This window comes from Cervus canadensis, chromosome 19 (assembly GCF_019320065.1).
Source record: "Cervus canadensis isolate Bull #8, Minnesota chromosome 19, ASM1932006v1, whole genome shotgun sequence".
Lineage (NCBI taxonomy): Eukaryota > Metazoa > Chordata > Mammalia > Artiodactyla > Cervidae > Cervus > Cervus canadensis.
In genome coordinates, this window is record NC_057404.1 from 37,839,140 (window position 1) to 38,127,497 (window position 288,358).

Sequence of the window (288,358 nt, forward strand, 5' to 3'; positions counted from 1 at the left end):
AGATGGTGAAGGGAGCTGAACATCTGCCCCCTGACTTTCCAAAAGCAGCTCTGTCATTTTCACGAATGTCAAAGGCATAAAACACCTACCCACTCTCAGCAAGCAACATATGGCTGTACACCCTCAGGTTCCTCCAAAGAGCTAGTGCTTCTGAGCAGACTGCGGTCACTCTTCCCACTTGTCAGGAGAGCTTTTACACGATCACCACTAGAGGGCAGGCTATTAAAACGTTCCTTTCAAACGAGAGGCTCTGCAAAAGCAAAAGCTGACACAAGCTGACGAGCTGCACATTTAAAAGGCGGCTTTCGAGCTGGCCCTCTCGCACAAGAACTGCAACTACACGGCCAGTGAAGAGCAACAGCATGCAAACCCGCTGCCTGTTTGTATTCTACTGTTTGCTTTCTGGAGTTGCTTTAAAGTGTAAAGCCCAGGAACCCACCTGCTCTTCCTTCCGCTTTTCTACTGTTGGGAGTTCCTGGAAGTGAAGGGGTAAATTGCATTGGCCAGGACAGCTCCTGAGGAGTTTGCTTTGGGCTACAGGAAATCAGGATGGACTCACTCTGGCATCCCTCCCCTTGGAGGCCAAACTTATACAAGAACTATTCAGCATGCTGCCGCTGCTACGTCGCTTCAGTCGTGTCTGACTCTGTGCGACCCCATAGACGGCAGCCCACCAGGCTCCGCCATCCCTGGGATTCTCCAGGCAAGAACACTGGAGTGGGTTGCCATTTCCTTCTCCAATCCCCCCCAAAGAAGCTGTATTCAATTAATTATTCAATTAACTGTATAAGCTGTATTCCTTAACTAAGTCTTGAAAACTATAATGTTATAGACTCTTTTGTGGCAAACTCTTTCAAAAAGAAAGGCTCAAGTCTACAGATGCTTTGGTCCCTGAGCAGTCTGGCCTCCCCTCTCTGACCCCTACCCCCAGCCAGATACACCTGCCTTGTCTGTTGTCCCGCCTAGACTTTATCATGTCACCACAATAAGGCCAAGATAGAGTATTTCCAAACACTGCCTTTTCCTTCTCATTCAAAGCTTAGACTTCCTCCTCCTGAGAAGGCATCACAAAGCAGCAGCCCCCTGGCCTCCCTGGAGAGAGCTGGCCACCAACCCTGATGGCCAGTGTTTATGGAGAGGTTCCCAGTCCTTCCTTGGAGGTCTCCACAGGATCTCCCTAGAGGAGGAGGGCTTCGTGGAATAAATGACAAAAGAGCTGGGGAGGGCTTTGCCAGGTCCCTGGGCTCGGGGTTCTCATTGTTCAGCCCACCCGCTTCCCAGGGCTCTGGTCCAAGCCCTCCGGAAACAGGAAACTGCAGAATTAGTGCATCCCTGCCTGCTCTCCCCCGACCCCCACCACCGCCAACCAACACACAGGGCACGGAGGAGGAAACGGGCTGCATGACAAGAAAAAGCCAAGCAATGCTTTTCAGCATCCCCTTGAGAAAAGGGTGGCAGGGGCCTGGAGCAGAAAGAAAGCTGAAAGAGAAGGAGAGGTTTATTCTTTGTGAGGAAAACGAGGAGGAGAAAGAACAAGGAAAGGCACTTCTTTTTCAAGTGCTTCATGACATGAAATTCTACTTTTGAATTCCTGCTTTCATTAAAGAAACTGTATTAGATATTTGTAAATCACAAAAGGAAATGATATTTGTGGGCAACTGGTCAAACAAGAGAGATAAAGACAAATCCAATAATCATCCTCCAACGTCTATCTACCAAACTTGGAAGAAACTTCCTGTAAGTTCTAAGCTTTGTAGACAAAGCATCTTTTTTACTTCTGAGCTGTAACATTTCTCCTTTGTTGGCCTAGAGTTTGCTCTGAACAAAGAGGTCCAATTACCTCACATGTACACATAATCTCTACAGCACAGCTAAGAAAACTCAAGAAATATGAATTGGTTATCTCCAGTTACCCCTGATAAATTTCCTTATAGCCATAATAACAAAACAACATTGTCTCAAATATCCAGAGAAGTGACCTACACTGTTTCTCAGACAAGTACTGGAACACAGTGTCAAGGTCTGAGAATACTGTATGAATCTTCGATTTTTATTTTCTTTTGATCTTTGAAAAAAGTCTTTAGTAGTCTGCAAGACAGAAGCCTTCTGCAGAGATAGTTTACAATGAAAGGACATTTATCAATACGCTGGTATTTTAATCTTAAAAACTCAGGTGGGTTTTTAAGAATCCTGCTCTAAGGGACTGCTAGAAATTATTGTCCCATAAAAAGCTTGTGAATATTATTAAGATTTACCTAGGTCTATGGGTCCTAAATCCTACTGTGTGTTAAATTTTCATGGGAGTTTCTTAAAAAAAATACAAGCTCTGACTCCCACTCCAGGATTGTGAGGGGCAAAGCCTGATCTGTATTCTGCATGGTCCCCACGTGATGGTGATTGCAGACAGTGATTTCAGAGACAGATTTCCTACATCCTCAGTTCTGCCCCATCTCTCATTAGTCTGCGTCCAGCAGCACAAAGGACCTTTCCTTCCCCAGACACAAAATGTTCCCTCTCTCTTTCTTCCCTCTGAGAGAATCTGGTCAGAGGGGTGCCTTGACAAGTGTCTTTCCCAGTTTGAAAGTTCACCTGGAAACTTGTCAAAAATGCACATTCTCAAGCTCCACCCAAGACCCACTAAATGAGAAATTCTGGTGATGTGGCAAACCCAGTAATCTGTGTGCTAACAAGCTTTCCAGGAGATTCCAATGCATGCTAACGTCTGATCACCATTGCATTAGAGAATTTCACAACCACAAGAGAGAATGAAGACAGATAGAACTCCATGTAAGGTAGAACCAAGTTTATTAATGACAGCCTGTATTACAACCACTCTCAAGCGTAAAAAAAAAAAAAAAAAAAGGTGATTAATTAAAATTTAGAACTCGGACTTGCTGTTTGGCCTTTTATTGAATGTGCCAAAGGGTGGGAAGCTGGCCTGATTCTGAATCAACTGGTCAGGTGGAGTTCACTGGAGAATGAATGAGGTAACAAATAAGACAAGAGTGCCAACCAGAGGGCTCAAGTCTTCTCCAGGTTTGAGTGACAATCAATATGGATGACGACAGTGGTGGGGACAGACATGAGATAAAATCATCTCACAGCCAGGATATGGAATGAACATCTCTCAACTACACAGAGACACAAACACACACATGCAGAGTCATACACACCTTAACTCTGGAGACTAGATTTTCAAAGAATTTTTGTCCTTTCTCTGAGCAGACGGACACATTCATCAGCCACGGCGATGCAACATGGGGCCAAAATGGAAAACCTTGCTAAGTTTCCACAAGCTATACTAGCTGGCTGCCCGGTTCTGTGTGGGCAAATGTGTCATCACTGTGATACATGCCTGTGGTTTTCCCACAGACTAATATCTGCTCCCCGGGGTAGCGGACATCCTGGTAGACACCAGTTAGGATTAAACTCTGGGGCAAAACTCGTCCCCCACACCTGGAGTGGGGACAGGGCAGACGGCAGTTTCTACAAGTGTTTCCCGCCTCATCACAGAGCTCTCGGCCAAGCAGCGCTCCCTCTTGAGACATCTGTGCTTTGTCACTGCTCTGCTGGCGAGTCGGCGCAGAGGACAGACGCAGCTCTGGTCTCAACCTCTGCTTTTGTTTTTTGTTGTTGTTTCATAAAAACAAACGAAAACCAGAAGAAAAAACCACCAGAAGCTTTTGACTCCGTCAACACCATTTCAGAACTGGGCTTAATTTGATTCCAAGAGAAAGGGGGAGCCTGCAGAAGAGGCCATGACGATCGCGCGACATGGAGCAGAGACTGAGTCCACAGACATACCTGGGACGTCCAGCTGGTCCCTTCCCAGACGGGCAGGACACGCCACTCAGGGCTGCGGACCCCACGAGATAAATGCTGACAGAAGACCGTTTATAAAGGCTTGTAGGAGAGACGGCATGAAAAGGAGCTGGTGGATTCAGATTCACAGGTCATGCAGAGAGATTATATAAAAAATTAATATTCGAGCTGAGTAAAAAAAAAAAAAATCTAAAATGTAAGAGAAACTGTATCATAGCTTTCACTTCTGGAAGACAAAAAAAAGGGGGGAGGGCCACAACAAAACAAAGCCCCAGAGTATTCCATTTCCAAAAAACCCAATAACTAATTTGGTGGGCTGCAGTATTCACTACCTCTTTTTCTCCTTGGATTTCATTGATAAATAAAGCCCAGGCCTACTTACAGAAAAGATCTGTCCTGCTAGAATTCGGCATCGTGAAATGCTCCAAAGCCTCTGCTCAGCACACAAGGAATACACAACTTCTACAAGGACACACTCCAGGAGAGACCAGATGAGTCCACCCAAGCTCCTTGTCGAATGCGGTCACAAAATGGGAACCCAAAGGCAAGCTGTTCTCTTCCTGGGAGGATGGTTGTTAACGGTTCCTTGAAACGTACAGCAAAGGGATGCTGAAAACACACCCCTCCCAGGTAAGGGGCTGAGTCTCAGAAACGACACACCTCCTCAGGCCGTTAACACAGAAGACAGCCTTCCGACCACCGAAGCAGGGACAAGACTCTTCCACAAACTCAGTACATCTGGCTCCCCCACCCTCCCTTTTTTTTTTTCCATTTGGTAAGTATCCAACCTTCCAGAAATTCATGGCTACAGTAGAGATTCATGGCGCAAAGACTTTCATACTGGTTATTTTTTAATTCTGTCAGTGAGCAGCATTTCCCAGTTTACCTCCCCCCGCAAGAAAACTAAGTTCTTGGCAGCTCCATCAGTTGGGATTGCGGGATGCCTCTGAGATCAGAGTCCGTGCAGCATGGGTATCAGGTGGGCGCACTGGAGGGTCAGGAAGGCTGGGTCTGTCCAGTGTCTGGAAGTGGCTGTAGCAGGCGCTCTACCAACTAGCCCTGACAGCCTCGATATCACTCACCAGGTTCTGGGCCAGGCAGATCCCGAAGATCTGAGAAAGGGAAGAAAGGCGTCAAATGGCAGAAGGTTTAGGCTTTGTTGGCTACTGAATCCTATTTTTAAAAAAAATCTTTGATTTTCAAAATTGAGATAGAATTCACATCCCACAGAATTCATCATTTTAAAGTGTATAATGTAGCGATTCTCAGTACATTCATGAGAATGTGCAACCATCACCACACTATCTTAATCCAAAACATTTTCATTATCCCCCAAAGAAATTCTGTACCCTGGGACAGTCACTCCACCCGCCCCCTCATCCTGGCAGTCCTAGAAATCACTAAGCTATTTTCTGTCTCTGTGGATTTGCTTATTTTGACATAGAACTAGAATCATATAATATATGGCCTTTGTGTTGGTCTGCTTTCATGGAGTGAAATGTCTTCAAAGTTCATCCATCTTGCAACAGCAGTTTGATTCTTTTGATGGCTGAATAATGTTCCATTATATGGATAAACTTCATTTGGTTTATCCATTCATCAGATGATGGATATGTGGATGGTTTCCACTTTTTGGCTATTGCAAATAATGCTGCTATGAACACTGGTGTACAAGTTTTTGGGTAAACATGCTTTCAGTACTTTGGGGCACATACCTAGGAGCAGAATTGCTGAGTCATATGGTTACTCTAATTTTCTCATGAACTAGCAAATTGTTTCCCAAATATACTGCGTCCATTTCATTCCCTTTAGTGATGTTTGAGGGTTCCAATTTCTCTACATCCTAACCAGTTCTTATTAATGTCTGTCTTTATTATAACCAACTTAGTATGTGTGAAGTGGTATCTCACGGTGGTTCTGAATTTCTCTAATAATGAATGATGTCATTACAAAGAGCTAATGTGTATCTTCGGAGTAATGTCTATTCAAATCCTTTGCTCACCTTTAAATTGGGTTTATCTTTATAGTTGAGTTGTTCTTTACATATTCTATACACAGGACCTTTATCAGAGGTACTGATATGTAAATTTTTTTCTCCCATTTTGTGGGCTTTATTTTCACTTTCTTGTGTCATTTTCAGCACAAAAGTTTTTAATTTTGATGAAGTCCAACTTACCCACTTTTTGGTTGCTTGTGATCTTAGCATCATATCTAAGAAAACACTGTCTAATTCAAGATCACAAAGATTTACACCTATACTTTCTTCTAAAACTTTTATAGCTTTACCTTTTACATTTAGGTATTTGATCAGTTCTGAGTTAATTTTTATATGTGATTAGGGATCCAAACGCAGTCTTTTGTATAAACAGTTAGCCCAGCACCATTTGCTGAAAAGACCATTTTTTCCCCATTGAATGGTCTTGGTTCCCTGGTCAAAAAAAGTCATTTGACCATAGACTAGAGGCTTTTTTTGAACTTTCAGTTCCATTCCACTAAACTATATGTCCAGCCATATGCCAGTATACACTATCTTGATTACTGTAGCTTTATCAGAAGTTTTGAATTGGGAAGTATGAATTCTCCAACCCTGTGCTTTCTAAAGTGTGTTTTGTTATTCTGGGTCCCTTGAATTTCCATATGAATTGTAGGATCAGCTTGTCCCTTTCTGCAAATAAGTCAGTTGTCATTTTGGCGGAGGCTGCACTGAATCTTGTAGATCAATTTGGGGAGTATTGCCACCTTAACAATATTAAGTCTTCCAATCTGTGATGATGGATGACTTTCCATTTATTCAGGTCTTCTTTAATTTCTTTCAACCATTATGCCTCATTTGTGGCCCTGTCAGTTGAAAGTATCACATCTCCACAAGAAGAAAAGCCCAGTTCTTTGGCTTCCCAGGAGGAAAAGTGGGTGCTCCCTTCCCTTCCCAGAACTTTGGAAAGATGATCCAGAGACAGAAAGGAGTACAGAGTGTCTGAGAAACTCCAAAAAGTCTTAGCCTGGCCACTGGGCAAGGCTTGCCATCTGACCTTTCCTGTCTGATCAGCTGTCACAATGCCACATCACTAACCCCATGGAAACGCTGGAAAGCCAGAAGGCAACTAGTGACCCCAGCAACTTTTCCATCTTGAAAAGGATGAAAGGTTCCCTAAAGTCTTTCGGGATAGTAGCATCTGAAATCAGAGCCTTAACAAAATACAAACCAAAGAGAGTTGAGGTTTTCTCCCCAGCCCTCCAAGGTGTCTTAACAACTGTGACGTGTGGGGACTAGGCAAAGCGTCTGTCCTGGCGAGGGCTCTCCCAGGGCACCATCGCCCATGACAGCCATCTTACCTGTAGCAAGGCAATGCCTATGAAAATACCAGCCACAATGGTTAAGTTGTCCTGCAACCACTTCTCAAACTGGGGCACACAGCCTTTCGTGTAGATGACAATCTGCTGATCGACTTCCTTCACAAGGGAAGAGGAGAGCACAGCATCACCACGCAAATTCAAAAGCTCCTCCAACACCCTTCGTACTAAGCGACAAGATGGGATTCCACTTACTGGTTTTTGCCTGGCATCATAGCCACACTGCGTGTTGATGACATCTTCCTGGTGGAGAAAAGAAACAGAAAACTGAAACTCACTCTTGTCAGACAGAAAGTCCATCCACGGTCAGCAGAAGACCCCTGCTAAATGTTGGTCATAAAATGTTTATTTGGGCACACAGATGTCCCAGGCACCGTGTTAAACACTTTCATACAAAATCCCATGGAATTATCACAACATTCCTTAGGAGGTATTAAATAATCCTTCCTTTCCAAATGAGGAAAACTGAGACTCAGGAAATATCAGAAAGACTAGCGATTCCATTACGTGGGAATCTCTGAATTCAAGGTTGATAACCTCAAGAAGCTTATGGGTTTAGGGAATTGGAGACAGACAAAAACCACAGTTAAAAGTTTCTTCTAATGACTTTCATAATGATTATCTCCATTTATGCTCTTCAGTGGGGAATTCTATTTTTGAATCTATATACTAGCATACTGGGCTTCCCTGGTGGCTCAGACAGTAAAGAATCTACCTGCAATGCAGGAGACCGAGGTTTAATCCCTGGGTCAGGAAGATTCCCTGGGGAAAGGAATGGCAACTCACTCCATTTCTCCAGGCTATTCTTGCCTGGAAAATTCCATGGACATTCTAGAAGCCTGGCGGGCTACAGTTCACGGGGTCACAAGTGTCAGACATGACCAAGTGTCTAAGATACAATACATGCACTTGTGCATTGTTTAAGTGGTTTTTCCACGAGAACAAGTCATTTTGATTATTAAAAGCAATGCCCTGACCACATGTGTGTGTATAGGCACCCCGACATCTCACAGGCCTGAGAAGAAACGTGGGTTCTGCTGTCTCAGGTTGGTTTATGTTTCTCCTCTGCAGGGCATGTGGTGGATTTTACTAGCTTAGCATTTATGGAATGAGACATCTTGTCCCAAAGGATCTACAATTGAAAGGGGGTGCATCTTCTGAGAATTTTCAGAATTCTGCTGGAATATTCACTCAGGGCAGAAGCAGGAGACAGACAGAGCACAGCTGTGTCTGCTGCCTGGGCGGGCGCCCTGGGCTCTGTGATGGGCGCTCTCTTGCCTCCCAGCCCACCCAGGGGAAGGGAGAAGTGAGCTGGGGAGGAAGGCTGGCTTTCCTGGGGAGGGTCCAGAGCACAGTCCTCACCAATTCTTAGCCTCCTTCAGACAAAGAGAACAGCCCAGACTGAGTCTGGGGACCATTGTCCTGAGACAACTGTCCTGAGACCATTGTCCCCTTCTCTCTTTTTTAAATTGAAGGATAGTTGATTTACAATATTATATTAGCTTCAGGGGCACAGCATAATGATTCAGTGTTTTTACAGATGAACAACGGCCCCTTTTAAAGAGCCCCACACACCCCACCTTGCAGGGGAGAACCAGCCCCTGAACTCATCAGTACCCATGTGGCCCTGTCCCTCGTATGGAAGGGCGGGTCTGGGGGAGGACACTGTGGGGTTGACCAGTCAGAGAGAGGCTGAGGAGCAAGGAAGGGCTAAGGGCACCTTCTCTCTCACATTTACTGTTTTAACCCTCAATTCTGGCTTTTACATAGAGCTGGGGAGCTACATTTCAAGCCATACTATGTATCAGACTTCCCTGATGGCTCAGACAAAAGAATCTGCCTGCAATGAGGGAGGTCTGGGTTCGATCCCTGGGTCAGGAAGATCTCCTGGAGAAGGGGCTGGCAACCCACTCCAGTGTTCTTGCCTGGAGAATTCCATGGACAGAGGAGCCTGGCGGGCTACAGTCCACGGGGTCGCAAAGAGTCTGACTCAACTGAGACACATTCACTATACCAGACAATTTGACTCAAAATATAACCAAACCAACAGTAAAGAGGGTGGCTTGTGGACAGATTTTCTAATTTTTCCTAAAATACAAACTGCAGTGACTGTCACCATTCTGGCCAAGAGTGTGGGCAGCCACAGTCTTCCTGCAGTGGTCTCATCCGAGCTTGTCTCAGACTCTTCTCCTATTCCTAGGACTCCTTCAGAGCTGAGTCAGCAAGAAAAGGCTTACTAACCCCAAGCAATGCAGTGCTTCCGTACAAGCCAGTCCTTCTCACAAGGAAGGAATACAGGCGATACGGGCAGCTGCCTGAGTTTAGGCTCGGCTCCATCACTCGCCAGCAGTGCAAGCCTGGGAAAGCTACTTAAACTCCACGGGCCTTCACCTGAAAAGGGAAGATAATGGTAGTATCTGCCAGCGGGAAGGTTCCAAAGTGAAATGAGCCAACACGTACACAGGCTTAGAACAGGAACCAGCGCGCACCGCTTAATTAATGTTGGGCATGAGTTGGACACGACTGAGTGACTAACACATATACGTAATTACTCCTACTGAGATGATCTGAGCTCTAACCCCCCACTCACTGCAAGAGGAGCTACAGTTAGGAATAGGTGGGTAAGAAGAGGTTTCCTGAGAAAAAAAGAAACTGCTCATTGTACACACACGTTGGGTTTCTGGCCGTCACTTACCGCGGGGTCTTTAGTACAGCAGGAGAAGGGAACGCCGCATCGCTCTCGACTTGCATTGGAATCTGTGCAATTGAAGTAAATATTTAGGTTCCAATCATCAGCTCCAAAAGCCCCACAGCACTGCCACTAGAGCAAACAGGAGAAAATTAGAACATCTCAACTTGGAGGCGACCAGGTGCCTACGCTCCACCTGCCAGAATGACCCATACCCAGCTTCTGCCAGCTCTAACCTTCTCTCTGGCCCAGGTTTTATTTTTAAACCAAGATTAACCTAAACGGCCACCATAAAAGCTTCTGAGTTAAGGCCGAGGGTGTGTAGTAAGCTGGTGCTGGTGATGGACAAAAAAACCAGGAGGCCCCGTGGTGGGAGGTGGAGGACGGGCAGGGAAGGATTGTACAGCAGGGCCTGGTCAGAGCAAAGTCTGTTTGGTTCAAGTACATAAAGGAACACTCTAGAAGGACAGCAAGACAGCAAGCAGCAGCAGTGTCTGAAGGAGGCAACTGGGGTCATGTAGGAGATCCATGGGTTTACTTCGTTTTTAAATTTCCATCTCTACACAGTTTTCATCTACTTTACTGAGATAGAACTGACATACAATAAAGTGCACATATTTAAAGTGTATAACTTGGTACGTTTTCACATACTTATACATCATAAAAGCATCACTGCAAGCAAGATAGTGAACATATCTGTTACCACCCCCCCAAGTTTGAAAGGCATATTTTTTATTCTGTATCTGTTTCTATTCTGAATTTTTAAAAACAAGAGCATGGATTTAGATTTTCAGCCTAAAAACTGCAATCAATTAAAATATAATAAAACAAGCTGCTAAATTCAGTGAGTCATAAGGCTAGGTTCCAGGGTGGCTCCATCATAAGCCCCTTTGACACTCCCCCATGCTGGCCCAGTCCGACTTCTCTGAGTTAAACAAACATCAAGCCTTGACCACCATAAAGGTTTCAAGATCAATAGCTACTTCAAAGTATTAAAATCCAAGACAGAAAAGTGAAATCACATGAAATAACAGAATTCCAATATAAAGCAGACAGCATCTCAAGAGAACGTGTATCCGCATGTTCTTCGAGTTCATCGGATCCTCCAAAGGCTTGGGTTGTGCATCTCCAGTTGGCCTACAAAGCTCCATCAGATCTGTCATGCAAACTAGTCAGCAATAATACTTGGCAAGGTGTGAGCTTGCATCCATTATGACCCAACAAACCAGTCAAGTCTGCTGAGGAGATGAATCAGGGCTTAATCTCACACCCGAGGGACAGCAGGCTCCAGGACAGTCGTTACATCATAGAACAAGACCAGCACAATTCAGCTCACTTCTGAGTGCCTAACGGGGCAGGGGGTGTCCCCCACGGCAAGCGCTGATGCAGGCCTCCTCTCCTCACTTTATCAAAGGGGCCCAGCTCACTCTGGAAAACCAGCCAACCAAGAGACAGTCACAGGTTCGCTGAGTTTCTGTCTGGCCTCCAGTTCTGCCACATACACGACACGTACACGAATGTCAAACGACACAGCGGTTCAGGCCTGCTCACCCTTATCTAGCTTTTCAGTGCGGCAGATATAGGCTCTCAGTCTGCAGGACAGTAACACCTGAAGCCTAATATAAAACCAAGTACCTCTCATGAGTGTCAGAATGTCCCCATGAGTTAAACAGTGGCTACTATTATTCCCATTTTACTCTTAGGGCAACAGCTTGAGGTCCTTTTAGCCCAAGGTCACTTAGCTGATCAGATTTTGGCACTTGCTGTGTGTCTTCTGGTCCCGTATATACCATTTTGCATTTTGAGTGGAACAGGGCATCTGCCGCCTCATTTGCATCGCAGAGGTCACTGTCTCACAGACATGTTGAGAAACTGGAATGGGAGATAGCTCGGCTCTATAGATAATTTACTTGTGAGAAGTCACCAAGTCTTAGACGTTTCTCAGTTTTCAGTTTCAGGTATTCGGATAGGCATAATTTGAGGAACTTGGTGGATAAATATTCTATTGCTAAGTACATTATTATGAGCTATGAAGCATGGAGAATGACCAGGAAGGGGATCAAGAATAGAAAAAAATCCACATTAACCACCCCCCCCACCCCACCCCCCACCAAAAAGCGGGTCTTCAAATGTTCACAGAAGTGAGCACCCTTGATGATCATCTCTTGGCCTAAGAGTTTCCTTCTTTGTTCTTAGTAGAAACTGAGATAAGTGAAAAATCAGACATTTCCCATTAGGATACAAATCATCTAAGTCATATAGCAAGTTAGAAAATAATAAACACACAAGCAAACAAATGAAAAAACCATGCAGAAGAGTCAGAGGTAGGTTGCAACTGGCAGACACAGAAGCCAGGAGGAACATTCATTGGGTTCATCCTTCCAAGAAGGCTTTCAACCTGAAAATAAGCCAAATTTAAACTTACATATTCCTGGGTGAAGTCTATGAGGTTCTGCAAATCTATGTCATCCCTGTATGCTCTGATGTTGTTGTTTATAAAGAAATACAGCTGGTCTTTGATCCAGTCTTTGAAAACAAATGCCAGAACCCCAGCAGTGAGCTCCAGGAAGAAAATAATTCCCAGGAACACAGAAAACTGAAACAAAAGACACACAGAGAACAGTGAGAAGTGCTGTTTTTGGTCACATATAGTTAAATGGTTTCTTCTAAAAAGGTTTGTAATTATATTGGGTTATTACCCATGCCCAAAGCAGATAACCTTCAATTTCTTAAGATTCATTAATAGAGTATTACACTCCAAGAAAGAATTTTTAAAAATCATTTCATAATCACATTTTAGGGGCTCTGGTGTTCCATTTTGGTAATTAACCAACAAAGCCCATAAGCAAACATGGATAATAGGAATTTCTCATTAGACCCACATTAAGGCCTAATGAGTTTCTCCTGATTAATGCACTTGTCAGACACTTGAACAATGACCTGCCCCTACCTCTGGTAAGCTTTTGTAATGTTGAAAGATAAATTATCCCAATTTTTTAAGACTGCCTGTCATTTGCTACTGTGGCCTTGATTCTGGATGGGATATATTCCTTTTCTGGATTCAGGACACCGTTTTTTAATTTGCCTTTGCACCTGCTACATAGGGTAAAAGAGCAGATGGGTTCATCTTAGATGAAGAGGTCAAAGAGGAAGTTGGTGGGGAGGAGCGGGTGGGGAGGAGGTAAGCTGTGACACAAAAAACATCTCCCATCACGAAAACAAAATGAAACCACTGGTTTGAGCTCTTTCTTGGGAATGCGAGCCGTGCCAGCCTTACCTCGCAAAGCACCAGGCTCATAATATTTTAAATAACATCAACACGCAGCCAGAGGAAGACTTCCGGCTGACATAGACAATAAGAATTTAAGAGGAAGGTTGGAGACCGCAGGATACACGGTCACTGCCCATAAATCTGGAGAAATCTCCCTTTCATCTAAAAACACCCAGAAGTGCCTCATCTTAGTCATATCTACATCCCACTCACGCCCATGGTTCTTTCCACCTCCTCCCACCCCCACATTCTCACCCTTTGCAAACTATTTCACTCAAACGGATGATGAGAAATGAGGCTGTAAAGGACCAGAGGGTAAGCTTCTGGTGACAAGGAAAGAGAGGGTGACGCTGGGGCCACCCGTTCTGCTGGGCTCCTGCCATTCAGTGAGAGGCTGAGGGCGAAAGGCGCGGAAGCTGCTGCTGTGTCCACATCCAGCGAGCAGACAGCAAGGCGCTCAGGAGAGGAAAACACATTGGTGAGGGGTGCAAAGGAAGCTTTGTAACTTACTTACAAAAATTTTTTTTAAAAAATGCTTTTTTAAATTCAACACACATCAACTGAATGGTCCCCGAGAGTGCAGACCCTGGCCTGGGTGGGCCTTGCAGAATCAAGGGCAAGTAGGACCACAGCCCGGCCCCCAAAGAGCCCACAGTCTTCCGTGATTGGGGTCGGGGGTCAAAGAGGACTGTGGGGTCAGGTCTTTCCACATTAGACAGTGTTTATCCAAAATGCTGGGAGGAGGGGCTAGAGGGAGGGTTGGAAGGAAGAAAGGCTTTGGCCTGCCAAAGTCGAGGACCCCATGGTTTAGGCCACAATTCTAGACCTTCTAGCTCAGCGCCTCAGGTTCCACAGAGCTCCTGGCTATCTGTCCTTGGTGAGTTCACCAGAAAAGGAATCTAAACAGCTCTTAACAGTCATCAGTAGTGCCAATAATTTCAGAGTAAGCTTCCCTCAATCTAGAAAAAAAGAGAGGAAAAAAATCCTATCACTTTTACACAGTGCCTACCCCACCAAATAAAACGACTCCCTCCTTTATCAGGGAGCACTCTACACATGTAAATATAACAGATAACACACTATAGGAATGAGAAAAGCCGTAGCTGGTTCACAGGTGTGTACACGCAAACCAGAGGTCATGCAAGGGTATTAATTAGATGTCTGTCCTTGCCTCCATCAAGGTGAGGCAAGTTCACTTTCCAGTCACTCTGGTATGTTTTCTCATAATGAATCATAAGATACATAATCAGAAATTGAGTCCAAATAAAATTCTTCTCAAGTATTTGGCAGAAATCTGCCTCCCTCGGAACCGTGAGCTAATTTCCCCCATTTCCTACGGGGCAGAGACTGACGCACAGAAGGCATCTCAGGGCCTCAGTCAACCAGGAAGCTCCAGTCCCAGCTCCTGGATTTCCCTCAGCAGCTCTCTTAGCCTTCTGGCATCCGACCTTTGAGGCTGTTTGGAGCCGTGTTGACATTTACTTCCTACTTCTGTCACAGCTCCTGCTCAAAGCATATTCTAGGCCAGTTTTGATTGTACTAAGTGGAGAGAGAGGGCATTTAAAATATTCTCCAAGTCTTAAAAAAAAAAAAAACAAGAAACAACACAGTTCTCTTCATTTTCAATGTGGGACTTTGTAAATTAAGATGCTTATCTAGAGAAATGTATGTATTTCTGTCTGTTCAGTTAACTCTGGTATCTTCAACTACAAAAATCATCAGATCTATGAAAGATACTACCCTTATAAACTAAACCATATGCAAGTAAATCACATTAAAAGCGAAAAGGAGACTAACACTGATAAAATAGTGGCCAGTAGTTAAGTATGATCTGAGACCACTGAGGCTATAGAAAAGCTGAGTGAGGTGAGCTCACACATTTAGAAATATCTCATGCCAAGAAGACTGGTGGGTTGGTAGGTCACAAGCAAGGACAAAGCTCTCCTGAGGACTCCAGAGGTCAAGACTAGGTGAGGAATAAAGTGTGTGTGTGTGTGTGTGTGTGTTTAAGACAAACGAAGTCTTGGAAAACTACTTGCAACATGTGGGTGTGCTGTGATTAGTCACTCAGTCGTGTCCGACGCTCTGTGACCCCATGGACTGTAGCCCACCAGGTCCTTCTGTCCATAGGGATTCTCCAGGCAAGAATACTGGAGTGGGTTGCCATTTCCTTGTCCAGGGGATCTTCCCAACCCAGGGATTGAACCCAGATCTCTCGCATTGCAGGAAGAGTCTTTACTCGCAACACAGACCTACATATAAAGAACAGGGAACCAAGCGCTCATTAAATTGTACACAGGACCAAGAAATCCTTGGCTTTCCCTGTTAGCCTGAGTTATATGAACTTGGAAGTTAAAGAGCCTCCAGAACCTTGTCTGAGGCAGAGGTGCTCAAATTCAAAGTGAGTTAGCCTGGGGGCACAGATGGTGAAACTGAGTCTGCTTTTCTTAGGGAAATTAAAGAAAAGATGCCAGAGGAGACGTGGCGAAAGTGCTAAGAGGGGAATCCCATGCAGCATGGCTGTTGGGACCAGCTCTGGCAGATGCTCTTGTTTGAGGTGAACATGTCCCTAGACAATTCTGCATCAGCAGAGGAGGAGCCCAGGGACTCTCCTATCCCACCGTCTTCCCTCACCATGGGAAGGTGGGTTGTTTTTTTTTTTAATTCATTTTTCTGTTCTTGGAGAGGGAACTGGATGCTGTTGTGCCATGAGACAGACACCCACCAGAATGCCAAGCTCCAGATAGATAGGCACACTCGCTGACCACTGACTACTTCTACCAAACTGACTTCAGAGACACACAGGGAAGCACATGCCATTTTGATCTCCTATGGAAGAAATCTCCAAAGGAAGAGGCTTTTCCTTTTCATTCTTGACTTTTAATACTTACCTACCCCTGAGTCAAACTCCTCCAAAAATACTCATGCTAACAGATCACACCAAATATCCTGCAAGCCATTTAAAAATTATGCTGGTCACACAAAGGAGGCCTTTGCCCTAGCAGAGAACACAGGAAATGTGTGTTTACTGTTTCTCTATAGTCACCAGAACCTCCTGTTTAACAGATTTAATCTGGACAGGTCACAGCCACTGTGCTTATGTCTGGCTTCTCTGAACCAACTACCTGAAACTCAGTCAGCTTTCTACTGACTATGTGCTTAAAAGAGGGGGCAAAAATCAACCAAAAGAAGAAAACTAGATATGTATACAGACCTACCTTAGTCCTAAAGCTATTTTAGGGGCTGGACTGCAAACTTGTGATATCTATGTACAAAACCCCCACGGGTGGTGCCGATGTTATCAAGGAGGCAAGGGCAGAGGGGGCTTCCCAGCTGGTGCTAGTGATAAAGAACCCACCTGCCAATGCAAGAGACGTAAGAGACATGGGTTCAAACCCTGGGTCTAGAAAATCCCCTGGAGGAGGGCATGGCAGCCCACTCACAGTATTCTTGCCTGGAGAATCCCATGGACAGAGGAGCCTGGTGGGCTACAGTCCACAGGGTCGCAGAGAGTCAGATACAGCTGAGTGACTTAGCACACAGGCACCTGGGTAGGGGAGGATGGTGGTGGGTATCTAAAGTGCTCTCCTAAAAGAAAAGCATTACCCAGGCCACAGTCTTGCCACACAGTGCCTTTGGTTGTGGCTCACTCTTGCCTCAACAGGGTGTCTGCCTGATGTGAGATGAGGGTCTGGCTCTCGGTGTGTAAGTGGAGTACGGTACTTACAAACTTGAGAAGGAAAGTGTTTTCTCGCAGAGCTCCAATGCACCCAGCAAATCCCAGGATGAACATCACTCCTCCCACCACGAGGAAGAGCCAAACCGGGTCAAAGCCGCCGAGATCGGTGATGGAAGAGATGTTGGACAGAACTCCCTATTGGACAGAACACACATTGGGAGGGCATTGGGAGGCAGGGTCAGTTTTCCAGCATCAAAAGATGACCGCCGTGGTCTCTCCCCGCCCCACACCAGGAAAAACTTCACAGGTGATCTCATCACGTCACATCACGGCAAGAAACACTACCAAGTAGACAGAGAAAAGAAAAGAAAAAGAGAAGAAAAACTACTTTCTTTCCAAGGTCTAGATGGGTTCATATTTTTGGTAAAACTATATAAAGCAAAGACATGATCCCAAGAAACTGTCACCAGACCCTGTATGGAAAAGATATGGTTGTTACCTTTGCTTTCTGTATCTCCAAATACAAGTGGTCCTGAGTGAAAAACAGACGTGTAGGAAAAACACTTTTCAACACCCAAAAGGAGTCATTCTTACAGCACTGAGGCATGCAGATGCCAGACCAGGGCCAGCTCCGAGCCCTTGGCATTTCTCAGGAAGTAAGGGTAGAGCTGCTAACATGTTAAAGCTAACATGGCAGCCAGCCCCAGCCCCAAAACCCTAAAAGTTTTCCAGAGAAAAACTCACCTCAGGCCTACCCTTGAAATTTCAGGAGACCTCACCGAGCTCAGATCCCCACAGCCCACTTGGGTGGTGTGTACTGATGGCCTACCCATGTTGAGTTACTAGGGTATTTCCTTACTCCCCTTTTTTTAAGGACTGGGATTTAAATGACTTACAAATCAAAGGCTATTCCCCAGCTTGCAACCTGTTTATTCTCCTGCCAAAAGAACCCAGAGTAATTTCATCTCTCCACAAATAATACCACTACTTTACTGAAATCTTTTCTTATCCTTAAGTGTGATACCACATCAAATAGTACCCAGAATCTATGTTAGAAATTATATGAGATTTTTTTTCTCTATAATGGAAGGTATATATTTAATATTCATTCTTACAGAGGCCAGCTACTGTTATTTTGAAACCATGAAAGTTTGTCAGTCTTAAATATCCAATATCATCAATATTTTTTTTATCTCATTAAATTTGTTTTGAGCTCTCAAAATACCCCCAGAGTACCATGGTATAGTTTGCTATAAAGCCTTTAAAATTAAACAATTTGTTTTCAAAGCATTCCCAATAACCTGGAAGAATAGGAAGCAATCATCTCCTTTTATACTTGAGGAAAATGGAAACAGAGAGGTCTGGTGGCTTGCTGAAGATCTCACAGCTATTGATTTTTTAGAACCAGAACAGAATACCTACTTCAATAATCCTTGTCTACCAAATGGAAGCTATGTATTTGCTTCCCAGCACTTCTCAGTCAGCACTAATCAACACCAGAGTTTAGGGTTTTTATGTTTTAACCCGTTTTGGCTTAAAGCTCAACATTCAGAAAACTGAGATCATGGCATCTGGTCCCATCACCTCATGGGAAATAGAGGGGGAGACAGTGGAAACAGTGTCAGACTTTATTTTTGGGGGCCCCAAAATTACTGCAGATGGTGACTGCAGCCATGAAATTAAAAGATGCTTACTCCTTGGAAGGAAAGTTATGACCAACCTAGACAGCATATTAAAAAGCAGAGACATTACTTTGCCAACAAAGGTCCGTCTGGTCAAGGCTGTGGTTTTTCCAGTGCTCATGTACGGATGTGAGAGTTAGACTGTGAAGAAAGCTGAGCGCCGAAAAATTGATGCTTTTGAATTGTGGTATTGGAGACTCCTGAGAGTCCCTTGGACTGCAAGGAGATCCAACCAGTCCATCCTAAAGGAGATCAGTCCTGGGTGTTCATTGGAAGGACTGATGCTGAAGCTGAAACTCCAATACTTTGGCCACCTCATGTGAAGAGTTGACTCATTGGGAAAGACCCTGATGCTGGGAGGGCTTGGGGGCAGGAGGAGAAGGGGACGACAGAGGATGAGATGGCTGGATGGCATCACTGACTCGATGGACATGAGTTTGAGTAAACTCCAGGAGTTGGTGATGGACAGGGAGGCCTGGCGTGCTGCGATTCATGGGGTCGCAAAGAGTCGGACATGACTGAGCGACTGAACTGAACTGAACTGAAGGTTGTAGCAACACTGAACAAGAGAGTTTGTTTGCAAGGTTTTTGTTTCTTGTGGGGGGCGGGGGTGGGCAGGGGTCACCTTAAGGACAATAATAGAATATTAATAATAGTACACATGAGGCATAAAGGACTCTTACAAGGTTCAATTAAACCTTATGAAAAAGGCCAGGGTTTAAATAAAGTCACAAATGAAGGGCTGAGGAATTATTAAACACTTAGGAATGTAGGGTGTATTCACTAATGTCTGGGGTGACATCATACAAGACAACCACACCCTTCATGAAACTGCATAGACCAATGGTTTGATCCAATCTTGTGTTTCTTAGAGTTCCAAGTTCTGAACTATGAGTACTGCACAGGGAAAAAGGAACACACAGAAATACCATAATCAATTCTCCACCTACACAAACGATGCTGAGGGGAAAAAAAATTGCTAGAGAAGTCAGACAAAATCTAAGTGATGGTTAAGTGGTGAGGGTCACGCAATGGGGAGAAATCAACCTCTCCCCTCAGAATGCCTATAAACATAGGTGTTGATACTTCAGGTTGTGATGTTTTGGACCCACTCAGCCAGAAGAGGAGAGGGCTTTGGGGCTATATGATAACATTCTTACACTTTATAAAGTCAACTTAATTACAGGAGAAGTAGATTCAATTTACCTGGCACCAAGGCTGGAAGAGACAGTAAAGAGATGTCAGTTCCAGTATAAAGAGACCTTTTGAAGGCCAGCAGGTCTCCAGTCATGGGTTGGAGAAGGCTGCTTGAGAAACCAGGGCTTCCCTTTATGGGGGCGCTCCCCCTCACGGGGGAGTCAAAGCTGTGAACCTCCGTCAGCAGGGCTCCAGGAGGGATTCTCAAAGTGAAGGGGAAATAGGGACTTACTGACCTTTAGGTTCCTTCCAACTTTAAGACCATTCTATGATTTCATTCATGTTTAATGGGCTTGTTGTTTTGTGATTCACACCAAAGTCTGAGCAAAGATCAGATTGTTCCCAAACACTCTTTGGTGATCCATGGCTGTACACAAAGAGCTCCATGGATAACAGGGACAGTTATCTGGGGAATTCAGCAAAACAAGCAAACCCCCCGCCCCCCAACACACATACACACCTGGGCCTGAAACACCAAGACATTCCCTCCCTTAAAGGCAAAAAAAAGTGCAATCCCAACTGTCAGTAGATTCCTGGGGCACTGTCCTCTCTGGGTTTAATTTGGAATATGAGAATTTGGCTTCTCAGACAAACTCATTTTCATACTTTTAGATTCCCCAGCCTGCAGGGGCAGTTTTAATTGAGAGGCCTTCAACTGTTTCCATGGAAACAACAATCATCTGGGGCCCGAGCTGGACTGCAGATCCTACTCATTTAATCCTACATTGTGGCAAAAGACAAGGCTGGAGCCAGATACTGAGAGCTCGGAGGAAATAAAATTCTGCAAAGGACAGAAAAGACGACCAAGAACTTTATTTTTAATGAATTCCAGGTAGTTATCTGTTGGAAACCAACTTAAATCTTAAAACACAAAGTGCAGCAGTCAAAGCCCAGTTTTCTTTTCCTTAGGATTAGGATGGCTTACCTGAATGGAGATAGAAAAAAAAGACTTTCACCTGTGCGATGCCTCCAAATAGTCACTAAAGAGCAGTCTTACTGCTTCTAACTACACAGAGCGACCAAAGAGGAGCTGAACATAATCATGGCAACAAAGACTGTGGATTACAAAAATGACAGTTCACCCTTCTGCTGTCTCAAAGATGGGGTCTTTCCCTGGACTTTTTGATTGTGTTAAGCTCAATTTGACAAATGAGTAAGAAGTGCTAGAACATGCCAGCTGAAGAATAATTATAATTAAAACTTGTAGTTAACAAGAAGCCGGAAGGAAAAACAAAAAATCTAAGATTACAGTTAAGTCAGCCAAGGGATTTAAAATAGACATTCAGATTCGTGGTAAATCCTCAGGAATGTGCAAGCCCGCCGGCGGCAGACACCTAGGCTTCGAGGAACCTAGAGGAGGCCACCACCCTGTTCTTCTGGGAACAGGGCCTCCTCCTCCTTATAAAAGTCCACTCTCCCCAAACCCACTCCGTGAGCTACTCAGAGTTCTCACATAACCCCACCACCTGGGTGAGAGTCAGAAGGCCTGAAATTCCCTTCCTCAACCCCAGGATTTAGAGTAAGTATCTGTCTCTAGTGGCTGAAGCTATGAAAGGTTCAACTCTGGAGCCATATGTTGTGTGTTTTTCACTTTGTGGAGAAAGTCAGTCTGCAGCGAGAAACGGGTAACGAGAGTAGGGAGAGAAATTCTGCCGATATTTAGATCCTGGCCTGAGCAAGAGTTCTGCAAGTCACTCAGGATCCTTAGACTCCATGACTGCATAAACTGGTTCTGTCTGGAGCCGATTTGCACCGGAAGAGTTCCACACAACAGAACAAAGCATTGAATACACAGTGCTTTATCGCTGCATGTGTGGGTACATACACGGACACACACAGACACACATACAAGCAGAACCAAAACTAAAGCTCCCTGGAAAGAGCAGCGTGGAAACATATACACTAACACATGTAAAACAGCCAGACTCGGGGAACTCAAACTGGGGCTCTGTGACAACGTAGAGGGCTGGGATGAGGCAGGAGGCGGGAGGGAGGCTCCAGAGGGAGGGGACACAGGTATACCTATGGCTGGCTAGTTCGAGTTGATGTTTGGCAGAAACCAACACAGTATTGTAATTATCCTTCAATTTAAAAAAAAGGAAAAAAAAGAAATAAAATTTATCCATTTGAATTAAAAAAAAAAAAAAAACCAAAAAACTAAAGCTCCCAATTTACACTGGAAAAAAGTGTTGGGCATGGGGTGGGAAGCAGACAGGAGGTGGGATGGGAAGGTGAAGAGACAAGTGTTAGATTTAATGATACCTTTACTGAGCTAGTTGCTATTTCCAGTCCACACAGCAACTGAGTCAGTGTAAATTGTCTCATTCATGTTGACTCTATATCAACTCAGCATCATTTATGAAACAAGCAATTATGGAAGGAACTTTTAGGTTTTGTCCATGTCACCGACAATAAGTACATGATTTCAGCTCTAGTTCTCCATATTGACTTGAATGTTCAGTCCTTGGGTTTAAATAACAACTTTTTAAAACTCAAACATATTGAAAAAAAAAAAGCTAATACAAAATGTTACCTGGCTGCCCTCCTTTGCACCCCAAACTACTGCTGATGTGAGAACACATACAGTCTGCATGTACACCCCACTAGGAAGTCCTCCTCTTCCTTCTGCGTGTATCCTGCAGCAAAGCCCTGAGAGTCAAAGACGTCAAGGGTACTAGATTTTGTGTGTAAGCTCAGAAAATATCATCCTCTGAAGTGGAATCTAATCGGAAGAAGGATAAATGGATGAGGAGCAGAGTAGTTGTCCATATGTACTTATTCCTTTAGTCATTTGAGATGGTTGATGTGAAGGTGAAGATCTGTATAGCAGCAGCAAAGACAGAAAAGGAAAGAGAGTGAGAGAGAAAGCCAGAGACCAAGACTGCAGGTCACAAGAAGAATATATTCAAATACCACAGTCTCAAGAATACAGGTGGATTTCCTATACACATATTCTTTGTTAATACATTGCATGCATGCTAAGTCACTTTGTCGTGGCTGACTCTTTGCAAACCCATGGATTCTCTGTCCATGGGATTCTCCAGGCAAGAATACTGGAGTGTGGTGCCATGTCCTCCTCCAGGGAATCTTGCCAACCCAGGGATTGAACCCCTCTCTCTTACGTCTCCTGCATTGGCAGGCGGGTTCTATATCACTGGCACCACCTGGGAAGCCTGTTAATATATTAAGATTATATTAAGGAACATTAGTATAAATGAGCATTCATAAGAATTCTTCATATTCATACTATCTACATGAAAGTGAAAGTCACTCTGTCGTGTCTGACTCTCTGCAACCCCATGGACTATAGAGTCCCTGGAATTCTCCAGGCCAGAATACTGGAGTGGGTAGCCATTCCCTTCTCCAGCGGATCTTCCCAACCCGGGGATTGAACAAACCCAGGTCTCCCACATTGCAGGCGGATTCTTTACCAGCTGAGCCACAAGGGAAGCCCAAGAATACTGGAGTGGGTAGCCTATCCCTTCTTCAGCGGATCTTCCCAACCCAGGAATCGAACTGGGGTTTCCTGCATTGCTGGCGGATTCTTTACCAACTGAGCAATCAGGGAAGCCCATACTATCTATACCTGTATCTATATTCTTGTGACTCTCGGTCGTCTCTTCCAAGTCTACAGCTGTCGCTGCAGCAGGAAACAGAAGCAAAAACAAATTGACTGTAACAAAGTGCTGCTATAAAGACAAAATGAATAGCAGTCAGTTTAAAAAGTTGAAACAAATACTTTCAGCAAATTAGCCAGTCCACAAATTGGCTATAAGACAACTAGCTCTTGGCGTATCAATCTGGAGCTTTTGAGTGATGATTCACCAGTGAAAATAGGAGATTTCCACTATACCCAAAGTACTAGACAGTATCTCACAGAACTAAGCAAGGAGACCAATAGGTGTCTAAGAAATAAGATACATTAATGGAACACAGCTAAGGAAATATCATTATAAGAGAAGTTCAGACAGTCAAGAAACAAGAAATGTACTGATGGGCATCTGTCACCATACAAGGGAGACTGAAATTCCAGCCACTCAGACAAGCCTGCTCTAGGGTGAGGCAGAGAATATTCCAGTCTCCTTCTGCACGAACCATCTGGTACTCAAGCTCCCTGGCTCACCTGCAAAAAGGGGTAGCCTAGACAAGAGCTGGGTTCTATCCCTGAGTTGGGAAGATCCCCTGGAGAAGGAAATGGCAACCCACTCCAGTATTTTGGCCTGGAAAATTCCATGGACTGTATAGTCCATGGGGTTGCAGAGTCAGACATGACTGAGCTACTTTCACTTCAGACAAGAGCTATGACAAACCTAGACAGTGTGTTAAAAAGCAAAGACATCACTTTGCCAACAAAGGTCTGTATAGTCAAGGCTATGGTCTTTCCAGTAGTCATGTGTGGATGTGAGATTTGGACCATGAAGAAGGCTGAGCGCCAAAGAATTGATGCTTTCAAACTGTGGTGCTGGAGAATACTCTTAAGAGTCCCTTGGACAGCAAGGAGATCAAACCAGTCAATCCTAAAGGAAATCATTGCATATTCATTGGAAAGACTGATGCTGAAGCTAAAGCTCTAATACTTTGGCCACCTGATGTGAATAGTGACTCCTTGGAAAAGACCCTGATGTTGGGAAAGATTGAAGAAGGAGAAGGGATGACAGAGGATGAGATGGTTGGATGGCATCACTAATGCGATGGACATGAACTTGGGCAAACTCCACGAGATGGTGAGGGACAAGGAATCCTGGCATGCTGCAGTCCATGGGGTCACAAATAGTTGGACACGACTTGGCAACTGAACAACAGATAAGGGTTAAATGTAGGACAGACAGACAGAGAGGATGCTGCAATATAGACTACACTGTCTTGAATTTCAGTTACACTACTTACTACCTGAGTGATCTTGGTTAAGTTACCAAGCCTGCCTAAACCTCAATTTCCACATCTGTGAAATGGTACCCTACACCATAAGGTTACTATGAGGATGTAGAAAATAATCCAAGTAAATTCAAATATTAGGCTACATCTTTGGCAAATAATAAGAATTCAAGTTTATCAGCATCATCATTTCATCACTACTATACTGGACCAAGAGGATGACAGAGAATGCTATAGAACAGGAATCCCTTGCTCATGGCCTGTTAGGAACCGGGGTCACACAGCAAGAAGCAAGCAAGCAAAGCTTCCTGGGCCACCCCCCATCACTCGCACTACCGCCTGAACCATACCATCCCCCCAGCCCCAGCCCATCCCATGGAAAAACTGTCTTCCACGAAACCGGTCCCTGCTGCCAAAAATGTCGGGGACCACTGCTATGAAGCACACTGGGTGGGGGGTTCCTCTAACCAACAGCTTTGGAGAGAAATCTATTTTGCTCTGGCACTTGGCCTGCCTGACCCCCTTCCAAGAAAACCACACCCATGTAGGATGATGTCTTAAGGAGGTGGGAGGAACTGACCTGCCAATCAACCTTCTTTCTCGAGAAATGGGAAGTCACCTGAAAGGCACTCAGAATAAAGGCAGAAGGGAGAGCGAGGTCAGGAGGAAGCAACAGCTAAGAGTAAGCAGAAGCCACGAGGGGGTGGGAGCCCAGAGTACAAAGAAGCGACACAGCAAAGAGAGCAGTGAGAAGCAGCCAGGCGCAGGTCAGCCGCCACGTGGCCGAGATCACACACCTCAACCAGGCCGGGGGTGCTGCTGCCGCCTGGAAACCCGACCAGGCACCCTGGCCACCAGAGAGTCACGGCTGCTGGATGACTTTCCAGTTACTAAACCACGTCCCACTCCCCGTGAGGTCTCATCCTTCAGGGGTCTGATAGGCCTGGTATGTGTCAGTCACCACAGCTGTGTCCGACTCTGTGCAACTCCACGGACTGTAGCCCATCAGGCTCCTCCATCCAGAGGATTCTCCAGGCAAGAATACTGGAGTGGGCTGCCATGTTCTCCTCCAAGGGAACTTCCCTACCCAGGGATCGAACTCCTGTCTCTTACAACTCCTGCCTTGGCAGGCGGGTTCTTTACCACTAGTGCCACCTGGGAAGACCCTGGTATGTCTCAGTCAGGATGTGAAAAACCAGCCCATCTTCCCTCCAACTTCCATCTCCTCATCAGCACCTCAAGCATTCAATAATCTCTGGAATTTAAGTCATTTCTTTCCAGGGTTCTGCAATCAAGGACTATGTTCTGAGCGTCACTGTTTCTTCCTGGAGGAGGTTTCTACACACGTGCAGATCTGAACATGCAAGCAAACTCCAGGAGGGTTTCAAGCCCATAAACCTCAGGAGCATCTGTGGTTTTCTCTAGCAGCACAGAGCGGCCTCTGTGTGCCACCTGGCAAGCTTCAGTTTCTTTTCTCTCAACTCACACAGCAAAAAAAAAAAAAAGGCAAAAATAGCATCAATAAGCCCCTATGGTCTGGGACTCTTCTGCTTTGGCATATACGAGCACATTCCTTCCAGCGGCTGGATGAGAAACAGAGAGACAAGCCTATGGAATGTGCAGGCACAACCAGGCCAGATGGGCCCCTTTGAGATTTACGATTCTGCGTCCCGCCTCACCCACCCTCTCTACACTACTACACTGAGGGAAACTGCCACCAGTTTTCCTAGAGAAAGAGGGGGAGCAGCATTTCCTTACTTGAGCAAGGATGCCACGACAGGACAGTTTCAAGAAAATGAGCTACTTGGAAGGGGTGGCCCTGGAGAGCTGGTAACAATGACCATAGGAAGTCCAAGCTGGGCCACAGGGCCACCTGCCCCCCAACAACTCATCAGAGATCCTCTAAAGATGTTACAGGGCAAAGTTGTTCTGCACACCCCAGAACCCCCATCTGTCTTAAGGAATTGCTGCAGCATCCAGGGAGAGGATGTAGAGAGACAGGAGCTCGCTGGGACCTGAGCAGTTCAGGGAGATGTAAGGGCACAGGGCAGCGTAACTCACAGCCTGGCAAAGAGACACGAGGTTAAGGGAAGACCGGACGCTTTCAAGACATGTGGTTTCCCGTATTTTTCTTGTCAGAAAAGGTCACGGTGAGATTCAAGTAATCCTTTCTTGAAGATAAAAAATGGCCATGACCTGCTTTTGCGGTGAGGAAGAAGAAGAGAGGCAGTCGTCTCTCAGGGCTCCAGAAAATCCTGCAACTGAGCCACCGATGGGGAGGCCAGCCACGCGGTGCCCTCGCTGGTACCGCGCTCAGGCCACGAAACCACCTCCGCCACCTGGGTGGAGCAACTGCCTCTTGGAACAAGGAAACACAGCCAGCTGCAAAAGTGTCACTTTTCAAAAACCCAGCATGTTCCGAGCCACTCTCTGGGTATTTCACGTCCATGTGCAGAAGGTGAGAAACATATCCAGAATATTCCTAAGTAAAAAGTTTAAACTGAAATATGTAATAGAGGCTCTGGTCAGAGTGTCCCTGCAACTAAAGCAAAAAAACAAAAACCAAACAACAAACGAAAAGTCTAACGTGGTGATAGGTGATCACTGTATTCTAGAGCTTCAGAGGTGCACAACTCATTCAGTTCCTGAGCAAACAGTTTCCTGGGAATCACCTGAGAGGTGCCAGGTACTGTGCAAGTCATGGATATTCAGAGTGAACATATGGGGACACCCTCAGGAGCTAGTCTAGGGGGGACAGGTTAGGAGGAGGGTTCTGGGAAGAGGTATTAGTGTGTGTTATGTGAGTGTACATGGGAGGGGCAGAGGGTCATGTCCACAAGTGCAGAGACACAGTGGCAAGACCTGGCCCCCCACGGGTGTACATGTGACTGTCACGAGTGGTGAGAGGAGACAGGCTGGCAGAGCGCGGCTGGGTTTGACTCTGAAGGCATTCTGAGCAGAGGAGGGTCACGTGTGAATTCGGAAAGCTCACTCCTTGGGCAGCACGTAGGGGCTGAGGAAGCTGCTGGGAGGCCCTGTGGTGATGCTGAATTGTGGGATGAAAGCCATGTAAGAGCCACACGACTGAGCGCTGACTCTGCCAGGCATGGAGCTACCTGGATAATTTCTCTCTCTCAGTTAGCTTTCCAGGTACGACTATTCTCCATGGCAGCACACAGACCCAGAGACGGAGTAACTTGCCAGGTGACCCAGGTGAGAAAGTGGCAGAGCAGGGGTTTGAGCCCCACCACCTGATCCCAGAGCAGGCTTCCAACCATGATGCTCTACTGTCTAAAGAGAAAAAGCAGCAGTGGGCAAGACTGTTCTTGTTTCCAGTGTAACATCATATGTGCGTGCATGTGTACTAAGTCATTCGGTTGTGTCCAACTCCTTGCAACACTATGGACTACAGCCCATCAGGCTCCTCTGTCCATGGGTTCTCCAGGCATGAATACTGGAGTGGGTTGCCATGCCCTTCTCCAGGGGATCTTCCTGACCCAGGGATCAAACCCGAGTCTCTTATGTCTCCTTCATTGGCAGGCAGGTTCTTTACCACTGGCACCAGCTGGGAAACATATACCTATCTCTAAAATGTTAAGGAAAATATGGTAGTCTTACTTCAGACTTTACTGATCACGATCTGAAAACCCAAGTGAATAGGATGACCTCTTGCTGTGTGTGTGCATGCGCGCACGCACATACACACACACACACACCATGAAGCAGAGAACTTACTTGTCTTATACACCACAGTGAAATCAAGGGGGTGAGGGGTTGGGTTATGGAATGAGATTTCTCGGGAGAAAGCAGTTGCTGTGTTGTGTGACTCTACTTCCTAGATAAGGGAGCAGATTTCTTTTTATCCAAAACCTAGTAAGGAAGTTTCAAGAAGATCCCTGAGGAAGCTTGGAGACATCAGGTCTGGGCAGGGGTACTGGGTGGCCATCTAGAACAGGGATGCCACCCAGCTGAAGGGAACCACAAGGTAGAAGGAGTCTCGGAGAAACTTCAAAAGGACCAAGGCACCATCCCCTTTACCACCTGCCAGGCCCAGAGAGCAAAGCTGCACCCACATTTCTGCCCTGGCAGGAAGTGGGGAGAGAAACCTCAGGGGGATCGGGGGCGGGGGGAAACAGGAGGAAGCAGGGGGCAAAGGCCCCACCCCTTCCTCTCTCCAGGGGCTGAAGGTTGAGTGTGCCAGGCAAGGCAAACATTTTAAAGCAAAGAGGGGTTTGGGGTTTCCATTTTTATCCCGCCCTGTCGAATAACCGGGCTTCCCTGGTGGCTCAGATGGTAAAGAATCTGCCTACAGTGCGGGAGACCCGGGTTCAATCCCTGGGTCAGAAAGATCCCCTGGACAAGGAAATGGCAACCCACTCCAGTATTCTTGCCTGGAGAATTCCATGGACAGAGGGGAGCACCAGTCGATGATGTTGCAAACAGTCAGACATGACTGAGTGACTAGCATTTTCATTTCTAATAACTGGGCCTGGACTGGTGCCTAAAATGAGAAGGCATGCGTGTTAAGTCGCTTCAGTTATGTCCAACTCTGTGCGACCCTATGGACTGCAGTCACCAGGCCCCTCTGTTCATGGGATTTCTCCAGGCAAGAAGACTGGAGTGGGATGTTATTTCCTCCTCCAGGAGATCTTCCTGACCCAGGGTAGGACTGCAGTATCTGAGGGTGGACAACAAAGACACTCAATTTTTGACCCACCTGAATTTTCATTCCTGATAAATTTCTCTGCAAAAAAGTTTACAGGGACATACAAAAAAGAGAAAAATTAAGGTTTTTTTTCTGCTAACATATTTCATGCCTCTGCTGAGCATACTGGCTACAGCACCTCAGACCACAGGCTGACTTTCCAGGTACTCAACAAAAGCTGTTCAGTTTGCAGATTTTCAACTGCAACAGAGAACCTGCGGGGATTACATGGACAATTGAGAAAGAGATGCAAACTTACATTTCAGTCCACTTAATGAAGCCTTCAAAAGTATTCTCGGCATCTCAGAAATGTCTGCTTAAAGTACTTTCTCAGGAGAGGCAAGCATTTTTCTCTTTAAGTTGCCTGGGTAACTGCTGCCACCTACCACTTCCCTCTGGCTACCTTGACCACCACCGTTATGAATTGGTTGAATCACTGCATCTCCTTGTCTAACTTTTCCTTCCTGGGAAAATAGGGAATGTTCTTCCAAGTTGAGCCTACTGTACAGTCGTGACAGGCAGCAACTGTGGGTTCTGAAGTGAGACTGGCATTACAGGCAGTGGTCAGGGGGAAGGCCTCCAGGAGAAAGACTCAGGACAAACTCCCCAGGACAGACAGGGAGAAAAGTGAGAGAGACTCAAGAGCTCCTCTCATGGCCATCCTGCCTGCCAGGGCCAGCACTGTGCCCCAGCTCCCTCCTGCCAGGCCAGGAGAGTGCAGTGACAGATGAGGGGGGGACTCGGGAGGGAGACCCCATGAGGTCTTCCACAATGTATACAGCTCTCCAGCACATTCTCATTTGTGTGGTCAAGAGCACCCGGCATCTGAGACCCAGGAGGCACAGTGCTAGACCTGAGCATAATGGGCTGGAGAAGACAGGCTCCTGCCCTCAAGGAGCTTCCAGGTCACACCAGCCAGGCCAGGTTCGCCCTCCACCCAGAGGGCTGGTGCGGTGTGAGCGGTGGCAGGAGGTGCAAGAGGACTCAAGAGCGCATAGAGGACCAGGGAAGCGCACTCTTCCCACTTGGAAAAGCCGAGTCTCCCCCTTGCCCTCAACAGTGTTGGCGGCAGCAGCTCCACTTGCAACTTAGTGATCTATCACCCAGCCTCTTGCCCCTAAGAATAAAGTCAAAAGCATTAACATGGGAATCCCCTGGCGGTTCAGTGGTTAGGACTCCTCACTTCCATTGCCGAGGGCCCAAGGTTCAATCTGGGTTGGGGAAGTCAAATTGCATAAAATCCCGCATAAAGCAGGGAAAAGGTATAAATGCTGGGCAAAACGGAAGAGGGAAGATATCCCCAATTCTTCCTTAAGTCAAGACAATCATACACAGATTACCATTTACACACCAGACATAATTTTCTTCCCCTGGATGTTAGATATCTGCTGTTTCTAACACTGAACCCCTACCATATCAGAGATCAGAAACCACATGTCGCTTTACTTCCTTTTAGGCTGTAAGAACAGATAACATGCTTACTAGAGGTCTGAATTTTACAGCCAGGGTTGAAAAGAATGCCTTCATCTTCCCTTTGCTCATTCATTCTCCCACAAGCAATGTTTCTTGAATGTCTATTACGTGTCAGTTAATGTTCTAAGCACTAGAGTGTAGTAGTAAGCAGAAGTCCCTGTTTGGGGGGGGGGGGGGAAATCCGTGTGAGTGGTAAGTCCTTTGACAACACAGAGGGAGGGAAAGGCACACAGAAGTGGAGAAAGGGGCTGGGACTAGCGTGAGAGGGGCTGCTTCAAACGGGCCAGGGAGGCCTGCAGACAAAGGTGAGCCTGGAGCAGAGACCAGGAAGCAAAGGAAAGCAGCCTTTGGACCTCTGGGGATGAGCAGACCTGGTCCCAGGGTGGTAGATCCATCTGAGATGGTGGAGGAACAGCAAGGCAATGAGTAGGGGCTGGAGTGCAGCAGGGGAGGGCAGTGTGGGAAATAAGGACTCGGAAGTAACACAGTACTACTGCACACAGCTTTGAGTGAGACAGCAAATGCACTGGAGGGCTTGGAGTAGACATGACAGGATCTGCCTTATGCTCGAAAGAATCACTCTGGAGAATTCCCTGGCAGTCCAGTGGTTAGAAGTCCATGCTTTCACTGCTGAGGACCCAGGTTCAAACCCTGATCAAGGAATTAAGATCTCATAAGCTGTGAGTGTGGCCAAAGATAGAAAAAGTAATAATAAAAATAAAAAAGAAATAAAAGAATCACTTTGGCTGCTATCTGGAGACGGCCAGGACTGGGAGTGGAGGCACAAGAGCAGAGGCTGGGGAACAACGGAGGCGTCTACACTAACAGAGGCAAAAGGTGGCAGCTTAGACTAGTGTATAGAAATGGAGGTGGCTGGAAGAAATCCTACTCTCGGTGCAGTTTCAAAACAGAGCTGACAGTGTTTGCTGACAGACCGAATGCGGCATGAAAGAAAAGACAAGGTTGTCAAGAATACCCAAGCAAGTGAAGAGGACCGAGCCGTCATCTCCTGCAACTGAGAAGAGAAGGTGTGAGGGGAGATTTCAGGACTGTTTCTCTGGGTTCTGAAGCTTCAGAAGCCTGGCGGGCCTTTCAGCAGAGATGCTGGGCATGAGACTGGGGTTCAGAGGAGGCCAGGGCCAAGATGTAAATTTGGAAGTCATCAGTGATCAATGATGCTTGAGGCCCTGAGCCTGAATGAGAACTCCCAGAGCACGAGTGAAGAGAAACAAGGGGTTTCTCCAGAATTCAGAGGTTCAAGAGGCAGCCAGACTTTGCAAACAAGTATGAGAAGGCACTACTAATGAGGTATGAAACCCAAGAATGTGACTGTCTTGGGAGCCAAGAAGGAAAGTGTTCCTAGAAGAATGATAAACATGCGTCAGTCCTCACTTGACTGATAAAGGTTTCTGGGTACCTGGGCAAGAAAATGATGTTCAATGAGAAAGTGCTAGCCAGGTTCACATGAGTCCTAGGCTAGTTATTCAGAGAAAAGACAAGATGCAGAAAGACAGTCTGATATAATGACAAGTAGATGGATTAGAGACTCCTTGACTAACGACACCCAAGGGCACACACAAGTCAATGATGTCAACCCCAAAGGAAATTTCCAGTGACATGTCACTGGGTTCTGTCCTCGGCCTGTTCAATATGTCACTGCCTTCTATCACTGATAACTATACTTGACTGCAATCAGAAAAATACAGGAAGCTTGTAAAACAGAGCCTTCCGGTGTCCACACCCAAGACCTACTGAATCCGAATTTGCCAGGTAGCACTAGGGCAAGGAGTTAAAGGAAGGTCTGAGTTAAAAGGAGGACTTGAGCAAGGATGTTGATCAAAAGTACGGCTAAAACCAAGCTGAGCGGAGTGGGGAATGTGCTGGTTGACAGAGCACAGAGCCTCCAGCTCCAAAGCAATCTCTGCAGGTAGACAGGCAGGTAGAACAGACCTGGGGCAATGTGGACTCTTGCGTCTGCCTCTGAAAATCAACCAGACGTGAGACGGAGGGAGGAAACCCAGCTGGACCTGGACCCACCTGAGACCCCTCAGTGATACACTGTGTGACCTCAAGTGGTACTGAGAGCTGACAGGAGAAAGGGGACGTGATCCGGCCATACCCTCTACGGCCCCTAAAGCATCCTCTCCCTGGAGAAGAGGACCCATGGGGAGGTCAGAGGTGCGAGATCAAGACGGTGGAGGGATCCCCCACCTCCGCCAGAGCCTGGAAACTCACGAGGAGCCACACCAAGGACTAATACAGAGAAGGGCTTACAATGGGACGCAATGGGGCAGACCTACATTCCATGAATGAAAACCAGTAGGACATGATTCTAATTCGGCAGGAGGAAGGTCTTTCTAATAGTAAGAGGAACCCAGAGAAAAGTGGTGAGTGCTTTGCCCCAGGAACGGTTCAACTTCCATACACTCCCAAATTAGCACGAACTGCAATGTATTACTTTATTTATAGATCTCCTGGAGGAGGAAATGGCAACTCACTCCAGTATTCTTGCTCGGAGAATCTCATGGACAGAGGAGCCTAGCAGGCTGCAGTCCGTGGGGTCGCAAAGCATCTGACATGACTGAAGTGTAGTTTATGTACAGAAGCACCCCCACCCTAGAACAAACTAGCACTCATAGTTTATGTATATAAGCACGCGCATCCTAGAACATACATTCCCTGAGGAATTACATGCCCAGAATCCAGCGCAAGCCATGCGCCATGCTGTGTGCTCAATAATGTTCTTTGAATGGATGAGGTGATTACTGCTGGACGCTGCCAAGCTTGTTGTGGCAGTAATTCATGCAACATGACTGTTAACATTCCTTCTAAAACCGCAGATCCTATGATTTCTGAAAAATTGAGCATAAACCAGTTTCCCCTGGAGACACATTCATCCTTTGCATCTTGACTGTGATCTGGAAGTTAGATTAAATGTATTATTTAATTATTATGTCTAATATTCAACTGTAATATTAGTCCTAAATCTCAGCCTGGTATTAAGTAAGAGAGGTAACGATTTTTGCCTCCAATGTTTCTGTGCTCCACATAAAAATGTGCAAAACCCCATCTATGAAAGAAATCTGATCCTTCCAGCCGTGACCCAGTTTGGGGATTTACCCTCTGGGTCTCTTTTCAAGTAAATGTCACCACATCTCCGTTGGGGGAATTTACTGATTCACAGGCTGGTGTGACCCGCCCTGCAGGTGCATGCGGCCGTCACCCTCAGCCGGCTGCGGTTCACCTCAGAACATCATCCCAGCAGTGGCCTGGTCTAGCTTAGAACATATCCCCAAGGGCTTCAGCGGAGCAGCCTCTGCAGCTACCAAGTCAATCAATGAACATCACACCCTCCTTAAGAGACCCCAGAACAAAGCCGTTTCTCAGTCCACAGATCAGAGCCTGGAATGCTCCTAAAATCCGAGGCAGCTTCCAAAGCCCCCATTCTCTGCTGGTGCCCATGTAGAAGTGGACACACTACACCAGGGCATCCAAGGAATGGAACCATGTCCCAGAAAGCGTGGACCTTACACCAGGCCCAGTGTGGGGAGCCACCCCACTTCATCCTCACAGCAACCCTACAAGCTGACATGAGTGTCCTTTGCATAAACCAGGGAAGGGTACCCAGAGACGCTAAACCACCTGCCCAAAGTCACACTGACAGCAAAGGAAGGAGTCGCTATTTGAACTCTGGTCTTTCAGCCCCAGAGCTGTGTTTTTTTTTTTCCCCCCTCATGGCAACCAGAGTGATCTTAAAACAAAAGCCAGATTAGGACACTCCCTTAAAGCCCTGGTAACTTCCTCTCATTCAACCTCTACAGGCCCTGCCCCTCCGGACTCTGCCTGCCTCTCTGGCCACCTGCCTTACATCTGGCTCTCCCTTCCTACTGGCCTTCCTGTTCCTCGGAATCGCTAAGTGCCTGACTCAGGGCCACTGGACTTGCCATTTCCTCTGCCTAGAATGCTATTCCCCCAGTGCTCTGCAGACCCCTCTTGACTTCATCCAGGCGCTCCAGCGCCCCCTTGTCAGGGAGGCCGTTCCCAAGTGCTCTATCTAAAAGAGATCCCTTTCGGGGCTTTCCCAGTGGCTCAGGGGTAAAGAATCCACCTGCCAAAACAAGAGACACAGGTTTGATCCCTGGTCTAGGAAGATTCCACATGCTTCAGAGCAACTAAATCCATGCAGCACACTTACTAAGCCTGTGCTCTAAAGCCCAGGAGCCGTAACTACGAAGCCCAGGAGTTGCAACTTCTGCAGCCCGTGCGCCCTAGAGCCTGTGCTCCCCAAGAGAAGCCACTGCACTGCGGCTGGAGAGTAGCCCCCGCTCACGACAGCTAGGGAAAAGCCCGCACAGCAACAAAGACCCAACAGAGCCAAAAATAAATTCACAAAAAATAAGAGAGACCCTCTTCCCCACCACTCTCTAAGCAGCCCTTACTCTATACCTTGCGTTCCTCAGCACTCATCCACACCTGCACACGTGTCCCTGGCTAGCTAACTGCTTACTGCTGGGGTCCCCACTAAAGACAAGCCCCAGGGGACAGGAACTCAGCCTCATTTGCTGCTGCATCCCCACCCCCAGACTCAGGGCCCAAACACACGGCCAGTGCGCACCATACTGGGCTGTTACGTGTCCTTTACCCTCCGCTACCTCCACAGAGTCCCAGCTCACAACCCCACCATAACTCCAGCTCTGCAGAGAAGCCTTCCCGTTGCTGATACCAGCCCTGACAAAGGAGGGAACTGCTATTTTATCCCTCCCCAGAGACCACATCATCCCCTTGCTCTGATGTTTGTATGATACTGTCGGTTTTAGAATTTTGTGATTTTATCAAAAAAGAGACATTGGGGCGACCGATAAGACAAAAGGATAATTATATTTCACAAAGAGAAAAACCTTCAAAACAACATATTGTCTGTTTATTGCTAGAAACAGACAATTAGTTCATATAATGCCTTCCAGCATCTTTTCAGAGCAGATAGAAATGGACTGATTAAAGAAGAGTTATACAAAGCTATATAATCTGGCCCTGAACCAAAAGAGGGCTTCTAAAAGTGGAATTTCTGAGATTCCACCAGTACAAACCTCCAAGCTTATATAGGGATCGAGGCAGAAGCTGATCATAATCCAAAAGAAGGTCAGTTATTCAACAGAAAAGTTTCTGGAGATAAAATTTTCTCTGTTTTGGGAACTTAATTTGTTTCCCTTGATGTATAGTCACCACTCTTCCTCATGAGGTTGCTGGAAGGTGGTTCATTTTCCATAAACATTTCACAATCTGTACAAGTATTCTGAAAATAAACAGATGGCGGTTCAATTTCAAAACTCTGGATTTACTTTGAGTTTTACTGGATACAATCTATCTAAACATTGTTTTACTTGTGGAAATGCGTTCTTGCAGCTGAAGGGCTTTGTTTGCTGGACTTTCTTAGTTTTTTTTCTCCTTTCCTAATACACAGACCACTTCAAAGGAATGCCTGACTCCAGGCCTTGGTCAACCTCAGAGGGTAAAATGTCAATGTGATAAGAGAATGGTCTTCTGGGAAAATTTCAGCTAACGTCTTAGTTTACAACTTTTAACCAATCCATCCACTCCCTCACTCTCATAGGTGGGAGATGATAAAGCTTTACTGTGTAGCCAAATACCAGAACAGATAAAATGCTGCCAATGATCTCATGTCCAAAGAAGGAAGAAAAAAGGAGTATATATTTATTTTAATTCCACTGCTTGGCGTCAGAAGGAGAAGCTGCAGAAAAAAACTTAAAAGGTATGAATGGGAAGGGAAGTGGAGGAATGGACACAGGGAGGTGTTGTCCTGAGGGTGTTATTTACAAAATAAACCACCCAGAACACTGTGTCTTCATATAGCCTTCTCCATAGATCCAGATTTATTCTTTTACTGTGCAATATTTGATGACAAAGTTTGGATATTCCTTAACATTTCCAATCAGCACACTAGTGTTCATACTCTTTAGCAACACTGATAAGTTTATCTGATTTTCAAACATGAATTATATCTAGTTTCCTCCATACCATACCACATGCTAATAGCTTAGCACATAATGTTCACACTCAAATATCAATTTCATGGCTTGAATAACCTTCCAAAGGGTTTTTTAAAAAGTAAAAGAGAAAAAAAGGATCCAGGTGCTTATTTAGAATTGTTAGTATTATTTATATGCATTACTGAAATTCTTGTGCCAGAGTGAGGCCATGCTCCATGGGAACATGTCTCTCTGGCGAACTGATAAAATTCCAATTACACATTATGTTTATGCACGTGTGTTGTTACTTCTGTAATTATTTTGGTGCAGTGACCAATTCAGGCTCCATTCTGGAGTCTTTGAACTGTGACATTGTTTTTCAGGGGTATTTTTTCATTAAAGAGCCATGTTTCCATACACTTGGCAGTTATCAAAGAGGAAAAAGAGACAGCATATAACGTGCAGCTTCTTACAAGCAAAATGTGTGCATTTTAATGATGTTTGACTTACTTTTTCATTCCACGCCCAGAGACCAATTCCAAGAAATGCTATTCCCAAAAACTGAAAGAAAGCAAGAAAGTGGTATAAGTATGAGGGTAAATGCCATATTTTTACTAGTACAAACAAAGTTTCAATCTTTTTTTTTGTTACTTTATCTGCTAGAAAGTTTTCTGTAATATCTAACGGTCTTCAACAGGAAAAGAAATACCACCATCCCCTTGATAAAATTATTACCGCATTAAGAACAGCACTTGCTTAGAAGTCATTCAGATTATAAAGAATAATAATTAGGTAGAATCTTGAATAAAATTAAAGTCATCAATAATGTCTAATGCTGCCTTTCTGGACTGGAGAGGAATCAGTGAGTACCCCCATAAACCTAAGCATGATGTTCACTAGAAAATGGATAACTAGGGGCATGAATTTAGCACAGTTGGAGATTTTCTCCTTGCCTTCATGCCATCATGAATGGGCTGGGGCAGGGAGGGCCTGCAGAAACCCATCGTGTCCCTCAGACAACTCTTAATCACTCTTTCAAAAGGGAACAGGACCCTTATCAAGTCCAGGATGACCCAAAGAAAACACCTGGAATCTTTGTCAGAAACTTATAATACTTACATTGTACTTGAAAGGGCTCCCATGACTTGGTCTAAACTCAGTGCTATAACATCATGCATAACAGACAGCACACAAATAAGATGCAAGGTTGAGTTGAAAATACACAGACCCCGCCATCCATCAGCTGCGTCCAGTATGGGGCGAGGGAAGGGAGCAACAGTAACAGGGGGATAGTCCCTTTGAATCAGTTCTCACGGCATTCCATCTCCTTTAAGAGACACATTTTTCCAGCACGCTTTAACATCTCTGAAATTGGGATGTGTCTTAAAAACGATGGTGTCTCAGTTTAATTGCTTCCCCCCACCTTGACTGTACCTCAAATAATAGTGTGTCTTATAACCAGAGTTCCACGGGTCTGGTAACACATGGCACGCGGCTGTCCACCCACTCAGAGCTCTGCGATCAGGACTGGGTGTAAATGGCCACAAGGAAAGACATCTTCGTCCTCATCTTTACCATCCACAGCAACTCTGAGTTTCCCCTCCAAACCGTGAGGCGAAAAGAGGGTGGGCAGGTTGAGACTGAGGGCCATGGCACATGCTGTTTCTTTTACTAACATCTTGATCAAGTTAAACGTCAGGGAAGCTGTCCGCTGAGAGGGAGCCGCGGAGAAAATGAGAGTGAGGGTGGTTACTCTCTCCAGTTTCAGGGAAATCTGAGAAGGGTCCACCTGGCGAGGTCTTTGCCATTCGCAGCGGGGAGTTACCGACACTTTGTAGGCAATGGCTAATAAATCCAAAAAGGGGCCGGGAAAAACAGCAGGAGCAGAGGGAAAAGAGGGAACTGAAAATAACAGAGGAGTGGCTGCTCGGAAAAGGTGGTGGTGTTTTTATAAGCAGAACTTCCCAAACCCTGGACAATTATCTGACACTGCAGGGACACAGCCCTTGATGCATTCTGAGTTTCTACACAGAAAAGCTCGGCACCGTGGCCTTGATGGAGCAAAACCGAAGGACCCCTTTTTTCTAAGCCACCCTTGGTCCCGGAAGTCTGAGAACACTTAGAAAAATGTATTTTCAGCATGCCAACGAAAAACCACTATGCTCAGCCTCTCTACTGCCCTCACCAGAATGCTGTTTCACTTTACAGTTCCTATCCGAAGCCACAAACGCACCAGTCTCTCAAATGACTCAAAACGCTTCTGGATCTCTGTAGTACAAAAATAATGCCACTTAGCACATCACTCTCATTTTCATAGGTGCCAGCACAGTAGGGTAACAGAGACAAGTCCACACATGGGAGACCAGTAGACCTACATCCTTATTGACATCAAACTCAGCTCAAATCCCAGACTTTCTCCTGTGAAAGCATTTTGCGGACAAAGGCAGGTCACTCCCTTGACGCAGTAAATCACAGTGTCATCACAAGCAATGGTGGGATGCTGTGACAGAGGACACCATGGTCTACTGTCCCTCTTGCTAAGGAGGGCAGACAGGTCATCGCTGAGGTCCCCTGCCTCATTGCTAATATTAAGTTCTTTTTTTTTTTTTTTTCATTTATTTTTATTAGTTGGAGGCTAATTACTTTACAATATTGTAGTGGTTTTTGCCATACATTGACATGAATCAGCCATGGATTTACATGTGTTCCCCATCCTGATCCCCCCTCCCACCTCCCTCCCCATCCGATCCCTCTGGGTCTTCCCAGTGCACCAGCCCTGAGCACTTGTCTCATGCATCCAACCTGGGCTGGTGATCTGTTTCACCCCTGCCTCATTGCTAACATTAAGTTCTCTTTATTACTTGTCAGGCACTGTGCCTAATGCTTTTTGTATGCCATGTCTCTCTTAAACATCACAACAATTTATTCTGAAAGAGGCATTATTATTAACTCCATTTTAAGAAAGATTAATTTGCTCAGAGGCACATAGCTTCTGAGTGAAGAAGCAGAGATTTGGACCAACATGAATGTAACACCAAGGTTCGTGTTCTTACCAGTAGTGATAAGTCCCTATTTTCCTCTGTGGGACAGAAAGTTGATACATTCAGGTTAGAAGTATATGGGATATGATGAAGACATCATATGTACCCACCCAAGGAAGCAATGGAAAGTTGAGAGGGTAAAAAGAGATGAGAACCTTGCCTTCACATGAAGAACTGGCTGTAGAACAGACATTCCCCATGCTGGTGACAGCGACAGAGTAACACAGAAAACAGAAATTCAGTGGTGGGTCAACTTTCTCCTCTTTGAATAATCTTTTTCTTTGAAAAAGAAAGATTATTTGTCACCCTGAAAAAATCTTTTTCTTTCCCAAATCATATAAACAGATTGGAAACAAAGTTTTTGACAAAGAAGAAAGAAAAAAAAAAATCAGGATCTAAAGAAGACTGAAAGACAATTTCCTTTACAATTTTGCTCCAATATTTCCTGCCTTAACTGTGACCTCCCAAACAAGGTTTGAGGATTTGGAGAAAGACACTGAATCTGAAGTCCAGGAGAGCTAAGCGATGGTGCAGGGCCGGGACCTCAGCCCACACATAGCTCTACTGCTCCATCATCAACAAACGTCCTCCCAATGACTCTCAGCCCATATGTTTTCTTTTAAAATCAAGTTGTTCCAGCTCCAACAATTAAACAGGGAAGAGCCAAGAAAACAAACACAGGCATGCAGCACTTGAAGCTCACTGAGTTTCCCCTTTCCCACCTCCAGAAGAAAAGGCGACCATAAACCCCCAAACTGACCTTGTTCTGAAACCCAAAGGCCACCTTACAGGGAACAAATGAGAACATTAAAGTCAATTCTTTATCCTTTGAAATAGAAACAAGACCAGATCTGAGGCATCTCCCATGTGGCAATATATGCAAACACACAGTCAAATGTTTGTCTATCCAACTTTGATGTTTTAAAATGAATATTAATTTTGCCAACATTTGTCAAATGCTAATTATGAACTAAGCACCATACTCAGTACTGTGTTTTATTTATTTATTTGTTTTAAGTACCGTGTTTTATATGAATGAGTTAAAACAGCACTGCCTAACACAGCAGGCTCCAGCCACTGGGCACTTGAAACACGGTTAGTTCAAAGTGAGATGTGCTAGTAGGTGTAAAATATACCCTGGATTTAAAAGACTTAACATTCTGAAGAATGTAAAACTTCTCATGAACAGCTGCCTATTTATTTTTAATTGGAGTATAGATGATTTACAATGTTATTTTAGTTTCAGGCATACAGTAATGTGATTCAGTCATACATATACTTCAACATATCTATTCTTTTTCAGATTCTTTTCCATTATAAGTTATTCTAAGATGCTGTAGTTCCCTGTGTTATATGACAGGTCCTTGTTTATCTATTTTAAATATGTAGCACATATCTATTCATCTCAAATTCCTAATATATTCACCCCAACTTTCCTTTCGTGTACCCACAAGTTTGTTTTCTACTTCTGTGAGTCTCTGTTTTGTATATAAGTTTATCTGCATCATTTTTTTAGATTCCACATATAAGTGATATCACGTGATATTTGTCTGACTTACTTCACTCAGTATGACAATCTCTAGGCCCATCTATGTTGCTTCAAATGGCATTATTTCATTCTTTTTTATGACTTATTTTTTTACAGCTGTTTTATTTTTGATTACACATTGACATGATAATACTTCAGCTATATTGGGTTAAATATATTAAAAATTAATTTCACTTATTTCATTTTACTATTTATTGTAGTTGATTTATAAGATTATATTAGTTTCAGGTGTACCATGTAGTCAGTCAATATTTTTATAGACTATACTCAACTTAAAGTTGCAAAATCATGGCTATATTTCCCTGTGCTGTATAATATATCCATGAAGCTTATTTATTTTATAGATTTTTTTCAAATACAGCTAGTGGAACATTTAATTTAAATTATATATGTGGCTTGCACTATATTACTATTAGACAATGCTGTTCTAAAGTGTACCTCAATAATCCCATGCAGTAGAAATATTATCCCCATTTTATAGATAAGGAAACTGAGGCTTAAACAGTAAATCTCCTCAGATTACACAGGTGCCTGAGCTGGGCTGCTCAGGCAACTTCAGTCCTCGGCCCAAGCTCCAGACTATTATAGTATTATACTTTGCTAAGGTGCATAAAATGTCTGTTCTGCCAAACAAAGGATGGAGAATTATACTGAAACTCATGTTTTAAGACTCAAAAGCACTTCTTTAATTTCTAGGTATTCAAAGAGAAGTATGTTTTCCTGACTAGGAATGAGAACAGCACGTAGGTAGAAATAGAGGACCATGTGGAAGGAAGCTCACCAGGCTTCGCAGAACAACGGCCGGCAGAACTGAGTCTCAAGAAAAGCTGGAGAGAACCGTGTCCCTGTGATGCGACTAGGACGATGGGGCTTCTCTGCCAGGAAGGTCACATCCACCCCCTTTTCTTTGGGGGCCTACACGTAGAAAATCTCTTCCTCCATCTGTTGTTTTTGTCCTTGCTGAGCTTCCAACATATCAGAAATGGACCAATGTTCCATTATGCTACTTGGCACAACAACGGGTGCTTCGAGAAGCCATTCACTCATCTATCTACAACCTTCAACAAACATTTCTTGAGTTCCTACTTTGTGCTAGGCACTGCTTTCATCTTGTGATAAATGGAGGTAAGAAAACAGACATAGTCCCTGTCCCCAGAGATCTTAAAGTCTAGATAGAAAGATACATCTTTACCAAATAATGTGTAAAAGACAGCATCACCCTTCACGGTGCTCTAAAAGAGAAGAACATAAGACCAATACAAATGACAAGAGGGAGATTTGACCTAGAATAGTAGTCCAGAAAGTGCGTGTATGCTCAGTCGTGTCTGACTCTTCATGACCCCAGACTGCAGACCACCAGGCTCCTCTGACCATGGAATTTTCCAGGTAAAAATACTGGAGTGGGTTACCATTTCCTCCTCCAGGGGATCTTCCCAACCCAGGGACTGAACCCACGTCTCCTACACTGGCAGGAGGATTCTTTACCGCTGAACCACCAGGGAAGCCAGTCCAGGAAGGCTTCCCTAGGTAAGCGACTGGGGTAGGAACCAGGGTCTGCAAGATGAGAAGACGTTAAGTGGTAAGGAAAGGAAGGGAGAAAGACTCAGGCAGAGGGAAGAGGATGTGCAAAGGCCCTGGGGTGAGAGAAGCACAGCAAGAAAAGGGGTCTAAAGGTGACTGGTATGACAGGTGCACAGACAACAGGGGAAGCAGGGAGGCTTGGCGGGTGTGCAATGAGAGATGTAAGCAGGACCAGCCTACTTCAGGGTCTCGTAAGCCACGTTAGGAATCCAGTCATCACCCTACGAGTGACAGGAAGACATTCAGGGCTGGATGTACGTAGTTGGCTGAGACGGGGTGAGAAAGCAGGTTTTTATCAGATTCGGTCTTTGGGGAAATGACCTGAGTTGCAGAAAAGATGAGTTGAGAGTTCAGAGTAGATGCACAGCAGCTAGGAGGAGAGAGCTTTGGTCATGCAGACAAGACCCAACTGCATCCTGGACTGCAATGTACTGAAGAAGCACATGGAATCAAGAGCATTTAGAAGTAAACCTGACATCTTCAGAGATGCCTGGATATGGTGACAGGATGGCGTGGGGGTAAGGGTGAAGGAGAGGGAAGTATAATAGTAAAGATAATGCCTGTGTTTCTGACATCTTTTAAATGGAGACTATGGCTCTTCTAAATCTATCTTGTGTCCTCTCTGACAGAAATAACTTTCGGGTGTCAATTTCATAACTAGCTTGAGATCTAGCAGCATTTCTGAAGGACGGTTTTCTTTCATGGGTATTTTGGCTGCTCTCTGAATTCTCTTTGAAGCAAGTTTCAGCTTGCATACTTTAAAAAAATAAATTATTTAAAACATATATTCATGTCTACCACCTCCTACAACTTTTATTCATAAAAGGAAGCAGTTATGTATAGCTGTATGTTAAAGTTCACAGGCAAACCCCCCCCCCCCCCACAGGCAGTTCTTAAATGGACATTTTTGATCCTCTTTGCTTAAAAAACAACAACAATGACATCTGTCTGGCACCCTGTGAACAGACTTGAAATAACAATGCAGCAAGGTAAACACAGTTGAGGAAAATAAAAATCAGGTCAATTTTCTCACCTAATTGGAACCTGGAAAATATCCTAAATAACAATGGAAAGAACTGTTATTCCTTAACCATTCTGATGACGTTGTTTTTAAAAATCATAAGCTCTGCCTGAATAAACAGGAGAGATGCATTTAAAACCTTTGGCACAAAAGAGAGGAAAGGGAAAGAAGAGGTGTATTTTCCTGAACCTGTAGCACATGTACGTTTTATGAAGATGTTTTTCTGACACCTAAGTGTGACCCAGACTCCAGGTCGGGCGGGGTGGATGAGCGGAGCAGTCCACACAAGTGTGCTAAATACTTCTGTTAACAAAATCTATATTTTCTCGATCACACAGGGGCTGATGCAGGAATAAAATGCCTCTGGGCGTAATTCTTGCCATGTCAGAGGGGTATAAACACGAGTTGGTGGAAAATTCAATACGCAGAAAGGCAATCCCAATTTTGCCACTGGGTCCCCATGTCCCAGTTTGTACATTCAAAGTGTCCAGAATCCTCATGATAAGATGGCATGGCAGATAAAGTCCAGACTTGTAAACAGGATATTTCCCATCTGAGCCAGGGTCAACCTCTCACTTCACTTCGCCCTCATGGCCTCCTCATGCAGCCTGAACACACGCAGCCGGAAGAAGCCCAGCTCTGGCTGGGCTTGTGGTTCCGTGACCTCGGAAAGGCTCCTTGTCTGTTCAGCACACATTTACTGAGCATCTGCTATGAGCCAGGTAGCCCTCGAGGGGCCCCAGATAATTATCATTGGGAAGCGAAACAGACAAAATGTGCCTGCTCTTGCGGCTGACATGCTCATCGGGCCATGTGGGGAACGAAAGACAAAAAGAAGCACATATGAGTTAGGTCACATACAGCTGTAGAAGACGAGAAACACTTCTCGGGAAAAGAAAACAGCATGGGGGAATGAGATGTGGTCCAGAGAGGAGTGAGCTACTGTGACGCTAAAATGGAGCGGACAGAGCAAGCCTCTACCAAGCAAGTCACATTAAGCAAAGACACGAAGGACAAGAAGGAGCTGGCTGGTAGGTGTCAGGGAATCGAGTTCCAGGCAAAGCAGAAGCCTGGCTCAGGGCCTAAGCTGAGGTGTCCAGGTTTAATGGAGGAACAGCCGCCCAGAGGCTGAGCACAAAGGACAGACAGTAACAGGGGCCACACTGGTTGGGCTCTGAAGGTCGTGGCAGTGACTGGTTTCTCCTGGAGACAGAAAGAACCACGGGAGGGTTTCCTGATTTCCCAGAGCCTAATGTGTCAAACAGAGATACTAAGGGCCCCTAAGGAAAGACAGCAACTTCAGGGGTCAATGTGACAGTGTCAGGACTGGGTGACATTCAAAACTCGACTCACATGCCTGGATGGTTGGCACTTTCTACATGTCGGTTCCCTCCCCATCCTCAGTCCTTTCTCAGCTGCCGCCTCCTCTCCCCAGACCTGGGCCAGGTCAGGGTGACACCTGCTTCCTCCAGGTGCAGTCCTGCCTCCTCCAAGGATGAGAGAGCATCCTCGTTCACAGTGACGAGCTGCCCCTCTCTTCTCAGCTGCGGCCCCTCTCACACGTGGACCCTTCGCTGACATTCACACACAGGCCTGAAAAGGTGCCACATGGCCCGAGGTCGGACTCTGGGAGTGACGGGGGCGGTGTTAACCGCACGGCATGTGCCTACTTAAGGGGCAGGAACACCTGCCTCCGATGAATCATCTCCTTCCCCTGACGCAGGCGGGAGGCTCCTTCCAGGAACAGCGTTTACAAGAAACACAACTCCAGTCAGGATACCGAGACCGTGGCTTAACCTTGAGTCTTTCCTCTTTCTTGTCTCGTCAATCTCGTTCATGAATACTGGGTGTCACTGGCGTCAGAACTTAAAAACCTGCTAATTCTGAAACCCCACATTACAGTAAGTTTCACCCCATCGGGGCTTCTCAATGCATCGTCCTTCCCCCTGACCTTATCACTCTTCACTTTTACTTTATACCCCCCATGACTTGTTTTGGTTCCGTTATATCCATTCTTCAAAACAGAATCTTTGGGGGAGAATGTGGAATATAAATTATAACCAATATCAGGACTTTTCTGGCAGTCCAGAGGTTGGGACTTTGCCTTCCAATGCAGAGGGTATGAGTTCAAAACCTGGTCAGGATGTTAAGACCCTACACGTCTCATGGCCGAAAAACTAAAACATAAAACAGAAGTAATATCCAACAAAGACTTTCAAAACAGTCTACATTTAAAAAAAAAATCTTAAAATATTATAAGTAATATTGACTGGGGCAATACCTCCATCTACACCTCCATTTTATGAAAATTGGCCACCCCCTCAGTCATGTATGCAAAGGAGGGCCCACCCCCCTCCCCCCTCTGTAGATTGAGCAGTAGACTGCAGTGGGCCTGGGTCTCAGAAAGTCACTTATTCAATACAAGACCAGAGTCTCTCTTGCCCAGAAATCAAGTGTTGGACGCAGTGGTTTTTGTCAGCTTGTCTCCCTTAGGCTGGAACAGACTGGGCTGCTATGGAGGGAGCATGAAGATACAGAAGCAGAAAAGGGGGACTTCTGTTCCTGCCCACTCTCCACTCCTCACCCCCAGCACCCCGCCACATGTCCTGATCCTGAGTTCCACGTGATGCCCCTGGGTTCCTACTGTGCCTCTCCTCCTCCCATCCTGACTCAAGTCACTTTGGGGGCTTCCTGTCACTTGATAACAAGAGGGTCCTAAGACAGAAATAAGAGACCAATTTCCCTCGCGCTTAGTCTTGTGACAAGATGGCTATAAACGATTAAGTGTGCGGGACAGGCATGAGCACAATGGGGCTCCAGAGACCAACAATGATCTGGTGGAGGGTGCCTTTCCCAATAGCTGAGGACAGACTCTGGTGGCTCTGAACAACCGGGAAAGCTGTTGTGACCTGGTGTGAGAAGCTCCATGTGATTCAGCCATGCTCTTCCTCAGAGAAAGGGCTGCCTTCTGCATGCTGACTGAATTTTGGAAGCAGAATGACACAGCCAGAACCCCAGACATGGTTCCCAAGCAGAGATGTGGTTCCCAGGCATTACAGACCTGTGTTTTCTCCTCCTGTTTTCCCAGAGAGGAGGGCAGGGCTCTCTCTGCCTCTGAACTCACTCTGCACCAGGAGACAGCCAGAGCACCTCTGAAGAAATGTCTACAATCCAGGGACAATCTCATTCACAAATGCCTTTGCTAAGAGTTTGGAGCTTAACATCTTGGCAAGAATTAGGGCAATTTCAGTTTCTCAGTAATCTGAGATGGGAAGGGAGAGAAAGGCAGGGAGGGCTCTGCAGGCCATAAAACCCATATTCCTCTTGGAACTCTCTCAGGCAATGCATGCACACAGAAAGGAACATGGGAGATTGTGCAGTTCTGGATGGAAACATGGAGGCTGCAAGTTTACAGACCACTGATCTTCGTCTCAGTCAAAGCCAGGCTTATACTGCCTGGGCTACTCCATCTATACTTCTCTGATGAGATAAAAACCAAGGCTAAGAGGAGACCACACAGATGTTCTGAAAGCTGAGGAGGACTGAAGGACTCCAGAATTTCACACGACAAGTAGAAGTAAGTTATCTGCAGACAAACATCAGCCTTTGTGGAAATAAGTTCCTGTTGTTTGCATCAAACAGCCAAGCAGTGCAGCTCCAGCGAATGGCAGCTTCAAGAGTTTAAGACTCTCAGATGTACACTGTTTTTGTGTTGAAACATCATGATGTTTTAAAGAAACATCTGAAGCAAGGCTTAATGATAAGTGCAGAGAAAAATTAAAATAGGATTACTCTTTTTTAAAAGCACAAGTAGGATTATGTATTTCAATTCCCTCTATAAGTACATAGTTTCTATATACACTGGGCACTATGCTAGATGCCAGGGACAGGAAGGTGAAAAGCGTAACAGATGATCTCTCAGAAAGCTAACTGTCGAGGGGCAGAAAGTAGAAACAGATAAATAAAACCAGGACTCAAGCACCGGGAATGGCGTGGCACCTGCCCAGAGAAGCAGAGCCACAGAAACACAGAGGGGAGGCCCTGGGCTCCCCGCGGGGTGGGGTGGGGGCCGGGGGTCAGAGGAAGCTTCTTAGGAAGTGACAGGGAAGGAGCAAGGAAGAGCGTCTCCTGCAGAGGAAGCAGTGTGTGCAAGAGGAACACAGCCTGACAGCCTGTCCCTCAGGAAACCAGAAGTGCTGCCTGGGCTGGAGCGGAGACATCAGGTCAGGCCCTGGCCCAGCAGCGATTCTCAGTGTGGGTCCTGCTCCACAGACTTGTCAGAAATGCAGATTCTCAGGTCGTCCCAGGCCTACCTCCCTCAGCAACTCTGGGGATGGGGCCCTGCAAGCCCTGTCTTAACCAGCACTCCAGCTAAATGTGGTACTTGGGGAAGACTGACATTGCTAAGTAGGCTGTGTGTGTCCTGGGGGACCAAGGCACCACACCAAGCTACTTGAGGCCAACCAAGGATTTTTCGCGAGACAGTGACAGGATCAGAATGCATTTTGGAAAAATCATTCCAGTACAGTACAGAGAATAAAGAGAAGGGAGGTGAGACTGCGGGTGAGAGGAGTGAGGAGGTTCCTGCCGTAATTCTGGTGACAGGGACATGAGCCCAGAAAGGCAGCGGCAGTAAGATGGAGACAGAAGATGCAGGAGGAGACTCCACAGGGCATGGTAACAGGAAGCAAGGGGTATAAAGTCAGACCATGGTTTTCTCAACGAGAACGCTTCAGTGTCCATCCTAAATACGTGACAATACGGGCAAGTCTCTCAATCTCTCTATTCCTCAGTTTCCAAATCCATAAAAGGATACTGATTGCCATGAAAACACTGCTCCATGGAAGCAGAGATTCTTCCAGCTCCTCTGTACCCCCTAAACTTAGAACAATGTGTGCCTCACAGTAGGTCTTAAATAAACACGTGTTGAATGAATGAGTGAATTAGCGGTGGGAGATCAGGAAGAAAGAGGAATCTATGAAAATTCCCAGGATTTTAGCTGAAGCAACTTAACAGCCTACGATGTCCTTCTCAAAGTTAGGAATGTGGGTGAGGGAGAAGATTTTAGGAGAAACATCAATTTGTGAAATCAGTTTCAGATACGTTACCACTCAGACGGACTCAGATATGTGAGTTAAGGTGTCCTGGCATAGTCGCATGAGGGCCAGGAGGCCAGAGAGCACACTCAGGTGAGAAATCCAGCTCCATCACTTACTGTGTGACCTTGGACAAACAACTGGCCTTCTCAGTTCTCTAGTTCTTCCTCTCTAAACGTGGAGACAGCAGTCTCCATCTCATAGGGCCACTGAGGAAGACTGAAGCAATAATGCACGTAATGTGCTTTGAAAAGGGCCTGGCACGCAGGACATGCTCAATGAGTAACTGTTCCTGTGGTTATTGTTAAGGCCACGTAAAGAGTCTGTAGAGAAGAGGACCGAGGCATCATCCCAGAGGACAGTAAGATTCACGGTGCAGTGCAGAGGGAACTGGAGTGGGGATCGCAGAGGTAGACAGAGGGGCAGCAGGAGACCGAGACAGACAGCTGCTCCCAAAAGCAAAGATAAAAAGTCTGCCACTTGTGATTATACATTGAAGAGAAGGGTTAGCCACTCAGTTGTGTCTGACTCTTGCGACCCCATGGACTGTAGCCTGCCAGGCTCCTCTGTCCACGGGATTCTCTGGGCAAGAGTACTAGAGCGGGTTGCCATTTCCTTCTCCAGGGGATCTTCCCAACCCAGGGATCAAACCCAGGTCTCCTGCATTGCAGGTGGATTCTTTACCATCTGAGCCACCAGGGAAGCTGATGGGACTGCTCTGCTAAGCAAAAGAGCTGACACAGTGGAGACTGCTTGTGTTCAACTAAACTGGAAATAAAACATAGAGCAACGAGAAAACATTCAACACCATCATGTCCCTTATTTCAGACTCGTCCCTGGCCACCAACACCAGACGATCCCAGCAGGATGCCTGAGCAAGACCCAAGATGAGCCGAGAGAGACAGCGACCACCACAAAGGAACTGGGACTGGCCTGGGGTCACCTCCGTAATGGCCGGTCATGCCCTCTGACTTTGTAAAAGATGAAAGATAAAGACTTAGGCAATGGGTCTCAAAGACTGACAGAGACCAACAGACGGGGTCGTCAGGAAACCCCAGGTTTCATACTAGTGTGTGAATCTGGTCAAGTCACTGGACAACCATCTCCTCAAGTACAGAAGGAGAATAACAACTCCTGCTCTAGATACACAGGACTGCAGTGACCAACACGAGCGAGGGAAGACGTTTTGAAAGGATATGTGATCCAGATACCGGATATAATTAAATTATCACATTTTGCCCATCTGATAGATTACAGTGAGATACACGCTGTTGCTACGGGCTGTGTTGTCGGAACATATGCAGCCCTTAAACAGTGCACAGGAGCTGTTCATGGAATCTGTGCTTATTTGGGGTCTGTTTCCAGCGTAGTTTATGTTGGCAGATCATTTTCTTGAGTTTCTGCACTCCTTATGAATCGATTGGCATTACAAGTGAGTCATTTGTGACAGACTATCTTTTCAAGAGACGTGTAGAGCAGACAGCCTTAGAAGACGGAGACAGTGTTCCCAGAAACACTGCAAAGGCTGCAGCAGGCTTGCGACCCATTATACAAGTTTTGAGTTCCCTAAATTCAGGGCTCCCAGCCTATAACACAGCTCATTATGTGCACAGGTGTCAGCTGGCCTGCTCTGCATCACCCTGTGGAAACGGGCTCAGGGAAAGAGTGAAGAATGTTGATCCACGGGCTACTAATACTGTGCCCTGTATCTCTGACCCAGGAGTCTGGCGTCTCTGCCAGCATCTATGACACTGAGTTAGGTAACCTGCTAGCTGGCGGGTAGGGTACAATCTCCGCTCCCTCACAGCTCTTGACATTTCGTGGTGCTGTTTTACAGAAGGAGGGCTGGTGTTCCCCTCTCACCCAACAGACTGCTCCCTGGTGTCCATGGCTTGCTCTGCCCTGCCATGCTGGAAGTCAGCTCGGTCAGAGCTGAGGAGGCAGAGGAGCTATTAACTCAGAGTTATTTCTGGTGTTCCTTTAAAAAAAAGAAAAAAAAAAACCTAATACAAATACTCCCTATGCCTGTGTATCTGTGTGTTTTAAATGTTTGTTATGCCTTTTAAGGGCTTCCCAGGAGGCACAGAGGTAAAGAATCCACCTGCAGTGCAGAAGACACAAGAGATGCAGGTTTGATCCCTGGGTCGGGAAGATCCCCTGGAGAAGGAAATGGCAACGCACTCCAGTATTCTTGTCTGGAAAATTCCATGGACAGAGGAGCCTGGTGGGCTACAGCCCAGAGGGTTGCAAAGAGTCAGACATGACTGAGCACATAAAGAACAGAGCATGCTTTTTAAAAAAAAAAAAAAAAAAGTTTGCTTATTCCATAAAATATCCTTTCTTGGGAATTTCCTGGCAGTCCAGTGGTTAGGACTCAGCACGTCCCCTGCCAGGGCCCTGGGTTCAATCCCTGGTCAGGGAACTAAGATACCAGAAGCCTTGAGGCACAGCAAACAAAACAAAACAAAAGAATCAAATACACACATACATATATATCCTTTCTTTTCAGAGAAATATAATGACATTTACACATTTTCTGGGGGGAAAAGTGACTCCCTTACTGAACAAATTTTTTTTTGCTATAGTCAATGTATAATTCTTTCATTTAAAAATGTTCTCATTTAACTGTAAGTATTAAAAATTCTTCTAAGTAATAACTGCATATTTCAGGTGAATTTTAGTAATCATTCAGAGTATACTGACCTCTTGTTAGAATTCAGAATGTATCAAATGAAATCTTATTGATAACATCAGCAACAAAGGCACCCACGAAGTTGCCTTTGAGACCACTAATTCATATTAAAACAGGACTCGAATTTTCTCCCAGTGGGCCTTTGAAATGCTAAGTTCTAAGAGAAACATGCTATACCCTAGAAATGCCATGTAGCCTTCTTAATAGTCATCACAGATGTTGTAATTTTGATCCAATTAAATATGCACAAAAAAAGAGTAATAGTAGGTACCTTCATTTCGAGCTCTTTTTACATTTCCATGTACATGTTTTAAATGCCCTTAATGCTTTACTGGATTGACAGCATCTTTCTGATGCTTTACATTTGATCACAATCTAAGACATCTTGAGAGATGAATGTAGAATACATAGAGCACACCCAGGAGATACAGATTCATTGATTATCATGTGAAAGGAGGCCTGGAGGCAATTAGGCCTTTGCTGTGGATGACAAATGAGCCCCACATAAAATGTTCTATACACTGAGGCGTCTTTGATAGGTCCTACTGGCTCAATGACTCACAAAGGATGGGGAGGGAGAACGTCTGAAAACAAAAGGGCAGACTGCCGGCACCATTTAGCTATTTATTCTGTATGTTCAGCTCAGTTTTCCCCCTTTCCAACTTTTCATGAAACCATAAAAAGAAATGGAATGGATTCTTTTCAACCAGGGACATCAGCGCTGCATACTAAGGAGGAAAGTATTGGCTTAACACAGGGCCCATATAAACCACTAAGTATCAGCCCAGTCTCTCTAGTTAAGTAGTTTTAATAGGGGAAGTGGGTTTTGACAAATCTCTCTTTTATATGTTCTTTTATAGAAGAGTTTATTACACAGACTCTCGGAAATTAATTTACATACAGGACAAGCTGTAGCTGAACCATTCACAGCTTCTGGATGGAAGACTGTGTTCTCAACAGGCACTGCCTTGGAAAGTATCCGTGTATGTGCACTCTGGAATTTTCCTTTTCTGTTGGAATTGTCTGGAACCATTTCAAGATGAACAACAGCGTGAGTGATGTGTGAATAAGCTCTACCTATTTCCTCTGGTTTAAAGATGCCCACAATTTTTTTTTGTTCTCTGAGCCAAAGCTGCAAGACATTAAAATGATTTGAAGACATAAAACAATGTGCTAGAGATCAACATGCTTCTAAAAGGATTTATTAATCCAGATGAATGCAAAAAATGAATATGGAAATAGGAATATTTTTTTAAAGACTAAGACCACATTTTCCTCAAGTTAAAAGGGATGGTATAAAGGGAGCAGATGAACCATGAACAGTAACATACTCAAATGAGCATGGCCTTTGATGACAAACCGTGGTTCAAATCTGGGCCCTGGCCAAGATAGATGTGACCCTGGACAAGCTGACAGCTCTCAGTTTTCCCACCCATAAATGGCAGTAGTAACAGCATCCTCACAGGACTCACGTGAGAATATCTGAGTTAAGGTAAGTGTTCTGTGCATAGTACGCACCCAATGAACAAATTATTACTGCAATTAAAAATGTTATGGAAAAAGTCTCTTCCTTAAAGGTCATATAGGCTCACAACAAAAGGCAATGACCACGTCATCTGTGTGTTAAGCCAATCCAGCAGGTTTTTTTACCGGAACTGAAAAGTATATATCGTGGGGGTAAAAGATTACGAGGAAGATTTTAAACCTTCCTTTTTTTTTCTTCCCCCCATTTTTCAAGAAGCCTCTTCTCATTCTCAATATAAGATTTCATTTAAAGCTGGTTAACCAGAGAGGGTCGCCATGGGAAAGTAAACCGCTGACAGTATACATTAGGTTCACACTAATTTATAAAGGTAGCATAATGCTTATGAAAAACAAGCTGGCTGGACGCCCATGGTTTGCCCTTGAGTCTCAGCCAACAAGGAAGTTTCATGCAATGTGATTAGTGAATGAGGAGACCCTGGGTGATTAATTAGTGCTCCACATCAATCCCATCAGACAGGCTTTCAGCCAGTAATGTAAAATAAGCCACCCGATTTTAACTTCCTCATCTCCATACTGACTTCCGTGTGAACATGACTTTGTCAAGCACTATAAATATTGAAGGAAGATTTCCTCCAAATCTCTTTTAAGACAAATCCCGCTTCCTCTGACATACATCTTAGCTCTGATAAATGGCAGACTGGATGGGGAAAAATCAAAATAAGGAAGCTTCTGTGCAAATTCTCTGAGTGCTGAATTTAACTAAGCTCACTTCATAAGTCCCTACAAGTGTCTGATGCTCAAACGAGAAAAACGTGCCTATGAATGAACAGATTTACTATAAAAACCCAAGGGTCCATCAGCCTCTTAAAAAACAAAGTTATTATAAAAACTGTGCATCAGTAACTTCTACTAGATGCTTTTTATGCAGTTATCAGCGTGTTACTTATCTTTTCACTGCTTCACTGTATATTAAGTAATTTGTTTTTAATCTATAATTCCCTAGATATTTCTGCTGTGTCCATTTCACTGTGGAAAGATGTCACCATGTCTAGATTTGCTGGTTTATATTGCTGCACAAACAGTTCTCTGCTATCTATTACTATTTCAGACAAGCTTCTTAAATTAGATTTAAAAGAGAAAAATAACTTTCCTGAATTAAATCAGTCCCTTTAAATGAGGTCGACCTTTGGGTAGATAATCTGTGTAAACATAAAATGGGTCCTGCATGCCTCTAAATCTCATCATTAGTCAGGATCTCAAAACTGGGCTCCAAACATGAGATAAGGGTGCATGGCTAAGATATAAATATTCTGGTTTATATAACATTTTTTCAAGGTAGATGAAAGGATCTACATAGTATTTATACTATGTATAAATATCCTCAATATAGGATATTTAGAGAACAGTGTATCTACAAATGGAAACATATCTAAAAATGTCTTATGTTATAAAATGCAGGTCTCATAGGCTAAAATCATCATCTGTTCCATGCTGCAAAGGCCTCGGGTTTAAAGATACCAGGCTGTGCTTAATCAGAGAGGAGGCTGTTACTGATCTTTGCTCACACACTGCTGGGGCTGATAGGCACCTCAGATCTAGCAAAGTCATGTCAGGAAACAGGAAATTGAGAATCTCCATTTAGAAGCTGGAACCCTGATGCCAACCTGTATCATTCTTTTCCAGAAACACAGGAATCCAAGGCAGTAGTCATGGCAAGAAGCTCCTGCTGCTCCCGAGTCCACACCAAGTCCAGTGTTATGGCTTTCAAATGTCAGCAAAGCAGCCAAAAGACTGAAGCAGCCAAGATACCAGGCAATTTCTTAACAAACACCTTGGAGTCTGAACCTCAGAGCAATGGGCAGGACTCCTGCTACACACACAGGCTGATAAATGACCACAGGGACCAAGCATTTGCCATCTAGTCACACAGATAAGTCAATAATTAACCTAAAAACTAATTTGCAGTAAATTCCATAAATGAGATTGAGAAAAAAATGGTAAGTTCAGAGAAAGCCACCAGCTGCCAAGGTGAGGGAAGATTTCATGGTGGGGAGGGGGGAGATGGGTATCAAGGGAGGATGAGAATGTCAAGAAATGGAGATGAGTCTTCTCAATTGGTGAGTTTCCAACCAGCAAGTCTGAAAACCTGCTGATATCAGTTTAGCAGGTCAGACCAGCATGTTCTATATGGAACAGAATGTATTTCATGTGGCAAGATGCCAAGCACTGCTTCATGAAACTTTTGTTTCATATGTAAAATGCACTTCTTATTGAGGGTCTTCGTCAAAATGTTTGAGAGTTTTATGGAAAATGAAGAGTGAAATTGTCTATCTGGCTGGAAAATAACAACTTGGTAGTGAGGTCACTGTAGGCCAGACTATAGAGGGTCTAGAACATACTATCAAAGAATATGGATTTTATATTTTAAAGGCAAAGAGGTCATTATAGGTTTTCAGCTTTTCACCTTTTTTATTTTTAGGTTTCATTAACACGTACTAAGCTTAGTACCTCACACACATGATCTCACTTAATCTCAACAACCCTCCTTTGAAGTGGGTATTATTATCTCCATTTCAGAGGAAGAAAGTGAGAATCAGACAGATTATATAACCAGTCCATAAAATGAAGCCAGGTCTTTTGACTTCAAAGCTCATAATATTTAAAAGGAAACAAAACAAAACTATGAAATGATCAGAGCCAGGCTTTAGGCATATTAATCTTGTACCTTCAAACAGCTAAACTGAATAGACTTTAGACAACCATTATTAGTGGGGTTTCTTTTGATCATTCAGTTTCAGAATTTAAGATCAATTTAAATACACTCCAAATCCTAGGGGAGAAAAAGAATCACACCAAAATCAACAGTTAAAACTGCACTTTCTTAATAACCCTAAAAAGATTTGAGAGAAGGTTCTTATTTCTCAATAGCTACATTAGTATACCTTTTATTTCATTCTGCAGTAATGAAGTTGGTGACTGTTATCACTTGAAAAACTCTTTGAGGAAAATACAAAAATAGGCCTAAATGCAGAAGTCGGCTGAAAGCAGAAATACTGACATAAATAAGTAACTCACTGCGTTCCTCAGACTCTGGCCGTCTATTCTCGCACTCAGATGCTCTATCTGGTCCTCCCCACCCCCGGGGACAACCATGAGGACTAAGGGTGTCATCTGTAAAGAGCACAGAGCTCCGAGGGAAGAAAGGTTGGAGAAAGTCTGGATATCATCATGGCAGTGGGGGTAGAAGCGTGCATGCTGAGACCCTGCCAACAGTCAACTTCCTAACACAAAAATGTGAATAAGAACTAACAGTTGATAGAACAACGGTGTGTCTCGTTTAACAGGGGGAAATAAGAAGTGGCTGTATCTGATGAATATAATACGGAAGGCAGGAGTATTGAGTGGCAAAAGAGAAAATATGCTTCCCTTTTTCTGCTGAAAACAACACCCAAGAATTAAAAAACACACACACACGAATTGAAAAAGCCCTCCACACAGTCAGAATAACCCAGTCGCCCAATGCCCAGAGAAATCAGGACAGTAAAAGTACTCCCCTGTCCAGGATGTGAACTGGACAGAGAACGTGTACTGAGTGTCCAACGGGCCAGAAAAGCCAGCTGAACACAGGACTCTGTCCTGCACACTCTCAATGATCTAGCTGATGTTTCCTGACTGAAGTATGGACCCTCTTTAAAAGAAAACATTTCTCTCAGTGTTGACTTAATCTACTTTTATTAAGATATTCGTTAAGCGTGCAGAATCAGAAAACTGGTATAAAATCCCGAATACATTTGGAAATCAACTCCAAATACTACCAAACTAACAAAACTCAAACTAGCTACAATAATTAAATGTAACAGATGATGTTTTTCGCTGCCACTAAAACACTGATGTAGCATCCTGCCTGGTTCCAGCTTTAATCTGTTCTGGTGTTTTGACTTTCATAAATGTTTACCTAGACAACACTTGTTTATGAAAGAATGTTGAATAAAATAGCAAAAAACCCAGAGGGCAGATTGGGATGATCAGACCTCATATTTAACCCAAAGCCAGCCAATTATTATGATGAGGCATCATGATAACTCCGCAAAGCCCTCCTATTCACTTCAGAGGTAGCGTGTGTGTGCATGTGCTACGTCGCTTCGGTCGAGCCTGACTCTCTCTGACCTATGGACTGAAGCCCGCCAGGCTCCTCTGTTGGTGGGATTCTCCAGGCAAGAATACCAGAGTAGGTTGCCATGCCCTCCTCCAGAGGATCTTCCCAGCCCAGGGTTTAAACCCAAGTCTCTTGTGCCTCCTGTGTCGGCAGGCAGATTCTTTACCACTAGCGCCAGCTGGGAAGTCCTTCAGAGGTAGCACTGCAACATTATTGAGATTTGCATTCTTCCAGCTTTACTGAGATATAACTGTACACCTTAAACAGAATTTTTACTCAACAATGTGGTATTTTGATACATTGTAAAATGATTACAACCAAGCTCATGAACACAGCCATCACCTCAAAGGGTTACCTTTCTGTGTATCTGTATATTAACAACACTTAAGATCTAGTCTCTTAGCAAATTTCATACATACTATAGAGTAAACTCCGGGAGTTGGTGATGGACAGGGAGGCCTGGCGTGCTGCGATTCATGGGGTCGCAAAGAGTCGGACACGACTGAGCGACTGAACTGAACTGATAAGAGCATCACTAACTACAGTCACATTACTGTACATTAGATCTCCAGGACTTATTCACCCTGCATAACTGAAACTTGTACCCTTTACCAACATCTCATTTCCTCCACTCCCTCAAGCCCCCGGCGACCACCACCATTCTACTGCTTTTCAGTTTGACTTTTTCAGATTCCACATATAAATGAGACTATGTATTAACTGGATATCTAATCCAATCACTTCTAGAGTGAGAAACAGGTATTTTTTTTCCATTGTGTATTTACCAGCTACGCTCACTACCAATGAACTACAGTGCAAGGTGCCCAAGCCAGGCTGGTCCTGCCCACCCTCCCCCAGGGCATGGGAGTATGGTGCTGACTGCTGCCAGTTCAGAGTGACCACAGCGCAAACTGCGTCTCATTGATCTTATTCCATCTTTGCAATTACCCCAGGGGAAAATGTACTTTATCTACATTTAACAGGTGAGGAGACAGTTGAATTAAGTGACTCACCCACAGTCACCACGATCAGATTGACAAGGGTGAAGCCAGGATGTGAAACCAGGAAGCCTTCCTTACTCCAGACCCCAAGCTCTAAACCGCAGATGCTTCTTGACCACGGCGATTGCCACGTGGCCCCCATTCACACACTGAGAATACACACAGAGGCAGGTGCAGCCCTTGCCTCCAAGCATTATCTTATAATGTGGTTGAGCACGTGATTCAGAAGAAGCTAACATCTTTAACTGTCCACTAGATAGCTTCATTTGGTGGTTCTGCATTCAACCAAGACAGCTGTGCCCTCGAAGACCAGAGACTTTCCCTGCAAACCGGTAGGGTCAATTTTAGGATTTGAAGTGATTACATCTGATGAGTAAGAAACTGCCAGATGTGGGAGCAAGTGTAAAAATCATATGCCCGTTATAAATAGAAACAAGAGCTAACATTTACTTGAATCCCTGAAATGGCCCTGGTACAGGTGAGCACTTTCTCTGTATGACCCCACTGACATTTCACAACAACCTCCTGAGGTGAACACCATTACCACCTTCACTGTGCAAGTGTAGAACCTGAAGGCATAAGTGACCTGGCCGGGAGCCGGGAGCCAGGCATCCCACTCCAGAGGCTGAACCCCATCTACATGACCGCTGGAGAAGAACTGGGACTTCTGCAACCAGCCTCCCCTGGAACCTGCCTGTCCTGTTTGGTCAAGAGATCATGCTGTCAGAAGAACACAGATTTATGATCATTCACAACATTCTGGCTTTGAGTCCAAACACTAGTAGGACCCCAAGGAGTGGCGCAATTAAAGATGAAGAGTCTGAGAATGTTCCAGCAAAGGGGTCCACACTGCTGTGGAAGCAGAAAGCTCAGCTTTGGTCAGAAAACTAGAGCATGGTTGGGTCCTCCAGTCTCTCGCATTGACTGCCGGCTGGGAAAAGGACTGCTGAAGACTGCCGCCAGCCCCGGGCCCCACGCTCGGGTTCACCCAGCCATCCCCTCACTCCTTAGGCAGACGCAGATGTGTGCTGCCAGAGGCTGATGAGGCCACTGAGACCCGGACAGAAGACAGGCCCCAGGCAGACAGAGCTCATAAGCACAGCCCATGACACAGCCCCAGATGCCCGGGATGGAAGTCCCTCTGACTCTTCAGACACAGTGACGACAGCTTCCTCGTGTTGATCACCAGCGTGTGCCAGGAACTACGGACCATATAGTAAGAATTCTCACCACCCCGTGAAGTAAACAGTGCTAGCCTCCACCCACCACACAGCCGAGGAGACTGAAGTTCAGAAGGCAGACAGCCTTAGGAAGCAGCTTAAGGCCAGGGCCCCCTAAGCTCAGAGCCATTCCCACTTTCCCAGCTGCCTGCTCCTCTCTACCCACGCCCCACTACAGGAGGTTGGACCTAGGGAGAAAGAAAGGGGAGTCAATCTGAGGAAGAGATACTGAGAGCCAACAAAGCGTCCAATCCTTTCATTTATAGTAAACTAAAGACGGTCTTGGGCTTACCACGTGGCACTAGTGGTAAAGAACCTGCCTGTCAATGCAGGAGACATGATATGCGCAGTCGATCCCTGGGTCAGGAAAATCCCCTGGAGAAGGAAATGGCACTCCACTCCAGTACTCTTGCCTAGAGAATTCCACGGACAGACGAGCCTGGTGGGCTACAGTCCACAGGGTTGCAAAGAGTCAGACATGACTGAAGTGATTTGGCATGGCACAGAGGGGTTATCAGATTCACAAAGGATGACACATTTATATTTCTAACCAGGATTACTAAACCCTCACTACGTACTAGCAATGACCCTAGTGCCTCCCAATACAAGACCAATTCAATCCTCGCCGTGACTCCATTGGGCAGGTGCCCCATTTTACAGATAAGGACACTAAGGTGCAAATGAGGTTATGTAACTGATTTTAGATCTTTCTGCTGCCAAACCCTGCGTTCCCCACAAAGTCCTCGTCACCCACCCAGGGTTGGCCAATGAACGAGCCAACATTCGGGTCTGCAACACAGCCTCTCCCTGCCAGGAGTCTGCGAGGGCCCCACACACGACAAGCCCAGCCGTGGCTCCCATCTGCAGCCACGTCCCTCGGCATCCTGTCACTGGGCCCTGGCTCCATCTTCCCCGTGGCTCTGTTATTACGCGCAGCACTGCTCCCGAAGGAGAGGTGTCAGGGTCTACCTTCTCGCATGCTCCAGGCAGGGCTGGCTGGGTTCCAGCTGACTGCAGGACAAGACGGGGTGTGTGGCCGCCTGCAAGGGGCTCAGCTCGACGCCTGACAGAGAATCTTCTAAAGCATAAGCAGCAACAGGAGCAAACGTGCGCATGGGAAGTCTCAGGTTCCTTGGACTCTCTGAAGGGGACCACATCTGGATCCATCAAGGGACCCACAGAGCTCCAGACCTGAAACAGAGGATGTGTAAAGGGCTCCAGAGCCAACTGCTGGTCATGAAGTGGCTCCATTTTCAAAACAATGCCTCTGGGCACTTCACCTCCCAGGATCCAGCCAAAAAGCAGTGGCTGTCCTGCCTGCTGTCCACCCAGGGCCACCAACAGGTCTGGCCTGGGAGGAAGAAACCCAGGAGTCGCCTCTGGCTGAGGCATGCAGCGTGGGGAGGTCACACCAGTTTGCTGTTTTAGCTCCTAGCCTGCCAAAGGGTCCCCACATGGGCGGGGAGGGAGCCACGGACCACTGTGCTGATCAGAGGCCGGGTCTGGGCTTCTCCCCACCCCCCAGCCTCTAGGACTCACAGCTATATGACAAGTGTAACACGCAATCCAGAGTAGCAGACAAGCAGTCCTAGACTCTAGGTTCAAGCCACCCTGGGGAAACGAACACAGTTTTCCTGCTGTTACTTTTTCCGCACACAATACCATTCAGTGAAGTATTAGCTTCTCTTGAATGCATAACCTAGGAATTCCTTCAAAATTCATATTTTGTCACACTCGTATCAGTTTATTTTGAAATTTTTATCAACATGTCCTAGGACTGCCTATGCAGGTATTTATTCAAATTTATTCCATTGAGCTATTTGCTCTGTGCCAATTTTTACTTGCAAATTTCCTTTGACTATAAAAGAATTCATTTAAATGTATTCGATGTTACAGTTTGCTTTTGTAATACCATGATTCACCAAAATACTATACAGGTATGTGCTTTTCTTTTTAATACTCTGCATGTGTGATTTTAAAATGTCACACATCTATAAGCGTGTACTACCTACTGTGTGTGTGTACCCGTGAGCTTCCTCTATTATCTATGTGACTTAATAGCTGGAGGAAGGGGTTACAGAACATTATTGCTCATCCAGATGTTACAATTTTCTATTAAATCTCAGTACACTGTTTTTCATAAACAAAATTCTTTCCCCCCAAAAAACTTTTAAGTCACTTTCTATACATTTATGACTGAAGTGCCTACATATTTTTCTTCAAATAATTATTTGCAAAAATTGGAATATCTCTTACAAGTCTCTGCTTCTTATACTGCATCCAAAATAGGAGAGTGAAGGGGTCTAGGGGCCAAGACTCTCTCAACATTTCAGCCTAGACAGAATCCTAAAGTCCTCATCCCATCTCAGAGGCAGCAGGACTCTTCAGTTTCCCAAGACACGCACGACTTCAGGATCCAGGCTTGTCCAGATCCTTCCATTCATGCCAGTCCCATCAGTCCCCTCTCCCCAGACTACACACAGCTCAATACTGCAGACTCAGAACAAAATCAGCAGATGTCTCAAGGATGGGAGTGCCCTAAACAGTTCACTGGTGCATGCAGCCCTCTGCGTTGTGTTTCCTTCGGATGTTCTTTTCCCCAATGATCTTTTCTATTTTGTAATACCCTTAGGGGAATAGAAAGAACAGTGAGTTAAAAACATATGTAATTTATTCTAACAAAATTTTAATTGACAAACAGTAGTAGGCAGCCTCATGGTGGCCTCCAGTGATCCCCACCACCTGGTATTCACAGGCTCAGCTAGTCCAATCTATGACACTATACCTGGGTTGGTTATGTGACTGACAGAATCCAACACAGGTCATGGGATGCCATTTCTAAGACAAGCTTATAAAAGATTCGGGCTTCAGGTGGGATGCATGAGACAAGTGCTCCGGCCTGGTGCACTGGGAAGACCCAGAGGAATCGGGTGGAGAGGGAGGTGGGAGCGGGGATCGGGATTGGGAATACATGTAAATCCATGGCTGATGCATATCAATGTATGACAAAACCCACTGGAAAAAAAAAAAAAGAAAAAAAAAAAAAAAAAAAAAAAAAAAAAGAAATAGTAAGCTAGGATTTCAGACATAAAAAAAAAAAAAAAAAGATTCGGGCTTCTATCTTGGCCACTCCCCAGTGCAAGCTGTCTTTCTCTCAGATCAACTTGGTGCAGAGAGGAGTCAACACCGTGAGCAGCCGGAGGGAGAGGCCGGTATGGCAAGAACTGAAGCCTCCTGCCAGCACACACGTGACTCAGTGTGAAAACAGCCGCGCCAGCCCTAGTCAAACCTCCAGATGACTGCGGCTTCAACTCACAGCATGACTGCAACTCCACGAGAGAACTAAGCCCCTGACTTAGTTCCAGCTAAGCCACTCCCAGAATCCTGGCTCTCCAATAATATGAAACAATAAGAGTTAGTCACTCTAAGCTGCTGAGCTTTGGGTAACTTGTTACATAGCAAAAGATAACCAGTATGCATAGGTTTTCATATTCTTCCTTGAGCTTTCTTCGATTCTCCAAGTTTCCATGCGAAACATGAACTATTTTTGTAAACATAAATCTTAAGTAATGTTTTTAAAAGCTTCATCCTGTAAAAGATTATATGTGAGCATACTTCCTGGCCAAAGATGGAGTCGGCTGTCTAAGGTGGTGAGTTCCCTTTGTCATACATTTCTTATTCCTGGACTGAAAACTGCCCAGCACAGGCCTGCTGGAGATGCTACACAACAGAAGTGAGCATGAGCAGTGGTGATCTGAAAGAGATTCCCTCCAACTTAAGATTCGACTAGCACCCAAACACTCCTAACTGGTCTTCTTCCCCCCCCTCAAGTAGACTCAAAAATATACAAGGTGCAATTTCACTCACAAAATATCATCAATTCCATAATGAGGTATCACCTCACACCTATCAGAATGGCTATCATCAAAAAGACAACAAATAACAAGTATTGACAAGGATGTGGAGAAAAGGGAATGCTCACGCACTGTTGGTGGGAATGTACCTGGTGCAGTCACTAGAAGAATAGTATGGAGCTTCCTCAAAAACTAAACATAGAACTACCATATGTCCCAGCAATTCCACTTTGGGGCATTTTTTCTGAAGAAAACAGAAACCGTAATTAAAAAAAAAAAATATATATATATATATCTACACACACACACACACCCATGTTCACTGCAGCATTATTTTCAACAGCCAAGATATGGAAGCAACCATCAATAGATGTAGTTAAAGAATATGTAGCGAGTGTGTGTTTGTGTGTATATATAAAATTTAGTATTACACAGCTACAATAAAGAATGAAGTCTTTCCATCTGTGACAACATAGATGGATCCCAAGGGTATTATGCTAAGTTAAATAAGGCACACAAATACCATATGATTTCATTTATATGTGGAATCTAAAAACAAAACAAACGAACAAACATAACAAAACAGAGCCATAGAAACAGAGAAAAAACAGGTGGTTGTTAGAGGGGCTGGGGTGGGGGAGATGAGTAGAATTGGTGACGGAGATGAGTCGTGGGGATGAAGGTACAGCAAGGGGAATAAGTCAGCAGTATTGTAAGAGCTTTGTATGATGAGAGATGATAACGAGACTTATGGTGGTGATCATCTTGAAACATACAGAAATATCAAATCACTATGATATGCCCCAAGAACTAACAGCGTTAAAAGTTGATTATACTTCAATTTTTAAAAGTTCAATAACAGAGAAAAAGCCTTAAAACCATTTTACAATGCATGTGTGTATCAACCCATCATCCCGTACATCTAGCTGCTGCTGCTGCTGCTGCTAAGTCACTTCAGTCGTGTCTGACTGTGTGTGACCCCAGAGACGGCAGCCCACCAGGCTCCCCCATCCCTGGGATTCTCCAGGCAAGAACACTGGAGTGGGTTGCCATTTCCTTCTCCAAGGCATGAAAGTGAAAAGTGAAAGTGAAGTCACTCAGTCATGTCTGACTCTTCATGACCCCATGGACTGCAGCCTACCAGGCTCCTCCGTCCATGGGATTTTCCAGGCAAGAGTATTGGAGTGGGGTGCCATCGCCTTCTCCGACTGTACACCTTAAGTGGATACAATTGTTATTTATACAGGAATTAATTGTATATAAATTATATATAAATTGTTCTTTATATCTCAATTTAAAATATATATATAAAGACTATTACCCAAAATACTATGACCAATTTCTTTCATTGTTACTGAGGACTGCAGAAAGATATACACACTGATCTTGGCCATTTGCCAAGAAGCGATTCAGAAGGATATAGATTGAAGTTAAAGAGACATTTAGGAGTAGCTTTTATAAGAAATTCTTGCCAAGAGAACCTGTTGTCACACAACTGCCCTGCCCCATGAGGGGCATCACAAAGACCCTGGGCCTCAACTTTATCAGGAAGAGGTCCACACCCAGCTTCCACTCCCTTCTGGCGGTGTGATTCTGGATAATGACTTTACCTCTCTGAGGCTCAGCTTTCTCATCTGTCTTGGAGATACTCAGCTGGCCTCATTCCTTCCTTTTCAAGATAGTATGGATAAAACCGCATCACTAGACCCTTTCCAGCCCTAAGAATCTCTGGTACAAGCTCTGCACTGGCTTGAGACAGATGTGGATTCGATTTAACACTAAGGTGTCCCTATCTACCAACCTTCCTCCTCCCTTGGCAGGCTCTGACTCATTTCCTGAAAGGCTCTCTCAGGAAGCCATGCATCCCTTTCTCCTGGAAGAAAATGTAGAGCAAGCCAGGAAGCTAATCTCACAAAGAACCTCCCACTAACTAGTTGGATCCTTGTAAAGCAAATCATCTCACCCTTTTGGGCCTTGGTTACCCTGTCAGGATATGTAGGCCATGGGACAAGTGATTATGTAGGTCATTTCTACCTCTAAAAGCCTAGATTCTAATTTTAGGACACTGTGGAGAATGTTTTGGAAGGCTTTATGTGTTATGACGGGGTTTTTGTTTAAGGGACAAATATCTCTACACAGCTGCACTCTCACTGGCTCTCCCTGCTCTTAATTTACCTCCATGTAAAATGTTCTCATTCCTTTTCCAAAATGAAATGACTAAGGCAGGTTGAATGCTGGCAGTTAGAAGGTTACTCTCAGGCAAATCTCGCAGCCTCTCTGTGCATCATTCTCTCCATCTGGAAAAAAGAAACAACCGTGCCTTACCCAATGGGGTTACTAGGAAGCTTAAATGAGTCAATCCATGTGAAGAGCTCAGAATACACGGCGACTCCCACATGAGTGTCAGTCACGGTGGTCAAAGCGCCAACACACCTGCACGCATTTGCTCCCACAGACAGAGCTGTGTGTTCATGCCAGGTGAACTGGGCTTCCTTTCTGCGCCAATGCATTTATACTCTCCAAGCACCATGTAAAAGCGGTTAACTATGAACGTCAAAAAGGAGTCATTTCTCTAAAAACAAAATTAAATACCTTACAAAGGCTCAGTGAAGGCAAATCATGAAAAATTCTGCTGGTGAATTAGATGTGCAAGAGAGAATTCTTAAAGACTGGAAAAAACCTAGAAGAATCCTGAACATAGATTACCTTTGCAAGGATTGCTAAACCCTAGGTCTGCCTTAAAGAAATATAAATGGAAGATGTAGGCAACAGATTATGGCTGAGTTTATATAACAGATACTATAGTCAGAGGATCCTCCTTCTAGGAAAAGGCCTTGAGCCAACATCAGAAAATTTTTGGTACTCCAAATTTTATACCAAGTGACAGAGCACTGGGAAAACATTATCAGGCCTCTACGTGTAAACTACTAGCCAGGAAAAATCAAAATGCTAATCAACATGCTGCTTATAGATGTTATCATTTAAAATAAAATGTGTCAAGTATGTGTTAGCTTTCATGTATCTTCATCATTCTAATCAACTCTCCAGGTTAACTAGGGACCAGTTCTTCTGAGTTTGACAACAGGGCAGCAACTGTGTGTGTGAATGTGGTTTCACACAAGTGAACATTCTAGGAGTTACAAAACTCCCAGCAGATAATACATCCAGGTCACATCTGTTTCTTGTCTAACATTTAATATACTTATGTTTTACATACACTTATGTATAAACTTACAAGGCTACAGTTTTTCCAGTGGTCATGTATGGATGTGAGAGTTGGACTGTGAAGAAAGCTGAGAGCCGAAAAATTGATGCTTTTGAACTGTGGGGTTGGAGAAGACTCTTGAGAGTCCCTTGGGCTGCAAGGAGATCCAACCAGTCCATCCTAAAGGAGATCAGTCCTGGGTGTTCATTGGCCCGACTGATGCTGAAGCTGAAACTCCAATACTTTGGCCACCTCATGCGAAGAGTTAACTCATTGGAAAAGACCCTGATGCTGGGAGGGACTGGGGGCAGGAGGAGAAGGGGACGACAGAGGATGAGATGGCTGGATGGCATCACCGACTCGATGGGCATGAGTTTGAGTAAACTCTGGGAGTTGGTGACGGATAGGGAGGCCTGGCATGCTGCAATTCATGGGGTCACAAAGAGTCGGACACGACTGAGTGACTGAACTGAACTGATGTATAAACTTACACATAAAAACTCTGTGACTTTAAAAAGAGTTTTTAAATATTTTTAGGGAACTCCCTAATTTTGCCCTGAAAGTAACACTTTGGGAATAAGTAAATTCATGTATTTATGTATATCTGTACTTCACAACATTTGGCTTATTTATCCTACACAGTCATAAAATATTAGAGCACAATATTGGGCTTTAAAAATAAAGGAATGCAAATAACTGCAAAAGAATTTGAATACACATCCCTCCAAAGAAGATGCACAAATGGCCAGTAAGAGCGTGGAAAGTCCACATCGCTAATCATGGGGAAATGTAGATCAAAACTACAATGAGATACCTTCTCACACCGAAAAGGGTGGCTATTATTAAAAAAAAAAAGAAAACGACAAGTGCTGACAAGGATGGGAAGCAATCTGAACCCTTTTGCACTGCTGGTGGGAATGCAAAACGGTACAGCTGCTGCAGAAAGCAGGATGGTGGTTCCTCAAAAAATTAATGAGTTACCATACAACCCAACAATTCCATTTCTGGGTATATACCCAAAAGGACTGAAAGCAGGGTCTCTAAGATATATTTGTATGGTAATACTGATTGCAACATCATTCACAATAGCTAAAACATAGAAACAACCCAAGCGTCTATCAATGGATAAGCAAAACGTGGTACACACATACAATGAGCACTATGCAGCCTTAAAAAGGAAGGAAACTCTCCAATACGCTACATCATGGATGAACCTTGAAGACATTATGCTAACTGAAGCAAGCCAGTCACAAAAAGATAAATACTGCATGACTATGAGGTACTTAAAAAAGTCAAAATGATCAAGACACAAAGTACAACGGTGGCTGTCAGGGGCTAGAGGTAGGAGAGAATGGAAAGTTATTGTTTAACAGGCACACAGTTCTAGTTTTACAAGATGCAAAGCTTGAAGGGAATGGATGGTGGTGATGGCTCCATAACAGTCTAAATATATCACTGAACTGGGCACTTAAATGGTTAAGATGGTAAAGTTTACGTGTATTTTAACACAATAAAAAATAAATGAGTGCCTATCTCATTTCTAATTTAATTAGTGGGCTAAACGTATCTTGCCCATGGCAGACAAAAGGCTCTGGGCTGTGACCTCAACTTCACTGGCTCCAGACCCACAATTCTGTTACACAACCTGGCAGACACAGTTCACCATCTGGAGACCCAATGTCCACAGTGCCCAATGTCTCTGGCCCCATCTGTGTCTGTGTGCATTTGTGTGTGTGTGTGTGTGTGTGCACGTGCGCTCGCGCGCATTTATGCATGCAGGTACAGGCACAAAGTCAGGGGTTGTCCAACAACTCAGAGGCCCAACCTCACGGAGTCTGGCAGTGATGCTCACTCACAGCCAGGGCTGAAAAGGGTACTGCAAACACAGTCTGACCCTCAGACGGGCCAGATCACAAACTGAAAGGGGGTGGCCACTGAGGGAATGGGGTATCACATATCTGTATCTGATTGTTTACCATGAGAGACCAAGTGCTAAAAGCTTGGGAAAGCATACCAGAGAGGGAGGCATAAGATAAGACAGAAGGACATGATAACTTCTAAGCAGCAACAAAAAAGACGGGATGGCTGGGAAAGGCTTTTTTTTTTTTTAGCAGCAATCAAAAAAGAAGGGATGGCTCATCTTCCTACATAACTGTACTATAATGAGTGGAAATAAAAGGTAGTTTGGAATGAGAAGTAAGTGATAACACTACTCTCAGCTGGATTAGTCAAAGACACTATCTTATGCAAAAAGTCCTCCATTCCAACAAGGAATGGTGGAGCTGCAGAGTGCACACCTGTTGTGATTTCCCCACACAGCAGCCCTGCCCTGTTATTCCCGTGTGGTTTGAGTGCGGCAGGCAGGTACCACTGCCCACCTTGACTCAGCGACTGAGTCAGAGGGGTGACCAGAGTCCATCCCTTAATAGAGCAAGGTGAGTTTAGCATGCAGCCATTGCTGTGCATCATTACTTTCCACTGTTACTAGGCAATGGGTCCTGCTCAACCATTGGTCGGCATCACAATAGGCCCCGCCCACAACTGTCTATGAGTGACCATTAGTGGTCCTACTCAGCCAGTGGGCAGTTCCACAGTGGGCTGCCCATAAGCAACCAACCATCAATGAGAGGACCATTAGTGAGGCAATTCAGCCATTGGTCCATGGGGTGGTGGTCATCAGGGGAGGAGTGAGGAAAGAGGTGAATCCTGGCCTTCTGCCCAAGGCTCTCCAGCTCACCCGGCCTTAGGCCAGTGGTGAACTGGGGGGCCCAGGACGGGGGACTGGGTCCCACAGGGCCCCAAAGCCCTTGCCAAGGTCACCCACTGATGGGGCCTGGACCTTGAGGTGGCAGTGAACGTCTTCCCCATCCCTGTCTCAGCAACTTAGCAGCAGCAGCCATCCGCCTAGGTCACAGTCTGAGGGACCTGGTCCCCGATGTTTGGAGGACCTGAGGAGTTGAGTCCTGAGTGCCTGGTTCCCTGAGCGATGACAACTGGGCAGGGTCTGGGGATCTGAGGGAGCTGCCAACTGAGACCTGTCTCCCCTCAGTCCAGATTAGGACCTTGTAGGGTAAAGCTGTGTCTTGAGATCTTGCCCTTCCTTGTCAGAACAGACAGTAACATTCGTTTGGTAGAGTTACAGCAGCATCATTACTTGATCATGACCCAACTTCAAGAACAAACCATCTAACACCAAGAAGTCTGCAACAACTCACCATGCCACCCGCCCCCCCCCCACCCCCGGCACCTTTCCTGTAAAAGGGCTTTGCTGAAAGCTTTTGGGGAGTTTGGGGTTCTTAAGGCATGAGCCACTCATCTTGCATGGCCGTGTAATAAACCTTTCCCTGTCCCAAACTCAGATGTTTTAGTATTGTTTGGCCTACTGTGCTTCGGGCTCATGGGCTTGCATTTTCAAGTAACAATCCAAGTCAAGGCCCATCAGAGTAGCACTAAGTTGAAACCACAAAACAGACTTTCTCTTTTTGCCACTGAGATATATAAAACCAGAGCAGCTGGTGGCTGTTTCTGCCACTGCTTGGGGCGAGCGTGCCTGAAAATGAGGCCAACAGGGAAAGGCAAAGCAAGAGAGGGAGAGAAAGACATTTCTGACATTGTCACAACAGCTGGATACGGCCAACACCGAAAGCAACACACCTAGACTTTTCCGTTATGTGAATAGATAATTTCCTGTTTTCACTGAAGCCAGTTTGATTGGGGTTTCTGTTACTTGTAATTGAAAGCAGCCCTGACTCATTCAAGGTGTAAATGGTTGCAATATCTTGTTTCCATTTAACTACATGGCTTATAACCCACACTTTGGAACATAGGGTTTATCCCTACACCTAAGCCACATACTCTAAATGGGCTCAATATAAATTATTCCAAAGGGCAGAAGGAAAATGCAAACCAACTAAGGGTCCATGTAAATACTGAGCTATAATATTGACAACATTCACAGTAAACATTTGTTAAACATTACTACGTGCTTATGCTAAATTTTTTCTTATTATCTCTCTCTTAAATATACAGAAACCAACTCAGGTTAAGAAACTTATCCAGCAACAAAGACAAATGGTAATGTCATAAAGCCAAGAACGAACGGAACACTCTAACTGGAACAGTCTCACTTAACTGCTATGCCTACTGCCTCTAAGAGATCACAAGTGCTACTGCCAATACACAACTTGGTTCTGCTGTGGCACATAGAGACTCAACTGCTCAGTGATGCCCTGAGCCCACAGCACCCCAGTGATATAAGACAATACATGGTAGCACCTCCCTGGGAAAGGTAGCTTTCCAAGTACAGGTAGCGAAGTATTATTAGCGAGTCATGAAACTGATTCAATGAGAGGAGATCAGCAGTATTTCCCTACATGGCATAGAAAATATGGTATTAGAACACAGTGTATAAGAGTAAATATTGCTTTCTGAAACCTTTTTAGATATATCTACACATACATTTATCAACTCTGAATATTTATTGGAAGGACTGCTGCCAAAGCTCCAATACTTCAGCCACCTGATGCGAAGAGCCAATTCACTGGAAAAGACCCTGATGCTGGGAAACATTGAGGGCAAGAGGAGAAGGAGCCAGCAGAGGATGAGATGGTTAGATAGCATCACTGACTCAATGGACATGAAACTGAGCAAACTCTAGGAGACAGTGGAGGACGGGGGAGCTTGGCATGCTACAGTCCATGGAGTAACAAAGAGTCAGACATGACTTAGTGACTGAACAACAATAATAATATGCACATTTGTACAGGTATATACTGAGTCATGATGTAAAATATACCTTATTATACTATAGGTCATCGTCAAGAGTTTTAAGCCATTAAGTAGCAAAAGGCTCTGTGCATGCTGGCTGTAAAGTCACTGACACCAGGACTCAGAGGGTCAGGGTGGGGACAGAGAGAGACATGAAAACCAAATGGCCCCAAGAGCTGAAGAAAACAACTCACACGGCACTATATTGTCACAGCAAACTCCTCCACCCGAATCCACTGGACCGTCTGGGAGAACTTTTTTTCCTTCACGAAATATGAGACACTGAATCCTTTCACCAGACCCTCAATATCTGATGTTTATGTAGTCACTCAAAACTGCAAAGACTGCTGTCAGTGATGTGAACACAGAATGCCCTGTGGGTGAAGGAGGAAGGTTCGCACCTGGCTCCAGGTAGCCCCACAGACACAAGGCTGAAGCTTAGACTCGCTGGGCCAACTCGAGTGTGGAGGAAAATACCAAAATGGACAAGCGTGCCAGCACCCCTGACCGGGCTAAGTGAAACTTCAGGCTCACCCCTCCTCCCTCTTTCTCACAAGGAAATGCCGAGCAGATTCGCCGCTGATGTTAGCTGCCACCCAGGCCTCCCTCCTCCCCCCGGCAAACGATGCTTCTCACACTTTAATGACCTGTTGTCATAAACAGCTGGTGAGAGCGTCCGTGCTGAGTGACTTCAGTCGTGTCTGACTCTGTGAGCCCACGGACCATAGCCCACCAGGCTCCTCTGTCCGTGGGATTCTCCAGGCAAGAATACTGGAGTGGGTTCCAATGCCCTCCTCCAGGGGATCTTCCCAGTCCAGGGATGGAACCTGGGTCTCCCACACTGCAGGTGGGTTCTTTACCATCTGAGCCATCAGGGAAGTGCTATGAGAACAAAGTAATGCATTTTATCATTTCCCTTTACTTCCTAACAAGGAGAGGCGGCCTGTACCTGCTCCAGAGCCCTGAGCCAAAATCAGCTGGCAGCACATTCCCCGTCATTAACCATGGCACTGCAGCACTGAGGAAGCCCATTTTATTACAGGTTCATCCATAAGATATTTCCCTTGAACCTTGTACAGCCTGAACTTATTAACACAAGTGAACAGTTCATCCTAAAGCCTGAAGTCCTTTAGTGTCTCCAAAGTTGCCTTATTCCTTTAACTTCTCCCCCACACAAGAAGTTGCTTAACCTCGGTAAAGTCAGTGTAAGATATTTTCATTCCTGGGTCCTGAACTTTCTGTGGGTTAGGGATTCCCCCTTTAAGGATCTACTAAAAGCTATAGACACTCTCTCAAGGAAGTTGCACACAGGTACAGATGTGCACACACATAAAAATTTGCTAGGATTTTAGAGGGTTCACAGACACCCAAAAAGCCCTCCATACCCTCTCAGAAATCATATGAACCCTCAGGTTACTATGCTCAGTCCAAATCTGTTGCTTTGTACAGTATTAAATATATTTGTAGGGAAAATTCTTCCACATCGTTGTGGCAAAAAAATAACAATCTGCCCACTTATGGAGTTAAGTGATTTTTCTCAAACACATACCAAAAACCAAAACTAAACAATGATTTCAACATTTCCTACTTAACTCTATTATACTTCAGAGACTGATAATCAGTGAAGGATTTGGGGTCAGTTATTCAGGACCATGCTTAGTGCTGAAAGGGAATTTTAAAACAGTAGAAGTTTGTTTTTCATCTTAACAAAACCAGTGCAATGAAGCAATGGTGGAAAAAGAAGTCCACACACAGTTATATGCTAAGTCACATGGCATCCAGTGAAAGGTTTGATGGGAACTAGACTTTACTCTTTACTGATTATCAGATTAGACAGCCAGGGGCTTTTCTTCCTGCTTAGGGTCTGTTTCTTCTCTTCTAGTTACATCATTCTGATCTTCGTTGGGGCAACACACTGGGTGAGATGGGAGGGACGTGATCCAACACTGGTAATCACAGCATTCCACCTACCTTACCACAATGATTGGTTTGAAAATATCAAGTGATCAAAGCTAGTTCAGGGAGACTCAATACCAGGACTTCTACTCAAGCATCTGGCAAGAGAAACTCATTTGCTTGGGTTTTTAAACTAGTAGGAAAGATGCCAGGAGCTGCTGGTGGCCATCTTGAAACCATATGGGGATCGCCTGATGGAGAATGGAATCAACCCAAGAGAAAACGGAGCCAAGAAATGGACAGATCCCTTATGACGTGGTCTGTTCACTGGATGCAGCTGTGGCTGAAGCATTTTTCAAGCATATGAGCTAATAAACTCCAATCTCATGAAGTACCCAGGAGGAGGGCATGGCAACCCACTCCAGTATTCTTGCCTGGATAATCCCATGGACAGAGCAGCCTGGCAGGCTACAGCCCATGGGGTCACAAAGAATTGGACACAACTGAGCAACTAACACTTTCACAGATCACCACAGTTAAGTAGAGTTTCTAGACTTCTCCATCCTTCACTATAACTGGTTTACCTCCCAGTGGGTCAGATGGTAAAGACTCTGCCCTTAATGTAGGAGACCTGAGATCGATCCCTGGGTCAGGAAGATCCCCTGGAGAAGGAAATGGCAACCCACTCCAGTATTCTTGCCTGGAGAATCCATGGACAGCAGAGCCTGGAGGGCTACAGTTCATGGGATTGCAAAGAGTCAGACACGACTGAGCAACTAACACTTTCACAGATCACCACAGTACGTTCAGCTTCTAGACTTCTCCATCCCTTCCCTATAACTGGTTTACCTCTCAAGAACTACCCATAATTTATTAAGTTTGTCATGTAAGATGGAAGATTTAAAATAATGAATGACTCATCTGTTGTTACTTTACTTGATGCCACTACAAGGATAGTCAACAGCACAATAGTCTTTATTTACACAAGCGTGTATTTTAAATATTTAACGTGCATTTATATTTAAAACTTTTTTGTGAGTTAACATTTTAAAATGTTTCGGTAAGCAAAACATATTGCTAGATAACACTACTAGTATAAAATTATCTGATTTGTTGTCCAAAGAAATAAGAGTAAATTAAGTAAAGCTGAAACAATATAATAGAATTTAAGACCAACCAAAATCTCCACGAGGAAAAAAAAAAGTCCAAGGCTAAAACACTCAAATGTATCTGGAAATGAAAACAAGGCATTAAGTAGTAGATAGTTTTAAGACTGTTATCTCTAGGTGGCGGTATTACAGAAAAGGAGAATGAAAAGAATCTTGTCTCTCTCCCAAATTGGCCATCTAAATCATATTGTCTCGATACGGAGGAAAAAAATTGAGCTTTTAAAAATAAAAGACAAGATAATGATACAGTGTGAAAATAATAATATGCTTCTGCTTCAAAATGTCATAAGAATGGGTTCACTTCATTAAAAAAATTATTTATATGCTTTTACTGAAAGAACTTTTAATGGTGAAACAGGCATTTGTGCATTTTTAGGGATGTCTTCAGAAAGTTTCTTGGAATCACCAGATCAGGGGGTCAAAATAACTAACCACCAGTTTGGACAAGACTACACCAAACCAAATTTCACACATCAGCCAGTTTTTCTCCAAAAGTCTCCCAAAGAAAATGTCAAAAGCATTTTCAGTGATGTGTTAAATGCTAACAGGGCCTTGCAATCAACAAGTTTTTCTCAAAGTGTAAGTTCAATTCCATTTTATACTTGATCCCTTCAAAAGTAAAGCTTTCTTTACATTATAAGAAGAAACATCTTATCCCAAATCCCCAAAAGGATATAAAATATCTGGTTAGGTTACTGCCTCTTAACTTTTTAGCTGTGTTTTTAAAAATTTGAAACTCATCTTGATTTGAAACATAAGCCTACTGATTTTAAAAACCCTGCTATGATTTAGGGAAGTGTATATATTGTCACCCTGCCTATTTAACTTATATGCAGAGTACATCATGAGAAATGCTGGGCTGGAAGAAGCACAAGCTGGAATCAGGATTGCCGGGAGAAATATCAATCACCTCAGATATGCAGATGACACCACCCTTATGGCAGAAAGTGAAGAGGAACTAGAGAGCCTCTTGATGAAAGTGATGGAGGAGAGTGAAAAAGTGGGCTGAAAGCTCAGCATTCAGAAAACTAAGATCATGGCATCTGGTCCCATCACTTCATGGGAAATAGATGGGGAAACAGTGTCAGACTTTTTTTTTTGCACTCCAAAATCACTGCAGATGGTGATTGCAGCCATGAAATTAAAAGACACTCACTCCTTGGAAGGAAAGTTATGACCAACCTAGATAGCATATTTAAAAAGCAGAGACATTACTCTGCCAACAAAGGTCTGTCAAGGCTATGGTTTTTCCAGTAGTCATGTATAGATGTGAGAGTTGGACGGTGAAGAAAGCTGAGCACCGAAAAATTGATGCTTTTGAACTGTGGGGTTGGAGAAGACTTTTGAGAGTCCCTTGGACTGCAAGGAGATCCAACCAGTCCATCCTAAAGGAGATCAGTCCTGGGTGTTCACTGGAAGGACTGATGTTGAAGCTGAAACTCCAATACTTTGCACCTCATGCAAAGAGTTTGACTCATTGGAAAATACCCTGATGCTGGGAGGGATTGGGGCAGGAAGAGAAGGGGACGACAGAGGATGAGATGGTTGGATGGCATCACCGACTCAATGGACATGAGTCTGGGTAGACTCCAGGAGTTGGTGATGGACAGGGAGGTCTGGTGTGCTGAGATTCATGGGGTCGCAAAGAGTCGGACACGACTGAGCGACTGAACTGACTCATACTTTGTGTTTGCAGCATGAACCATTATAGAGAAAGTTTATTAAAAGTTCTCATCTCACATTACAAATCCATAAACTAACATACTAGTTATATTCATTTAGTGACTGAACGGATGTTCCATAAGTGCCATTGTACACAATAACCATTAAAATTCACCATGGAATCATCACTTTAAAATCTTCATCTTGAACACATGACTATTTGAAATTACTGCATTATCTTTATTTCTAGCTTAAATTCGTTTAGATGCCCCTGCAGGCTTTTTATGTAAGATCATAAATATAATGAAGCAACAATCCCCAAAAATTCCATTACCACAGAAAATATAAACTCTGTTAACATACATAAATTCCCAATGAAAACAAACATTTCAGCTTGGACCCAAAGGGCAGATTCACAAATACTTTTGAGAAAGAATCCTCTGATAGAATAATGCTCTTTTTCTAAAGAAAAGACTTTTGGAAAACATATACATATCCTAGTTACCAAATAATTCCATGTCCATGTTCATGGTGAAGGCTGGTGAGGGTGGGGTGGAAATGTGGCACTATGATGAGTTTCCCTGGTAGCTCAGACGGTCAAGAATCCGCCTGCAATGCAGGAGACCCGGGTTCAATCCCTGGGTCAGGAAGATACCCTGGAGATAGGAATGGCAACCCACTCCAGTATTCCTGTCTCCAGAATCCCATGGACAGAGGAGCCTGGCAGGCTACAGTCCATGGGGTCACAAAGAGTTGGACATAACTGAGCAACTAACGCTTTCACTTTCATGATGAAATCCCACAGAAAAATACCCTGGGTGCTACTAAAAGCATTTAGGTATTTGGTTGTTATAAAAGAAACAGCCTGAGAAAACTACAAGTTTAAATTAAGCCAAAACCCTGATGCCTGATTGGACCATACACACAAGTAACAACAGGGGTGAACTATGGTCCCAAACGATGTTTCCCAATGGTCCCAGTGGAAATGGTTGGTTTTTCAATCTGCGGGCTGGTTACAGTTATATTCAATTTGTGAAAACTTATCACTGCAATCCCTTCTCTGGAGGCACATCATACTTCATGATCCGTGAGGATCTCCATGTCCTCCTTCCTACCACCTCTCCAACTTCACTGCTCACCATTCACTCCAGTAACACAGGTCTGTTCTCAACGCCTTGACCACACCACAGAATTTCCCATTTCAACCCTTGTGCTAATTAAATCTCTTCCTTTTCCTTTACAGAGATACGTTATTTCATGACCTAGGGGTTCATTTCAAATGACATCTCAGAGAAGTCTTTTTTGGCCCACCCTTCTTAGTCTTGACTCTATCAGCTGTTCACTTCCCCCTTCACCTCACCACATCCTGAAATTACCTCTTTTGATTGTATTTGTAGTTGTTTTTTCAGCTGCTTCCCCTACTAGAATGTATGCTTCACAAGAATGGAGACCATACATGTCATTTCCTCTTGTGTTTCCCCCACAAAGCACCTTGCACATAGGTGGTCAAAAACAAGTTGGCTGAATGAATAAACGGGACCGCATATCAAAATTTTTCCAGTTATTATGCTAAAAGGTAGATTTAAAAATAAGTAGATAAAAATTAAGAATTAGCTTGAAATTAAAAAGAATACAAACTATGTTTAAAGGCTGCTTTCACATATCTTGCTTTACTCACCACCATCATCAATGCTGATGATAAAACAATAAGCTAACAGCTTCTCAGTAGTCTAACCCACCCTTTTTAAATTAAAAAAGATCTACCACACTGTTAGGATGTTACTAGGGGAAAGAAGCAACTCTATAAATTCATTTTTTTCCTTCCTGTAAAAAGACTGGAAAAATACTTCAGGCACTTGCATGAACACACACACAGACACACACCCAGTGGAGAATGGTTCTCCAGCACTGAACTGGTATTTCCACCTACAACTCAACACACTGGAGACTTCATAATCCTTACAAACAACCTTGGCCTGAGATACAGACATTTTATGCCAAAACTGTGGGTGGGAAAGCCAATTCTTTTCTTCCTGCAGAAGGATATACAGACAATTATTACACAACTTTAGGATGACCCATGCCTTCCTGTCTCAGGAAGCTCCCAGAGGTTCCCTAATTGCCTCTTATTCACCAGGGCAGTGGGTCTCCAACTTCTCCAATGATGGAGCACCTAACAGCCATGCTGCCCACTGAGGAAAAACATGAAATACTGAAATACTTTGCTGCTGCTTATGAACCGGGAGCAATTTTTCTGGCAGAAGAGGCAGAATATGAATGCCATGTAAAACCACAGCCTAAACTCATGTGTTCAATAAAATTAAGAGACAGTTATTGAACTCATTGGCTGTCTGAGTTCTTCTGTTCATATTCTTTCACAACTTATTCATGTCTACTAATATTTAACAGGTATGTGGAAGCTGATGCCAAATGCTTAAGCTGACAAGATAAAAACTTGAAACTGAAACACTATTTCTATTAACCCATTTTTTTCTTCTATGGATAGGAATAGGGCACTAGCCTTTTTTAGAAATAAAATTGCTGGGTTGGAAGAGCATCTGTGAATCACTACCTTAAGAGAAATCATCTCTTAAAGTCCAAATATTATCATTGTTTCATTCTTTGCTAAAGAAAATATTATTCATCTTTATACATACATGTATATGTACATGTATGTACATATGCATGTGTGTATATGTAGGCTTCCTGGGTGGCGCTAGTGGTAAAGAACCCACCTGCCAATGCAGGAGATGCAGGAGGCATGGGTTTAATCCCTGGGTCAGGAAGATATATTCATATTAAATATTAAAAAAATTTTTCTTTTTCATCTTTAATAGCTACATAAAGATAATGAAATATACATATAATATATATATACACACACATATATATACACACTTCTATGTTAGAAAGAAATTTCCAATTCTCACCAAGTTCATACTTATCAAAAAGTGAAATGGCTATTCTAAAATAAATTTGTTAAAAATTACACCAATATTTTGAAAGAACTAAGAAGCAAAATGATCCCCACAATGACATCATATTAAAATGTGCATAAATATCAAATATGAAGTAATTTGAAAGTTGATTACACAGAAAAATCTCTGATTATATTCTCTTACTGGGGATAACTAAAGTCAAAGCAGTTAATGGACACGAAAGGATGTCTTTGATGGAAATGCCCTTAAAACACATCAAGATGTTAAAATAGTAAGTTTTGTCATAATAGCTTTTTTCTGAACAGAGTCCACACTTGACAGTAACATATGCACAAACATGTCTGTGGTCTCCAAATATGACACCAATGCAAGTGAAGCAGAAGAAAATGCACAAACAGGATTAAATCTTGACACAGAAGAGAAGAGAGGGCAGCATCTGGAACTTCTGGCACGCTACTAAGAACAAACACTGGCAGTGACACAAATTCTCGGATCAAGGCTGGGTGGCTTCAATTTGAGAAACCTATCTTTCCCTCTTAGTTAAAGTGTTTATCAAAACAAGTTTGTAGGTACTTATGATGAATTCAACAGTAACCATTCTACCACCCAAGTAGTTTTCAAAGCCACACACTTAGAAATACATTTAAGAACCCCAAATAATATGTGTGATAATGTATGCATATTTAAGAATTCCAAATAACGTATGTAGACTCCAAAGTAAAGTCTGGTACACACTCTCCCCACAATGGCACAACCCTATTCCTTAAGTAAGGGTTTTATATAGTGACTTCTTTCCAATAAGAATGGGGCGGGGGGGGAATGCAGGGGGTGAAAAGTAACTTTACATGGAGAGACAAGACAGACCTTTCACCAGCCAAGTGCCAAGGCCAACATCAACAGTGGTAAGACACACTGATAACAGTAGGTACCCTTGATATGACAATAGCACTTAACTTCTGTGATCTTCCCTCAAAAACTGTAACTCTAGTGGAATCGTAAGGAAAACATCAGATAAATCCTACAAAATACCTAAAGAGCTTTGAGAAGCTCTTCAAGACCGTCAAGGTCATAAAAATCGAAGTCTAAGAAACTGTCAGAGACAAGAGGAGCCAAAGAAATCATGATGATTAAATGTAATGTGGTGTCCTGGATGAGATCTTGGCAAAAAAAAAAAAAGGACCTAAGCTAAAAACTAAGGAAATCTGAATAAAATGTGGACTTTAGTCAACAACAATGTATTGATATCAGTTCACTAGCTGTAACCAAAGTATGATAGTAGCACTTAAGATGTTAATAATGAGAAGCTGGGTGTGGAATAAAGGGAACTAATTCTTTATAAAATACTACCTCTGAAATTTTTTTTTTTTTTTTTTTGGTAAATCTAAAACTCTTCTAAAAAAAATAGGGTTGTTTTTAAAACTGATTGAGCTTGATGTTTCAGTTTCCTTATACCCACAGACAAGACTGAAATATGTTGATGAAAGTTCTGCCGACCTTTTAAAGGTTGTTTCCATCGTTGTTCAGAAGGCTGCTGTTCCAGGTTGAATGAGAACAAAAGAGATTCTAACAAAATCATCCCAAGAAGGAAGATAAACATGAGCTCCTTGGACTTTCCTGGGGGGGTCCAGTGGTTAAGACTTTACATTCTCAATGCAGGGGGCACAGGTTCCATTCCTGGTTGGGGAACTAAGATCCCATATGCCACACAACACAGCCTTAAAAAAAATAAGATGAACTTGATATTATGTACTTCCCTCTCAGGAAGCAGTGGTATCTCTTATACTGTTAAATTTAACAGGCATCTCTCAACTTCCTGTACAAAGTAGATGCCGGGCTGCCAGCTCCACAGAGCTATTATGGAGAAGAATCAAATGTGGGTGTGTGTTGCAGATGTTCTGTGCCAAAATCTCTTGGCAAGCTTAGTAACGTCAAGGTAAAATAGGCTCCTTTGTGGGTGAACATCTTAGAGTCTCTAATCCAACATGCAGTGAAAAGGATATTTTTTGCATCATTTTCCAACCTTCTTCAACCAGAAAACTTTGAAGGGATAGAGGTGGGGAGGGGGCATCCCCTGAGAGTAGGTGTCATGGTCTAATTTTGGAAAACACGGCTCTGAAGGCAGTGTTACCAGAGCTCCTAATACAGCTCCTATAAAAGCCTCCTCTGGCAAGCTCTGCTTCCCACTATGGCACCCAGGACTTGCAGGATTCTTAGCTTCCTGACATTGTGCATCTACCCACCCCATAGAGTTAACAACTGGTATTATTTTTATTTATTTAAGCAGATGGACTTCTATCTTGTGTTTAGTCTGGTCCGACTCTTTGCAGCCCCATGGACTGTAGTCTGCTAGGCTTCTTTGCCTGTAGGATTTTCTAAGCAAGAATACTGGAGCCATTTCCTACTCCAGGGGATCTTCCTGACCCAGGGATCAAACCTGGGTCACATGCATTGGTAGGCTAATTCTTTACCACTAGTGCCACTTGGGAAGCCCAGATTTCTATCTAACTTTTTCACTTCTCTGAGTTTATAGTTAAAAAGCCGGGGTGGGAGGGTTTAACATGTGCTTTTATCTGGGAGAAAGAAAAGTTTACAAAGAGTATATTTTTTCATTGCTATGCACCCCATAGATATGATTACTGACTTTAATTTGGAAGGAAGAGTTATAGGACTTTGGGAATATTTCTTCATAAATTGTGGATCAGTCACTGCAGATAAGAACAGGAACTTTTTCAGCCAAGAATCAGGACCTAGGGTTCCTTCTGAGCTCATCCTGAGGACTCAACAGCCAAAGAGCTGTGACCAGCAGTACATGGTGAAAAACCTAACATTTTTTTTTTACTCAAATTTATTCATTCTTCTTTATTTAATTTCTTCACTAAACAGATTTTTTAAATTTTAATTGGAGGCTAATTACTTTACAATATTGTGGCGGTTTCTGCCATACATGAATCAGCCATGGGTGTACATGTGTTTCCCATCCTAAACCCCCCTCCCCCCTCCCTCCCCATCCCATTCCTCAGGGTCATTCCAGTACACCAGCCCTGAGCACCCTGCCTCATGCATTGAACCTGGACTGGCGATCTGTTTCACATATGATAATACACATGTTTCAATGCTATTCTCTCAAATCATCCCACCCTCGCCTTCTCCCACAGAGCCCAAAAGTAGAATTAAAAAAAAAAAATCAAATAAGTATGTAGATAGAAGTTTTGGCACGGCACTCCAAAATATTAATTAGATTTAATGAATACTGAAAGAAATCATCTCCCTTCCTAGCCATTCTAACTATGGTTATAATGTAGCAGTTATACAGTATTATCTCTGTCCTTGAATGTGGCTGATGAAGGGTTTTATTTACCCAAACTTGGTAGCCAGTTAAGTCCCTGAACAGAAGATAAGAATCAGCCTTAGAATCCTCTTTGCGGTTGAGGCTATTTTATTGATCACTCAAGTATCAGTTTTAAAAACATAGCCGTTTGGAAAAAAAAAAAAAAAAAGACAAAAATAAAAAGTATGTTTTTCTCAGAGAACGGAGCATAATCAACTTAAAAGAAAAATTAAGTTTCTCTAAAATATTATGCTACTAGATAACTATTAATATAATATTAAAAAGCCACTGAAACATTAAAAGCATGTCAAATTCTACTGGACTCTAAGACTAAAAAGCTAAAAAGCTCAAAAAAAGTCTTTAAAAAGTTATTTTTAATGAAAACTAGCAATTAAAATTTATGTTTTTGCATTGCCCCAGGATCTCAATCTCCTGGCTGACAAGGTCAGCCCAGACTGAACACAGAGCTGAGCTTATTAAGCAGAAAGTTTTTTTTAAAGTTGCAAAAAGAGGACCAGTACACCGCTGCCAGCACACAGGCCCGGCAGGAGGGGCTTTTAAAGTGGGTCAACTTGAGAGGTCTCTACCAACTCAGCTTTGAGGCTGCTGATTAACATATGCAGCCTATTCCAAAGTGCCTTTCAAACCACACCGCCCCCCCAATCATGTGAACTCTCCAGTAGGCAGTCTTTGAATTCTGATATTTAGTTTCAGCTTCTTCTAGCTTCTACCTTAGCCTTCTGTGTTTAGGATCACCTGTCCACGTGTATCCAGCTCATGGGCAAGCTGATCTGGCTGGAACAGACCAAAGTCTTGAGAGAACGCAAGATTTGTCAGACCATCATTTCGACAACAAATTGAAAACTTTCATTCCTTTCCCTTAGCCACAGACAGAAGCAAGACCGAGTTCCTGCCTACCCTTTGCTAGGTCTCTGTATGTTTTCTTATTCAGTCTCCCAGGACCCCATGGAGTAGGTCCTGGTAATATCCCCACTTAACTAACAATGACACAGAAACAGCAGTGGGAAATAACTCCCTCTAGGAATGTCAGAGCAGAATTCTAACCCATGCCTCTTTGCCCCAAACCTGTATTCTTTCTGGCTGGGTGTTCCCTTCCCCCAGTACCATGCAGCCGCACACAGACGGAAACAGCTCTTCAAGAATTCAGACAGCATCAGTAAAAACAGTAAGACCGTGTGTCTTCTACACTCTCTATAGCAAAAGGGCATCACTATTTTGGTAAAACGTCTAACAGCCTAGAATCTCCCAAGTCTCTCAAATTTGCGAATTGTACAGGATAATTTTAAATAAAATGCAAATGGCTAAACATGAGCAGATATTCAAAATGTGTGGCTGGTATTAATGGTCTAGTGAGGCAATGTTATACTGAAAGGGGATAGAATTTATATCTATCCTTATTTATTCCTGTCCTTATCCAAAAAGGAAAGACGATTTATAAATATAAATTAAAATAGGATAATATATAAATTGCTGAATAGCAGTTCACAAGAGCCTTTAAGGCTTTATACATGCTAAATTACTATGTACACACTATTTTCTTGAACACTTTTAAAGCAGTTTTTTACTATCCTTAGATACTGATTTTGCTTGAATTACTTTCATAACGACTAGTTGGAAATACTTCAAAACGTGGTAACTAGGCTCCGAAAACTTTTGAGTTTTCGGAGTTCAGCATTTGCTGAAACTTTAACCACACACAAGCCACAGCTATATTCCTTAGCCCCAGTATCTTTGTAAAGAACTGGAACATTCAGGCACTCTTCAAATTGAGCCTGAATTTGCACAATTGGTAGGAAGTAAAAATTTGAGTCAACCAACTGTTACAACTTACAGAAAACCAACAAGCACTTTCAGTTATTTTTTTCTTCAAAGTAAAATGAATTGACTGACTGTATTGAGCTGTTTCTGTGCTTCCCCCTCTTGAGATGTCACTTCCCTGAAGAATTTCCATCAACATACAACCATCCTTTCAAAGGCATTCCCTTAAAAATTAATTTTAATCTTTTTATAATTCAAAACATTTGAGGTGGAAAAAAGCAATTTTTCTAAGTAGAAACATACTTCTGCTTGTCCCCAAGTTGATTCTAAATTCTAATCAGATTCAGTCCAAATGCCACTTAATGACTATGTGTTCCACCCAGATAACAAGACATGCTGCTAACTTACCATTTAGTGACAAATGCCTCTTTATTCAAGTGTCCTCCAACTGGTGGTATTATTAGCAATGAAGAGACTGACTTAGAGGCAGACTTTTTCAAAGGCTAGAGCAGAGCACAGATTTTCATCCAAGTTTTTTTCTCATGATCTGCAAAGTATTTCACTTCAATTACCATGATTTTCTAAAATTAAATAATATATTTACCACAGGGAGATTTTTTTCCTAAGCATGCTGTTAAGGAATTTTTTTCACTCCACAAATATAAATACTTGTAAATGCTTAGCACAAGGTGAAAGAGATACTGAATAAACGATATGCTCTAGGAGGACAGGGCCTTCAATACTTTGTTCAGTATGTGTCACCAAGGCATGCCCAGCAAAAGGCAGTATCACTATATAATTCTGAAATGCGAATGTCTTCAAGGAGCTCATAATCCTTGAAGTGTCAGGCACTATTCTAGGTTCTACAGATACAGCTGTGAGCCAACACACTTTGTGCCCTCAAGGCCCTTATACTTTAGGGGGTGAGATGGGGAAGACAATATATTAAAAATTTTTGTAATATGTATTATATATAACAAATTATATATAAATGTAAACAATAAAATATATATATGCTATGCTTGGATGCTTAGTCCTGTGTGACTCTTTGCAACCCCATGGACTGCAGCCCATTCAGGTTTTTCTGTCCAAGGGATTCTCCTGGCAATAATACTGGAGTGGGTTGCAGTGGCCTCCTCCAGGAGATCTTCCCAACTCAGGGATGGAACCTGTGTCTCTCTGTCTCTTGCATTGGCAGGCAGAGTCCTTACCATTAGTGCCACCTGGGAAGCCCATATGTGGGTTTCCCAGGTGATGCTAGTGGCAAGGAATATTTTATATAACATATACACACGTATATATAAAATGTATACATACACACAAACTATATATATATATATATATATATATGTATAACTCTAGTGTGATTGACAGAGGCTCTACAGGGAAGGGAAAGAACAGTGAAGAAGCCAGGGAGCCTCTCTAGACTGGGTAGCCTTACACTTGGAAGACCTTTCAGATGAGACTTGGATTTAAAAGAAATGAGGGGTCAAGTCTAGCAAATATTGCGGGTTAAAGTGTTCTAGACAGAGAGAACAAATTAATATGCAGGCAACTAATGATAACCCAGTTTGTGACCAGCACAATGAGAGGTGTGGCTGGGATTGCTAGATGTTTACCAAAACCCCATCTCTTCTTCCAGGGCACCCAGTGAGACCACAGGTCTCAGCTGTTCTTGCTTCAGCTGAGAGCTTGTGACCTGTCTTTGTCAAAGGAATGTGAGAGTAATGGTATGTGTCACTTCCGAGGCAAGGCTGTCAGAGCAGGCCTGTCTACTCCATGCCTGCTTTTCCCTTCTGTGAAGTACAGTACGGTGACATCAGCAGAGCCTCGTGGAAGGGGCTGGCCTCCTGCTTCAGGACAGCCATCTGCTGACCAAGCACGAACAAAACGCTGTCTCCTGTTATACTGTGTGTTCCCTGAAGACTGGGCCCAGTCCTTCTCATCCTCATAGCCCTAAAACCCAGCACGACTTCTAGTGAATGGCAGGTTCCCAGCACTAATTGAACAAACACTACTGAAATAGTGGGGGAAAAAAAAAAAGTTATGTGAAAAGGTAACTAAGGAAAGGAATCTGAAAGGGTTCACAATCAGGACATTTTAAAGGACAGAGTGAGTGACTTACATGGGATGGGTAGGGTGTAGGGGTAGATATTCTGAGCAGAGGAAAGAGCCTGAGCAAAGAAAGGAAGAAAATATAGGATACATTTGAAGGATATGACCCAAAAGGTGTCCACACTTGTATACCTTTCATTCAATAAGCAATTATTAAGCAACTATTGTGTATCAAAGATGCTACAGGCACAAAGCCCGGTAAGGCTAGGCTCTGCTCGAGAGGAATCTTGAAGGACAGGATGCAAAGACGACATAAAAAGGAAAGGGGACTCTACTAGAGACAGTGAGGCCGTGGCAGATCGTGAAGCTGCAGCAGAACTCCCTGGGTAGACTGGCCACAGTGGGCACCCCAGAGGAAGGGGAGGAGCAGAGGTTTACCTGCCACAGTGTTCATGGAACTGAAGCTCCAGGAGAGCGCGCACTGTGTTCTTTACTGTGGACTGTCCATGCCCGGAACACAGCCTGCCCTGAGCAGATCAGATTTGGGGAAAAAGGGTTAAGTTTAGAAACAAGGCTGGAGGAGGGAGGGGACTGGATAAGAGAAGGAATCAGAAAACCCTGAGGGGGACAAGATCAGATTTAACTGTCTGGTTGAAAGGTGCAGAAGGGGTGTGCCACCAGAAGAGATCCTTAGGAGATGACTGCAAGGGCCTGGGCTCCAGATGAGAGGAGATGGAAATCAAAATAAGGGGTGTGTTTGTGCAGGGGTGGGTAGAATGAAGATCACAGGATTCAGGAATTATATGGGGAGGACTCAGGGCTTGTGATGATTTTCTATATATATACACACATACCTACATACATACATACACACACACACAAAGAAGAGTCTAAGATGACTCCTATATTTAAGGAAAAGCAAGCTGGGAGAAAACAACAGTAATCTGATTTTGTACATGTTAACATTTGGGATGCTCCAGGGCTTTTTGAGAGGAAATGTCCAAAAGGCAGCTGGGCATGCAGGTGTGATGTTCCAGGAAAAGATCCGGTCTGGGTTCAGAAATGGAAGAACCAGCAGCATCCAGGTGACAGTTAATGTCACGGGAATGAAAGAAATTGCTCAAACGTGGCCACCATGTACTGCCGCATGAGTTATGCACCACACAACTCCCTAGGCATCGGCTGCCCCAGGTCACTGCAGTTTTGTACAGATAACACAGCACTTTTCTGGTAGATAACTACCATGCATTATCTGGAGAGAAGAGCATCATTTTCTATCTCATCAGAGTTATTGTGTAGATGAGCAACTGGTTTTCCAAGCAAAAGAGCTGCTCCTAAACAAGCAGAGGCAAGAGGAAGAAAAAGGGAGAAGGCAGGTGGGGGAGAAATGGGACAAAGCAAATCCATTTCAAAATCGATCTATAAGAATTTCCTATATCCTCTACATTGAAGACTGCAACGATTGTATTAACCCTTAAAGCGTTCATGGTCTCACCAGGTTCTGTTACCATAGGGAATACCAGGAGCTTACTGAAAGCAATCCTAGCCCTGCTTGCTCACTCATGAGATCTCAGTATGGGTTTTCCTTCAGCTCACAGGTTCCAGGGCTGCATTTTCTTTGTAAAATGGTAATAACGATGATAAAACACTGCTACACCTATACACTTCCCTACACATGACTAACAATTCTTCCCTGGCCTAGAATTTAAAAAATCACTTCAAGGCATTTCCAAATGGCTCTTCCAAAACTAGGAATTAACGTAAGTAACTGAAAGCCTGGAATGGCACAGGATGCTGCTGAGTTTCTACAGCAAGATGCATGGAGTCAAACCAGTGGGTCTGAAGTGGGATGATTTGGTTTCTGCCCCCTGGGCTTCGCTGGTGGCTCAGACAGTAAAGAATCCACCTGCCATGCAGGAGACCCAGATTAGAGCCCTGGGTTGGGAAGATCCCCTGGAGAAGGGAATGGCTATCCACTCCAGCATTCTTGCGTGGAAAATTCCATGGACTTAGGAGCCTGGCAGACTACAATCCATGGGGTCGCAAAGAGACAGACATGAGTGAGTGACGAACACACACAGTTATATGAGACGCTTAACCGTATCAAGACATTTTTGGTAGTCGCAGCAGGAAAATGGAGTGGGGTTAGTTCTACTGGCCCCTGCTGGGTCAAGGCCAGGGGTGCTGCTAAACACCTCACAATGCACAGGATCGCTCCCATCACAAAGAGTTAGCTGACTCAAAATATCAGCAAAGCCAAGGTTGGGAACAACTCTGTTAAACCATAAGCTTCTTGAGGCCTAGGTACCTATGATGCCCAATAAGTACCTGTGATGTCCAAGAGTGTTTGATAAGACAAAGTAAGATGGAAAACAGTTATTGCACTATATTGAAGAAATAGGCAACAATTTCACCTATTTTTTTTCTCCTGCTATTACTGCCTTCCATTTAGGCTCCCAATTCAGATGACAAAAAAGCTGACAAAAAGTGTTAGAAACCTAAATGATATACACAAGTTAAGTCCTTTCTGATAAAGCAAAATCTATAAATTTCTGTCAAATTCTTATAAATAATGGCCCATTATAAAATACAAATACCTCTTCACCATTGTTTTCCATATTGAGAAATGCAATTCTGACAGTTAATTTAGATTAATTAAAAAACCAAAGAGTAAAACAAACGTTGAAGCTAAATGTGACCTAAGTTAATGTCACTCAGAGTCCTTTTATCCCATTACTAATCACTGCTTCCCACGCCTAACCTCAATAGCCATTCATTTGTTTTCCCCAAATTTAAATGGAAGTGAACTACAGTCACAGATTTTCCAATGAGACACCCACCAATTGCTTGGGTCCTTACACTGAAACTAACTGTGTTCCTAATTTTTAAGGTTCTATTTTAATTTCCATTGTAACTAAATGAGGAAGAACAAAAGCTTTTTCTTTAAAAAAAAAAAAAAAAAAACAAACCTAGATAATCATGCTCCTGCGCTTACTGGAAAGGGAGAAAGGATATCACTACCCAAACCAGCACCCTTTGGTAACTGAAGCCTTTTTGTCCCTCCAAGGTCCAGACAATGGCTCCCTTAAGCATCAGATGCTCTGGGAGTGCTACAACTGCTGAATGGATTTTCATGGAACATAAATCACTTTCCCACTACCTGCCACTTACAAACCTGCTTCTCATGAACCTTGGACCCTACACAACATGGCTCACCATGTCCTCTGTGACAGCTAGGAATAAGACAACTGTTTGCCTGAGTAGATAAAGGGCATTTTCCCCTTTTGACTCTTAGGGTGTGTTTTCCTCCCTTGTGCAGTGAAATTTTTTAAGTTAAAATCACAGGAACATCCAATTTCCCCATGCCAATTAAATCTTAAAATATCTAAATATATTTGCATGGTTTATGTAACCGTTGAGCATTTTAATAGGATTTTAGCAACATATTTATCTGATTATTTCCTAATATATCTCCATGTGGATCAGATCTCCTGCTCTTGTAATTCTTCACGAGAACTTTAGAGCAATTTTTCTTCCCATTTGGCTGGGGGCTTGGGGGGGTTGGGGAGGGGTGGGTCTTACAGGACTGCAGAGAATACAGACACATAGCAGACCTCACATTTAGTGGTCGAGAAATTTTTCCCCATATGGATTTCCAGATCACTTAATCCTCTTGAAACAGAATTGCTGAGAATCATGATGAAAGATTCTGTTGCTGGTGTGACATCATTCATATACATCTAATTCCATTACTCTGTGTTAAATTCAACCTGCTTTAAAGCAGGCAAGTTATATACTTCCCAGAGGGGTTGAAGTTGCCTGCTTTTTCATAGCCCTTATCACAAACAGCTGAGGACCCCAGGGGGCTGTGTGAAAGTCACCTAAGCAACATCTCTGCTGAGTATAGCATAGCTGCCAAGGGCCAGCTTGGATGCCTGTGTTCGCTCCTTTTCCACTGGCCCAGAGCGCAAGCCTCTCACCCGCATGCCCGACTCGGACACAAGCAGATGCCACTGCAGTGAAGTGGTCCAAACACACACACACACAAACAAAAAAACACTTCTCTGAGCCAGGTTATGCCAAAGGCTCTGCAGGCATGAAATCATGAAGCAATTTAATACAAGCTTGGATAAAAAGCCAAGTGAGCAATTTAGAAGTCGAAAGGAAACACAGGGGAAAGTTCTTTGGCTTTTGAGAAGTGGAGGAAAGAGGCAGAGAGCATCTTGGATCCATTTGGATGGGAAATGAGAGGCGAGGTGGGGCAGCAGCTGTCTGCTCAGCCTGTTTGGGGAAAATGGTGCAGAACAGTTTTCCCTACTCTGGCTCCTGAGATTACAAGTGCTTAGCATCCCAAACCTGTAATTCTAAACTCTTTCTAGTCAGAAGCACGTGACATTTAATGGAACTAGAGAAGAACAAGAGTTACGTGTGCTGGTTGTGCTGAAAACAAAGCAAAAAGCCTTAACATGTTTCTGAAGGTGGTTGGAAATCAGCCTTTGACTTAGCATGGAAAATCCTCGGGGGGTTGAGGTTTGTTGAAACATCAGCCCAGACAAGTCTCAAAGGGAAAAACGTCTATTAATGCAAAGACCTTTGCATCAGAGAAAGGTGGCAGTGAGGAGGTATGCTGACAACTTTGAGAACAATACCGACGGCTGGAGCCAAGACATGTGATCCCCATGTCAGGCCTCAGCCCAGCTGGAGCAGCCATGGGAAAGAAAGATGCCATACAGAGGGGAAGCCGGGGGCCAGCGCGGAGTGAAGTGGGTGACAAATTGGTGCTGAGGCATCACAAGCGGCGGGCTTGTTTTCTCCGGCTCTGAGGATGTAAGCTGTGAGAGGCTTTCACCCTGGAAGCCTGGATGCTGGGGAGGGCCGGCCGGCGACAAGAGACACAGTCAAGGCTTCGCTGAGGCTGCGGGAGGCTGTCCCCGCCAGCACAGCAGGGAAGACTTGGTGAACACAGACAGCCCAGCCTGCAAGACAGGAGGGTGCAGGGCCCCGGGCAGAGGCAGAGCCGCCCAGAGGAGATCCAAACTCCGACACAGCACACCCCTCCGGGCCAGCAAGCATGCCTTGGCCGGGAGAGGAGGAACCGAACACTGGAGTCGATTGTCGCCCGAACAGCTGTGCCGCAGCCTGGGCAGCCAAACGCGGGGCCGCCGGCACCACGTCCTCAAGAGGGTGCAGGTTCCTGAGCGGGGCAGACACAAAGTGCCCCCGGGTCCTGCTGGCCAAGTCTTGCAAAGGGCCACTCGCCACATGATTGTCCAACTGGCTCGAGTCTCCTCCTCCGGCCCTCTCAGGTGAAAAACCCACCCCACACCAGACCCGGCCAAGGTGCTCCTAACCTGTCAGCCTGTGAGGGGGCAGACCAGGGAAACACTCCGTCCTCAAAGGGCTTATTGTCGTCTGGACCAGACGGTTTTTCCCCAAACCGTGGGTGGCCTCCCACAGCGGGTAGTCACAATCAATTAAATGGGTCAAAATCAGCCTTGTTTTTCACCCACACACAAACAAGAATAAAAGGGAATGTGCTTATGGAACTTTTGATTCAAACATGTGTATTCGCTACCACCATGTCATGGTGTTAAAATATACCCCTTACTGCAGGTCAAAGAAAAAAAAAAATGTTTGAAAGTAGCTGATCATTCAAATGATCATCATTCAGATGTTTGAAAGTAGCTGATCATTTGAAATGATCAAACATTTCAAGAAGTGTTTGAAAGTAGTAGAAGACAGGAACATGGAGCCCTTTACAAAGAACTTCCACACAAACTCTTTTATGAAATCATCCAGAAGCCCTATAAGGAAGCTGCCCATTTTTCCAGGGACTCAAGAGATGTTAATCAACTTGTTCAAGGCAGCACAGCAGAGCCTGGATGTAATGCCAGATGGCTCTGACTCCCGTACATCCTTGAGGACCACAGGAGTTCAGGAATAACGGTGAGCAAAGAGGGCTGGAGAAGAAAGGAGAGGAGTGAGAGAAAGAGACTTGGAAAGGTGAGGAGATCTTGGCTGGGAAGGAAGGGCAGATATGTAGAAGCAGGCTGGGTTGGATTGAAGGTGAGTGGAGGATTCAGCCTGATGTAGCAGAGGACACTGGAAGTTCAGAGTGAACTGAGCTAGACAGATTCTGGCAGCCCCATCAGTGCTGAGACATTTGAGCTTTCCCTTCCTCATCTGTAAAGTGAGGACAATAATGGTACCTACTAAGCAAAGCACTGTGTCCTATATAAAATGCTTGTGCTCAACATATGATAGCTTTAAAAAAAAAAGGCACCTCACCCATATACCGATAAATCAATGATCAGACATTATGTGGCCCTAACAACAATCCTATGACATAGACAAAGCTGAAGAAACTTAAGCTTAGAGCTTAAGAAACAGCAGCAGAGAGACAGAGCAACTTGCACTGGGGCTTCTGCTCTGGGTGGCTTATCCAACAAAGAGAACAGCAGATAATGGTGCCACAAAGACCAGCAGAACCTCAAAGGCAAAGCAGAGAAAGCCAGACGTCCACCACCAAGAGGCAAGGAGTTTACATAAGGTTTCTGAGGAAAAGAGCTGTGGGGTGGGGGGTGTTAGGTGGTATTAAGGCTGAAATTAGGGAAACGGTGCTGCCCTCAGAGCTCCACTTTGAAAGTCAAGCTCCACAAAGACAAACAGCTCCAAAGCCTATTAACTTAACAGTATTAAATCCAGGGGCAAGAATGACTGTCAGATGGGACCTGGTCAGATCTGAAAGTGGAGAAAAGTGGAGGTCTAAAGAGAGCCACAGTGACCTTGCCACTCTAAGCAATGGACACGGAGAGCCACAGGCAACATTCTTGGGTCTCGGACAGTGCAGGACCCACTGGCAAAGTCTGCCCCACTGTCGAGCAGGATGCAGGCAGCTGCAGCCAATTCCCTCTGGGTATTCCTGCTGGCAAACCCGCTGACCGTGAAATGGACGCCTCGGACTTAACCTGATGCCATCTGACACTTAACTTCTCTTTGTTTTCACTCCGTACTGGCCAACTAAGCATCTGATTATGATTTGGCTTCCCACACAGGCCACAGGAAGAGAATGTGTACCGGCTGTTCCCACACTGGAATCGCAGGCCATGAAATGCAAGTATCAACAGCTTGCTTCTCATTTTAAGTCAGTAAAGCTGGCAATCCGGCTTTCTACAGCCACTTTCTAAACCGGGTTAACACGATACAAAGATGAACTCTTGTTATGCTCCTTAAATCTGTTTCTGAGACTTTAGAGCTTTGGGTTATCATAAGGACACCTACTGGAATAGGCTGCTTGGCAAAACGTCCTGGGAAAACCCACTTTGACCATCTCCAGGGGTGACCTCATGGAGGGATACTGGGAGAAGCCAGTCTCCCTGGCGGGGCCAGCAAAGGAGACTGGTGTCAGCAAAGCTAGCTTGCAAGACAAAACCATGGCTCTGTCCAATCCAATGACAGGCTGGGACCATAAAGGCATTTATTATGCTGCTGGTCACTCTTCTTATTCCACAAAGGTTTACTGAGTTCCTACAACATGCCAGATGCTACTCCAGCATCCCCAGGAATCCCTGCCTTCCAAGAGCTTATAGTATAGTGATGTTAACAGGTTAATTTACTACTTTGGTAAATATAGGTGTTATGATGAGGGTATGCACAGAGTACGATGCTCTGAAATAATGAACAACAAGGGTTCACTCCCTGGATTGGGAAGATCCCCTGGAGGAGGGCATGGCAACCCCACTCGAATATTCTTACCTGGAGAATCCCATGGATAGAGGTACCTGGAGGGCTACAGTCCTTAGGATCACAAAGAGCTGGACACGACTGAAGCAATTTAGCATGCACGCACATGGGGGAGGAACACCAAAGTTTTTCAGCCAAAAGAGAACAGTTATTTTTCAAAGAGAAGAATCAATGCCCTTTTTCACCTTCTTGAATTTCTGGATCCAATGAAATGTTAAATTTTAAATCAGACATCAAATCATATCTAACTTTCCTTCCATTCATCCTGTAAGTGGTGCAAAAGAAATAGCAAGAGGATTGAAAAATATGATCTTAGCTGAGACATCTGTCGCAACATGTGTAGAAAACTCCCAACAATAAAATAAAGGTAGATGTCAGATTTATAACAGCCCAGGAAAATGCAGGCTTCCAATATTCAGGCCAGAAACCAAACTCGTAAGACACTGCCTACGTCAAGACCACACACTCATCCAGTTTCATCATCTGGTACAGAATTCCCAAATGCAATTCATACTAACAATTTCATGTTCCAGTCACCGAGAATTTAAGAGATCATAAAATCTCAGGGTTGATAAGAAAGACAAAATTAGAAAGCAAGACAAATCCAGGATATCATCATCATGCAACCCAACGGACTTCTCCAAAAAAGTAATGATGTCCAGAGTAGAAATCAAAGAAAATATTCTAGGGCCATAAAAAATTGGAAATGTTAGAAAGACATAGGATCTTCCTCAATCACCATGATAGAGTTGACAGAGGTACATAGGAAAATACATAACTAATAGTGCTGAATGACAAACATTAAAAAAAAAAAATGGAGATAGAGGTCAAAAAGCAGAAATAAAGACCATATTGGTTAGCGTTCATACCTCCTGCCTACGTTTTCCCCTCACCCCACACTCCACCAGTCTTAGTATAGTGCTAACATACTGTGTTATAATACACCATGTGCAGAAGGTTAAAACGTAACATCCGGCAGCAAATATTTCCATCATACCTTCTATGGAATACATCTTCAAAACTACTTTGTCCCTGGTGGACTGCTCTTACTGAGACGGCTTTTTTCGGCTGGCCCAGTGGCCAACGTGAGCTTCCCTGGGGGCTCAGCAGTAAAGAATCCGCCTGCAATGCAGGAGACACAGATGGAAGGAAATGGCAACCCACTCCAGTATTCTTGCCTGGGAAATCCCACGGACAGAAGAATCTGATAGGCTACAGTCCACGGTGTCGCAAAGTGTCGGACACGACTTAGTGACTACAAACACCACAACATCAGTGGCCAATACTGAGGAATATTACAGGAAAAAAGTCCTTATTGTGTTGACTGCAGGGATTCTGCTACAGCTGTTTTCCACTTCATAACAGAGTGTCCATGCTACCAGGCCCTGTGACTTCTCTTAGTAGTATCATGTATTTTGTAACATGAGTCTGACATGTTTCCCTTTTTGCACTGGCTAACAGGGAGCTCAGAAAACATTAGCAGCACACGTTCAAAAAGTTCAACCACCGGCCAGTGTAAAGGTATTACTTTTATCTCTGATCTTCCCTTCACACATTGTCCTAGTTAAAAACAGCAAACAAAAAGGAAAAAAAAGTATAACCTTCAAGAGCAAATATTGATTGAATGCTTATTACTAGACATTCTAATATCATAGCCTATCCATACATCTCTTATGTCATGACTCCTTAAACCAAACAAGTATTTTTAATATATATTAAATTTTATATACTTAAGTACTCCCCTGTAGTAGAAAGGCTACAATCCACAACAACATCTTATGCGTACCCCTCATTTGCCTTTGCTTTATAGGGTATGTATAAATCCTGACTGCAAATTTCAGCCTTCCGGGGGGCAGGGGGGTGGGTGGAGGGAGGCATGTATCTGATGAGCCACAAGATAGAATCTGAAACACTCAGGGTGATGGCAGCTTAGACAGAGGGACAGGGGTTGAGGCAGCATTGAGAATGCTGATTCGCCCGAGTCCTCACCTCTGCCCAGAGTCATGCTCTTTCATCTTGAACCTCGTTTCTCCTTCTTTGCTTTTCCCAGCCAAAGTCCACAGCCCACGTCCCGCATCACTGGTTGGTGTGCAGGTAGTGTCCAGGCAACAGCAGGCAGCAGGGACCCTGAAAGGGCCAAGATTTGGGCCTCCCAGGGCCACAGCCCGGCTCGACGTAACCAACGCCAATTTCTTTCAGCTCACTCAGCCCACCTGTCCATTTTCCTCATTCTAACAAGTTCCGGCAGGCTTGATGACCCGTCTTTCAAACCAGAGTCTTATGACAGAGCAGTAGATTAGAAGTGACGAGAAGGGCTGGCCACGAGCTGTACTGGCAGTCAAGGGGACATCACAGGTTCAAAGGCGGTACAGAGACGAAGCTAGTCCAGAAGTCTGCAGCCCTCACGGAGGGGAGGATGCCCAGGGGTGCAGAAGTGGCTGCAGGACACCCAGGCTGCCAGCGGGGCATGGGGTTACTGTAAGAAGCTGGCCAGCTCCAGGGAGCACGAAGCATCGTCACAGGCGAGAAGCTTCCCATGGAGCATGCAGGCTACTCTCCAAATTATGTTAGTATCATTAACAAAACTATTAAATAAAAGCACTGCTAATCTTACAGCATTTCTATTATAGAATTTTTCAATCAGATCAGGAAAAAATGCATCTACTGTCATGATGGTTGCGTGTCATTATATGCGTGCGTGCTAAGTCACCAGTCGTATCCAACTCTTTGTGACCCCATAGGCTGTAGCCCGCCAGGCTCCTCTGTCCATGAGGATTCTCCAGGCAAGAATACTGGAGTGGGTTGCCATGCCCTCCTCCAGGGGATCTTCCCAACCCAGGGACTGAACCCATGTCTCTCTAGTCTCCTGCACTGGCAGGCAGGCTCCTTACCGCCAGCGCCACCTGAGAAGCCCCCACGTGTCATTATGTCTGTCCAAAGCCATAGAATGTACAGCACTAAGAGTGAAACTGAGAAAGTGAAAATGAAAGTCGTCCGTTGTGTCCGGCTTTTTGTGACCCCATGGACTATATATAGTCCACGGAATTCTCCAGGCCAGAATACTGGAGTGGGTAGCCTTTCCCTTCTCCATGAGATCTTCCCAACCCAGGGATCAAACCCAGGTCTCCCTCATTGCAGGGGGATTTTTTTACCAGCTGAGCCACAAGGGAAACCCAACCTGAAGGTAAACCATGGACTTTGGGTGATACGGCAGCATAAGGTCATCCTTGGTTAAAAAATGTACCCCTCTGGTGAGTGATACTGACAATGGAAGAGGTTATCAAAGGCATATGGGGCGGGGGGTGGGGTGGGGGGGAACTTCCCTGGTGGTCCAATGGTTAAGAATATGCCTTCCAATGCAGGAGGGCATGGGTTCCATCCCTAGCCAGCGATCATCCCACCGGCTGCAATGAAGATCCCTCATGCCATAATGAGACCTGATGCAGTCAAATAAATAAATAGGAAAAAATGCTTTGAAAAGGCACGCTAGAGAGCAAGGGGTATATGGGAAATCTCGGCCCCATCCTCTCAATTTTACTATAAAACTAAGACTGCTCTACAAAAGCAGCCTTTAAAATATTTTTAAAAAATAATAAATAAAAACAAAGTACATCTGCCATCATGTGTGAGGTCTGGGAAATTTGACAATGAAAAGGAAATTTTCCTTTTGCTTGAAAAGGCTGGGAATTACCAACATCTTCAAAGATGGGCTCTGAAGTCAGACAAATCTGGATTCAAACCATGGCTGCTTCTCTCCGTTGATCACCTATGAATGGGCATGAAACCACCTACCCCATAGGGTTTTGTGAAGGAAAGAGCCCGAGGCAGTGACCCTTTCCCTTGGTGCATTAGTTTACATATATGGTCAATAAACAAGCGGGAAGTAGCACCAGGCATTGTGAATGCAATGACGAACCTCTACAATTTCCACTGTCGAGGATGAGATAGTCCAATGAGGGAGACAACCAGAAAAGGCATCAACAAGGCAGTGAGTGAAGACGACAACCATAAGCACAGAAGCAATCATGCCTGAGGGGGTCAGCGGACCAGCACACAGACAGAAGAGCAAGGTACTGCGTAGCACCGTGGTGAAGAGGAAGGGACTTCTAACCAGTCAGTTAATTTTATCAGTAAATATTTAAAAGCTGCTATATGCCAGGGCTTGAGGTCACAGCAGAGAACAGTCCAAGACCCCTGCCCTCATGAAGCTTACATTTGGAGAAAGAACTTTAAAATGAACACATGTATAAGTAAAAATATATATGTGTGTGTGTGTGTTTGTGTGTGTGTCAGATGACTGAAAACTGTGGTGGAAGAAACTGAAGTCAGGGAGAGGGAGAGCCTGGGAGGGGGTGCAATCTCAGGAGGGGCGCAAGTGAACCGTGAGCCTCAGGGAGCAGCATTCGCTCCAGGAGGCGGGGGTGCCCATCTCAGAACTTACTTCTGCTCCCCACGCTTTCAGAGCACAACAAAGTCTTCAACAAGATTCCATTTGAAAGAATGAAAACACAAATGTTGATGTTTAAAACCCTTAGCTCTCCAGAAAGTTGTGGAGTAGGAAATAGCACCCCACACCAGTATTCTTACCTGGAGAATCCCATGGACAGAGGAGCCTGGTGGGCTACAGTCCATGGGGTTACAAGGAATCGGACAGGACTGAGCACGCACACTCTAGAAAGTTAGCTGTCCCAAATAGCGCCATGGTAGGACAAGCTGAGGTTTATTTTAACTGCCTCTCTCAACCTCTTTTCTTCCTTTCTTCCCTTTTGCCATGAAAATGAATAAGATGATGAAAAGGAGTTGCAAATACACTTCCCTCTTGTAGCACCTTTTCCCCACTCACCTAGAAGGTGCTTACCCAGTGTGACAATAAATAGTCCAGATTGTCTAACTCCTGAGAAAGAGTTATGTCACAATCACGGGGATTTGTTTAAAGAATCTTGCCCACTACATAATTAGCCCACAGGTCACCATCTGTCTCTTAAGTCCTCATAAAACTAACCATATGTTGTTTTCATCAACGGCTGAACCAGGGTAGCATACACCCCTCTTCAAGAAAAAGGGCGCGAACCCTCTGGTGCAGGGGCTCTTGGAGGGCACACTTACTCCTCCTTTCCTGTGTTTTTTTAATTTAAAAAATTGCTAATTTGTTCTGTTTATGTCTTGTCTGTGGCTACCAACCCTAACAATTTCTAGAAATGTCTCTAAAGTCTCTTCCAGGAAACACATGGTGAACAGGTTTAGAGCCCCCAAACTTTGGTTCTCTTCTACAGTTTGATCTGGTCATGTGAAGAGGAACACACACACAGGCAAATCCATTTTACAAGCAATCCTTCCTATCTAATGTCTACTGCTCTTTAGAACTCCAAGTCACAAAGTAGCAACCTTTCCATCAGAGTAACTCCACTCTACAGTGGGTAACAACTACAAGTGATTTTTTTTTTTTGCTTTTCTTTTAATTAATTTATTTTAATTGGAGGCTAATTACTTTACAATATTGTAGTGGTTTTTGCCATACATTGGCATGAATACAAGTGATTTTAAACCATCATTTGAAACAGTACAAAAATCTGTCACCAAATGCTCATTTGATTTATGAGAGAATTTTCAAAGTGCTGAATACTCTTCATATCCCCCACCAATGACTAAACAACCTTAATAAGAAGCAGCCATACAAAACGTTCTAGAGTTTAGTTTGGTTTAATGTTTTAAGTGAAATACGAATAAAATGTATCCCAAAAAATGTGCCTATGATTTAAAATTATATGACAGGGAACACTAAAGCATTTAGATAACGAAGAATATCAGAATCTCATGGTAGAAATAGGTCATTAACACTGTGGGTAAGATGTAGAGAAACCGGTTCTCCATTAACCAGCTTACCCCAGGTCATCACAAAATTCATCTGACTCAAGGTCTACAGAGTCAAGCATAAATTATATTTACAAAACTGACCACAATTTCATCATTTTTAAAGGCCAAGACCTTCATACAATGATTCATTTCATTAATTTCATTTGGTCTAAGAAAGTATTCGTTGAACTGAATTGAATGGTGCAAAGAAGAGAAATTTTAACTTTGCAGCTTTTTTGACCCATTAATCCTCAAGTTAACCTTTGTCACCGAAACAATCAACCTATTAAACCTTTAAAAGTTCAGTACATCATATTTCCTGATATGACCGGAGGTGCGTTCCTTTATTTTCTTTACATATATCAACTGTTAAAGATGGGTAGGGTTCCTCCTCAGAGATCAGAGATTTTGCTAAAGATTATTTTCCCTTCTGTACCACAGTCACTTACCTTATACACATTTAGCATAAAACTAAGTTTTAGATTTTTCATATGTACCTCAATGTTCATATCAGCACTATTTAAAATAGCCAGGACATGAAGCAATCTAAATGTCCATCAGCAGATGAATGGGTAAAGATGATGTGGTACATACATATAATGGAATATTACTCAGCCATAAAAAGGAATGAAATTGGGTCATTTGTAGTGATGTGGATGGACCTAAAGTCTGTCATACAGAGTGAAGAAAGTCAGAAAGAGAAAAACAAATATCGTATATTAATGCATATATATGGAATCTAGAAAAGTGATATTGATGAACATATCTGCAGGACAAGAATAGAGACACAGAGGTAGAGAATAAACATGTGGTCGGTGTAGGGGGGAGCAGGAAGGGGAGGGTGCGATGAACTGGGAGAATAGCACTGACATATATACGCTGCTGCTAAGTCACTTCAGTCGTGTCTGACTCTGTGCGACCCCATAGACGTCAGCCCACCAGGCTCCCCCGCCCCTGGGATTCTCCAGGCAAGAGTACTGGAGTGGGGTGCCATTGCCTTCTCCAATATATACACTATCACGTGTGAAATAGCTAGCTAGTTGGAGGCTGCTGAATAGCACAGGGAACTCGGCTCGCTGCTCTGTGATGACCTAGAGGGCTGGGATGGGCAGGGGGCTGGGCAGCGGGGAGGAGGCTCAGGAGGGACGGGAGGCATCATGATTCTTGTTCAGTCGCTCAGTCATGTCTGACTCTTTTGAGACCCCATGGACTGTAGCCCGCCAGGCTCCTCTGTCCGTGGGATTCTCCAGGCAAGAATGCTAGCATGGGTTGCCATCTCCTCCTCCAGGGGATCTTCCTGACCAGGGAGTGAACCCGCATCTCCTGCATGGAAGGCGGCTTCTTTACCACCTGAGCGGCTGCGGAAGCCAATATGTGTATACACACAGCTGATTCACTTTGCCGTACATCAGAAACTGTTTTCGAAAACACTGTAAAACAATTACACTCCAATTAAAAAAAAAAAAAAGACCAATCCTTAGATTTTTAAGTTATTTCTTGGAGATCTTCAACATTCTCCCAGAGACCTCCTTAACTTAAGGTAGTTCAGGATGAGGTCTTTTAATGAATACTATTTCCAGTCCAACAGGGCCTTGCTAATAGGTAACAGTTACCATGGCTGGGGTGGTTCATCAAGTGCCCTACCAAGATTTCTCCACCTCTGCTCCTGACAATATCCTAGAGAGTCACAAATAAAAGAAATAATAGGACCCAAGGACAAAGAGACAGAAGTGGCTTTCAGTCCTGGGTCTGCCTCATACCTTACTTTCAGCCCTGGTTTCATCTTTTCTAAAATAAGAACAGCCCCTCCCAGCCAGGGTAACTATGAATGCAATGGGAAGGCATGACGAGTGTTTAGCAAAGGGCTGATCCTCACAAGGGGACACACAATAAATGATGATGTTATTGAAGAGGTTAGAGATTGTTCTGCCCAAAGAAGCCTACTTTTCGTAATCCAGTGAAAATGGTCTTTGCACACTTTCCAAAGCATTAAAATCCATCTAACTTTTTTTTTTTTTAAAGAGTACCATGTAGGTTAAAAGCACAGAGAATGCAAGAGCTGAGTGCAGAGCAGGTGCTAGAACAGTGAGTGCCGAGTAGGGATGGACAAGTTGGAGCTCACAGCCTACAAAGCCCCTCTTCAGAGAGCATCTAATGACGTGGGGGCACTATGTACTGCTACAGTGAAAAAAAAACCACAAACAAAAGAAAAGAAGGTGTGGATACATATATACAAATATTTGGAAAACACAGAAATACAGAAAATTCTTTAAAAATATAGATCAACTGGGACAACCGACACACTTACACACACACTCTCTCTCTCCTTCCCCACTCCCCGCTTCCCTCCCACCTCCTCTCTTTCTCTCGTTCCTTCTCTCATAGTTATATACAAGTTTAAGTTTTGGGGAATGATTTGAACACAGTATATCTCTAATGGTGGGTAAGGGTATTTGTTTTGAAAAAAGAAAGAGCCCATACGGTCATTCCCCTTCCCAGTGAGACAAGAGAAATGCTCATCTTTCAGATCTAAACTCTTCAGTACATGGATGACCTGAAAGTCTGTGAGCCCCCAGCATATCTTGTTTCCCAGCTCTTTCTACTTCTCTTCCTGTTTACAACCTATCTGTGATCACTTACCGAGTGATTTCACCAGCAAGAGCCATGGGGGTTTATCCCTGGGCGTCTTCATGTTGAAAAGTCAGGTCAGTTAGAGTATCTAAACTCTTGTACATACCCTAACTAATGAAAAACATCTCCTGAGGGTTTAAATTCTTTTCCTAAATAATCAGCACTTAAAACAATATTTACACAATATTCTGAGAACCTTTTTCTTTCATTCAAAACTATAATAACCTGAATATTGTATCAAACACCATCCCCTTGAAAGAAAGAAAATTATCTTGTTTCCAAAGACCTAGTGTATCTTCTTACTTTCTGGATATTCATATTATTTATAACAGGATCTTTTAAAAAACCAAACAGTATTAATTTTTGCTTTTTCCCTAAATTTACGTGCTCACATCCACTTTCCCAAACTTCAAAATATTCAATTAACTCAAAATCAACTTGTAATGCTACAAAAGTTATTTAAAGTTGTATTACCTAGTTGACAACATGCACCAAATTTGCTTTTTTAAAAAGAAAAATAAGTCATACATCAAATTAGATTATCTGAATACACTGATTATCTTTGACTTTCTAGATACTTTGATTCAAATAAATGTCATGACTGATGATTTTTTTCTAGCATAAACTTATTTATTGCTTTTTATTAAGTCTCCTGGGGGAAGTCCAGGAGACTTATAAAAAGAATCTGCCTGTCAATGTAGGAGACACTGGTTCGATCCCTGGGTCAGGAAGATCCCTTGGAGGAGAAAACGGCAATGCACTCCAGTATTCTTGCCTGGAGAATCCCACGGACAGAGGAGCTTGTTAGGCTACAGTCCACAGAGTTGTAAAGAATCAGACACGACCTAGTGACTGAGCACATTAAGTCTCCTATCCTAGTATTCAATTACTTCATATTCTGCTTTACTAAAATCTAATTAAAAATTATTTATCTTCTGTCATTTTCATATTTCTGTTAACACAAAAGAGAGAATCAGTGTCATCTCCATTTATCAGTCAAAATGCTCACACATTATATTTAAGTGTGAAGTACCTGGAACACCTCATCCAGAAGTTACTGATGTACTGAAAGTAAAGTGTTTACCACTCTTAAATGTTCCAAGAGACTAGATGACCAGAATCCTTCACCTTTCCCTCGAAACCCCAAGTCCCCTCATCAGGGGGCTTCTCCCAGCCCACAGGTCTCTGCTGGTGTAAATTACACACCTTTCCCTCATTGTCTTGCTCCAAAACTCACCTCTAAGGCACTACTGTGATCATGGCCTACCTTTACACAGTGATGAGATCTGCCAAAATCTTTCTTAACCTGTGTTATTGTCTCAGGGTCTGTTTATTCGAGACCTGTGCCATCCCCGCTCAAATGCTATTTATTACATCTGACAGGAGCATTAGGATGACAGACAGAAGCTGTGAGGAAGCATTAAGGAAAATAGAAATGCCCAAGAGAAAGCTGTGTTGCCTGGACTTTAGGAGCGCTACTTTTCAACTCGAATCCACTTCTACTATTTACTGGCTGTGTCAACTTGCAGTGGCTTCATCACTCTGAGAATCTATTCCCACAGCTAGCAATGGAGATATTCATGGTTCTAACTCTTGGTGTTCGTGATGGTTTCAAAAGAAGAGAATCAAAGGGAGTGATTAGGACAAGACCTCAGAACAATGCCTGGCCCATGGTAAACAACAAACACTAGCTTTTTCAGAGGCCTGTCTACCCACTCAGGAGCGAAGAATGCCCTGAGACTCTAGATCATTAACTATACCTTTTTGAGGAGCTCAGTGTTACATTAGATCACAAGACTCAACACACATCTTGGGTTTTGGCATTTATTAACTCCAGAGAGTTCATCAGAAAATGAAATTTATTTTAGGAAAGAAATGCAAACAGCTACACAGAGTTAATCAATTATGCAAAGCCGTATGGTCAGGAGGCAGCCCTCAGTCTCACTGAGCCTCCCGAGACATGAACTTGGAACTAGAACTGAAAATCCCACCCCCCTTTATCCCTGCAGAGCCAACCTACCTGCGAAGGAAGCTCATCATAGTCCTTCCAAATGCTTAAAGAGAAAATAATCCTGAAATTATATGCAGTTTATCTACTCAAAAATGAATTCCCCTCTTAGCTCTTCCCCAAATAATAACCCCTAGACTTTTCCCCTTCTTTCCACCAGTATTTATCAGCACTTATTACATGCAAACCCTGTGCTGGGCTCTGGGAACAGGCTGCAAGCAAAAGAACCACAGTCCCTTCCCTTATTTGAAAATTCATACCACCTAGATTTAAGTTTTCAAAAATCTACCTCAGAGTAAGGTGAAGTTATGTGGAATAGACAGGGCTGCCAGGCTACTGGGTGGAACAAACACTGACAAAAGGGTCCTCACGGCATACAAAACTGTACATCCCAAACCACACACCACGCACACCTGAACCTTCTTCCTGAATCTCCCACGAGTAAGGGGATGCTTCCTTGTTAAATACCCACTTGGCGGTGGAAGATTCTTGGGCCACCTCTTTCCTTCCAGATCTGGGGCAAGCTCTCGCCTCCTCCCCGCCCACCCCATCCTCCCCAGAAATCCTTTCCTCTCATCTGAATACAGCACTTCCTTAAGGCACATCTCCCCCAACACACATCAGCTGAGAGCTCTGAAGGGGTAAGGAGGGTCTGATTTTCACCTGGTGTAAGCCCCACAACACGGACCATGTTGTCCTATGTTCTTGCATGAAAGAAAAGTAAAAGTCGCTCAGTCGTGTCCAGCTCTTTGCGACCCCATGGACTGTAGCCTGCTAGGCTTCTCTGTCCATGGGATTCTCCAGGCAAGAATACTGGAGTGGGTAGCTGTTCCCTTCTCTAAGGGATCTTCCTGGCCCAGGGATCAAACCTCTGTCTCCTGTATTGCAGGCAGATTCTCTACTGTCTGAGCCATCAGGCAAGCTACAACCCCGATATGGTATAAATGCCAAGGAAAAAAGGAGATGTGTTGGGGGAGGGGCAGGGGGAAGGGCAGCTTTCCTCCACATAGAGTGGCTGAAGCAGAACGACTGCCTCCCCAGGTCCCAGAAAGGGCACCAGCAGCTGCTGCAGGACATCTACAATGGTACTGCTTTTCCAGGGGGCCAAAGCTGGCTCTGGTCCCTCCACACTCCTGGCTCCATCTTGGCACTCTCCAGCATCCTCTTCCCAGGTCAGAAGCACCATAAACCCAACTGGAAGCGGGGAAAGACAGGGAGTGGGATAAACTGGGAGACTACAATTGACACATACACACTGCTATATATGAAACAGGAAACTAACATAGAGACCTACTGCACAGGGAACTCTTCAAACTCTAATGACCTACATGGGAAAATAAAAGAGAAAGGATAAATGTACAACAGATTCACTCTGCGCTGCACCTGATATGACAGCAACATGGTAAACAGACCAAACTCCAACAAAAATGGGAGGAAGAAAATAAATTTGACTTATTGAATTTATTCAATAAATTGAATAAAACAATTGGGGGAAAAATAAATTATCAACCCCACAAACCTATCCCAAGTGCAGCATTTCACACATGAACCAGGAGCAAGTTAAACCTCTGAAGCCCCAAACCAATAAGCAACCTGAGAAAGAGTTAATACCAATCCATGCAACTGTGCCCCACCCCCAAAAAAAAATTCACAGAGAGCAGAGTAAATGAATGTCTAACCAAAGGCCAGAGCTCTGTTTTCTATTAAATTTGATTTTTTTAAACAACGTCTTTGAATAACATTGTCATTAGTTTTCCCACTAAGACAGTAAGATAACAAGGAGGACGAGAAAATTGCTTTACAAGAACATACTTCAACATTAAGGCTTTCACACACAGCTATCCTTCCCCATCACCAATCTTGCTTTTCAAGAGTTCTTCTAATCCTAGCTATTTTATGCAGCATCAGAATGGCATTTGGGCTTACCTGTAGAAAACAAAATCTCCCAAGGTTGTGTTTATTCAAGTCAAATCTTCATAAACAATGTGAAAGACATTTTCAAAAAAAGCAAATAATTTGGTTGCAATTTATTATGTGAAATTCTATGTGAGAATTTATGTAAAATTGTTCACACATTTGTATTTAGCTGCCAGGAAAACATTTTTCAAAACAATAAATCCAAAAGGATGTTTAAATTATCCTTTAAAAGAATTTATATGTACATATGATAACTAGCTAGGATATCTGCTTTGTGACATTTTAACAGTACAGAACAGTATTTTTTCCATTAGCAATTTCCTCTATGTTTTTGTCTAGGAAAAAAAAAAAAATCATACCTATTTGCCCTAGAAAACAGAAAATAGAAATAATAGTGGAAACAAATTTCCATTACCCTTTTTAAGAATAGTAAGCTCTTGCCCTGGAGAAGGAAATGGCAACTCACTCCAGTATTCTTGCCTGGAGAATCCCATGGATAGAGGAGCCTGGTGGGCTACAGTCCATGGGGTCGCAAAGAGTCAGACACTACTTAGCCACTAAACCACCACCAGCTAAAGTGGGATTCCCCGGTGGCTCAGACTGCAAAGAATCTGCCTGCTAATGCAGGAGACCCAGGTTCTAACCTTGAGTCAGAAAGATCTCCTGGAGAAGGGAATGGCAACCCACTCCATATTCTTGCCTGGAAAATTCCATGGACAGAGGAGCCTGGCGGGCTACAAGCCCACAGAGTCACAAAGGGCTGGACACGACTGAGTGACTAACACTTCCACTTTCAAGCTCTTGCCCATCACAATTGTAAATATACATGTTTAGATGTAGGTCTCACTTGCAGAAGTCTCTGAAAGACAGTATAGATAGTGACCACCCACTAGGACCTGGCTAGTACTGATGGGGGCTGAGGACGTTGGCGACAGAGACAAGTCTATCTGACCCAACAAAACAGGCCATGGAAACATCATCTGGCTCGGACTGCTCGGGTCCAGTGAGGCTGAGCTGTCCAGCTGACCTCCTTGACTCCGATGTCAACTGTGGAGAAGATTTTGAGGATAAAATTACTCTGGCTTCAGCCTTCCAAGGTAGGCAGGACGTGCTACCTGTACCTGCTCACAGAGCAGCAGGGACAGGGCAACAACCAACCTGGAGAAGGTTGCCTGCCGCAGAGCTGAGAACGAAGGGAGAGCAGACATCTGAACATCAAGACCGTGCCCAAAAAGGCCAAGATGAACTGGAGGGCAAATAACTAAAAGAAAACTAAAACTAACATCTAATTCATCTGTGAACAAATTATTTGATTTTAAAGCCAAACCACAGACTTTTAAATAATTTAACATGAAAGCCTATTTTTTAATTCAAAAATGAGTCACCTGCCACTGGCAACCCACTCCAGTACTCTTGCCTGGAGAATCCCATGGACGAAGGAGCCTGGTAGGCTGCAGTCCATGGGGTCGCGAAGAGTCGGACACAACTCAGCGACTTCACTTTCACTTTCCTGCACTAGAGAAGGAAACAGCAACCCACTCCAGTGTTCTTACCTGGAGAATCCCAGGGACGGGGGAGCCTGGTGGGCTGCCGTCTATGGGGTCGCACAGAGTCGGACACGACTGAAGCGACTTAGCAGCAGCAGCAGCAGCCACTTAAGAATATTTACCATGTCAGCCTGGTGGACACAAGAATAGGAAGAAAGTCCTCTCTCTGTGGGCCTGGGCAGGGGCTGTGAGGAAGGGCAAGGCTTACCTAATCTGATTCCTGGAGTTTTTTCCAGCTGCAATTATTTCTGTGGAAAACAAGAAATTCTAGCTAGATCTCTCCCCTTTCTCTACTCTACTGCCTCCTCCTTCTTCTCAAATCTGGTTCACTTGGGTCCAAGTTAATGATTTCAATCTGAAGCACAAGCTGACTGCTGGAAACTCTAAAGCCAATAAAAGGGGCAAGAAAAATTAACTGGAACAATCTGTTGGCCCTGAGAGGCCCACGATGCTTGACAGAAAACCAAGTACTCATTTAGGGGAGCTCCTCCTCCTGGTTTTCTAAGACCTGTATAGGTGAAACAATGACCCAAAAGATATTTTAATAACAAAGTAACAACATATGAATTACAGAGCTGAGAAAGTCTTTGAGAACATAGCAAAGCCCCAGTAGGGGGCCAGTGACCTGGTTGGAACGTCATTTTTGCTGATCCATCATCTCAGGACTCTATCATTTCTAATACATTTTACCTGTCTCACCCAGCTGACTATCACTAGCAGATGTGAACATGTATAATTAGAGTCAGGAAAGCTAAAAATCACCCTCAGGCAATTCCATGCCTCAGCACTTTCTAAACTCCCCTGTCTTCGGGACAACTCAGTCCTTTTATTCTTCTTGCACTTTTATCTCAATCTTTACTGCTAATCCCTCTGTGGGACATTAATTACCCTGTCACAATTACATTACTCCACAAACAAGGACAACACAATAAAGTCCAAAATGGATTAACTTTGTATTTATTGTATTAACTTAATATGCTGTAATTGTATCATTAGTGCATATTTTGCTGGACATTAAAAAGAAAAATATAATTATTTCCCTTTGCCTTCAGCCCTACTGGCCTTCTGAATTTTTTTAAAGCACTGAGCTATCAGGGAAGCCCTTCTGATTTTTTAAAGCACTAAACATATTTTGGAGTAACCTGCACAGCCAGTGAATTTGCCTATAGATGTGATTTTGTCTAGAAGATATGCTGCATGAAACCAAATTATACTATTTTTCACAAGACTGGCTAGAAGTTGAGGTCACTTAGGGTCCCAGTAGGGAAAAACTCAAATGCTGATCAGAATGATTCAGACACCTTGAGTGATTACCACTAAAATCTGGTTCAAATTGTGGTGCTACCTAGGACCAAATTTATCAAGCCAGAAAGGAAAATAAATGCACACTCTTGCTTTTGTTGTTTAGTTGCTAAGTCGTGTCCAACTCGCTGTAACTCCATGGACTGTAGCCTGCCAGGCTCCTCTGTTCATGGGATTCCCCAGAAAAGAATACTGGAGTGGGTTGCCATTTCCTTCTCCAGGGATCTTCCCAACCAGGGATTAAACCTGTGTCTCAGATCTCCTGCATTGGTAGGCAGGTTCTGTATCACACTACACAGGCACTAACAAAGGAAATAAGATGGAAAAGGGTACAGAAGAGACTTGCTTGCAGTTTTTGGATGTGGACCATTTTTTAAAGTCTTTATTGAATTTGTTACAATATTGCTCTGCTTTATGTCTTGGTTTTTAGGACACAAGGCATGTGGGATCTGTGCTCCCCAACCAGGGATCGAACCTATACTCCCTGCATCAGTAAGTGAAGTCCTAACCACTGGATTGCCTAGGAAGGTCCCTTGCAGTTTTGATAGTAAGTAAAGGAAGGCATCCACCACAGAGATCTGATCAAAAGACCCACTGACAAATCTCACATGATCAACACTAAATCACAACTGAAAATTACAAGTCTTACGACAAACAGTTCTGCAGAACAATTTTTGTAGGAGTTCCTCAAGCTCCTTGTAAAATGAAGTCCAAAATATCTTTGCAGTAGCTTGTTTTCCACATCACTAAAGTTTAAATATGAATTCACACTATGTTTCTTGGTGCTTCCCCAGCACTAATCCCACTATATTGTAACCAGCCATGCCCTGCAAACTCTCTGAAGGCAGGGAAATTATGTTGGCTTTATTGTATCAAAGCATGAGTCCCAAGAAAGAAGAAAAGTGTGCATGGTACCCACTAAAAAAGTAAAATAACTACCATTAATTATGAGCTCCCATTAATTATGTGAGACGAAAGCAAGACACACTCCTTAGTACCATACAAAAAGCCAACAGAGGGGGCAAATCTACTTCCACCTAGAATCTGAAAAGCTGTATCTATCCAGAACTCGCCAGCCCCTCCTCTCACTGTGCCCATTACCCTAACACAAAGGCAGCTTGTCGACTGAAATAGTCTAATTGAGGCAAAGTGGGATGGAAGCTCTGGATGTGATGCTTTTCATTTCTACTTCAGTTTCCCCCTTTGGTCCTAGATGCTTGCTTTTTTCTGGACATGGCAGTATAATTTTCCTCCAGTTTGCTGGTCCACAGAGATCCCATTTTAATGATGAAAAGGAGGGAAAAAATTAGCCCTGTGGTCCCGGCAAATTTGTAATTTATTAAAAGAGGAAGGAGTGTTCTATGAGACAAGAGCTGGTGGGCTCGGACAGCAGAGAGCACTGGATTAAACACCCACTCCCTCACTCAGCCACAGGACCTGGTCTATGTTGATCCTCACAACATCAGTGTCCTAATTAGCAATAAGGGAATACACAATGAGACCACCCTTAAAGAGTTGTTAAGAGAAATAGGTGAAACAATATATATGAAGTGCCTGGCATGGAGCCTGGATCACGGTGGGTATTACAGTAAATTGTACCAAATATTGCCTTTATTCACTGCTTCCCCACTCCCTCTCCCCTCCACTGTTCTGAACTCCACTGTTCAGTCAATAAGTCTTTGTGGTATTTACACACATACATTCTCGCAAACTCTGCTATATTTGGTCCTGGCCCTTCCCACCCACCCCCCGCCCCAATCTCAAGTAACGCCTCAGCCAAAGGCCATAGGACCCCAAATACCCTCTGGCACCAGAGCTTTTATGAGGAAAATGATAGGTGAGACCTTATGAAGAAAGACCTTCTTAATTATTCTCATTATAATAAGAATGCTTGAACTAATACCACCGTCTTTTAAAGTTACTCAATCCTTCACATTAAATGTAACCAGTCAAAATGCTCATCTCTTTTTAAAATTTTCCAGTTCCTGAACAAGTATATGCCTCAGTATTACTGAAGCCAGAGATTATGTATAACACTCAACTCTGCTTCCCTAGCAACCTCAATGGAACGTAGCCCTCGATACAAGCCAGTACCTGCTGAATGAATGAATAACCAGCAGGTAAGAAAACATACCAGGGCTTCCCTGGTGGCTCAGCTGGTAAAAAAAATCTGCCTGCAGTGCAGGAGACCCAGGTTCGATCCCTGGGTCAGGAAGGTCCCCTGGAAAAGGAAATGGCAACCCACTCCAGTATTCTTGCCTGGAAAATCCCATGGACAAAGGGGCCTGGTGGGCTACAATCTATGGGGTCGCAAGAATCGGACACAGCTTAGTGACTAAACCACCAAGAAAACTTAAATGAGAAATGAATACACAATAGATATTAAATGTAGTTCCTATCTGACCTGCAGACTTTCCTGTTCAAAGTCAAGAATCCTGTGTCCTACTGAAAAAATCATTTCCTAGCTAGAAGTCTCCTTTTCAAAGATTCAGTGTTTGCCTCAGGCGAACTTGTCCATATTCAAGTTTTCAAGAGAAAAAGCCTAAGGGACATCTTGTCTCTTCAAACCACAGGGTCCATGGCCATAGCAAAGCATGGTCAAGGGGACTTCAGAAAAGACGGAGTTACCAAGAGAACCAAATGTGCCTTAAAAGGCAAGGTATCCTTTTGACAGCTCATCCTCAGAGCACCCCACAGTTCCAGACTCGCTCTACTTCCTTCCATTAACAACAAACACCGATAAGAAGAGATTTAAAATTTGAGGACACAGTGCCTCCTTCCTTCCCAAGTTTCCCAAGTTGACTGGTGGATGCCTTTACTCAAGAGAAGATCATTCATCTCACACTTGCTTCACACAACTTTACCTCGAACAGAACTCAGAGCAAGTGATTTCACAGATCAGGACTGAGGTCCAAAGAGCCCTCCACCTGGAGACAAGGGCTCCGATGTGAAGTCCAGACTCTGCCCCCAAGCAAAGGTGCGCCAGGGGTGATCTACTCCCCTAGGCGCTGAGACTGCAGAAGACTGTGAAGGCTTCCCGCTGTACACCACAGCCTACATATTCAGCTCGGAAGATGGGCCAGTTTTGCTCTCTGGCTGCTGACTGAATACTATTTTTAAATTTTGCTTCTCAGTCTCCTGAAAAAGTTGGCCTGAGAAAATAAGATGCCATGAAACAATCTGGAAGAACAGTGCTTTAAACAAGCAGTGAGAGGCAAGACTCCCTAATGGTAGGTTGGGAATCCAGTGTCGATGGGTAGTCGATCTTCCTATGTGCTTCCAGCACTGCCAAAGACACTGGAAAGTTCTTTTAAAGCAGTCTCACATGATCAGAGGCCATAGTCTTATTTTCTTTTGAAATGCAGGTAAAACTGCTTCCGAGTACTTTAAAAGTATTAATATTATTCTGGAAATATTACCAGAAGAATAAACCTCTCACTTTTCTCCTTCTTCTCTCTTCACCATTGAAGACCCTTTGGAAAAAGCCAATCTTTACCCCGTTAACTGCCTTCTCAGTGTGCAGAAGCCACCCCGAAGGCCTGCAGCATGCCTCGCGCAATTCCTGAGCCAGGGCATTGTTGCCAAGGTAACAAGTAAAGAAAAAAAGCCGAGAGAGGTCTAGCACATTTAATATGCAGATGAACTAGGTCACTTAGTAGTATTTCACTAATAGGCAAGAAGATACATTAAAGCCCTCTGTTCTGTCTTCTTGGTTTCTATCATACTAGGAGGAATTAATTTGAGCCATTTACAACAGACACAGTCATCCTTCTTTGGCAACAAATACAAAAATCCAAAGAGAGTTTGTTACAGTTAATCAAGCGAAAAGTAGCTCCTGTTGAGAAAGTCTACATGGAGAAAGGAACGGGGGTCCAGAGCAATGGATCTAATCCTAGGCGCTTGTTTCTGTGGTTTGCTTACAGATAACAGACAACAAACAGCCCGGCACAGGACAGGCATCCTGGCCAACTCAGCACACAACAGCCGGCCGGAGTCCCCATCCTGACCTTCGCAACAAGCCAGCGGCCTTCACAAGAGGCTCACAGTTCCCGAGCTGGAGGAGTGAGACTCTGGCTTCCAAATAGGAAACAGGCAGGGAGTTGAATGCGCTGGCAGTGGGGAGGCAGAGGGGGCCAAAAACCAGGGCTAAGGGCCCAAGGGGGCGCAGCTTTTCCTTTGACAGTTATCCTCCAATGGCCAGCCTGCAGTGTGGCCATCACATACCAACGACTGCTTTGAGTCCTCTTCCAAGATGAACGGAAGAAGCCAAAGAAAGGAAGGGCGGTGGGCACGGTGGGTCAATTCAGAATACTGCAGTAACAAAACCAAAGAGATGCTGGGGACGGACACGGGCAGAGACGACGAGGAAACATTTGTGTGCGCCAGGGGTCCAATGAGAGGGCCCTGCTTGGCCCAGGCGGGGCCAGGCTCCCCACAGCGACAGGACTCCCCCCAGAGCACTGGGACACCGTGATTTCTAGTGTCCCAAGTGGCTAACAAAGATCCATTGTGTTTCCCCGGGCATCCGTGCTGCCGATTTGTCTCACACCTTCCAAAGAGGCCTAATTATTAGTCTCTTCCTCGGCTGCCTGCCTTTTTCTCAGCTCCATGAACAGTAAACATATTTCACTACTCTAAAGGCAGTGGGCAGGGGTGGGAGAGACAGACGAGTCCGGAAGACAAACTCCTCTGTCCAGACATCAAGGAAGCAAGACACTCACGCCATCTCCACAAAGACCAGGGCACTTGGACCCAGGTCTCCAAGGCCCAGCCATTTCCAGCTTTTCTAATAATAAGCAGTCCCTTTGGCATTTCCCTGAAGGCATTCCTTACACTTCCCACCCTGTCCTATTACTTAAAGTTCCTAAATAAAACCCATCCTCCAGCAGAGCACAGACCTGTACTGTCTATTCTGCACACTGGATATTCTGTGTCCCACTTTTGAGAGCCCTTTCATTTCCCTGTTTTGTAAAAGTGGTTGAAAGTTAAAAAGAAATTAGCTTCATGTCCTGCAGGATAAAAAAATAAAATAGAGTCATTAGGCTTCCAAGACATCACTGAGTCTTCTAAATGAGTCAGCGGTGGCAATGTCACCTGAATGCGGTGAGCGGTACCAGAGACTGCAGAGGATCACAAAGTCTGTTCCTACCATATGTTCACTAAGAAAGGGCAGTCTGGGTTTTAATTTCTTTCTTTCTTTTTTTTTTTTTTTAAGTCAACTCTATTCCCAAGTCTGTCATTTCTGAAAGAAGAAATTTTTTAATTACCATTTCTCATTTTTAAAGAGTCTCTTTTCTCTTTCCAGAGATCTTTCAACTTATTTTTCACTATTTGTAAAAATTTTCCAGTTTTCTCCATTATTCCCAATGACTGAAAATAAAGGACAAAGATAATAAGATTAAACAATGGAAAAATAAAGCCAAAGAAAAGTCCAGTTATGATACTCATAGACAGGACTCTGCCCTGTGGCATACTGATCCACCCTAAAAGGGCCTCACCAAGGGGAAAATTTAAACTTTACAATCATCTGTGTGCTCTTTTGAAGACTTCAAATGTTGTTCCCCCAATGTGAGCACTGAAATAATGTCACTGAATTTACATTTAATAACACTTACATTTGTAGAGTGCTCTGACTTTCAAGGTGTCTTCATTTACAATGCATCATTATAAATGTCACGGTTATTTTTTTTTATAAAAACCCTAGAAGGCTGGCAGGAAAGTAAGCTATTACTGTATCTCGTACAGATGAGGAAAGTGGCCCAGAACAGGTAGAAGGCCATGAAAATGACACACAGCTGGAAGGCGACCCGGCTCCACACCCCTGACCCCTAGTCCAGCACTGGTTCTGCAGCGCCCCCACCCCGACCCCAGTGTTCTCCAGGTGGGCAGGCATCACTGTGCACTGGTCCATGATGGTCCATGATGGTCCATGATGTCCATCTTGCTGGAAACAAGATGCATGTTACCTTTAATACTGACAACTGTAGGTCACCAGAGTGTGACTTTCTGCACATTTAACACTGATCAGAAAACTGGAGTGGGCATATATTTGCACCATGATATTTCTTAAGGGTCAACTAATCCCCCAGAGCTAAAACCAATCCTGGCCTGGCAGCACCACTGATGATCCCCACCCCCACCCCCACCCCCACCCCAGTGGGTTTTAACAGCAAATCACTGGCCTGACTTAAAGAGGCTGGAAATACCCGGGTTTTCAGTGAGGCCTCTGATGATGGTGCTAACAGACAAAGGAAGAGAAGAAGCAATTATCAAAGAATTTAATTCCCTATAAACACCAATTTGGAGTAATTGATGAAAGGGTGAGGGGTGCCTTTCTTTCCTCCATAGCAGGATTTCTTTATATCAGCTGGATAATTGCTTCTGTTCTCCAACTGCCTAGACCCACAACTGGGGACTGGTACGCCATCCACACACAGACTACCAGAATTAGAACAAAAGCCCTCACATTGTACTTAATAATTAAGTTTTTTACAAATACTTTACCCTGGCACCAAAGCTTTCGTCACCTTGTGTTAAAAGTGTGTTTTCTCTGACCGAAGTGTAAAGTGTTGGAGCAAAATACACCGACTCTCTCTCTGACACTGCAGTATCAGTAGAAACATATCAATAAAAATTGCCTTGGAAAGTGGGGTGATTTTTTCTTCTAAGAATTTGCTGAGTTATTTCAATAGCACATCAAGCTCCATTTACACAGTCACATCTCCCCTCTCTGGCACTGCAATCATAGGTAAATGAGTCTCTGATGCTCAGATTTATTCTCAGCATCCCAGCCTGCTGTCTGCAATTCCAGTCACATCGCTGTACGTTGTGAAGGTAAGGTTCCCAGCACAGGCCAAGAAATGAAGGTGTCTAGGTCCAGTTCCAACGTGCTATGTACTAACAAACATTGAGCACACAGTCTCACACTCTTCTCACCTCATTCTTATCTTTCAAGTAGTTTATGAAATGAGTACAATGCTATTGGACAGACAATCGTAGGTCTATAACATGAATGAGAGGCAGGAAGCTTCCCAACAAAGAATGGAAACAAACTCAGACTCACCACCTGCCTGTTGTGTGCCAGGCACGATGCCAAAAGCTCTGTCCCCACTTTGATCTCGTTTTCCGAAAAACTCTGTGAAGCTGACATCCCCATTTTACAGATAAAGAAACTAAGGCTCAAAAGACGAACTAATTGGCCCAAAGTTACGGTGCTGGCCAGTGCCCTGATTTGAACATGCGTCAAGCTCCAAGTCTAGTGCAACTTCTACACGTAACCTAAATCAGGATGAAGTGGTTTAACCTAGTGACCAGCATTAAAAAAAGACTAGTATTGATCGTGAAGAAGCTCAGAATTGCCTGTGATCTAATCTGCTTCTATGAGGATAACTCTAGGCCATAACAGTCTGGCAATACAGGTGGGGTTGGTCCAGCTTATTATCTAAGTGAGCAAACCTCACTCCCTTGAAAACTCAACAACCCGCTTAAACCACTTCAACTCATTTTTTACACACCCAGCATTCAAGATACTGATTTCTTCAGACATTTCCCTTTAATTTGCAGGCCATCAAATTTAGGTTTACTTTGACAATATAATACCTAAGAAATTTTGAGATCCTAAAGTATGAGTTCTTCAAATAACTGACTCTCCAAATAACCAGCCATCAATGCGGGAAACAGAGACAGCAAGAAGGAACATACATTTTGGGTAATTCAGCAAACCTCAAATATCTGTGTGTCCATCAGGTAGGAAATCAACTTTCCTTGCTTTTTGCCATCAGTGATAACTCATTAGAAACCAGCATCTCCATCCTGCCAGGTTTTCCTGTCTTTTACAGTTTAATCTGAGGTATATGAGACATGGTCTACTTTCCTAAGTTCAAATTCAGGAGCTACAGGAACTGAAGAGTTACCTAACATGAAAGAATCAGGACAAGAGGAAAATGTGCCAGAAAATAATTCTGTCCTGTTGTTATTTATACTCCTTAAACAATAAAAGTATAAAGTGTGCCAAGGATCTACGGGAAAATCCTGTTAAAACATACACTTTAAAAAGGCTTCAAAAGCTTTCTGAAAATAGCACATAATCCAGAACACTGAAAGAATCAAAACTGACCAATAACATAAAGTACAGATAATCCTCAATTTCATACAGATTATAATCTAAAGTCACTTTTTAAATTGGTTTTTTAAACTTGGAAAGTAATATGTCTATAGAAGCAAGGTAATAAGAAGTAACAATATTTACAAAAAAACAAAACACCAGTAATGTCTTTACTTTTTAACTGAAACGTTTAAAAAAGGCAATTCTGAGGTATAATTTATTTAAAATACAGTCATTCAGAAAGGACAGTGAAGGGTGTTTTGACAATTACACACACCATGTGGTCATTCCACATCAAGATACAGAACATTTCCACTACCCAAAAAAATTCCTTTGTTAATCTCATGCCCAGCCCCAGATAACCACTGATCTGTTTTCTATCAATGCAGACTGCTTTTGCCTGTTCCAGAACTTCATATAAATGGATTCATGTAGTATGTATTCTTTTGTGTCTTACTGCTTTGGACACAACATTTCTGAGACTCAGGCATGTTGCTGTCTATACACATAGTTTAGTCTTTTTTTTAATCACCAAACATTTACTGAGCACCTTCTATGTACCTACTGATAACTGCACATAATCTGGCATTCACAGATTCTTTTTTTTTTGCTGAGTAGGACTCTGTTGTATGGATATACCATAATTTGTTTCCCTGGATGATGACACATGGGTTGTTTCCAGTTTTGACCTATTACAAATAATGCTGCTATGAATATTCACACACAAGACTTTTGTGACCAAGTTTTAATTACTCTACAAACTCTAAATGGTTTTCCAACATAACTGTACCATTTTACATTGTAATTAATGGTATAGTTTAAAAGATGACCCACAAATGTCTGTTCAATCTGCTGTGTGCCTGAAACTATCACCACTGAGCTGGTTTCAAAAAAAAAAAAAAAAAAAGCCCTGCAGTATAAGAGGATTGTTGAGAAGAAAGTCCTGTTTTTCTATTGGCAAAACTAGAAGCATTTTGCCCATTCCACATTTTTTTGGGACAAAGTTCCATTTATGCACTTCCCTACCCCTCCACTTCCATCGATGCCTCAGTGCTCCCAGCCCTCATATTAATCTTATTCTCAATCCCTGATGAAGCTACAGAATTGGCCCATCTCTCTTCCAAACTGTTTCATTTTCTAAAGCTACCTTTGTCCCCTTGCCTTCCTCTCCCACTGCAAGTCAAAACTTCTGCCCCTCTTCATGTTTAGGGATGAGGGAGGCGATCTGATTACATGGACATTAGCACAAAGGACTGGTTAAAGGAAAGTGTTCAAACAAAGGTGAAAGAAATGGCTGTCTATAATTCTACAATATTGCTCTTATTCCAAATGAGTCCCTAACATGCAAGACATATAGCAGTGCAAAAGAGTGAAATAATGAAAGGTGGATGGTACAAGGCAAGGCAGGAGAAGATATATTTTATCATGTTAGGATAGAAAGTTCACTGCGTTTATAGACTCGACCTGCCTAGTGATATTCAGTCCCACAAGGTTCTTTCTGTTCTTCACCATTTCTTTCCTTCTCCTTTGCCTCTGAACTCAAGATTCTTTTTATGTTAGAACCCATAGTAACGGAAGGCACGGTAAGGGGAAGAAGATGTCATTTATAAGCTGGATGTCTCCATCTATACTAGAGTAAGATCCTGGACAATCATTTTAGTCACTAGTTCCTTTAGCCTTCACCCTACCAGGCATTTTGCTATGTGACATTCTGGACCTTAGCAATAAATACACATGCACCTTGCTGAAGAATCATCCCCCAGCCATACCATTAACATCACACATTTTCATGATGTTGTGAAAAGACATTTGCCATCGGCCTATTGTAAAGGAGGATCAGATTTCAGAAACTCAAGCCTACAAGCAATTTTACTATCAAAACCAGTCTGCTGTCAATAGACTGCCAGTCTAAAACCATTCTTAGGTAGCCGGCTCACACTAGGGCATGGAAGAGAAACAAACCCTAGTGCCTTTGATTCAGCCACGCCAATGCAGGTTCTGTCTTCTCCTATCTCAAACTCTCATGAATAAAGTTCCCCACAGAGCTTAGCAGCAGCCAGGAAACGGATAAACCACTTTTGGCTCACGCAACCATCTTAGAGTTCTAGTGTAACAAACATGTTCAAGTGGACGACAGCTCTCTCAATTAAGTAATGGAAAGTGAATGTACCACACGAGGGTCCAATTTAATGCGGTGGGCTAATCCTGTGGCAGGTCACAGACACAGCTCTCCATGACAGCAAAGACAACCGGAGCCATGCTGACTCCTCAGCATCTCTCATCTCCCTCCCCTGCTACTTACTCGGGAGTCTGAAGCCAGCTCAGCCACCAGAGAACAGAAAAGCCACAAAGCCCCTCTAATCACTTCCGAGTGGTGCTGACTCTCTCAATCCTAATAGGCACTTGAAAAACAATTACCTTTCTTGAATTTCGGGAATTATTTGGCCATTTTGAACTACCACTCAGTTCGCCTGCCATTTCCTCTCCTGACACTTACGCAGCCTTTGCAGCTGCATGAAAATAACGTGAGCCAGGATGAAAAGAGAGAGAGGATATTAGCACTCTCCATCACCCAGCATCGCAGCAAGCTCGGGGTGCTCTGTGACTCGGGGGCTGCTGTGTCGCCAGGTCAGCTTGTTACCATCCCGCTAGGAAACAAGGCCAAAACCATTCATGTAATCACTCTCCCCATCACCAGTCACCCAAACTTCAAAGATGTTCTTGTCTTCATACTAAACCAAAAGAGTCATTTCAGTCCATTTCCGGGCTTCATGAAGATTTCTTTCCACAAAAATGAATGTTTTGTAATGCTCAAGCAGATTCTCACACCGAAAATCATTCTAACATGTCCTCATCAAAATGACAGTCACTGCAGCTTTGACACCACGCCATCCTGGAACTGAAAAGCTGAGATGAATCAGCAATGAATCGACTTATAAAACATGACCTGAGACGTATTCATAGGAAGAAGGCATGTAAGGAATGGGAAGTTACCACACTAGCATCATCGAGGCAGTGGTGGGATTCGTCTCGCAACACCATATGTCATCTGAAGTTCCAAATGTCATCCGAGATTCCAACTTTCAAGATTTGTGAATGAACCAGGACAAGCCCAGGAGGCTTAGAGAAAGCTGTGTTCCCTAATGCATCAAAAGTTTTACGATGATCCTCAAAATCCAATGAGAAATGGAAAAGAAAATATTTCCTGAATATATTCTATGTTCTTAGTACTCTTTTTTTTTTCTTAGTACTCTTTATAAGACTCTTTGTTTCATCTGTAACATGACCCTTAAAAGGGAGTTTTCATGCCTTTTGTACAGACTGTGGAAACCAAGGCTCAAAGATATGAGGCAGCTTTGCCCAGAGATACCAGCTAGGGCTCCTCACCCATCTCTCCCACTCAGATTCACTCTTGTAACATCCAACTGCTCCGGGCACTGCAAAGTCAGCAGATCCAAAACTGAATTCACGTTCCATCTGCTCCACATCTTAAATAGTATATATATATTAAATATTTTAAATAAATTTTTCCATGACAGAAGATAGCTCACAATAGTTTAACAACCAATAATAGCAGGTTACTGCTTACTGGGTCTTCACGTTCCCTCCCTTTGGGTTTTGTGTGTATGTTTTTGGGGTGGGGGTGGGGGTTGTTGTTGTGAAAACAAAGAACTATTCATAAAGTCTAGTGATCTGCTGACATCACCATAAACCTTAAGGCTTGAAAGAGTCAAACATTTTAACATAACCTTGAAGCAATAACTGAACTATCAGCATGTCAGGGAAAAAATATGCCAATTATCAAGCAACAACTTGGCTAAAGTTCAATTGTGGGGGCACTAACTAATTCACCAAAAAACGCTGCATCACCCTTCCACAGCTAGTGCCAGGATTGACCTGTGGACAAGACTCCTGACCTACAGCTACAGTGGAGAGATGAGCAAAGGTCCCTTTGCCCTTCCACCTCTTCCCACGGCAGCTGCCCTTTACCATGCCCTCCTGCATGACTCTCTCGAGCCTTTAAATCAAGGAATGCCCAGAAAACAAGCATACAGTTTTTAGCAAACTACTCTACAGGATACTGCAGTTCGTTTATAAGGCTAATTTAAAATGCTTCCTGTTGACAAAGCTTTTAACAAGTTCAGGCCCAAACAGTCAATCCCTCTGAATACAGTTGACCCTTGAGCAAAGTGGGGGATAGGAGCACTGACCCTCTACAAGTTGAAAAAACCCACATGACTTCTAGTCGGTCCTCTGTATCCATGGATTCAATCAACTGTGGATCATGTAGCCTATAGTACTCTACTCCATCCCTGTGAATAACTGTTCAGTTCAGTTGCTCAGTCATGTCCGACTCTTTGCGACCCCATGAATTGCAGCACGCCAGGCCTCCCTGTCCATCACCAACTCCCGGAGTTTACCCAACCTCACGCCCATCGAGTCGGTGATGCCATCCAGCCATCTCATCCTCTGTCGTCCCCTTCTCCTCCTGCCCCCAACCCCTCCCAGCATCAGGGTCTTTTCCAATGAGTCAACTCTTCACATGAGGTGGCCAAAGTACTGGAGTTTCGGCTTCAGCATCAGTCTTTCCAATGAACACCCAGGACTGAATAACTGTAGGAGGAACCAATTTTCAAGACTTCTAAACAGTCTTAAAATGGAGATACGCATGTGGCTACTTAAAATTCACCCATTTTCAGTTAATGTGCATTGTGTATTTTTTTGTTGTTGCATTAGGTTGCTTGTCGCTGATATCTTAGCGGCTGGTCCAGGGTTGCTCAGGAAAATCAAGCATCACTGTGAAATGCACACCTCCCCAGCTCCTCTTTCTGCTGGGTGGACTTTGCGGAGTTGCCCTCAGAAGCAGCAGCTCCCCTGCTCCTCTGCCCCCGGAATACAGAGTGCACCCTGGCTACCTGATGTGGGCTCACAGTGAAACCACTATTGGTCATCTCTATGGCATTTTTATGCCTTTGGCACCTTTCTTCCAGAGGACAGTTAAACATGTGTCTCTTTGTACAGTGCTCTCAGCTGGTCCGGGCAACAAGGACCATCTAAGATTACACATATCAAAAAGGTCTACCTACATTTTACATCAGAACACCCTAAATGTACTCTCCAAATCAAGGGAAATCCACTGAACCATTTTCATGTGGTAGAGCAAAAGAACAGACCCAAATAAGTTTGATTTTATTTCTGCAGATTACCTGCACCCTTGAAACAGTCTTTACTACATAAAGCTAATTCATCACATACAGTTCTAGCTTCATCCTCATTTTGAAAGGTTCACACTCAGATCTGTATTTCTCAAAAGACAATAGGACAAACATAAAAATACTCAGAGAACAAAACTTTCCAAAGCAACATCACGTTCTCCTCATGAGCTACCCCAGGAAGACAAGGAAACCCCCATCTGCATCACATATTATTTCAGGGCAAAATCATAATGGAAACAGATCCTTCTTAAAAACTATGTATTTAAATATGTCCCACCCCCTACCTCATTCTCTTACCCCTCACTCCAGATCAAAGACTATTATCTAGAAAATATAACTTGAAATACTTATGTATTAGAAAACTTGGTGTTTTTAGTTCTCTAAACAACCTAAAAGCTATTATTAGTAATGCCTTAAGTGCAAAAGCTTACACAATTATTGAACACATACAGAAGAAAATGAGGAACTGAATACAAAGTATTTTCTATTCCTGAATTTTTATGACTTTTTTAAGGATGAAAAGGAGCAGAAAAAGAAAGCTTTGAAGTTCAGAAAAGAAACATAATTTGATTCTAAAGAGGCTTTATTATGATTCACATTCCAAATTAAAAAATACATTTTCAACCTTGAGGCATGTATGAACAGTCATGAAGTGAATGTCCTTCGCAAGAAAGTGAGAGAAACAGTTCTTCGTAAGGGGCAAGCAGCAGACTGGCCATAACAAGGCACCATCCCATAGCTCAGCTCTGGGATATTTGGGTCAAGAGCCTGAATTCCCACAGCAGAAAGTCACCACTGATGTTGCTAGGTCCTGAAGGAAAGCACACCATCCCTCACTAGCCACACTCTTGCAGTTCCAGAGTCCGGTCTTGCATTGTCAGCTACTACAATTGCCGGCAGTGAAGAAAACTAAGTTCTCAGGAAGACGAGAGAGAAAACTCAGAGTCACATGCTGGGATCCCAGTATCTAAGTATCCCACACAAAGACTTTCCCTATAAAACAACTGTAGAAGGGGCGGCGCTGGTGGGGTGGACATTTCCCTATGTTTGGTAAAAGCATAGAGGATGGCACATACATGGAGACATGCTATAAAATCTTAGAAGTTAACCACAGACAGTATCTCACCTACCAAAATAATTTGCTTTCTTTAAGAAGGAATTGTAATACCCAGCATGTTTCTCTTTTTACCTTGGTTTCCAGGAAGCTCCAAATTAAATGTAACATTCATTTGCAGTAACTTCATCAGCCTAAGTTATTCGGTACATTTATTTGTATTATATCAGTCCTGTTGTCTATAGTTACATTGTTACAATCTTCCTTAAATATATTTTGCCTACAATTAGAGTGCAGCTTGATAAATTTTTGTAATGCCTGCAGTAAAAGTTATATACACTGTAACTATTAATAGAATGGCATTTTATTTTTTGAGAAATCGTCAGAGTTTAACTTTGGAACCATATGCATTATAAAGTCATATGCTAGACATAAGCTGCTAGACTGTGACTGGAAAAAAAACCTGTTTCAATTTACGGAATTCTCTACTACATTACATAGACATCCTCTTCCCCGACTGCAGACAAACGTACCTATGACAGGAATCCTTCGTTTCCTTTTATAGTCCTTGAACCCCTTTAGGATTCTGATTTTTAAAAGCCATGGGACTTCTCCTCCAGAAAAACACACCCCCTCAAATACACACCATCTAACGTAATTTAAGGTGTTCACAGACCCTGCACCCCATCTGGGTTCCTTCTTGCTAGAGAAATGGCAGGGAAGATGGTTGGTTTCTTCTGCAGGAAGCCACAGGGAGCCCGTGCTGCACCAACACGCCCAGCAGTGCAGCGTCACACGGGGCTAAAGGGGCCCAGGACCCCCTCTCCCCCGTATCGCCACCGCGAGGACCAGGCGTCCGTGAGAGAACAGCATCCCACCAGCGGCTGACAGGGCCAGAATGAAGCCTGGGTCTCCTGACCCCACCAGGAACTCCAATGATTTTCACTGTCTCTATATTAAGTGATTATAGATTTTTCCTTTCCTGAAGAGAAGCATTCTAACACGTTACCGCTGTTCCAGAGGAAACAGATTGTATAAATGCAGCGTCTTATTTTTACCCACCGAAAAATTCACACAGTGCTGCCTTCAGTCTCTCCCCTGAGTATTTCTCCCTGATTTGAACAGTTCATTTTCCAGTTTTGAGAAATAATGGACCTACATCACTGTATAAGACCTACCTTCTGGTGGTTTGCTCTATAGACGTCAATGATTACCACAATAGGTTCAACTAACATCCAACTTCTCATACACAGATATAATAAAAAAGACAAGAAAAAAAAAGGGAACAAAATGTCTCTTTGTGATGATAACTCACAGTATTTACTCTCTCAACAACTTTCTTCTATTTGGTTCAGCTATGTCAGCTGTGTCGTTCTGTTGTATGCTCCATCCCCTACCACTCCCACTAATGGGAAATCGAGGCCTTTTGACCACCTTTCCTCAACTCCCCTTCCCCCCACCTCTGCTTCTGGTACCCACAAGTCTGACCCTTTTTCTCTAAGTTTGGGTTTTGTTTTTTTTTTTAAGATTCCACATATAATGAGATCATACAGTATCTGTCTTTCTCTGTATGATTTATTTCACTTAGCATAATGCTTTCAAGGCCCATCCATGTTGCAAACGGAAGGGTTTCCTCATTTTTCGTGGCTGAATAACACTCCACTGTACACGTTCCTAAAAATATATCGGCCTGTGCTTTTCTTTCCCGCTAGTGTCCTTTTGTGGTTCTGGTATCATGGGGCCTCATAAAATGAGTTTGAGACTTGGTGGAAGAGTTTAAGAAGGATTGTGGTTAATCCCCCATTAAATGTTTGCTAAAATTCACCAGTGATTTGAATTTATTGAGAATTTTTTCCACTTAGTCCAAAACCTTAGTTCTTTCCCTCAAAGACAGATGTGTGTTTCTTCTTTTCCCCCACCACTGCCTTAAAATCCTTCCTGTTGTTCCCTCAGATAAATCTGCAGCCATCAATACACTGCATTCATTCTTTTTATTGAATAAGATATCTCTTATCATAAATCACACCTTGTATCACTCCCTCATGTAAGACATATTTAACGGTTTTTAAATAACAGGTCAGTGTAGACTAGAAAATCACAGTGATCTTGAGGGTAGTAAAACAAATGGATGCAAAAAAGAAGAAAGAAAAACAAATCCCACCAACACTGAATAGTCCACCTAGACCACGATTTTCAATCCCAATCATAACATTAAATTCAACTAAAAACAACTTTAAAAAAAAAAAAGAAGAAAAAAAAAGAAATACTGTTGCCCAAGCCTTATCCATAACTGATTAACTCAGAATTGCTGGAGATGGGAGTTGGACACTGGATATTTTAAAGCTCCCTGTTACTCCCCTACAGGGGCCAGTGAAGAGAAACATCCAAACCAGCCCTTCTGCGGAGGGAAGTGGCAGGCAGGAGAGAGCATCAGGGAAAAAGTGGAAGTGGACCCTAGAACGCTAGTCGGAAAAATCAGGCTGTCCTGTGCGTCCCAGGTCCTCCCAGTAAAAATCACCAGGCTGGTACAAAGTCAGGTGTCTGCAGGGCATGTGTTCTCTGGCCAACAGTGGAGATGGACAGCAGCCCATGCAGCATAGGGGACAAGAACACGGCCCCCAACCCAGTCCCCAGCCTCTTGGGTGAAGACATCCCTCTGACTCACGGGTGTGTGAAAGGATAACACTTTTAGCACTGTGCACCATCACTACCACTTCTCAGTTCAGAGCGTCCCTGATGCCCTCAACTCCTTCCTCTTCCCTGAGGGTCAAAGCAGAATTGGTTCCCTATCTTACTCAATGAAGCAGGAAGGGCCTGCCCCCCAAAAATCACAGGCCTGGGCAGACAGAGCCAAGCCAAAGTGACCGTGACAACCTGCTGCAGCAGAGGGTTCTGAGCAGAAGGAGAGCGCACAGCAGTCAGAAGAGGCCGACTATCTGATCTCTGCGGCTTTGTGAGCGCCTCGCCTTCATGGAACAAGCGGGAGGGCCCCTCATTCAACACAAACCGACTAAGAGAATTTGCAGCGTCATGAGCTCCGCCGCTGTGCAGGAAACGCCTGGGGCCCACACGGCCCTCCCTCCTCCTCCATCTCCGCTCAGCAGCAAAAATCTTTCTTTGAAAACTTGATGACAGGTAGGCCAATCTCCTTCTTGTCTAGGGTGCAAAATTAGCCACCAAAGCAAGACCTTCATCATGAGTTATGAGCAGGGTTGGCCCAGGCTAGCTTACAGGTACTATCCACCACTGGACTGCTCAGGCAGAGTCAATACTCAACATGTATTTGCTGAGGGAATGAACTGGACTCCAAGAAAAACACGAAAGTCTATGTATAAAAAGCAGTCTGGTAAATTGACAGCTACAGGAGAACCATCATAAAATGTTCTGCTGAAGTCATTCTTTATCTTTATTAACTAACCACTCATAGAGTGTCCCTCCCTCACTCTAACATATTAAGGATGAAGACTTCAAGAGACATTTTTTCCAAAGAAGACATACAGGTGAATAATATGCACATGAAAAGATGCTCAACATTGCTAATTTATTACAGAAATGCAACTTCAATCAGGTATCACCTCCCATCTGTCAGAATGACCACCATTAACAAGTCTATAAGAAGCAAATGTTGGAAAGTGTGTGGAGAAAAAGGAATCCTACACATTGTTGGTGGGAACGTAAAGTGGTGCAGTCACTGTGGAAAACAGTATGGAAGTTACTTAAAAACTAAAAATAGAACTACCATATGATCTAGGAATTCTACTCCTGGGTATATATATATCCAGGAAAAAAAATGAAAACACACACATACATACATATACACAAGCACATGATAGAATATTACTCAGCCATAAAAAAAGACTGAGATAATGCAATTTGCAGCAACCTACATAGACCCAGAGAGATTATTATGCTTAGTGAAATAAGTCAAAGAAAGAAAAATACTACATAATTATCACTCATATGCTGTAGTCCATGGGGTCGCAAAGAGTTGGATACTACTTAAGTGACTGAACAACATATGTGGAATCCAAAAAACAATACAAATAAATGTATATGCAAAACAGAAACAGACTCACGGACACAGAAAACAAATTTGTGAATACCAAAGGAGAGAGGGAAAGGGGAAGACAAGTTAGGGGTATGGGATTAAACAGATACAAACTACTATATATAAAATAGATAAGCAACAAGGGTATACTGCTTAGCACAGGGAACTATACTCATCTTGTAATAACCTCTAATGGAATATAATCTGCAAAAAATCACTATGCTCTACATCTGAAACACAATATTGTAAGTCAACTACACCTCAATTTTTAGAAAAGGAATGAGGAATAATTTGGGAACAGTCCCCCAGCATCTGCTCTTGCTCCTTTTGGTAATAAGCCCCCGTAGGTGGCGCAGCAGTAAAGAATCCTCACGCCAATGCAGGAGACCTAAAGACTCGGGATCAATCCCTGGGTCAGAGAGATCCCCTGGAGTAGCAAATGAATACTCCAGTATTCTTACCTGGGAAAATCCTATGGACAGAGGAGCCTGGTGGGCTACAGTTCATGGGGTTGCAGAGAGTTACATATGACAGAGCACGCATGCACGTTAGTTTCAGGTGTATAGCAAGTGAACCTGTTATACCTATATTCTTTTTAGATTCTTTTCCCTTATAGACCATTACAGAGTATTGAGTAGAATTCCCTGTGCTACATAACAGGTCCTGATTAGTTATCTATTTTACATACAGTAGTGTGTATGTGTCAACCCCAATCTCCCAGTTTATCCCTCCCTCCTTTCCCCCTTGGTAACCATAAGTTTATTTTCTACATCTATAACTCTATTTCTACTCTGTAGATAAGCTCATCTGTAGCCTTTTTTAATATTGCACGTATGAGCGATATCGTACGATACTTGTTTTTCTCTACAGGGTCACTTTCTTAAAGACGAAGCCACCTGAACCACTGGCTGAGACATGGGGGCAAGCAGAGCTACCTGGGTCAGGGGTGAAGAAGGCAGAGACACTCCTCCCGTCCTCACTGCTCCCCTCTGGACTACGATCTGAGGACCACTGCAGTGGGAAGTACATATGTCACAAAAAGAGACTAATCCACCTCATGACTAAGTCCAGAAGGAAGCGGAGAACTCCTCTTTCAGCCCTAATTCCAACCTTTAATTTGCTTGGGGATTCCCAGGTGGCGCTAGTGGTAAAGACCCGCCAGCCAATGCAAAAGACATAAGAGACCTGGGTTCAGTCCCTGGGTGGGGAAGAGCCCCTGGAGGAAGGCATGGCAACCCACTCCAGTATTCTTGCCTGGAGAATCCTGTGGACAGAGGAGCCTGGCAGGCTGCTGTCCACAGGGTCACAAAGAGTCGGGCACGAATGAAGAGATTTACCACGCATGCAGCTCAGGCCCCTTAACATCTCCCATTCCACCGTTTCCTCCTTTATAAACTGAGGATACAAGTACCTGCTCAATCTTATTAATAAGAAGAATCAAATGCAATATTAAAGTACAAATGCTTTGGAAAGTTAAGAAGCAGTGTCTGAATGAATTATAACTATAATTATTCTGGACAAGCTAAAATGAGAGTTCAGTATGGCAATGAAAATATTTTAAAATACAGTGCATACTTACAAATGTGATTTGTATGCACTAATTGCACAATTATGTCCATTAAAACTGGTTGACACACCAAAAGGGAAGAGTGAGGCAACCCAGTGTGGTGCAATGAGGACTGAACATAGTTTAGCCACCAGGTTTAGCCACCAGCCACAATGCAGTGTGTCCCTGGGTAGGAAGGCAGAGTCCCGACGTTTTTCCCAGGCAGGGCCACTGCCAGCCCTTATGGCTGGGACATTTTAGAAATAGGCTTGGCTTGCTCAGTTGCTTTCATGACAAATTTGCAAAAAGGCAATCCTTTCCTCCAGGCTGATCCATCTCCACAGCCTTGGAGGCAGGGAGTGGGCTACATTTCAAGGGATTCAGCCCTTGGCCACATGGCCCTTTTGCCCAAAAAAACACCCTACAACTGAACACAAGGCCCTGTCCCAAATTTTAAGTGCATGTGGCATCACTGGGCTTCCCAGGTGACTCAGTGGTAAAGAACTGCCTACCAATGCAGGAGTCACAGGAGATGCGGGTTCAATCCCTGGGTCAGGAAGATTCCCTGGAGGAGGAAATGGCAACCTACTCCAGTACTCTTGCCTGGAGAATCCCATGGACAGAGGAGCCTGGTGGGCTGCAGTCCACAGGGTCGCAAAGAGTCAAACACAACTGAACATGCACGCATGCACAGCATTATTATCAACAATGTACTTGTACCTGATGTTTCCTGGGGATCCCAGTCCTGTCCAAAGAACCCACTACCTGTCGCTAAATCCACCATAATTCCTTCATTGGAAATGGAGGTATATTTCATTTCAAAGAAGAGCAGCTAAGTGAACTCTTTTTCCCATCTCCCTTCCATGTGCTAGGGGAAGAAAAAAAAAGAAAGCTGCAAGCATTACAAAAAGACAGGTTGGAGGTGAAGGCTTATAGCCCAGTCCTCCAAGCAGAGTGAACACTGAAAGAAAAGGCTAAGAGACAACAGCCAAGTATCAGAGGATTTGCAAGAACAATGATGCGTCCTTCAATTAAATTCTTTTGCTTAAACCAATCTTTCAGTTCTTGTAATGTTCTCAAGTGAAATTCATTTACAACTCCCAAAACAAAGCCCACAGACACCTGGGATTTTTCTTAGCAGACCTCAACAGGGACACGGCTGTTACTGGCAAGGACCCCTCTGTCTTTAAAGGGACATTCAAGCAAGTCATCTTGAAATCCCAAGGCCAAAGGAATGCAGAACAGACACAGAGCAGCCATCTCCGCTAGAAACACACTCCTCCCTTCCTCCCCCTCCTCCCCCTCTCTCCCTCCTCCTTCCCCCTCCCTCTCCCCCCTCTCCCTACCCGCACCTCGCTTCTCCTCGCTCCCAGGCCTCCAGCTCAGCCCTTCCAGCTCGCTGAGCCTCCTCCCACTTCAGGGCCTTTCAGCAGCTGCCCCTCCCATCCCAGGGTTACTCCTCTTCCATCCCTGGGTCAGTTGCAGTATCACTTCCTCAGAGAGTCTTTCCCTCCCACCTACACCATCCTTTTCTTTCATCACCCGCCTGTGTTTTGTTGCTCTAGCCACAGAATTGGAGAAATTTGTTTCCTGCGCTATTTACCTATTTATTCCCTACTCCCTTGCAGACGTAAACACCAAGAAGTTAAGAATCACTTTGGATTTGTTTGCCATTTTATACCCATCTCAGTGACAGTCAACAGCTCAATATGTATTTACAGAAGGAATGGCGGCCGGAAGAAACATTAGAATGAAAAGGACAGTGATGGGCCCGGGACTAGAGGCTGAGTCAAACAGCTCAGGGCTGAGCGCCTTTTTAAATTCCACAGGTGACTGAGATGCACAATGCCCTATTGAGAGGAGTACTAACCTGACATTTTCCTGGCAAAATAATACACTGAAATACCACACCAATTGCTCTATACGAAAGAAGTCTGAAGAAAAACTTACAGTAATGCAACAACTCTGATAAGCACAATCTGCCCAGAAAGCAGCAGGCTTACAGACATAGCAGTAGTCTATGTTCTACTCTCTTATACTATTTCCAGATATGTTGACTGCACTACAAATGACTGTAATAAAACCTATCCAGGATATTACAATTTCCACAAGCACACAGAAAAGCTATTTTTGTGAATGAACAAGAATCCACATATACTGGCTAGTTGAGTAGTTACAACCATTTTGCCCCTAAATAATCCTGTGCTCCCTAGTCATGCAAAGGTGCATGCAAGGTCCAAAATCCCTTCTCTCATAATGTAACAAGGTCCCAGACTGCTTACCTCAATGTCTATGACTCTGCCAATCTTTCCTCACAAAGTTTTCTACTTCTAATCCCTACTGCAGACATCAAACCTTTGGTGTAACAACAGCATAAATGGTGACCAAGTTGGACTATAAAGAAAGCTGAGCACCAAAGAATTGATGCTTTTGAACTGTGGTGTTGGAGAAGACTCTTGACAGTCCTTTGGACTGCAAGGAGATCCAACCAGTCAATCCTAAAGGAAATCAGTCCTGAATATTCATTGGAAGCTCTGAAGCTGAAGCTCCAATACTTAGGCCACTTGATGCAAAGAACTGACTCATTGGAAAAGACCCTCATACTGGGAAAGACTGAAGGCAGGAGAAGGGGACAACAGAGGATGAGATGGTTGGATGGCATCACCGACTCGACGGACAAGAATTTGAGTAGGCTCCAGGAGTTAGTGATGGAAAGGGAAGCCTGGCATGCTGCAGTCCATAGGGTCACAAAGAGTTGGACATGACTGCGTGCCTGAACTGAACTGATGCAATCCAGCACTGCCTAAGGTATTTCTTGATGATGGTTACAACACAAATCATTACTGTTTGATAAAGAGAAATGGAGGTAGGGATAGTGAGGCTGATTCATGAATTCAAAATGCATGGTCACTATTACTACTTGTAATAATACCAGTTTTTCATTCAGAGTTCCCCCCAACAATGACTCAAGCTGCATTTTTTATATCACTTTCCAATTTTATCCCTCCCTAAGCACAACCAATTATCACTTCCAACCTTCATCTAGCCAACTAAATGGCCCCTTGCATCTCTTTATCCCCTTTTTATTTCAGGAACTGTTTTTCCCATAGAGCTCTGAAATTTTACCAAAACAACTGCCAACTGCCTGAACAATTACTTCATTTTTAATGAAGTACTTTAGCACTGGCTTGATATCTCAAAGCACAAATGAGTTCTACAGTCTTCAGTTTTCAAAAGTCATCTGGTGTCATTCATCTGTAGTTTATAAAAGGAGACGCAGAGAAATGAACTGAGCTGCCTAAAACTTTAGGAATCTCAAGCCTAAATCAGAGTTCTGCTGAGGGCTTTATTCTTCAGTCTTGTAAGTCAGACTTCCAGGTTCCTCATCTTCAGCTCAGTCATGAGCCTGTCACACCCACAGTACTTTTTGAGGGAAAAGGTCCCAGGCTGGTACCCAGGAGGCAAAGTTTTCTGTATCAGGTGACAGGCCCACTCCCAGCTGATTGGACCAGAAGCGAGAGCGAGACTCTGGACAACCAATGGGGAAGACAGTTCAGCAAAGCCTCTCAGAGTCAAGAGGATGGAGCCACTTTCAACCCTTTACGCTCCCAGTTATGTTAAAAATAAAGAGATGGCAAGACATTTTAATGCCTACATTGAATAAATTAACATTTCTAACACCCAAACACTTCTGACTAATTATGCTCTTCATAAGACAGTTACAAGATTTATAAAACATATTAATTCATAGGGCGCTACAGGCAGAATGTCTGTTAATGAGAAACAAATCTAAATTTGGATGATGAATGCTATCCTCTTTCAATCTTGCCAGTTTTTCTCTGCAACTGAATGTATAAGTTCCAGTGGAGGGAACACTAAAGGGATAAATTTGAGGCCCTTTATGAAGGCAAGGCCTGAACTAAATGGCCTTGCAGCTAACCGCCTCCACCATCCTCCCTGACCACACACACATACTGAGGCCCTGCTGACCAGCAATAGAGGACAAAGTACCGATGTCAAAGTTTTACTGACATGGAGATGCTGGTGATTAGCTAGACCCACAATAAGTCATCTTAGCAGGTTTCAAGGAGAAAGTGGTGATCATGAACTCTTGCTGATGACAATCCCAATGCTGCCGTGGATCTAAAACAAACCTGTCAGCCCAGTACCTGTGAGGCCTGGGACACCATCTGTATCCTCAGACAGTACCAAGAATCCTATCTCCTTTGCCACAGGTAGCCCATGGCCTTGGGACCAAGAGAGCCCAACGCCATAATTCTCTGAAAACCCTTGAGACGATGTCCCTGGACAAAATGTACACAAGCCAGACAATACAGTGCTCTTCCACCTCACTTAGTCAGTCATCCCCACCTTTATGGTTTTCTTGCCCTTTCCTTCTAATCATTTTGCTCCCAATCCCCCAGTTTCTCTCTTCACTAAGAAAGCCCAAGCGCTTAACTCTTGCTATTTCTGGATTCTCAGACACAGAGATTTCCTAACAGTGCTTTTGGGGAAAATAAAAACACCACTTTAAATATACACATTGATTCCTGGACTCACTGGAATTTCAGACATGTTTTTTAAAGTTAATACCTTAGAATGTGGAGAAGGAAATGGCAACCCACTCTAGTATTCTTGCCTGGAAAATCTCATGGGCAGAGGAAAGAATCCTCTGGGGTTGCAAAGAGTCAGACACAACTTAGCAACCAAACCACCACTACATGGTTACATCAAACCTACTACTACTGGGTGGCTTAACCCACATGCATCCACTGGAAGAGTTAAAACACATCACAAGAGAAGGAACTCCTCTCAAGTACCTGGGAAAGAATTTCAAGAGTTATTTGAACAACAACAACAAAAAGTTAATGTCTTAGAATGAAGAAAATAATGTAAGTTTGGGAGCCACTAGTATGCAGATGGTGTTTAAAGTCCAGGAGTGTCTGGGATGATCCAGGGTGGAGGGAGGGGTATGCAGAGAAGACAGCCAAGACTTAGTGCTAAATCTTTTAGATACTGAATCGAGAAGTCCAAAAGAGGATTAAAGTCAATGGGGACTGAAGGGAGATAATCGGAGGAGACTGAAAGATCCTCAAGGGAAACAGAGGAGCTTAGAGACATGATTCCAGAAAGTGAGTGCCATCAGAAAGCAGAAGCCATCTTCTGGTTTTATCTTTCCTCCCACAAAGTTATTTCTCAGCTATCACATGATGGCTCAAAGTTAATTTCTTGACATAACTTAAAACTTAGCCACATTTAGACTATTCATTATAAATTGAGAGAACATACTCAATTAATCTTCTATTGTGTAGCATAATTACAAACCTTTTATCAACCTTTTTTTTTCTATTACTGTTTACTGAAATTTATACTTGGAAGAAATGTTATACTTAGAACTATCTGCCTCCTTAAAAAAAGAAAAAAGGTAAATGTGTCCATTTCAATTAGGAAGAAGTGGTGGAATTAAAGCAGAAATGGCCAAATCTGGCTGGCAGCAGAGTCCTAGGAAATGGCATACAGAGCATTTGATGGCTGCAGTCAAGAGGAAGCAAGACAAAGACCCTGAAGCTCACTTTAGACAATGTATATGCAGTCTCTAGAGAATGATTCCAATTTCCCAGAGCTTCACACAAGAACTAGATCCAAACACTAGGTAGTATTTGAAAGGCTTTTCTGGCTGCATTTTTCCTTCACAATGGTTTCTTAGTTCCTTATTAACCCAACCCACTTAGCTCTTGCTTCTCTTGCATTCCATAGAATCTGCATCACTCCTCGGAACTGTACCTCTGCTCCCCTCTTACAAACTAAAACCCCAGAAAAAAAGTGATAGTAGAGGAGGAGGGGGAAAGAAGTGACCTCTCATGAAGAGTATTTCCAAGGCTTGAGCCCAACTCCTGAGAATCAGCCCATGTTTACATAGACCAGGCAGAAGAAGAAACCCAGGGCTCCTGGCACTGGCTCTAAAAACAGTACTTTGGAACATGGGTGACTTGATATTTTAGAACCTAATGAATCAGGTGAGAATTTATTTGAATCATCTTTACCTAAGGGCACTCTGACAAGCACTGATAGAGAAATTATTTGGATGTGATGTCCAAGAGGCGCTGGAGACATCAAGGTGAACCAAGTACAACCTTGGTCCTCATGGGGTCCAGAGGCACAGGCTCAGACAGGTGGTAAAACCTTTCTGGGTCTCAGACTCTCTCAACATGACAGAGTTGACCAGACAGCCTCTAATGCCACTGCAATAATATACCTCTAAAATTCTACACCATATACTAGATATGGGGAAGTACCACCTGAGTCTTTAGGGAAGAATTAAAGTGCAAAAGAAAGAGTGTATGTCTCACTTTGTACCAAAGCAAATTTGTGAAGCCTACTAGTGAAAGAAGCAAATACCAAGATATATGAATATATACATAAAATGGTTTAATTAGAGTTGGACATGAAAGGTCATCTCATACCTATGACTTCACCTAGTCCAGCTTCTTCATTGTATAGATAAAATTAGACACAGAGAGATTAAGTAATTTGTCCAAGGACACCCAGCCAGTGAGTGGCAGGCCAAACACTAGGACCCAGCCAAGAATGATCTAATCATTCCAAAAAGGTATCAAAAGATGCTAGCAGAGTCTGGGATACGCTCCTAGTCTCTGGAGGCTAATGTCAAAGAGGACAGCCAAGCCCTCCCACAAAGCAGCGCTTACTGTTGCACAGAAGCCGGAACACCAGGCAGATGGAGGAGGCAGGACGCACTATCTGCGGCTCCCACACTCACACGTCTCCATCCGCACCAAACGTGTCGCAGGTACCGCGAGGCACAGTGGCTGACTCTCCTTCCAAAACCGGCCAACAGCTCCCAGGTGGTTACGGCCTCCTCGGGTTCCAGGCTGGGTTTCCCAGCTCATGGCTTGTTACTGAAGCACACACAGTGGCCTCACCAAACCTCAGGAGGCCCGTGCTGCAGTGCCCGCCGACCGGCTGGGCGGCAGCAGCTGCCCCGAATACACCACCCAGGCCCTCACTTCCTGTTCTGGCAGTCAGGACTCCATGCGCACCTGTCCCGGGTCCAGCCCGTCGTTCGCAAAGCTTAGAGCTGGACAGGCCCCAGATATCCAGAAACCATCTGTTACAAAACCCTGCCTCCTCCAACTTCACTTCAAAACACACCGTGGCATCCGCCACTGTCCCTGGTTTCACAAGTGGGGATTAGCCACAGCCTTCTGAGCCGAGGATGAGGCCTTCTCACGGGTGACCTTGTCCAGAAGCTGGGGGGCCGCCGGGTCTACACCAGACATCTTGAATCAAACCCCTCCATGTATTCTCTCTGGCAGCATTAACCACAGTAAATGCCAGAAAAACACATTCCGTTTGTTAAAAGTCCTAGAATTTTGAACCATTTCTCCATTTCAATTTATATTTAACAGTCACTTCTCAAAGCAAAAGTTGTAAGTATTAAAGACAAGGTAGGAACAATCACACTAATAGCACACAAATATCTCAGACCTAAAAACAGCATAAACTGACTTCCCAATTAAGAGCAAAACCAGAAGATGGAACATTCTTTGAAAGCCATTCCAACACCATTACATTTAAATTCCAAGTAAACCCCAAGCAGTTCTATTTGTATAATAATAGTCATAAACTAACTAACTCTGATTGAGCATTCACTGTGTGCCAGACTGCACTAGGATCTCTGTAAATACAATCTCACTGGATTCTTCTAAACAGCTCTATTATTATCTCCTCATTTTTAAAGTGAAGGATGCATATGGAGGGTAACTATCTTGCCTAAGGTCGTATCAATAAAAAGCAGCAGGGTCAAGGTTCAAAGCTGGGTCCATGTAACTCCAAAGCCAGTGTTCTTCACACGCTCAGCCTTGGGAGCTTAGGTGTGTGGGAGCAAAAACTAAAACTGCATTTTAATTTATCAAAATGTATCCCTCTGCATTTTATGAGCTTCTGTGTAAATGACTTTCCTGAAATCTTCTTTTCACAGGCAAGGAAGGGAAATTGGCACTCATCTACCAAGTCTGTAGCACAGATGTCAGACAGCTGTGCAGAAGCTGGGGGGACAAGGGAACCGTGTGCCTGGCAAAGTTACGTGTGCATCTGTCTCAGGCTTGACATTTTTAAAAGAACTGAGAAGCCAAGGAGATGAGAGGGAGACTCTCATTCTAAATTCTGCAGAGAATGTTAAATAAACATGATCAGCCCCATACAGCTCTGATAGGCAGTGGGTTAAAAAAAAAAAAAAAAGAAACTGTATCCCTTATTAACCTCCCCTTCTTCAACTAACAAGCACAGAAATCTGTGAACACACAACAAAAACCCTATTAATATTAGCCTATTTAAACCTTAAATTTTTAATGCTGTTTATTCTCTTTGGGGGGATTCATTCAGCAAACATTTGGCTTCGCTTATACTACTGTTACTGTTTTATTGCAGACATCAATATGACTTTCTCCTGGGGAGCAACTTTCAGGCACCTCATGCAATATCGATAGTCACCAGGCAGCCACAGATTTACTGCTCCACAGCTAAGATCAAAAGGATGGAACAATAAAGCTACAGGCCACAGGGCACACTCACTTAGGTGACCATGCTCGGATCAGCCACGAATGCTTGTGGTGTTTATGATCTAAGCAAACGTCTTCCCCTGCTACCTTTTTAAATTTTTCACAATCAACTTTTATTTCATAGAGTCTGACCAAGCACCTATTATGTGCCATCTGTTATGTTAGATGTTGGGAATATTAGGGTGAGCGAAATAAGCTGATTGCCTAGTTGGAAAGGCAGAAATGAATCAAATAAGGACACAAAGGAGTCAGCGATTTGCAAAGAAGCACTGTGAAGGAACACAGATCGGTGCACACTGTGGCAGTCTTTACACACGGCTGCAGATTCTGACACTCCTCCCATTGAGGGGCGAGGTCTGTGTCCCCTTGTTGTGAATCTGGGTAGGCTCCGACAGCTTCCATTATCAGAGTCGGGTGGAAACAATGCTATGTAACTTGCAAAGTGAGGTCACAAAAGTCATGTTGCTTCCTGCTCCTTTTTATTTACTAGAATAGTCTTGGAGCCCTGAAGTGCTGTGTAAGAAGTCTGACTACCCCCAAGGACCTCCTGCATGAGGAGGTCTAAGCCACGTGAAGAAACCCTGGAGAGGCGCTCTGGTCAACAGTCCCAGGCAAGCCTGGTCTTTGAGTCGCACCAGCCAAGGCTGGAGACACAAGAGGGGAGATACGCTCAGATGACGCTAGGCCCCCCGAGGCTCAAATCTCCTAGCTGAGGCTCCAGACAACACAGAGGACAGACAAGCCGTCTTCAGTGTGGCTGAGGTTTGGGCCCACAGGATCAAAGAGCGTAACAAAATGGTTTTTGAACACCAGGAAGTTTCGGAGCGCTTTCTTACCCAGCGGTAAGAGGTAGCGTCTGTAGTCAAACAGCCTGCCTTATACCAGCCAGTCCTACACACACAAGGAACATTAGAGCTGAGATCTGAAGGGTGAAAAGACTTCCAACACACACAAGGCGAGGGGATGGTCCAAAAGGAATAAAGGTAGGTTGCAGCACAGGCCCTGCGGTCAGAGGGAGCATGCCCGGCACAGGGGGGAAAGCCAGCTGGCCGGAGCACAGAGGGAAAAGGGAGCAAAGGGCTGATGAGCACGACAAGGGCAGACCACGCTCAGGGCTGTGGTCTCTTACTCGTCAGCAGTGAGAAGTTCCTGGAGGGTTGTTTTTAGGGTTTTGGTTTTTTATAATTGAGACAAAAATTCACATAAAAGTCACTTTTAAGGTTGAATTATGTCTTCCCAAAACTCATATGAAGTCAAAACCAGGACCAGAAAGTGTGACCTTATTTCCAAAGAAGGTCACAGTAGATATAATTAACTAAGTAAGTAAGTGTTGGAGGCTCAGCAGCGTCTGACTCTTTGCAACCCCATGGACTGTAGCCCGCCAGGCTCCTCTGTCCATGGAATTCTCCAGGCAAGAATACTGGAGTGGGTTGCCATTATCTTCTCCAGGGGATCTTCCCGACCCAGGGATCGAACACAGGTCTCCCGCATTGCAGGGGAATTCATTATGGTCTGAGCCACCAGGGAAACCTTAAAATTGAAACGGAAGTGTTCGTCACTCAGTCATGTCCAACTCTTTGGGACCCCAAGAACTATAACCGACCAAGCTTCTCTGTCCATGAAATTCTAGAAGAATACTGGAGTGAGGTGCCATTCCCTTCTCCAGGGGATCTTCCTTACCCAGGGATCGAACCCAGGTCTCTTGCATTGAAGGCAGATTCTTTACCATCTGTGCCACCAGAGATGTAATTAGTTAAGGTGAGGTAATTAAGGTTAGTCTTAATCCAACAGGGCTGTGTCCTTATAAACAGAGGAAATCTGGACACAGATGAGCTCACAGGGAGAACATCACGCGAAGATGAAGGCAAAGACTGGGGTGATGGGTCCACGAGCCAAGGAAGACCAAGGATGCCAGCAAACACCAGAAGGAAGGGAGAGGCGTGGGACAGAGTCACCCTCATAGCCATCAGAGGACACTGCCAGACGTGTGACCCCCAGAACCTTCGAGACAGTAAATGGCTGCTTTTTACATTATCCAGGTTGTGGTACTTGGTTACAGCAGCCCTGGGGAACCAGAAGTCACCATTTTAAACCACTTTAAAGTGACTTAGTGATTTTTAGTAATTTCAAACTATGGTGCAACAATTACTACTATCGAATTCTAGAACATTTTCATATCTGAAAAGGAAATCCTGTTCCCTTCTCTCTCTACTGCTGCTGCTGCTAAGTCGCTTCAGTCGTGTCCGACTCTGTGCGACCCCATAGACGGCAGCCAACCAGGCTCCTCCGTCCCTGGGGTTCTCCAGGCAAGAACACTGGAGTGGGTTGCCATTTCCTTCTCCTTCTCTCCCTATTAATGGCAACCATTAATCATCTCCTTTCTGTTGCTATGGATTTGCGTCTTCTGGACATTTCACGTAAATGGTATCATACATTAAGTGGCCTTTTGTGTCTTGCTCCTTTCACTTTACATAATGTTTTCAAGGTTCATCCATGTTGTAGCCTATGTCAGTGCTTCATTCCTCTATATAGCAGAATAATATTCCATTGTGTGTGTTTTATTTATCCATTCATTAGTTGATGGTATTTGAATTGCTTCCATTTTTTGGCTGTTATGTGTAACAGCGCTAGTGAACATTCCCAGACATATCTTATATGAACACCAGTGTTTGATTCACTGGTGAATATACCTAGGAGTGGAACTGCGGAGTCCTATGGCAATTCGTTGTTTAACTCTTTGAGGAACCAAATGTCTTTCACAGTGGCTACACCATTTCCATTCCCACCAATGATATCTTAGGGTTGCCTGGAAAGTTTTAAGCAAATAGGGTAAACATCAGATGTGTGCTTTGAAAAAAACAGCAATCGACTTTTGTGAAAGAGTCTGAGTTCGTTTGGGACTCCTAGCTCTGACACGCCTTTTCAAACACTCAAGTGGAAACATCAGCTAGGAGAGTCTTAGACAAGAGGCCAGTCAGCTCAGAGTTAAAATTCTGAGACTCAGCAGCCTGAAGCATGGAGATGTTCAAGAGAAAATACAGAATGCAGGAAAAGACAGGCTAGATCCTATCTTTCAGGAGTGCCAAATGAAAGGCGGGAGAAAGGAAAACTGAGTCTGTAAAAAGGAGCATGATAAACCAGATGTGACAAAACTGTAAAGCTCGTAGATTAAAATGAGAAAGGAGACAAACAATAAAAAAAAATGACAACAGAAAAAGAGAGAGAAAACTGTAATAAGAAACAGAAGATCTGAAAAGAGTCTGTCCTTATACTTTAAGTCAGATAAGCACCATTGTACTTCTTCCTACATTTTTCCTTTTTTCTCTACCGCCACCCCCCACCCCCCATCCTTGTTTAGTGGGGAGGGAAGGTGGAGTGTAATGAGAGGTACAGGTTTAGTTCCCTCAGTCTTAATGTTGTGAGAGGTTAAACTACTTGACCTTTTATCAGAACTGGTGAATAAATGCTTTTCAGTCTGGATATCAAACCTAATTTAAAATAGACCTCCCGTCAGGGAGCCGCGTGGAAAGAATCTGGTTATGTACTTAACAAGTTCCTATTGTTTCATCAAAGCGTCTGAAAGCCAGGGAGGACAGTTGCACGCGACTTCAAAGTAAGAAATCCTCAGTGATTCAAGCGGGAGAAAAATCCTTGCTCTACCCACCCTCCCAGCCAAGAAGTAGGTATTTAATTACAGAGGCAAATCAAAAGATGAGAATCCTAAGAATAAACCTGTAATAACATCTGTCCCATTTTAAAATTACAGTTTATTTTGTTCCTCAAAAGCCATAGTCGTAGTAGTCGCTCAGTCATGTCCGACTCTTTGCGACCCCACGGACTGTAGCCCGCCAGTCTCCTCTGTCCAGGGGATTCTCCAGGCAAGAACACTGGAGTAGATTGCCATTCCCTTCTCCAGAGGATCTTCCCAACACAGGGATCGAACCCTGGTCTCCTGCATTGCAGGCAAACTCTTTACCATTTGAGCTACACGGAAGACCTCAAAAGCCGTATCAGAGATTATAAAGCTTTACATATCACTCGAGGGTGTAGCCAAACCTTTCAGGCCTCCATTACAAGGAATTGAATTTTAACTCTAACTAGGTGAATAAAGATCTCTTGGGGTTAAACAAACATTGTCTCAAGTGGAAAGAAAGGAACCGAGTCTGCGACCCTCTTGGGATACATCTGGGTACAGACCTGTGCTTGGATAGCCTACTCCTCTGGTGACCCGCCACACTGATACAAAATCGGGGAATGTAAAATCGCACTACACTGAATTACTCTATCTGAACAAAACACACAATTCCCTTATTCACTCCCCTTTCAGATTCAATATTACCGACTGATAGAAGAGGTATCCTTCCAGAGTAAGTCTGGAAATTAGCTATTTATAAGTCCATGGCTGGCAGAAATCCAATGGACATTAGGACCTAAAACATATCTTCTGCTTTACAGGAAAAGTAGGAAATTGGTTCCAGTTACATTAGACAACTGAATCACATTGGGAAAAGTAATAAAATCACTATGAATATTACCCAGTTAGCCACATGCACTGGTATTTGTGCCTGGTACTTGACATATGTTATTCCACAGGTATTATTATCCCTGTTTTACAGACAAAGGTGTGGAAGTGTAGAAACTCCAAATCTTGCCTCTGGTGACACAGAAATGGAAATTCAAACCTTTTTTTAAAAAACACCAGAATACTACAACTGCCTCTACCATACTAGGCCTTCAAAAACCTGTTGTGGAACTTCTCAGAATGTTACTGCTAAATACAGACGTAACTACAGCATAATGATGACAAAAAATAAAGTCAGAATTGAAAAGCAGTGATCTTTCAGAAGACAAACACTTAATACTTATTTACCAAGTAACATTTTATTACTAAAAGTTCTACGAGAAGTGGTTACATGATTTTGTTGTTGTTGTTGGGGAGGTATAAAAATTTTAGATATGGGGAGTCATTTTCATTATGTTTTAGATGTGGAAGTAATAAAACAGCCAATGTGTTATAAAACACCATCTCCCACAGCACATAAGAAGAGCCCTCTCAATGCCCCTGGTTCAGAGAATCAGCTTGATGATGGCACTTAGATTATAAAAGAGCAGTTACTAATGTTAATTAGTACTTAATGGAATAGAGCCACAAATATTAACTCATTCATTAATTCTCACCACATGTCCCAGAAGCAGGTATGTGTGCTCTTTCATGGGGGGGAAAGCAATGTTACAAAAGGGATGGTAAAAGTGTTGGTCATAAATACAAAGGACAGACACTACACAGAAGACTTGAAATTCCTCGTATACACAGAAGCATGGCTAAAAAGAGCGTCTTTTTAGCCACAATAACTACACTCATCCTAAAACAACAATTGAAAATCTATAGTATGCTAGAAGGCAAAATATCATTTGAAAGCACTGAAATATAATATTAGTGATACCAGTAATACAGGCTGAAAGAGAAATGTTAATTATCATTGAACGAATACAATACGCCCAACCTTGTTCTACATACCTTGTGAGGATTGACAGTTAATGCCCATAATGAGCTTGTGAGGAAACTAGGGCTTCCCAGGTGGCTCAGTGATAAAGATCTGCCTACCGATGCAGAAGACACATGGGTTCAATCCCTGGTCCAGGAAGATCCCCAGGAGAAGGAAATGGCAGCCCACTCCAGTATTCTTGCCTGGGAAATCCCACGGACAGAGGAGCCTGGCGGGCTACAGTCCCACGGTTGCAAAGAAATAGTGGGACATGCCTTAGTCACTGACCTGAACAATAAATGAGGAAACTGAGGTCTGGGAGTTGCCCTGAGTCACAGTGAGAGTCCGGAAGATTCAAAGCTAGTTTGGCTCCAAAGTCTGTGCTCTTGATCACAACATTAGACAGTTAAACAAGGCACAACTTGTTTTCACGGTGAACCCGAGGTTACCCATGCAAGACTCAACATACTTCACCAGGGAGAAGAAACAGAAACCCCTTAATGCTTTACACTCAACTCTGTTTCCAGGGCTCCTTCTGACACGCGTCCTGTGAACCTCTAGTACAATAAAATGCCAAGCCAGATCTGGTTCTCTCCAGCTCTAAAATACTCATTCATATCTTTAATGGCTTCATCCAACCTACTACTCCCTGAATCCAATTTCCTCTTGAATACATTTAATACCTTTTTTGTGAATGAATCCTATTAGCACAATTTATTCATTCCTTCTGAAACTCTGTGTTTGGAGGCAGGAAAATAGCATGTCAGAATAGTATGTTTATTTCATTAAACACACATCTCATCCTTAAAAAAAAAATAGCTTTGACTAGTTAGATCCTTACCTACTAGATAAGTTGCAAGAGGAAATTTATACTACCACGAATTATTTTTTGAGTAATGTTTATAAGAAATGAGTCAATAAGAGTGGAGACACTTCATATCCAAGTGTCTCTAAAGGATATTCCATAAACCAATTATTCACTCATTTCAAAATCACTTGTTACTCTATCAACCTGTGGTTCAAGGACCATCCACATGAAAATCACCAGGAGGCGACTGTTGACACAGACAAAGGCTAACGAATTTCACTCCTGGTGAAGAACTCTGCATCACTCACAAACAGTGTGTGCAAGTCTTAGGTATCTTGCAGTTAGACAGGATTCAGACAACCATGCAAAGAGCTTATCGCAGCCCCTTAATTGGCCTCCCTGGTCCTACCCTCCTCCTCATCCCCACACACCTGCTCTTCTCTATGTAACAGTGTGCATGCCTGCATGCTCAGTCACTTCAGTCATGTCCAGCTCTTTGTGATGCTAATGACGGACTGTAGCCCGCCAGGTTCCTCTGTCCACGGAATTCTCCAGGCAAGAATACTGGAATGGGCTGCCATTCCCTTCGGCAGGGGATCTTCCCAACCCAGGGATCGAACCCACATCTCTTATGTCTCCTGCATTAGCAGGTGGGTTTTTTACACGAGGCACCACCTGGGAAGCCCCTCTTTGAGACAGAGGGTTCCTTTTTAAAGCATAAGTCAGATCACATTTCTGCTCCAGTATCACCCAGCCACCCTAACAAGAAGCACTCCACCTACCCACTCCCCCCGCACACATTATTTCCTAATTTTACCCTCTTTAGCACTTATCAGTATCTGAAATACTTACTAGTTTACTTATTTTTTTAATATTCATTTATTTATTTAGCTGTGTCAGGTCTTAGCTGCAGCATGTGGATCTTTAGTTGAGGCATGAGAACTCTTAGTTGTATGTGGGATCTAGCTACCCCACCAGGGGTTGAACCCATGCCCACTTCATTGGGAGTGCAGAGTCTTAGCCACTGGACCACTAGGGAAGTCCCCTTACCAATTATTGTATCTTTCTCAGTGTCTAAAAATGTAAGCTTCAGAAGAAGCAGGCACTTTTTTTTTCAATCTCTTCTGAGCCTAAATGCATCGCACTTGGCACATAGACGTTAAAAAGTACTCACTGGATAGATGAATGAATGAATATCATAAATGCGCAAATAAAGATATTAACGGAGTGCTGTAGGAAGCCAGAGGAGAGACAACCAATTTCTCACGGGAACAGCCCACCTCCTCTCAGAGAAGGTAACGCAAGCCGGATTTTGAAGGAAGAACAGAGAACACCCTCTAAGAAAAGGAAGGACACTCTCTGTGGCAACTGGCCTTCAATCTTCAAAAACAGTGTCATGAAAAACACGGAAAGAATTAAGAACTATTCCAGATTGATGGAGACTAGAAAGACATAATAGCTGTGTGTGGCAGGCTGTTCTGAACTGGATCTTTTTGCTCTAAGGACATTATTGGGAAAACTAAAGAAACCTGGAGTCCATCAGCAAAGGTATATATATAGCAGTTCTTTTTTAGTATTCTTGCAGCTTCCCTTAAATTCTAAATTGTTTCAAAAGAAGGAGAAAGAAGGTGGTGGGGGAGGGGGAGGCGAAGAAAACACAAGTGAATGAGTGAATGTAATGCATTAAATAATCTATGGATCAAATGCCTAATGAATAAAATAGGAGGAAAAAGGACTATTTCTTCCAAATATTTCTATTCCCCTTGCTCCCCCATTCCTCCAAGAAAAACTTTGGGCCCGTAGCATCTTGGCCAGCCAAATATGGTCATTTTTCTTTAAGTGTAACACAAATAAACCCCGTGGATTACAGTGGAAACACAGCATGCAGCAGGACATTTGTCTGTATAAACTCTGTAGTCAGTGACATCTCTCTTCTCCCTACAGAGTAGAGGCTTGATCCCCATGAATTGCTGTAACTCAAAACATACTTCTCACATAAAAACAATGACGGGGATGGAAACAGAAAAAGTAAATCTTTGGACTGGATTGTCGTTGTGAGCCAAAGAGAACAATTAAATACAAAACAAGAGTAGTGGGGGAACAGCACTGGGGTATCAAGAAACAGATTGACATAGCTTTTTTTTTTTTTTTTGAAACTGGAAGTTACAGGCAACATGACTAGAATTTAGAAATCAGTATTAAGGGCTGAACACTCTTCCAAACATCTACAGCTCCGCTGATAGGACAAATAGTATTACAACAAACACCACGGCCATAAGAATCTCTGAGTGACCCAAAGGGTGCCTAACTAATGACCTCCTCATCTCAAGCACTATGTGAAAACTAACAGTGTTCTCCAACTGAAAAAACACATTAGTACAAACATACAAAAGAAATACACTGCACAAAAAAGAACTCACCAGAAGTTCCCTGATCTTCCATAATAAGGGAAAAGGCTATTTTAAAATACAGGAAAGAAATGAAATTAGCTTACATACAACTTCTCAGGGATGCAGCTATGCACAGTACAATCAAACATCAACAGGCAAGAGAAAGAAGAAGTTCAATGCCACAGCAGGGGTCTATGAAGAGGTGAGAGCACCTTCCAGTTTCCTCTGTCCTCTGGATGTGGGGTCCAGCTTGCTCTCTGAGATCGGATGGTTTTAAGTTTTATTCCAAAGCAGTGAAGTTGAGAAACTGCTCATTTTAAAAATGTGAAATTCTAACTGTTCCTGGGAATGGTTAGATCTGGCAACACAGGCTCATGTTCTCTGGGCAAACATCAGCTGCAGGCAAGCAGCCCCCCACCACCTCCCACCACACACACGGGGCAGAGGCGTGGCTGACCCTTCACCTGACCCCACCTCTGACCCTCAGGGGCTTGTCCTTCGCCTGGTCCCTCAAAGTGCAGGAACCTGCAACCCCAGCTTTGAAAAACTCCAGAACAACACTGACGACAAAACACCCAACTTGCAAGGATACCAAAACTGAACCATGTCTTATACAATAAATTCTGCACTAATTTGACTTCAGAGAGAAAGCACATGTTAATAACATTATGCAGAATAAACTACAACCACATTCTTCCAAAGGCATTCTCACAGGCCTCACTGTCAGAGGCAAAGTTTATCACTTGAAATCACTTTGCTGTGGGAACAGGAATGCTTTGAAAGTCTCTCAGCTTATCAAAATGTGAAGCTGTTTGTTTTAGAAGCCTTCTACATGAGTTCGAAACTAACCACCACAGTTATATCTTACTACACTTTAGAAAATAAAAAGGAAAAAAATCATACATACATACTGTAATGGAAACAAGTTAACAAATGTTCACTTCAGTTACTCAGTCGTGTCTGATTCTTTGAGACCCCATGAACCGCAGCACACCAGGCCTCCCTGTCCATCACTAACTACCGGAGTCCACCCAAACCCATGTCCATTGAGGCAGTGATGCCATCCAAGCATCTCATCCTCTGTCGTCCCCTTCTCCTCCTGCCCTCAATCCTTTCCAGCATCAGGGTCTTTTCCAGTGAGTCAGCTCTTCACATCAGGTGGCCAAAGTACTGGAGTTTCAGCTTCAGCGTCAGTCCTTCCAATGAACACCCAGGACTGATCTCCTTTAGGATGGATTGGTTGGATCTCCTTGCAGTCCAAGGGACTCTCAAGAGTCTTCTCCAACACCACAGTTCAAAAGCATCAATTCTTCTGCGCTCAGCTTTCTTTATAGTCTAATTCTCACATCCAAACATGACCAATGGAAAAACAATAGCCTTGACTAAATGGACCTTTGTTGACAAAGTAATGTCTCTGCTTTTTAATATGCTGTCTAGGTTGGCCATAACCTTCCTTCCAAGGAATAAGTGCCTTTTAATTTCATGGCTGCAATCACCATCTGCAGTGATTTTGGAGCCCAGAAAAATTAACTGCCCTAAAACTGTCAAAAGAATGAATATTTTAACTTCTTTCCAAATATTTCCTAATTTTCCAGTTGCATTCTATATGTAATCAGAATATCTTTAGTCCCAGAGTAATTGTCCATGGGCACATGACCATGTCCACAGGCAAGTCACATACTTTCTTTCCCCCAATGTTCTCACCAGTACAATGTAAAGAACTCAGACACCTCATGGGATCACTAGGAAGATTAAATAAGTTAATATACAAGCAGCACTTAGGAAAAGTGCTTACCACATCATAAACATCATATAAAAATTAAAAAGAAACAATCACCATTGCCCGGTGTTATATTACTTGATACAATAATCTGAATTATTGATAAGTTATAGTCTCTTATCAGAAACTTATCTCTGCCCAGGTTTGCACAGTGAAACACTGTCTTATGTAGTTTTCTATTCAAAGGACATTCCATTATCATCAATTTAAGTTAAATCTCAAAAGTCATTAATAAAAGCAGTGATTTCTCAAATGGTTTATGGTCAACCACTCTAAAAAGTACTTAGTAGAAAAGATTTTGCTCTAAGCCAGTATTCAAGAGATAGAGATTTAGCAAAACAATTATCAAGTTTGAAAAATAAAACCCCCAACACAGTAAAAACACAGCATTAAAAAGATAAAATAAAAACCCTCAATGCAAGAAAAGACAAGTATTATTCACAAAGGTAGAGCCTTGTAAGTAAATGACCGCAATTGAACAAATCGAACAAATGACAAATTAAATGACCGCAAATGAACAAACTGGAGATATGCAGCTGATCACAAATTTGTAATTTCTTAAAAGAAAAAAAAAATCTAATATGCTTACACTTAAGAGTCAATGCCAAACTGCCTTGTCATACTTACAGAGCCAGGTAATAATGACATACAAAAATACTCAATTAGCATTCCCTCAACAATCTGTGTATGCGCTGATGTATTTGTGCTCAATGTTGACCAGCTGGTCCCTGCCCTGAACGTAAAATCTAGTTGGGAGAACAAAATTAACAGAGATGAACCTCTGAGTGGGCTTCCCTGATGGTTCAGTGGTAAAGAATCTGCCTGCCGATGCAGGAGACCCAGGTTCCATCCCTGGGTCAGGAAGATACCCTGGAGAAGGAAACCGCAACCCACTCTCGTCTTCTTGCCCGGGAAGGCCATAGACAGAGGAGCCTGGCGGGCTACAGTCCATGGGGTCACAAAAGAGTCAGACATGACTTAACAACTGAACAACAACCTCTGAGTATACAATCTCTAAGTATCTACTGTAAGGGTTCACAGAGAGGGGCACCCAGGGGACACTGCTAGTGCCCTCAAAGTGAACAAGAACAGGATCCAGAGCAAGCAGAAGGTCTTCATTGCGTCATCACTGCAGCTGTGTCTGTCCACCATGCTTCACACACCCAAGTGTAACATGCATTACACACGCTGCATCCCAGCAAGCTGGGCGGGTGGTGGGGGGCATTTGTTGTTTTGGGGGAAAAAAATAACTTGAAGTATTCTGCTCAGTTCAGTGGCTCAGTCGTGTCTGACTCTTTGCAACCCCATGGACTGTAGCAAGTCAGGCCTCCCTGTCCGTCACCAACTCCTGAAGCTTACTCAAACTCATGCCCATCGAGTCAGTGACGCCATCCAACCATATAATCCTCTGCTGTCCCCGTCTCTGCTGCCTTCAATCTTTCCCAGCATCAGGGTCTTTTCCAATGAGTCAGTTCTTCGCATCAGGTGGCCAAAGTATTGGAGCTTCAGCATCCATCCTTCCAATGAATATTCAGGACTGATTTCCTTTAAGATTGACTGGGTTGATCTACTGGCTGTCCAAGGGACTCTCAAGAGTCTTCTCCAACACCACAGCTCAGAAGCATCAATTCTTTGGCACTCAGCTTTCTTTATAGTCCAACTCTCACATCCATACACAACCACTGGAAAAACCATAGCTTTGACTAGACAGACCTTTGGCAACAAAGTAATGTCCCTGCTTTTTAATATGCTGTCTAGGTTTGTCATAGCTTTTCTTCCAAGGAGCAAGCGTCTTTTAATTTCATGGCTGCAGTCACCATCTTCAGTGATTTTGGAGCCCAAGAAAATAAAGTCTGTCACTGTTTTCATTGTTTTCCCATCTATTTGCCATGGCAGCACATGTACTAAAATTGTTCTGCTCAGCAAATCCCTAATCCTCCTCCAAACGCACAGTGACACAGCCTCCTGAGAAGCACTGCCTGACCACTCCCTCCTCGGGCTTACACACGGCTTCCTGTGATGTGTGTGTTCATGTCTTTCCTCCACTAGACCGTGAACTCCAGTCCATCTCATGCTGCAGCCCTAGGCCTGCAGGCTCAGTGAACACCCCGGGAGCGGGAGAGTAAGCGGAGGATGCCTCAGGCAGGGGCAGGACCCCACAAACAGTGAGGCACTGATGGAGCCCACGGATTCCAGCGCCATGCTCCCCGGCACACAGGTGCTCCCCAGAGAAGGGAGAGCCTCTGTCCTCAAGGAACTCAGAGTCTACCCAGATTCCAGAACACTGTCTAAGAAATCACCTTAAGCTCTCTAATGACACACTCCTTTTAGCAGGAACGTGAACCCGCCCCTTAAAATGAAGGGTGGTGGTTTTTAAAGGCCCTGCAGGCCTGAGCACTTCGGGATGCCGTACAGAGAGCAAGCAAGAGTTCACTGGGTCACGGTGAGGAAGGGCATTAACTTACTCATAAATCAACACACCACTCCCTCTTTCGCTCCCTGGCTGAGCAACTGCCATCTGGAAGGCTTAGCACATGAAAGGCATTATCACGGTTCTGCTGGAATATTTCTGGTAGGCAGAGAACACAAGATGCCAGAACTTAAAAAAAAAAAAAAATCACAGAATTCCGATTACCTCATTTCACCTCTCTTTTCAGCCAATCCAAATTCCGCCTGTTGTAGACGGTTAATTAACAGAGAAACCTTGCAAGGGCTTTGCTGAATCATTCGAGTGGCAAAGTCTCTGCGAGGCCCTGCATCTACCTGCTGATACTGGGGCCTGAGCTGACTGGAAGCAAACAGAGACACCCCCCCCCCGCCCCGCCCCCGCATACAACCTTCCAACTGAAAGACAGCAGAAGAGCAAGGCAGGCTGCATTCAGCTTCCTGGAACCCATCAGGACTCGAGGGCCACCTGCACAACCCAGAAGCTCGGGGCCTTAACACGCACTTCCCGCCCCAGCTTCCAGCCGGCCGAGTCCACATCCTCGAGAGGATCCCACCTGTGCTCTCATCAGGGCCTCCCAGGGGGCTCAGTGATAATAGCTATGGCTGATTCATGTTCAAGTTTGACAGAAAACAATAAACTCTGTAAAGCAATGAATCTTTCAATTAAAAAATAAATTAATAAATAAAAAAAGAACCCACCTGCCAATGGAGGAGACATAAGAGACATGGGTTCGATCCCTGGGTCAGGAAGATCCCCTGCAGGAGGGCATGGCAACTCACTCCAGTGTCCTTGCCTGGAGAATCCCATGGACAGAGCCTGGTGGGCTATGGTCCACGGGGTCACAAAGAGTCGGATGTGACTGAGTGTGCACCCACACGCTCTCACCTGTGGTTCTGCTGTCTGTCGGCTTCTCTGGCACCTCTGCCTGCCTGGGCCCCTGAGGGTCTTCTGGGGGCTCCCTGGCCCTGTGGGGACAGCATGAAAGCAACCACCTCTCCAACGTCTGGCCGGGCTGCTGTGCAGAGAAGCCAGGTCCAAGACGGGCTCCTGCCACTATCATTGTTCTGAGACCTCAGGCGATGTGATCTGATATAAACTATTTTCAGGCTAGTGCCACAAAAGCCCATTTCCCCTAATGGGACCCAGCAATTTGAAAGTGTCTCGCAGAGCATGTTCCTGCTCTAATCTTCAGAGTCTTCCCTGAGGCGGGCGCACGGCAGCTCTAAGTCAAGACACAAGGAAACTGTGTCTCCGGGGGCCTGGGCCATAGCAGACCTCACAAACCCGGGCCTTCCTCAAGCTGCCTCTCAGGTTTTCGTTTTGTTTTGTTTTTTTAATTCAACAAGATCACTTGGCACTGTCCGCATCACCTTCTCTGAGTCTACAGATGGGCGGGGAAGTTGGAGCTCTGATGAGCTCTGTGCTTCCCACTAGGCACTCCCAGACACACAGCCCACTCTAGACCAGCTTGCCCGAGTCTGAGGATGCCAAGGACCTTGCTGGCTGGCCCCAAAAGATGCTGTTAGCATCCTCAACCCTTCCCGATCAAAAGTTTGTCAGCCTCTGACGGAAGAAGCACCTACCTGTCGCTGTTTATTTTCCATTTCTTTTTTTTAAAAAACAGCCTCGATGCCTCCACTATCACATTCTAAAATCCCAGGTGCACAGGGAATGTTCTTAACTCTTTCAAATGTTAAAAACATGCATGTCTGTATATGCTGCCAGGGTTTCAAGAGTGTAAATTACCTTGGGACGGAATCAGAACCCAATGACAGCCTCTCCCACTCCCACCCTGTGTGAGGATCTCCTGCTCTAGACGCCTGACAGGGGAACCCTTGACCAGAGTGATTAACATCCTCAGGCTTTCAGTAGGATCACTATGTAGCCTGTCATCCAAAATGAATAATTTTCCAAGTCAAAGGTGACACTATTAATCATTACATGGGGACTACAGGTATAAACCAAAAGTGCTGCAGAAAACCAAGACCCCCTGAGCACATGCAACCCTGGGTGTTGACATTACCATCAAAGTCACATTTATTGGGTAACCCCCACCCTCTTGAAGCTGACTGACCAGTGCAGAGCACAATCACATCATCACCCCAGTAAGTAATGATGATCTCACCTGAATATGATGGGTGCTTGGAAGGAAAAGTCCTCGGTGTTATGATAGAATATTTCAAGGTTTACCAGATTTGGGCTTCCCTGGTGGCTCAGATGGTAAAGAATCCGCCTGCAATGCAGGAGACCGGGGTTCGATTGCTGGGCCAAGAAGATCCCTTGGAGAAGGGCATGGCAACCCACTCCAGTATTCTTGCCTGGAGAATCCCATGGACAGAGGAGCCTGATGGGCTATAGTCCATGGGGTCGCAGAGAGTCAGACAAGACTGAGGGACTAACACTTTTGCCGTCTAGTTTCCATGTGTTCTCTGTGCAAAGGCTCTAAAGTAGGAAGGAGCTTCAGAGAGAAAAGAATGGCCACAGGTTTGGAGTGGAAGAGGAGGAAGGAGGGGATAAGGCCACAAACTGGGTGGGGTGGGGCGGGCGGGGGGTGTAGGGAGGCAAAGATGAGAGGGAGGATTTCACCTGAGACCAAGGGCAGTGGGAAGCCAAGATCACTCAAAGCATAAGAGTCATGATCAGACCTGGGACTGGACCACTATGGTTCAGGGCAAAGAGTGGACCACAGGGAGGAAAGAGCAGGAGGCCAGTGAAGCCAGGAAGACGAAGGCTCAGATCAGGGCAATGGCTGGTCAGAGGACTAGTGAGGGCACATGTAAAAGATACTTAATGTCCGATTATGCTAGTGATCGGGGAAAAGGTTGCCATGAAGGTTAAGCCAGAAAAAAATGGAGGGCCTGAATAGAAGACAGTAAAGTCAGTTCCTTACACAAAACAACCCTAAAATGCCTAGGTCTGTCTTGTAACCTTGCTCACACAGCCTCTAAAACCCTGAGCAACATAATGTTAAAATGAGATACAAATGCTAAAACTACCCTAGTACCACAATTATCCCTCTTCCACAAACCAGTGAATCTTTCAACACATCTAAACAAGAGAGATTCACCTCAACAATCCAATATTCTCAGTGTCTGTCGTGATCTCTTTAGTTATATCACCCAATAATACAATTGAAAATGAAGTTATTAAGAGCTCTGAATAATACAGGAAGTTTGCCTTTTCTCTTTAGAGATGGTATTCAAATCGCAAATCCTAGGATTTGAAATCTAGGATTGAAAATCTATAAAATCACATCTGGTCCCCATTTATTTCATCACTTTGATGAACAGAACTAAAAATGATTAGTAGTCACCCTTTGAGAGAATATGATAAATAAATGGAAAGGAATCATTCTGGTTACAGTGGTTATATCATCCCATATCATGACCCCTAAAAGGTTAGCTTTTCATGAAATATATCAAATAGAAAATAGAACAGTGTCCAGCCTCTCTTGTATGTCAGAATTCCCCTGCATATAACTAAAAATGATCATAGTAAAATTTACTTACAACTTACATTCATATCATACCCTCTAGTTTGCAAAGCTCTGATTTTTTCCCCAGTGACCTTGAAAGCATAAGCAGGCAAATACATGCAACTATCAAGATTTGTCACAAGGGCCCTACATAAGCTAACAAAGGAAGACTGTCTGGGACCAAAGTCTGGGTGACAGTATGTAAAGTCTCCCTATCTGAGAGTGCTGTGTTCCAGATTTCAAATATTCAAATACTGTCAACTGACACACACATATGGGCAGTTTTTTCCCCCCTTTTTCAGTAAATGTATTCTTTGCAATAAAACCACTTCATTCAATGCAGTTTAACTTGTATGTGATTACAAAGTGAAAGTATTAGTCGCTCAGTCACATCCAACTCTTTGCAACCCTATGGACTGTGGCCCACCAGGCTCCTCTGTCCACGGGATTCTCCAGACAAGAATACTAGCATGGGTTGCCATTTCCTTCTCCAGGGGATCTTCCAGACCCAGGAATTGAATCTGGGTCTCCTGCATTGCAGGCAGATTCTTTACTGTCTGAGACACCAGGGAAGCTGATTACAAAGTGTTTGCTATAAAAGCAGTCCACAAACAGAGGAAAATCTGTTTTGGATGCTTTGCCCCAATAGGATTTTTTTAAAATATACAGTCACCTCTCTCTTATCTTACCAGACATATTCCAACTCACTCAAAAACAGAAAGGTTCTAAAACACAAAGAAGGAATCTGTGGTTCTGGGAGGAAATGCAGTCTCCTGGACATGCAAAATTGTATCTGAGAAGTTTCTACAGATGGAGAACAGAACAGAGGTGGAGAGAATTAAGGAATTAAAGAGGTTACCAACCCAACTGGAGGGTGTGGGAAAAGCGACAAAAGACGCCCAATCTTTGAAAAGCCCTCTAGGTCTGAGCTAAAACGGACCACAGAAGTCAGGGTACAGTACTGAGGGCTTCCTCCACAGCCAAGCTTGCTGAGCTTCCAGGGAGAGGTCAAGCAGGATGGGAGCTCAGCAAAGAAAAAGCCAAGAAAAACAGGCATTTCCCATCGCCCCGAGTCTCCACTGTCAGCCCCTGCTCCTGCACCAGCACATCTTTCCACATCAGCGAAGTGGGAACAAATTAGTCTGAGTTGGGCTAACAGTTAGGCAGACCCTCTCACAATCTCTTACTTAGGCATTCATGCACGCAGAACAATTTCTGGAATGCCTTCCGGGAGCCAGGCCCTGTCAAGACCTGGAATGAAACCTCATTCAGGTCCTGTCCCACAAAGACCTCAAAGACCAGTGGAAAAGGACCCTCTCACCAGAGACGACCACTGTGACAAGGGCCCCATGGAGGTGCAATTCCACGACAGAATCCCTACAGGAGGGAGGGATTTACTGCCTCAGGTCTTCATCTTTCCACCACTGTTTAAAATGGTTCCAAGGACGGACCTAGCTAGATAGAATACAATCCATATGATCTGACAGCTTGCAAAACTCACAATAGCCAGCTTGTATTTTAACTGTTTAAACCCACCTTTGATGTATCCTTTTAAAAACAAACAATTTGCTGTGAATCAAAGACTGTGAGGTGAAAAACTGGGTGTTAAAAGGGAAGACAAGAGACTACAAAACAAAACAGATTGCCCAGAACCACTCAAACTGAGAAAGGCAAAGCGCCAGGCACGCTGCAGCTAAGAGCATCCCACAATCGCCCTCTATACATGCCATCCAACTGGCCAGAAGCAAAATATATAAGCTCCTTCTTTTCAGTATTGTAGTAGATGTCGGTGTATTTCTCATGGTTTTCAAAACATCTCTGAAAAAAGAGCTATAAGAAATATATGCTGAAGAACAAAACAGCTAAATGAAGTATAGCTCAATGATGGGGTGGGATAGCCTAGCGGAAGTTTAGCAAAGCATTCCCAAAGGTTGTAATTCTAGAAATAGCTCTCGTAAGAACAATTGCAGGAGCTCCAGCAGCAGCGCCCCCCACCCCCACCAGGCCCTGAGATAAGTGCTTTGCACTCATAGCCTCTTTGTTCTTTACAACTTTTTATGGTTTTTTTTTTTTGTTTTACAACTTTTTACACCTTTGGTAGAATGCAGACAGAAATGGCAGACACATGACTGAAAGCAGAGGTAAGTGCAAAGTTATAGTCAGCAAACATAAATAAGTTCACAATCTAGGGCCAGTTACCAAGCCCCTATTCCCACAGGATGGTGCAGAGAGAACCTGGTGACACCTGCAAACACAGCAGACTACTCTTAGGGAACTTAGAGTAAACCCAGGGAACTCAAATATTTTATAATGGACATCATATTTGCCTATCTCTTTGCTCCACAGAGGTAAGGCTGGGGAACAGGATGCCGATGAGAGGTGAGAAATAATCAAAGTCCCTATAATGGGGTTTGACTTTAATCCCATCCAAATTAAGAGTCATTTAAGTACTTAAGGGCTTCCCAGGTGGCACTAGTGGTAAAGAACCCACTAGACAATGCAGGAGATGTAAGAGATGCAGATTCCATCCCTGGGTTGGGAAGACCCCCTGGAGGAGGGAATGGCAACCCACTCCAGTATTATTGCTTGGAAAATCCCATGCACAGAGGGGCTACAGGCCGTGGGGCTGCAAAGGGTCAGACACGCACTACTAAGTACTTAAAGCAGGCGATGTGATAGGATCAGATTTACCACTAGAAACGCTCTGGGAGATGGAGTGTGGGGGAAGGAAGGGAGAATTACAACCCTGCAAATGATGATCTGAACCAAGGCAAAGACAGGTGGTGGAGAAGAGGATGAGAGAATATGCTGATAGAGTTAAGACTGAGCAGGTATCACTGCCGACAGTACTGTGCAGGTTCTGAGGTTTCAACCTACTAGTCAGCTAACACGTCAGCCTACCACAGTTTCAGATGCTCGCAGGATCCGTGCCATCCCTGGGTCAGAGACAAAGGCTGGTTCATCACTCACAGCAATACAGTAGCCACAGCATCTGCCCCAGACCCCCAGGCAACAATTTCCACAGGACCATGCAGAGAGGGATCACATTGTGAACTGCACTACAAGACAGGACCCTTAAGTTAGGGAGCCCAAATATTTTTTTTCATGTGCGTCTATCTTCCAAGGCTTTTCACTCTACAAACATCCTTGAAAAGATGATCCAGAACAAAGGTAGTCAGTACCTCCACTTGCAGTATCCTGAAAGAAACATGAGATTTATGGAGAATTGTTTTCCAACATCCTCACTTTGCCTATGAGGAAACTAAGACTCAATAAGCTTAAGATGAGTCAGGGTAACATAGCTAGAAGGTAACAGAAGTGAGATTCAAACCCAGACCTTAGGATGCCAAGTCCCATTGCCCTCCCCACTATTCAAAATCCCATTGTGTAAAACACAGGGACTTCTGCTAGTAGAAGGAGTATAGAGACAATAAATAGGTCCTTCAGGCTCTCCTGGAGGTTGTCAGCTTGCCTGGAAAGGAAAGGGGACACACTAGAGGCTGGTAACTCTGCCCAACTCCAAAGACGAAGGTTCTCCTTGGCTCACGTATCTCAAAACTTCGAGCAGAACTAGGCTGCTACAGAAGTCAACGGTGGTGCATCTCCATGTGGTGAGGAGATCTACTCCCAAGTCCTTGGTTAGCCCCGTCCTAAACCCACCCTGCAAAATTACAAGTTTTATGGGAGAATGCTATCAGAATGGTAAAGAAAGTTTATAGGCGAATACTTGGTCTTTACTCCCTAAAACTACTTGCAGAGGTATGAAATAGAATAACTTTCCATATAAAGATGATCTCTCTTCATCCATGCATTTAAATTAGCTAACACTTCACATACATAATTAAAAGAAAGTAAATATATACGCTTCCCAGGTGGCTCAGCAGCCTGGTGGGCTATAGTCCATGTGGTGGCAAGAGAGTCAGACATAACTCAGCCACCAAACAAGAGCAGCAAAAGTCACTGGATTAGGAAACTGAAAAGAACTTGGTTAGCAGACCCTTCATTTTGATAACAAACATACTGGATTCAAGAATCAAGGGTAACTGCCCAGAGTTACTTCATAAACGGGATTCATTATTTTAAACATGAGTGATCAAGCTTATTCATTTATTAACATAAAAGTGAAAAAATGACTTGCTTAGCTTCAAGGGGACAATAAGAGATGTTTGGCATACACAGGACTTTAGGTCTCCCTGGTGTCAATGATGACCAACTGGACAGCGGACTCTCTTCTGAGATTTCTTAGCTCAGTCTTCAAGGTCCGGAGACCCCTGAGCAGTCCGTGTCAGCCTGGGGAACCCTCTCCCTCCGCAGAAAGTTCCCACTCCCCACGAGAAGCCCCCCCCCACCACCACCAGGTTCCTCTTCAAGGGATGAAAGGCACAGGTGGTGCTTATCACACCAACAGAAATGTCTGCATCCACTCAACTTAAAAGGATCACCCACTTTATAGGCCACTTACTTAAACCTTTGGATGGCTGCCCAATGCATGCAAGCTGCCACGGTGAACAATCCAGGGAGCAAGCACCATGCATGTCCCAGAGAGTTGTGCGGTCCACAATCTGTGCAGCTAGGAGCGACGGCAGGCCTCAGGGGTAGGGGGTCCCTCCCGAGATATTTCCCCATCAAAGTTCACTTCCTGATCCACGGATTTTTTTTTTATCCTAATCTATAAATCCCCAGATTCTAGCAGTCATCATGGATTTCAACCGATGACTGAAGGAAGTTAATAATTTTTAAATATCATTAAGTGAAGGAAAAATATTATTTAGAATTTGGTTCTGACCAGCTGCTGCTAAGATTCACACTGGAAACAACAGGAGTGGGAAACATATTAACAACTTATTTCATATATTTGAGTCCTGAGAGTCCTCTAGCCTTCCAGAATCTTCATGGCAGGCCTCCTTGGACAGCAAGGAGATCAAACCAGTCAATCCTAAAGGAAATCAACCAAGATTATTAATTGGAAGGACTATGCTGAAGCTCCAATACTTTGGCCACCTGATTCGAAGAGCCGACTCATTGGAAAAGATCCTCATGCTGCGAAAGATTGAGGGCAGGAGGAGAAAGGGGTGACAGAGAATGAAACGGCTGGAAGGCATCACCGAATCAATGGACATGAGTTTGAACAAACTCCAGGAGATGGTAAAGGACAGGGAAGCCTGGTGTGCTGCAGTCCATGGGGTTGTAAAGAGTCAGACAGGACTTAGCAACTGAACAACAAGTACCACACAGACATATTATTCTTTTGGTGAATGAAGAAGTAAATAGCTACTGCAGATAACCAGTAAGTAGGCTTTTACAGTCATATTTGAAAAAACACACACCCAAGTTATTCTTCTGAACAAATGTTCTTACTTGGCTTTCATAGGTACACCACTGTTAATTAAAAGAAAGAAAGTTAAGTCGCTCAGTCGTGTCCAATTCATGCAACCCCTACCTGCCTCCTCCATCCATGGGATCTTCCAGGCAAGAATACTGGAGTGGGTTGCCATTTCAAACGCTTCTCTAAATTACCCATACCGGCTTGGAGGTGATCTCAGTGTCATTCTCCAAGAGGCTGGTTCACTGACTGCTTAAAAACAATTCATTACACAAGCAGCAAAAAGCAAACAGAAAGTCTCTTCCCCCATCCAAGTCAGCAGAGCCAGCCTGCTTCTGAGATGAGCACTTCCTGCTCAGCTCTGGTCCTAGGCTTGGCCCGGACTTTCCCATCTCTCTTCTCTCAGGGCCATGCACCTGCAAGTCTCTGCAACTTGCCCTGCCTGTGCCCTCTGGGGCTGCCGAGGCTCCCAGTACCCTGGGCCCTCCTCCACTGCCACCAACAATCCCAGATCCTGTTGCCTGGCACTGTTAACATCAGCCACTCCTGTGCATCAACTCTCCGTCTTCCCTAACTCAGGATGCTACGCTTCTTGGTAAAAGGGTGCCTTGGTCTCCTTTGGTTCTCTGGAGTCACAATGGCCAGGGGCACAGCTATGAAGTGTCTGAGAAATCGGAGAAGCCCTGAGATTTCTAAACTTGGCCTTCCTAACCACATTCTTGGTAGGTGAGGCCCAGGCGATTATGTCCTAAACAGGACACATCTGAACACATTTAACTGGCGATATAGCCAACTTATACGCAGCACACCTGTGTCGGGTCCTGATTAGCTTTTACCCTACTTCCAAGGTAATAAATCAGCCTCAGGACTGTTTCATGGAAGCTGGCAGAAGACATAAAACTCCTGGGTCAGAGACAGAGGACTGTATAATCCACAGCAGAGCAGGCAACACGGGCGCCATGTCTGTTAGTCCTCCTCACCCCGAAGGCCAACGGCGGTGACGGAGGCGCCCAGAAGGAAGCCACAGAAGTGCTGCCTTACATCTGAGTCACGGCTGTGGAACCCGTGCTTTGGGAACCTGCTGCTTTATAACAAGCAGTAGCTGAGACTTCTCTTTGTCCCAGAAAGACATGATCTCATCTTTCAAAGTTGCTCGCCACAACCACAACCCTAAGGGATGGCCCAAGAGCATTTCTGGCCCACCCAGCAAGGCACGGAGGACACAAGAGACATGTGGAGGAGCACCTCCAAGCAACCTGTGTGTTCTCCTCGATGTGAGCGACTGTCCTGATGGGCTTCACGGTCCCAACGACTCTTCCACAGGAAGCCCCCTATACTCTTCATGCCATGGGTTGCAAAAGCAGCCACATTACGCACTTCATTGGAAAGGTGCTGTGAAACACCCCATAATTTAATTGTTGAACAACACAGTCTGAGATCTCCCAAGCATATCCTTCCCTCAATACAGTAGCCAAAACCACCTTTGCCTCTCCACCCCCTTCCTGTTTCACCTCCCCTACTTTTGGAAACTTATCTATAGTTAGAAATGCACAATAAATTTAAAAACTAAAGTGTATATATATATATACATATGTGTGTGTGGGGGGGGGGGGCTTCCCTGGTGGCTCAGTGGTAAAGTATCCATCTGCCAAAGCAGGAGATGCGGGTTTGATTCCTGGGTTGGGAAGATCCCTTGAAGAAAGAAATGGTAACCCACTCCAGTATTCCTGCCTGGGAAATCCCATGGACAGAGGTGCCTGGCAGGCTGCAATCCATGGGGTCACAAAAAGTCGAACACAGTGACTGAACAACAATAACTATACATTAATAGTGAATAGGAAAAAAGCTAGTCTCAATCTGGGCAAAATTTTAGTTCCAGAAATCTTCATCTATATAGCTGAAGGAAGAGAAATCACTTATGATAACTTGGGAAACAAAAAACAAGACAAAAGTCCGCTTGACAAATGCTCACACTCTGAAGGGCATTGACTTCAGGGAGGGAAACTGCTTGTTTTTACTATAATGTCAATGATTTTTCAGACATATTTTTTACTACCTATACAGTGGAAAACAATTTAAAATGCCAGATTCCTTAAAGTTCAATGGCTCATAAAACACCATTTGTAACAAAAACTTATAAGTATCTAAGTAAAAATTAAATTGGAAAATCTGTAATTATAATCAAAATAAATTATATATTAATAAATTAAACTTCATACGCATACCTACTTGTGGATAAGAAATTTTTTTAGAGGGGCCCAGGTGGATGCTAATCTTTTTCTGAAGCTAAGAAAGTAATACATTTGGCCAACAGGTACATGAAAAGATGCTCAATACTGCTAATTATTAGAGAAATGCAAATAAAAACTACAATGAGATATCACCTCACACCAGTCAAAATGACCAACATTAAAAAGTCTACAAACAACAAATGCTGGAGTGTACGGGAAAAAAACAAAAAAACGGAACCCTCCTCTAACTTCTGGCAGGAATGTAAACTGGTGCAGCCACTATGGAGAACAGTATGGAGGTTCCTTAAAAAAGTAAAAATAGAACTATCATATGATCCTATAATCTTACTCCTGGGCTTATATCCAGAAAAAAACATAATTCAAAAAGACACATGTACCCTCGATGTTCCCTGCAGCATTCTTTTTTTACAATAGCCAAGACATGGAACCTAAGTGTCTATCAACAGATGAGTAGATAAAGAAGATGTGGTCTTTATACACAATGGACAGTCAGCCACAAAAGAGAATTAAATAATGCCATTTGCAGCAACATGTATGGACAGAGAGATTATCATGCTTAGTCAGACAGAGAAAGAAAAATATCACATGATATCCATATGATATCCACAGATAATGTGGAATCTAAAAAAATAAAAGAACTTATTTACAAAACAAAAAAAGATTCACAGACTCAAAGGAAACTTACGGCTACCAAAGGGGATGAGGGGACCGGGAAGGACAAAGTAGGATCTGGGGATTAATGGTTATAGACTACTATGGATCAAACAGATAAACAACAAGGACCTACTGTATAGCACAGGGAATTATATTCAGTATCTTACAATAAGCTATAATGGAAAAAAATCTGAAAAAGTATATATATATGTATGACTGAATCATTTTTCTGTATACCTGAAACAACATTGTAAATTAGTTATACATCAATTGAAAAATGGTTATTGAGAAAGAAAATTACTATAGATTCAATTAACTTATCTCAGTTAGCAATTACTGGATACCTGCTATATTTTAGGCATTTTTCCAGACATATTTCTATTATTAGAATTATTATTTTATTGGAACTGTAATGTTCCACATATACTACCGTTAAAAAAAAAAGTAGGTCCGTGGCCTCAAAATGACCTTCTAAGGCAAGCCATGAGAAATGCTGGTATTTGTGATTAAAGAAACGGAGGGGTGATGGGGTCATGCCAACAATGGATAAGATGAACAGCTGCAGCTAAACGTGAGGGGAGTTGTTCAGGGTCCAGCAGGCAAGGGAAGGGAGCAGCTCCTTGGCTCGAAACCTAAACTCTCAGACACTTCTGAGAGAGAGGAAGGAAAGGAAGTTGCCAGAGGAAGGCTGGAGATACCATCTCTCCAGTAGGTAAAACACCAAAGGAAACAAAGTTCCGCCAGAAATGTCCTGTCACACAGACAGCGCTTCCCTAGCAGGGCAAGTTGAGGCTCCTGGACTCTGACAACACCTTTCCCAGGTGATAATGAATCAAAAGCCTGCACCTGTCCCAAGCAGTCACCCAACCCACACCTGAGTCCAAGGTCAGCAGTCACGGAGCACTCGCCCCTCAGGCTTTGCCCGTGCATCATCTCACTGAATCTTTCTAATTATCCCAGGGGCAGACATTACTGCCAGCCACTTTTTGCCCATAAGAAACAGACCAGCGTGATGACACAGCTGCTCACAGTCACAAAGCTTGGCACTGCCAAGGCCAATGTCTGAACCCAAGCAGTCTCACTCTTAACCCCTATTTTAAACATCTCAATGTTCTCTGCATTGTTTGCAAGGGCGGGGGGTAGGGGGAGTGGGAAGCTGGGGTGAGGAAGAAATAAAGAGTAAATGTATCATTTTTTAAAAAAATCATCCTGTAATTTCATCTGGAGCACATCAGTGCAAAACAAATAACAAATCCCATGGGCATATTCGTTCAGTAATAAAAAACCCAAATAGGACACATGTGAATTGTAGGTTTAGTTCATCACCACAGAATCATCCAACACCTAATAGCTTGTTTAAATGAAATATGAACAATATTAGAGATGACAAAGAATTTCAGATAATACCTATGCCATCAAGCTTAATCTATTCAATGTGCAACTTTGTGTGCAATTTAATTGGAAGCTTTTGTGTCTCTGCTGACTTAAAAGCCACATATGGAATCCATACGAAGAAGGAGTTTTTGAGTCTGCTCATTCCAAAACACAAGAGTAATGCATAATAAATAACCTGAATACTTACTTAACAGAAGTAAGGTTTATGTTAATGAAAGTGACCGCCCCAAACAGTTTAATAGAACCAAAGGCGGTCAGAGCACTGGGACTCAGGAAACTTGGGCAGTTCAGCCAGCACCCAGCCTCCAGGCCAAATGCCAACTTCATCCTCGTTCAAGGAATAAATGGTACACAGATACCTTCTCCATCGTCCTCAGCACGACATCAGAGCCGCCAGGACGCCCACCGCCGTCCCCTCCTCGCGCCCTCCCCACGCAGCGAGGCCAGAACCGCTGAGCCCATGGGGACGCTCTGCACCCGGAACACCAGCTGTCCCTGCTTTATAAATTGGGGGCTTTGAGGCAAAGGTTGATGGGAAAAAAGAAAGGATTCTACTATTAAGAGGCTAAAAAAGGTGGGGAAGGGGGCCAATACCTAGAGGTGGAACCGATTTTTCAGGTCCATTTCAATATGTAAGTCTTCAGATTATATAATCAAGAATGCAAAAGCGCAATCAAATGGTAGTTCCCATACCAGAGCACTGAAAAGACTTGCCAAAGAACACCCAAATATTTGAACAACCATTCCTCTTCAAAATGATTCCAACCTTCCATGTTTTATCAGCAGGCTACCCTTTTAAAAGTATGAGAAAGAGATTTTGTTACCCCCAAAGCAAAAAGTCCTATGTCTCGGTTCTGGAATTAAATTCACAGAAAAGGGGGCAGGGGGAGGAGGGGATTCAATAGAAACGATGCTTGAAATGAAAAAACTGCATTCTGAAAGGTTCCTAGCAATAATTAATGATTTGTTGGTGCCTCCAGCTAGGCTGTGGTAATTTCATACTTCAAAAGAGTTTATTTTCTAGTCTTCATCCAAGAACCAAAATAGCAAGAATAGTGTTTTTTCCTGCATAGGTATTAGGTACTAAGACTGATCTCTTCAGTTTTATTTTTAACTTAAAAAAATTTTTTTTTAATTTAGTTTGCATCTTTATTCTGTTAGTCGCTCAGTCTTGTCCAACTCTTTTCGATCCCCACACCAGACTGTATGTAGCCCACCAGACTCCTCTCTCCATGGAATTTTCCAGGCAAGAATACTGGAGTGGGTAGCCATTCCCTTCTCCAGGGGATCTTCCCAGCCCAGGAATCAAACTCACATCTCCTGCATTAGCAGGCAGGTTCTTTACTGTCTGAGACCCCAGGGAAGCCCTTGCATCTTTATAGGAAACTATAATAAGGAAATTTTAATCTTTTATCACAAATTAGGGCTTCCCAGGTAGCTAAATGGTAAAGGATCTTCCTGCAATGTAGGAGACCTGGGTTCAATCCCTGAGTCAGGAAGATCACCTGGAGAAGTACATGGCAACCCACTACAGTATTCTTGCCAGTTAAATTATTTGGAGGTCATATAGTCATTTAAGTAGTGTCTCTTTCTTTATCCAAAGAAAGCAAGTATCTACTTATTAAAAAAAAAAGCCAAAGACATAAATCAACACTTAATATGCAAAAATTCCAAGGATATATATCAATTTTAAATGGAATACTAAATGGCAACCCACTCCAGTACTCTTGCCTGGAAAACCCCACGGACAGAGGAGGCTACAGTCCATGGGATCTCAAAGAGTCGGACACGACTGAGTGAGTTCACTATGTATTTCACAAAATATAAAAGATACTTCAGTCCTGTTTTTAGTGAAACTAATCTTTTCATTTCTATAAAAGGATGAATAAGACATTATTTTCTAACTTTTATGCAGTTGTTTCACGCCATCACTGGAGAGCAACTGTAAAACTCTCAGAGCATACAGTAAGAATACTAGGGGTTATTAAATCTTACAGACAGGAAAAAAATTAAAATGCCACATATAATGATCTTATCAATTTATTCTTTCAAAAACCAACAGACAAAGCTAAAAAGTACTAAAAAGAAAAAAGAAAAAAAACAAACAAACACACTATTCCCCCAGGATTCCAGTTATGAGATTAGAAAAAAAAAAATACTAAGTAGCTTTACTCACATGAGTTGCCATGTGGGTAGTTGCTGTCCATCTTTGAATAAGCAGAAACCTTCAATGAAAACTTCAATGGGAACAATGTCGTTCCCAACTACATTTTTCTGCCCAATGTAAAGGTCATGCTGAAAAACATTTAAAGCTAAGAGCTCATGTTTGGAAGATTTTGTTTTTCAGTTACTGAACACTGTAACTCCTTCCTTTAAAATACAGGGGCTTTCAAATGCCTAAAGCAGATTTATTGATTTTTTGTCGTCGTTGTTATTGTGTGAAATTGATGTTTATTCACAAGCTATTTGTTCCGTATGTTGAATTACTTATTCTAAATGTTGTCCTGAGGGGGGAAATACTGATAAAGTCAGAAGAAATGCTTAAAAGCTAGTGATGGAAAAGCACATTTTTACTTCACAAAGTTAAGTAACTGTGGTTTGCTAAATTCGAGTTCTTGTAGATGCCTGCCACTAAACTCTACAATGGGCTTTTTGTTTATTTTGGGGTGTTTGTTCACTGCTCTCAGAGGATTTGACTAAGAATCTCTACTTTTAATAAAATTGAACTGAAAGTTATTATTGGGAATGCAGTACAATTACTTTTTCTTAAAAAAAGTATATTAATGTTGATGTATTGTTTTACAATAGAAAAGTATAAGGAAAGTACCCTATTCTAACTGAGCTGAAGCTGAAGCTCCAGTACTTTGGCCACCTGATGTGAAGAACCGACTAAGTGGAAAAGACCCTGATGCTGGGAAAGACTGAGGGCAAGAGAAGAGGGTGTCAGAGGATGAGATAGTTGGATGACATCATCAACTCAGTGGACATGGGTTTGACCAAATTCCAGGAGATGGTGAAGGACAGGGAAGCCTCCTAGCATGCTGTAGTCCATGGGGTCGCAAACAGTCGGATACAACTTAGCGACTGAACAACAACAAATTCTAAAAAATGCAGCAAATAAATGAATTCATTCCAAATCAAACATAATCAATAGTAAAATGAAGGAAGAGGAGACAGAGAGCAGAGGAAGAAACCCACTGAGATAGGTTTCCAACTATTTCAGGTTGACTTTCTGTTCGTCTAAAACCCAACTTCCCAAAGTATTTTCCCTTTTATACGCAAGATGTAATTATTCACTGGGCCTGGGGTTAGCAACTCTTCAGAAGTTGGGAGTACCCCTCTTTTTTCCCAATAGGAACTAGAACCTAGAGTAGGCAAAAATTTGAACACATCCCCCCAGTCATTTTCCCTCTAGAGATCCATCCATCTTACTAATAGGTTTCACCTTATAAATGCATGTCTTCCTGCAAATTACTTAAAAGCAGTGTTCCCCAAAGTGAGATTCCCTGGTGACCTCTGATGACAGAGGAGATGATTTTAGAATACAGCATTAAACAACCTAGAAGAAGAAAGTCATTGCCTTTTCAACTCTCTCCTAATCCTCTGGTCTAGTCAAGGACAAAGTCTCCATTTGATGCCAGGATGTTGAGCACTCGTTAACTTCCACTGTCACAAAGGAAAATAAGTCTGCAACTCAGGCCTGCCAGCAGGCACCAAGAGCTACCTAGAAGTTAACAAGCCATATAGTTGTCATTGTACGCATTTGAATAGTGATATTTTTCAAGTTTCCTTTTAAAATAAATGTATTTAAGGTTTAAAAATGGAGTCGATTTAAAGGAAAAAATAGTTTGAAATGGTCTTGATCCTTGCAACTGAAAATGAGATCAGTGAACCAGCAGCATCGGCCTCACCTGGGTGCGTGTTAATGAACCGGATCTTAGGCCCTTCTCAAGCCCACCGAACCAAAAAATGCATTTTAATCAAGATCCCCACGTGACTTAAAATTTGAGAAACTCTAGGGGTGGCACAAACGTCAGTTCGAAACCACGCAGGACATTTGTTCTGGGATCTGCTGCTTTGATCATCAGCCAGCCATCCTTCAGACGCTCACTGAAAACCAGCCAGTGGAGGGCAGGGGGACCAGGAGGAAACTGCAGGGCCTTCCCTGGCAAGTCACAAACCATCAGTGGATGGTGAGGTCAGTGAGCGAGTCTGAAGCAGCACTTTGGGGGTACTGTGAGTAAGCTAAAATGACTTTAAATATGCTCTTATGCATGGACTTGTGGACACAGCAGCAGAAAGAGAAGGTGGGATGAATTGAGAGAGTATCTCTGACATAGATGCACTATCATGTGTAAAACACAGCTAGTGGGAAGCTTCTGTAGAAGGCAGGGAGCTCAGCTCAGTGCTCTGTGATGACCTCGAGGGATGGGATGGGGATGGGGTGGAAGGAGGCCCAAGAGGGAGGTGATATATGGATACATATAGCTGAGTCACCCTGTTGTAGAGCAGAGACCAACACAACATTGTAAAGCAATTACCCTCCAATTTAAAAAAAAATTTTAAGTGCTCTTATAATATCCGATCGTGCCACATAGATCATCTTTTTTACTAATGATTAATACAATGAAAATTCTGCCTAACCCTCCCTTCATCCCTCCTCTCTTCCTTCAATGGCTGGGGCTTTCTGAACAACTTCAGCATGGGAATGAGGGCCCAGGCTCCTTGCACCCACTGAATTAGCATGCCCTGGCCCTTTCTCCTAGAGTTAAGCCCAATCAGAGAGAGAATTATGCTTGGAAGTAGGGCAGCCTAGGTCTTCTGCACCAGCTGACACTACTGGAAGCAAAAGTGCAACACTCTATGGGCATCTAAGTGACATGTCAAAGAAGAAGCAAGGCAGTCACTCATTCACCAAGGGGGGCAGCCCGTTTAGTCAATGATCCAGGGAGTTCTGACCAAAATCCTGCTTCTTCATCAGCAGGAAAGACATCCAAGGGGAAAGTCTGAATTATCTGTACCGCCAACCCAGTGTTCACCTTCACAACCTGAAGAATGTGCTGGAAATACAGAGTAAAACAATGACCAAAATATACAGGACTTCAGTTCAGTCACTCAGTCGTGTCCGACTCTTTGCGACCCCATGAATCACAACACGCCAGGCCTCTCTGTCCATCACCAACTCCCAGAGTCTACCCAAACCCATGCCCATCGAGTCGGTGATGCCATCCAGCCATCTCATCCTCTGTCGTCCCCTTCTCGACACACACACACACATACAGGACTTATGATACTACAAAAGCTAAATACATATGTTTACAGCCATCTAGGTATTTTCAAAATATCCAGATTTAACAGATTTTAATAAAATGTTTCTATTTCTCCCAGGTGCTAGGCCTAACACCAGGGTCCAACAACAGAAACTCAACTTCCCAGTACAAAACACCAACATGACACAGTCTGGTTTTGCAGAGAAAATGAAGAGTGAATCCAATTGGGTAAAGAAATATGGGAACATTAACAACAAACAATCGACAGGAATTCATGGTCTGGTATCCATGATAAGACTTACATGCCATTCATTACAATGAAAAGAACACTGTGAACATTTGTTAGATCTTTTTTCCCTTTAGTTATTTTGGGAATGTACTTATGTAGGCAGAACATTACAGAGAACAAAAAAAATATATGTTACAATGTAAGATTACTGTAATGGTTCTGAAAGAAGTCAAGGAAAAAAAAAAAACCAAAAAAACACCAGAATGAAATTATAGGCATAGAGGAAAATAAGAGTAATAATTGGTAATACCTATTGATCATTCTAGGCAGTTTATATATACTAACTCCTCTAATCCTCACAACTATGAGATAGATGCTGGGTCTTAATACTACTACTAAAAATGCCATTTTGCAGATGAGGAGACATAACTGTAAGGTGAGTAAGTAGCCTAAGATCACAAGTCTGGGAATAAAACTGGGTACAAATCCAGACACATTCAGAATCCAAACTCCTTACCACCAGACTTCTGCCTACCACCAGACACCAGAATGCCCAACTCAGGGTGAACATTTTACCACTCTCTAATACTGGACCCTACAAAGAATTCTTCTAAAAGGTCAATGACTGTGGAATCTTCACAAGTTAAGGGGCTGGGCTGTATTGATAGGACTGTACCTTAAAACAGGAAAACTGAGTTTTGGCATTAAATACTTCAGAAGTGATTAGAACTACTCACTTGGCAGAATTAAGTTTTAAGGCTGCTTCGGGGAAATATTAACAGTTGGGGGAAATTTTTGTTGCAAGCAAAACATTATACTTTGAGAAATGCTTAAGTCAAGTATTCCTCTTTTATTAGGACGACTTAATTAAGTACAAAGCATTAAAATAGCTGGCCTGAATATTTATTAGAGCACCAGCTGTTCCCTCCAGATTTTTAGAAATTCAAGATGAAGTGCCAAGTATAATTTAGGAAAAAAAAAAATTTCAACAAGTAGAAAGAGCCCTATGTCTTGCAATACTTATCCAAATAGTAAATAGTAGTTGGAAGAGCTATAGAACATTACTATGCCTTTTCAATGAGAAGAGCCAAAATGTTTGGCCAACCACTTCCAAACGCTATTTTGTTACTGAGGTTGGTGATTACATTACTTAAATATTATACCTTATATTTCATAATTAATGATTCTTTATGTACAGACAGATAATACCACCGTGCTAACCACAGAATGTGTATACCATTCTGGGCGTGTTTATGAGTGCTAATAAATATGCTCCGGTAAAACATCTCAGAGAAATCATTCAGATTTTAATTCAAAATTTCATTTCTTCCAGAGACTCATGGACTTAGGGAAAGAACTTATGGTTGCTGGGGCTGGAGGCTGGGGGAGAATGAGAGGAAGGGATAGTTAGGGAGTTTGGGATGGGCATGTACACCCAGCTATGTTTAAAATGGATAACCAACAAGGACCTACTGTATAGCATATGGAACTCTGCTCAATGTTTATGGCAGCCTGAATGAGAGGGGAGTTTGAGAGAGAATGGATACATGTATATTATTGCTCAGTCCCTTCTCTGTTCACATAAAACTATCACAAAATTGTTAACTGGCTATACCCCAATATAAAATAAAAGTTTTCAAAACTTTTTATTTATTTCAAAAGATTTCCACTTTAGATGCCCAGCCATAATTGAACACCTAGTTCTTATTTTTTTTTTTTTTTGTTTCAAAAGGGAGTAGATAAAAAGGAATGTCAGAAAAAAATGAAAAAATGTGTTATGCACATTGAAACTTTTCTTTCTAAGGAAGACTGAAAGACATCTCCTGTGTTTGCTTTATTGTCAGCTCTTCATGACAGTGCTGCAAACTTAGATATGAGAGAAGAAATGTCCCTGCTTGGCATGTCGGCAGAGGGACGTCAACAAAACTGCCACAGCGGTGCAGAGAGCAACTCCCTTTCTCCCCACCCCCAGTCCACTCAGGGCAGGGGGCACAGGAAGAAGCTTCTGGAAATAGACTGAAAGGAAGGGCACCTTGGACAGGGAGGCAGGTTTGTGAAGAGCAGAGTCTGCTGTCCTGAGTCTGTGGTTAGACCCAGTCCACTGCACTCAAGTGTGCGGGACCACAAGGACAGAAGAACGAAATGTCTGCTGCGTCTCTGTTCCTGTCGAATGAATAACTAGCTTCTACCCCTATACGATGCTGATTTTTAGCATACTAATTGCAGCACAAGAGGTTCTCTCTAGCAGAGATTTTTCTTCTTTTGTTTTTAGGGTTTTCAGGTTTAAAAATAAACTGGCATTTTTGGATTAATAAAAAATTCCATGAGGGATAAAATAGGCCACATAATTTTTTTTTTCTCATAAGCAAAGAACACTAGCTGTGTGTGCTGGTGAAGTCAGTCACCCTCTGGTCAGAGCCCTGTACCACCCACTCCCAGCTCCCCCAGCGACCCTCCAGAGAGTAATAGCAAGAGATGACACATCTTGCCAAGAAAAACAAGCTAGAGCTTCTCCACTTCAGCTGGACATCAAAATCACCTGCAGGGATTTTTTTTAAAAATCCCCACTAATACCAGGGCCCCATCCTGGACCTACAGAATCAGATTCCCAGGTGGGAAGACTGAAATTTCCTAACAATTCACTGATTATGCCGCTGTGTCTATAAAGGGGTGAAATATCAACCAACCCTAGAGAAAGTGAAAAGTGAAAGTGTGAGTCACTCAGTTGTGTTCCACTGTGAGACCCCAAGAATTGTAGCCCACCAGGTTCCTCTGTCCAAGGGATTCTCCAAGCAAGAATACTGGAGTGGGTAGCCATCCCCTTCCCAAGGTGATCTTCCTGACCCAGGGATCAAACCTGGGTTTCTTGCACTGCAGGCAGATTCTTTACCGTCTGAGACACCAGGGAAGCCCCTAATTATGAAGGACTTCCTATGCATGAAGAAATCCATAAGAGAAAAACCTGTATGAGGAATAACTTTTTCTAAACATGCCTTGACCTTCAAGACTGAAATTTATCTGAAGGCTAGAATGGTGGTTTTCAACTGTGTGTTTAAGCAGTAGACCCCCTTTGTCAAGCAAAACCCTTCATGGTATCTCAAAATACCAAACCTACTATCTGAGCTGCTCCAGGAGCAACAAAGGGCAGAAATCCTCCCACTCAGGCCCCATACACCTTAAGGAAGACTACGGCTGCTGGAAGGAAGTGAAAACCACTGGGCCAGAATAAGACATTCAAATAGGATAAATATATAGTACTAAATCTAAATGCAAATAATTAACTGGAGGGTTAGGGCTTTTGATTAGCACTTAGCCTAGGGAGATGGGTTTAAAAGAAGTTCACTTGAAAAAGAGATGAAGGTTTCATTCCACTAGAAATTCAACTTGAGCCAACAAAGTTCCCTGGCTGCCAGGAAAAGCATGTGCAGTTGAGCCTGCGTTAATAACTACTGTTTGTACTGAGAGAATGACCTTTTAGAAAGCACTTTCACGTGTATGGAGAAGGAAACGGCAACCCACTCCAGTATTCTTGCCTGGAGAATCCCATGGACAGAGGAGCCTGGTGGGCTACAGTCTATGGAGTCCCAAAGAGTCAGACAGGACTGAGAAACTGACACTTTCAAGTGTATGATCTCATTTAATACTGGTTAACAATTCTGCAAGCTATTGAAATTATTTTCACTGTATTTTAGATGAGCAATGTGGAAAGCCAGAGTTTGATCCCTGGATCAGGAAGATCCTCTGGAGAAGGAAATGGCAACCCACTCCAGTATTCTTGCCTGGAGAAGCCCATGGACAGAGGAGCCTGGTGGGCTACAGTCCATGGGGTCACAAAGAGTCGGACGCGACTGAGCAACTGAGGCAATAACGTGGAAAAGTAACTTACTCAAAGATGAATCCAGGCTTGACATCCTAACCTAGAACTTAAGGAGGACTTTGAGAATAACAACCCACCATCCTCTGGATGGTAGGAACAGTGTGTGAAAAAAATGTGTTCCATTCTGGTTGCTACATTAATGGAACCACAGGCAGGGTACAATAATCAGGGCAAAGAGCAATCTGGAAATAGTAATGAAGAACACATGAAAAACCTAAGAGCCTCTAAAGATGGAAAGCAGAGGGTTTAGGAATTTTTAAATAATGAAGGTCTATGCAGAGGCAGATAAGTCTTATATCACACAAGAGTAACCCAGGCTCTTCCCCTTCTCCTTCCTGAAAAACTCAGTCTTAAAGCCATGAGAAGGGACAAAGGAAGATAGGCCTTTGTGCAGGAACCGGTGTGGAGAGAGATGTGAAAGACCAGAGCCAGGTATCAGAGAAAGGTGTTCACAGTGGGATGCAGGTTGGAGCACCAACAGGTAAGGAGAGTAACCAGGTAAGGGTCATCGGCAGCAGTGGAAGACTGTCTACACAAGGGGAGATTTAATCAAATGAGTAAACTGTTAAGAACAATGGGAGCCAGGATTCTCACTGAAAAGAAGGTAGTTACAAATATGGAAAAGAAAAAAACTAAAGTAAACTCTGTGGTGTCAGATAGGGATTTGAGATACCAGCGTGAACTCGTGGTTTTGAAAATATATAGCTAGATATAGAAACACAGATGTAAATGTATGTTATGTGCACATATGTGTATACACACACATTCCATAGTCATGTCCATTAAAAGGGCCCAGAGGTGGCGATAGCCTCAAAGCAATGAGCATACTTAGCAACCAGATATTGGCTTCTACATATCATTCTCTATGCAAAGGAACTAGGGCTCCTTGGAGAAATGACTGATATAAAACATGACACTAGTAAATTACAAAATGAGCTTGGAATATCTTTTTCTGAAAGAAAGCAAAGATGTGTTCAAAGAATGATGGGCGTTAAAGGGCATAAAGACGCTGCCACTGACTGCCAAACCTCGGACCAATGGGAACATTAAAATAAGTAATGAAGAGTAAAAGTTTAATTAAAACATACTGGAGAAAAGGAAACCGAAAGTTCTTACTGATATTAATTAATTAATTGAAATTTTAATGAGGAATGGGCTATTTACATAATTTCACAATAACTTGCCACAAGATATATACATAAATTACAAAAGGGAAAAAAGTCACTTTATGATGGAGAAACTTGGCAGGCAACACTTCAGTCAAGTGACCATCATCAGTAACGGAACAAACACAAACAGAAATCAGTGCCCCTTGATGGATGCAATGAGAGGAACTCAGCACCACTTCTGTAATTATCCTGCCAGAGATGGACAGCCTGAATCTAAGGATGAGAAAATGGCAAGCCAACCCCAATTAAGGGACATTGTACAAAACAGCTAGTTTAAAATCTTCAAAAGTGTCAAAAATCTGACCAGTGAAAGAGTGAAAAAGACTAAAAGACCCAACTAAATACAATGTGTCTTCTGAACTTAATTCTTCTGCTTTAGAAGACAAGATTGGAATAACTGAGAAACTTGAATGAGGTCTAAAATTTAGATGGTGGTAATGTATCAGTGGTAAATTCCTGGCTTTGATGACTATACTGTGATTATCTTGGAGAACATCCTAGTTTCAGGAAACATACACTGAAGTATTGGTGTGTGATAGCCATTTGCCGGCAACTTTTTCTCAAATGATTCAGGATAAAAACAAATAGTATCACTTGCAATTTCTCTGCAGGTGTGAGACTGTTTCAAAATAAAAATTAAAATTCAACAACAGTAAATTAGGAAAATGGACACTCCAGGGGGAATGATTCCATTTAGTTTGCAGGAAAGATGAAACTCTCAAGTGATTAAAGTGGTCCCAAAGAAATCCATCCTAAGGAGGGTTGGCCAGATGTTACAGAGAAAATGCCTCCCTGAATAGTAAGTGAGAGGAGAGGAAGTCTATGTACTCTCCAATGATTTCATAATTCATTCACTCAACAAACATTTATTAAACACCTACTGCGTTTCAGACAATATGTTAGACACTGCGCTTATGAAAATAACTGAGAGTCCCTGCAATTGAAGGCTTTGTAGTCTAATGAAGGATGATGATTCAGAAGTCTGAAGGTAGTATTTTAAGACAGTCATCAGTGTTACATATGGAAAGAAGCATGTGACTCAGGAACACTGTCTTTAATATTCCATTTTTCATTTATGAATTTTCAATAGACTACACAATAGTTTATTATTCTATCATACTCTTTAACAACATTTTCATCCTAACTTTTATGCTTGTGGGTGGTGTTAATTGAGGCATATGCAAAAACCTTATCACTTTTCAATTATGAACAGATGTAAATGACTTACTTGATGTTTTATTTTAGAGTAACAAGCATCTTCTAAAACAAGTTTAAAATAAGAAGTCTAAAACTATAGCCCTATAGCTAGGGCTATAGTTATTGCTAGAGATTTAACACTTTAAAAGTGGACCATAATGTGTTCATCACCTCAAAAGTCACTCCATGTCTCTGTTCTCCAATTTCTACATCTGTCACAAACATGTCATAATGTGCTTGTACGATGCTTTGAAATGTTTAGAAGAAAGACACGGTAATTATAAAGCTCTGTTAAAATACAGGTTGCTTTCACCTTTTGCCAGGGACTAACTACTACTGTGGACTTATTACGACAGAGTGATCCATCTAAATGAGCTCACCTTGGCAATTTTATGTTGGGTGAGACATTAGTTTGTTTTCCAACTCTTCCCCTTGGCTTCATTTCAATCTTCCAGGCATATCATCAAGCGAGAATGCTTTGGTGCCTTCTCACTGACCCAAGAGTGAGAGGCCAGACCAAGCAAGTCAGTATTCAATTACTTTCCCCACTGAAGTCTGCACACCCTCCTTACACTTTTCCCATTTGACACTTTCATAACCATATTTAGCTTTCTTCCTACCATCTCCCTGTAATTCAAAAGGCAATTTAGACTCCCATATGGTTGCCATCGAAGCTAACAGATGTCTAGCAAATTAAAACAAAAATTATGACTTATAAACTGCTGATGTATCATCATTCCAGAACATCTTACAATTTACAGTGAATCATAAGATAAGGCTTCCAACTTGATGCCCCCCACAAGGTTCTCTAAATCTCTCTTCTCTGGGAATTGAAGCCCTGTGGAAACAAATTAGATGCAACATTCTGCCATCAAACCTGGGTAAACCTACACTTAAAGATACAATGTAATATTTGCAAGCACATCAAGGAGAAATTTGGCCTCAAGGATCCAAGGTTTTCTAATCTTTGTACAGCAAAGAGAAGAAAAATGACTTGACTCCCCTAAGTCATTTAAGGCTTCCACTGATCCACAGTGCTCTTTTCAAATAAGTGATGAATAAATCTGATGAATCTATTCACCTTGTCTCCTTGGTAGATATCAAGAGGAGCATCATTACCTAGTAGTAATGATAACAAACTACCAGGCTAAGGTATTCTAGAAGCTCTATAGCCAGGATGGAAATAGTATGAAATCTGGAGACAATGACACAGACCTTACCCACCATTTGTTAAATATTGAGACCGTGTGCTCGGTAATATCATATCTGATTGCATTGTCAAATCTACAACTCTACTGGATAATGTGGTGCTTAGTCGCTCAGTTGTGACTGATTCTTTGTGACCCCAGGGACTGGAGTCTGCCAGGCTCCTCTGTCCATGGGGATTCTCCTGGCAAGAATACTGGAGTGGGTTGCCATGCCCTCTAACAGGGTATCTTCCCAACCTAGGGATTGAACTCAGGTCTCTTGCATCGCAGGCAGATTCTTTACCATCTGAGACACCAGTGAAGCCCATTGGGTAATGTTATCTTTCCTTCATAAATAAAAATGGCTCAGTGGTAAAGAATTCGCCTGCTAATGAGGGACATCAAGTTCAATCCCTGGGTCAGGAAGACTCCCTGGAGGAAACGGCAAACCACTCCATTCTTCTTGCCTGGGAAATCCCATGGACAGAGGACACTGACAGACGATAGTCCATGGGATCACAAAACATTCAGACACGATTCAGTGACTCAACAAGGCTCCAGCAGATTGTATTTTCCAAAGATTGCCACAACCCACACAACCTTGACACTCATCTAACAAAAGAGGAATTTGTCTCTTTACCCGCTCAAAACTGAGCGGGTTGCATGCATGCTTTAACCAGAGGAACAGATAAAAGTGACACTGGACCAGTTCAAGGAGTATTCTTTACTGGCTGGAAGCTGCTTCTAAGAAAACACGTTGAGGTGCTCTAGCCAACACCACCGGCTGAGCTCTCAGCTGGCATCAACTGCCAGTCATGTGAGGGTACCATCTTGGGTATCCCACCCCAGTGAGCCTTCAATTAACTCCAGCCAGCTCCATCTCACTGCAACTGAAACGGACGGTTCCAAGTGCAAACTGCCTAGCAGAGCCTGGTCAAATCCCAGAATTGTCAGATATAATCAAGTTTTATCTTAAGCCACTAAGTTTTGAGGTTGTTTGTTATATAGCAACAGATAACCAGAATACTGAGATAAATTTCCTTGCCTAGTAACAGTTTTTAAGTATTAGAGTCAGAACCTAAAAAAGTCCAGAACAAAATATCTATTAATGCTGGGTGATGGGGTGTGGAGGTTCATTACCCGAAAGAAGTAACTCTCTTTCTCTTCCCTCCCCTACCCCAGAGCACTCTCAGATTTTCCAAGAAATGTCCTAGTATGGTGACACCCTCAATAAAATCAATTCCTTTCTGGCTTGAGTTCTTCCAATATAAAATAGGGTGAATAAGATTCCCCCACCACCACCTCGTGATAACTAATGAGAAAGGAATCTGTACAAGATGTTGACTTTGTTACTCAGAATACCATTACAAGTATTATATAAAAGGATCCAGATTTTACACATGAAACTCTAACTCCAATAATAAAAAATATATTTAATGACTCACAAGACTACATTTGAGATTCATAGTGGGGATACAAAAGTATGCCTATTATACCAATAAGTCAATAAGCCAAGAAGAAATTAGGGAAAGATTTTTTTCAAATGAAAGAATCCTTGAGGGAAAAATAAATAAATTAATAAAAGTTACTTTCAGATGAATCTCAGTGAGAGAAAAAGTCTATAATTTAATGTGTCCCAATATATGCTATTTTCATTCTATTTTAGTGCCCATCTCTTATTTTTTCTTCCCCAGCATATTGGAGCTCAAAAGACCCATTCTTTTTTTCAGAACTAGAAAGAAACTTACAACTTGACTAACCCTTCATTTTTGGTTTTTTAAATTGGAGTATAGTTGCTTTACAGTCAGCTATATCTATACACATACCCCCCCTTTTTTGGATTTTCTTCCCATTCAGTCACCACAGAGCAATGAATAGAGTTCTCTGTGCTCTACAGTAGGTTTTCATTAGTTATTATTTTATACATAGTAGTGTATTTGTCAATCCCAATCTCCCAATCCATCCCTCCTTGGTATCCATATGTTTTCTCTCTACATCTGTGTCTCTATGTCTGCTTTGCAAATAAGTTCATCTGTATCATCTTTCTAGATTCCACATGTATGCATTAATACATAATATTTGTTTTTGTCTTTCTGAATTATTCACTCTCTCTGAGAGTCTGTATGTCGATCCACATCTCCGCAAATGGTACAATTTCACTCCTTTTTAAGGCTGGGTGATAATATTCCATTGCATATGTGTACCACATCATCTCTAGCCATTCCTCCGTTGATGGACATTTAGGTTGCTTCCATGTCCTGACTACTGTATATAATGCTGCAAGAAACACTGGAGTGTATGTATCTTTTCAAATTATGGTTTTCTAGAGGTATATGCCCAGGAGTGGGATTGCTGGGTCATACGGTCGTTCTATTTTTAGTTTGTTAAGGAACCTCCACACTGTTCTCCATAGTGGCCGTAAATATATGGAATACTTCATGAATTTGCATGTTGTCCTTGTGCAGGAGCCATGCTAACCTTCTCTGTACTGTTCCAATTTTATTATATGTGCTGTCGGCTGCTGCTGCTGCTGCTCTACTAAGTCGCTTCAGTCGTGTCCGACTCTGTGTGACCCCATAGACAGCAGCCCACCAGGCTCCCCCGTCCCTGGGATTCTCCAGGCAAGAACACTGGAGTGGGCTGCCATTTCCTTCTCCAATGCATGAAAGTGAAAAGTGAAAGTGAAGTCGCTCAGTCGTGTCCGACTCTTCTCAACCCCATGGACTGCAGCCTACCAGGCTCCTCCGTCCATGGGATTTGCCAGACAAGAGTACTGGAGTGGGGGCCATTGCCTTCTCCGAATGTGCTGTCGGAGTGAGCACTAACTCTTCATCTTAACAGTTGAGAAACTGAGGCCGGGGCAGTTAACTGAGTAGTGAAAAGTCAAACTCCTCATTACTAAGAGAACCAAAGGCTTAGTGCTAGGGCTACCAAATTCTCAGGTTTTATTTTACCAGAACTTTATCTCAAAATGTCTACAATGTTTTAAAATTTTTTTTCTAGAGTTTCGGTGTGGAAAGATTAGGAAACCATGTCCTCTGTAATCAATGTCTTCTTCACTACTGTGTAAGAGCAGCCCCAGGCTGCTGAATCCAGCAGTCACAGATAGGACAGCTACTGCAGACAGCAGAGGTGCGTAACTTTACAGAATCAGGCCGCCAGTCCTGGCTCTTCAGTCACTAACATCTTAAGTCTAAATTACTGTGATCAAATATCATGGCTACCTTCCTACTGATCGTCACTCTGGAGACCAGGGTACTGCAAACTCAGAGATTCCATAATTCCCAAATAATTCCCTAAATTATGAGATAACCGTGAAGCAGACAGCAGGATAGCAAAGGTATGAGGTGGTACATGAGTGGAAGACTTTAGGCACAGTAAGGAGGGACAAGGCGTGTAGAAAGCAGAGTCAGAGAAGGGTCCTTATAACAAAGGTATCTACATAACAATTCTGCCTGGGACAGATGGTCTAGTTCCAGAGCCCCGTGTCTCTTCTCAGGCTTCCCATAAAACTCCTCCCAAGAGATGAAGACCTTGAAAATCAGACAAAATGTGACTTTCTCTTGGAAGTCTCCACGCAAGTACTCCGCAATTCTTTGCAGCTCTCTACAATTCCAGAGCTTTTGCTACACCCTAAGTCACAGAAAACAGTAAATGTACCTCTGTACACACCACAAAATTGCACCAAACTGTCAGGGAAACAGGCCCAAATCCCTTTCTTTCTTTTCCACCTCCTGCTATGAAACTGCAGAGAAAGCCCCTGGGTGCTTTTTGTTGCCTGGTAGCTGAAATGTTCAGCTTTCGGAAGTGTTCAGGCAAAATCAAGAGGCTTGAACTCACCACCCCAAGAAGATCCAGTCCCAGTGCAGTAGTCCCTGACTCTCAAAGTCATGAAAGTTTCAAGTTCAGATAAAATCAAAACGCCTCACCCAGGAATGTGACTTTTAAATATGTCCAACAAGGGTTGAAAAAAAGGAAGCAAGGAAAGAAAATAATTTCTTCTTCCTACATTTGTAGCAGTGTTTGACTATGGGGGGGGGGGGTGCGGTGGGGAGGTGGGGGGTGACTGCTAACAGGAATCATGTCCAACCTCTGGCAAAAAGTGGCTTGTGAATGACTGGATCCGATGTTTATTCATGTGTCCCCACCCCATTATCAGTCCTGAGGCCAGATGACATGCTGACACAGAGAGTGGTCTCCAATCCCTCTCATTCCCTTTTGCAAAACATGCAAGAGCAATGCAAGACACTCCTAGAGAAAACAGAGAATAAAAATAAAATAGCCTAGTAAATGCGTGGCAGGAAGAAAACAATATAAAAAGCTGTATTGACAACTCTTCTCATCAATGTATATGTTCAAACAAATGGCCAAAACTAAAAGAGAATCAAAATAAATACATCCCATGTTCAGACTGCTGTGGATTATCACAGATCCCACCACCACCACTGGATTATTGTTGACCTCACACTGAATCCACACTAAGCAGCAACTTGGAGCGCACGCCCCCCACCCCAGCCAGCCACCATCTTTACTTTCCATGGGGGGAATAGTGGGGGAGAAGGGAGTGCCCAACAAGGAAGAGGATGGAATGGGATGGGATGGAGAAGAAAAAGAACACGGTCTTTGAGCAACGTTTCCCCCTGTCCTAGTGAACTCTTTGTCTGGTTGCTGAACATGTTTGTGAGATCAAAGAAGAGAAGCCAAACAAAACAAAAGAGTAGGCATCCCAGCCTAATTACAATAGGTGCCCAGCATGTTGTGGTGCCAGCAGAGCATGGATGAACCTTCCATTCAAGCATCTGCTCTCCCGGTATCGTCACAAAACATGTCTCGTACGCCTTCTCCTCTGCATTTCTCCAAGGTTTCCCCCAAAACGGCCCGCTGTATGTGTCGCTCCTCAGAAAAGGAGGTCGTGAGGTACCAACACACTGAAACATATGTTGATGGTGACTTGTTATTATCCTGACAATAATACAGACAGAGAAATAAACATCTCCAGCCCGCACACCCACTGGTCAGTCCATTATGCAAAAGGAGCGCTTTCCCGATGAAGACGAAGAGACGAGCGTGCAGGAAGCGATATTTACGTGCACATTACAGAACCATATACCGCCGCATCTGCATCCTACACAAAGCCCGAGATGGTGCAAGAAGATACACGCTGAGCATGGCACGGACTGGCCGCGGCAACACGGAGCCAAGCCCTCGTCCAATCAGATCCCCGTTAGAGGTGGACCTCAGGGTCGACTCTGCCCGATTAGCCTTCCCTATTATGACACCACGCTCTGCCCAACATCCGTACTCCACCGGGAGCAAATCTCATTCGAGTGGTTGCTCATTTCTCCAACTGCCGAACCCTTTCTTTCATCTGCATCTACGTTATTCGTCCCTTAAAAAGCAACCTCAAGGCCTGGGTGTCCCCTTTCCGGCTCCGTTTTTCTTTTTACCTTTTCGCGTTCCTAGAAAGGATTAAATGTTTATTTCTCCAACGCGCAGGCTGAAAGGGCGGAAGGCAAACGCCTCAGCGAGCTCCGACAAGCGCCCGAGGGGCAGCGAAAAGTAAAGGCTGAGAGCAACGTGCGCGAAATCGTCGCGAATCGATCAGCCACAATAGTTGAAATCCCAGAAGCGCTCCAACTTACCCAAAATATGACATTGAAGCCAAATATGAAATACTTGATGCAACAACTGACTTCAGGACCCTTGTAATGCTTCCCGGACATCCTCTGGGTTCATGAAGACACTTGCCCCGGCAGCCCGAGTTTGGAGCCCCGGAGCACCGTTGCTCGGAGCAGCCGGCGGGAAGCTGGGGATCGGGGACGCCGCTCGGGGCCGCGGCGCGGCGGCCAACCCGGGCTGAGCAGCGCAGGGACGGAGCAGCGGAGAGTGGCTCCCACACCTCCAGCCCTTGGCGCGCGCCGAGGCCGCCGGAGCCGGGGTGGCCGCGAGCGGGTAGGGAAGCAGGCTGCAAGCCCCGAGCTTCGCTGAGGCTGGCCCCCAGCACCAGGCGAGCTCCCAAGCCCGTCCGCCGGACGATGGTCAGCCTCCGGGCTTCGGGCAAACGCGACCGCCGCGGATGCTGGTGGAGACGCTACTCGCCCGCCTGCCCGCTCGCGCGCTCCCTCCCACCCCTCGCTCCGCCCGCCGATCGCTCCGCCCGCCCGGCCCGCTGCTCCTCCGCCCGCGCCGCCCTCAGCTCCGCCCGCCGCCCGAGCCTCGGTGAGGTGCGCGCGCGCACGGGCTCGGGCGCTCCCGGGCGGCGGGAGGCTCAACGTAGCCTCGCCGCCCCCTCCTTCCAGCGCTCTCCGCTCCTCCCGCTCGCTTCATCCCCGCCCCTTCTCAGGCCAGCCAGGAGCGCCGCGGACCCCCGAGCACTGCGGGTAGGTAGGGAGGATGGCAGGCCGAAGGGAGGTGTAAGGATGCCCAGAGAGCGCGCCCATTGGGAGCAGCCTTGGAGGAGTGACTGGGGTTGATGGTCCCCCTCTGCCACCGACGGCAGCAGACAGCTTCTGGAGGGACCAGGGGGAAAGGATCGTTTCGGGGTGAGAGGGCTGGTTGAGTTGGGATCCTCGAAACGAATCATTCCCCCTGCCCCCCCGCTGCAGGACGAGCATCCTTCTGGGTGTAGCCACACTCACACCCCCTGCTCCGGTTTTGTAGCAAGAAAAGACGCCGGGCCATTGAGGCGAAGAGGAAAGAGATCACAGACTTTGCTGGGAGCAAAGGGGAAGGATAAGGTGTTAGGGAAAGGGGGAAGAGATGGAAAATGGAAGTGAATCCGGAGGATTGCATAGGAAAGTCCCCTGAATTCCCCTGAATGTGGCTCCAACTCAACCTCCCCACCTGCGGGAGAGAGAGGCTTATCCTGGAGACCGGGACGAGGAAGGAGAGACGGCCCAAAGGAATCCGACGCACGACGGGATCCTTGCCCTAGGGCCTGTAGCCGACAGAAATCCGGACTGCAAATGCCCCCACAGGAGGGGATAGTGCGGAAGGAACCTGACCGGTCCTCACTCTAAGGAGGAATCCTGGACGAGGAATTCTAAGGAGGAATTCTAGGACGGTCTTCTGGGGAATCCGAATTGGGTTTACAGATAATGAACGACTAAGCTTTTGACCTCTGAGGAAGGATAGAACGAAGCTAGAAATTATTTTGGAGCCCTGCCTGAGCATGTGTGCCCATTAGTTGTGTATCTGCCTTCCTCCTGGGGCACTTTCATAGGTGCTGGCTAGCAGGTATCAGTATTTCACGAAAAAAAGAATGAAGAACTGCTCAGAACTGTGTGTAAACATCTGTGGGCATTTTTCTAAGGCTTGAAAAAGCTGCAAAGAGATGAGATGAGGGAAACTTTCCAGCCCCATGCCAGTGAAACCTGGTACTGGGCACAGAAATCTGCATGCCTCCTAAGCTCCCAAGTGATCCTTCAGTAGGCTTGATAACATTTGGCATAGGGTTTCCCTAGTTAACCATCCCCTCACTTTTCTCAAAACCTAGCTAGCTAGTTGATAGCCTACAAGGAGGAGCAAGAAGTTACTTTTCCTTGCAATAAACCACACTCAAATAGGCTTGGCCTTGAGAGGGATTGGCACTATACTGAGGTCACAGGTAGGAGCCAGGGTCCCCACAAAGGTGGAAGAACCAGAAGATCCTAGAATTATGACACTGGTTAACAGTGACTTCAGCCCTTTGGATGAAATAAGACTCTCTACCTCAAAAGTGTCCTCTACCCAGCCAAAGCACACAGCAGATTACCACCAGTCTGGTGGGTTTCAAAGGTAAAGTCTAGCTTAGCAGCAGATTCCCCACTAACAGGAAGGTGCTGCCACCCTTTACATAAGCTGTTGGTGCTACATTGTAATTCTTCGTATATGTAAGTAAAGCAGTTATTGCAGATTCCTGGGTAAGTCAGAGGAAATGTCTATCTTAAGGTGATGTGCCACAACTCAGAAAAGTACTAGAAATTAGATCCAGCTGATGACTGAGTTGATCCTAAGCAGGATTTGGCTTTGAAATAAAACCCAACAGAGGAGGAGAAGTTCAGATAACTCTGGTAATTTGGGGCAGGGGAACTAGCTGAATTCTCATTTCATATGTCAAAGCCAAGTTCAAGGAGGATTTATGAGTTAAATATATTTTTTAAAGCAAACCAGAAAATAGAATTGTTGTTCAGTCCCTAAGTCATGTCCAACTGTTTGTGATCCCGTAGACTGCAGCATGCCAGGCTTCCCTGTGCTTCATTATCTCCCAGAGTTTGCTCGGATACATGTTTATTGAGTCTGTAATGCTACCTAACCACCTCATCCTCTGCCACCTCTTCTCCTTTTTGCCTTCAATCTTTCCCAGCATCAGTGTCTTTTCCAATGAAAATAGAATGCTATTTGTTAAACCTCTGGCTAGAAGTATTTCTCAACTTAGAAGCAATAGAAGGAAATAATCAGTGGAGATGACTGGGTAATAGCTTAAAACTTCTATGTGTCAAACATTGTTTTAAACAAGAACATAGAGGACTTCTCTGGTGGTCCAGTGGCTAAGAATTTGCCTTGCAATGCAAGGGAGGCTGGTTCGCTCCCTGATCAGGCAACTAAGATCCTGCATGCAACGGGGCAACCCAAGTGCAACAATTACTGAGCCTAGATCCCGCATGACAGAACAAAGATGCTGCATGCCACGACTAAGACCCAACATAGTCAAATAGATCAATATTACATAGAAACATAAACCAAAAAATGGTGACAGCAAATATAAAGACAAAAGTATGACTATCTTAGTAGGGCTCATACAGTAAAGTAAAATACAAAATCTCAGTGATTGAATAAAAGCAGAAAACAGATCACATACAAAGACATCAAATAGTAATAAATATGGTGAAAATTAACTTTAAAGTAATTGAAGAAACAGATGTTAACTCAGTGGTAAAGATATAGAGATAATAAGCAATGGTTTGCTCATATATTGCTGGTGTCTTTATAAAATGCTTCCATCCATTTGGAAAGCGTTTTGGATATATGTGGTAGGTCAAAATGCTCCTACATTTTGACTCAGCAGTCCCACTTCTGGGAATCTAGCCAACAAAATACTCCAAAATATGAGAAAAGTTCTGTGCCGCAAGTTGTACATCACAGCCATATTGAAAACTTGGTGACAACTTAAAGATGCTAGAATAGGGACTGTACCCGGCTCCCTGTAGCCCTCTGGACCACGACATTGCTTCGTGTTTCTCTTCTTTGCACACATCATTCCTGATCTCTCCCTAAGCACTCCCCTTGCCCTGCGTCTGTGAGCTGAGCCCTCTTACTTATCCTCAGCACTTTCAGTCAGCATTTCCCAGGCTCCCTCTTTCCTCTCCTCAGCGCCTCCTACATTCTCCCATTTTGGCACTTGGAGACTACCTGTAATTACTTATTTACCTGCCTGTCTCCTCTCCTCTGCTGCGCCCTCCTTCAAGGGTGTGGTCCATCTCCTTTTAATCTTAGAATTACTAGCACCTTGCCAGTGTTTCAGGTGCTTGATAAATATTTATTTTAAAAATGGGTGAGTCGTTTACTCAAATCTTTTACAGACATTAAGGATGATGATTATTAAGAGTATGTGGTAACATGTGACTGTATTATAATGTTCAATTTTATTTTTGTGGAAATATCTCAAAGTAATAGGAAAATTAAATGAAACAAGCAAGATGCAAAATGGTATACAGTGTAGGCTGCCATTTTTTAAAATAATAATAATAATAAATCGTGTTGACAAAGAAGAATGGAAAATTTATATATGCACACTTTCCCTTGTTAATGAGTAAGCTATGTATGAAAAAAATTTAGGTGTTAATTCTTTTGAAATTGTAATAGTTGTTACACTATGGGATTGTGGGTGATTGTGTTTTCATGTTTCTGGTTTCTATTTAATGTGGTTATATTGCTTTTACAATGACAAAGATAAAATTGTAAGTAAAGGCAAACAAATAACTAAGTAATCATTATATTTATTTCAGCACTGCCTTTCATGACTCAATAAATTCTGGCCTATTTTAAGGGGAAAAAACAATGAGAGTAATTTTCTCCCCAGAGACTCCCCTACAACCATCTCCTTTATAATTCTGAGGTTGAAAAAAATGGTTAATAAGTTTAAATACTGAAAACGTAATTAATCTTTCAATGGCAGTACGAATAGGTAAAGCATGTTCTTCTAATAGTTGCCTAGCTAAGCAGCAAGATATGACAATAGCATTTTAACCTAAGACATCAGATTTTATGAGCTTGTCTCTCTCTCTCTGTATTTCGCTCTCCCTACCACCTTTCTGCCTCCCTCCTTTCTGTCTTTCACTGTCTGTTTCTCTGCTCCTCTAGTCCTATATTTTTCTTTTCCTTCTCTGTGGCCAGCACTGCTGACTGCCTCCCCACCCACTGTTTCAAGGTCCCCGCTGTTTTCATGTCCGTATGCTTGGGAAGATGAGCCCCGGCCCAGCTGCACTGGGTGAATCTTGACCTTCTGAGCCAAACTTGGCTCTGACCAGTGTTTGGTTCAGAAATGGGCATGAGACACACTTCTGGTCAATGAGGAGAATCTGCTGGGTGTTTCCTCACATCTAAGAGAAGTTTTCTTTTTGGCCTTGGATGTAATTGCATTTGACAATAATAAAGACCACACCAAGCCAGGCAGAATGAGAAAGTGAAAAGAACCTGGGCTTCTTGCCGTTGTTGCCTCGCTGACTTAACCTCTCAGGACTTCCTGTCACAGGAGAGAACTTGCTGGGGAAGGCACTGTAAGAAAGGTTTTCAGTTTCATGCAGCTCAAAGAATTCTAGTTTATTAGGCACTCTCCTCTGGTATTTCCTCCCGACCCCTTTGATTTTCTCTTCTTGAATAGTTTTCCACGTTTTCCACGTTTCTCTCAGTACCACTGTTCCCCTCTCCTCTCTTCTATTCCCCAACTATTCCTGTCTCTCTTCAACAATTACAGGGGGAAGCTTTAGCACAGTCCGCCCAACTCACACCCACCCCTTTCTCTCACTTTCTCAGCCACAAAGTGCTTCCCCACCTCTGCCACATTTGTACCTTAGGGCTGACAGGCCTGGGTTGATCCAGGCTGGGCCAGCCCCTGAGTGTGTCCCTCTCACGTTGGGATTCATCAACAAAGGAATCCCTGCATAGTTGAAAGGAAGGTGAGGCTTTTTTAGGAGAGCTCAAGGGGCTTGTGTTTCCAGGAGGAAGCCAAGACTCTCACTCTCTGCAAAAAGAGGAAGGAAGCACAGACATCAAGAGAAACAGGGGCAGAGACTTTTAACAACATGGGCCGAGAACAGCGCTGTGTTTGTGCTCTGAAAAGCTTCCGGCCCTGCTTAAAGCCTTTCTATTTCTGGATTTCTTCAGGAGAACCCGATCCTTGAGGTTTCAGAAGTTTTTAGATAGAATTCTTCCATTGCAGTCCACTTTGGCTTTAGCGGCTTCAAAGTGGGCATCTCGTATTTGCAAATCAAAAAACCTGGATTAGGGCTTCCCATCGGAATCGATCCCTGCTCCAGGAAGATTCCACATGCTGCAGGGCTGGCCTATGTGCCACAAGCACTGAGCCCAACCACCCTAGAAACAGAGGAAGCCACTTCAGTGAGAAGCTTGGGCACCACGACAAAGAGTGGGCCCTGCTCTCCACGACTAAAGAAAGACCACATGGAGCAACGAAGAACCAGCACAGCCAAAAATAAAAGTAAATAAATATTAAAAAAAAAAAATTTTGATTAAAACAAGTCATCTCACCTCAAATCCAGTGAGGTCAGCTTAAAGCATTTTAAATTGGCCATAATATAAATTTGTTGTATTTAATGAATCAAATATTTTGCCTACTGTTCTTTAGTTGAAAAGTGAGTGAATTAAAATTTTAAGATATTTCTGTAAAAGAACAATGGATCCCCCAGGATCAGTATCACCTCTGTACCCCTCTCATCCTGTGCCCACACATACCCATTAAAGAGGCCTAGTTTTCAGGGCCCCGGGAAGAACGTGAAGAAAGCATATCTGTCTCATAAATATGATTAAACAAGCATACGTAGAACACAGTTGTTTCACTTTTAAAAATCAATTATAATTGCTTGTGTAGTAAAATGAATTCTATCTTTTACAAAATATGACAGAGCAGGCATTGATTTTTTTTTTGTTCCACCTTCTTTTGGAAATATCACCTCAGTTTCCTCCTGCTTTGGAGATAGTCAGCAAGGCCAGTAGTTAATCAAGGTGCCAGGCCTTACCAGGGGCAAGCACGTGACACACATTTGGCCATTCAGAAGCTCCCTACTTGATACTGTGCAGAGGGAGCAAAGACCAAAAGCTGCCTGGAGTTCATTGATTGTGGCGCTTGGACATCCCGCCTGAGGCTGCCCTTCAGGGTCCTCCCTGGTTCTTCTGGTCTCCCTCCAGTCCTGTAAACTACCTTATTTCCTCCTAGTGGATTTCCTTCCTGACTAAATCAGCCATTGCCTGTTCCTATGACTTAGACCAAAAAAATTCCTGGGCAACAGCATGTGAACTTTTGAAACTGCACTTTTCAGAGAAAGATGAAGATGTTATCTTTTTTTTCTGATTTCCAGAGTAGGATATCCTTATTATACAATAGTTAGACAATACACAAAAGGTTTTCAAAGACTCACCCATGACAACAGTTCCGAAGGAAACTGCTGTCAACATTGTGATATATTTTCTTCATTAATAAATATTTTTATGTGATTGATCTCATTCTGCAGAGGAAAAAACCTTAAACCTATTATATTTCCCATTTGCCAGTGCCCCCAAATAGTGCAGAGAAGCCCTCCATTGGAACAGAAGCAAGACCATCTCAATTTCCAGGCGGTGGTTACTAGTCAGGATCCTAACCTCATTGCCCCATATCGCTAACACTCGAGTGTTTTCCTTTTCCACCATGTATCAGTCTTTGCTTCCTTTCTTACATGGCAAACATTCTTCCATGCTCCCTTACATTCCAAACTCACTCCTACCTCCAAACAATCTCAAAGTTCCATTCCCACCCCACAAACTCCACCCTTCCTTTCATCCATCACCAGTTCAAATTATTTTGCAGTTAAGTATTTCAGCTCCTTAAAAATCTGCCCCCCCCCAAAAAAAAAAAAATCTGCCCCCATTTAACACTAGACATGCTAATCCTATCTAGTAATTTCCTCTTTCACCATTTGGTTTCTTTTGCCTTCTAAAAACTTTGCTTTTGTGATATATCTGCATTGGTGGAGCATTGAAGTTAATGTCCAGAAACAGGAAATATGTATTAGCAGATTCATCAGATATTCATTTAAGTTTTATTATGCAGATGACTCAACAACAATTATTTATTGAGCACAGTTCCCATTAAGGCACCTTTCGTCATGGTTTCTGTCCTAAAAGTAAAATGGAAGAAATAAACAAACAGAGGTAAAGACACAGGTCAGAACAGACTGCTACAATTTCCACCAAGTACAATGTGATGTATAATCATGGGGAAAAAAAACTTATAATCATGAAAAAAAAATTATACTTAACCACACTGGTCTAGCCATTGTGGAAAACAGTTTAGTGGTTTCTCAAAAAGTATTAATATGTGATTCAAAACTTCTATTCCTCGGTATATACCGAAAAGAAATGAACGCAAGGACCCAAAGAGATACTTGTATACCAATGCTCCCAGGCACACAAGAGCCAAAAGATGGAAACAGCCCAGTGTCCATCAACAGATGAATGGACAAACAAAATATAGTAGATATACAATAGGATATTACTAGCCTTACAAAGCAAGGGTATTTTGATATATGTTACATGGCTGAATCTTGAAAACATTATGTTTTGTGAAAGAAGACAGACATATACAGACATGTATTGTATGAGTCTACTTGTATGAAGCATTTAAAGAAGGCAAATTCATGGAGACAGAAAGTAGATAGAGATTAACAGGGATTAAGGAAAAAGAATTATTGTTTAATAGGTACAGGGTTTCTGTTTGAGATGATAAAAAATTATGGAAATAGATATTGGTGATAGTTGTAGAACATTGCAAATACTTAATGCCACTAAACCATACACTTGGAAATGGTTAAAATGCTAAACTTTATGCTCTTTATATTTTAGCACAATAAAAAAATGTCTATACTTATGACAAATAACAAACTGAAGAATGGTTTGAAATGCAGAAATAAGTTGCTCACTGAAGTCTATGATCAAAATTAAACATCCAATATATATGCATCTAAGGCTATAAGTTATGTGTGTCCCCACTTGAGGAAATCTAATAGAAGTATAAAAATAAATGGATCTATTTTATAGAGGGATTTATCCAAGTATTCCTTTAAAAAGGAGCTTCCCCGGTAAACTTTATTGTTTGCTAATTGATCATGAGCAACCCAAGGTCATGTATGGATGTGAGAGCTGGACTATGAAGAAAGTTGAGCGCCAAAGAAATGATGCTTTTGAACTGTGGTGTTGGAGAAGACTCTTGAGAGTCCCTTGGACTGCAAGGAGATCCAACCAGTCCATCCTAAAGGAGATCAGTCCTGGGTGTTCATTGGAAGGACTGATGTTGAAGCTGAAACTCCAATACTTTGGCCACCTGATGTGAAGAGCTGACTCATCTGAAAAGACCCTGATGCTGGGAAAGATTGAAGGTAGGAGGAGAAGGGGATGACAGAGGATGAGATGGCTGGATGGCATCACTGACTCAATGGACATGAGTTTGAGTAAACTACGGGAGTTGGTGATGGACAGGGAGGCCTGGGGTGCTGCAATTCATGGGGTCACAAAGAGTCGGACACTACTGAGCAACTGAACTGAACTGAGCTGAACTGAACCCAAGAAAGTCTGTTGAGAGCAGTAACACTCTATGGAAAGAGGAATCAGGAAGCTGAGGTCCCTCTCTAGCACACAGTCTCTCACACAGGAGACCAACCACATGTGTTTCTCTCTCCCCAGAGAGCTCTGGCCCCTTTCAAGGCTTCTAGGAGAATCCAACATAGCTGAAGTGAGTTGGGGTTATGATGGTGAGAAGAGGAAAAAGTGAAAGTCTTAGTTGCTCAATGATGTCTGATTCTGTGTGACCCTATGGACTGTAGCTTGCCAGACTCCTCTCTCCTTGGGATTTCCCAGGCAAGAACACTGGAGTGGGTTGCCATGCCCTCCTCCAGGGGATCTTCCTTAACCAGTGATCAAACCCAGGTCTCTTGCACTGCAGGAGGATACTTCAGTGCCTGAATCACCAGGAAACCTCCTGGTAAGAGCATCCTACCTTCTAAGTAGATGACCTGAGCTTTCATTTCAGTCACTCAGCAACCTTTTCAAACACAAACTCCTTGAGGGCAGGGATCAGATTTCTCTGTAGTATGTTACCTTGCAAGTATGCCACATGCACTGGATGCATATTATTATTTATTGAATGAATTAGTTAATGACTTTAGTACAAAATGTCAATGATAGGTCAAACAAAAATAGTCATGAAGCAGCTCTGAAATTATATAAGAAATCCATTGAGTCATAAAAGTTCAAATGACACAGGTAATCTTAGAGAACCTCTCCTCAAAGCCTAAAGTGAGCAAAATCTGTGTCCATGCTTATCCTATCTTCTCCTACAAAGGGGACCTATTTTCCACTGCATTTGTAACTCTGTCTTGTACTCAAATGTACCACATTCACTGGGTTCACAATAAATACTGTTGACAGAATGAATGACAAGGCAAAAAATAGCTTGCAGTACTTTTCATTTTTTACAAGTGTGGAAAGCATACTGAACCATCTGCTGATTAAAAATATGCGTGTTTTGACTTGCATATGACTCAAATTAACATACATAAATCCAGCATCTCCACATCACTAGATTCATAGCCACAGCCAATAAATTTCCATGTTTCTTCAGATTCATCAATCCCAGAGTGACATGGTTAAGTTATCAAGCACAAAATACACAGTAATGGTTTATAACTAAAAGCTAACTCATGCTTTATTTCAATTCAATGATCATTTATCCTCTAAAAATAAAATAGCCCTAAGATCATTGAGAATCTAAAACTTTATGTTCAGCTTTGCTCTATAAATACCTAATGTCACCATGGGAAACTAAAATTTGAGGTACAGAACAGAAACCATCATCCCTCAATATAATGAATTAGGATTAACCAAAGCTGTTGTTGGGGCTTCCCTCATAGCTCAGTCGTTAAAGAATCTGCCTGCAATGCAGGAGATCTGGGTTCAATTCCTGAGTCGGGAAGATACCCTGGAGAAGGGAATGGCAATCCACTCCAGTATTCCTGCCTGGAGAATCCCATGGACAGAGGAGCCTGACAGGCTATAATCCGTGGAGTCACAAGAGTCGGATACAACTTAGCGACTCAACCAACACCAAAGCTGTTGTTGTTTAGTTGCTAAGTCATGTCTGACTATTTGCGACCTCATGGACTGTACCATGCCAGGCTTCTCTGTCCATGGTATTCCCCAGGCAAGAATACTGGAGTGGGTTGTTATTTACTTCTCTAGAGCATCTTCCCGACTCAGGGATCAAACCTGCATCTCCTGCATTGCAGGTAGATTTTCTACCACTGAACCACCAGAGAAGCCCATTAACCAAAGTATTACATGTTGAATCCTAGCACCTTGCTGCCTTACATAACCTCAGAAATGTATATGGTCTCAAGCTGCAGCTTCTACAACTTAGCTTCTACCTGCCAGTCTGCTCCCACTGGTCCATCACCACCACATTCCCTCCAAGACTGCCTGGGCAGAGAAGATTCTCTGAGAAGCAGAGAAACAGCTCTGTATTATAATACTGATGTACTACTAATCCTATATACTGTACTACTAATGGACTTGTCAGCCCTCTTGGAAGGAGAATACATCCAAACTGCAAACCTAGGTCAGATGCAACATCAATTCAGTTCAGTTCAATTAGTCGTGTCCGACTCTTTGCGACCCCATGGACGGCAGCACGCTAGGCCTCCCTGTCCATCACCAACTCCCTGAGTTTACTCAAACTCATGTCCATTGAGTCGGTGATGCCATCCAACCATCTCATCCTCTGTCAGCCCCTTCTCCTCCCACCTTCGATCTTTCTCAGCATCAGGGTCTTTTCAAATGAGTCAGTTTTTCACATCAGGTGGCCAAAGTATGGAGTTTCAGCTTCAGCATCAGTCCTTCCAATGAATATTCAGGACTGATTTCCTTTAGGATGGACTGGTTGGATCTCCTTGCAGTCCAAGGGACTCTCAAGAGTCTTCTCCAACACCACAGTTCAAAAGCATCAATTCTTCGGTGCTCAGCTTTCTTTATAGTCTAATTCTCACATCCATACATGACTACTGGAAAAACCACAGCTTTGACTAGATGGACGTTTGTTGGCAAAGTAATGTCTCTGCTTTTTAATATGCTGTCTAGGTTGGTCATAACTTTTCTTCCAAGGAGCAAGCATCTTTTAATTTCATGGCTGCAGTCACCATCTGCAGTGATTTTGGAGCCCCCCAATATAAAGTCTCTCACTGTTTCCATTGTTTCCCCATCAATTTGCCATGAAGTGATGGGAGCAGATGCCACGATCTTAGTTTTCTGAATGTTGAGTTTTAAGCCATCAGGCCTGGACAAATTAAGAGGGGGTTAAGGGAATTCCCTGGTGATACCGTAGTTGGCACTTCACGCTTCCACTGCCAGGGGCCAGGTTCAATCCCTGGCAGGAAATATGATCCCACAAGCTGTATGCTGTGGCCAGAAAGAGAGGAGGTTAGTCACTGTTACTGAGATAACTAGCCCTTTCCTCTAAACTCCTCAGTCTCTCGTGATTCATCTCCATCTGGAGTACCTGTCTACAACCAAGGATGGAGCCTGGGCTCTCTGGCATCAAACCTCCTTTAAACCCTGCTATTCACAAACCACTGGCAACATATAAATAAATGCCCAGCACTTTGGTCATCAGGTCCTCCCAGGACTGCTGGCACTGAGCCATTGAAGATGATGGAAGTCTTTCAGGAGCAGTATTTCCTGGCCTTGTCTGGTGATAAGATCCATTTAGGGCTGTTGGCATAAACACAGATTCCCAGGACCTTCCCTGAGATGTTCGTTATCAGTAGGTCTGTTTGGGGTCCAGGAATCTGAATATTTAACAAGGCCTCAGATAATGCTCTTCACCAGGGAATTTGGGGAGATTCAGTATATTCTTCAAAGTGTTCCTTGAGTCTCCTGGGGGGAGGGAGATGCCCTGTGTGGATTCAAGCCTTGTCATCTCTGGGGATAATGAAGGTGAGTGTGCTGTGTTCACTGGGAAGTCTCTGTAAATCCAAGGCATATTATCATTATTACATATATTGTGTGTGATACGTGAATCGTTGCCGCTGGGACAGTGTGCAAGCTAGGGTGAACATCTCCTCGGTGTACGAGCTAAGGGACCAGTCCCAACCTCTGCAGATGTACTGTGCTCAGTCGTGTTCGTTTGCGACCGCGTGGACTATAGCCCGCCAGGCTCCTCTGTCCATGGGATTCTCCAGGCAAGAATACTGGAGTGGGTTGCCATGTCCTCCTCCAGGGGATCTTCCCGACCCAGGGATCGAACCCAGGTCTCCCACACTGCAGGCAGATTCTTCACTGTCCGCGCCGCCAGGGAAGAGGAGTAGCCGAAGGCAGAGGCAAACGTGGGGAGGAGGAGCCCAGGCTGGAATCTGGAAATGAATACGTGTGTATTTCAATCCACAGCTGCTCTGGTTGCTGATATAAATTAAAGGAAGAAAGAGAGAGAGTCAGGGAGAAAATGTAAACAGCGTGAATTTTCCAGATATTAAAGACAGAATGTGTTTGCTGAATTATTCATTTATGGAACTTCCAATTTTATTTTTTAGTACTACTACGTGTATAAACGTAAGCTGGGCTCTGAGATGGAACTCGGTGCTAAGATAAGCAGAGGTGTGGTGGGTTGCTCTGCACAGTGGGGCGCCTGAGAGCTTTAGTCATCTTCACGGGGCGGCCGCAGCTGGGAAAAGTCTCTATGCTGGCTGTTTTGCTGCTGACTTCACCAGAAATTAAAGATGGATCTGTAATTAGAGCACCGTCTCCCCCATGGACACAAAGACCAGGTCCTTCTTTATGACACTGATGAGGAATATTTGCAATGATGCCAGAAATGAAAGAAGTGCAGATTCTTACAGGGTGTTGGGAGATCATTTAGAAATAACAACCACTTTTTTTTTTTTTTTTGAGATTTTTAACAAGAAGTTTTGAGTTAAATAGTAGATTCTAGAATCACCTGGCACTAAGAAAAGGAACATGATGCTCCAGGTCTCCTTAGAAAGATAAATCCTGTGATTGACAATGTTCCTGCATAGAAACAGAAATGGACCAGCTTTTCATGATCTCAACTAAAGCCATGTTTTACACAGCTCAACTCAATAGCAACTCAACTCAGCAATGGCACATTGTACAAATAAATAGCATGAGTGAGTAAAGCAGTTACATCTCCTCAATGAAACTGTTTGGGGAAAATCCTTCAAGTTTCTGAATAAATTTTTAAAGATACGAGAATTTAAAGGTATGCTCCTCAAAGTCAGAAATGTGTCTTAGCCTCTAATATAAAATCTGTATAAATAGTGATAAAACAAGTTGAGTGAAATGTTGATAAGTGGTAAATCTTGCTGAATGGTGTATAGTCCTTTGTACAATGTAAGTGACCCTCTGAATGTTTGAAATTAATTCAAAATAAAGGTAAAAGGAATACAGGGGAAAAAAAAAAAAAGAATCTGTGTCTCCTTCTGTTGTGACAAACATTCCCAAGGAGCTGAGTTGCAGTCAGGAGATAGCTTTGGGATAATTGGGAAGTATGCCAGCTAAGTATGTGTGCTAAGTCACTTCAGTCATGTCCAACTCTTTGCGGCCCTGTGGATTGTAGCCCGCCAGGCTCCTCTGTCCATGGGATTCTCCAGGCAAGAGCACTGGAGTGGGTTGCCATGCCCTCCTCCAGGTTAGATGCCAAAAGTGTGCTAAATACCAAAAATACCTCAGAGTAGCCTCTTTTGACCATCACACAAAACATGCAAGAGACACTTAACTGTTCTCATTTTCAACTATCATTCTTTAGGTCTCATCACTTTTTTCCTCAGATAGGTATGAAACAGAGTTTCTCCATAGTCATCCCGCTGACAAAATTTCAACCACTGAAACACTCGCTTTAAGACTAACAAGGTTTTTATCTCCCGGAGTTGGGCAGATAACGATTTTGCTGGCCACTCGGAACTACCACAGAGAGCAGAAACTGGAGCAGTGCAGACGGATGCCATCCCCGCAGATAAAGCACATCACTCAGGGCAGTCAGAGCTGCCGCCTCCTCCCTCACTTACCCCTGCGCCAAAGCGACTGTGGGTAATTTGAGTCCCTGCGTACCTTTCTCTGTTGAAGCGGAATGTGAAATTTTAGGGCGACGTTAGAGGGGGTGGTAACACCCTGTGAAGGAAGGAAAACTGTATAAGCACTTAGAGAATCCACCCTAACTAACTTACCAGCTCAGATCAGTAACGTCACTGCTCAAGAGCCCGTTTCTCATGTCGGCATTTCCATTGCTGCCCTGCAAATAGGTTCATCAGTGCCATCTTTCTAGATTCCATATATATGCATTAATATGTGATATTTGTTTTTTTCTTTCTGATTTACTTCACTCTGTATAATAGGCTCTACCTACAGCGACCTCATTAGGACTGACTTAAATCACTTTTTATAGCCGAGTAATATTCCACTGCATACACGTACCACAATTTCTGTCAACAGACATCTATGTTGCTTCCATGTCCTACACAGAGAACAGACTTGTTGACAGAGTGGGGGAAGGAGAGGGTGGGACGAACTGAGAGAATAGCATGGAAACATATACACTACTATGTGTAAAATAGATAGCCAGTGGGAATTTGGTGTGTGACACAGGGCGCTTAATTAACCCAGTGCTCTGTGACAACCTTGAGGAGTGGGATGGAGAGAGAGATAGGAGGGGGTTCAGGAGGAAGGGGACATATGTATACCTGTGGCTGATTTATGTTGATGTATGGCAGAAGCCAATACAATATTGTAAAGCAATTGTCCTCCAATTTAAAAAAAAAAATTGAAACACAATTTGTTCCCTTGACTGAAAGGGGGCAGGTTAGATCTAACCTGTGATCTTGATCTGGAAGAACTCTCCCTGCTCAGGACAAGTGGGAAGGATAAGTGGGTTCTAGGCTGTGGTTTTCTCAGAATGGTTCCACTTTTTATCTGTTACCATGTTAGTGTTTTATGTAAGATTTCATTTTCTGAAAAGTATCCCATGCTAGAAAAAGTTGGCAAACCCCTGGACTGAAACCATTGTTTCCTTTCAGCTCTCACACACTCTGATTCTTCAACATCCAGTGACAAGAGGGGTGAATGCCTGCTAAAGCAGCCAAAAGCTCTCAATTGTGATACCTAGATGTTGATAGAATCCACAAAGTGAAAAGACGCTTGAAGGATGTGAAAGAGGAAACTTAAAGAAACCCAGACGGCACATCTCTCTTCGGGTTAGGAAGGAGACCTGTATCATTCTTTCTTCCTTCACTTCTTATAGCAAATATCTGCTGCTTACTCATGGTCCTTGGCTCTGTAGAACAGATTCACCTGTGGACCTATTAAATTATGCAGGAGTCTGGGCTTTGAGATTCTGAATCAACAGATGTAGAGATGGAACTTTTTCAGCTACCTCATTCTAGTTTGGTTTTAAGATCCACAGGTCATTTTGATGTGTAACTAGGGTTATGCAGAGAATCTCTGCCTGGCTTCAGCTCACCAACCTTCACTAAGATCATTCCCTTAAAAGACATTAATGACCTCCCACAATGTCAGTTGTTACTTTTAGGCAGATGGCTCCAATCTGAACTCTCAGGAGGCATCCACTCCCCATCTAGGTGTTTCAGAAGCTCTCCACCCACCAACCAGCCTTGTCTCCAATGAAGGAAGGGCTGAGCCCTTCCTTCAATGTCTAATACTTCCAGTGACCTGAAGGCATCCTTGATTCTGCCACTCCTATGCTCCCAGCATCCTATCTGCACAAACCTAATAAACCCACCCCTGTTCAATTCAGTTCAGTTCAGTTGCTCAGTTGTGTCTGACTCTTTTTGACCCCATGAAGCGTAGCACACCAGGCCTTCCTGTCCATCACCAATTCCCGGAGTCCATACAAACCCATGTCCATTGAGTCGATGATGCCATCCAACCATCTCATCTTCCGTCGTCCCCATCTCCTCCTGCCCTCAATTTTCCCAGCATCAGGGTATTTTCCAATGAGTCAGCTCTTCACATCAGGTGGCCAAAGTATTGGCATTTCAGCTTCAACATCAGTCCTTCCAATGAACACCCAGGACTGATCTCCTTTAGGATGGACTGGTTGGATCTCCTTGCAGTCCAAGAGACCCTCAAAAGTCCTCTCCAACATCACACATCAAAAGCATCAATTCTTCTGAGCTCAGCTTTCTTTATAGTCCAACTCTCACATCCATACATGACCACTGGAAAAACCATAGCCTTGACTAGACAGACCTGTATCTGACCCTAAATTAGATCCCAGCCTCCTGTTCCCACTGTCCCTCTTCCCCCATGTCCCCTCTATGTCTTGTCTATATGGGCTATAGCCACTCTACAGGGCTCCCATTTTCCTATCTTCACCCTCTTTGGTCCATATTGACCTGACTTTGTTAGCCCCTTGTTTATATAACTACAATGGTTCCCTGTGGCCTACCTTTTAAAACATAAACTGCTTCATCTGTGTTTTAGGTGCCACAGTAAGAACCCCATCTAAGTTTCCAGTCTCATCTTTAGTTACAGAGCAGCATGATCCACACGCTCCACCAACCAAAGAGCACTGCTCTTTCTCTTTTGTAAACACGTCCTAGGCTTTCCTGGCGACAAGCCTTCTCTCTCACTGCTCTCTCAGCCCAGAAGACCCTCCTCCCTTCTGTGCCGCTCCCTCCCTGAAGGATCCCGCAGCCTCCAGATGAATCTGAAGCACAATGAAAAAACACTATGCCTGACCTCTTTCGTGGCAGTCGCTGTATCCTGTCTCGCAGTGTGGCTATCTATAGCCGTATCTTCTCCCCTTTCTGAGCTGTTGCTGAGATCTTCAGAGCACTCTTCTGTGAGCCTGTGGCTGTATAGAAAGAGGAGCTGGAAAGCCCTGTGTGGAAACGACAGCTCTGCCACCCAACAGCTGTTTGAGCTGGTTCACATTACTTAATCCTCCAGTTTTACTTTCCCCATCTGTAAAATGGGGATATGCTGTTCCTGGGAGTAGTGTGAAGTTTGAATGATATGACACATACAAGGTACTTGACACAGAAAAGGCTCTCACCAAATGGTGGTTCTCATTAGCAACGTCACACGGAGGCGGGACAGGCGTTTGTCTATCGTGCAAGGTGATGTTCTGCTCACCCAGATTGATGGGAACCTTCCTCTACAGATATTCACCACTCAGCTCTCTTTACTCATTGAGATGACGACATGGCTATTTCAAATTTTGAGACAAGATTCTGAAGCAGAGTATTGCCTTCTTCCCTATTACCTGTTGGCCAATAACAATTTGAGGGTTGGCAATAATACTTAGTGAAATGGCAGGTAGAAAGAAAAGGGAAGAAAGAGCAGCAAGAAAAGTCTGGATTAAAATACCCTGCAGCACATATTGAGAGACATAAAATGTCTACAATTTTGCCAAGCAAATACTATCAAGTTACACTATGCAGTATGTAAAGGAGTAACCCACCATAGTCAGGGAGGTAGAAATCATTAAATAATAGGAGAGTTATTAATATAATACATCAAATAATTACATAAAATAGAAAAAATGCTTCTATAGATGCTTAAAATGTATTTGATAAGATTCAACACCAATCCCTAACAATATTATTTCAAGAGTAGAAATTAAAAAAATTTCTTTAATATAAGAAAGCAGTGTAAGATTAAAACCAATCTTATATTTATTTAATAGTAAAACATTAGTGATATCAAAATTAGTAATGTGTAGAAAAGAAGGAATATTACTTAATATTGTTCTGAAAGTTACAGTCAATGCAATACGACATAATACAAAATAAGAAGTACATATTATTAATAAAGAAATAAATGATGTTTATTTTGGGGTGAAATTACTGTATTAGTCCAAAGAAATAATTTTAAAAGTTGATTAAACACAAGAGTATGAATGTAAGATGAGCAGACAGAAATAAAAAGTATTCCAACATAACTGAAATTATTAGCTAGATACTTGTAAAGTATGGGGCTTCCCTGGTGGCTCAGTGGTAAAGAATCCACCTGCAATGCAGGAAAGGCGGGAGATGCGGGAAAGGCGGAAAGGCGGGAGATGCGGTTAGATCTCAGTAGGGATGATCCCCTGGAGGAGGAAATGGTAACCCACTCCAGTATTCTTCCCTAGAGAATCCCATGGACAAAGTTCGGTGGGCTACAGTGTATGGGATCACAAAGAATCAGACATGACTGAGCATGCACACACTTTTAAAATACATATTTATATGTAGTACTAAAAAAGATTTGAGATGGTTATGAGAAAAAATTAATACAGAGAGCCCACACACAGTAACAATAAAAAATAAAACATCCTAGAAGTGGCCTTAACACATAATGTCTTTCACTTATTCAAAGACAAGAGCAAAGTTTTGAGATATATGTATTAAAGCTTGAGAAAATGGAAAAACACACTGTGTTCCTAAGCAGGAAGACACTGTTATAAATATTTTCAAAATATTACAGGTTTAATCAAGAGCCTCAACAAGTATTTATTGAGCACCTACTATATGCCTAACAAAATTCTAGGTATTGAGGATAGCCACGTGAGCAGGGAGAAACACAAACACTCTGCCTGCATGGTGTTTAGATACTTACGGAGTTGACACACCAAACAAAGACTTACTTTACTAAAACATCTAGTAATGATACATGCATTGAATAAAAATAAAACAGGTTTAAGAGAGAATGAATGGCAGGAGATACTCTTTAGAATAGAAGGGTCAGAAAAGGCCTCTAAAGAAGTAACATTTGAACAGATATTTGAAGAAAGTGCAGCAGAAAGCCATGTGGCTGTCTGCAGGAACAGTGTCTGCCAGAACTGCAGAGGGAACAGCACATGCAAAGACCCAGACATGGAACCATGTCTTCCAGGAATAATGAATAATCCAGTGTTGCCGAAGCAGAAAAAAGTGAGATGGGCATCAATAGGAGAGGAAGACACAGGTAATGAGGGACAGAGCATATGTGAGCCTGTAAACCACACAGGTATTTTGGGTTTTGTCCTAAGTTTGATGGTAGCCATTAGATTTCAATCAGGTGAGAATGTGGTCTAATTACATTTTAAAAAAGATTTGTCTGGTCTCCCTGCTGAGAATAGAAAAGGTCAAAGTGAGAGGGAATAGTGAGATCAATTAGGAGACTATTTCAATAACTCAAGCTAGAAAAAATAGGTTCATGTTGAATAGTGGGGTAGATAAATCAAAAGTGGAATCCAGATAGAGGTTGGAGATAGACATAAAAGATTTGCTGATGGGTTGAGTCAAAATTCTCCAAGCCAGGCTTCAGTAGCACGTGAACTGTGAACTTCCAGATGTTCAAGCTGGATTTAGAAAAGGCAGAGATACCAGAGATCAAATTGCCATCATCTGTTAGATCATCGAAACAGCAAGAGAGTTCCAGAAAAACATCTATTTCTGTTTTATTGACTATGCCAAAGCCTTTGACTGTGTGGATCACAACAAACTGTGGAAAATTCTGAAAGAGATGGGAATACCAGACCACCTGACCCGCCTCTTGAGAAACCTGTATGCAGGTCAGGAAGCAACAGTTAGAACTGGACATGGAACAACAGACTGGTTCCAAATAGGGACAGGAATATGTGAAGGCTGTATACTGTCACCCTGTTTATTTAACTTATATGCAGAGTACATCATGAGAAATGTTCGGCTGGAAGAAGCACAAGCTGGAATCAAGATTGCCGGGAGAAATATCAATAACCTCAGATATGCAGATGACACCACTCTTAAGGCAGAAAGAGAAGAAGAACTAAAGAGCCTCTTGATGAAAGTGAAAGAGGAGAGTGAAAAAATTGGCTTAAAACTCAACATTCAGGAAACTAAGATCATGGCATCCGGTGCCATCACTTCAAGGCAAATAGATAGGGAAACAATGACAGACTTTATTTTCTTGCACTCCAAAATCACTGCAGATGTGACTGAAGCCGTGAAATTAAAAGACACTTGCTCCTTGAATGAAAATTTATGACCAATCTAGATAGCATATTAAAAAGCAGAGACATTACTTTGTCAACAAAGGTCCGTCTAGTCAAAGCTATGGTTTTCCCAGTAGTAGTCATGTATGGATGTGAGAGTCGGACTATAAAGAAGGCTGAGCACTGAAGAATTGATGCTTTTGAACTGTGGTGTTGGAGAAGACTCTTGAGAGTCCCTTGGACTGCAAGGAGATCCAACCAGTCCATCCTAAAGGAAATCAGTCCTGAATATTCATTGGAAGAATGATGCTGAAGCTGAAATTCCAATACTTTGGCCACCTGATGTGAAGAACTGACTCATTTGAAAAGACCCTGATGCTGGGAAGGATTGAAGGCGGGAGGAGAAGGGGATGACAGAGGATGAGATGGTTGTAGAGTATCACCGACTGAATGGACCTGAGTTTGGGCAAACTCTGGGAGTTGGGGATGGACAGGGAGGCCTGGCATGCTGCAGCCCATGGGGTCACAGAGAGTTGGACACGACTGAGCGACTGAACTAAACTGAGTAAGATAGGTACGAGAAAGAGAGGAATCAAAGTTGGCTGCTTGGTTTTTGTGTGGAAGCAACTGGGTAGATGCAAATTTTCCACAGTTTGTTGTGATCCACACAGTCAAAGGCTTTGGCATAGTCAATAAAACAGAAATAGATGTTTTTCTGGAACTCTCTTGCTGTTTCGATGATCCAACAGATGATGGCAATTTGATCTCTGGTATCTCTGCCTTTTCTAAATCCAGCTTCTCATCTAGCACCTTACTTAATGAGGTAAGGAAGACTGGAATAGGAACAGGAGTTGTGGGTTTAAAACAAGAGCTGCATTTTGAACATGCCAAATTTGAAACCTCTATCAGACTTCTAGAGGAGATGCTGAGCAGACAGTTTCCATGCATTTGAAACTCAGGGGAACGTCTCAGGCCATCAGCAGGTGACTGGAACGTAAAGGCAGAGGGCTGGATGAGGTTATCAATGCAGAGAATGCACAGAGACGCCCCGGGCCTGTCAACGTTAAGAGCTTGAGACAACAAAGAAAATCCTGCGGAGAAAGCTGAAGGGAAGCAACTGATGAAACAGGAAAGAGCCTGAGAGAGTCTGGGGTCTCAGAAGCCAACTAAGCAGTTTAATATAACTCCCGTAAAAAATATCAATGATTTCTTTTTATTAACGGACAACATCATTCTAAAACCTAACAGCAACGCTTAAGGTCCAGCTGGGAAAATGGACCATCTCACCACATATTTCTCTTGTAACAGCCGATATGGACATGATGTTTTTGATGACCTTGTGAAATGAAATGGAAATCTTTCTTACTTAAAAATAAGCTATTTGCTTATGTAAGTATTCTGTCTCCCACTACACAACCCCTTCATCTTGTACGGCCCATTTATTTCAGTCACCTTGCTGGAGTCCCCGTAGCAAGTTAACAAAATGTATCAGCTGTTTGAGAGAAATCTGTCAAAGAAAGTTTTCTTCTGATACTTGTAAATGAACCCTGTTTTATATAGGAATCTTTTATACAATTAGAAAGCATATTAAACCTAATTAAGCATTAAATTATTCAATAAATGATGTTGGGACAAGTGTCAAGAAATATGAAAACTAAATTGATTTCTCACTTCATTCTACACACCAAAGTAAATTCTAGGTTGATTAGAAAGTTAAATATTTAAAATTCTAACAGTAGAACTATTTGCAGAAAATACAAAATAACAATAAAGAGCTAACGTGATATTGTCAATTAACTATACTTCAATTAAAACATCAGTTTCAAAAACAGAAACATTTTTAGAAAGAAAATACAGCATCTATTTGTAAAAGGGGGAAGATTTCCTAAGCTTAGGAATAACAGATTATAAAACAAAAGACCAGTAGATTTGAATCTATAAAAATAAAAAATGCTATGCACAAAAAACCATGTGATAATGTTAATAGGAAAATATATTCAATAAAATGTCAAAGTTGATATATTTTCTACTTAAAGAGTTTGTACAAACTGATAAGAAAAGCAATAGGACCCCAGTGATAAATGGTCAATAGAATATTCACAAAAGAGAAAATCCAGTTAGTCAAGCATATGTAAGCATGTTGATTCTTGATAATTATCAAAGAAATAAGACAATAAATAGTATTTTTCATCAATACTACTACTAAAGATTAGTTTTTTAAATCATAATATACAGTCTTAAGAAGATTTCGGTAAAGAGGAACTTTACTGAACTTTTAAAAAAACTTTTACTTTACTATCTTTTTTATTGAGGTATTGTTGACTTATATAAGTTTCTGGTGTATAACTTAGGAATTCACAATTTTTAAAAGTTATATTCCATTTATAGTTACTGCAAAATATTGGCTATATTCCCTGTGCTATACAGTATATCCTTGTAGTTTATTTATTTTATACGTAGTAGTTTGTACTTCTTAATTTCCTCCCTCTGTTTTGCCCCTCCTCCCACCTATAACCACTGGTTTGTTCTCTATATCTCTGAGTCAGTTCTTTTTTTGTATGTTCACTAGTTTGTCTTATTTTTTAGATTCCACTTACCAGTGATATCAGACAGTATGTCTTTAAGAAGTCCTCCTTTTGTTCTAATGATATACATTTAGAAAAACAACTTGAATTTGTATCAAGATCCTTAAAAAAGGTCCATGCTTAATGGATGGCCCCATAACTCCACTTACAGACTATCTTAAAAAATTAATTCTTATATGGAGAAAACTTTTTACCACTCCCCCCAAAATCAAAGTATGATTATTTATAACAGCTTCAAAATGGAAACAGTAGAAAAGTTTCACAGATAGAGTGGACGAAATGGTTAAATTAGGAATTAGTCTTCCCTGTTACAGCCAGAAATATTATTAATAATAATTCTTAATGTTGCAAAGGAAGTTTCACTGTGTGCATATTTCTCCCCAGTGGGGATGTCTTTGTATCTCTGACCCTAATCAGTAAGTTACTTCATCCACCAAAAGAAGAATTTAGCTTTCATCCACACAATGTAGGCAGAACATAGAGGCTACTGACCAGGAACAGAGAACCCAGATTAAAGGATTAGAAAGCTTCAGGGCCTTGCAATAGAATGGGAAGTTCCTGATAACAAATAAGCAGCAGTAGGCATTTTTCAGAGCTTACTGAAGGGAAACAAAGTTTCCTTAGAGATAAGATTCATAAAGGCTATTATTTTGAGCAAATTCAAGGCAAAGAGACGTTCTGCAGAAAAATAGAAACTACAATAAAAGAAAACGACATTCTTGCAAAACCAGCATAGGAAAGATGATGATCAGCAACAGAACTTAGGTGAAGTTCAAAGCAGAGGAATCTAGACTAGACAAGAGATGGCTCACTCAGTCTCACTTCCATGCCTATTCCCTTATTCAGTCTTTTGTGAATTTATTAGTTGATTCATCAGTTATTTATTGAGCAGCAAATATTTAACAGGCAATAAGCAAGTACTGGAGGTTACCTTAGTGAAAAAGACAAAGAATGTCTTTCATAGGATACATGATAGTAGCAAAGCTAAGATTGAAACAAAAATAACAGAAATTATTTTCTGAAGTTCAAAAGTGGTTAGAGTTAACAACAACAACAACAACAACAAAACAAATTGTGAAATTTGTGAGAATAAGTACCAGGAGAACCTAATCAAAACGGAGGATCAAAGAATCCTTCTTTGAGTTTCTATGAGATTTGAAATGGTAAGTGGAATTTGAAAACTGAAAAAGATTTACCTAGGGTAAGGATTTTTACCAGTTCCTTAGTGGAGAAGGAATTGGGAATCTTATTTGTGGTTTAAGGAAGACATAATGCAGATATATTTCCATACAGTAAAATTAAGTTTAATCATAGCCTTTGTATGAATTCCATCATATTCAACAAAATCTATTATTTTTATAAAGACCAAAAGGATTCAGTATTCATCTGGATAGATTTTCAGGCTGTGTGACTCCTTCCATCTATTTAGTTAAGATTCTGGTATTTAGCAACACTTCCGTCTGGGTTTCTAAACATTAGTAAACCTTAACAATTTAGTGTAGGCATATTAAGATCATTCTTTTGTTTAAAACAAGTATGTGTTGAGCACCTATTGTGTGCTAAGCTCTATCTTTTGCAGCTGATGTTAGAGTGAAGGGTAAGATAGATAAGGCCCCTGACTTTATGGAGTTCACATTCTAGTATGAACTTAAATTGTATTCTTCTAATGTTCTAATTCACTTTCCCAAAAGCAATACAGAGGGATGACCACTTTATTGGATTGGGCATTTATTGTTCTTGCTTTTAAAATGAAGAAAGTTACAAAAAAATTAAGGCATTGTTATGGGTTGAAGTATGTCCATGAAAAATACAAGTCCTTACTCCCATTACCTCAGAACGTGACCTTAGTTGGAAGTAGGGGTTTTTTTAACTGATGTAATTAGTTACGATGAAGTCATTAGCGTGGGCCCTTGTGTAGGATGACTTTGGACACAGAGACACATACATAGGGAGAATGCCTAGTGAAGATGAAGACAGAGATCAGGGCTGTGCAAATTCAAGCAAGGAATGCCAGTGACTGCAGCAAACCGAAGCTAGGAGAGGGGAACGGAGCAGGTTCTCCCTGCAGCACTCAGAAGGAACCAACCCATCAACCTCAGGTGTCCATTCTCCACCTTAAACACCTTGTTTAAGCGGCCCAGTCTGTGGCACTTCATTATGGCAGCCTGAGCAAGCAAATCCAGGCATATTTACTTTGAGTTCCCCTAAAAGCAAAGACTGAGAAAAGGACTGGGGTGTGTTAATGTTTGTTTGGCAATTGTGCACAGGATGTAAAAATTGTTCTCAGAGGTATAGCAATGTTTAGTTAGTTTGTTTTCTCTTATTTTCCCGTGGGGTTTAGACCTAAAAGACAACAAAACCAACCAAAGGCGTTCAGTGAACAATAAAGGTCTCCACCACAAATTGCCAAATTTGGGTAGTTCTCAACAATTAGACGACTTCCCAGTTGGTGCTAGTAGTAAAGAATCCACCTGTCAATGCAGGAGACATACGAGGCATGGGTTCGAGCCCTGTGTCCGGAAGATCCCCTGGAGGAGGTCATGGCAACCCACTCCAGTATTCTTGCCTGGGAAATCCCATGAACAGAGGAGCCTGGTGGACTACAGTCCACAGGGTCGCATAGAGTCAGACATGACTGAAGCGACTTAGCAAGCATGCACGCAACCAATAGAAAGGAATGCAGGAGTGGATCTAGATGTGGTGAGCCTTGAAGTTAATCTACTCTAAAAGTATCAAATTATAAATAAAAACTTAGGTACGAAAGTCAATATTTATTTAGAATAAAAAGGAATTAAAACAAATCACAAATATTAGAAAGATGATATACTACAAATATCCTTAAATCTAGAAAAAGGCAACATTCTTGTTGTTTAATTACATCACATCCTTTCATAATGCTTTTTTCCTACATATTTTGGCTGCATGCTTTTTGATCACCTCTTCATGTGGCACCAAGTCTGTAATATGGTTTTTAATAGAGAGAAAAGTGTCTTCCTCTAGCCTGGCTGGTCAAAATTTGTGTTTCATTATTGATAGATGCAATGCATAAAACATGCAACTTCACACACAAATGTACTCACTGCTACAGGATGGTGAGCCAGAAAGACAGGAATTCTAATAAAACCTATTTTAGATGATTTCTAGAAAAATGTATTTGGAGTTTATATATAATATACAATCAAGTATACTCCTGACAAGAGAGAATTTCTGCTTTGATGTGGCATTGATGATAACTGAATCTTCTGCTTATAATTTCACACATCTGACACTTGGAGGAATTTTCCACAGAATTGCTCCTGGCTCTAATCATTGCAAATCTTGTTTCTTTCTATTCCCCACATACTTCCAGTGCTAGGCGATGCAGGACACATTCTTATCCTGACGTGACCTCTGACTCAGGTCCTTCAAGCCACAATGCCTGGTAAGTTGACTCAAGGGCAGGAAGATTGTCCAAAAGTCATTCTATACCAGGTCAGCCAGGAATAACTTAACTATATGAGTGACTGGGACCTCATAAACATATATGCCCTGAGCCAAAACTTACTGTGCCCCCAACTCAACTTTCCTGTAACCAGATCCCCAAAATGCTTGGGTCCTCAGTAGCACCACTTGACTGCACTGTGATACATGAAAGTATTTTACTTTTTTGCAAAGTGCACAACATTCTATAACTATGTGAATGTGTCAGGATCCCTCCCAGGACCTTTGAAGGAGTCCATATGTGCAAGGATACTTCTATGAGAGGAATTGGGAAGCTTAAATTTCATTCCCCTCATGGTAAGCCTACCTTTCACGATGCTGAATGATCAAAAGCTTCCTCACACCCATTTTCTTTGTATAGTTAATTTTTCATCATTTGCACTTTGGCAGCAGGGAATAAAGTTTAGACGACCCTTCTGGGGCAACGTTTGACTGTGAGGAATGGAAAGAGAGTGGGTAAATGAGAGAGGAATTATTAGAAGAATTGGAAAGTGGTCATGTAGATGGAAATTATAAGCCATGAGGGAAAAATAAAAGCATTTCCTCCGTCCTCTATATCTAACACAAAGGATAGAAGATGATCCTCAAAGACAGGATGTCTACCTGATTTGTTTAACCGAGGCAGTCAGAGGATTTGCTTTTGTTCAATCCAGAAATGTCTGCAACTAAAGAACCTATCTACTAAAAGTTAATTTGAGCTGTTCCTTGGTATCTTATTTCCAAGTGGGCCTCAGACCAAATGATTTTCTTAACCATGTTTTTAAATGGAAAGTACACAAGGTTTGTTTTTAGACTTGGTGATAGTAAATTAGAAAATGCCTAAGTCTGTATTTGTTAAAGTGGCAGTAATGATAATGTTAGTTAGTAGGCCACTAAATTTCGTTTGGTTTTGTATTCCTTGGTTTAACTGAAGACATCGGTGTTAAGTAAGAAGAGACCTTAGCTATTGGGTAGATTTCTTTGTAATAACAGGAGCACTCTTCTGGTTAATAATTAAATTACACTATTAGGTCTTCAGATGCTTCAAGCTAAGCTTTAACAATAGGTGAACCGAGAACTTTCAGATGTCCAAAATGGATTTAGAAAAGGCAGAGGAATCAGAGGTCAGTTCCCAACATCTGCTGGATCATAGAAAAAGCAAAAGAATTCCAGAAAAACATCTACTTCTGCTTCATTGACTACGCTAAAGCCTTTGACTGTGTGGATCACAACAAACTGTGGAAAATTCTTTGAGAGATGGGAATACCAGACCACCTGACCTGCCTCCTGAGAAATCTGTATGCAGATCAAGAAGCAACAATTAGAACTGGACATGGAACAATGGACTGGTTAAAAATTGGGAAAGGAGTACATCAAGGCTGCATATTGGTACCCTGCTTATTTAACTTAAATGCAGAGTAAATCACGCAAAATGCTGGGCTGGATGAAGTACAAGCTGGAATCAAGATTGCTGGGAGAAATATCAATAACCTTAGATATGCAGATGACACCACCCTTATGACAGAAATTGAAGAGGAGCTAAACAGCCTTTTGAGGACAGTGAAAGAGGAGTGAAAAAGCTGGCTTACAATTCAACATTCAAAAAATGAAAATCATGGCATCTGGTCCCATCACTTCATGGCAAATAGATGTGGAAACAATGAAAACACTGATAGATTTTATATCCTTGGGCTCCAAAATCACTGCAGATGGTGACTGCAGCTATGAAATTAAAAGACCTTTCTCTTTGGAAGAAAAGCTATGACCAACCAAGACAGCATATTGAAAAGCAGAGACATTACTTTGCTAACAAAGATCTGTGTAGTCAAAGCTATGGTTGGACTATAAAGAAGGTTAAATGCCAAAGAGCTGATGTTTTAGAACTGTGGTGTTGGAGAAGATTCTCAAGAGTCCCTTGGACTGCAAGGAGATGCAACCAGTCCATCCTAAAGGAGATCAACCCTGAATATTCATTGAAAGGACAGATGCTGAAGCTGAATCTCTAATATTTGGCCTTCTGATGAGAAGAAAATGACTCATTGGAAAAGACCCTGATGCTGGGAAAGACTGAAGGCAGGAGAAAGGGATAACAGAGGACGATATGGTTGGATGGCATCACTGACTCAATGGACATGAGTTTGAGCAAGCTCCAGGATATGGTGAAGGACAGGGAGGCCTGGTGTGCTGTAGTCCATGGGGTCGCAAAGAGTTGAACACAGCTGAGCAACTGAACAACCAATTAGACCTTCAGATAGGGGAAAGACAAATAAATAAATTTCAAAGGCATCAACATGCAATCTATTTTTAGTCAGTATGAAAACAAAGAATGGATCAATAAAAGTAGCAAAGACTTTAACAGGTTTTGACTTCAGTCAGTTAAAATTGTTAAAGTCAAACACCTTTAACTGTTTGACTTTAACAGCTATGGATCACTGGATGTCTTCCCCACCAAGCTGCTGGTACTGCTAGGCAGAGAAATATGTTGATAAAGGGGTCAGATTCTCCAACTCCCTTGATTTGTTCTGTCCTGTATTTATTTTCTCCTGCTTTGGGAACAAATTGCCACAAATGTACTAGCTTGCTCAGTCACTCAGTCGTGTCCCACTCTTTGCGACTTTCTGGACTGTAGCCCGCCAGGCTCCTCCGTCCATAGGATTTCCCAGGCAAGAATACTGCAGGGGGTTGCCATTCCCTTCTCCAAACAATCTTCCTGACCCAGGGATTGAACCCGGGTCTCCTGCGTCTCTCCTTAATCACATCTGCAAAGCCCTTTGCCATGTAAGATTACTTATTCACAAGTTCTGGGGATTAAAATATGGACATCTTGGTGGGGGGAGTTCTTTATTCTTCCCACCACATTTCCCTAGCCTAGAATGTGGAATGGGGTGTGGGGTCAGCAGCCTTCTTCTGCAAGAAACATCTCATGGAACATCTCCATTCTTAATCTATTGAAGGGAAAGGTTTTCCACAGCAGTGGTGTAAGAGTAAGATAGATGTGAACAGCTTTTCTCTTTTAAAATTAATAATGACGATAATAATAGTAATGCTGGAGTACCTGAGAAATATTGAGGGTTCAGTTACAGACCACCACAATAAAGCAAATACTAATAAAGCAAATCACACAAATTTTTTGGCTTCCCAGCACACATAAAATGATGTTTATGCTATACTGTAATTTACTAAGTACATAATTGCACTAGGCCTAAAAAAAATATTTGTACATACCTTAATTTAAAAACACTTTGTTGCTAAAAATGTTATCATCTGAGCCTTCAGTAAATCACAGTAGGAACATCAAAGATCACCAGTCACAGATCATCATAACAAATAATAATAATAATGATAAGAAGTTTGAAATATTGTAAGAATTACCAAAATGTGACAGTCATGCAGTGAGCAAATGCTGTTGGAAAAATTATACCAGTAGACTTGTTTGACCCAGGGTTGCCATAAACTTTCAATCTGTAAAAAACACAATATCTGTGAAGCATGTGTGTGTATGCTCAGCCGCTTCAATTATGTGTGGCTCTTTGTGACCCCATGGACTGTAGCTCATCAGGCTCCTCCATCCAGGGGATTCTCCAGGCAAGAATACTGGAGTGGGTTGCCATTCCCTTCTCTATCTGTGAAGCACAGTAAAGTGAATTGCAATAAAATGAGGTATGCCTGTACTGATAATAACAATAGTAAAAAGTAATTGGTGGGATCTCTCCTCTTCAGAAGAACTCTGAGGCCTGTATTTTGTATGAGTGGAGTTCCTATCCAGCCTGCACGTAAGCCCAGGAGATAAAATATTACTACTTTGGTTATTATTTGTCTTGGCTGACTATACAATAAAACCAAAGGGCATCAAAGTCCATTTCCAGACTCCTGGGCGGTCCATTTCCCTTCATTGCTACTTTGTCATTTTGTGCTTTCCTGATTAAGCCCAAATATTTGCTATTTGGGTGGAGCCACAGCTTACCAGCCAACCCAGAACTCTTTTTACCTGTATGCTATTATTCAACTTGTAAGTAAACTCCAGTATAACAAAGTTCCTTTGAACTTTACATATCAAAGAAAAGTCACTTTTTTAGACTAACATCTAAAGCAGCTCAGCACACATGGAGAGAGAGATGTCACAGCTGCGACTTAGAGACCCAGCTGGGATGTTCTGGCAGACTGTCATCTATTGACTAGAGATCTTTGATTCTAGAAAATGATTGCTTCTTATATAGACATTGGCCTCTGCTAAGTAATCCTTTCCTTTTATGCTTTGCCATTTAAACTGTTTACAATCAAGATGTTAACCTCTTATTTGTTCTTCCTTTGAATGGTTTTGTTAATTGTTACCTACAGATACTATCCCCAAATCAAGGCAGTCTTTGTACACTACAATCATGACAGAACAGATGAATGGATGGACAAAAGAGACAATGTTGTGCAGTAGATAAACCCCGGTACGTCAAGTCTTGGCTCCACCCATAACATTTCTATGACCTTGGGCAGGTTAGCTTCTGTGGGCTTCAGTTTTCCCATATGGAAAATGTGTATTATCATAACCACCTCATACATTTATTGTAAGAATTTGAGATAATATATGTAAAATCCTTGAAATACAGAAACTGAAAGAAAATCTCTCTCAACAGGAATCGTTACCCAGTGTTTTACTATTCAGGGATTACACAGCTAACCCTCAATAATCCATGTGTGGGTTATTCTCTTTGCAAATTAGCTCCAGCAAAATTTTGAAAGTAAATAGATTTTCCCATGAACTCCTCATTTTCTCTTGGCTGACTTCCCACCACCAATCTCATGTGTGTTTATAAAATGCACACAATTTAATAATAAGGTATGTATTGCAAGAATAGAAAGGTAAATCTGTGGTCACAAATGGGATACATTATAAAACCAACATTTATGACATTTGGATTCTCTAACTTGCAGTTACTTGCCAAGATTGCTGAACAAGCCATATGTAAAAATTTTAATTTCATTATATTAAATGGGGGGATAGAGTGGCCAAATATTGTGTGGTTTTGTAAATTTTTAATTTTTTTTACTTAAAACTCTTAGATTATGTCTATGTATAAACACCAATATTAATTCTCTAGAGAAGGAAATGGCAACCCACTCCAGTATTCTTGCCTGGAGAATCCCATGGACAGAAGAACCTGGCGGGCTACAGTCTATGGGATCACAAGAGTTGGACACGACTGAACGGCTAAACACACACACACATTAATTCTCACCAATTATCTTTTGTGACATCTAAAATGTTTGTTGCCACTGGCGCCATTGGGATCATCAGATCAGTCCCGTCTGATCTCAGTCCCTTCTCCAGGCCCCTGGAGTGAGGGACTGATCATTGTGGTCGGCTGATGAGCCATCAGCCATTCCATGGAGTTGAATCCCATAGACAAATGGAGAAGGAGCAAGGTTCAAGTCATGAGGAAAATGCTAAAATGTAAATATATGAGGATGGTTAATAGCAATGATGAAATTTGAAGATGAGGGTCTTAGGTTATAATACAAAAGGGAAGGCAACAGAATTTTAAACCAAATTAAATACATTTCACTTAAAATACATTACCAGAGGTTGGTGGATAAAGATTTTTTAAAAGAACATTAAAAAAAAAATGACACAAGTGTCATTCCTGGTGTTTATGGGGGAAGAACAAAAAGAAATAGTAATCTTCAACTTTTAAAAAAAATGTATTTGATTGAGGGACTCCCCAGGTGGCTCAGACAGTAAAGAATCTGCCTGCATTGCAAGAAGCCCAGGTTCAGTTCCTGGGTTAGGAAGATCCCCTGGAGAAGGGAAGGACTACCCACTCTAGCATTCTTGCCTAGAGAACTCCATGGACAGAGGAGCCTGGTGGGCTACAGTCCGTGGCATCACAAAGAGTTGGACACGAACTGAGTGACTAACACTTACACACTTTACTTAGAGTTGATTTACAATGCTGTGTTAATTTCTACTGTACAGCAGAATGATTCAGTTACACATAAACATACATTCTTTTCTCATGTTCTTTTCCATATGGTCTATCATAGGATATGAAATAAAGTTCCCTGTACTACACAGTAGGACCTTGTTCTTTGATTTTCTACTTTATGGCTCTACTACAACTATGAGCTGTCTTTTTTTCAGCCTGTGCTGTAGTTATTTGGATAGTGAAAAGGAAACCCAAAGTTGGATTGGAACTGTGTAAAAGATAACTTCTAATTACCACATACATGATTAACAACCCAAAGTCTGCTCTCACCCCACCACCTTGAACTGGTGACCTGTGACTCATTTTTTGGTCCTATGGGGTCTTCCCCAAGTCACCAGGGAGCAAAGCTCCCCTTGGGCCTCTTCTTCCTCCATATGCAACAGAGTATATTTTCCTTATTAGATTAATATCCACTTTGTCCTCCAGTCTGTAGAGCAATGGGGCAAAGTGGCCTTGGTTGTCTTTCCTCTAACACCTCCCACGTCCAGCACCTATATGTACTCCATAGATATTTATTGAATGAAGGAGCAAGAAGGGCTTTACACTAAAGTTTCCCTGCTTATGAATCTTTACAGTGAGTGTGTATAAGTTAAGCTTTATCAAACTGTTTGCTGTGTTTAAATATAAAAAAACCCAAGCTGCATCTTAGCTTTTTGACATCCTCTAAGAGCAGGCTTATTTTACCCGCAAATTGCTCCCTGAGTCAGCTAATGCTAAGGTATGTTCAATACTTGTCTAAAAACTACCCTAATCTTCCCTAACAGAGGCCAGAGTGTAGCTGAAACAGCTCTTCTGACATTTGGGAAGCTCCGATTCTGTCAGTCATTTTCTGTTCTTTATCATGTTTCTTTTTTTTTCTCTTCAAAGGAAAAAGCTGTTTTCCTGTGTGTGAGAACGTTCTCTCCTATCTAATAGCACTCAATTGTCTTTCTGTTCCATTAGTGTGCAGGAAAGCACCTGTCCAATTGAGCTCAGAGCTGAGGATGTCAAAGTGTCTCATTTTATATAGATGTGCAGCTGTCAGATCAGGGATCAAAGGCTTGCTTTTAATGAAAACTAGTCACTTTTACCAATATGACTGGAGAATTTATATAAATACAGTTATCTGGATCAAATGATTGGCATTTGTATTTCTCAAGCTCCCACCATTTTAACAGTGACTTGGTTTTCCAAATAAAAGGACAAAGAAAACCTCGGTCCCCTCCCTTCCAATCCAGCTCTTTCTACTGTGGTCTCTGTAATGGTGGTTTCATAATAGCATTGCATGGGCTGTGTTTGAGAGATCTGCTTCATTCAATAGCATTTAAAAAAATTTTTTTAATTAAAGACCAGTATTTTAAAATGGGAGGATTTCATATAAAATTTTGACTCTTCAACTTTTCTTGAAAAATCAAGCACTAGCATTACTGGGTAGCGTTCCCACTGACCAAATAATACAGGGTAGTCTCTGATGGTCCCCAGTGATCCCACTTGCCTGGTATACATGCTCCCAAGAATTCACCTGCAATGGGGGAGACCTGGGTTCAATCCCTGGGTTGGGGAGATTCCCTGGAGGAAGGCATGGCAATCTACTCCAGTATTCTTGCCTGGAGAATCTCCATGGACAGAGGAGCCTGGAGGGCTGCAGTCCACGGGGTCACAGAGTCAGACACAACTGAGCGACTAAGCACAGCACAGCATATGGAGAAAATAGATATCTGTTTCAAGAGAGTAAGTTTGGGGGTAATTTGTTACACAGTAATAGATAACTAATTCAGCGAGCACAGCTATGCCTTTTGGAAGGCGTCCATTCTCTCTGGTCTGTGCTGGGCCAGCCTTCCCCAGGGTGACGGAGACCCTGCCCTGCACTATGGAATGAGACACCATTCCCCAAGTCACCCCATCAGGAGGCATCCCACCGTCACCCAGTCACCAAGCCTGTAGGAGCAACCTCTGGTTTTCATTCTCCCGCCTCACTCTGCCCTCTCTGCCCAGGGTTCAGTACCTCACTATGTCTTGCTTGGGCAATGGCAACAGTCTCCTGATTCTTCTCTCTGCTTCCTGTCTCCCTCACCATCAGTTCATCTCCCCACACCTCTGCCAGAGTGCTCTTTCTAAACTCTCTCCAGGATAAAATCCAGACATCTGGGCTTGGCTTCCAAGTCCCTCTCTAACCAAGCCTGCCCCACACTCCACCTGCACATTTCCTACCTCCTCCCTGCTCCATTCACCTGAAATTCCTCACTAATCCTTAAATGTGCCACCTAAGTCATAGGTCAGGCTTCCCTTGTGGCTCAGACAGTAAAGAATCCACCTGCAATGTGGGAGACCTGGGTTTGATCCCTGGGTTCGGAAGGTCCCCTGGAAAAGGGAAAGGCTACTCACTCCAGTATTCTGGCCTGGAGAATTCCATGGACTGTATAGTCTATGGGGTCGCAAAGAGTCAGACATGACTGAGCAAATTTCACTTTCACTTTTCAAGTCATAGGTCTGTGCCCTTGGTTCAAAATGAAACATCTCTTCCCCACTTGGCAACCTCCATCACCATCACCTCCTCTTTGAAGCCACTGTTAAATCAGACCCCAAGTGAGTAACTGTTTCTTCCTTGCTATCCCTATAGCCTTCAGTCATGCACTTGCTTCTGTATCTTTCATCTTCTCTTCCCGAATAGTGAGCTTCTTTATAGATAAGGACACTGATACTCAGCCAGGCATCCCTCCAACATGGTGTCCTGCACAAGGAGGGTACTCAACTCACAACACTGTTTCTACAAAACGACAACAACCAAAATGATTCTGTTGAGTGCCCTTAATGCCACCCCTTGGACAGTCCTATATTCTGGAGCAGGCGCTACCCAGATGTCCCTCTTCTACTCACCCTTGAATGACTTGCTTAAATGGCTCCCCCTCAGAGAACACTTGCTAATCCTTAGACCACACCGACATCCATCTCAGTAAGACTCAACACTGTTGTAATTACTCACATGGTGTTTACGCATTCCAGGTACTATTCTAAGTGATTTGTGTATATTTTCATTCATTTAACCCTCACAGCAATCAATCAGGGCCATCCTGATTGAAATGGAGGCCTTGGAACCCGAGCAGTCTGAGTTGGGGTTAACTCAGTGCCTAACAACTTCTTTAATGCCTGTTTATCAGTGCCCCCCTCTCAGCCCCAAACCCCACCACACATGAAAACAAACCATTAGGCGGTGGGCTCTAAGAGGTCAGGCCTACCTAGTTTGCAACACCAAGCTGACTCTGGTTCCTGAGAACAGATGGCCCGGGACTTTGTGGTGGGGCCCACGACTGGCTGGGCTTTGCACCTGATCCCCTGGGTCAAGGGATGCACCTTTCAGTGACCCACCTCAGAGAGCCAGCTGGAACTGGCCACATTTCATGATAAGGCCAGGTTTTTAATGGTCATTAACACAGGGGGTCAGAGTAGGCTGCAGCCTCCTCAGGAGGCAGGGGACACCCAGGCTCCACATCTGGGCAAGGAAGGATGCTTGGGGCCTGCTCTGACACAGGCCATCATGTGATAGCCAGGAACGGCCGTGGTATCAACCGCTCATAGTGAAAGAGCTGATGTCTTGTGAACTCTCCTGTAGTGTTCAGGAACCTCCCCTCTCTAAGCTCAAATCCTCATAGTTTCTCCAGGGAGCTTTCCTGTCAGATCTTGAGTTCACAAGGGCAAACTTTCTGAGTGCGATGCTATACCCTGGCTCTAGGAACAATGCAGGAGTGAAAAACAAAAAGTGTAAGTCACTCAGTGGCATCCGAGTCTTTGTGAACCCATGAACTGTAGCCCACCAGGCTCCTCTCTCCTTGGGATTCTCCAGGCAAGAACACTGCAGTGGGTTGCCATGTCCTTCTCTAGGGCATCTTCCCGAGCCAGGGACTGAGCCCGGGTCTCCTGCAATGCAGCCACATTGTTTACCATCTGAGCCACCAATGGGTGCTAGATAAATAATGTCTGGTGAACTTTATAGACGAGGACGCTGAGGCTCAGCCAGTTCCAGCGACAAACCCATCGCCACACACAACTGGCAAGTCGTACAGTCACGATTTCAAAGTAAGACTCTCAGGAACTAAACTGTGCTTGGCCCACTATTCCACACTGAATGTCCCATCTCTGATCATTTCCCGTTCCCAAGAAACTTCTCGGTATTGTTAGGGTCTTGAGGGTTCACAGGTAAGAGCCATAATACCCTGGGACCAAAATATGACTCTTAAAAGTTGTATGTAATTTTATTATTGGCTTCACCATTTGGCATGCAGAATCTTAGTTCCTAGACCAGGGATCAAACCCGTGTCCCCTGCAGTGGAAGCATGGAGTCCTAACCACTGGACTGCCAGGGAAGTTATCTTTAAAGCTGTACTTACATGGCTTGGGCTGGCTGTGGACATCACAGCACCTCAGAAGTTCTGTCTTAAAGCCAACTGGGGCCAGAGAAGTGTGGAAACTACTGGGAGAAGCTGAGGACTTCCTTACCTCTTTGTCTCTCGGGATGGTCTTTTCCCTTCATTGTCACTGTTCGTAAAAAAAAAAAAAGTCAGAAAGCCTCTTTTCGCGTTCTCTCTTTTTCCTGAACATTCATGTCAGCAGGTCTCTCCTTTTCCTGAACGTTCGTGAGTCACTGATGTCCCCGGTTAAATGCATTGCTTTCAGGGCTGACTTTCAGGCTGGATTAAAAGATATACAGTCCTGTACAAGCGTTAACTCACAGCCGTGCACTGCATTTTCAATGGCCCAGGGAGCTGCTGAAGTATAAAACAACATACCTTTTACAAATGACTGACCTCATTTCACTTCATAAAAATGCTCGGCTCATTATTTATGTGGAGAACCTATCTCTTCATTATAAATCTTGGAAAGAAATTTCCATCTTCACCCTTTAATGTTACATTGTTTTGAGATTCTATTTCTGTTTCTTGCAAAAAAACAAAAAATAGCAACAGGAGAAAGTGTTATGGTTACCTTGGGAAAAAATGAGCCTTTCTAACTAGTTATGGAACTAGTGCTATCAGATAGGAGTTGATCATTCCCCTTGCCTAGTTCGTCCTTATTTGATTAGTGTGTGTGTGTATCTGTCTGTCTGTGAGGCTAGTAATGGGTATAAAAACCCTGCTAACATCTGAACTGGTTAACTGTAGCTCTCAATTTATAAATCTAAAAACTGGTGGCCGCTAAGTTCAGAGTCCTTTGGACAGCAAGGATATCAGACTAGTCAATCCTAAAGAAAAACAACCCTGAATATTCATTGGAAGGACTGTTGGTGAAGTGAAGCTCCAATACTTTGGCCACCTGACGTGAAGAGTTGATTCATTGGAAAAGACCCTGATGCTGGGAAAGACTGAAGGCAGGAAGAGAAGAGGGTGACAGAGGATGAGATGATTGGATGGCATCATTGACTCAATGGATGTGAGTTTGAGCACACTCTGGGAGATGGTGAAGAACAGGGAAGCCTAGCATGCTGCAGTCCATGGGGTCACAAAGAATTGGGCATGACTCAGTGAACAAACAACAAGTTCATAAAATAAGTGCCTCTGTAAGAAACAGATCTTGCCAGATTTGTGTACCAGTGGGTGAGGCAGTTTGCCACTATAAGGCCCAACTTGCGGTTCATGTTGAAAACCAACTACCCGAGTTTTAATACTGTTAGGGTCAGATTGGCAGATTGGATCCCTGGGTTAGAAGATCCCCTGGAGTAGGAAATGGCCACCCACTTTATTCTTGCCTGGAAAATCCCATGGACAGAGGACCCTGGCTTGCTACAGTCAATGGCGTTGCAAAGAGTCATACACAACTTAGCCACTGAGCATGCACACACACTCATTCTCAGTATTCTTGAGAGATCATGGGTTTGCAGGTCAGATGATGGGTAGAAAATGAAAAAAGATACTGTAAAGTGGAAGCGTGGAGAGGGAGAGTGAAATGCCGTTTGCGCTGTTTTTGCTAATCCTCATACAATGCACATGTTGTATGTTAAGGCAGCCTACAACCTGCTATGTGGTTTTGGGAGCCTTGACTCTTTACCTCCTCAGCACCCTGTAACGAGCTCTCAACAAAAAGCCACAGCCTCAGCATCCCAAGCACGGGTGTACGGGTGTGTGGAATCACATGGGATGGAATGGCATAGAGGGTAAGTGCTCCAGAGCCAGACTGCCCATTCATGACTCCTGCTCTGCACTGGCCAGCAATGGAACCACAGGCCTTTCCAAACATACCTATGTCTCAGCTGTCTTATATATGAAATGAGAATATGACTAATATTTCTTTGTTAAGTAATTAGTGTTATCTTTGTTATGGGCTAGCTGTTTGTGTGCCTCCAAAATTCAAATGTTGAAATCCTAACCCTGAATGTAGTGGTCTTAGGAAGTGGGGCATTTGGGAGGTGACTACATCATAAGAGCAGAACCTTCATGAACGGGTTGAGTAGCCTAATAAAAGAGACCCCAGAGAGCTTTCCCACTCACTCAAGCACACGAGGACACAGTGAGAAGACAGCTGTCTATGAACCAGGAAACAGGTCCTCACCAAACACCAGGCAATTTGCTAATACCTTAGTCTTGAACTTCCAACCTCCAGAACTGTAAGAAATATACCTTTGTTGTTTAACTCACTCAGTCTACAGTATTTTTTCTTATAGCAGCCCCAAAGGACTAAGCCAACATTAATATCAGCATTGGTGTTATTTTAGCTGCTGGGTCGTGGAATATGAACTTGTTTAGATCAGAGTCTAATGGTTACAAAGAACAGAAGCCCCTCAAACAAGGTAAAGTAAAAAGAATCATGAAGAAATATGATAGGATCTCAAGGAAGTGCAGTCAGACCTCACAGTAACTGTCTTTCTCTCCCTACAAATCCACATACACAGAGAGAAAGAGGGTTTTCATCATTGCTTCTCTTTGCATTTGCCCATTCTTCACACAGCAGCTCAGCATCCTCTCACTCTCATGGCTTCTGCCCTCCACAGAACTTCAACTTATATGTGGCGTTCCATGGGCCATCTCCCATCCTGACGCTTTGCAGTTGTTCAGTCATGTCTGACTCTTTGTGACCCCATGGACTGTCGCATGCCAGGCTTCCCTTTGTGACCCCTTGGACTGCAGCATTCTAGGCTTCCCTGTCCTTCACCATCTCCCGGAACTTGCTCAAACTACGTCCATTGAGTCGGTGATGCCATCCAACCATCTCGTCCTCTGTCATCCCCTTCTCCACCTGCCTTCAATCTTTACCAGCATCAGGGTCTTTTCCAATGAGTCGGCTCTTTGCATCAAGTATTGGAACTTCAGCTTCAGCTTCAGTCCTTCCAATGAATATTCAGGGTTGATTTCCTTTAGGATTGACTGGTTTGATCTCCTTGCAGTCCAAAGGATTCTCAAGAGTCTTCTCCAACACCACAGTTCAAAAGCATCAATTCTTTAGACTCAGCCTTCTTTATGGTCCAGCTCTCACATCCATACATGACTACTGGAAAAACTGGGCCTCAAATGTCTAATTTCCATGACCCTGTCACTATAGGCACTGTACTTCCCAGTCAAATTCTAGAGAGAAGATGACTGAATTTTGGCTAGATTATGGATTACAGTTCTTTGAGGGTTAGATATGGTAACCCCTGGTCTAATTAGCTGTGTTTGGCAAATGTGGGTCACACAATACTAGACTCACTCTGCCCAAGGAGTGTAGGTAGGGGTCATTAAGCTAGAAGGAGTCCTATGATAAGTAAAAGTTTTAGGGACTTCCCTGGTGATGCAATGGATAGGAATCTGCCTGCCAATGCAGGGGACATGGGTTTGATTCCTGGTCCAGGAAGATTCCACATGCCGAGGAGCAACTAAGCCCATATGCCACAACTACTGAAGCCCTCACACTCTAGGGCCTGAGAGCCACAACTACTGAGCCTGTGTGCTAAACTACTGAAGCCCACACACCCTAGAGACACAGAATGGAACTACTGAGCCCTCATGCTGCAACTACTGAAGCCTGAATGCCTGTGCTCTGAAACAGGAGAGGACACCACAACGAGAAGCCCAAGCACGAGAGAAAGCCCAAGTGTAGCAACAAACACCCAGTGCAACCAAAAATAAATAAAGAGAAAAAAATATCAGAACACAAATTTTACTTTTTAACCATGAAAAGTGTTCAATTTTTATTTTCATAGAAAGATCTTTCCATAGAAAAATCTTTTCCATAATACATTACTCATGTTCCTACGTTTTATAAAACAGGGTTTTTGTTTGTTTGTTTGTTTAAAATGGATATTCTGTAACTCTTAGAAATATATAAAAAATTATTAAAAATAAAAATCAACCTCTATCTGCCTATTTAGAAATTAATCAGGTTAACCTTTTAATAGATTTCTTCTTTTTTTACCCCTTGTGTTTTCTTTTCTTCATGGTTGTGACTATAATTCTTATTTTGTATCATGGTTTTTTGTTTTTGTTTTTTGTTTGAGTTTTCCAGAAACAAGTTCTGAAAGAAAGATTTAACAGCACATGCTATATGTTGAAAGCAACTCTAGAAAACACCAGATGGAAAATAGGGAAGAAATACAGAGAAGAGGAATATTCCAGTCACTATTACTAGGTAAAAAATTACTCCTTAGTGGTATAAAACAACAGAACCATTCTATTTTTCATTCAACTTTGTGCATCAGAAATTCCAGAAGGGCTCAGTAGAGCAACATTGCTGGGGCTGCAGGCATTTGAAGGTTCTGAGGGGCTCAGGGGGTCTGGATGGTGTATTCACACAGCCTGGGCCTGATAGTCAACCTCCAGCTCCGTTAAGGCTGTGGACTGGGATATCTGCATGTGGGCTCTCCAGCAGAGTCAGACTTCCTACCTGGTGACCTGTTTCCCCACGAGAGCCTGATGGCCTTTTATGGTCTAGCCTTGGAAATGACATAGCCTCAATTCTGCCATACTCTTTCAGCTGAAGCTGTCACAACCCCACAGGAGAAGGGGACAGAGACCCTACCACTTAATGGGAGAAATGCCAAAGAATTTGGGCTCTTAAAAAAAATCACAAGAAGGAAGCCAATAAGTTGTGTGTAATTATCCAATTGGCACTGTGTTGCAACTGGAGTTGAATTCTGCAGAATGCTTAGAAACAGTATACAAAACATCTCAAAATTGTCCCCAAGGAAGGCTGAGGAAGCTAAAATATTTAACCACCAACTTCTTATCAGTAATTGTTTAGGGAGGGAAGTTTGGGGAGGGAACAGTAATTCCCCTAGGAATTGACAGGCATTCCCCTAGCATTGACCTCTAAGCATGCTCCTTGATCAGAGGAAAGCTTCAGGCAGTTTCCTGTGATCACAGCAAGAAACCTTTCAGGAACAGAGATGAATACAAGGGGTACTGAGGAAGCTACCAACACTATCTCCTACAGCATATTGTAAGCATTTTCCCTTGCTATCCTATATTCTCTGTGATGACTTTTAATGGTTACATATTTATTTTGTTGTTTAATTAACAGCTTTGTGCATAAAACTGAGGACTTGGGCTGCCAGGGTGGAGGGTGGGGGCGGCGGGGTTGGGCGTGTAGATTACACCAGCCTCCACTGAGTCCATTAATGCCTGCCCATGTTCTCTAACTTGAAACAAATGTGAAAATAAAGGAAACCACTAGAGTTGGAGTCAGGAGGACTGTAGAGGGAGCTCTCATGCTCTATCACTTGTCATCAATCACCCCAAACAGAAACAGGAAGTCATCTCTAGTAGCACCTTAGGAGGAAGGTTTTCTTCTTGTCCAGCAACAAGCCCAGCCAATGGAAAGCACCACAGCTCAGCCAATCAAAATTCTTCACCACCCTGAACTCTTACTTTTCTCCAGTGAACTTTCATTCTTCTTTTGTTTATGACTTCCTTGCCCACCTTTCTTCCTATAAAAGCCTTCCGTTTTAACTCCTTGAAGTATCTCTCTGCTAGGTGGATACACGAATCATTTAATAAAACAAATTATATCTTCAAATTTACTCAGTTGAATTTTGGGCTTTTTAACACCATCAATTACTCATCTTACTGATTTTCTTGGGTTACTCCCTCTCTTTACACCAAACTTTCACCTCTGGCCACGATCTATTTTCAGTTTATATCCTCTTTACTTCAGTAGATGATCCAATCTGTTTCCATGAGAAATGGAAGTCATCAAAGATGGCCAACCCTGTTATCCTTTTCTACCTACCCATTTTCTACAACCAATTCCTTTCTCATTCCTTTTCTTCCCATCTCAGACAGTAAGGAATCCTTCTCTCTTTTGTTGGTCACACTTCCTTTGGCTAATCCAAAATGCTACTGTTTCCTGTCTGTGTGTGCTAAGTCACTTCAGTTGTGTCCAACTCTGTTCAAACCCATGGACTGTAGCCTGCCAGATTCCTCTTTCCATGGGATTCTCCAGGCAGGAATATTAGAGTGGATCATCATGCCCTCCTCCAGGGGATCTTCCTGACCCAGGGATTGAACTCATGTCTCTTGCATCTCCTGCATTGGCAGGCAGGTTCTTTACCACTAGCGCCGAGAAGCCTGTCTAATGCTTGCTTTTTCAATCTACATGTTCTCTCTAGTGATCTTATCCTCTTATCCTACTCTCTTTCATGTTCTCAATTATAAGTCTACAATGCTTCATCTGAAACCCTCAGGACCAGATGTCTTCAGAATCCAGAATTTTTCAGATTATGGAAAGGTTATAAGGAACATATACTGACAATTACACACTGGTTCCAGTAGAGCCTGGCATATCACCTTCTAATCAAACTCAAGAATATTTCTGTATAAAAACACACTATCTGTGAGTATGATTTTTAAATAGTTTTCATGTATTATCAAGTTATGTCTTAGTGTCAAAAAATACTCAGATCATATCAGGTTTTGCCAGCAAATGAATTTTTAAAAACCTTTGGCTTTTAGACTTTTTTTGGATTTGAAAATTGCAAGTAGGGCATCACAGACCAGTACCACCAGTGCGCTAATATAACTCTCAAATCTTTATCTCTAGGTTTCAGTATTAAACGGAGGTTCAGGCTTAGCTGTCTGAAGCCTGTTAGAGATCTCTACCTGGATGTCTAACAGACAAATCAAGCTCAACTCATTCAAAACTGAGTATCTGGGGCTTCTCTGGTGGCTCAGTGGTAAAGAATCTGCTTCCCAATGCAGGAGACACAGGTTCAATCCCTGATCCAGGAAGATCCCGCATGCTGTGGAGCAACTAAGCCTGTGCACCACAACTATTGAGCCTGTGCCCTAGAGCCTGAGAGCTACAACTACTGACCCCACATGCTGCAACTACTGAAGCTCAAGTGCCTAGAGCCTGTGCTCCACAACGAGAGAAGCCACGGCAATGAAAAGCCCATGCACCCCAACTAGAGAGTAGTCCCTGCTGGCTGCAACTAGAGAAAAGCCTGCATAGCAATGAAAACGCAGCACAGTCCAAAATAAATAATTTAAAAAAAACTGAATATCATCCCCTCTGTCGCAGGTCCAGCCCCCTGAGAAATAGAATCTGAGAGAGGAATCTGTGTGCAGGTTTTCTGGGGAGTGCTCCAGGGAGCAGCACCTGGAGACCAGCAAGGCAAGCGGGATTCGGCACAGGGAGAAGCTGACGTGTGACCCAGACACAACACGGGCCTCAGTCGATCTTCACGGGAGCTCTGGGGCTGGAATGGCCCTTCAGAGTTTTCCTGAATCGAGGAAAGGAGACCCGGTTTTTGTGTCCCTAAATCAACCAGTCATTGAATATGGGCTTCCTCTGGCAAGGGGGGGCATATACCCTTGAGCAAAGCAGCTCCCTTGGGCCAGAGAAGACTCCTCTGTGAGCTGTCAGCGGCCATTACTCCTTGGGAAATAATGGCCGCCATCTTGAAGGCGGTGCAGCGCCTTGCAGTATCCGTTGCAAGCCCTCCCCCTGGCTTCTGTGTCTGCCGCCCACTCAGACACACACGTCTGTAGCTTCAAGTTGTCCTGGGCTCCTCTCAACCCCTCACCACTTCCAAATCCAGTAACTCATCTTGTCCCACCAGTTCAGTCTTTTAGATACATTTAAAAAATCTGCCTCATCTTCTCCATCCTTATGTTCAATGACCTTATTCACATTCACACTGTCTCTTTCTTTGCTGGTTTACTGAATCGCCTGCTACTTGTTCTCCTTTCTTTCATTCTTTTCCCAATTACATCCATCTTCCATACAAGCCACAAATGAATTATCTAAAACGCAAATCTGGACAGAGCCTTAAACTGCTAGAAATCCTCTAGTGGTTCACTATTGCCTACAGGATCAGCTCCAAGTTCTTCAGTATATTATGCAAGAATTTCTTTGATCTGGCCCCCATCTGGCTCTCCTGAGCCTCCTATCCTAACACTTAACATCCTGCTGCTGCTGCTGCTGCTAAGTCGCTTCAGTCGTGTCCCACTCTGTGCAACCCTATAGATGGCAGCCCACCAGGCTCTGCTGTCCCTGGGATTCTCCAGGCAAGAACACTGGAGTGGGTTGCCATTTCCTTCTCCACTTGACATCCTGGCAGCCCCTAAACTGCAGCATGCTCCCCTCCTGCACTCTATGCTGCTTCTTGTCTCTCTGCTTTTGCTCATGTGGTCCTCTCTGTCCAAATGCCTTCACTCCCCTCAATTCACCCTCTAAGACATGGCTCAGTTATCACTTGTTCTGGGCAACTCCTCTATCCCCCCCATCTCCAGTCTAGGTTGAATGCACTTTCTCTGTGCATTTATAATATCCTACCCATACATCTCCCATTGCATTTAGCATTCTGTGTTATAATTAGATGTGCTGCTGCTACTAAAAACCAGGACAATGGTCTCACCTTTTTACCCCTCTCACCTAGCTCAGAGCCAGGGACATAATGGGCTGTCAATAAAAACTTGTTAAATGAATGATTATAATTATAATGGGTAATGTTTTTTAAAGTTTAGTGTATGCTGGGCATTGCATTAAGGGATTCACATATATTTTCTCATTTTATTTTTAAACAATTTGATGAAGAAACTACCATTTTCCTGATGAAGAACCTGAGGCTCTGAGGGCTTAAGTCAAGTTTTTAAAGTCACACTGTGAGTAGGTGGTAGAACTGGAATTTGAATCCTACTATCTCTGACTCCAGAGTATGAGTCCTTAACCTTGCACAACGCAGCTTCCAGCAGCCAGTGACCCACAGCCCCAAAGCTGCAAGGGCTCCTGGGAAGACACCTGGTGAGTAGACGCTTACGTCAGTGTTTAGCCAAAGTTCAGAGCATGCGATTCTCCCACGGGAAACTTCAATGGCCTTATACTGAACACTGAGCAAAATCTCAGATCTAAAAAGTGGCTTTCTAAGGACCTGAACAACAAGGCCCTTACTGTGTCCTCTCCCGCCACACTGCTGCTCCCTCTGCAACTCCAAGCTCTTTCCGGCCCTTTGCACACTCATATCACCTGCTTGGTCTGTTCTTTTCTATATTCTTTCTTTCCTCTTAGCTCACTCTTTCATATCTCTGTTTAAATGTTACTTCTTCAGAGAAGGTTTTTTTTCCCCATAAGTAAGTCTCCATCATTTTCTGTCTCATCTCTGTTACCTTTACAGTGTTTATCAAAATTGGTAATTTATTTCACTTTTTTGTTTTTGTCTGCTCTTTCCTCTAGAATTATAAGGTCCATTAGAGCAGAGTCTGTTTGTGATATTCGCAGTACCTAACACAATGAATGGATGAATAGGTACTAAACAAATATTGGTTCAAAGTTGTATGCCTATAGGATGGTTATTATTTAAAAAAAAAAAAAAAAGGAAAATAGCAAGTGATTTGTGAGGATGCAGAGTAAATCATAACTCCTGTGCCCTGTTGATGAGTACAGCCACTATGGAAAACAAGATGTTGGTTCCTTAAAAAAATTAAAAGCAGAATTACCATATGATCCAGCACTTGCACTTCTGGGTATATATCCAAAAGTATTGGGAACAGGGACTTGAAGATGATATTTGGGTATTGGATACCCAAATGTTCATGGCATTTGGGTATACAATGTTGGGTATCCATAATACCTATGTTCATGGCATTATTATTTGCAGTAGCCAAAAAGTAGAAGTACCCCAAGTGTGTATAGATGGATGAACGGATTAAAACAAAGTGGCATATACACAAAATGGAATATTATTCAGCCTTTAAAAGGAAGGGAATTCTGAAACATGCTCAGCATGGATGAACTCTGAGAACATTATACTAAATGAAATAGATTAGTCACAAAAAAAGGCACTGTATGATTTCACTTATATGAGGTACCTAGATTCACCAAGTTCAAAGAGACAGAAAATAGAACAGTTGTTCCCAGGAGCTGGGGGCAGGAAAAATATTAATTGTTTAAAGACCTCAGAGCTTCAGTTTTGCAAGATGAAGAGTTCTGTGAACAGATGGTAGTGATGGTAATACAATAATGTGAATGTACTTAATGTCACTGTCAATTTAAAATAGTTAAGATGGTAATTTTTATGTTATATGTATTTTACCAGTTTTTTAAAAAGAGGAAGACAGTTGCATCCTGTTCAGTAGCACTGCTGATCCTCTGACTCCCAGTCCAATATCCTCTTATTTACATATGCTAGCTCCTATTAGAACACATTCTGTCAATTAAGCACTACAATCATCTCCTTTCTCAAAAGAAAAGGTCTTTCTAGAAGCTATCGAAAAGTGATACTACTTGGAAGAAACTTTAGGGTTTACCTAAACCCGTATCTTTTGTATCAGGGTGCAGATAGGGTTAACATAAACCAGAAGCCATTGCTGACCTGGGTGAGGAAGGGTAAACGGAGGGAGTGGTCCCTGGAACTTAAAAGCTGTGGTTGTAGGAGAGGCAATGACCTTTGAGAGAGGAATGTGGCTCTTGCAATACACTGCTAGCAAGAAGGGAGCCAGTCAAATAAATATGCCTTCCTCTGATCTTCTGCTGGCTTCCCTGGTGATTTAGATGATAAAGAATCTGCCTGCAATGCAGGTGATCCAGGTTCAATCCCTGCGTTGGGAAGATCCTGGTGCCTCCCATTGGTTGAACCCAACAGGAAGTCAGCAGGCAAGGGAACCGTTGGGATGGTCCATAAAGACCCCAGTTCACAGGGTAGAGGGGGAAAGGTGGATGGTCTGGAGGTGCCTTCACTACATCACCCTTTGTTCGAAAAGAATTCAATGACTTACTTAGGGTCTCCCAGTGATAGATATGGGACTGTGATGGTTTTTTGACTCAATAAAGCTTCTACCCACGCATCATTAAGGAATGAGAACATTACTCTAAATTTGGAAAATCTGCCACAAATAGAACAAACATCTAAAGGAAGTTTTGTTTTATAAAAGAGAGTGGTATGCACTGTTTCCACAGAATTAGCATTATTAAGAACTTTTGTGCTGTGGACTTTGCAAGTCTGACTCACCGCCTTTTAAAAGAAAACACTTTTTAAGATCCTGAGTTTTCTTCCTGTTTTTGTCCTAACAATCATTACAGTGTATGGAACGTTTAGAAGAAGCTGAAGCAGAGTTTTAAATTATAGATGTTGAGTTGAATAAAATAAGATCGCTAAGTCAAAGAAAATCTTTGAAAAGATTCATGGAATTACATCCCCAAACAAGGATTTTTGTCATAATTAAAGGACTTTGAGGCAACTTTTCAGACTCCTAGAAGTCCACAAGACCTTACTTAAAAAAACTGATGTGACAAGATCTTTGAACACAAAATAATTGAAACTTCAAGGGAATAGGACAAGAGTGGTGCCCTTTATTCTCCCTAGAGGAAGCAATGCAGCAGAGCATAGTAATTAAGAGTCTAAGTTGGAGAATCAAAATTCTTGGGTTCAAATCTGGGTCCATCACTTACTAGCTGGGCAAGTGCAACTTTGGTAAGTGACTTCATTTTTCTTTCTAAACCACAGTTTTCCCATATGTGATAATAGGAATAACTGTAGCTAGTCAGTCATGTGGTGTGAGGCCTGGATATATATAGATACCTAGCACATTGCCTCTCTGGCACTTGGGTCTCAAAAAATCCTAGTAGGTAATACTAGTAGTATTACGGCACAATTTATTCTTTTTGCCACCAGAAGTGGCAAATTAAATGACCAATTTATCACAGTTGCTTTGACTGCCATTGATCTATTGATGTGTTAAGACCACTCTAAAGTCCAATTGGATAATGATGGTCTACAATTATGAAGATGCATCTTAAGCGAAAAACAGTGGATGATAATGCTGAAATTGATGAGTGAGCAAGAAGAGGAAGGAAAGGAGGAAGAAAAAGAAGAGTAGAGATGGAAGGAGAAGAGCCCAAAAGATAGACGTTTTGAGGGGTGAGGAAGGGAAGGGAGGATGTCTATCTGCCACCATGGTGGTCCCGGGATCCACAGCTAGTTGCATACTGGAACAAGGCAGAAATGTCAGTGGAAGTCAGTCTAAATGTTTAATGCATACAGGATATTATCATACCTAGGATGTCAACATTCACAAAAGGATTTCCTTGAAGGATTCATTACCACCTTCTCTCTGCATTTTGCTTGAGAGGTGTACAGTGAGGGAGGGCCCTTCCTCTGACTCCGCATCTAAATTTGTCTCCTTCAGTCAGTGGGAACAGCTCTCTGTGGTCCTTGGGATGAGGTCGGTCTCAGGCCTCTAGGAACCTGTCCCTAATTCTCTTTTGAAAGCCAGGTTCTGTGGACTCTTCCCCCACATCCACAAACTAGAGACCAAAGGATGTAAAAACGAGAGCACCAGAATGGTCCTCCTCCTCAAGCAACTTGCAGCCTCAAGCTGCACGTTGAATCGCTTACACATTACATGTTTGGCAGATTTCTCCTTGGTCAAGTGTATCAACACAAACAGAAGAGTTAAAAAAACAAACCACAGTCACTCCTGTTATTCTTCCCAAAGAAGAGAACGTACTATTTACATCATTTATGGCAATAACAGAAAAGCAGGATAAAGATAACCAAGCCTTTGATGTGTTTGTTCTGGAATTAAACTTAAGTTGTCCTAGCTCAATGTGTCCATCATTAGCTACATCTGAAAGAGCTCAGATTCTGATGGCAGGAAAACTGGCTCTGTTTCAGTTTCTTATTTATAAATCCGGGTGACAGCCTTTCTTGGCCCCTTCTATCTCCCTTTGGGGAGGTGGAAGGAATTTTCCCACTGTTTATGGCTTCCTTTACTTTTATTTGAGAAATAAACAAAGGCAAATCTTGCTTGGACCATCGAGTTTCCAGTTTCCTAATTCTTTTGACTGAGGTTTGAACCAATTCTCTAAGTTCTGTTTCCTTCTTTGCACCCCCTTCCTATGCCACCAACATTGCTTGTTCTAGTGCTTTGTTATAATTATGGAAGTTTTGCATTATTTCTGGTAGGTCTCTTGCAGTTCTTGTATGGGAAGCATTCTGCATGTGGGCATAACTTACTTATGTGCTACATTCCTAATGTGAAACAACTTAATAATCTCCCTTTGAAGGATATCACATTTAGAAACAGAAACCTAAAAGTATCAGTTCTAATGTTTCTGGATAGGTGATCTAAGCATGGACTCGGTAAACCCACCATTATTACTTGGTGGGTTTTTAATAATCTATAAGTTTCTCCAAATTGGAGAATTTGATCATTAATTCATTTAAAAGAACACTACATAAAATGAGCAGGTAATATTCATTTCTATACTGCTTTAAGTTATATTCTATGGGCTGTGTAGCCCCTAGTAAAACAAAAGGCAATAGCTTTAAGTTCATCATTATTCTGTAAATAAAGTTAAAAATATATCCTGAAAAATCAGAAGGTTAAGTCTAGTCATGTTAGTAATTGGCAGGAGATAATGGCAAGATAGTAGAGAAGTGATGTCATAATAAAGAGAGGTGACCAGCCACGTCCCTGGTGGTCCAGTGGCTGGCAGTCTGCCGGCCAATGCAGGGGACATGGGTTGGATCTCTGGTCGGGGAAGATTCCATATTGAACAAGGCAACTGAGCCCATGAGCCACAGCTCTGAAGCCCACACACCCTAGAACTTGGGCTCTCCAGCAAGCAAAGCCTCGGCAGTAAGTCCGAGCACTGCAGCTAGAGAGTAGCTCCCACTCACAGCAACTAGAGAAAGCTTGCACACAGCAACAAAGACCCAGCATAGCCAAAAATAAATATCAATAAATATTATTTAAAAATAATAATACAAGGTACTTTACCAAAAAAGAGAGAGAGAGATGACCATGACCAGAACCATATGTTTTACAAGGGGAGAAGACAAGGATGTGTATTCATTTAGTGCTTGCTATGTGACTGGACACTGCTATGTGCTTTACATATGTTGCTTTATTCAATATTTTCAAAATGCTATGAGGTTTCCATTACCATGGCCTGTTTAGGAAAGAGGAAATGGAGACGTTAAGTAGTTTACCAAAGGCCATATGGCTACGAAGTAATGGGGCTGGGATCCTCATTAGTCAGATTCCTAGGTTTATCTTTTTCCCACTAAACCATTGGAAATAAATACATACATAAACATATAGATACAGATGAAATTTTGTACACCTTTTAGAATGATCAAATGCTAACAATAGCAAATATTGGTAATTATGTGGAGCAACAGGATTTTTTAATGGACGCTTCACTATATAGGTATGAATGATCAGATCATCTGCCATTGAACCACTGATTAAATCATTGGTGACTGAACTCAATCTCCAGCCTCTCTCCCCTCCCTGGAGGTCAGGGGTGGCACTAAAAGCTCCAACTCTCTAAGCCCATGGTTGGTTCTCCTGGCAATCAGTCTTAGATGCAGTCCACAGGTCATCTCACTGATGTAACAAAAGACCCCTTTGCTGCTCTTCTGACTTAGCAAATTCCAAGTGATTCAGGAGCCCAGTGATAGAAACTCAATGAAGACCAAATATATATTACTTATTACAAATCAAAATATCACAGCTACATACTATATCATTCCAACCATATGGTATTCTGGAGAAAGCAAAATTATTGAAACAGTAGCAAGACCTTTGATTGCCAAGAACTACGACTGGGGAGGTATGAACAGGTGAAGCACAAAGGACTTTTAGGGCAGTAAAAATATTCTATATGATACCATAATGATGGATATGTGTCATTATGCATTTATTCAAACCAATAGACTGGATAAAACCAAGAGTAAAGCTTAATGTTTACTATGAACTTTGAGTGATAATGTAAGCAGATAAGGTAGGGGGTTCCCAGAGAAAGAAAACCAGGCATATGGCTTTCTTGACGTAAGAGAAGTCATTTTGGGCCCAAGTTATTTTGTGAGCTAAGCCTCAATGCCTGCCCTCGAATAGGTCTTGGTAATTAATAACCTTAAGCGGACAAAAGAATTCAATCAAGCAAGAGAAGTAACAACAGCAAAGATAATAAATCAGTTATAAAGATTCCCAGTTCTATTCCAATGGTAAAGGTTAGCTTGAAGCCTCAACCACCAGATCATCCTGAACCTAAGGGATGACAATGTTGACCTTTTCTGATCCTTGTGACTTCAATCAACTAAACCTTGGATTCTGTGGACCTCCCAAGCTGCTTCATGTATATGGATGTACCTTAGCTTAAAACTCCCCCAATTTTGCTGTTCAGGAGGACACTGCTTTGAGAAAGAGCCTCAGTGTTCTTACTTGCTGCAAGTCTTTTTCCTGATCTTTGGCTTGGTTGGGTCCTTTGGCTCAAAACTTACCAAGAGGAAAACCCAGTTTTCAGGTAACAATAGTGATGTAGGTTCATCAGTTGTAACAAATGTATCATTCTAGTGGGGTATAGAAATTATGCACATATAGGAACAGGGTGAAATCTCTGTTCATTACCCCTAATTTGGCTGTGAATCTAAAACTACTTTTAAAAAATTGTCTTAATTGAAAAAAAACTTTGAATTGGATCATGAGCAGCTCAATGTCAAAATGGATAGATTTTATTACCTTGATGGAATACAGAACTCAATTTAGGATTGTATTAGTGTGCATACAAGTAGAAGAGAAAGCATATACTACATAGTCTCTGAAGAATCCTAACCATGCTTTCTATGTAATGGGTGCTTATGAATGAACAAAATCTAAACATTCTCTGTTTAGATTATTATCCCTTGATCTAGGTGCAAATATGTTAAAAGAAATACTAAAATATTTGTGGTTGTCCTTCTTTATGAAATTTATCGGTCAACTAGGTTAGAAAAACCCTATTGCAACTCATATTGACCCTTTCTTTTAGAACAAAGCCATATCAAAGATGTGGTTTGGGGAGATGCTTCATGCTCCCAACAAGGCCCATGGAAGCTGTGTGACTTCAGGACAGTTAATTTAACATCTCTTAACCTCATTGCCTGCATTAGTCAAATGGAGACAATTCCTTATTAGCCTAAAGACAGGGAGGCTGGGGAAATGGGGTTTTTTTAATAGGGTTTTTCATTGTAAACAACATTTGTTTGATATACTCTTTCATAAAGAAGTCAGCAGAGGTTCTACCTGCCACATCTGTGAATCTGGGCCATCCAAGTGGTGAACATCTGCACGATGTACCATTTCTTATCCCAGTCAGAGCACACACTTTCCAGGTTCTATTTATTGACTGCTTCCACATCCAAATGACCAAACTGTCCTTTATCACCAGTGTAGACTTACAGTTGTTGGCTCAGACATTTCAGGATCTGCACGCCTCTCACATCCCAGGTTAGACCGGCTGTCCTTGAGGAGCTGCGGCATCCATGGCTCCTCCCCCACCCAGCTCATCGTGGCAGCAGCCGGGGTGGTGCAGTGGGCAACGGATGGGCTCTGACACCCCTGCCGTAGGATCCTCGCTGTGAAAGTCCCAACTCCTGACACGTGATAAGGTCCCACCCTCCTGACCGAGCTGATCTCTTATACTCTCCTTCCTGCAGTCTGTGGACTCCAGCCAGAACACAGCTGTGTTCTCTGACCCCGACGTGTGCCCAGCATCCTCACTCCAGGTCTTTCTCCCACCTGGGAGGGAAGAGACGCCCCTTCCGTCCACATCCACCGGCAACCCTCTCTCTGAGAACTGCAAGTCTCTTCAGGAAGGGCTGTGCCTTGCTCCTGTGGGGTCCCCGCATCCAGCACACAGCCTGGTATAGAATACGGGCACAACAAATACTTGTTTTGTTCTGAATAAAGCAAGATAGACAAAAAGAGAAACCTAGTGAATGGAGACGATAACTATATCACCAGTTGATGCCAAAATATCAGTGCTGCTTTTCCACCAAATGACACCAGCCTCTTCCACATACAGGTTATATGCTGTCCTTAAATGTCATCGTATCACTTTCTCCCCACTTTCAAAGCCACCCTTTCACAGTTTCAGAAGCCAGACCACGAATACATTTCCTCCTCACGCTGGGGTCCTTTAGAAACAGCCTGTTAGCTTACTTGAGAAAAAAGAAAATAGCATGCAATATATGAGACAAATGGCAGGAAAGGTTAATTATTGATGTGGGATACAGTTTAAGAAAAACTAGCACAAAGTAACACCTTTGGGGACAGTTATTAAACCAAAGAAGTGTCTTGAACTGTTCAGAACTCACGTCCAAGGAAATTCTTAAGAATGTATTTGCAAATGTATTTGCAAGAATACATTTGCAAATGTATTTGCAAAAATATCTGTTGAAGCGGAACTGCCCCAAGAGTTCAGGTGTGAGTCACCAAACCTGAGGGTGTAGAATGTGTGTTTAATTCAAAGTATGGATTTACTGAATAATCACTGTGTGGGGGACATTGTCCTAAGCTCAGAGCTTCAAGCTACTGTGTATTGAACTTACCATGGTGCCAGGGAAATAATAATACCATCTCATTTTACCTGTCGAGAAACCCCAGCGAAGCGGGTATCTCCATCTCACTTTATAAATAAGCAAAGTAAGTCTCATGGAAGGTTATTAGTTGCACAGAATCCTACAAGTTTAAGTGGCAGAATAGGATCTGAACCTAGGTTTTCACATAAATTCATCTCTTATCTATCTCCTCTCATGGGGAACACTGCAATACAATTGAAGAAACCAGTCTCATAAAACAGTCACAGGGCAGGGTAATGCATGAGAGTACTCATTTTAAGCACTGATAAAACTTATTGATTTCAGACAGCCCTCTAAAGCAGAAATTATGATCAACACCTGCAGATCAGAGAACAAATTAGTGAGTCAATATTTATTGTGCACACTTTTGGCCAAGTCCTATGCAAGTTGCCTTTAGGTACATTAGGCAAAATTTCCTGACGGTGATCTGTGAAATAGGTATTACTGCTAGTGCCCTCAATTCACAGAAAAAGAAGCTGGCATTCAGGTTAATCATTTATTTGGGGCTGTATTTTTCAAAATGTGGCTAGAACTTTGTGGTGGGTTCTCTTCCTACCAGGTTGCTAGGAAAGTAAGTATTAGTTGGAGCATGGCATCCCTCATCGCCCTGTTTGGTGAGAATGTATGTGAGAATAAAACCAGGGTGGGAAAAGCACGAAGGGAAGGTGGACAGAAACTGGCTTCCGATGATGTTTGAAACTCTGAGTCCTGGAGCTGGGCCTGCTGTTGTGTTTCTCTTGATTTGCTTAATTTGGTATGAATTAGGCTCCTGTCACTTTTCAATGAAAAGGCAACTAATGTAGCTATCACATATCAGAGACTTGCTCTGTACCAGGTCCTTCAAGTATATTAGAATATATACCACGTGATGGGAGGGACCTGTCTATTTTTATCCACAGTGCTTATCACCATCTACTCCACTACATAGTTTACTTATTTCATTGGCTTGCATGCATCCCTACCCCTCAATAACAGGTATGTCCCATGTCTATTTCATTTACTCCTCCATGTCTGGCTCTTGGTACAAAGTCTCAAAGTAGAGGAGCATGAGAATTCTAAAAGACCAGTGACATGACCTGATTTACTGTTTCAACAAGGTTACTTTGTATTGAGAAGAGATCAAAGAAGATAAAGTAAAAAAGAAAGGAAACCGACTTGGAGGCTATGGCAATATCCAGGCAGGAGATGATGGTGACTTGGACTAGGGTGGAAACCAAGGAGAGAGTGAGAAGTCTTCTGCTACTGGACATATTTAGAGGAAGAATCATCAGGATTTAGTATCAAATTATATATGGAGGTAAGAAAAACAGAGAAATCAAAGATAACTTTAGGAAGTTTAATTTAATTGTACAGGTGATTCTTTTGACTCTGTAAATTGATTTAAGGGTCATCACATCTCCTTGCCAGTTATTGATATAAGAAAAGACATGTGACCCTCATGAGGGCCAAGAGGATACAGCAGAACATCTGTAGGGAGCGTCTCCATAAAGGAACTACAGGGAGAGAATCACCTTCTTTCTCCTCTCGATGAGTTGTGCCTGGATGTGCCAGTTGGAACATTGGGCCCATCTTCAGCCTGAGGATGAAGCCAGCCTGCAGATGAGCAGAGAGGTGGACAGAACCAGAGTCCTGGGTGACATCAGTTGGCCCCTGAGTCAACCAAGTCTAGCTCTGAACTTCCTCACTTTGAGATGTCATAATTGTGTATTATTTAAGACAGCTTAAGGCAGGATTTCTATTACTTACAACCTAAAGCATTCTAATCCAGGATCCTCATTTGTAGGTTTTACAGTTTTATAGGTTTTCTTTTTAGAATAAAGTACCAAACAATTTAGACATGTTTCCAGTGTGCCCCAAACAATATATCCTATATTATTATACACTTGGCTGGAAGAAAAAGATTTGATAGGAGGAAAAAGGCTGGCTAGGAAACCAATTCCACAGTTATAGCAGGCAACAAATTATATGTACATTGATTTATGACATGAAAGGAAACATTCAGTTGAGGAATTGTGAGTGCAAAGCTCTGGTGCCCTAGAGCAGTGTTTTTCCAACAGAAGCTTGTGACCTGCTCGTCATTGGTCATACGAACAATTTAGTGAGTCCAGACGAGCATTTAAAAAATGAAACAGAACAAACAGAATAGGACAGACTAGAAAAGGATAGGATAGAAAATATCAGCGAACATAGTAAGGATTATTACCTTATGGAACATATGTGTCTGCCGAATCACCATGTAAAATGTATGCCTTATCATGGGTCATAGCCAAAAAGGTTTGATAAATACTGTCTAAAAATAGAGGCTGTGTCCATCCCTCTTTACACACAGCTCTATAAAGCATCCACACTGACTGGCTGATGTGCTTTAATTATACAAATAAATCTAATATAATTTCTAATTGAAAATATTCTCATCATGTGACTGTAATGAACTAGGATTCAGGACACCTGCTGGGCCCCTGCGAGCTTCTTGGGTCTCAGGCTGAGTCCCTTCATGGAACTCATTCTTGCATTTTCTCCCAAAAGTCTCTCTGAACATCTTTGGTTTCTACGTGATTCTTATTTCTTATGCTGACACAAGGGGAGAAGGATAAATGTGGAGTGCCACACCAAGGTCATAGGGTCAAGGCCCTGCACCAAGACCACTGCAGCAGAGTGCAGAAACGCGGTCATCTCCAGAACTGAGTGAGCCCCTTTGTAATTGTTGCCAGAAGCCCCCGGATCATTACCAGCAAGCTTCCTGACCCCAAATTAGGCAAAAATGCCCACCCAGTAGTTACCCGATAGCAATCACCTAATGCCACCTTTTTAGCAGGAATTTTCTTTGTTTTGAGGCTATAAAAATTGCCTACTAACCCATGATGGCACAGTGGTAAAGAATCTGCCTGCCAATGCAGGAGATGCAAGAGACGTAGGTTCGATCTGGGTCGGGACAATCACTTGGAGAAGGGAATGGCAACCCACTCCAGTATTCTTGCCTGGAGAATCTCATAGACATAGATCCTCGGGGGCTACAGTTCACAGGGTCCTGAAGAGTCAGACATGACTGAAGGACTGAACACACAACCCATGAAAAGCTCCGGCTCTCCCTTGAGCCAGCCTGCTGTTTTAACAGCTCTCCCTGACCCACGGCATTTGTAGCACCTTCATTATCTCTGCTCCTTGCTCTTAATAAACTCAGGCTTTTCTGAAATGCTGTGTCTGGACATTCTTTTCCAACCCGTAATCTGACCGCCATGACAGTGAAGAGGTTTATTTCCATGTCATTGTTGGTAGAAGTATCCTCATCTTGGTGTAGATTCATACTAAACTGATTATTTTTTAATTCCACAGAGATTAGAAGCCACTTCCCAAATTTCAACTCCCAGTGCAATTAATTGTTCATTAGGTCCCAGGGGCTCAGTAGTAAAAGAATTAGCCTGGAGAAGATGCAGGAGACGCAGATTTGATCCCTGGGTCGGGAAGACCCCTAAAGAAGGAAATGGCGACCCACTCCAGGGTTCTTGCCTAGGAAATCCCATGGAAGAGGAGGCTGGCTACAATATGTCCAGAGGGTCACAAAGAGTCGGACATGACTGAGCACACACATGCACACACACAAACGGCTCGTCATGAGCACATATTCCCATCAAGTGACCCCACTTTTTCTGAGGGCTCTTGTAAGTCCTACCTGTTCATAATATGGAAGGTTTGTTGTGGTAAGAGGCCTGCGCTCTGGGTTGCATTTCCTCACCCCATCTCTAATTTCAGGATAGGAGCAACGGACAGTGCCGTGCGGGCTTGGACCCCCTCGGAGCCCATCCCAGTACCTGTCACAGAACGCCTCACTGTGTGCCTGCCAGGCCAGAATGGGGGCTTAACATGCCTGGAAACAATCCTCAAAGAAGGGATGGGTGCTGACAGATGCATACTCCAGCCTCCTGTCCTTCAGAAGACAGTGGCAGGAGGAATTTCTTATGTTCTCAATGGTCCTTGAATCTCAGACACTGAATCTCCATTGTCTGCAGCTGAAACTTGATGATACATCCTTACACTGACTTTCCTTTCTCGCTTGTCCCACACTCTCTCTGCTCTCCTTCTCGCTCCTTGGGATGACCTCCCAACAAAACACCTGCACCGAAGTGCTTAGGTGGGTCGCTGCTTTTAGGGGAACTAAAAGAGAATCTAAACTAAGCAGAATCTAATTGACTTAACAAAAAACACATCTAAATAAATTATTTCGTGAACCCAAACAAAGCCTTCACAACATGATATGCGTACATACAATGTCTTTAAAAGGCTAGGAAGGGGTATGTCCCTGGTGGTCCAGGGGCTAAGACTCTGTGCTCTCAATGCAGGGTGCCCAGAATCAATCCCTAGTCAGGGAGCCAGATCCCACATGCCACAACTAAGAGTCAGCATTGCCAAATAAATAGATAGTTTTTAAAAATATTAAAAAAAATAAAAGGATAGGAAGGGACTTGATAACAAATACTTGGTGGAGTCATCCTCGGAAGAACAAAAGAAACTGAGGTAGAAATTTAGAAATCAATAGCAAAATTTAGTAATCTTATGGAAGAGAGGTTAGTTGTTTCTGAAAACATTTCTTACCCATCTGGGAGCTGAAAAAGTCAAAAAGTGGGTGGGTGACACCAGAGAACAGTGGAAAGTCACACCCTTCAAACCCAACCATCTCTCCAGAAAGATGTCAACAAAGGCAGTTACTTTTTACACTAGATCACATCTCTAGATAAAACTAGGCAACTACAATGTGAAAATCTATTCTGAGGGACAATCTTCCTCAAATAAATACCTAAAATAAGAGGGGGACTTTTTTTAAATAAGTGATTTTAAAAATTTTATAAATATGACTATGTTTTTGATTTAGAAAAATCACTAATTTTAAGAAATTTGGAATTCAATTGAATCAGTAAAAACTCTAAGTTACAAATATATATATCTGAGTGTCAAAATGCAATATTATCTTCAAATATTCACAAAAATAAAATCTGGTTTACTAAACCAATGTTTTAAAGAGTTCCTAGACAAATGGCAACCCACTCCAGTATTCTAGCCTGGGAAATCCTATGGACAGGGAGCCTGGTGAGCAATAGTGCCTGGGGTCAAAAAAGAGTTGGATATGACATAGTGACTAAATAACAACAAAGAATTTAAAACGACTTATGATGTGTGATATTGGTTACTTTTTCAGCTAACGAATGCTTCAAACAGTATTTTGTCATAAGCATTTAAAATATCTTTCTATGCATCCCTTTATATTTTCTGTGAATAAAAAGGTATTTTTAAAGTGCAAAGTCTTTATTCAACCTTATTTTAGAATATCACAAATGATGCTTTAGTGATGTGTACATTGATGAGTTTTACTGGCCCTGACGTGTACTGATGGGGTATGACACAGAAAATCTGAGAACCTATCATTTTTTTCTATATTTGATATTGGTCAGGCCTCTATTAGCTTTGAATCAAGTTCTTGTTTCTTAATTTCTAGAAAGCTGTAAAGAACTTGGAAAAGATCCAAGGCGAAACAACAAAAAAAATCTTTAAAAGGATGGAGGAAAAGACCTCTGAGGAAAGGTTGAAGACACTGAACTCGCCTCACTTGAAAACTGCAGGCCAAGGACTGATTTAATAACTTTCTTCCAGAACAGGAAGGTTTATTTGGAGGAGGATACTAGCTGACTTTTCTCCATCTCTATAGAGATGAAAACCAGACAAAATTGGATTAGAATGAACAAGAGAGGTCTCTCTGACCTAAGGCAGAACTCAACTACAAAGGTGATTAAACTCTGTCATTACCATCACTGGAGAGCTTTGAAAATATGTTCAACAACCATTAGCTATGTGTAGTTTAGGCTACTCACTGGAGAAGGAAATCCCTTTCAGCTCTGTGCTTCCATGTATTTGCATTCTCAAAACCCAGGTTAAAAGATTTAGCCAGTGGAGAGGGGAGACCAGGTTTCCCCCACTTGGGAACAAGGTCATCAGAATATATCATCATACATTCTGAAGTTAGAAAGATTTAATATAAAATGAATGATATTAACCATATGCTGAAGTAATACAACTCTAAGAGTTGATTTGCAAATATTACTAATAATAAAAGAATGAGCTAAGCCTCAGTACTTCCAGTTAATAATTATTTCCTAAAAGGCTAATTAATGAATGTATATTATTCTTGCCATAAGACAAGGACAGCCTTTTTCTGACTAATTCTAATTACCTCAAGCTCACTAAACTTGCAAGCAGATAGGGTTCATATTTAAGTGCAGGGCATCCCATGTTTGTCACCTCCCAGAAATTATATTTCCACTGTGATAGTCTTAGAACTTGGAACTATTGGTATTTCTCTGTGGGAAACTTCTTGAGGTGAACATGAGTCTGTATGAACAAATTTTTTTTTAAATTAAAACTTTATTTCTGAAATTTCAACTTTGGTACACCATAGTATGCTTCTGAGGTTTCACTTTTTAAATAAAAAATATGCTGAAGGTTTTTTTTTTAAAGTTGTTCGATCACTCGGTCGCGTCTGACTCTTTGCGACCCCATGGACTGCAGCATGCCAAGTAGTACTTCCCGAATTTCATACAGAAATTAGTGAACTTGCTGAAACATATCTAAGAGAAACTGTGATTTAATAATATTTATTACACATCTATTGAACACCTACTATGTTTCAAACAGTGTGCCAAGCACTGCAGATTACTTGTCAAATGTGACACGGTCACTGACCCCTGGAGAGGGGTCTTACAATCTGGTGAGGAGAGAGACCTGTTACTGGCTAATCCTGTAATAGTGAGAAGGCCACCCAGTCGTGGGGGCAAATGAGTAAAACTCCTAGTCCAGGAGATATATTCTGGGAAGGTTTCTTGAGAATGGGCCCTGAGGAGGAGCTCTGGAAATAAATTTAGGTATAAAATTGGCGCAGGAAGGATTTCTTATGGAGAAGGTGGGTGTAAAAGAAAGAAGACCCAAAATGAATATGTGTTCAGTGCAATGTGCCAGGCTTTGTATCAAGTGCATAATCAGCATGGTTTCATTGAATCATCATCACCTCCCTCATTTATTCATGCATCAGACTTGAGCAACTGCTGTGTTCCAGGAAGTGTGGGTACAATGGTGACTTAAATGAACACAGATTCTGTTCTTCCAGCGCTTACCCCAGTGGGGGATGCTATACAATAGTCAAATAATCATAAAGGTGTGATGAAGGGAAAAGGGGAAAAGTTGTTAATTACAATATTAACAAATTTCCTTCACTCTTTCAACAATCAAAGAGAATTTTGCTTTTGTCTTCTAAGCATCTCCCATATCACTTCCTCCCCTTCCCCATTCCAAGAAATATTCCGTCATCTGGGTTTCTGAGTTGTTGTGATGCCAGATCCTATTAATGGGAGAACAGAGACTAGACTTCAGAAGTAAAGGTGAGCTACTGGTTCAAGAAAAGAAACAATAGAGGCAGGTAGAAATAATTTACTAAAAAATAAAATGTTGGGGAGGGAGGTGGGAGGCAGATTTGGGAGGGAGGGGACATGGGTGTACCTATGGCTGATTCTTGTTGATGTATGACAGAAAACCACAAAATCCTGTAAAGCAATTATCCTTCAATTAAAAAAAATTTTTTTAAGTAAAAGAATAAATAAATAAAATGTTTAAACCATTGCTTTTTTAATGAAGTAATGAATGAGGCATTTGTGTATTAAGTGAGTCAGAAATAGAAAAAAAAAAAATCACATATTAGTGCACATGTATGGAATCTAAAAAGGTGGTACTGACCATCCTATCTGCAGGGATAGGCAGTGGAGAGGCAGACATAGAGACCAGGCTTATAGACACAGTGAGGGAAGGAGAAGCTGGGACGAATTGAAAGAGTAGCATTGAAACATATATATTACCATATGCAAAACAGATAACCAGCGGGAATTTGCTCTACGACACAGGGAGCCCAAATCTGGTGCTCTGTAAACTGATGCTTTTTATAATGTTTATTGAAGACCTCGCTATATTACAGGATTTGTTCAGTGCACTTCACCTAGTATTCTCTCTCATCGTGCTGGTGCTTAGCTGTGTCTAACTCAGAGACCCCATGGGCTGTAACCTGCTAGGCCCCCTTTTCCATAGAATTTTCCAGGCAAGAATACTGGAGTGGGTAGCCATTTCCTACTCCAGAGGATCTTTCCAACTCAGGGATCAAACCACATCTCCTGCATTGGTAGGCAGATTCTTTGCCACTGCACCACCTGGGAAGCCCCATTCTCTCTCATACTTCTCCCCAAAACAATGAAGGAAGTACTGAATTTAACCCCATTTTTCAGATATGGAAACGAAGGCATAAAGAAGTAACTTGTACAAGTTTACATACTGAATAAGTAGTACAGCCAGGATTTAAAACCAGGTGGTATGACCCCAGAGCCCACACCAGCTGCAAGAGATGATTCTTAGGACAGTAATGCAAAGTGTGATCTAGAGTCAGAGAAATGGCAAAATAGATGTTATTAATTATCATTTCAGTTCAGTTGCTCAGTTGTGTCCAACTCTGTGCAACCCCCTGAATAGCAGCACGCCAGGCCTCCCTGTCCATCACCAACTCCCGGAGTTTACCCAAACTCATGTCCATTGAGTCGGTGATGCCATCCAACCATCTTATCCTCTGTCGTCCCCTTCTCCTGCCCTCAATCTGTCCCAGCATCAGGGTCTTTTCCAATGAGTCAGTTCTTTGCATCAGGCAGCCAAAGTATTGGAGTTTCAGCTTCAGCATCAGTCCTTCCAATGAACACCCAGGACTGATCTCCTTTAGGATGGACTGGTTGGATCTCCTTGCAGTCCAAGGGACTCTCAAGAGTCTTCTCCAACGCCACAGTTAGAAAGCATCGATTCTTCTGCGCTCAGCTTTCTTTGTAGTTCAACTCTCACATCCATACATGACCGTTGGAAAAACCACAGCCTTGACTAGATGGACCTTTGTTGTCAAACTAATGTCTCTGCTTTTTAATATGCTATCTAGATTGGTCATAACTTTCCTTCCAAGGAGTGTCTTTTAATTTCATGGCTGCAATCACCATCTGCAGTGATTTTGGAGCCCCCCAAAATAAAGTCAGCCATTGTTTCCACTGTTTCTCCATCTATTTGCCATGAAGTGATAGGACCAGATGCCATGATCTTAGTTTTCTGAATGTTGAGCTTTAAGCCAACTTTTTCACTCTCCTCTTTTCACTTTCATCAAGAGGCTCTTTAGTTCTTCTTCACTTTCTGCCATAAGGGTGGTGTCATCTGCATATCTGAGGTGATTGATATTTCTCCTGATAATCTTGATTCTAGCTTGTGCTTCCTCCAGCCCAGTGTTTCTCATGATGTACTCTACATATAAGTTAAATAAGCAGGCTGACAATATACAGCCTTGACGTACTCCTTTTCCTATTTGGAACCAGTCTGTTGTTCTATGTCCAGTTCTAACTGTTGCTTCCTGACCTGCATACAGGTTTCTCAAGAGGCAGGTAAGGTGGTCTGGCATTCCCATCTCTTTCAGAATTTTCCACAGTTTATTGATATCCACACAGTCAAAGGCTTTGGCATAGTCAATAAAGCAGAAATAGATGTTTTTCTGGAACTCTCTTGCTTTTTCAATGATCCAGCGAATGTTGGCAATTTGATCTCTGTTTCCTCTGCCTTTTCTAAAACTACCTTGAACATCTGGAAGTTCATGGTTCATGTATTGCTGAAGCCTGGCTTGGAGAATGTTAAGCATCACTTTACCAGCATGTGGGATGAGTGCAATTGTGTGGTAGTTTGAGCATTCTTTGGCAGTGCCTTTCTTTGGGATTGGAATGAAAACTGACCTTTTCCAGTCCAGTGGCCACTGCTGAGTTTTCCAAATTTCCAAATTATTAAGTATAGTTGTGAGTTATTGACTGGGTCCCCCTGGTGTTCTGTTACTGATTGTAGTAAAGAATGAATTGCTTTTAATTATTTACTTTGAGTCGATGTTTCTTTGAGAGAGACTGTGTCGGGACTGGACCGTGTGGGTTCCCAGTTTTAATCTGGGACACAACCTCTGATTGCAAACTGTGCTATTTGATAGGAAGAAAAACTGCAGGGAACTCTACGAGTGCAGGCAAGGGTCCCTGGTCTGGCCCACGGGGTCAAGGACACTCTGTGAGGAAGGCGTATTTGCGCTGAATCTGAAAGTTGAGTTCTGGCTATCTGGGTGATGGGTGTGGGGGCTGAGGGGGAGGTTTACTCCAGTAGAGGCAACAGTGTGTGCTAAGGCAGTGAGGACAGGGCAGAGCAGGGCTTAGACAAACCGAAAGATGACGCGGAGCCAGAGCACTGATGGTGAGGGGGAGACTGGCGCCAGAGGGGTGAGTAGACATGTTGGAACTTGGCAACAGTCCCTGAAGTGAGATGGGCTTCCCAGGCGGCACAGTGGTAAAGAATCCACCAGCCAATGCAGGAGACGTCAGAGACATGGGTTCGATCCTTGGATCAGGAAGATCCCCTGGAGTAGGAAATGGCAACCCACTCCAGTATTTTTGCCTGGGAAATCCAAAGGACAGAGGAGCCTGGTGAGCTACAGTCTATGGGGTCGCAAAAAAGTCACACACAACTGAGCACTCACACCTTCCTTCATGCCTCCACACCTGAAGAAACAGTGAAAGAGGGCCAGGTTTGAAAGGTTTGCTTAGATTTATGACAAGCCCAGACAGCAATTAAAAAGCAGACATCACTTTGCCAACAACGGTCTGTCTAGTCAAAGCTATGGTTTTTCCAGTAGTCATGTATGGATGTGACAGTTGGACCATAAAGAAGGCTGAGCACTGAAGAATTGATGCTTTCGAATTGTGGTGCTGGAGAAGACTCTTGAGAGTCCCTTGGACTGCAAGGAGATCAAACCAGTCAATCCTAAAGGAAATCAACCCTGAGTATTCATTGGAAGGACTGATGCTGAAATTGAAGCTCCAATACTTTGTCCACCTGATGCAAAGAGCCAGCTTACTGGAAAAGACTCTGATGCTGGGAAAGATTGAGGGCAGGAGGAGAAGGGATCACAGAGGATGAGATGGTTGGATGTCATCACCGACTCAGCAGGCATGATTTTGAGCAAAGTCCAGGAGATAGTGAGGGACAGGGAAGCCTGGTGTGCTGCAGTACATGGGGCTACAAAGAGTCAGACACAGCTTAATTACTGAACAACAACAATCTTTCATAGATAAGTATGGTGCTTCCCTCCAGGTACAGGGAGGGTACCTCTCACATGAGAGTCTTATGACCTACTTTGGGGAAAAATCAGAAAGTCCTTCCTGCACCAGCCATTTCTCAAATTCCTTAGCTTGAAATATTCCATATGCCAAGGTTCCATTTTTGGGGATATTGAAACTCATCAATAGGAATGTGGACTCCAGAGCCAGGCTGGCTGGATTTGAAAACAGTTTCATTTCTTTCATTAGTTACACTCTATTGGGAAAGTGATGACCTCTTTGTGCCTCACTTTTTCTCATCTGTAAAGTGGGATTAATACTACTTATCATATACAGGGTTGTGTGAGGATCGAATGAGTTAACATATGAATATGTGATGTTATTGTTACCAGATGACTTTTGAGATGGACATTCATGTATGAGTAAGATTCTGTGGTGGGGGAGGCATGTGAGTGGTGGAAGCAGTATTTAAAAAGGATGTAGATGGGAAAGTGGCTGGTGCTTAGAAAACTAAGAGTTTTCCAATTTGGTTGAGGCAGAGGGTACATGACAGGGACAAAGGACACAGAAGCTACAATATTTGGAGACTATCATATAAGATGCCCAGCTGATAAATGTCTACTTAAGGGGGATACAGAACTTCTGAAGGTTTTTGAGCAGAGGTATAATAAGACTAGTGTTCTATTTGGGGGAAAGTCATCTGGCCGTCACTAGTGTAAATTGTCACTGAGACACCTTCTTGCTGAAAATTTTTTTCTTAAGGAGACGCTCATATTGGTAAGCAAGTACACTGACCAGTTGACAAAATATGCCTGTTTATTTGGCAGTCCTATTTCTCAGGGTAAATTAATATAATCTATGGTTCATAAATCAGTCCACCCACGTATTCATCTATCAACATGCTTATTACTTTTAAATGCATTTCCTTCAAGATAGATCTAAGAACACTTATAAACATGTGCAATACAGCAGTAAGTAAATCATAAATGAACATCAAAAACTATATAGGGGAAATAGAAAGGCAATTATCTACGATCAGGATCTAGAATAAGACAGTAATTTCAACTGATCATTACATTAGCTCTAGCTTCCTAAAAGCCCAGGCATAAAGGGAATGTGAATTGTGCAGTTCTTAAGGCCTAATGAAAGAAATTTTATTAGGTTTTTAGGTAAGTCAAGCCTTTTCTTCCTGAAGTCTAATAGAAAATTCACATATCTTTTGAGTGAAGGGCAGTTTTTAAACGATGAAAAATCAAATTTCATATAGTCATTCTAATGACTTCTTGCCAGGAGCAATCTCTCACAGCCTTATAATTCCTCTGAATTGCTAGAGAGTATTTTCTGAACTTACACAATCAAAGACTTCATGAGGAGCATCATGGGTGTTTGTCATACACATAAAGATGCCGAAGGTAGAGTAGCAATGGGAAGGATATGTTTTATATTTCACAAAAGAAAGTATTCTCACCATAGAAATATTCTGACTAGATTTCCATTTTTATAGAAAAGTAGGTTATTTCAACTTAATTTTAAAATATGAGCTATTTTACAAGGTGAAAAGGCAGCATTCAGAATGGGAGAAAATAATAGCAAATGAAACAACTGACAAAGAATTAATCTCCAAAATATACAAGCAGCTCCTGCAGCTCAATACCAGAAAAATGAACAACCCAATCAAAAAGTGGGCCAGAACTAACCTGACATTTCTCCAAAGAAGATACAGATGGCTAATAAACACATGAAAAGATGCTCAACATCACTCATTATCAGAGAAATGCAAATCAAAACCACGATGAGATAACCACCTCACACTGGTCAGAATGGCTGCCATCAAAATGTCTACAAGCAATAAATGCTGGAGAGGGTGTGGAGAAAAGGGAACCCTCTTACACTGTTGGTGGGGATGCAAACTAGTACAGCCACTATGGAGAACAGTGTGGCGATTCCTTAAAAAACTGGAAATAGAAATGCCATATGACCCAGCTATCCTACTCCTGGGCATACACACCGAGGAAACCAGATCTGAAAGAGACACGTGCACCCCAATGTTCATCGCAGCACTGTTTATAATAGCCAGGACATGGAAGCAACCTAGATGCCCATCAGCAGATGAATGGATAAGGAAGCTGTGGTACGTATACACCATGGAATATTACTCAGCTATAAAAAAGAATGCATTTGAGTCAGTTCTAATGAGGTGGATGAAGCTGGAGCCTATTACACAGAGTGAAGTAAGTCAGAAAGAAAAACACCAGTACGGTATTTTAATGCATATATATGGAATTTAGAAAGACGGTAACAACGACCCTATATGCAAGACAGGAAAAGAGACACAGATATAAAGAACAGTCTTTTGAACTCTGTGGGAGAAGGCAAGGGTGAGACAATCTGAGAGAATAGCATTGAAACATGTATATTATCATATGTAAAACAGATGACCAGTGCACGTTTGATGCATGAAACAGGGCACTTAAAACCAATACTCTGGGACAATCCAGAGGGATGGGGTGCAGAAGGAGGTGGAAGAGGGGTTCAGGATGGTGGGACACATGTGCACCCATGGTTGATTCATGTGGATGTATGGCAAAAACCACCACAATATTATAAAGTGATTAGCTTCCAATTAAAATAAATAAATTTTTAAAATATAAACTATTTTAAAATATAGAAAAGTGCAGAAACTAATAATGATTATCCATATTTCTGCTACCAATATCTAGCAAGTATTTCTATATTTTCATATTTGAATTTTTTAAGAAATAAAACTTTAGAGAGATTGAAAGTCTCTTTTTTATCCCTTCTGAACCCAGTTGGCTCCTATCTACCTAGAGTCAACCAGTATCATGAAGTTGGTGTGTATCCTTTCCATCCACATCTTTCTAGTTTTACTACAGAGTTATGTACAATGAACAATATAAGATACTGATTGGTATCAAACTGTAGGAATTATTCTGCAACATTTTCATCATTATGTGTTTGAAATTTAGTCATCAACTTCTAAATACAGATGTAGTCCATTCAGTATTCTACTGTGAGGGGAAAAAAAAGCATGTATATAATCTTGATTCCCAGTTATTGCACATATGAACTGCTTCCAATTTTTTATTATTATAAATAATGCTGCACTGAACATCCTTATACATGTCTCCTTGAGCACCCATGCAAGTTCCCCTTGGCAGTATACTTAGAAATGGAATTGCTAGACCATGAGTTATAAATGTCTTTATTAGATAGTCTCAACTTGCTCTCTGAATTGACTGAACTGAGTTATATCACCACTAGCAGAATATAAGAGTTCCTAATATGTGGTATTGGCATACTTTTTTTCCTAATAAATATGATGTGTGAAATAGTAGCTCACTGTTTTGATTTCCAGGACTACTGGTAAAGAATTTTATCTTTTCAAATGCTTTTTGGGCATTCAGATACGCTCTTCTGTGAGCTGGCTTAACAAATCCTTCATCCATTTTCACAGCTGGTCATTTCTTTCCCCTACTGATTTGCATGAGCACCATATGTGCTCTTCTTATAATCTGCATTTGGATTATATAAGTTTTAAATATATTCTGTCTGTGACTTATTTTCAAAAAAGATCCATATTTCCTACCTTTTATTAGATAAACATAATCTTCCTTTTGTTAATTTCATAACTTTTGAGAGAATAACTGAAGTTCAGGATGACCCATTAAATGGGGCAAAGAAAATAAACCTCCCTTCAGGACCATCTATACACAGCAGCCTCGGAGAGGGGCCTAGTGAGCACCTGGGGATCTAAAGTTCCTTCTCGTCAGCCTGAAAAGAAGTTGCTGAAAAATACACCCTTGGACACTGAATACCTGAAACTGTTTTTCCAAATTGTATTATGACCTAGAAAGCATGGGGAAAAAAAAGTTGTTTTTTGAAAGTCTGTGGCCCAGATTAGAAGGACACAAGCTTCATTTTCCAGCAAGCTTGCACTTGTGTGTGTTCCTGCATGCCATGTCACTTCAGTCGTGTCCAACTCTTACCTTTCCTCAATAACAGGATGTGCCATAGGGAAGGTGTGTTTACATTCACTTGTGACAGTGCCCTGGCTCTGTTTCACTTCCTTTGACTAATATCCCTGAATTCACTCTTCTAAAACACTTTCCACCTCTTTCCAACAATGATCAGTTAGATTTCTTGATGGGGGCGGGGGGGGAGACCTAAATAATAAAAATGACAAAATTCCCAGGGACAGGTTTAGCAAGAAACATCCAGATGTACTTTACTGAGGCATATACAAGATTTTATTTACTAGAGAGAAATACTGTGCTCCTGTATGAGGACAGTCATTATTGAAAAAACATCAGGGAACTCCAAATCAGTTAACACCAAAACATCAGTTAACCCCAAGAGTTCCAAAGAATAGCAAGAAGAGACAAGAAAGCCTTCTTCAGTGATCAATGCAAAGAAATAGAGGGAAACAATAGAATGGGAAAGACTAGAGGTCTCTTCAAGAAAATGAGTGATACCAAGGGAACATTTCATGCAAAGATGGGCACAATGAAGGACAGAAATGGTATGGACCGAACAGAAGAAGATATTAAGAAGAGGTGGTAAGAATACACAGAAGAACTATACAAAACAGATCTTCATGACCCAGATAACCACAATGGTGTGATCACTCACCTAGAGCCAGAGATCAAGTGGGCCTTAGGAAGTGTCACTGCCAACAAAGCTAGTGGAGGTGATGGACTCCCAGTTAAGTTATTTCAAATCCTAAAAGATGATGCTGTGAAAGTGTTGCACTCAATATGTTAGCAGATTTGGAAAACTCAGCAGTGGCCACAGGACTGGAAAAGGTCAGTTTTCATTCCAATCCCAAAGAAAGGCAATGCCAAAGAATGCTCAATCTACCACACAATTGCACTCATCCCACACACTAGCAAAGTAATGCTCAAAATTCTCCAAGCCAGGCTTCAACAGTACCTGAACTGTGAACTTCCAGACGTTCAAGCTGGATTTACAAAAGTAGAAAGACAGAGAAACCAGAGATCAAATTGCCAACATCCATCGGGTCATCGAAAAAGCAAGATAATACCACCCTTATGGCAGAAAGCAAAGAAGAACTAAAGAGCCTCTTGATCAAAGTGAAAGAGGAGAGTGAAAAAGTTGGCTTAAAACATTCAGAAAACTAAGATCATGGCATCTGGTCCCATCACTTCATGGCAAATAGATGGGGAAACATTGATAGACTTTATTTTTGGCGGCTCCAAAATCATTGCAGATGGTGAGTGCAGCCATGAAATTAAAAGATGCTTGCTCCTTGAAAGAAAAGCTATGACCAACCTAGACAGCATATTAAAAAGCAGAGACAGCTGGGCCTCGGTTCTCCGACCATGCCCACTGGAGCCTGTTCGCATTGACTGACCAGAGTCCGTGAATTCAACGCTCTGAGCGTCTGGACTGTCCCAATCCCAGCTTTCTATCCTTTGGAAACACTAAGAATAATGTCCCTGCATTAGATTTTTTGCTGGAGCAAATAATCTGTCCTGCCTAGAACAGGGACTGTACCAGATCACACTTAGCCAATGATCACAAAGTCATCTATAAGAAGAATGGGGGGTCAGTGGGTGAAAACTCATGAACTCAAGGAACACAACGGACACATCACAGGTATTGACTGGACTTCTAAGAGTGACCACATCATCACTTGCGGGGCCAACTGCAACACCTATGTCTGGAGTCAGAAGGATGGTGCCTCAAAGCCAACCCTGGTGATCCTGAGAAATAACCAGGCAGCCACTTTCCTCAAGTGGTCCCATCTAGAGAACAAATTTGCGGTGGGCAGCAGAGCACAATTCATCTCCATTTGTTACTTGGAGTCTGAAAATGCCTGGTGGGTGAGCAAGCACATTAAAAAGCCCATCCGCTCCAGGGTCCTCAGCTTGGACTGGCATCCCAGCAACGTCTTGCTGGCAGCGGGATCCTGTGACTTCAAATGCAGTGTTTTCTGCCTACTTTAAAGAAGTGGATGAGAAGCCAGCCAGCACGCCCTGGGGCAGCAAGATGCCTTTCGGTCAGCTGATGTCAGAGTTCGGTGGCAGCGGCACCGGCGGCTGGATGCAAGGGGTCAGCTTCTCGGTCAGCGGCAGCCGCCTGGCCTGGGTCAGCCACGACAGCACCGTATCGGTTGCCGACGCCTCAAAAAGCGTGCAGGTCTCAACTCTGAAGACGGAGTTTCTGCCCCTCCTGAGTGTATCGTTCATCTCAGAGAACAGAGTCGTGGCTACTGGCCACAATTGCTGCCCCATGCTTAACTACGATGACCGCGGCTGCTTGACCTTCGTCTCCAAGCTGGACATTCCCAAACAGAGCATCCAGCACAACACGTCGGCCATGGAGCGCTTCCGCAATGTGGACAGGTGGGCCACGACAGAGGGCTGCAGCCCAGCCCTGGAGACGCTGGACCAGAACAGCATTACTCAAGTGTCTCTTTATGAGGTGGACGAGCAAGACTGTTGCAGATTTTGCACTACTGGCATCGACGGAGCCATGACCATTTGGGATTTGAAGACCTTAGAGTCTTCCATCCAGGGCCATCGAATAATGTGAAGCTGAACGAGCCTCCAGACCCAGCATGAGGATGGACCCACTGTGGCGGCGAAGCTCCACCGTTCGCATGGGAGGGGAGCCAGCCACCAGGAAACACTGAGGAAGCACACGGTGCAAACCTCATTGTGTGTTTTATTTGAAAGTGTTGTTTTTTTTAAAGCAGCAGTGATTTTGGTTTTGTTTTGGGGGTTGTTTTGTTTTGTTTTACAATTTCATTCCATTCTTGACCAAAGCTTCTCTTTAAGTAGTTTATTATGGAACGTTGCCAACACTAACTTAAAGGAAGAGGTGGGAAGGTATGTAAATTGTCTGATAAAAATATTAAATAAAAACACTGAATATGTAAAAAAAAATAATAAAGCAGAGACATTACTTTGCCAACAAAGGTCTATCTAATCAAAGCTATGGTTTTTTCCAGGAGTCATGTATGGATGTGAGAGCTGGGCCACAAAAAAAGCTGAGCACCAAATTGATGCTTTTGAACTGTGGTGTTGGAGAAGACTCTTGAAAGTCCCTTGGACTGCAAGGAGACCCAACCAGTCCATCCTAAAGCAAATCAGTCCTGAATATTCACTAGAAGGACTGATGCTGAATCTGAATCTCCAGTATTTTGGCCACCTGATGCAAAGAACTGACTCATTGGTAAAGATCCTGATGCTGGGTAAGATTGAAGGTGGGAGGATAAGGGGAAAACAGAGGATGAGCTAGTTTGATGGCATCACCGACTCAATGGACATGAGTTTGAGCAAACTTTGGGAGTTGGTGATGGACAGGGAAGCCTGGTTTGCTGCAGTCCATGGGATCGCAAAGAGTCGGATTCAACTGAGGGACTGAACTGAGCCCCACATCAATATGTGAATACTTAACATAATTACCAATACTAATTCATCTGAAAAGTGAACTAGTAAGAATAGCCAGAAAACTTGCAAAGACACGAGTAATCAATATATCTGTCTTGCCAGATCTTTAAATATACAAAACTGGGGCCAAAATGCAAAGTTCAAAAACATGTAAAAAAAACATTAAATGATGAATCTGACTTTTGAAATCAGTTCAAAATGGATAGACAGTTCAATATAGGATGTGAATAACCATGTAACCAATATAAAGTTAAATGATTACTTCACATCATATGCCAGAATAAGTTCCAGATGAATTAAAGAGTTAATTATTTTTTAAAAAATGAAGCCATTTTCTAAAGAATATAGACTCAGTTACATATATATCCTTGGGAGTGCAAGTGGCCTTTCTAAGAAAAGCTAAAGAACATAATAGAGAAAAAACACCAATAGAAATGATTTCAAAGGTTTTTCATGATCATAATGATGATGACAATGATAAAGATGAAAGAAGAATTAAAATCATATCTTTAATATGCAAATAAGTGTTCTGCTAAAAGGATGCATTCTGAAGGTTGGAAGAGTTATAACATAGGGGGAGAAATGGGAGAATTTTCAATTTGTACATTTTAAAAAAGAAAACATAGGACAATGGGTCATTTTTACTTTTCTCTGTATTTTCTGGGTTTTAATTTTTCTATAATAAACACACACTTCTAATCTATTCATCAGAAAAAAAAATATTTTCCAAGCAACACTAAAGCTTTAAAGCAGGCTAAAGGCTAAAGTATAACTCTAAAAAAGAAATGCTCTTAAAAATCAATTTTAAGAAGCCAATTATCCCAGTTGAAAAATAGGCAAAGGACAGTAGTATAAAAAACAGTCCATAAAGGATGTAAAAATGGCCAATAGGCATAATAAAATATGTTTAATTTCACTAGTAATCAAAGAAATATATATTAAAATAATCCTGAGATCGCATAATGGTCTGTGAAATTGACAAAGATTAAAGAGAAAAAGAACGCTCAGAGCTGGTAAGGGTTTGAGGGAACAAGGTCGGAAGCAGTGCAAGTGATGCTGCAGGGCAGAGAGTGGGGCGCAAGAGGATGGTCACATCCCAGGTCACGTCCGAGTCCCTGGGACAGCCGCCACACGTGGGTTCTTGCTCTTGCTCTGCGCAGGAAATAATTTAAGAGTGAGCCATGGTAAAGTGAAAGAAGGTTTATTCAGGGAGAAATACACTCCACAGAGTGTGGGCCACTTTAGAAGGCAAGAGAGGCACAGGAGACCTGAAAGGCCCATGGGTAAGAGGTTGCCTTTAATTAATATACATTATTCCATAAAATGCATTTTTCTTGCCTTTATTTCATGCTTATTTCTACAATGGTGACCATCTCATCTGTTGTTATAATGAAGATTCTTACTTAACTTGGGTGCACAAGTTCAAAGGGTGCACAATTTGTATACATTTTTCATTTTAAAAGTACATTAGTGGAGACAAAAAAAATTGCTATGTACATTTATTTATATTTTTAAAAGTTACTTTTCTTCTAAGATACTTAAAAGCAGATATTAAATTGAAAGTAAAATACAAATTATAACAAATAGCTAACATTTTTAAAAAGCATTTAAATATATCTGGATTTTGAAAAATATTTTATAAATTAATTCAGTCATATTTAATACTTTATAAAAATAAAACCATTTGCAGTTCTAATACTAAATGTACATCAGGTTTCCAATGTAAGAATTAATATCTTAATTTCATTCATGTTATACCTGGACTGTGGGTTCTTAAATTTTTTGGTATCAAGACTCCTCAAGATACTAAAAGTTGTTGAGGACTCCAAAAAGCGTTTATGTTAGAATTAACACTGGGAAGTTTTTAAAACACAAGAATTAAAAAAAAAAAAAGAATAAAAAAGGAATTTTAAAAAAAGGAATAATAAAAAAAAACCACAGGAATATATAAGCACAAATTCCATTAGCTCTCAGAGCACTGATGACATTACATGTCTTGCAACCTCTACAAAACTCCACTGTATACTCTAGAAAGCATGAGAATGAAAGGGCAGATAAAGTCTTTGTAGTATTAAGAAAAAATAACATGCTCTCTAGATCCTGAAAAGGTCTCTGGGACTTCAGGGGTCCCCAGAACCACTGATCTATAACCACATAGTATAAATGTAAGAGTAAGGTGAATCATCTAATATTGCAACACCGTCCTTGTTCCTCTGGGCCCCTGCTGCAGACACTGTGCTCCTCTGAACACCTCTCCCTCCATAAATTGGCATCGGAAGAGAAGCAAGAAGATGGGCACTTGCATTACTACTATATGATTCTTCACTATGCAAGGATCTGTTTATTGCATTAGCGCTCTCTGACCGGAAGACTGACACGTTCATTTGTCTTTTCTCTTACTTAAGCACTTCCTCCATTTGCCCTTGTGCCCTGAAGAGGGTTAGTTCTGAGAGCTGAGCCAGCTCTCTGCCACATCCTGAGTGCTCCTTGGGCTCTTCTCATGCCTGGCCAGTGACTTCTCAGTATCTTCTACCTTGAAATTTAGTTCTATTCTGGAGTTCTCCCTTCCTCAGGGTGGTGCTGCCTCCCCCATTTCTGATGGCTATCCTAAAGTCCCAGGGGTTATATATAAAATACTGAGTGGGATCTTCAGGGGAGCAAAGTAGGTCTTCTCTGGGATCTTTCTATAGCAGCCCCACGCTCGGTAACCTGAGTTAGTCTAGTTCATGGTACAATACCCGAGGGTCTCACTTCTGGAAATGCTGAAAGCCCATCTACATGTGGGTTTGCATCCTGCTGTCCCTCAGCACGCGAGGCTGGTGATGCCGCCAAGACTGCAGCAGTCTCCTCCCATCACTGGCAGGGGCCTCCCACCCCCTTCTGCTGCCCGGTCCTTCTCTTGGACTGGAGCAGACCTGCTCCTTCTCTTTCTTCTGAATTAACTTCCTTATCTGCAAAATCTTCTGGATCCCCTTCCATCCCCACGTCAGATGGGGTCTCTAGTCTCCTCCCGCTTAGCTCTTCCATGCTGTTGTCCTGCTGGCCTTCCCCACACACACACCTCAAAACAGGGTAGGAGTTGTCTCTAATCTTGGATCCCTCAAACATCAGGAAACATTTGATCATATCACCCTCCACACAGGGTTCATTTCAGCATGTAGGGGCATAGTACAAGGACTTTAGGGGCTTCCTTGATGGCTCAGTGGTGAAGAATCCGCCTGCATCGCAGGAGCCACAGGCGACATGGATTCAGTCCCTAGGTTGAGAAGATCCCCTGAAGGAGGCCATGGCAACTCACTCCAGTATTCTTGCCTAGAGAAATCCATGGACAGAGGAGCCTGGTGGGCTACAGTGCCTGGGTCGCAAAGGGCCCAACATGGCTGAGCAAGTTGGCACTCACGCACAAGGACTTTATGCTACATTTTACACTTCTCCTCAACTGCAAACTCTTCTCCCTCTCTTAGGCTCAGAGCTGTTTATCAGGGTTAGTGGCAGGGCTGATGAGGTACCTGCTTTATTTATACCTTCCTGGTAAGCCTCTGCAGGCTTACACCAGAGTCCTCGGGGTTTGTCCTAAAAAGGTAAAGTTGCTTTTCTCTTTGCCTCTCTGTTCTGTTTCTTGCAAGTCTCCCGAGGAGCAAGTACAAGCCCCCCATTTCTGAGTCAGATAGGAGAGCAGTTCAGGGACGAATATTGATTCCTCATCATTATTCTGCCACCTATACCTTACTCACTAGATTTTGCTAGTGAGTAAGTAGCACTGTTAAATGTTCAAATAATTACTTTTTACTCATGAACGTAGATCAACAAAGGATCTTTTTTCGAAAGGAAAAGGATCCTTAGTAGTTTGCGGTGCAGTCACTGAGGTCATTTTAACCATTCTGCCATCCTGGCAGGCATAGGATCAAGGTCCCCAGGCCACGCTGAAGTGGGACGCATGTACGCAGCGCTGGCGGCAGCCCCCCTGGTGGAGCTGTAGGGCTTGTTGCTTTAGTAAGCCCCGCCACCACTAAGTTGTTCAGCCATCCAACCCAATCTGGTCTCCCTCCAAGTCTTCCTTATCCTCCTCACCTTGCAATTGCTCTCTGCTGAGCTTAGCTGCTTCCCCAAGGCTTCTTCAAAGGCCCTCTTACGTGTGCATCCCCCTAGTTTCTCACACTGAGGACTACTTCAAAGGCTGGCAGCCCTGGGAAGGGAGGCCTGACAATAAAAGAAATCCCAACCGGAGAAAGGTTTGCTTTGGCAGCTGCCTGATGGTTCTGTAGGTGGGGAGGCGCCTGCTCCAACCTCTGCAGCTCACTTGCCCTCACAGCTCATTCCAGATGTTTTCTTTTGGTCTGGTTCCCTCCTGGGCCTCTGGGCCCCCACTTCTAGCAGGCCTATGTAAATTTTAGTGAGGCCTCAGCTGCTCCTGCCACCATTGATCCCTTTATCTGCTGCCAACAGGAGACTTTCTTAATCTTGCTCTGAACCACACTCAGGAGGGGAGAGGCTCAAACCCTCCGAACGTGGGGCCCATTGCTATTTGGTTCTGCAGCTTATTCCAAGGCCACAAGGCTTAGAAGGAGTGTGTTGAACAGCCCTTCTACCAGAAAGCCTGCTCCATCATGTGTTTCTTCCAAGAACCCCTTGTGGGCCTCCATCAAAATCCTGAGCTCCAGCAAGAATTATTATTTCTTTGTGCAGGGCTTGCAATACATATATATTTTTAAATCACCCTGCAAACCAAGCTAATCACTGACTGGATTCACCTTAGTAGTAGTCGTGCATTTTAGTCACTCAGTCTTGTCTGACTCTCTGCAAGCCCATGGACTGTAACCTGCCAGGCTCCTCTGTCCATGGGATTCTCCAGGCGAGAATACTGGAGGGGGTTACGATTCCCTTTTCCAGGGGATTTTCCCCGACCCAGGCATCAAACCCGGGTCTCCTGCATTGCAGGCAGATTCCTTATGGTCTGAGCCACCAGGGAAGTTCCCTTACTGATATCCAATTGAGGACCCCTGACTGACTTGCCTAAACTAGGAATTCTTGACTCCAACTGAAATAATTTTGACCTTCTCTTGCAATGCTCTTTTATTTCAAATGCTTTGAAAATGTCTGAACCCTAAAGGCCAGAAAATAGTCCACACAGCTCCAAGGATACGTGCATGGACATGTATGACACCCTGGGGGTCTCTGCCCTTCAGGTAAACTCGGACATCTGGCCAAGTTGCATATTGAGTCCTTCTCTTGATGAAATGCAGCCCACACACACTCATCTCCCTGAAGACCGTGCCACAGACCGTCACTACCATGAAGTGGGTTCATCAAGGGCCCTAAGAATGCAGGTACCCTTTGTTCTTCGTGGTTCTGTCCAGAGGCTGCTTCCCCTCCCAGAGCGCTCCCTCGGTCACCTCCAAGGGCTGTTCCCACCCCCGCTGCTGCCCTCACGCCAGGAAAGTTCAGATCAGCTGGACAAACACCACGTGCCCCAGTTAAAGCAACAAAGACCTTTCCTGGGGCCTCAAGCTTTTTGGTGATAAGAGATTGTTTCCTAAAAGAAAACAATCCCTCAGAGCCTCAACCACCTGCTGAAAAACACTTCCTGCCTGTCTGATGCAATTTGAGGACAAAACCTGGAACAGAGCATTCTGTAAATTGCTTTGAATTGGTTAGGAAGTAAGTTGTCCTTGTATCCTTTTCTGTTTGCCCTGAGCTAACTCAAAAAGTAATAGAGCAGAGGGGGCCAATGGAAGCTCTGCCCATGTAGATTACACCATGATATGGGCCAGCAGGATAATTTCCAAGAGATCCAATGTGTGTGTTTAAAAACAAAACAAAACAAAAAAAAAAAACACTGGAAATACAATGACAGGGTGAAAATTTATTCACCAAAGTCCTCAGAGAAAGCAAGCTCTGGTTCAAAGGCATAAAGTTCCCTGGGCTGGGAATTAGAACCTCTAAGAGGCATCCTTATAAATGGAAACAAGAATAGTTGGCCAACTAATCATTTTCTAAGGAAGACAAGTGCAATTAATGACTAAACTTTAGTTTTCCTTAGTGAAGCAAGGCCAGAGCAGAACTTTTGGGTTGACAGAGGGATGCTGAGGTCTTGCCTCACATCCTACATCTCTGCCCAAGCTCTTGGCATCTCCAACTAGTGACCTGAAGAGTCTCAAGTATTGTTGAAATATTAGTTGAAGGAGTGCCAAAGCATTAGCTTGCCAAAAAACTTAGCCACATGTTTGGCTAAGACCCTGGACCTGAGGACTTGCCCATCTTGGAGCTCTGACCAGCTCATACTGCAGGGATAGCACTGTTCATCAGGACAGTTCTTTAAACTAGATGATTCATGTGTCCTTCCAGATTTACCTCTTGAGGAGTAAGTAGGTGTAAGTGGGGAGATCTTAAGGCAAATCTATATGTTAGGGATAAAAGAAGGAGCAGGACACCTGTGCAGTCACTCAGCCAATTCTCACTAGGCAACAGGTATAAAGTTATTAAATTCCCTAGTTCTTTTACCCCAGGCATCGTCTCATATCAGCCAAGACCCACCTGAGATAAGTTGACTCCACATAGAGAGTCTCTGGGCCCCACACCTAAAGCTCCCCAACCCCCGCCCCCCAGTGCCAGAAGGAATTAGGAAGGCATATAGCTATGGATGAAGAGGTGAGGTGGAGGAAAATGGGCCTAGGGAACAAAATCATCTCTCAAAGATGCTGACGCGGCATCTGGTCTGTAGATTCCTCTGTTGAGAGCCCAAATGTGTCTAACCTCCCTTGTGCCTAGTTATTTGCTTAAGGCCCTTTGACCTACAATAGAGCCCCCAAACCTACTGAATCTGTCTTTACAATAAATTTGCATTGGGAGTCTGTCCTGTGTAATTTGCCATTCCTACACCCAAGCACCCAGCTCTGCAGATGGAATTCTTTGTGTATCCATCCCCTCTATTAACATGGATGTGTCATTTGTTGGCTCTTGCACCCCAGGAAAGGACAAACTCCTTCCTGAAAGTTCAGGCTCAGAGCACAGCTCTATGCACAATGACAGCAAGTGCTGGAAGCTTATATTCAACCACCAACATGGCCTGAAAAACTTATATTTACCACCAACATGGCCTGGCAATCCTCTGCCTCCCCACAGCCAAGCCTTGGCCCCTCTATGGTGAGGGATCCTCTTGGGCTTTGCTCAAATTTTTCACTAAGATGAAAAGCCAATTCGGTGTATTATAGTTTGTCTTTTTGGGCAGAATAAAAAACATTTTGCCAAAATTAAAACGGAAAATTTGGAGTCAATCTTGATATTTTTTTTTAAATGAGGGAATGTCTCATGTTCATAGGTGTGTGTGTGTGCGTGTGCATGTGTATGTGTGTGTGTGTGTGTGTGTGTGTGAGGGCAGGCTGAGTCTCAGTTAGTGTCACTGGCTGCTCAGATGTTCTGAACACCAGATAAATATTAGAGGAAGTATACTGATTTGGTCTGCATATTGGGTTGGGATTGTTCAACTTGGAGAAATGAAGCCTGAGGGACAATAACCTGAAGAAAGTCACTATTTAAATATTAAGTTTACAAAAAATGTTAAATGGCTTCAAAATGGCTTAAAGACTTAAGTATAAAACATGACACCATAAAACTCCTAGAAGAGAACATGGGCTTTTGCCTCTTCTCCAATATAAACCGTAGCAATATTTTATTAGATCATTCTCCCAAGGCAAAAGAAATAAAAGCAAAAATAAACAGATGGGACCTAAGCAAATTAGTAAGCCTTTGCACAGCAAAGGAAACCATAAATAAAATGAAAAAGCAACTTACAGACTGGTGGAAAATTTTGCAAATGATGTGATCGACAAGGGCTCTTTTTCCAAAATATACAAGCAACTCATACAACTCAATATAAAAAAAAAAACTCAATCAAAAAATGGGCAAAAGACCTAAATAGACATTTCTCCAAAGAAGACATACAGATGGCCAACAAGCTCATGAAAAGATGCTCAACATTGCTAACTATTAAAGAAATGCAAATAAAAACTATCACCTCACACCGGTCAGAATGGCTATCACTAAAAAATCTTCAAATAATAAATGCTAGAGAGAGTGCAAAGAAAAGAGAACCCTCCTACACTGTTGGTGGGAATGTATATTGGTATAGCCACTGTGGAGAACAGTATGGAGGTTCCTTAAAAAAACTAAAAATAGAGATACCACATGATTCAGCAATCCCACGTCTCAGTATATAGCCATAAAAGGCAAAAAATCTAATTTGAAAAGATACATGCATCCAAATGTTCATTGTAGCACATTTACAGTAGACAAGATATGGAGGCAACCTAAATGTCAGATGAATGGATAAAGAAGATGTGATACATATGGAATTGCTCAGCCATAAAAACAATGGAATAATGCATCTGCAGCAACATGGATAAACCTAGAGATTATCATGCCAAGTCAGAAAGAGAAAGACAAATATCATATAACAGCACTTATACATAGAATCTAAAAAATAATACAAGTGAACTTATTCACAAAATAGAAACAGACTCACAGCCAGAGAAAACAAATTCATGGTTACCAAAGGGGAAAGAGCGGCCAGAATGGGTAAATTAGGAGTATGGGATGAACAGATACACACTACTATACAGAAAATAATAAACAACAAGGATTTATTATATAAAACAGGGAACTGTACTCAATACATTGCTTTTTTTTAAAGTGAGATACAGCTTAAACTGCTGCATGAAGGATTTCTGTATTAATGAAAATCTGTATTAAATGTGAAAATCTCACATTAACTGTGGAAATCTGTATTAAACATGAAAATGGATTACACCAAGAGACAATATGGAATCTTCTCTAAGTGTCACTAAAATAAAATTTGTCAGTTATGGATAGTTTAGCACTGGACCTAATGGAAGGAATAAGGGACATCTTTTCTCCTATTTTTAGTTGAATTAAAAAATCCCAAAAATGGATCTCTCTGGCTTTAATCTACTTATCTACTATGGACTTGTAACCAACCACAAATTGATTGTACTAGAAGAGATTTCTTAATAATACATTATTTATGAGGAGAGCTTGTGTGGACTAGTAAGAAAAAAAGTTTTAATGTATATATAATTTATGTGTACTCGTTAAATTGAGGCTACATTTTTAAAAACAACCACATCAAAGAAAATTTGGGAGAAAGCTATATCTCAGCATCTTTTGGACACTTGAGAATAACAATCTACATTTTATTAATTTTTAAATTTTTTTCACTTACATTTTAAAGTTGTACCTCTTTCCTCTGTTCATTTCTAGTCTGTAGTCATGCTTCATAGGAAGCCATGACTATGACAACGGCCCTTGCCATGTGCTAAAGGGCTTATCTGCCCTGCTTTGCTTCTGCATTAAAAACAAACCCGAGGGACATCACTAATTATTACAGAAATGTAAATAAAAGTTACAATGAAGTAACACTTCACACTGGCTAGAATGGCCATCATCAAAAAATCTACAAACAATAAATGCTAGAGAAAATGTGGAGTAAAGGAAACCCTCCTACACTATTGGTGGGAACATAAACTGGTACAGTCACTATGGATAACAGTATGGAGGGTCCTTAAAAAACCAAAAATAGAACTACCGTATGATCCAGTAATCCCACTTGTGGGCATATATCCAGAGAAAAATCATACTTCAAAAAGATACATACACCTCAGTGTCCATTGCAACACTATTTAGAATAGCCAGAACATAGAAGCGACCTAAATATCCATCAGCAGAAGAATGAAGAAAGAAGATGTGATACACATATACAAGGAATATTAGTCATAAAAAAGAACAAAATAATGCCATTTGCAGCAACATGAATGGGCCTAGAGATTGTCATACTGAGTGAAGTCAGACAGAGAAAGACAAGTATCTTCTATGTAGAATCTTAAAAAAAAAAAAAAAAGATACAAATGAACTCGCCTACAAAAAAAAGAAATAGAGTCACAGGTGTAGAAAATAAGCATCTTTATTTTTATGGTTACAGGGGGTAAGGGGGTGTGAAAGATAAACTGGAAGACTGGGATTGACATATACATACTACCATATATAAAATAGGTAACTAATCAGGGCCTACTGCATAGCATAGGATATTCCACTCAATACTACATAGTGGCCTATATGGGAAAAAAATCTGAAAAAGAGTGAATATATGTACATATATTGATAAAACAGATCCACTTTACTATACACCTAAAACTAATACAATGCTGTAAATCAACTATACCCCAGTAGAAATCTAAAAAAAAAAATCTAAGGGAAGTTCCCTGGTTGCCTAGTGGTTAGGATTTTGGGCTTTCACTGCCCAGGGCCCAGGTTCAATCCCTGGTTGGGGAACTAAGATCCTGTAAGCCATGCAAAGCAGCCAAAAAAATTAAATTAAAAAAAAAAGAAAAAGAAACAAACAACATCAAACCTGAGGATTCATTAGTATTTAATATATGATAAAAGTAGATTGTTCAATAAATGATTGTGAGAAAATTAGTTAACTCTTTGGGAAAAAAATGATGTTAGATCTTTACTTTGAAGTATAATTCAAAATAAATTCCAAATAAATTAAGTGTCCAAGATAAAAACAAAAGAACTGGTTAATCAGTCTTTGGAGGGAGAAATCTCTTATAAACAAAATGACAAAGGTGGAAAATATTAAAAAGATTTAACAAAGATTCACAATCTAAATGTTAAAAACTCTTGTTGATTAAATATACACACATGTAAAATGAAAGATAAATCATATTTTAGGGGAAAATCTTTGCAGCATATGTAAAAAGTGATTATCATTAATATATAAAACTGGCCTTTCAGATAAATAAGGAGGAACTCATCAATAAGAGAAATAGAGAACATAAGGGAGAAATTCCCAGAAAAAAAAGGCAAAGACTAAATACAAATATGAAAAAATGTTATTTTCATATAAATAATTTGATGAGATATAATTTTCAAACCCAAAACATTGACTGGCATTAAAAAAGAGTAATAGGACAGTGGCAAGGGTAAGGGAAGCCTGACACTCACCCAGCACGCCGGCAGGAATGAAATGGGCACTTTTCTGGATGGCAATGAGGTGATGAGTGATAGTTGCTCAGTCATGCCTGGCTCTGCAACCCCATAGACTGTAGTCTGCCAGGCTCCTCTGTCCATGGACCTCTCCAGGCAAGATTACTGGAGTGGGTTGCTATTTCCTGCTCCAGGGGCTCTTCCCGACCCAGGGATCCTGCATCACAGAAGAGTCTTTACCATCTGAGCCACCAGGGAAGCCTACTATTAAGAGACATTTCTAAGCATAAAGACAAGTCAACTTAAAAAGTGTCAGCAGATACATGCTTGACTTTGTCTTATAATCTATAGACAATACATTAGAATATGTAATGAATCCATACTCCTTTTCCAAAGGAATACCCAAGGCAGAAGTAGCAATAAAGTTATAAATGACAGTCATCAATCAGATGAAACAATTTAGATGAAGCTTTTCTCTCTTGAAGAGATGGGGACTGGGCAAGTGGTCAGGAAGGGAATACAGTGTGCTTTTAACTTTGTATGAAAAATAATGCTCAGTTCCACGTTGCTGAACATAGTTCTGTTTTTGCCAAATAAATCCTCTACTTCAAATTGCTGTCCGAATGCTTTATTAAAACTCTGCTTCTGGCCTTTGTTTTCGAATCTGTCACTTTTGTTGCCACCTCCTGATCTCTGTCCCCTGAAGCTTCTACTTCTTTCCTGCTGTCCCCTGACACCTCAGTTGCCCTTGCGCTGTCCCCTAAAGACTCGATTGCCTTCCCACTGTCCTCAGAAGTTGTGATATCCTTCCCATGGACCTTCTAGCTCTGGTTGTTCTGTGGCCACAGAAAGCTGCCAATGCTGTGAATCATGCCACGTTTCCTGTACTTCTGTTACTGATGCAGTAGGGATATCAAAGTAAACACCCTGCTTTCCTTTGAGAAAGACCATTCCCTTCACTTTGGAATCAATATCCTCACCCAGCTGCTCTTTAAGTTCTTTCCAAGCATAACTAATGTTTGGCATTTCAGTTAAGCACCACAAGATCATGGTCACAAAACCCGCTTCTGAGTTGATCACGGAACGCTGGTCTACCGACGTGGCACCAGAAATATGGGCTCCCTTCTCCTCAGTCAGCTTCTCGGCTGACTGCTTGAAGTGACCAATCCCAGTGGGAGGCCCAGAGTCCAAGAGCCTGATGGCATCTTTGCTAGAAGATTTTATTATCTCTGTTGCAGAAGGAACACCTATTCATTTAAATTTATTTCCCACTTTTTGCTCCACTTGAGCTAACTGGTATTCTTCTTTGTGCTGGTAAAAGCAGATGCAAACCCCGGTTCTCCCAGCTCTACCTGTTCACCCCGAACGATGAATGTAGGATTCCACATCCTTTGGTGGAAAACTTTGAACAACCAGATCAACCTCGGGGATGTCTAACCCACGTGCAGCAACATTGGTTGCAATCAAAACTCCAAAATCACCATTTCTAAAACTTTTCAGGGTAATTTCCCTTTGCTTCTGTGGAATGTCCCCCTGTGATGACTGGGCATCCTGTCTTACAGCCACATTCTGTGACAACTCCTGGGCTCTTCCTTCATTTCACAAAATATGATAGTGCGCCCTTGAAAACCACTGTACACTCGGATCACGTCTCCAATAACTGCTGCCCTCTGAGTCCAGTGGCACTTGATAGCCAGACGCTCTACAGTTATTGCCGTTTTCTGCATCTTTTTACCAATCAGGTCCACTTGTTCATATGTAGATTTCATGTATTTCTTAGCAATATTATGAACCCAATAGGGGCAAGTTGCAGAAAAAAGCAATGTTTAGGGACTGTCTTCTGAATCTTTCTTGTATGCCACACATAAAATCTCTTCCACTTGATCAGCAAAGCCCATATCCAACATCTGGTCAACTTCATCCAGGACAACATGCTTAAGTTTGGTGAGATCTAGCTTGCCATTCTGCAGATGGTCTTTGATACAACCTGGTGTCCCAACCAGGATATCGATCCCATTCTGCGTGCATTCAATTTGTCCTCTATAGGGAGTTCCACCATAAAAACAAGCCACTGCCAGCTTTTTTGTGATGTCACTGAAGTCTCTACTTATTTGACTTGCCAACTCCCTTGTGGGTGCAAGAACCAGTACCTGAAGGGCATGCTTCTCTTCTGGTCTTGCAGTTCTCCAAGAAGTTTCTCAATCAAAGGGATAGCAAAGGAGAATGTCTTTCCAGTTCCTGTCTGCACCCGTGCAATCAAATCCTTCCCACTATAGACATGGTGAAACATCTTTGCTTGTATAGGAAACAGGAAGGTCAACCCACAGGCTTTGAGAACTTTAATTAGATACGGGAAAATTAGAGAAAGCTCTTTCTTTTTGCTCCACGTCATTTCATGCTCTAAGTCACTGTTTTCTTCACTGGCAGCTTCCTTGGAGTTGGAGTCAGGTTCAGAATCAGGGAACCCATTCTTGAGGTTGGGGCTTTTCTCTTGAATTTTTCCATTTATTTCTATGGACCAACAAACTTAATACACACTTATTTCACCCAGCAATTTCACGTCTGTGTATTCAAGGGAAGGAAATAATGTTTATACAAAGATAATTATCATATCATAGTTTAAAATAGTGAAAAATTAGAAATAATCTAAATACCTGAAAAGAGGGAATTGGTTATATCAATTATTATGCTATCTATAGACTAAGATGCTTTCATTAACAATCATTCTGCAGATGAATACCTGTTGACATGAAAAAATATTCGACCTACCTCTAAAGCTAAAATTATATGTGAGGCATGACAGTATTGGGCTTCCCAAAGGAACTCAACCCTGAATATTTATTGGAAGGACTGATGCTGGAGCTGAAGCTTTGGCACCTGATGTGAAGAACTGACTCATTGGAAAAGATGCTAAAGCTGGGAAAGACTGGGGGCAGGAGGAGGAAGGGACGACAGAGGATGAGATGGTTGGATGGCCTAACTCAATTGACACGAATTTGAGCAAACTTGGGGAGATAGTGAAGGACAGGGAAGCCTGGAGTGCTGCAGTCCATGGGGATGCAAAGAGCTGGACTTGACTGAGTGACTGAATAGCCAAGGTGGCTCAGTGGGTAGAGAATCTGCCAGCAATGCAGGAAACACAGGAGATGTGGGTTGTGATCCCTGGGTCAGGAAGATCCCCTGGAGGAAGGCACAGAAACCCACTCTGGTATTCTTGGCCTGGAGAATCTCATGGACAGAGGTGCTGGTGGGCTACAGTCATAGAGTTGCACAGAATCAGACACAGCTGGAGCGACTAAACGTCATGTAGCACATGACAGTGTTAGCTGCATCCTTCTGTATGTTTTGAAACATGCACAACAAAAAGGTTTCTCTGAGAATAAAAGTATGGTTTTCTTTTTCCTTCTTTTGTGATTATTTTCTGAAATTCTGTCTACACTGGGAATATAACACATACCAGAAAGAAAAGCTCACTTTTTGATAATAATTAAAAAAGAACAGGGACTTCTCTGATGGTCCAGTGGCTAAAATGTCACACTTCCACTGCAGAGGGTACAGATTTGATCCCTGGTCAGGGAATTAAGATTTCCACATGCAGTGCAGCCAAAAAAAAAGAAAAGAAGAAGGAGAAGATGAAAGAAAAGTTTTTCTTGAACTGAATAAAAATGAAAATACAATATATCAACTTTAAAAAATTATAGAAAAAAAAAAAACAAAGGAACCCAAATCTAGGCCTATGAACCAACAGTCAGAAGTACACTAGTGCTCCCATGATTATTTTGTACTTTAAATTGTAAACAGCTTTGAAATCAAAGTTCAGTCCTTGAGCTGACTCCAGCACCCTGCTCTGGCCTCTGAGCTTCGTTCCCTGTGGCTTCTTTCAAGGAGGGTGTGGGCAACCCTCCCATGCACCAGGCACCAAGTGCTGGGCTAGAAAGAGAGCTTAGGTTTTCAGCAATCAAGGAAAGGAGGTGCCTGAAGACACACAGTAATGATAGATTGCCCTACCTTCGGTTTTTGTATGTTAGAAGTTGCATGTGTAAATCATATGCCTGCCATGCTATTTATAGGTGTTCTAATCAGAACCTTCCATATTGCAGCAACTGAGGAATCACTGAGGAGTCAGTTAATTAATAGAAGTTGCACAGCCGGCTACAAGAAAGATGCCAAAGGAGAAACCAAATCAACAAAGAAGTGTTTATTCCTTGTAAGGAAACTGTGGTCCCCAAATTCAAGATATACATCAACTTAGAGGAGATGTCTAAGGCAAGAAAGCAGGAAAATATTCTATTCTTTCCCTCCCCTTTGGAAGTGTGTTTTCAGGTTTTCCTAATTGATATTATTTTTCATGAGTAACTTCATCTGATAGACAAAGAGCATATTCTTCTTTGTTGGTTAGGGCCAGGAGGTTGTAACTTCTTATTGTATCATCTTGGTGGAAAGGATTCTCTGAAGCCACTTAAACCATACATTGCTGCAAGACCTTGAGCTGTGGGGCACAGGAGAACAATGGATAAAGAATAAACACAGGATGTGTTCTTCATTCTGCATTGTGTAGTGTTTAAATAGCACATTGAGAAGTAATGGCTGCTGGTGCCACAGTGACAGGCATTCACACCTGTGCTGTGCGCTATTTTCAGGTCTATGAGAAATAGGCAACCAAAGGAAGTCTAGACCTGGGTACCTTCTCTTTGCTCGGTTTTAAGGAGAGCTGAAACTGAGTCCTGTGGAGTATCGTATGAAACTCTTGAAATCAGGGTTAAAACTTTCCAGCATGCACTGTGAAAAAAATTATAATTACAATAACAACTTCAATGTGTTAAATGAGGCAGCATATTTTTTAAAAAAAGATCAGAGGTTTGGGATTAGACTTAGTTCAAATCCTTGTCTGTTTCTTATTAGAGGTGTAGCCTTCACCTCAGTGAATTTCAAGGTCTTCACTATAAAATTGGAATAAAATCATGTATCAAAAAATTCATAAGGTGCATAGAGCCTTATGCTGCATTTTCAAACACACTCTCTCATTTGATCTTTGCAATTATCCCGAAAAGAAGATGTTGTTAACCCTAATTTATAGTTGAGGAACCTGAGTCTCAGAAATTGAAATGTTGACAGCTTGTACAACTCAATAACAAAACAACAAACAACCCAACCAAAAAATGGGCAGAAGACCTAAATAGACATTTCTCCAAAGACAACATACAGATGGCAAACAGACCCATGAAAAGATGTTCAACATCACTAATTATTAGAGAAACACAAATAAAAACTACATTGAGATACCACCTCACACCAGTCAGAATGGTCATCATCAAAATGTCTGCAAATAACAAATACTAGAGAGGGTGTGAAGTAAAGCAAATCCTCCTACATTGTTGGTGAGAATATAAATTGGCACAGCCACTGTGGAGAACAGTATGGAGTTTCCTTAAAAAAAAACAGAAAACTAAAAATAGAACTACCATATGATCCAACAAATGGAAGGGAAAAAAGTGGAAGCAGTGACAGATTTTATTTTCTTGGGGTCCAAAATCATTGCAGACATTGACCGCAGCCATGAATTAAAGATGCTTGCTCCTTGGAAGTAAAGCTATGGCAAACCTAGACAGGGTATTAAAAAGCAGAGACATCACTTTACCAACAAAGGTCTGCATAGTCAAAGCTATCATTTTTTCCAGCAGTCATGTACAGATGTGAGAGTTGAACCATAAAGAAAGTTGAGCACTGAAGAATTGATACTTCTGAACTGCGGTGCTGGAGAAGACTCTTGAGAATCCCCTGGACTGCAAGGAGATCAAACCAGTCAATCCTAAAAGAAATCAGTCCAGATTTCTGGAAATATTCATTGGAAGGACTGGTGCTGAAGCTGAAGTTCCAATACTTTGTCCACCTGACGTGAAGAGCTGACTCTTTGGAAAAGACCCTGGTGCTGGGAAAGACTGAGGGCAGGAGGAGAAGCAGTCAACAGAGGACGAGATGGTTGAATGGCATCACTGATTCAATGGATGTGAGTTTGAGCAAACTCTGGGAGATAGTAAAGGACAGGGAAGCCTGGTGTGCTGCAGTCCATAGGGTCACAAAGAGTAGGACATGACTGAGCGACTGAACAACAACATGATCCAGCAATCCCACTCCTAGGCACACATCTTGAGACAACCATACTTCAAAAAGATACGTGCACCCCTGCGTTCATAGCAGCACTGTTTACAATAGCCAAGACATGGGAACAACCTAAATGTCCATCTATAGAGGAATGGATAAAGAAGATGTGGTACATATATACAATGGAATATTACTCAACCATAAAAAAGTGAATGAAATAATGCCATTTGCAGCAACATGTATGGATGTAGAGATTATCCTACTAAGTAAGAAAGAAAAAGACAAATATATATCACTTATATATGTAATCTAAAATATGACACAAATGAACTTATCTACAAAACCAGAAACAGACTCTCAGAGAACAGACTTGTGGTTGTCAAGGGGGTGGGGGGTGGAGGAGGGATGGAGTGGGAGTTTGGGATTAGTAGATGCAAACTAGTATATATAGAATGAATGACCAACAGGTTCCTACTGTATAGAACAGGTACCAATATTCAATATCCTACAATAAACCATAATGGAAAAGAATATGAAAAAGAATATACAATATATATGCATTATGTAGACAACTGAATCATCTTGCTATACAGCAGAAATTAATACAACACTGTAAATCAACTATACTTCAACAAAATTAAAAAAAAAATTAAAAACGGAAATGGAAATGTTTTGTTCTAAATCACACAGGATAATGACATGTATCTTCTGACTAATTGTCCTATGCCCTTTCCACAAAACACACAAAATATATTCTAGCCAACTAGCAATAAGGAAAAACTAACAAAAAGGAACAGGAGCTAGCTGGCTCTAGATAAGGCTCCTCTCTGCTTGACCCCAGAAGCCAGTGAGCTGGGGCTGAGCTGAGAAAGCAGCACGTGACCATGAAGGTGGCCCCCTGCTTACAGAAGTGAACTCAAATCTAAATTGGTCTAGTCAATTAGGAATGTGATTCTACCTACAGGAAGAGGATTTTACACATTAGCACTCCTAAAATTGTATGAGTGGAAGATGGTCTCAATTAATTTGTATTGCAAAAACTGATTATAACATAAGACCAAGGTTTCAGCCTGAGCCACCATAAAAGCTCAACAAAATAAGAGCTAATTCCACAAAGCTAACTTTGCCTTTTGTACTCATGGGTAGTTTCATGACTCTAGTCTGGATCATTAGCTCATTTTATTACCTGTGGGTTCTTTCAGTCTCCATTGGGTCCTCTCTCTGCCAAATTCTGCCTGGTATTATAATTCAGGAGCTTTGAGAAACATGAAATTTATGGTCTTGGATTTTTCTAGTTGTATAATGCAATGCTCTTAACTTCATTTTTAAAAAACTGCTTCAAAATAACTTTGGAGGGTAAATTTTGTCATGTGAGATCACATTAATGATGAATTCTTCATAGGGTCAAATGCCCATACCTATGGTCTAAAACATCCGTTCCAGATACAATTCTCTTGATAGTATAATTAAAAGCTTAAACTCTAAAGTAAGAGAGAACTGGGTTCTAAACTCAGTTCTAACTGTAGGATCTCAGAGGAATTATTTACATATCCTCAGTTTCCTGATCTGTAAAATGATGACAAGGATTGTATTTACCTCATAGAATCATTAGGAGGAATTTGAATGAAACAATGTTTGCAACATGCTTAGTAAATCCTGGAAAACAGTCATAATTCAAGATCCTTACTGCTATCATTATTCATCAAGTGTTTATTTTCTGGTGTCTCAGTGGTAAAGAATCTGCCTGCCAATGCAAGAGATGTGGGTTCAAACCCAGGGTCAGAAAGATCCCCCAGAGAACAACCCACTCCAGTATTCTTGCCTGGTAAATCCCATGGACAGAGGAGCCTGGAGGGCTATGGTTCATGGGAGTCTCAAAGAGTTGGACGTGACTTGGCGATTAAACAATAAACCATATCTGGCAAATACTGCAGCAGCAGAAGGTGGTTCTACTCAGGAGGCTAAGGTGACCAGTGCCTGGTGCATAGCTATTGCTGAAGCAGCAGTAAGCTTCTGATGGTAGTAAAACAAGCCAAGGGGGGTCTCTACGGAAGACTCCAACTCTGAGCAAGCTGCCACCTAGAAAAGTCACCTGATCAGGAACAATATCCTTAAATTACAAAAAGTATCAACAATTGAATTTCAAAAAGGCAACAAACCAAAAGAAAATTCACAGAAAGAAATACAAATATTGAGAAAAAGAATACATGAAGACGATTTGAAAACAAGATTTCCTATGCTTTATACTTTCTGTAGATACATATTACTACAATAATTACTATTTTTGTGTTACAAAAATCTCCATAGAACTAAGGTTTAAGATATCTATAAATGAAGCATTCAGTCCCCTCCTCTACATTTCCCCAGTTACAAGCACATGTTGGAATTTCATCATGATTTGGCTGCAAAGAAAAGGCCCTATTGTGGTCATCTCAAAGAGTAAGGCTTGGCAGGGCATTCTGTAGGTAAAGAGAACATTAAATCATCATTGTTAAACAAGGAAGAGAAAGAAAAGAAGGTTTGAATTTCAAGAACGGGATTATAAATTAAATCAGACTCAAAACAGGTTTGGGGCCATGTTTCTTTCACATTTTCCCGTCCTCTTTGTCTTCCAATAGTTCATTCTTTTATGATGGGCTCCCTTACTGGGAAGTTACCTGATTCAGAATCCTTGACATTAGTCTTTCCCTTGCATCTTCAGGTCAAATCACCAAGTCGTGTGTCCTATCTCTTAAATAAATCTCTTTTAACTCAGTGTCCTCCTTTCCGAAGCCACCATGACCACCATTACTGAGGTCCATGGATTCTGGGGATAACTTCCTATTCAGTCTCTAAGCATCTGAGTCAAAACATACTGGATTTTTATTACCAAAAGACATCACTGACATGTATTTCATGATTCCCTGACTTATACTTTATGCTTTCATCATATTTATGTTATTTAACATTATTTTTTCCTAAGTTCTTTTTAAAGATGACTACTATAATCAGAGGAAAATTATGTTTTCAATCTGATAAATCAAGGTTAATCTGTAGAAGGGTATCAAAGTCATCAAACCAGGAATGAGTCTGACATTATTAAATATACTGTATCTCTATTATGAGTACTGAAAGAACTGATAGACATTTAATCGAGGATTTTGTGTACAGTTTGGAGTAAAAACTAAAGGATCATGTTGTGCTCAAGTAGCCTCTCCCCCACAGGTAAGCAGACCATATTTCCTGAGTGGTTGAGGACAATTCTATTTCATACCTGTTGTCCTAGAATAATCATTACGTATCCAGCTTGGGGAATAAATTTTATCATCACTATATCTAGAATGGTTATACCATACAGTATGTTTCCCCCTGTTTTCTTGGAAGAGGATTCCCATACTTGGGAAGTACCCATCATGTGGGATTCCGGGAAGGCTGAACCCCACATGGCAACTCTCCCAACCTTTATCCTCCATAAGTAGACACATGCCTCCAGCACGGCCAGTCGGAATAACCCCTATCTTGGACCACAGTTTAGGAATAAGCATATAAACCAAGCTATCCACCAGAGTCCTTTCTGAAACAGTTTTACAGGCACTTTCTGGAAAAATTCTCTTTTATCTGGGTTTGTTCAAGTGGTTGGATATTAGCATTGGGGTTCCAGGGACTTCTTAGCCTACCAGGTAGAGAAAGATTGTCTCAAAGTGAGAGCGCCACAATGACATCACTGACCGTGCCTCACGTCAGCCGCTTACCAGTCTCCCCAGTTGAATAAGACATGACATTTTGGGGCTTCCTTAGTGGTCTAGTGGTTAAGAATCCACCTGCCAATACAGGGGACTCAAGTTCGATTCCTGGTCCAGGGAGATCTCACCTACCCTGGGGCAATTAAGCCCATGCACCACAGCTACTGGGCCAGGGCTCTAGAGCTGCAACTACTGAGCCCACGGGCCACCACTGCTGACGTCCAGGCATCTAGAGCCTGTGTTCTGCAGAAAGAGTGGCCACCACGTGAGAAGTCTGGGCACCACCACAGAGAGTGGCCCCCACTCACCACGACTCGAGCAGGACCACGTGCAGCAGTGAAGACCTAGCACAAAAACAAATAGATAAATCAATCTTTAAAAAGAGATGTGATGTTTTAATAACCAGTTTAAATGGCTCTAATTAATAGAACTATCAATTAGCCCAGCTCTCCTTCCAGTGTATAACACGAACCCCCGAAATGAAATCAAACATCATACGGAATCCCATAAAGGCAGAGGTTTCCATTCTTGGTATTTCTCTGATGGAAAAGAGAACACATATTAGTTAAAGCACTTAATAATACTTATTAACTAAATGTAAATCATTGTTACAGTTGTAACCACAAGGGAGTAACCAGAGAGTTTGAGGTGCAGCTCTTGCAAACTACAAGGGAAGTCTCAGAGGAAGAGAGTATGCTCGTTGCATCTTAATGACTCTTTCTGAGATAAGAACCTGCTGGGAAGCACATGACTCCTGGTTACATGTGGCTTATCTGCCAGATGCTGTCTAATTTGCACCCTCTTTCTGACCCCACCGCCCCCCCCCCAGTCTCCACAGATTCAGAAGCTGGCCTGAAAAGAGGTTCTGCAAAGAGTTGAGATGACTATTTTTGCACATCGCTCGGTAAATTTTAAAAGCTGAAAATGTAATTAATTTTAGGCTACCTCAAAATATCCCTGAGTCAAAACACCTGCATCAAAGAAGCAACTTCAAAGTGCCAGGTATTGACTGCCTCTTTCCGTCTGGTCTTGCCCCCTTAATTTAGTTTCCATCCAGACTCTCGAGGGAATTTTATAAGATGAAAACCTGATCTAATCATGACCTTATTTAAAGTCCCTCCGGCTCCTGTTTTCCTTTCTCCCACCCCATCCCTACGTGGTTTCCCAGCTCCAGTTACGTCAAACCAAACGCAGGTCTGCGACTCCCTACGTGACTCATGACCCCATGCCTGTGCAAACCCTCCCCTGCCTGACGAACTGTTCATCTTGGGTCATCTCCTCTGAGAAAGACTCCTGGGTCTCTCCAGACAGGGCTAGTGAGGTGCTTCCTGCTCTGGGCTCCCTCAGCATTCTCTGCTGATTCTCTAATATCACACTTACTCCTTCAGGAGGCTTACTTGTCTCCTATTTGCCTCTCTTGCTAGGCTGTGGACCCTTCAATGGCAGAGGATATGTCTTCTTTATCTTTGTCGCCTTTGAACTTGATGTAGTACATCGAGTGGCAGTTGTTCAATAAATGTTTGTTGAATGAGTGAATTAATAAATGCATATATCAATGAATAAATGGGTAATATATTGAACATAAGAAACCAACCATAATAGAATGATTACACTGGATGTCTCTCACAGCTACACAATTTTTAATTTGTTCATGTGAAATTTGAAGTTGTTAGTTTCCTGCCTTCCCCACAGGGGGAAGGAACATTAGTGCTGATATTTAGAGTTTGAGAGTAAAGTTCTGTTCATCAATCATCAGTTGTCCTTCAAGGGCATGATAGCTCATTTGCCCTTTGATAGTTCATTTGATATTAAGGACTCCACTTGATTTAGAAGTTTCCTGGATATTAAATTAGATAATACATGTAAAGGACAGAGTATGGCACAAGCGGCTATTGTTATTGTCACCAGCATCATGAACAGCAGACTTAAGGAATCATGCTGTTGCATATAGCAGCAGAGCCCAGAGGTTAGAGAGCACAGCATTTGGAATTAACTGCCTGGGTTTATATCCTGCTTCCACCACCTACTTGACTATTGGCCTTTATAACCACTGAAGGGTAGGGGAAGGGGATAGGTAGGGAGATTGGGATGGATATGCACACATGGCTATGTTTAAGACAGTAACATGGAAACATGCATTACCATATGTAAAATAGATAGCCGATGGGAATTTGCTGTACGGCTCAGGGGGGTCAAACCAGGGCTCCAGAGCGACCTTGAGGGGCGGGATGGGCGGGAGGTGGGAGGCGACATGGGTAAACCTATGGCTGATTCTTATTGATGTTCAGTAGGAGCCAATGCAATACTGTAAAGCAATTATTCAATTAAAAATAAATACATAAATAAAGTAAAAAGAAATAAAATGGATAACCAGCAAGGACCTACCGTATAGCACATGGAACTCTGCTCAATGTTATGTAATTATTCAATTAAAAATAAATACATAAATAAAGTAAAAATAAATAAATAAAATGGATAACCAGCAAGGACCTACCGTATAGCACATGGAACTCTGCCCAATGTCATGCTGCAGTCTGGAGGGGAGGGGAGTTTCAGGGGAAATGGATACATGTATAAATATGGCTCAGTGCCTCTGCTGCTCACTGAGACTATCACAACATTGTTAATGGGCTACACACCAATACAAAATAAAAATTAAAAAAAAATAATAATCATATGTCTGTTCTGAGCTGGAGGGTAGGGGGAAGGGATGGACTGGGAGTTTGGGGTTAGCAGATGCAAACTATTATAAAATTGATAAACAACAAGGTCCTACTGAACAGCACAGGGAACTATATTCAATATCCTGTGATAAACAGGGAATGGAGAAGAATATCAAAATGGAAATATATATATAACTGAATCACTTTGCTGTACAGCAGAAATTAACCCAACTTTGTAAATCAACTATTCTTCAATAAAATAAAATTTTTAAAAACACAAAAATTAAAGATATCTTAATGATTTCTGAGTCTGAGTTGCCTAATCTATAAAATGAAGATGTATGCATTTAACAAGCATTGAGAGATTGATTTTTCTGTGTCAAGAATTTTTCTAGGTGCCTGGGATCCACAGCAAATAAAATGAATACCCCTGATCACATGAGGTTTACACTCTCGAAATAAAACCTATCAGAATAAATGAAATGTCCATAAATTAAATTTTTATGGTGATAAGTGCCATGGTTGAAAGAAAAGCCAGGATGTGGATGGGGAGTGGGACAAGACTGCACTGTAAACAGAGTGGCCACAAAAGGGGACATGTGTGTGAAACTGAAAGTGGAAAGAGAGAGAACGGGGCCACAGTGCAAGTGTGGGCACAGCAAAGAGGTGAGCATGGCCAAGTCAGGGGTCGGGGTGGAAAGTACTAGCCTGAAGTCAGACATCAGGGATGGACCTTGGAGGCCTGTTGTAAGGACTTTGACTTTTCTCTGAGTGGAATCCCATTGGAGGGTTTTGAGCAAAGGTGGGACTTGACTTAATAGGGTTACACGGACGATGGTTCTGAAAATGAGAAGGATGGAAGCTAGGAGGCCACGGTAATAATTAAGAGTAGATGGTAAAAGGGACCTTCATGGCCTGTGATTGTGATATTTTCCTTCCATATCACAGGAAATGGTTATAATTACTTATTATATCAGAACTGCAGCTTCTGGGAAATTATTGGACTCCAGTATATAAACCTATGACGCCTAAGATGCGAGTGGCAAGTCTTTACTTATGCTGTATGCAACCTGTGGAACCACGTGTGTTGGGGGAGAGAGAAAGAATATTAAAGATGACTGCAAGTTTTTGGTTTGAGCAACGGGAAGGATGAAATTTCCATGAATTAAGAAGAGTGAGTGGTGACTCAGTAGTAAAGAATCCTCCTGTCGATGCAGGAGACATGGGCTCGATCCCTGGGTTGGGAAGGTCTCCTGGAGAAGGAAATGGCAACCCGCTCCAGGATTCTTGCCTGGGAAATCCCATGGACAGAGGAGCCTGGTGGGCTACAATCCATGAGATCACAAAGGAGTTGGGCACGACTTAGGGACCAAACAACAATGAGGAAAATTGGTGGTGGCAGGAGATTTATTTTGAGCATGTTGAATTTTACAAGTGTGGTGCTGGGGATAATGATAGAACTTGTCTCTCAGGATTATTGTGAAGATTAGTTGGCATGTGTTAAGCATCAAAAGCTATCAGTAGGTGTTCAATAAATGCTAAATCTTGGACTTCCCTGGTGGTCCAGCAGTTTAAAATCCACTTGCTGATGTAGAGGACACGGGTTTGATCCGTGGTATTCCATATGCCACCACAACTACTAAGCCCACAGACCTAGAGCCTGTGCTCCACAAGACAAACCACCATGCAGAGAAGCCTGTGCGTGCAGTGAAGAGTGGCCCCCGCCTGCCACAACTAGAGTAAACCCACGCACAGCAACAAAGATTCAGTATAGCCAAAAACGAAATCAATTAATATAAATAAATAAATGCCGGATTCTATCATTGTCAGGTAACTTGAATTTTCAATGTACACATTTAAATTTAGACTGTAAAAAAATAAAAATAAATATTTAAACTGTACATATATATATATACACACAATATATATTTAAGATCATAGATGCATATATGTAGTCATAGCATCATCTTCTAAGTGGTTAGCATTCTAGGCTCACTATTCCAAAACATAATTCTAAAACTGCAATAGAGACTGATCTTCTATCATCAAATTAAAAATAATGAAGCTGTTATTTTATACACACACATCTGTCTGCCTTTCATCTATCTTTGATAAAACATGTGAATGTGTATGTTTGGAGTAGGGGTGGCATTTGCTTTGCAACGTCCTCTGTCCTCTTCCCCTGCTGCACACATGGGTTCTTTGTCCTGATGGAGTAATAATATACAAACAAGCAAGAAACCACTGAAGAATAAAATTGATTATCTTTCAGAATTCCTTTTCTGTTTCTCATCAGACCTGACAAAACAGGACTGCTCAAATCTAGGTTGTAAAAATGAAATTACATTTTGGTTTTTATCACCTGTGATACCATTGAAGCAGAATATTTTGATGTGACTGTTTAAAAATTCCCCTGTCAGCATGTAACAACACGTTTGTTACCATCAAATTTGGCAGGTTTCTCTCCCACTGACTCTTCTTCTCTGGACCAGGCTAAGCTACACTAAGAAAACGGTTTTTGGTAAAGTTAAGTACTTTGAAAAATACTCTCTTTTGAAAAAGCAACAACAGCAAAACTCTGTAGAATTAAGTGGTGGCAATTTGGGGAGAGAAAGAAGTCAGAGATGCTAAATGATCTAACACGAAGACATCTTAGTACCAAACTGTGCCGGACACGGCTTAGGATTTATGCAGAGCGTGTGCTTAGTAGGCATCGTCATCCCTCTCTAAGCTTCCACCAGGTATTCTCTTTTGTACATTAATACCTTTTGAAGTTATTGAATAGTTAATATTTTAATATACATTTACATATGCATATAGAAATATCCAGTTGGGGAATACTTTTTGTTTTATATAAACATGTCATGTATTTTTGCCAACTTATTTAAAATTTTTATAATGTATGTTCATATATGAGAATAAATGCTTATATATATAAATAGCATAAATAATAAAGGAATGAATACCTGGGGTGCTCAACTTAAGAAAGTTAAAACAAAAGGCTTCAATGTGCCCAGGTCACCCCTTATGGTCAAACTGCCTTCTCTCCTCTGAAAGATAACTATGGTCCTACTCTCCTAAAATTGGCACTATTTGTTCCCTTACTTACCTTTAGTTTTATTACATATGTATGTATTTATTCATTATTTATAGATGATAAAGTTTGAAAGTTTTTGACCTTTATATATAGGTAATTGTGCCGTAGTTATTTTTCTGGGACATGCTTTTTCCATCAATGTCACTTTATAAGATAAATCTACATTGAAATTTGTAGCCATTGTTCAATCATCTTTCTACTGTATAGTATTTTGTTGTGTGAATGGATACAAAAATATTTTTTCTTTTTCTTCATTCACTGGACATTTTGGTAATGTGCAATTTTTTATAAACAGTGCTGCTATGAATAATTTTCTCTCCCAGTGCCCATGTTCAGAAGTTTCTTGGACATATACTGAGGGTGGGCATATATCAAGAATATATACCACAGGTGGAATGAACATGTAATGTTTGTCAAGTATTCTCATAGATGTGCAAAAATGTCAAGCTCTGATAATGTCAAGATGTGAAGCAAGCACAGCTCTTTTAGTCCTGGCAAGAGTATAAGACAGTATGTTTGCTTGCTAAGTGGTTTCAGCGTGTCTGACTCTTTGTGACCCCATGGACTGTTGTCTGCAGGGCTCCTCTGTCCATGGGATTCTCCAGACAAGAATACTGGAGTGGGATGCCACGCCCTTCTCCAGGGGATCTTCCTGCTCCAGAGATCAAACCTATATCTCTTATGTCTCCTGCATTGGCAGGCGGGTTCTTAACCACTAACACCGCCTGTTTAAGTGATATAAGATAGCATAACTATTCTAAATGGCCGAGGCTTGGTGGAAATGTACACTCCGATTCACAAATCTCATGCAAATAATATTTTACTGCCACAAACTGAAAGGACTATCGTAATAAGAAATCTCAAAGTACGTGAAGCTAGGGCTGTTCAGTGAGCATTCTGTTAGAATCCTTCTACTCCCTTATGTTTAGGCTGAGGGCAGTGGCCATTGGCTTGTCCATGGTAAGGTCTCTGAGGATGTGAGAACTTCATGGTTAAGAAAAACTTCTTTTAGCAAGCCAAGTCACCTAGATCTAACATACAGGTTCCAGATACTACTTCTTACTACACTCCCAGTATCTTCTTATCGCTCACCTACATAACTGCAATACTATTTGTTGACAGTGATCAGACCATGGACAAGCAAAATCAGTTCCAAGCCTAGGAAGGGTGGTGGGAAAAATATACCATCAGATTTACTGTAAATAACAAATTCCTTTCAAAAGAGGCTACCAGATTTCCCTGGTGATTCAGCGGCAAAGAACCCATCTGCCAATGCAAAGGACATGGGTTCAATCTTGGTCCAGGAAGATCCCACATGCTGTGGAGCAACTAAGTCCCCTCAACACAACTACTGAAGCCCACACGCCTAGAGCCCGTGTTCCACAATGAGAGACATCACCACAATGAGAAGCCTGGGAACTGTAACTAGAGAGCAGCCTGCATGCAGCAACAAAGACCCAGCAGAGCCAAAAATAAAATATTTTTTTTTGAATAGTGGTTACATGTTTTAATATTGTCACAGACTTAGTATATAGAACATATGTTGCAGACATCTTCTCCAAGACTGTGGCTTGTCTCTTCACTTCCTTTATAGTATATTTCACAAATTCAAAATAAAAGATTAATTGTGATTTTTCACGGGAATGCTGTTATAGCCTGAACAACCAATTCATTCTTAAAACTTGCACTATGCTTTATCAGATGAGTCAGCTAACATTTAACACTACTATCCATTTTATTATTTCTCTCTATTGATTAAAAAAATGGACTGACCAGAGAGTTAAATTTCAGGACTTCTAAAATATAAAATAATGATAAAATAGCCCTAAATAACCAAGAAAATCTTGAGAAAAAAGAACATAGCTGGAGGAATCATGTTCCCTGAGTTCAGACTATACTACAAACCTACAGTTATCAAGACAGTATGGTAAGTGGCACAAAAACAGACATATGGATTAATGGAATAGGACAGAGAGCACAGAAATAAACCCATGCACTTATGGTCAATTAATCTATGACAAAGTTGGCAAGAATTCAACAGAGAAAAGACAGTCTCTTCAATAAATGGTGCTGGGAAAACTGGACAGCTACATACAAAAGAATGAAATTAGAATATTCTCTCACATCATATACAAAAATAAACTCAAAACAGATTAAATACCTAAATGTAAGACTATAAAACTTCTATAAGAAAACATAGGCAAAACACTATTTGACATAAATTGTAGCAATATTTTTTGGCTCTGTCTTCTAGAACAAAGGAAATAAAATAAAAAATAAACAAACGGGATCAAATTAAACTTAAGAGCTTTTGTATAGCAGGGGAAACCTTAAATTAGACAAAAAGACAACCTACTGAATGGGAGAAAATATTTGCAAATAATGTGACTGATAAGGGATATCTAACATATATAAATAGTTCATACACCTCAACATCAAAAAAAAAAAAAGAAAAAAAAAAAAAGACCCAATTCAAAAATGAGCAGAAGACCTAAAGAGACATCTCTTCAAGAAATGCAAATCAAAATCACAATGAGACATTACCTCACACCTGCCAGAATGGCTATCGTCAAAAAGAACACAAATAACAGCTATTGGTAAGGATGTGGAGAAAGGGGAACCCTCATACACTGTTGGTGGGAACATAAATTGGTACAATCACTGTGGAAAACTGTATGGAGTTTTCTCAAAAAAAACCATATGACTGAGCAATTCCATTCCTGGGTATATATTTGGGAAAACAAAACTCTAATTCAAAAATATATATGTAGTCACAGTGTTCATAGCAGCGTTATTTGTAATTGCCAAGATATAGAAGCAACCTAAGTGTCCATCAGCAGATGAATGGATAAAGAAGATACGATATATGTATACACAATGGAAGATTGCTCGGACATAAAAAAGTGTGGAATTTTGCCATTTGCAACAACATGGATGGACTTGGGGAGTATTATGCTTAGTGAAACATGTTAAACAGAGAAAGACAAATACTGTATGATATCACTTATGGGTGGAATCTAAAAAACACAGCAAACCAGTTAGCATAACAAAAAAGAACAGACTCATAGATATAAAGAACAAACTTGTTCTTTCCTCTGGGGAGAGGAAAGCGGGGAGGGGCAATGTAAGGGTAGGAGACTATGAGTTACAAACTATTATGTACAAAACAAGCTATAAGAATATATTGTACAACAGGGGAATATAACCAATAATTTATAATAACTATAAATGGGGTATAACTTTTAAAAATTATGAATTACTATATATACCTGTAACGTATATAATGGTTGGATGGCGTCACCGACTCGATGGACATGAGTTTGAAAGCTATGGGAGTTGGTGATGGACAGGGAAGCCTGGCGTGCTACAATCCATGGGGGTCACAGAGTCGGACATGACTGAGCAACTGAACTTACATAATATTGTATATCAACTATACTTCAATTAAAAAAATAAAATGATAAAATGTATCATAAATATAAGAACTTAAAAAAATGCCATAATGGTAAGTGGTATTCAGAAATTCAGTACAAATATGAATATTTATATGTTCTGCTTCAAGGTGATCTGTAAATGAGATAATTTCCTACATGGAGCCTTAAAACAAAATGCAAAAAAGAAATATATCATGATGAAAACATTAAACTGAAATTTATTGGCCTTATTATCCATTTATCCCTATTCCTTGATATGCTGCTGCTGGGCTAAGTCGCTTCAGTCGTGTCCGACTCTGCGACCCCATAGACAGGAGCCCACCAGGCTCCATGTTTTGAAATTTTGATAAATGTTGTATGAAGCCAGAGAACTTCCATATAATTTTCAAATAAAGAAGAGAAAGCTCTATAGTAGACTAAAAAAGATTTTCTAGCACAAGCCCTAAGTAATGCATTTTAGAAGAAAACTGATATATTTTATCACTAAAAGCATACACCGATGTTACTAAGACATCATTCATAGCTTTATTCCTTATTGTAAAATTAGGTCAGGCCAAGACAGTAAAGAATCTGCCTGCAATGCAGGTTTGACCCCTGGGTCTGGAAGATCCCCTAAGGAAGGAAATGCCAATCCATTGCAGTATTTTTGCCTGGAGGAGTCCATGGACAGAAGAGCCTGGAGGGCTAAAGTCCATGGGGTCACAAAGAGTTGCACATGACTGAGCAACTAATACTTTCATACTATTGCTAAGAATTCTATAAAACTTCTGATAAAAATATAGTTCTTGAGAGGAAACAGAATGAGTTATCAGATAAAATTCCTTTATCAAAGGGAACCAGTTGAGGTCACGTGGAAACACTATCACATGTTCAGTGTGTGTGTGTGTGTGTGTGTGTGTGTGTGTGTGTGTGTGTGTGTGTGAGTGAGTTCTTTTCAGTAGGTTGGAACCTCTGATATGCTGAAAAGAAATCCGCACTTGGTACACATGCTATCTGTCTATGAGAGAGAAGGGTTTGGTGGCATTTGTCCCACTTATTACTGAAATCCATGCTACTATAGAGATTTTTCATTAACTGAAAATTTCTATGTGAGAAGTGAGATGGAGTGGGGCCAGTGTTGACAGCTGGGGACATCCAGGAAGGGGTTAACAGAATTTGCTACAGATTGCCTGACCCCACATTGATGTACACATTCACTGGCATTCAATGCTAAGTGACTCTTGACCTTCAATGCTAAGTGACTCTTGACCTTGGTTTTTGAGTTGAAGGAAATAAAGACAAGTAAAAATGAGATGAAATTATATCCACTAATGGTAAAACTGTTCAGCATTCTGTGAAGGGAAAAATTAAGCAGTGACACACACACAAAAATCCACTTCTCCCCACTTTCGTAGGAAAAAATACTCACAAGACCATAAACAGAAACATAATTTTACTCAAAAGTATTCATATGAGACCATATTAGAGACATTTCTATATTCATAACACGATTAATGCCAGGAAGGGCTAAGGAGACCATCTAAAGTATTATCTGATCAGGGACAACTTTGAGAAAGAAAGGAGGCCCTTTTAACAGTTTTATCAATGTTAAGATAATAGACTTAAACTGAAACCACCTCAGAGATATATGTCATCTTAGTAAAGACTATTTGTAGGACCTCCTTGATGGTACAGTGAATAAGAATTCACCTGCCAAAACAGGGGACACAGGTTCAACCCCTGGCCTGGGAAGATCCCACATGCCCTGAAACAACTAAACCTGAGCTCCAAAACTGCTGAGCTCACAAACCACAATTGCTGAGCCTGTGTGCCTAGAGCCTGTACCCTGCAACAAGAGAAGCCACCCCAATGAGAAGACTGTACCCTGCAATGAAGAGCAGCCCCCTCTCACCACAACTAGAGAAGGCCTGTACACAGCAATGAAGACCCAGCACAGCCAAAGACATTAATTTTTAAAAGAGACAATTTCTATGATTTCAGGTAACTTGTTTGACTATTACATGTATAGTATTATTAACAAAGTAAACAGTTACCATTCGGGGTGAAATACATATTAATGTTGAGATAAGCTATTGAGACTTCTTGGAAGATCGAATTATGACATAAATCATTTGGTTGCTGAGTATTTCGATCTTTTCCAATCCTGGATGATTTTCTCATGCCTTAGAGAAATAAATTGATTCTACATATTGAGCATATTTTACATTTTTAATAAAATGTTTTTAAAAAAAGGACCCAGAAGAAATACTTTCAAAAGCTGAACTCACCCAGATTGGACTTAATAATCCATCTGTCGTTCTCTTCCTAGGTGAAACATCCACCCTTGAGTTAGAAAGTACTTGGTAAGTAAGATGGCAGAGGAATAGGATGGGGAGACCACTTTCTCCCCTACAAATTCATTGAAGAACATTTGAATGCTGAGCAAACTGCACAAAACAACTTCTGACCGCTAGCAGAGGACATCAGGCGCCCAGAAAAGCAGCCCATTCATTGTCTTCGAAAGGAGGTAGGACAAAATATAAAAGATAAAAAGAGAGACAAAAGAGCTAGGGATGGAGACCCGTCCCGGGAAGGGAGTCGTAATAGAGTAAGTTGCCAAACACCAGGAAACCCTCTCACTGGTGGGTCTGGGGGAAGTTTTCGAATCTCGGAGGGCAACCTAACTGGGAGGAAAAATAAAGTACTTGGTAAGAAATCTCACCATGGGATGAATTGAGACAGTAGCACTGAAATATATACTTTATCATATATAAAATTGATAGCCAATGAGAATTTGCTGTATGATACAAGAAGATCAACCCGGTCCTCCATGACAACCTAGAGGGGTGGGATGGGGTGGGAGGAGGTAGGGAGTTTCAAGAGGGGGGGCACATGTGTATACCTATGGTTGATTCATGTTGATGTATGGCAGAAATGAACACAGCATTGCAAAGCAATTATCTTCCAATTAAAAATAAGTAATTTTTTAAAAAGAATA

The 288,358-nt window shown here is 42.7% G+C and overlaps 1 protein-coding gene, 1 non-coding gene and 2 pseudogenes across 3 annotated transcripts; 1 reads left to right on the forward strand and 3 right to left on the reverse strand.

The window, feature by feature from the left end:
* Positions 1 to 4,591: 4,591 nt before the first annotated feature.
* Positions 4,592 to 182,812, reverse strand: TSPAN5 (tetraspanin 5). Of its 2 annotated transcripts, XM_043438561.1 has the most exons (8): positions 182,359 to 182,811; positions 37,242 to 37,292; positions 16,861 to 17,007; positions 12,288 to 12,458; positions 9,869 to 9,994; positions 7,369 to 7,416; positions 7,156 to 7,272; positions 4,592 to 4,934 (listed from the first exon to the last, which is right to left on the reverse strand). In XM_043438561.1, the coding sequence occupies exons 1-8, from the start codon at positions 182,437 to 182,439 to the stop codon at positions 4,869 to 4,871; spliced, it is 807 nt and encodes a 268-aa protein (XP_043294496.1). In that variant the 5' UTR covers positions 182,440 to 182,811; the 3' UTR covers positions 4,592 to 4,868. The 2 variants fall into 2 exon arrangements, with proteins under 2 accessions (XP_043294496.1, XP_043294497.1); XM_043438562.1 differs by lacking the exon at positions 37,242 to 37,292 and having other exon boundaries at positions 182,359 to 182,812.
* On the reverse strand, positions 179,137 to 179,241 carry LOC122422467. Its single transcript, XR_006263861.1, has one exon. It is a non-coding gene; the product is annotated as a U6 spliceosomal RNA (small nuclear RNA).
* A 64,223-nt stretch (positions 182,813 to 247,035) lies between the features above and the next one.
* LOC122422165 lies at positions 247,036 to 254,499 on the forward strand (annotated as a pseudogene).
* Positions 254,500 to 267,152: 12,653 nt separating this feature from the next.
* On the reverse strand, positions 267,153 to 268,755 carry LOC122422166 (annotated as a pseudogene).
* Between the last annotated feature and the right edge of the window lie 19,603 nt (positions 268,756 to 288,358).

Excerpts from the sequence above, each read along its gene's own strand:
- TSPAN5 (XM_043438561.1), bottom strand. The coding sequence starts at position 182,439 with ATGTCCGGGAAGCATTACAAGGGTCCTGAAGTCAGTTGTTGCATCAAG. Across the intron at positions 7,273-7,368 it reads ATGATGCCAGGCAAAAACCA|GAAGTCGATCAGCAGATTGT; the intron begins GTAAGTGGAATC and ends TCCCTTGTGAAG. Across the intron at positions 4,935-7,155 it reads TAGGCATTGCCTTGCTACAG|ATCTTCGGGATCTGCCTGGC; the intron begins GTAAGATGGCTG and ends TCCCTTTCTCAG.